This window comes from Chlamydotis macqueenii, chromosome 2 (genome assembly GCF_036417535.1).
Source record: "Chlamydotis macqueenii isolate bChlMac1 chromosome 2, bChlMac1.mat, whole genome shotgun sequence".
Lineage (NCBI taxonomy): Eukaryota > Metazoa > Chordata > Aves > Otidiformes > Otididae > Chlamydotis > Chlamydotis macqueenii.
In genome coordinates, this window is record NC_141557.1 from 84,754,273 (window position 1) to 85,042,630 (window position 288,358).

The 288,358-nt window shown below is 38.4% G+C and overlaps 1 protein-coding gene across 1 annotated transcript; it reads left to right on the top strand.

Annotated features, from left to right (window-relative positions):
* The first annotated feature begins 587 nt into the window (after window positions 1-587).
* On the top strand, window positions 588-158,276 carry DNAH5 (dynein axonemal heavy chain 5). Its single transcript, XM_086742007.1, has 80 exons — window positions 588-731; window positions 24,379-24,513; window positions 26,781-26,865; window positions 29,021-29,184; window positions 30,858-31,079; window positions 31,623-31,760; window positions 32,361-32,537; window positions 33,345-33,458; window positions 35,982-36,089; window positions 36,806-36,928; window positions 38,652-38,867; window positions 42,659-42,766; window positions 43,479-43,564; window positions 44,336-44,660; window positions 50,470-50,676; window positions 52,281-52,452; window positions 53,727-53,872; window positions 57,161-57,299; window positions 57,647-57,664; window positions 57,827-58,066; window positions 58,730-58,920; window positions 59,003-59,102; window positions 60,502-60,638; window positions 62,138-62,339; window positions 67,549-67,784; window positions 69,867-70,085; window positions 70,817-70,879; window positions 71,858-72,096; window positions 72,920-73,160; window positions 73,626-73,825; window positions 74,632-74,785; window positions 75,373-75,536; window positions 76,204-76,360; window positions 77,274-77,486; window positions 78,299-78,523; window positions 79,841-80,013; window positions 81,129-81,307; window positions 82,913-83,100; window positions 83,663-83,857; window positions 84,539-84,673; window positions 85,474-85,581; window positions 87,815-87,968; window positions 88,967-89,113; window positions 90,960-91,201; window positions 96,606-96,782; window positions 97,273-97,477; window positions 97,959-98,101; window positions 98,861-98,995; window positions 100,633-100,755; window positions 101,816-102,029; window positions 102,670-102,893; window positions 105,312-105,507; window positions 110,126-110,298; window positions 112,887-113,017; window positions 115,691-115,844; window positions 117,746-118,013; window positions 119,899-120,130; window positions 121,187-121,301; window positions 121,553-121,729; window positions 124,582-124,785; window positions 127,897-128,076; window positions 128,984-129,121; window positions 130,855-130,990; window positions 132,535-132,851; window positions 134,604-134,759; window positions 135,164-135,346; window positions 140,664-140,907; window positions 141,236-141,350; window positions 141,813-142,003; window positions 143,282-143,403; window positions 144,117-144,266; window positions 145,692-145,937; window positions 147,488-147,707; window positions 148,370-148,575; window positions 149,203-149,406; window positions 150,014-150,229; window positions 151,550-151,762; window positions 153,004-153,156; window positions 155,057-155,288; window positions 157,799-158,276. The coding sequence occupies exons 1-80, from the start codon at window positions 588-590 to the stop codon at window positions 157,948-157,950; spliced, it is 13,974 nt and encodes a 4,657-aa protein (XP_086598133.1). The 3' UTR covers window positions 157,951-158,276.
* The last annotated feature ends 130,082 nt before the right edge of the window (window positions 158,277-288,358 follow it).

Below are 288,358 nucleotides of genomic sequence, written 5' to 3' on the forward strand. Positions count from 1 at the left end.
GATGTCCCTGCTCCTTGCAGGGGGGTTGGACTAGATGACCTTTGAAGGTCCCTTCTGACCCTAACCATTCTGTGATTCCATAAATGATAAGTATATCTAACAGAGTATAAACAGGATATTTATTTTTCACTGTCGTGTTCTGAGAGTAAAGAGCACTGGAAACCTGAGAGGAAGGTGAGTCTCTGGCCATTTAAGAGGGCAGCCCTCACTGTGTCACCCGATTAGGAGAAAGCTGTATCATCTGCACCTGTAGCATCCAGGTGTATTAAATGTCACTGGCCTTTTGTCAGGCAGTTAGAAGAGCTGCGTTTGAAGCTTTTAACTCCCCTGCTTGCCCTAGGTAATACCAGGTGTGGGAGCTGCAGAAGCACATATTTTTGGGAATTGCTGAGGACGGGATGTTGCAGGTCAGGTTCTTTCGCTGTGCTTTCAATAGTGAGGCTGCGTCTGGTAGAAGTTTTCAGGCCCGAGCGCGTCCTCACCGGCAGCCGGACCCTACTGCAGGCTAGAAGGGGAAGTTAAAAAAGCGTCAGCCCGCCGGTGGGGGCGGCGGGGGGAGTCCCTCGCCATGGCAACGGCACCGCGCGATGGAGGCCGCGGCGGGACAGCGGCAGGGCCCGGCCGCCTCCGACCCCGCCTGCCCCCCGGCCAGGCCCCACGCCGGGCCGGGCCGCCGCTGCGAGGGGCAGAAAGGGTCCCTGGCTCCGCCAGAGAACGGCAAGGGAATGCAGGTGCGGGGCGGGAAGCGGGGGGCAGCGCTGCGGGGCCGGAGCAGGCCGCGGCAAACGCGCAACAAAATCACGGGAAAAAGACAGCGCGGCTGAGCATCCCGGGGCGGGGCGCGCCGCTGCCCGCTCCCCACGGAGCCACCCCGGGGGCTCGGCCCGGCCCTCCCTTTCCCCCGGCCCGTCCGGGCTCTCGGGGAGGCTGCTCTGATGTCTGACGGCGACTCCGAGGAGGTGGGGGCGGGGGGGGATCCATGTTTGGGGAGGGTCCTGCAACCTGATCTAGTCGAGGATGTCCCTGCTCCTTGCAGGGGGTTGGACTAGATGATCTTTGGAGGTCCCTTCCAATTCTAACCATTCTATGATTCTATGATTTGCGCCACGTTCAGGGGTGGTTCGCACGGCGCAGGGGGTCCTGGCAGCGCTTTTCTGAGGCGCCTGTGTGCTTCGGTAAAAGACGATGACTGAGGGCACCTTCCTCTGATGCCTCCTCGGAGAAGGTATTCTTAGCTGCGGTGAAACTGAAAACCTTTTGTTGCTGGCTGACGTGCCGTTGAATACGTGTTGTGTTTCTAAGCAGCAGCGGAATAACGTGACGTGCGCTGTCAAATCCCGTGTCCTGCCTGGCACGGGAAGTCTGCTGCTGTCAGCTGTCCTCTGATAACTGGTTCATTACGAGTTTTGTGGAGCTGAAACGCACAATTAATTATACAAAACTTTTTCAAGAGTTAATGTTGAATGAAACTCTTTTTTTTTTTTTCTTTTTTTTTTTTTTTTTTTTTAACTATTTGATGTTCCTTTGCTTTGACTGCGTCCTCAATATATAGAAAAACAAGAAAGTTTGCAGTATGGTCTTTCAGTCTTAATGGAATACAATTTGATTACCTTTTCCTGGAAGGGGTGTATAGTTAATAATCCCTGGGATGGCTGGACTCCATTAGATTTTGGTAATCTTAAAGCAGTAGAAACACACCTCACTCTTAACTTTTGCAGTAGTATCCAGAACACATTCCAAACCCATTTGGGCTATTACTTCTGTACAATTAAAAATATAACAAAATAAGTTATTGTACTTATCTCTTGTAAGGATAGCTTGTTTATCAGTGAGCCTGTCCTACTAAAACAGTCAGGTCAAGAATCAACCTAATGCTGTGGTAACATCATCTAGAATATCTTAATATTTCACAAAAATACATTATATTTTCTTGATTAATCTTTTGTGAACCAAATAATCAATTAATGTGGAGCTAGGTATAAAATTAAGCCACTATTTTTTTTTTTTTTTAACATTCATTTAAATTTTGGTCATGGCATTATTCTGTTGAGAATTCCACTGCTGCTTTTTCGTTTTGCTTTTGGATATGTGGCTATGAGATTAGTTGGCACTCTTCTTTTTTTTTTAAAAAAAAGAAGTATGTAGTTTGATTGTATTTATCATTTAACAGCTTCATGGGCTGAAAACTCTTGTCCAACTTGGGAATTGAGTCTGTATTAGTAATTTTGTGTGTCTTGTTTTACTAGAATGAGACTAGATAATGTAATATCCTCCTACATTTTAGCTGCCTATGTTTTTGCTAGTGAATGAGGTGGAAGAAGGTAGAGATAAAGGAGGATTCCTTCCACCCTTGAGCAATTCATGGTTTAACCACTAAGGACAAGAAAGCAACTGTTACTCTTTTGGGTAAAGTGATCTCCCTTAATGGGATTTTTTTTTTTTAAAGTTACATACACCAATGTAATAATTTTTAACCATATACCTTAAATTTGAGGATGTTCAGCTACAGTAGCCCATGTGGAAAGAAAGATTCCTCTTTCACTGCCTCCCCAGTGGATGTATGTTGGATGTTTAAAATAAAAATGGGAGATATGTAACTTCTCTCTAGTGCTAGCATTTTCCCAGGAAAACAAAATTAGGACACTAAGAATTGCTGAATACTAGGTGTAAAATAGTATAAACAGAGAAAAGCATTTAGTGTATCAATGAAAATAAGGCAACCTGTTTAAGACTATGACATTGTTAGTCTTAAACAACCATTGTTGTTTGGCAATAACTTTTTTGAAAGAAATAAAATGTGGCGTATTGACACATGGACTCAACTTGTGGAGTAAGTGAGACCAAGTTTATTTTTACAAGTGGGTTTTAATAAGTTTCTCTTCTTAAGCATTAACTTCCTCATTTCATTCTTGTCCAATCAACAGTTATGTTACGCGTAAGCCTACCCAGTAAAATCACTGATCACACACTGTACATATTCATGATTACTTAGCAAGACTAAGTTTCAATACTTAGTAATTTCCCACTGCAGTATTCTTCTACTATTACAGGCATAGCAGCTTTAGCAACTTTCTTATCTACAAGGCCAGTGACTAGTCTTTCTGTGAACATCTGTTGAAACAAACCATAAATTCTGATAACAATGTTCCATATCTTAAAGCTTCCCTTCTCATTCACATGGCTTCTTTCCAATGAGCATGATTGTATCCTTCTCCCAAGGTCGGTCTCTGTTCACTGATGCTGTCGAACTGGCTCAAGAAATACCCACAATAAAATACTCTGCTCTGCATTAAAAGATAACATTTCAGTCTAATTCTGTGTGCCATAATTTAGGGATTGTCCTGACAGGAAACTATCTTTAAACTTTATTTGTGTTTCTGTTCAGGAATAAACAAAATCCTAAAGAGGGGATGCGCTCAGATTCTGCCAGAGGCAGATTGCCCTAAGTCACTGAATGCAGGTATGTGTGTTGGAGCACGTTATTAGTAAGTCATTGCGAAGAGAAATCCTGCTTTCAGCAATGCACATCAGAATGAACAGGGGCAGAAAGCTGCACAGTTTGTGTCTTTCTAAGGAGGCACACAAACATGCAAGGAACGATGGTTTCAAGTGTGGACAATGGAAAGAAAAAATGGATGAAAGGATGGAAGTGCTTCTTTAATGTGTGATGAAGAGAGAGGTTTTCTCACTTTTGTGCTTGTGGTGGTTTTTTTTTTGTTTTTTGTTTTTTGTTTTTTTTTTTTCCAGCCATTATGGGATATCTTTGATCAGATTAAAAAGTATCCACTTGCTACCCAGTGACAGGCAAACTCTTGGATGCAGTTGCTGAATATCAAAGCATACAGGAAATTGAATGGGAAAGATGTTACCTTAGTACAAGATGGCTGAAGTAACCTCAACCTGGCTAATGACGGCTAACCTGCTGGAAGTCAGGAAAAGCTGCATTTTGTTTCCATCACCATGGGGATACTACAAGAAGCTAAAAGAAAATGCAGCAATGGAAAGACAAACCAATGCAGTAGCATGAGAACTATGGATGGATCTCTAATTTTCTAACATGCATTTCTAAGAAAAAGAAAACAAAAAGCCAAGTATGCTGACTTGTTTGGAGTATGATGACAGTTGAGCAATATATCAATATGGATTGCATTAGCTAAATGTATTTGGACAAAATATGACATCAAATGCTTAGATGGGAAAGAAGGATTTTCCCTAGGCACAATCAGGCTGTAACTGGTTAAAAGAATGTCAGAAGTCCCCACTCATTTTTGTTTTCTGTAGCCAAACAATGTATTTGAAAAGGCTTAACAGACACAGGACACATTTCCAGAGAACTGTGACTGCTAATGGAGTATATAATCATTACAATTAATATTCAGAAGATTTACAGGTAGGGAAGACCTGTGTCGCTTAATCTAGATCAGATGATGTGTCATATTCCAGACGCTTACATCAAGAATGCTAACACTTCATAGAATCATAGAATGGTTAGGGTTGGAAGGGACCTTCAAAGGTCATCTAGTCCAACCCCCCTGCAAGGAGCAGGGACATCCCTGACTAGGTCAGGTTGCTCAGAGCCTCATCCAACCTGGCCTTGAATGTTTCCAGAGATGGGGCCTCCACCACCTTTCTGGGCAACCTGTTCCAGTGTTCTATAACTCGCATCGTAAAAAATTTTTTCCTAATTTCTAATCTAAATCTACCTCCCTCTATTTTAAAACAATTACCTCTTGTCCTATCGCAACAGGCCCTACTAAACAGCCTCTCCCCATCTTTCTTGTAGGCCCCCTTGAGGTACTGGAAGACCGCTATCAGGTCTCCCCGGAGCCTCCTCTTCTGCAGGCTGAACAGCCCCAACTCTCTCAGCCTGTCCTCATAAGAGAGGTGCTCCAGCCCTTTTATCATCTTCGTGGCCCCCCTCTGGACCTTCTCCAACTGGTCCATGTCCTTCTTGTGCTGGGGGCTCCAGAACTGGACACTACTCCAGGTGGGGTCTCACCAGGGCAGAGTAGAGGGGGAGAATCACCTCCCTCGACCTGCTGGCCACGCTTCTCTTGATGCAGCCCAGGGTGCGGTTCATGATAAATAACAATCATGTACCACAGTGACAGAAAGAAGTTTAATAAGGCTGGCAGCTACAGGGTGTCCTGCTTCTTGTCCAGTCTCCTCCACTCCGAATACACAGGGGAGAGATGGCCAGCTGAGGAAGCAGCAAGTGCATGGCTCTGGTTGCTGAGCAACAATTCCAGCTTTCTACTGTGAGTATGTATGCAGACAGTAGCAGTGGTGCTGTTTCCAGAAAGGTCTCATTTATCACCAAGGAGTAAATTCCTCTCTGACACAGTTGTAAGGCATGCCTTGTATGCACTGGCTGCCCAAATACAGCCCTGAAAGCCCAGGACAGCTTATAATTTTGCATTATTGCCACATTTGTGGGGTTGAATGATTTTGGCATTTGTTCATGTAACATAGAAATTTTAAATCTCTACTTACTGTAATGCCAAACATGTAAAGGGAAATGCTCAGTTATTGGCAAATATAGTTCTGTTTCTATTCCTAGAAATAAAAGCACGGCTCATGTGCTGTTGTGTTTCTGGGATAGCCAGTGGATTGTAGTGGATTAAAAATGAACAAAAAAGCTAAATGCAGAGAGTGGCACTTGGCATTGCTTGTGTCTTCTAGGGTAAAGAAGAGTGGGCTGAGTTACAGAAGAGTTCTCGGGGGACTCTTTCAGGACAAAAAAGAAAACCCTCTTACTTTCCTCAATATTTGAGTACAGGTTTGCCCTCAAGTATTTACTCAGTTTGTATTCAGTTGTCAGTTGGAGCTGCCCTTCCTGCTTGGCTGAAGAAACAGAAGGGAGGTGCCCTCTATGAAAACATTGGAGGTGTTCAGGACTCCTAGAAAAGCTGAAGACATTGCTAAAGTATCATGATGAAAAATTAATATATTAGTATGTTGTACAAAGAATGTTAGAAACTTCAGATTCCAGAAGCAATAAATCCTTCCTGGTGTTGAATGCTGAATTGTGTCTTCTAATCCTGTCTTGCAGTTCCGATGCTGTTCTTCTTGTGCCTTGCACCCATGAACCCAACAGTGGTGAAGAATGGTATAAATTGCAATTTTTGGGGTAGATGAAATGATTTTACATTTATTAGCAGAACATAGGAGAAGATGGTACTTTAGGACTGAAGTACGTGACTCGACCTGGAGCCTCTGCATGTTGGATAATAGTTTTAGAAGAAAATACACTGAGTTTTTCCATAGCACATATGAACACAACAAACGTAAAGAACCGTCAGGTTTTTTTTTTTACTACAGAAACAGTGTTTTATTTAGGAGATAACAGTGGGTGGACTATGCAATCTGTGGCTGTTAAGGGATTATGAGAGCATAACTTGGATGTGCGAAGTTCTGCATGAAATCCTTCTCTCTAAACTGGAGAGATGTGGGTTTGATGGATGGACCACTTGGTGGATAAGGAATTGGCTGGATGACTACACTCAGAGTTGTGGTCAACAGCTGGATGTCCAAGTGGAGATCTGTGACGAGTGGTATTCCTTAGGGACCGGTATTTGGCCTGGCCCTGTTCAACATGTTTGTTGGCGACATGGACAGTGAGATAGAGTGCATCCTCAGCAAGTTCACTGATGATACCAAACTGTGCGGTGCTGTTGACACGCTGGAGTGGAGGGATGCCATCCAGAGGGACCTTGACAGGCTGGAGAGGTGGGCCCGTGCCAACCTCATGAAGTTCAACCAGGCCAAGTGTAAGGTCCTGCAGCCGGGTCGTGGCAATCCCAGGCACAAATACTGGCTGGGTGGAGAATGGGTTGAGAGCAGCTCTGAGAAGAAGGACTTGGGGCTGTTGGTGGATGAGAAGCTCAACATGAGCCGGCAATGCACCCTTGCGGCCCAGAAAGCCAACAGCATCCTGGGCTGCATTGAGAGGAGGGTGGCCAGCAGGTTGAGGGAGGTGATTCTGCCTCTCTGCTCTGCCCTGGTGAGACCCCACCTGGAGTACTGTGTCCAGCTCTGGAGTCCCCAACACAAGAAGGACATGGACCAGTTGGAGAGAGTTCAGAGGAGGGCCATGAAGATGATGAGAGGGCTGGAGCCCCTCTCCTATGAGGACAGGCTGAGAGAGTTGGGGCTGTTCAGCCTGGAGAATAGAAGGCTCCAGGGAGACCTCACAGCATTCTTTCAGTGCTTAAAAGGTGCCTACAGGAAAGATGGGGAAAAACTCTTCAGTAAGGGCTGTTGTGATAGGACGAGGGGTAATAGAGGGAGGTAGATTAAGATTTGCTACAAGGAAAATTTTTTTTACAATGAGGGTGTTAGAATACTGGAACAGAGGGGTAGTAGATGCCCCATCCCTGGAACATTCAAGGCCAGATTAGATGAGACTATGAGCAACCTGATCTAGTTGAGGATGTCCCTGCTCCTTGCAGAGGGGGTTGGACTAGATGACCTTTGAAGGTCCCTTCCGACCCAAAATATTCTATGATTCTAAGTTGGAAGCAGTAGGATGTAGTTTCTGTTTCATCACAGCTTGATATCTAAAAATTGATATACTGAGTGATGGGTCACTTCCCAGTGATGGGTCCCAGCTGAGCACCCTCTTGGGCTGGCTTGTTTGTGCTTCCAGTGGCAATAATAAAGATGGGGGCTGATGATGACTCCCTCTCTGTCTTTTCATTGGGACCTGTCTGAAATCCCTATTGGTTGTTACTGCTGATTGGAGTATGCTAATGAAATGCAAATGTTGCACGTTGGTTGTTAAATCTCTGTGTACATGCAGTAATTCTTATCTGGCATCTCTATGACTATTTTATACTTTGTTATGCATTATATTTAGTTTTCTCTAATGTAAACTAAAATCTTCAAAGACAAAAGGCAAAGAAAGGAGGAAGTGAGGAAGGGTGATCCTTATGGTGGCAGGAGTGGCTTCCCATGAGAAGCACTATCACAGCACTGTTGGAGTTTGCGGGTGCCAGGCCAACAGCACAAGAGCAGCAAAGGAAAAAAAAAAAATCTACAGAGGCTCCTGAAAACACACCCCTGGCAATTTGGGTGCAAGGTTACAGAGCTGCAAGCAGCCAGCCTTTAGCGTTAGTGAGGCGAAAGCACCGACAGGCACCATGCAGCAAGATGTTTTCAGATTTGTAGAAATTTAAAAGCTGAAGGTTAAGTTACTGAAATACATCAAGGCATTGGTACAATCTCAGGAAAAAGGTGAGTTTCACTTTATATATGGTGGGGTTATTGTACCTCCCTCCCAGACGATAGTGCTTAGCCTCTGGACAATTATTTAACTGTGGTGGAGAGGGAATTCCTGCTAAAAACTGAGAAGCTGGGGTTTCATAAGTGCTGGTTTAGGTGCATGAAGACAATGCAATAAATTCAGGGAAAAGCTTTTGGAGTCGTATTTTGTTTTCTCAGGAGCACTGGTACAAGAGTATTCAGTTAAGAGAGACCTTTTAAAGCTTGAGGAAAATGTGAATAATGAGGGTTGGACGTTAACTTCCCCCTGCCCCCAAATTGCTGCATAACAGTCATAGGATCATACTCAAAAAAAGGCACTGGAAGTGCTAAGTAAAAGATGAATCTTGATACAATGGTGTGTTAGGGAACAGCCTCAGAAGGTGCAGTAAAAGTAGTAATCTAAATCTTCAGTTAAACAATAAATAAATAAACTTCCAAAGGCTTAGAGCAAGAAGTACCTTGCTAGAAGACATCTTGTTTCAGAAAGAACCAAAGGCAAAAATTTTACCAAGCAGAGAGGGGAAAAGAAATGAATTGCACTGCAGAAAAAAAAAAAAAAAAGGATCTGTGGCCTGTGAATATTACTCTTTTATTTCTCCAGAGAAAGAGAAAAGGTATGAAAGCAGACACTAATGTGTTGGCTGGTTGGTAAGCAGTGTATTTTTCATGCCATAGCTGCTACTGCTAAAACTTACCAAGAGGGCATTTTTTGTTATTAGTCAAAGAACTAGGTAACTTAGATTAAATATACCTAGTTGTTGCAGTTCTGTTTCACTGACTTTTTATCAAACTTAAATTGTATGGAAACGAATAGAAAAAAGTTGCTGGTAAATTGGTGGTAAAAAAAAAAAGTTGGTGGTAAATAACTCCAAATGTACAGACTGAAAAATGAGTAAGACTTTCTTCTTACTTGGAAGTTAATGTTAATTAAGAAGGTTGTAACCTTATTAAATAAAAAAAAAAACCAGTTACCCCCCATCACTTTCTACGTTTTGAAATGTATGTGTTGAATGAGTTATTTTCCTTTAATGTAGTAGTAAGTTACGGTGAGGGAGAGTAAACAGGGTTGTTACTTTACTTGCAATGTTTTCAAACTAAAGATTTCTTATATGAGCTAGTAATACAGCTGAACAAATAGCTCATCCTGAATTACCATGGAAGAAGTGCCATGAAACTTCTATTTTTAGCTAATGCATATAGCTCTTTTCAAAGATGGACCGGTAGGCCCATCTCAAACTAAGATTAGGAGGAGTGATCCACAGGGCAGCTGAAAGTTTAAATAGTTTCTAAGTGACTGGAAAGAAAACACTGGACTGTTTTAATTAACGTGTTGCTTATAATTGAGTGATAAAGTACAATGGAAACACCTTTTTCTTGAAATCTGTAATGGTATAGATGTGTTGCGTACAGGTTATTTGCATCCTGATTGCTATATGGTCCAACTTTAAGGTTTATGGTTGGACTTGATGATCTTAAAGGTCTTTTCCAACTGAAATGATTCTATGATTCTGTGACTTACCCAATATGAGTATGGCATGTCTTAACTGCATAGCTAGCATCTGTACCTGCAGCATAAGATATGATTTTCTATGACCTGTAGGTCAGATGAGTTACTTTGTGAGCTCAGTGCATCTGTGAGTGGAGTTTTAAAAAGCTCTAGAGCAATTTTTTTTCAGCTGTGTCTGAACAACTGTAATAGCTGTTGATTGCAGTACAAAAGTACTACTATATATGTGCAGTGAAAAAGCCTGAATTCAGCACAAGTAATAAAAAACTTCAAAATGTTAATATTGCTTATTAAAAGGGACACAAAAATTCCATCACTGGAGCTATCTATGCTTCTGGTGCTGGCAACTAAGCCTAAGATAGATTTGGGCCATGGAGCAACTTGCAGGGCTCAAATCAAATGGTCTTGTCTGATTGCTATTGATAGCCAGACAAAAATGTGAGTTTTTAATTGACAAAGCTTTTTGTTGGTTTTTCCATGGAAAACAAATTCTCCAAATGGACACTTTGTTATTAATACTAAGCTACCCAGAAATATCCAAGCTTAGTACAATTAAGCTTTTATTTATTGATTTACTTATTATCTTCTGTGGCTTGCATATTAGCAAAAAATCAGGCATGAATATTTAAGGATTATACTGCTGAATCGCCTTCCAGGTAAAGTAAATGAAGAGCAGTAGAACAGAAAATATGAACCATTACATCACTATCTTAACTTAAAGGGGTAACAAAGCAGCTTGTAGAAAGCAGTTAATACCTCTAAAAGTATTTACTACCTCAAAAAGAGGTAAGTGACACAAATAGTCAGTTTGCCCAGCTTGCCATGCTGATTAGGCAAATTTATGTCAATTGTGTCTTGATAGGCTGCATCAGTAGAGGAAGCTATCATCCTCCCAACTTTAAAGGCAACAATCTGGAAGTCTATTCATTAAGGGTATACTGCTAATCTCTACAAATACTTTTTTTTTTTATCTTTACAGTGATAACTTGAGCAAAAAAAAAGTTGTACTTTTCACAAATTTGTATTTCCTCATCTAATTTGCCTAAAATAGAAATGTTGTAATTCTAGAAACTTGTCTCTTGGAATCTTCTATTTTTGTTAGACTTTGTGTCTTCTTAGATTTAATGAAAGAGAAGTTTTAACTAGTGATCCAACGGTAAGTCTTGGAGATCCTTTTCAGATGATGACTCTCATTTCATAATTCAGCCTACTCAAGAACTACAAAAGGTGGCTAATGTTGTTTAGGCTGTAAGATGTTTAAAAAGTTGCAGAGCAAAGACATGATTCAAACCAAAGCTATAATAGTTCTTCAGCTCTTGGCTGTAAAGATGACACACTGTTTCTGTAAGGCACGATTATTCAGGTTGCCATGGCCTGTTTACAGCTTATTGGAGAGTCCCTAACTTCCAAACATGAAGGAGACAGAATGGAAACACTGCTTGTCTTAGCACTGCATGGTACATAGACAATTAGCAACTCTTTACAATAAAAAAATCATAGTTATTTATGCTCCTTTCTTGAAGACAAATGCTTCATTTACTGTGCTGAAATTATGCAGATGGCAGAAAGGCAATGTTTCATGGCTTTCTAGAAAATACACAGCAACATAATCTCTTAGCATTGAACTGTTGACCCCATGTGGCATAAGACAAAGTGGTCTTTGAAAATACAATATTACAAGTTCTGCTGTTGTGCTGATTAAGAAGTTGAAGTTTTATTTCTAGGATGGATAAGGATGTACTCACAATCTTTATGTTGATATACTAACTTGCCTGCAGGATAATGAGCATGTCATAGTGATATGGTCAATTCTTACAGAGAAATGGTGATGAGCAGTGCATCTAAAGGTGGTTCCTGCAGAAAGAAAGTATGCTTAGGCTGTATTAGGAATAGAGACTTATATCTCAGGTTCTGTATAATGAAGCAATCACTTCAATACAATGATTCTCAACATCAATTTTTGCCATTGTGGACCAAATTGTATAGTACTTACTGCTGTATAGATTACAGATAGGTTCATGCAGTGTTAATTTTTTTCTCTTATTGCTGAAGTCTTATCACAGTAGTTGAAATATACCTAATTTTCATCCCTTCCTTGAGCCAGGACTCCTCAGGGATTGTAAAGAAGTTGCATACACTCTACCTTAGCTTCCTGATGGGGCCGGCAGGGAAGAAAACCAACTTTATTTCTAAGGTTAAATAAAAAAAAGTTAATTAGTCCATGAACTGTTATTACAGCAGTGCTTTGTTTGCCATGAAACAGCCTGAAAATAGAATCTTTTAATTGTTTAATGCTAGACAACAGCTACTGAATACTATCATTTGCACCTTCATTGCAGATGGCATCACAGTGTTGTCTCTGTGTCGGAACTTGTGAGCTACTTTGCTGTAGGAATGGCTGGCATGTAAAAGTGTGTGTGTGCGTATATGTATATATGTATCAAATGTTGTCTGTTAGAGATTTTTCTAACTGTCACCAATGACTTGCCGAATGCCCTTTTTTGACAGAGACGGACAAGAACTTTTGCAGTGACAGCAAAAAATTTGGGCAAATTAGTGAGTGATGTAAGCAAGAAAAAGTAGGTGCCACTGCATTTATATTTTAAATGTAATCTATTGTAGTTTGAAAAGTTCTCAAGAGTAAATTGTTAATTGGTAAACAAGGAAATTTATTTATGTGACCTGGAATTGCAAAAAACTTTCAAAAAGACCTATTGTCAAATGCTATTTGAGCTATTAGTTTCAGAGCTTATTAAGCTCTTCTAACTGCAGAAGTTCATGAGCATTTCTCCCTTTCACAAAAACTTTGTTGACTTTTCCTTGGGAAATTAAATTATTTGAGCTATCTCTTAATTCCATTCCTTACTATAATGTGTGTTATTTTACCTAGTCAGGCTTCCTCATCAGTTCTTTCTTGTTCAGGTAGCCCTGAAAGTGTGCATTTCATAAGCCAGTGACCAGTCCTCTCATAATGATGAAGAGTACATGCCACATTAAGCAGTTTTTCTCTTTTGTCTTTGAATTCCTTTAGAATTTTTGAGTGACTACCCATCTGACGCATTACTTGCCATTGATTTTTTTTTTTTTAAATAATTTTTGTCAGCTTGTAAACTCATCTTCTGAGCCTTAATGTGTTGCTTTTTCAGTGGGAGGTTCCTATGAAGGAAACATTGAATTCTTCTGCAACAAAAATGTATATAAATTTAGTAATCTTTTATTGCATTCTTGCAATATAATGATTTTTTTTTTTAAGACATTTTGAGACGTTTCCTGCTTCTGTGATGTACCATGAAAGGGACCTCATTATCAGCATCAAAATCTGAGATGGTATCTCCCTAGCGTATATGGAGACAGCTGAAGTTTCTTGCTGATACTGTTCCCTGCCATGGGAGCCCTTCTCATCACTGTCAGCATGTCACAGTCAATGCTTCCATCCTAATCAGGCAGTCAGTACTATCATATGCTATGTCTATCTTGTTTATGACTGAAACTTCATTCCACTGGGTTCTAGTTGGCTTGCTAAGTTGTTGGAATACCGAGCTCTTTTACAGCAGCGTAGGCTTTTCCAAGCTTCCTGTATAGTAAATACCTTGGTGTATGGCACAAGGTGCCAATGACACCTTCCTTATGCTGAGCTTCTAGTGCTATTGTTATAGCAGTGTCTTTGTTCAATGATAGCATCCCAGTTCCTCCAACTTTGTTTCTAGGACTTCTCCCGCTTAGGTAGAAGCAGTATGAACTTGTTTTTGTTTTCTGTTTCCTTCTACCCTATTGAAAGGTTCAAAGGGACAATTTCAAAAGCCAAATTTTATACGGACTGTATTTTGTTGTCTTGTGAAAAACAGCATAAAAGTAATGCATGCTTTCGGCTTTTAACCACTAGATGGTAGCTAACTACTATCTGGAATTAGCAGTAGTAAAAGAAACCTTGTTGCTGAAGCTGTGCAGTATAACACTATCAAAAAAATATTTTGATATTGTGAAATGAACTTTTGTAATTACTGAACTAATATGACAAATCAATATTTTAATCTCAAAGGTTTGTTTTTTTTTTTTTTCCCCAATGCAATTGATTGTGTACTTCATGGTTTTACTGACCTGCATAGTGGTGATTTACCCCAAACCTGACTTAATGTTTTGTAGGATGCTGAACATAGTCAAGGCTATCCAGAGACATGTGACAGACTAAAATTATTCTGAGAATGCTGAGTTATAATACAAGATTGCATATCCTCCTCAGTGTATATATTGCGTTATTAAAAATAATGTAACTTCTCCATGAATCTTACACTCTTGAAGCATCTGTGGAGGAAATGTATGCTTCAAGTAATTGATCTGATTGTAGTTCACCAATAAAGTAAAGGGTAAAAGAGCAACCTTTTCTTAAAAAAAATGGAATAAAAACTGCAATGAACCTCTTTTTTTTTGCAAATTATATAAATGCTTTTTCTAAGTGTTAAATCTGGTATTGTGATAAAACAAGGAGTCCTTGTTAAGTTATTGATTACATGACCTTGCCTCAGCAAGAACTGTTCTGTTAAAAAATCTTTTAAATGAGCCCGGTATATTAGGCCCATTTACAAATCCATAATACACTATTAAAAATAATGCTCTTGTGGATGTAAAGCAAATTCCTAAAGCCATATTTTTATAGCAGTTTTGGCAGTTATGAGCAATACCAAGCTTGGGGCTAAGCGTTATTTATTTTTGTGACTTGTAAGGCAAAGAAGTGGTACAGCTGATAAGTCTTGCACATGGATGCTGACCAAAATGTTGCTTCTTAGCCTTCCGGGTTGCTGGTTGTATTAATGGTGTGCTAAATTGGCTCTCCTGGAAGTCTGGCTTTTGACCTGAGGACAATAGTGACTTGACAATGGCAGTTAAATACTGGCTAATCCACTTCATTATTTTCAGTTTTCCTTTTAAACAAATAATAAGGTGGAATATCACAGGAAGTTGTTTTCCATAAAAGTCAAAAATCTTTCCAGGACTCTAACCAAGACCAGCATATTATCTAGTACTGAAAATGTAATCTACTTAAAAGGTTCTGAGTGAGAGTTGACTTAGGATATATTACAACTGCAAATAGGTTTTCTTTGTAAGTGAATGTTTTGTGATTATTTGATATTAACACATATATGGGTGCATTCCGTGAGTTAGATTATTCCCTGTCACAATTGCCAGTCATTTTAATTTTGCCAGCCTTTTAATTAATGTAAAAATACCACATTCCAAGTTACTTAAATGACTGAGATTTATGGATTTTGTTGAAGACTATTTCTTTTTATTGATTATAAGTGAGCTGATAGAGATGCTCTGCTGGGCTTGCCACTCACAGACAAGAAAGGACTAGTTGAAGATGCGAAGATCGAGGGAAGCCTTGACTGCAGTGACCATGAGGCTGTGGAGCCTCATACTTTGATGTGTGGAAGTCCATGGATGCAGATAAGATGCACTTGAGGGTGCTGAGGGAGGAAACCAATGTAATTTTGAGGGGCCTCTCATATTTGGAAGGCCATGATGATTTGGGGAGGTTCCCGATGACTGGAAAAAGGTAAATGTCACTCCTGTATTCAAAAACAAGAAAAGGGAAGGTCCAAGGAATGACAGACCAGTCAGCTGGTAAGGCTGTGGGACAAACTGTTCTGGAAGTAATTTTATGGCATGTGAAGGACCAAGAAGGTGATTGTGAACAGCCAGAATAGATTTACCAATGTCAAATCCTGCATGACCAACCTGATTGCCTTCTATGATGGGATGGCTGGCTATGTAAACAATGGGAAAGCAGTGGTATTCTTTATCTTGACTTTAGCAAGGTGTTTGACAAGGTGTTCTATAATATCCTTAGAGTCAAACTGGTGATACATGAACTGGATAACTGTCTCATAATTTAGGTGGAAAACTAACTGGACAAGAAGGCTTCAAGCGGTATCAAGTCCAGCTAGTGTCCAGTTGCTAGTGGTGTCCCTCAGGAATTGATAATGAGGCTAATAGTGATTCTCCCCTCTACTCTGCTCTTGTGAGACCCCACCTGGAGTACTGTGATCAGCTCTGGAGCCCCCAGCATAAGGAGGACATGGACCTGTTGGAGAAGGTCCAGAGGAGGGCCACAAAGATGATTAGAGGACTGGAGCACCTCTCCTATGAGGACAGGCTGTTCAGCCTGGAGAAGAGGAGGCTCCGGGGAGACCTTATAGTGGCCTTCTCGTACCTGAAGGGGACCTACAGGAAAGACAACGAGAAACTCTTCAGTAGAACCTGTTGCGATAGGACGAGGGAGGGGTAATGGTTTTAAAATAAAGGGAGGTAGATTCAGATTGGATATTAGGAAAAACGTTTTTACAATGAGGGTGGTGGAACACTGGAACAGGTTGCCCAGAGAGGTGGTGGATGCCCCATCCCTGGAAACATTCAAGGCCAGGTTGGATAGGGCTCTGAGCAACCTCATCTAGTTAAAGATGTCCCTGCTCCTTGCAGGGGGGTTGGACTAGATGACCTTTGAAGGTTCCTTCCAACTCTAACAACTCTATGATTCGATGATAATGCTGTGTAGTGTCTTTACAAATGACCTGAATGATGGGACAGAATGCACTCTCTGCAAGTCTGATGATAAACTGTGGGGAGAGTCTGATATGTGGAGGGCAGGGCTACTATTTAAACAAACCTAGACAAGCTTGAGAAATGGACTGACAGGAACCTCAAGAAATTCAATGAAAACAAATGCTAGGTCCTACAGTTAGTATGGAATAACATCGTATGAAAGTACAGGGCAGTGGCCAGCTTGCTTGATAGCAGGTTTGCAGAGAAGGACTGAAGGGTTCTGTTCCACACTAAGTTGAATGTGAGCCAGTAATGCACATCACAGCAAAGAATGCTGACCACAGACATCAAGATGGACAGGAGGATTACAGTGTGTGATATATGAGAAGATAGTTGGAGAAAAGGGTTTGTTCAGTCCTAGGAAGCAAAAGTTAAGGGGAGATCTTATTGCAGCCTACAATTGTCTAATGGGAGGGTAGAGAGGACAGAGCTGAACTTTTAATGAAGTTGTATGGTAATAAGAGCCAACATACACAAGCTGGTACATAGGAAATTCCAGTTAGATGGGAACAATCTTCATGTTGGTTGGTAAAACACTGTTATAGTGCCCAAGACGTGGTGGAATCTCTGTCCTTTGAGATATTCAAAACTCAACTGCACAACCTCCTCTAACTGGACTTGCTTTGAGCAGAAGACTAGACTAGATGACTTCTGGACATCTCTTAAAATACACACAGTTTTGTGGTTCTGTGAGTTGCTATGATCTTACATAATTTTATGAAAAAACTCCATGATTCTTAGGTGGTTCTTTGAGGGATTTACTTAAGTTTTTTTTTTCTTTGTTTCTTAAAAAAGAGCTTTTACTGATGCATGGCAAAGTTAAGCCTGTTGGGCTGAGTTTTTGCATTAGAAATCACACGCATCCCGCAAAGAAGTAAATAATTCCTCAGTGTTCTGAATATAACTAGGAATTAACTCAATGTGTAATATTTAATAGCATGTTTAATTTTAAAAGAAAAGGCTGTAAAGGGTTCAGAGAAAGATACAGATGTTTACTTTTACACTAAATGCAATTTTTTTCCAATCTTTCTTTTAAACGCAATCAGATTTGACTATAGTCTGTGGTGAAAATTCCATGGAAAAAATCAGATAATGTGGGGAAAATGGTTTTTAATCATGCGAGTTTTACCAACACTGAGGTTGTCAAGTGATTTTAGACATGATTCACATTGATATGAGTGGAAGCAGAAATATTTAGGGGCATTCAAAGCCTGAAATATCTGTAAAAATGCCTTGTTTTTCTTGTTCCTAATATTGGATCATTAATTTGTTTTTCTTGGCATTTTCAAGAGGACATTAGATTAGATTCTGTCACTGAAGTGGAAAAAATTAAGGCTATTTTAAGAAAAAAACCTTAACACTCCTCGCTGAAGAAAAATTGCTGTATTAAGCAACCATTGTACAACTGAAAAATAACTGAGACTGAATGTGCTTGCATAAAAAATATGAATAGAAAACCCAGTTATTTAGTAGTGTGTCAGTAAAAGCTATTTGAAAGCTACTTGACTGTTGTTGCTATATATTTAAACAGTCTTTTGTGACAAGGAAACAAAGATGTCTGTTGACACAAGGATTACTTAAGAAGGCTAAACACAAATCAGATAAGCAGTTACAAAATTGACTTTTGCAAATGGTTATGTTGCCCTTGAGCATGATGAATCGTATTGAGTGGTATTTGTATGTAAACAATATCACCTTAACAACACTGTGGTTGGTAGCAGTAATTTTCAGCTCCTAATCTATAGGCAGTAAATTCTGCTAGTTAGAGACATCTGGTAGCCCAGTTTAGTTTTCAAGTAGTTTAAATGCACATCGAAACTGAATTTTAAATACAGAACTAAGTTTAATAGTTGCTGGCTTTTTAGGTTCTTACTATATTTTTTAGAGGATTTTTGGTGTTGCTACAGATAAGGAATTAAACAAATATGAACAAAAGGCTGAGGGGAGAATCCAAAATGATGAAGCAAGAAGCTTGCTCCATGGTTTAAGGCTTATTGCTGAAAAACAGTACTTGATGCTTATATCGAATAGCACAATGTTTAGAGCTGGAAGAAAGCAACTTTGGAAACAAAGCATTGGCAGAGTTATAAAGGTAAGGAAAATGCAACTTTGGACTAGATCCAGACTAATAACTGTATAGTTTGAATAAAAGTGTGAATTGAGGGGGAGGGAGAGTGTAGAAAAATGTGTGTGTTAAAATGGTGTAAGTGGACAATACTGGTTTCACAGGACATTCTAATTACATAAAAATGGATAAACTTAGCCTTTTAAAGCAAAACATAATATTTGGGATAGTTATTTGTGATTAGAGGTAGTTTTTTTTTTTTTTTGTGTAACTGGTCTTATAAGTTAATTGGTAGGGTATCAGTCAAGGCTTAGTTGTACGATTTGTTTTGCAAAGTAAATTTGCACTGGGAGATATTTATGCATTTGACTGCTGCTACTTGTATCTTGTCCAGATTGTTGCAGTGGTGTGGTAATGGCATAATGTCACAAATGTTTTACCAGTACGATAAAGAGCTTGATGCTGGATGTGGCAACAAAGTAGAGAATGTGCTCTGCCACCATGGAAAACTGAAGTTTAACTTCACTCACATTACATACTTATAAAATGGGAATGGAATTTTGAAGATGCTACATAACATTGTAGAGAAACAATAATAAAATATAGAAGTCATTAAGACCCTTAGACTAATTTTAAAAGCTGGTTATTTGAACCAATTGTTCTTGGGTTACTACAACACTATAACAAATGTGGGAAAGCTCTGATTGACATTTAAGATTTAAGAGTCAGCTAAGGGGACTGCCCTAATTCTGTAGGATGTGTGTTTTTTGGAGACGAGTGAATAAAAAGGTGTGAGTCTGTTGAAAACTCAGTTTTCACCTTAGAAAATATAAAATGATTTGCAGTTTACATTTACAGGGAAATCCATGAGAAATGCTTATGCAATAAAAACCAGCAAGTTAAAGGAGAGACAGAAGAATGCCGTGTTAAATAACTTTTGGATAAACAGTAAATTAACAATGGAACACTTACTTTTTGACTCTTTTGCTATAGAACTTCCTAGTGAAGTTCAAGTGTACTGCTGATCCATGAGACTTTGACCTGAGCATGTCTAAATTCAGTAACGCACAGCATTCTGACAGCCAAATGCATCGTTTAACAGTTAAACTGTGTTCAGGAACAAGTTTTAACTTGTGCAGTTATGACTTGCATACTAAATAACATTCACGATAACTCTGTTTAGCGTGTCTGCAGACACATCAGCAACTACACTGTGTAATGAAAAAGTTGGCAATAGTCCATATTTAGTTTCTGAGGCTGCTGTGGCAAAGGAAGGACCTCTGACATCACTGACTTCTGATCTTTTAAGACCTTCTGCTTAAATATATATACTTACATACTGTTGTGGTAGTTAGAATTTGTTTTTTTTTTTTTTAATTTTAACTTAATCTCCATTTGTGGCTTCAGATTGATAGTGTGATAGTTATGGGTTTAGGCATATGTTAAAATGGATTTAGGAATCTCCTCTTTATTCTGCTTCAGGAGCAGATGTCTACTGAAATGAGTTTCCTGTGCTAAATCTTTAATATTTAGGTATTAGGAAGTTTAAGGTTTTATCTAACATAAAACAATTTACTTGTTATAACTAGACCGTGAAAGCAGGGCTTTTCAGTTAATTAGTTTAGCTTTGGACTTGCATCTTTTGTGGCACTGTGTCACATGGCTTTCTTACCTTTGTAACTAGGAGGGGGAAAAGCAACCCAAAACTAAACATGACTGTGCTGCTGTTCTTTAATTGAAGAACTGAGGTAAAGCTGTACAATATAAAAGCTTGGACAATCCTTCCAGTTATCTAAGTGAGAAATCCTTTACCTCTTGTAAATACCATTCCACCTGATTCCCCTACATCATGGTACATTACCAGGAGGCTGTGTTGTATGACCTTGATCAGAATTGCTGCGGATATTTTTCAGAGTTTGCAGGTGCATGTTACTGCATGTACCACCAATTCCTCTCTTACCTACATAAAATGATAGCTTATGTGTTTTAGCAATCCTTCCATTTCCAAATCTTACTCTTTTAGTGTTCTATTAAATTATTTGAATTATGTAAACCTGCCTGTTTTTTTGGTGGTTTTTTTTGTACAGATGCTGTTTAGTGATATGTACTTCTGTAGTGAATACTGCAGGATGTTGTTGTGGTTTTGTTAGTGAGGGGGGCATAAGGTGGTAGCTTCTGTAGGAAGCTGGTAGAAGTTGCTCCCCTTTCTTCAGTGGACTTGGCCAGGCCTAGGGCGGACCCGCTGCTGGCCAAGGCTGAGCTGATTGGTAGCAGAATGTTCCCTGATAACGCCTCTGTGATAACGAAGGGGAAAACAGAAAAAAAAACCAAAAAAAACCAAAACAACAACAACAAAAAAAAGAAACAGAAGAGATGTGAAGAAGCTGAGCTGCGGCAGAGGCGCAGAGGGGGAGACGCAGGCCTCATGGGCCTTGCAGGCCTCACCCTCTGGCCTCTTGCCAGGCAGCCAACTGGGTCTGACTCGGCCCAGCCTGGCTGCAAGAAGTGGAGAGGAGATGAGCTGGCTGATGTGAAGAGATTCTTAGAGGCATCTGCCAGCCTGTTTTGAAGAACTTTTATTGTGAGAGGAATGGCTGCAGATGCCAAGGTCAGATCAGAAGGAGGGGGAGGAGTAACATGGCTCCTGGCCAAGATTCCCCTGCATCTCGTGGTGAAGACCATGGTGGAGCAGGTTGTCCCCCTGCAGCCCATGGAGGTCCACGGAGGGGCAGAGATTCACCTGCAGCCCGTGGAGGACCCCATGCCAGAGCAGGTGGAGGCCTGAAGGAGGCTGTGGCCCGTGGAGGGCCTGCTGGGACAGCCGTTCTGGAGAGACTGCACCCCGTGGAAGAGATGACCCACGCTGGAGCAGTTTCACAAAGGACTGTGGCGTATGTGTGGGACCCCACAATGAAGCAGGGGAGGAATGTGAGGAGTTCTTCCCCCGACCATGAAGCAGCGGCGTAAAACAATGCATGATGAACTGACTGCAACCCCCATTCCCTCTTCCCGCCCTGTGCCGCTCGGCGGGGGTGGGGAAGGTAGTAGAGATAATGTTAAGCTTGGGAAGAGGGAGGTGTGGAGGGAGGTTATCTTGTTCTCTGTCTCATTATCCTGCTGTTTTTAGTAATAAATGAATAGTTTTCCCCAAGTCGAGTCTGTTTTGCCCATAACGGTAACTTTAAGGAATTCTCCCTGTCCTTATCTCAAACCTTGAGCCGTTTTTCTTATATTATCTCCCCCTGTTCTCTCGGAGGGTGGGGGGAGTGAGAGAGAGACTGCGTAGTCTGGTCCCGATTGGGGCTGAACTACGACAGATGTAAAATATACAAAAACTCTTAGGCTGCGACTACATTGCTGGTTTCAAGCAAGATATGGAGGTGGTTAAAGTTAGCATCTTAAAGTCCAAAGACTGAATTTTGACAACAGGTTAGTCAATTATTTATGAAGCTCTGGTTGATACAAAAGAATTGAGGACCTGAAAGGCACCTCTATGCAAAAATTGGGAAGGAAACAAATCTGGAATAGGAATCTGCTTGTTTCTTCATAAGCCCTTTGCTCATTCATGTCTGACTCTTAAAGATGGTGAGAGTAGGAAGGGAAGAATGAGAGGCAGAAAGCTCAATGTTTTCTTGCAATTCATTCACTGAGATTCCTAATCCTAAGTAAAGAATATATTAAAAACTAACTCTTTAAGCAGCATGGAAATGGAAATTGATATTTTGACTGGTTACCAGTTTAGGGTCTGATTGTTTTTAAATATTTAAATTAATGAGTTGCTATTGAAAGCACTGAAGTTATGTTTCTTCTTCTTTTTTGGGGACATCCTAAGGCTAAAAGTGAGGTGGAAGTGTCTTATGACTGCAACAACTGAGAAGTCAGAGTTTGTGATTGGGAAACACTTCCTTTGGGGATCAAAAGTAGTTCTTAGCAATGACAGATCATCAAAATATGGAAGCACAACAGGCAGCGTTTGTTCTTGAATTGCATTGTAGTGAGAAAAATATGCATGCAAGTTGCATTAGAGAGATATCCACCAGAACAATGCAAATGGCTTCCGGAAGTGACACGTGATAAATAAAGTGAATGTCCTAATCTTCATAAAACTATAGCTTTACTGTCTTGTTAATAATGACCTGTTTTCTCTAGGTACAGTTCATTAAAACAATTTAAGTTAGCTAGACTTTTAAAGTTTTGTGACATATTAACGAATGTTCTTGTTACTGGACTTAAACATAAAATATTGCCTAATGCTATGTGAACAACTACGCACAATAGCTAGTATATTTATTATAGGGCTCGAGAGACTGCAATTAAGGGATTGGAAAGCATTAAAAGAACTACAACAAACATCAGGGCATAATTGCCCATTTTGAGAAGAAGGTGCTCATGATTTCAGCCCCCATTATCAGCAATTTGTAGAAGAAATGGAGGCTATGAAGGCATCAAGGGCCGCCTATATAGGTGGAGTTGGGAATTGATAGCCAATGTAAAATGAATATCTTGTGTAGCAATATATCTGGGGTTCTATGCTGGAAACACAGCAGTAGTCTCTCTGTCATTTAAGTGAAAAGAAAAGAGCTTTTTGCTAGATTAAATAGAAGCTAACTAATTGGCAGAGTATTTGTTGTATTTTTCTATGTTAAAGATGCATTATCAGTTGTGCTAAAATTACTGTACCGAGTTTTTAGGATTCTGGTGTTACCATCTAGTGTGAAGCTGATGCAGCTCAAATGGTTGCTTTTTGTATGTCTAACTAGGGGGGAAATTTCTACCCTGATTTGAGAACACGTAGGAAAGGTCAAACCTGTGATGACATTTCACTTTTTGGAAAGTGGAGGGCATGTTAGGGAATGAGAGAGGTAAAATAGCATAAAGTACATGTACAAATTCACCTGCTGCTTTATCCTTCAGGCGTATCTGTGTACAGAACAGGATTTGTACATTTGTATTTTACATAGAAAAACATTTCCAGTGCATTCAGCATTTATGAAGGCATACTTGTAATTACGAGTTTACCAAATATTTGAAAATTCCTTCAGGAAGTAGGAAAGATATTTACATAAGGCTATAAAGTATATTATGCAAGTCCTATTGGCTCTGCAGAAGCTTGTGGATAAATCACTTGTACATACTTTATAGTTACTAGATTTTTCTTTATCACTGGGGAAATAAAGATTGCATTTACCACCAATGAAACATAATTCTAAATTTCTTTTGAAAATGAAATGATATTAAATCTTGTAATCCGCAAGCACAATAATACGCATAACTATTCCAGAAGGCTATTTTGTCTATAACATAATGAGGTGTATTACATATGGGAATTCAATTTAATTAGAAGAGTAGGCATACTGCTTGAAGAATGGTATAATAGCTATAGTTAAGCACCTTTGTAAACACTTGTGTACCTTGAGGCTTGTGGCTTGTTTTACTTCTCTTTATATTAAAGAGATAATATATGAAACCCTACCTTCCTCCAGCAGCATCTGTCTTTATTAGGGAATAGAAACAACATCTTCCATTAATAACAAAGATGGGTCTGAATCCTGTCTGGGCTTCGTGGTTGTATGTGACTAGACTGAAAAGCTGGGAATAAGGACTTAGGATGTTGAAGATAACTTGCAGAGTGACAGAGCCGAACAGATAAAATATCTTTTTTTTTTTTTCTTCTACAGAGCCTTTCAACAAATAAATAATATTATACAAAATACTGGTGGTAGGAATTTTGTGCTAAATCTGAAAATAGAACACAGGAAATCAACTGCAAAATTGTAACAGGGGTTGCTTCTAAAAATTTTAGGTGCCTTAAAAACATAATCCACAAGTATGGAAGAATGTAGTAGCCTTTACTTTTAAAAATAAATTTTAGAACTTTCTTTATTTTTGTCTTCAAAATAGATTGTGAATGATTCATTGTCCACTTTGTGTTTTGTAACAGCAAAAGCTCAAAGAAGAGAGGGAGGCTAAACGTGCTCGGCTGGATGGCAGGCATGATTACTTACTGGATACTGTTGCCTCTTGTGTGGATCTGGACAAAGGAGAAGTAGAAGATGCTGTCCTTGATGGTAACCAGGTAATCTGATGAATTTGATAGTGAAGCTCACAGGGTGCTTTAGAACTGATATTACCATCAAAAATGTGGAGAGATAGTTGTTAGACTTTGTTTTTGAGATTACTTAAGTCTTCTAATCCAAAAAAAAAATTTCTCAGCATTTTGTAATTAAGTTGAACAAAGTGTCCTTAGTTTTAGGAACTATTGTAACAATATCAATTGATTAGATTAGAATTTCTGCTTTTCAGTGGTTATAGATAGTACAGTAAAACCTGTGACTGTAATTCCTACTGGACCCACAGCATGAAGTCTCTCTGTCCTTGAATATACAGTACGTACAGATTCAAGAGTCCTCTCGACAGCAGGCTGCATGTTACTGTTGTTTCCATTAGGCTGCCACCAGCATTTGTGAGAGTACATTGTGATCTAGTTTAGGAAATTAAATCAGAAGGAAACTATTTGACAAAATAGAATGGCTAAGTGATCTGACTGACTATGTGAGGGTTAATAAGGGGATAAGCAGTTAGAGATAAGTATATTGAGGAAATGGTGCCTCAAAGTTGATAGTAAGTATTCTATGCAATGGAGATACATTTTGTGATTTGAAAATAAATTTTTTTTTTTTTTAAACTTAAGTTGACAGCAAGTAGATCTTGTTTTACTCCTTGACACTAAAGTAAACATGTCTGTGGGGTTTTTTGTTTTCTCTTGTATTGTCTTTCCATCTGTGTACCTTCAATGCATTCCCATTTCAGTGCTAGTATTGTTGAGAAACTGAAGAAAGTCCAGTGGAAGACTACCAAGATAGTGATCTACATGAGGCATGTAAAGTATGAGAAGAGGGAGGATAAGAGATTGAGGGGGACAGCCAAAGAGTAGCCCACAGTTGCTTGAAGAGTAGTTACAAAGACAACAGAGCTGAACTCTTAGTGATTGCAGGTGAGATAACAAAGGCAATAGCCACAACTTGCAGACTGGACATTAAGTGACGCTTCTTCACCAGGAGGGTAATGCAGAATGGGAGTAGGTTAATCAAGTGAGCTGTGGAATTTCTGTCCCTGAGGTTTTTGAGGCAACCTAGGCAAAGCTCTAGACGCCCTGAGTGGCTGTTGATGATACAGGAGGCTGGCCTTCAGATCTCCCAGAGGTCCCTTCCAACATTTCTGTGATTCCATGTGATATAGGAAAATAAGCTGTGCAGAACACTGTCACACAAGTTACAAAGCAGAACTTGTTTCAGCCTTTGTGCATTTTATCTCTAAAGGGGTTTCCTGGCAAACTATATTGCCTGAGAATAATTGTCAGATTAAGAAAATCTTGGCAGCCATTATATTTGGAAAGAGAAAAGTGTAATAGTAGTTTTGACCTCATCTTAGAGGGCTCAGTCAAGATTTTCTGGAATAGTAGTTTATGTGATCTTGGTGTAACTGAGGCCCATTATTATTGGAAGAGGGATAAATGCAGCTTTCTTCCTGCTGCTGGTGATCTCTTAGCCTTTTACCTGCACTAGGAAGCACAAATGATACCAGCAAAAGTTTCTGAAGATCTTCTAGTAGAAGCAGCCTTTTCTGCTAGCAGATTGCTATGTAGTTAGGAACTATGTGAAACAATAACTTACAGATCTAGAAAAATAACTGATTAGGCCAGACTTTCAAGTGCTGAAACACTGATCAGATACTAGCATAGAGCAATTAACTTTCTTCCTAGATCTGTATGGCCTATACATGAGTTTCCTGGACTGGACTATCAATGCATGGTTCAAGGATGCTTGATAACAACATTACATTAACACAGAACTGTGAAATTGTCCTGATGTTTAAAATATAAATAAGGACTTTCTCTGTTGCTATGATACAGAATGATTCCAGCTGTGCGTTTTCTGCTTTCAGCTAGTTAGCTGAATGGCAGTAAGAATAACACGGGTGAGGGACTTCAATGAGGTGCTGCTGCGCTTCAGTAAATGAAGAAATGCCCTGTGCCCTCATTTTGAGAGACAATACAGAGCACGTACAGTAAGTGCTTTCAGTAAACTGAAACATGATCTGACTATTCAGTTGTGTTCAGCATGCAAAAGTTTAAATTATTCAATTAAGTAGGTGTATGCTGCTAAAGGACAAGACAACTCAATATTTTTTTTTGAGGGTAGTAACTAGGCCTGGTATAATTTTATTATTGAACAATGATTATGTGATGAGTATTTTTCAGCCCTGTATGTTAAAAAATTGAGCAAGTTAAACTTTTCATAGTGGGTATGCTGTGCATAAATACATCAACATGATCTCAAACAGATAGAGCGCATTGACAAATTCTTGGCCCCTGGAGGTCTGCGTCATCTGATGTTCTACTATCAAGATGTGGAGGCAACAGATACAGGTAAAGCAGCTTAGGTTCTCCTGCAACATGTTATTGTTGTGCTGAGCAAACATGCAAGGAAAAAGCAGATAGTAAAGTTCTTATAAACTGAGACTTAAGACAAGTCAAGTTTAGTTGTACTGCAACATCGAACCTTGCTTGTAAAATGAGGATTTAAGAAATTACTGAAGCTTATTTATGTGCTTCTGCATATTGCTAGTATGCAGCAGCAAGGTACTTCCTTGCAAGCCCAGTAACTCTTGCCTGGTGGGGCTGGAAAACGGATTTTAATAGTTAAAAGATGACTGTCATACAGATGAGCAGTGACAGGTGCTCCACTCCCTCCCCTCCAATCACCCCGTCAATTTTCCCCTAGAAGCCCTCCACGTTCTTGGCACACGACCGTAAATCCAGGTGGTCCTGTCACATGACAAAATGTCCCAAGGAGGCCTGCATTATGGTTAGCAGGGCTATTACCCCAGAAGTCCTTTCTACTCATATGCCCTTCCCTTCCCCAGTGCCCACAAATATGTGTTTATATGTATGTAAATGTATACCTATATGAATGTACAGATATGTATTTATACTTTGTGTATTTTCAGTATATATGTACATATATACCTAAAGGGCATGAAAAGACTGTTTAGTATGATATAAGCAACTTTAATTATTAAAATTTAAATGTACATAGAAAGAAAATTAAGTTCTAGTACAAACTCAGCCACCAATTTAGAAATCTACTGAGCAAATTTTAACATGCCTGAGTTGAAGTGGTGGAAGCACATTGAAGACCGTGTGAGGCAAGGGGCAAAACCTGGGAATCTAATCAGGGTCCCCCTCACCCACCCCCAAACTGATCAGATGACCCTCCAGTATGACTGTGGTGGCCTTTGGTCTTTGAGATGTGCTGCTAGGTGCAGGCAACATGGAAATCTGGAGAAATAAAAAACAAAAACCATAATAAGCAGCGTGTGCATTGAGTGAATAAGCAAAAGTTCCCAAAAGACTATGCACAATGGAGGAAAAAAAAGTAAAAAACCAAAAGTGGTGGTAAAGATGACAGGTGAGTGTGGGATGAAGTGGGTGGATTGGAAGCTCCCTTTGCCCACAGCTGTAAGTGTACAGTTACTTGGGATACCATCACAGTGTGCAGCTTGTCCTGTACATTTTTCCTTCTCAGGTGAGGCAAGTTTGTAAAAGAATTTTCTATGCTGATTGTTCTGGGTCTGTGGTTCACTGGCTAGCAGAGCAAAAATTGCAGTTATAGTGATGGCTACTAATCAGTAAAGTGAATTTTTGTAGTATTACATGCATTTTGTTGGCACACATCATGTCAAATACAAGCTGGTTTTCTGACCCTTACGTGGATCAGTGGACACTTCTGTTAGGGCAGAAGATGACCCTGTGAAAAGTGTCTATAAAGACAGCTTTTGCTTCTGTGGAGCAGGAGGCTTGTATCTCTGAGTTCAGTAAGATGTACTCTAGAGCCAACACGAGCCAATAACATTTATGTGTGTGATTTTACTCTGAAGTAGTACTAGAAGACTAGTAACAGAGAAGTACCGTGGCCAAAACCACAATTTAAGGGATTTTGTTTTCCTAAACATGGGACCAGCATATTCATATTGGGGGAAGAAGAAAGGAGAAGGAAGTCCCTTGTAGCTTCCTTACAGTTGGGTTTTTTTGTTTGTTTTTCCTCCAGAGAATCTGCTGTGGCATATCTCTTCTGGTTTCCAGAAGCACTCTATTTCTTTTTTCCTGTGTTAGACTTATGCTTACATGTTTTTAAGGAAAGACAGTTGATAATAGCTCCTCTGAGGTAAACCACACTTGCTATTTTTTTTTTTTTTTTAAGCAATAGTGCATTATCTGCAACTGCAGGATAAAAAGCCACGTAAGAGGATCTTGAGGTTGAGCGTTTGCTTAGAAGGAATAGAAAACAAATAAATTAATAGAAGTGAAAGGATTTTGATGGGAGAATGTCAAAACTAGATGAAATAGTTCTTACTCTGAGGACTCTGGATGCTGCGTATTGTCTGTGGATAGTCCCATGGGGAAGCTCCAAGAGACTGGGACTCAGAGATACACAAATTATGACTGAACTCTTTGTTTAGAAAACTTTTCTTTGAATAAATAATCAGTGGTTCTTAAGTGTTTCTTTTATTTGAATCTATAGAGCACTTTGGCCTTCCAGGAACAGGAATGAACTCTCATTTGACAAAGAAGAAACAACCTAAAGTATTTGTGACAGAGGGAAAAGAAGTTGCTTTAAGTGGTGTATGCATTTTCTTCATTAGATCCAGTCTTTCTAAACCCATCACAACTGAGAATATCTATCAGGTAAGAGGCAGTGACTGCTGATCATTGTACATAATCTTGTTTAAAAATAATTTTCATCTTGGGATATTTACTCTCAGCACGTAATTTGGCGGACTTTGACACAGAGGAATGAGCAAAAGGACACAGCTTGGCTAAATGAAACAGAGGACAAAAAAAGTATGGGAATGGAAAACCCAACATTATCTACCAGCAGCAACGTGAAATGTATCATTGCTATGAAGAAATTACGTGAAAGAAGAAAATTTATGACAATCTAGAATGACAAAGAGTAATTAGTCAATACCTAAATAAGAAGCTGTTAAATTTCAATAAGTGCTAGCAAATCCATTAAAAAAAACAAACAAAAAGGGTTTTATTTTTGAATGCATATATGCAAATTATACATAAACAAGTTTTTATTTGTGAAAGACTCCTTAAATCTATGACAGTCTGATGTGAACAAAGCTGGATCAAGTGCTCCAAGAGTGAGGAGCACAGACTAAAATGTAGAGAATCCTACAGTTGTAGACAAACTAATCAGAGTGCTAAAACAAGAATGATGGGCTAAATGAGAATTTAGTGTTATGGAAAACTTTCTGTATACTTCAAAATGGGAACTTTCAAGTACAACTCATAAGCCAGCAAGTTTTAACTTTGCCCATCTCTTCTAGTAAAACTTTTAAAAATTATTTTGCACAGACAGGCAAGAAATAGAAGAGCAAAGGGTGGGTGAGCTAGCTGTCATCACCAGATTATTATTTGACTTCTACAGATATATGCTTTAAAGTTTTATGCTTAACCTCTTAATTTTTTTTATTACTTTAAAGGTCTGACTTAGATTTTAGTGACTTATATACTATTTAAGCTTTGAAGATTTTTTGCTTTATTAATAATGCTTGCAAGCTAGTAATTGCAACTGAAAGATGTGTAAAGCAGACTTCCTCACAAGTAATGGTATAGCCCTTGCTGATATTAGATAATACCTGAAAACTAGGAAAGACAAGTTGAAAAATAAAAATGTTATATCTGAAGACACATCTAGTGTGTGACACTTAAATACAAGTTGTTTGGTGTTAAATTATGTTGCTGAAAACATTCTTGTGGCTTCTAATGAAGCAAAAAATGGCTGGCAGATTAATGTGATTTATGTTAGAAGTCTTCAGTGTCTTTTTCAGAATGTCTAAAAAGTAGATGTTCTGTCTATTGTGCGCTCTCAGACTGGATAGAGTTATTCTTCCCGGACCAAAATCTTTGGGCAACTGCAAGTCAGAATTAACTGTACTTCATAATTCTTTTGCTGTCTAAGCCTTTTAAGTGTCTTGATCTCTGCCTATATATATATATATATATATGAATATATTAAAATATAATTCTGATAGCTTTAGAAGTGGCAGGCTGGAATCATTTTACTCACCTGTATAAACTGAGCTTTATAAATAGAGGTTTCTTGTATTCTCATTATATTTTGACGGTGTTTTCAGATCTTTGTTTCCTCAGTTTTTTTTTTTTTATGACAAACTGTGACCCTGTGCATATCTTCAGCCCCTGCTAGCAAGAATTGTGCTTTTTATTGCTTGAAGAGCATGTGTACACACTGGTAATTTTTGAGATGCTCAAGGGAATAGGATTAGAATAAATATAATGAAGGCAAAATTTTGTTTTCTATTTTAATTTGTATTGTGTTTCTTTTACAGGAAGTAAATTTTAATATGATGAATGTAGGTCGAGATGGCTTACTAAAAAGTGTTGAGCAGCTCATATCAGAAATCTTCATTCCAGCCTTACAGACTATGGACCATGGCTGGGTTGAACTTGGTGAATGTCAACAAGCTTCCAATATTAAGCAGGATTTCCTTTATTCCCTTGAAGCATTTGTTAGTGTGCTATCAGGAACTCAGCAAACTCTGTTGGAAAAGGTAATATGTTCATGTGGCAAATAGAAATTGCACTAGCTGTAGAATGTCTCTTGCTCTGGAACTTTTGAATTAACCACTGTTATAAATACTCCCAAAATTGATTTTGGTAAACTGCAGAAAAAAATAACCTTTTTGTTTGTTGTCATCAGTAACTCATTATACGTTGATCTGCGGCTTTAACAATTCTGCAGGTGCTTCTGTTCTTGTTTGTTCTGATGCCAGTTCTTTAGATCTGTTAACTTCTTGACTCTCCAATGGCTGTGACCACGCTTAAACCAAGAATGATTAATGTATGTCATACATTTGCTTTAACTGTTAATTTCTACTCAGCCTTTGTGATGGAAATGACATGAGAACACAGCTGCCAGGCTGATGAATTCTCCAGATTCTGGAGTCCAGTTCTGTCTCAAACCAGTTTAATTTAAACTGAAGTGGGAATATGAAGTGAAATACCTCAAGTGGTGCAACCAGTTAATTTTAAGGTTCCTGGATTATTTGTCATGAACATTTCATCATTTCAGGGTTTTTTAACTTGTGTTTTAGATCAATCTGAAAAAATGTGAAACATATGATCTGAAAACTCTAAGAGGACCTTCAGATTACCTGATGGTTGCTAACAGCATAGATGGTCTCGAAAGAATAGAAGTCTGCATGAAAGGATGGACCAAACAAATTGAACAGGTGATACACTGGACAAATGTGAAATACATTATCTGCAGATTGGCAGATGATGAGTTTAAGCCTGTTGACATACAGCTACCTTTCTCTAAAGTTAGATGTGATCAATTCCTGTATTTTAAAGTACTGTGGGTGTATTTTGTGTGCTTTTACTTCTCAATGAGAACATTACTGAGAGGTTTTTTCCATCTACTATTAAATAGAGCATATGTATGTCTTTGGAAGCTTAGTCTCCTGTTTCTGATAATCACCTTTTCTTAAACTAGAAAACAGCGATTCCCAGTGGATTTAATGAAAGCACAAGGAACATAATAATTAAGTGAACACTATTCTTGGTGGTCAAAATTATACTTTGAAACATACTTTACAGGTTATTTGCAGAAAATATAATTGTCTGTAACAGTGCTCTTGAGATACTGCTCTGTCTTTAACTCAGAACTAAAAAGGCCAAGCAAAATTAAGGTCTCTTCTGTGAGGTGGTGGCTGAGTTAGGTAATTTATCATGGGAGGTTAATACTAGGAGTTAAATTATGAGTTAATCCATGCTGTCCATGCAGATAAAAAATACTCGCATCGCTCACTAATATTACAGTATGATAAAAGGTTCTTGCAGAAAATGACCAGTTGAGAAAGGAAGCTGATGACCTTGGACCACGAGCAGAGCTTGACTACTGGAAAAAGAGATTGTCGAAATTCAACTACCTTACGGACCAGCTGAAGAGCCGAGATGTGAAGGCAGTGCTTGGAGTACTCACAGCTGCTAAATCCAAACTGCTGAAGGTTTCTGTTTTGAATTGTGACAGATATAAAGACCAGAAATTCTCTGTATACCCTAGTTCATTTTGGTGATGTATGTTACATTGCTAGTGGGGAAAATATTGAAGCGTCTTTATCCTTCCCTATTCCTCACCTTGAGTAGATAAAGTTAAATCTAATTTAATTTGTTGGAAAAGACTGGTAATCCCCTTTGTCTAAAGGCTGGTAAATATACTGCATCCACATGGCTCAACAGAAATAAATACTTACAAATCTTTGAAAATGTTATTATTAAATAAGAAAACTGAATAATGAACTAAGTATTTAATGAAAATAAAATTTAAAACCCCCCATTTTTAAACGCCTTTCTCATGCTGTGACAGTGTCTGTCAAAACTGCTTGTGGGGTCATAACTTTTCACATTGACATAACAAAGTTAAAGACCCATCACAAACAGAAAAATAAGTGAATAAAACAAAGTCTTGGCTTATCAAAATGAGACATCTGAAACAAATATATGGTTATATATTCACCAGTCCATCAGGCAAAAATAGTTAACAGATGATGTTTACATATTTTACAACAGCTTGACTTGACACTGCTACTGACATAATTTGTTGAGCTGAGTGGTCTAAACTAGCTGTATATTCACAGTCAAGTTATTGAAGCAAAACAAGGACCTGTTCCTCATCCTGGGCACACAAGTGAAACTCTGAAGTAACAGATCTGTGCTTTCAAATGTGTTTAAAGGCTAATGACAGAACAGAGTGATCTCAAAACAGTTTCTCTGAAAGGTGTGGTTTTGTTTTATTTTCAACTTTCTATTCTTAGAAATGGCGAGCATTGGATATTCGCGTCACAGATGCAGCAAATGAAGCTAAAGACAACGTGAAGTATCTATATTCTCTGGAAAAATGTTGTGATCCGTTATACAATAGTGATCCTGTAAGCAGAACTTATAAATTATTAACATAAATCTCTTGAGACAACTAAAATTAATGTATTTTATTTGGAAAACGACACAGCATCTTAGGTATGCGTATCCAGTTTGCGACTTTGCACAGTTATGCTAAAGGTGGTTAGTGAGAATTTCTGGCTACAAAATAAAGTACTTGTTATTTTCTGGCAGTGGTATCTGTAAAGCTTTTGATCTGATGATGAAATGGGATTCTGTGCTATGGGAGGAAGTGAAATTTTTGTGACTTAAAAAAAAAAAAAAAGAAAAAGGGGACTGAAAGTGAACCTAGTGCTGTGCTACAGCCAAAACTGTGGTTTTGTCATTGTGTTGCTGGCCAGGTCATGATTAGATTAACATTTATAAGGCAATTTTCAGCTTCTTTGGTTAGGAAAACATCAATATGGTTATGTAAATACTAAGGTGTAAATGTAAATCACATTCTCATACCCTAGTAACAGGATGACACAAGCATAACAAGTAGTAAACAAAACCAGCCAACCTGAAGTATGGGATAGGAAAAAGGGTTCTCACTGTCCCATTAACTACTTAAAGTAGGGGGCAATGGGTTGCTTTTACTAAAGCTGGTTTTGCAACTGACTGTATTTGTCTTGCTACTCAGAGAAACATGATGAGTAGCCATGAAAACTCAAAGCTTTGACCATGCTAGCTACCTCTCTCTCCATACTTTTCCCAAAGTGAAATTGCTTCCAAACAGTGCTCTGGGCAACCACAGCATGGCTCTCTTTGTTTCCATTTACTGGATGGTATTAGGACAGTGTGTTCTTTCAGTGTTGACCAATCTGATATTTGAGTTTCTCTCATTAAAGGTTGGTATGATACACATACAAAACAAAGTTAAAGTCAATACTCTTGCTGTTGGCACTGCAGGGTCTGTTGGGCTTGACCTGCTTTGTGCTCCTCATACCGGCTTTTACCAACGAGAAAGTGGTGCCACCTTCAGAGATGTTTATTTCTGAGAGGGTACAGCACTTGGGGTGGAAGCCATTGAGGCATCCAGTGCAAACCTTTCCCTCACTGATATTTACCTGCGAAATGTTGCGAGCCAGTTTGTTAAGAGAGTAGAACTGTCATTGCTTTGGAAATTCAGACGTGAGGAGGAGCTGTCTAGAAAATAGTTGTCTGGCCCATTCATGGGCTGAAGACAGGACTGCTGGGCTTTTGAAATGATGCTTCTCTTCAAAGTGTTTAGCAAAAGATGTTTCTTTTGTACGCAAGACTTACCAAAGACTGTATTGGGTAGGGAGAAATAAAATAGGTGTGGTGGGTTAACCGTGGCTACGGGGAAAGCACTCTCTCGCTCCCCCTCCTCAACAGGATGGGGGAGAGAATATAGGATGAAAAAGCTCATGGATTTTTCAAAGATAGGGAGATCATTTACCTATTCTCATAATGGGTAAAACAGATTCGACTTGGGGAAAAGTAACTTAATTTATTGACAGTGAAAATAGATTTGGGTAGTGTGAAACAAAGACGAAAATTAAAACCACATCTCTCCACCACCCTCCTTCTTACCAGGCCCAGCTTCACCCCTTCACTCCCAACTCCTTTATCTTCTCCCTCCCAAGATGCGCAGGGGAATGGGGGGCTGCACTTGGTCCATAGCAGCTCCTCTCTGCTGCTCCTTCCTCCTCACACTTTTCCCCACTCCAGCCTGGGGCCTTCCCAGGGGCTGCAGGGGGACAACCGGCATCACGATGATTTTCTCTGGGGGCTGCAGGCATCTCTGCAGGGGCGCCTGGATCCCCTCCTCCCGCTCTCCCCTCAGGGCTGGCAGGGCTGTTTCTCACCCCATTTCCCTCAGCCCTGGCTATTGGGCAGCGTTTTGCCCTTCCTTACCCAGGCTTTACCAGGGGTGCTGGCCCGGGGCTGAGGGGCTCAGCTGTGCCCTGCGCTGGGGCCCTTGGAGCTGCCTGGAACTGGCTGGGGCCGGCACTGGGCCGCCCCGCACAGGGGCTGCCCCTGCAGCCAGCACCTGGGGACCTGCACATCAAAGAAGGGACTGTAAGATCACCTCCTCTCAGGCACTTCATCTATTGTATATAATGTTTTATGATTTTAATGCCAGTACTACAGGAAAGTTGTTCTTCATAGTTCTTTATTCAAATGAGTGTCATGAGGCTTAATACATTTTTTGGGGCTCTCTTTATATGCAAGCTTACATCAAGTTTAGCAAAAAGAATGTACAAGCGTACTTTTTGTGCAAATAAGTAGTACTTTTAAAGAGGCTTTTGTCTCTTGTCAAATTTCACTCACTGACCAGTATTCTTCCAGCCAAGACTCTAGTGAAAATTTTTCCCCAAAATTGAATTGTAGAGCTTGTAGGGTGAAATAGGACAGGCAGCTCCAGCTTCCCTAGCTTCCAGCCTAGGCAAACAGAGGCAGAAGCATTAGGAAGACCATGTTCCTAATGCTCCTGCATTCTCTAATTACGTGTCGAGCTAATGTAACAGAAGCACTGAGCAGAGTTCAGACTGTGTGTTTCTTTCCAGGTGTCCATGGTGGATGCTATTCCAGACCTCATAAATGCCATTAAAATGATTCAGAGTATCTCTCAGTATTACAACACATCTGAAAAGATATCCTCGCTCTTTGTGAAGGTCGGTGCTGCAGGGCGAACGGAATTTTTCTTTTTTTTTTTTTTTTTTTTGTGTGTTGTTGCTTGAGTGAGAGATAGAAAACACAAAGGAACGAAGCAGTCAAAGATGCAGCATTTTGGCAGATTTAATGCTGCTTTTTGAATGTATAGAGAATTGGAAACAGTGATAAAACTACTTCAAAGTTAGAACTTATTTTATGGTCTGTAATTTAGAGTTGTAAGAATTTTTTCAGATTTCCTGAAGATCAGGGCTAATCTCAACCCTAACGTGAAAAAATCAAGGAACTTTTTGTTACAATGAGTTTTGCCTGTGGTGAACTGGTTTTATACAGCCCTTAAAACTCCTTATTATTGTATAAAGAAGGAAATGAAATTGGAAGGACAACCTATTCTTTAATGTTCATAGTGTCATGGGCCCTTGATTTTACCTTTGCTATCAGAAGTGCCAAAATCTTATGACTTTGTAGTCCTCAATGTCATTTCAAGGTTGGTACAAGGGGTTTAGGTTTAGTATGATCATAGTTAATCAACGACATTTTGGTGGTGTAATGGTCTGGAGGCTGGATTTTGCAAGGAGGACAATCTGTCTATGTGGCTGGTATTTGGTATTGCTATTTTGCAGGCTTTAGGCCAGTGGAGTCAGAAGTATGAGATGAGACACAAAGAAGGGCAAGATCTGCTTTGTCTTGAAATATTTTTTTTACAACCTGCTTTTAGGTGACCAATCAGATGATCACAGCATGTAAATCTTACATTACGAACAACAATACAGCCACCATCTGGAATCAACCTCAGGAGAGAGTTATGGAAAAGCTACAAGCAGCCATTAGACTTAAACAGGTAGGCGGGAAGACTGTGTGGAAAACAGAATATAAAGTAAGATTTAAGAGGGCATGATATTATATGAGGAAGCAATGTTATAGAATCATAGAATTGTTTGGGTTGGAAGAGACCTTTAAAGGTCATCTAGTCCAACCCCCTCTGGAAGGAGCAGGGACATCTCCAACTAGATCAGGAAAATGAAGCAACCGAAAAATACTCTTTGGAACTTGAGTGCTTGTATGAGAGCTAACGGGGCATTTAGTCTAGTGGCTGTTGATCTTTGGAAACAGGATTTCAATGCTTAGCCTAACCTAACTATGGTTCTTATATGAGAATTACTTGGATTTTCGTGACTGAGTTTCTCTAGAAAGTTTCTTCTCGTGTGATCAGGAGGGGTATGTGATGAAAATGAAGACAGAGGAAGTTACTGAGATGAATATTTTCCACAGATGTGTGAACAAGCTATACCTTTAGAAAGGGCAATTTAATGAACTGCGAAGAATTCAGTTGTTCAGATTGCATAGAACTGTTGGGAAGATAGCCTTTTTTTTTTTTTTTTTTTTTTGCATGCAATTCCATAAATGTTTTGGGAATTTTTTTTTTATTTTTTCCTTTAGAACATAGAGTCATAGGAGAATTTAGCTTAGAAAGGTCCTCAGCAGGTCTCTAGTTCAGCATTCTGCTAAAAGCCAAAGCAGGGGCAGCTATGAGATCAAACTTGGTATCGAACAGATATCAAACTTCCAGTTGGTATGGGAAGGTTCATATTAGGTTTTCTCCGTTATTACTTTTTAATCTCTTAATAATATGTGCTTGGAAGACTAGAATTTTATCCTGACACCTTCCAAAGCAACAAAACTTGCAAAGTTCTAGCACAAATTAGTGTAAATTTATATAACATCTTATCATCAGCAATGAGCAGTAAATTTGCACATTTCTATAAAGATACAGCAAATTATTCAGTTGCTACATTAAAATACGTTGAAGGATTAGGTTTTCATTTGAGTCTTATTAGTTCCAAAAGCTTTCAGAAAATCAATAGATTAAAACTTAAAATGACTTAGGAAACTCTGGGCCCTTTGTATTAATATTTCCAAATGGTTTTATTCATACACATGTGTGCTAAACAATAATGAATGTTGTATTTCAAAGAACACTACTCTTGAAAGAAACAGTTTTAGGAAAATCTGTAGACTATGTAATCTGACTTTGGGAAAAATTTAGTTTTTACATGTTTGGAGTAAGGTTTGTGCCCAGTTAACAAAGCAGAATGAAAACTGGAAGCTGCTGTGGAGCAGCATTCTAACTTGAGAAGGGCTTTTGTTCTGGAAAGTGATTTTTGAAAATTTGAAACATTATTACTAAATAAAACTGCTCAGCACACAATCATTATTTTCAGTCTCTGAAGACTGAAATCTGGGTTGTCATCTTGAATATTCAGTAAATACATCAAGCCCTGCTATAAAAAGAACAGAATTTTATGCTTGCTAAGGATGGAATGTATGAACACGTGTATTTGCAGTTCATTCTTTTGATGAAATGTTGATCCTGTAATGGTGGCGTTGGGTTAGTTTTCAGACACAAGTTCTGTTACTGTCTTTATAGTGTTCATGATTGTTTATTGATGAAACGTCCACTTGCTATCAAGTGAAGATAATATCTGTCTGCATAAATTTTGTTCTAGCTGATGATAGTACCTTTTATTATATGCTTGATGTTCTTTTGTATTCTTTGTTTTTAGGAGTATCAAAATTGCTTTCACAAGATAAAAGAGAAATTGGAACAAAATCCAGCCGAAAGACAGTTTGATTTTAGTGAGATGTATATCTTCGGAAAATTTGAAGCTTTTCATCGACGTCTGGTAAAGATAATAGATGTTTTCAATACTATGAAAACCTACTCAGTTCTACAGGAGTCTAAGATAGAGGGATTGGAAGACATGATCACAAAATATGAGGTACACAGTAAATTTTGGATATCTTGTAAATCTGACTTGAACTTTAAACAATAAATAATTATGAAAATTAGAAAAGCGTTTGTCAAGAGAAATTAATTCTGTAAGTTGTACTAAAATTATTGGGTAATAGTGATATAAATATATGATTGCTGGGGAAGTGAGCAGACAAAATGAAAAGGGGCAGGTGGACATGTGAAAGAGGTATGTTAAAGTTGACTGAAAAAAGCAACAAAATGAGAGGACTTTGTAACAAGAGTAATTGGAGCCATGGTTTTGTGTTATGATCAGGAGAAAAAGTGAGAAGTGCAACAGTTTTTCTTTACAAATGTTTTGCTAGCTATGGAAGTGTGCTGTGATGAAAAGTGCAGACTGTCTTCGTCTCTTGCCCCTTATTCTAGGAGTACCTGATTAGTGCCTGCCACTGAGGCTGGCTCTGTTGTGGTTGATGCTACAGTCAGATTTTCCTTGCAGCTTGGGGTGAAACAAGCCCCACTTCCATTTCTGTGCCGCATAAATACAAACAAAAATAACTTTGATTTCTTGAAATAAGTAATTGGAAAAAAACCCCACAAAATTAAAAAAAACCCTTGTGCTCTCAGATTATTTTTTTTTTCGTTGCGGAAATACTGAGTTTTATTACAGAAAAGCATTATTAAGTTTACTTAAAATCTGTAGAGCTAGATCTAGACTGCAATCTACAGCTATATGTTTTATGAAGGAAGTAAGAGTTAATTCACAGATGGCTATATTTAAAGTGAGGGAGGGAGAGAATTTACTCTAGCTGGTTTGCTCTGGAAAGCTCTCCAGGTTTAGACTTTTTCTTTTTGTAACAGTGAAATCTCTTTGTTAGTATTGCTATTCAGGCTTCTTTCCTGATCCTCTTATAAAATAGGAGTGAGACTTGAACAACAAGGAGCTCTTCTAAGAATATAAATATGCTAAATCATGTTATTTTCCTTCCTTCCAAGATTAAATTTCTTTTCTAGCAAGTAGAGTCTTCCTTGCTTTTCCTGAGCCTGAGTTAACTTACCTTATTGTGTATCTTTCTTTGTGCAGTGTCATAATTGTGGCACTTGCAAATATTCATAGAATCATAGAATCATAGAATGGTTAGGGTTGGAAGGGACCTTCAAAGGTCATCTAGTCCAACCCCCCTGCAAGGAGCAGGGACATCCCTGACTAGGTCAGGTTGCTCAGAGCCTCATCCAGCCTGGCCTTGAACGTTTCCAGAGATGGGGCCTCCACCACCTTTCTGGGCAACCTGTTCCAGTGTTCTATAACTCGCATCGTAAAAATTTTTTTCCTAATTTCTAATCTAAATCTACCCCCCTCTATTTTAAAACCATTACCGCTCGTCCTATTGCAACAGGCCCTACTAAACAGCCTTTCCCCATCTTTCTTGTAGGCCCCCTTGAGGTACTGGAAGACCTCTATCAGGTCTCCCCGGAGCCTCCTCTTCTGCAGGCTGAACAGCCCCAACTCTCTCAGCCTGTCCTCATAAGAGAGGTGCTCCAGCCCTTTTATCATCTTTGTGGCCCTCCTCTGGACCTTCTCCAACTGGTCCATGTCCTTCTTGTGCTGGGGGCTCCAGAACTGGACACAGTACTTCAGGTGGGGTCTCACCAGGGCAGAGTAGAGGGGGAGAATCACCTCCCTCGACCTGCTGGCCACGCTTCTTTTGATGCAGCCCAGGATGCGGTTGGCCTTCTGGGCCACAAGGGCGCATTGCCTGCTCATGTTAAGCTTCTCATCCACCAGCACTCCCAAGTCCCTCTCCTCAGGGCTGCTCTCAATCCATTCTCTGCCCAGCCTGTATTTGTGCCTGGGATTGCCATGACTCAGGTGCAGGACCTTGTACTTGGCCTGGTTGAACTTCATGAGGTTGGCACGGGCCCACCTCTCCAGCCTGTCAAGGTCCCTCTGGATGGCATCCCTCCCTTCCAGCGTGTCGACGGCACCACACAACTTGGTGTCGTTGGCGAACTTGCTGAGGGTGCACTCTATCCCACTGTCCATGTCGCCGACAAAGATGTTGAACAGGGCCAGGCCCAACATGGACCCCTGAGGGACGCCACTCGTGACCGGTCTCCACATGGACATTGAGCCGTTGACCACCACTCTCTGAGTGCGGCCATCCAGCCAACTCCTTATCCACCGAGTGGTCCGTCCATCAAACCCATATCTCTCTAGTTTAGAGCGAAGGATGCCGTGTGGGACAGTGTCAAAAGCTTTGCACAAGTCCAGGTAGATGATGTCAGTTGCTCGTCCCTTGTCCACCGATGCCGTCACCCCGTCATAGAAGGCCACCAAATTGGTCAGGCACGATCTGCCCTTGGTGAAGCCATGTTGGCTGTCAGCAACCACCTCCTTGCTCTCCATACCACCTCCTTGCTCTCCAGAAGTCAGAAGTATTCAATGTGTGGAGTTTGTAGACTGCTGTTAGAGATTGCATGAGATACTGTGGGAGTAGAGACAAATGTGACATTCTGATTTGCTTTATCCTATCCTCTTCCCTTTTGCTATAGTAATGTGTAACTCACTTTGCTTTAGTTAAATAACCATAGGATAAAATGTGAACATTCCACGGTCCATCCTGGTTCAATTCACTCCCTGTTGCAGTCCAGAGTTTTGATTCCTTGACCACATCCTTCACAGTAGCCAGATTTCTCCTTTGTTCTCGTCTGTAGTCTTCTGAGAAGAAACCTGGGCACAACTGGAAGGATGGCTTGGTCCAAGACTATTCCACTTGGGCAGGATGAGCATGAGCTGCTCTAAATTTTGCTTCATTCACTGAAAGCTACTCTCTAAAGCTGTGCCAGCAGGCTTCTCAGCAACTCATGTGCTTAGGTAGAAAACAGTACATGTAAGGTTCTGGATAGTATGCATAAAGAACAGAAACTGATTGTACTTTTTTAACAGTGAAAAAATTGAGGTACAGAAGTATTTGACATGGACCATAGCTATAGTTACGTGACTGATTATATGACTTGAAAAGTTTTTACAATCAGAAGTTATTATGTTGCAGTTTTTTATACTTTACTACTTAGTTGCTATCTAGGATTTGCTTGTTTTCAGGTGAAAAAATGGAACTTTTATTTATGGCAAAGCAATAAAACTGAAGTTCAGTTGATTTATAATAAAATCTTGGAAGTCTGCTGGGCTGAAAATGTACTGAGCTTCATAGCTGTGGTAAACTACTAGGATGTTGAACACTGGTTCCTTATTAAAAATCCTTAAACTGTGCGTACAGCTCAAGGAAGATGCTGGTTAAGATGGACTTTCATTTGAGTGGACTGTAGTTACGTAAGAGAAGCCAGGAATAAGTTGTCCGGGGCTGGTGATGGGTTGTATCTTACTGTGACTTTTAATAATCTGTTTTTCTATGGAATTAGTTAATTTAAAGACGTGGAAAATAATAATGTGAAAATACTTTTCTTTATTAACTTTGTTAATTTTTAAATACAAATATTGAACCTCTGTATGAGAGAATATTTAATGGGTAACAAATGTCTGTGATGGAAAGCAAGATTCTGAATTTTCTTTCAGTTCTAATGACCTTAAAGCAGAAGAAAATAATATACATGAAATTCATATGGCCATTGCACCAACTTATTTCCTGCAAATAGGTCATTTACATGGTTTCCTTATATTGCTCCGCAAATACTGTTAACTAATGGCAAAGGTAAAATGTGAATATGCACAGTCTGTTGTGCTAAATATCTTGATGTACTAAGTCGTATAGATAAAACAATTTTTTGGTAATAATTTTCTTTTTCTGTGAAACTGTTTAGAGCATTGTTGACATAATGAAGAAAAGGCATTACAATTTCTTGGATCAACGGAAGACTGACTTTGACCAAGATTATGAAGAGTTTTGCAAAGACATAAATGATCTTCGTGTAGGTTTTATGATTCAAATAAGAATTTAATTTACTGAAGAATCCTCATGAAAACAAAAGTACCTCAATCTGAATTACCACCAAACAAGTTATGCAAATCTCAGATTTTGTATTCTGAAATTGAAAAATTATTGTCATGTATCTCTACTTTAAAACTTGCATTTATTATCTAACTTTTTAGGCCAGTTTCATGGGATAGGCCAGAAAGGGCCTTGAGGACCTCCAGCAAAAGGATTTTTTGTTACTGTACTTTGGAAGTTATGCTATGCAAAAAGTAATTATTTCATTCCGTGAACAGGAGCATAGCACAAATAAGTCAATTAATTAACATTCCCACAGTTGTGAAATAACAAGTTGGCAGAAGGAAAGAGTATCTGTAGAAGAAAAAAAAAAATATTTTGGCTGCCAAAGAGGCAAGCAAGCATTACTTGAGGGTTCTCAGCATGGTGGAACATTTGAGGGTACAAAAGCTTTGTTGATTGCACAGCTACAGAGGGAACTTGGAAAGAAAATGCCTTGAAAGTTGATTGTATTTTGTTTAATTCTTGAGGGAAGAAAGAAAAGGAAAATTGGTACTTACTGAGGTCAGTTTCACATGAACAAATTATGTTCTAATATAGTGCATGATAAATCCTGTCAAATAATACCTGGCATCTTTGAGATGTCTGCCTTGTGTAGTTCTCTGCTCTTACAACTATTTGCTCTCCTTCAGGATCAATTAAGGATTTTCATGGACATCACCTTTGAAAATATCCTGAACACTGAAAGAGCGCTGAGTATGTTGAAGAAATTTGAAAGGTACTGTGTCTTATCTAGATTGCTAGAATTCTGACAGGCAATGGAAATGAGACTTTGAGGATGGTGGGAAGTGGGGGGAGCAGAGCAGGAGGCATCTCCTTATGTAAAAACAAAAAACTTGACCTCCTCTCGCTCAGCTGTTCAGCCCTGTTAAAGGATGTCTGCTCAGCAGTGTGGATGAATAAAAACCACATTTTTTTTTGTATCAGAAAATGCAAAATATAAGTGAACTTTGAACTTAATCTTTCAAAGTTAGCATAAGTATAGAAATACTTTATGGCTGTTAGCGTATTTGCCTTAGCTTTGTCCTTGAACAATGACATTAATTTCTTACCACAGTACAGTTAGGAGAGAGTAAAACGATTGTATTAGGAAACAGTGAAATTTGTCTTGATAAATTCACATTGTTTCAAGGCAACCTCAGTCTTTATTGCATCAAATTTCTTTTAATATTCTGTTTAATGGAGTAGGCTGATAGTAGTGGATTTGTTACAGTTTGGTGTGTGTAATTTTAGCTCGGTGTTTGAAAACGGTAACAAAATAGAAAATGTGTAGACTTACTCGGAAACTTTTATCATCTGGTCTAAATCTTGGTTGCTTGGAATCAGGTTGTGACAGCATTCGTTTAAGATTTAGTGAAAACTCTGCTGCTAAAGTAGTTATTTTCTAAGGAGTGCAAGGGAATCTGCAACTGCTGTATTTTCCAACAGTTCATTGGAAGAATTTCAGAATTATTGAAGGAATTTTTTTAATGATTATTATTTTTCTAAGCAGATTACAAATCCCAAATCTTGGCATTGATGAAAAATATCAGAAAATACTTCAAAATTATGGTCATGACATAGAAACAGTCTGTAAGATCTACACTAGGCAGAAGCAGAACCCTCCACTGGCTCGTAATCTGCCTCCAATAGCTGGTAAGATCTTGTGGGCACGCCACCTATTACATAGGATCCAGGAGCCCATGGAGGCTTTCCAGCAGCACCCGGCTGTTCTGCAAACACCAGATGGCAAGCACGTAATCCGCAACTACAACAAAGTAGCAAAAGTTCTTATCGAGTTTGAGGTGATCTACCACAGGGAATGGCTTCAGCAGGTAAAACAGCTGATTTTAATCAGCATATTTCTTTTTAAAAAGTGATGGATTTTTGTTGTTGGTAGCCTAATAACTTCTAGCTCTACAGATGAGATTGGATTCTGGTTGGTTCAGGTCTCAGTGAAACACTGAGTTAAAGCAGTGTGAAAGAATCTCTGTTTAATAGTGGTAGTCATGTATGCTAAGCTGTAGACTTAGGATGCCTGTTAAGTGAGGAATGGAACAAGAAAAAGTACTTCATGAAAGAGTGTTTCTATTAATAAATTGTGCCTGTACTGCCTGTAGCTGAATTTAGGAGCAATTGAAAGACCTTGATTATACCTAGGAAGTTATAATGAAAAATATTTATTATAGAAAAGTATAATGATTCAGTGGCAGCCTTAGCTGCCTCTCTGTCTCTGCCATATCCTACTGCCTCTGGTGCAAGAAGATCATGTGTGGGGAGAGGAGTTTTATCAGCTGATTAGCTGAAGGTAAAAGCAGACACAGGTTTCCTGCTCTCTGGACAATATAGATTTTGTTTTTGAGTGATAATCCATGGGTACACTCTGAGAGAATTTACATGTAAAAAGCATCCATTCTCAACAGATCATGTCCTGTAGAATTAACAGCATATTCATTGCACAAGTGGGTTTTGCGCTTGTTGTGGGTTAACCCTGGTAGGCAGCTAAACACCATACAACCGCTTGCTCGCTTCCCCCTGCACACCCCCAGTGAGACAGGGAAGAGGAAGGGAAAAGTAAAAGCAAGAAGATTTGTGGGTCAAGGTAAGAAGTTGTTTAGTAAGTGAAGGAGAAGTGGAGGAAGAGAGAAAGAAAACAAAGTAAGTGTTGCAAACACAATCACTCAGCACCTCCCATGAGTAGACCAGTGCCCAGCTGGTTCCAGGGCAAAAGATGGCTAACCCCCTCAACCCTTGCCTCTCCCTTTTTATTGCTGAGAATGACGTTATATGGCATGGAATATCTCTTTGGTTATTTTAGGACATCTGCCTGGTTTTGTCCCCTCCCAACATCTTGTGCACCTCCCCCAGTCTATTCACTGCAGGGGAATGAGTGAGAAACTGTTCTGGTTTTGTTAGTGAGGGGGGGCCTAAGGTGGTAGCTTCTGTAGGAAACTGCTAGAAGTCACTCCCCTTTGTTCAGTGGACTCGGCCGGGCCTAGGGCGGACCTGCTGCTGGCCAAGGCCGAGCCAATTGGTAGCAGAATGTCCCGTGATAACGCCTCTGCGATAACGTATTTAAGTAGGGGAAAACAGGAAAAAGAAGAGGAGAAGATGTGAAGCAGCTGAGCGGGGGGCAGAGAGGGGGAGGTGTGAGCCTCATGGGCCTTGCAGGCCTCACCCTCTGGCCTCCCGCCGGGCAGCCGCCTGGGCCCAACTCGGCCCGGCCCGGCTGCAAGAAGTGGAGAGGAGATGAGAAGTGAATAAGATGTAAAAAGGATCCTGAGAGGCGTCTGCCAGCCTGTTGTGAGGAACGGCTGCAGACGCCAAGGTCAGTTCAGAAGGAGGGGGAGGAGTAATATGGCTCCTGGCCAAGATTCCTCTGCAACTCGTGGTGAAGACCATGGTGGAGCGGGTTGTCCCCCTGCAGCCCATGGAGGTCCACGGAAGGGCAGAGATCCACCTGCAGCTCGTGGAGGACCCCACGCCAGAGCAGGTGGAGGCCTGAAGGAGGCTGTGGCCCGTGGAGGGCCCGCTGGGGCAGCTGTTCTAGAGGGACTGCACCCCGTGGAAGAGATGACCCACGCCGGAGCAGTTTCACGGAGGACTGTGGCCCGTGGGAGGGACCCCACGCTGGAGCAGAGGAGGAATGCGAGGAGTTCTTCCCCTGACGATGATACAGCGGCGTAAAACAACGCGTGATGAACTGACCGCGACCCCCATTCCCTTTTCCCCCCCCGTGCCGCTCGGGAGGGGAAGGTAGTAGAGATAATGTTAAGCCCGGGAAGAGGGAGGGGTGGGGGGGAGGTTATCTTGTTCCCTGTCTCATTCTCCTGCTAATTTTAGAAAATAAATGAATAGTTTTCCCCAAGTCGAGTCTGTTTTGCCCGTGACGGTAACTTTAAGGATTTCTCCCCGTCCTTATCTCAAACCTTGAGCCGTTTTTCTTATATCATCTCCCCCTGTTCTCTCGGAGGGTGGGGGGAGCAGGAGAGAGACTGCGTAGTCTGGTCCTGATCAGGGCTGAACTACGACAGAAACAGAGGTGGCCTTGATGTTGTGCAAGCACTATTCAGCAACAGCTGAAACATTAGTGTGTTGTTAGTATTGTTTGATTACAAATCTGAAACACAGCACCATACAACCTGCTATAAAGAAAATTAACTATATCCCAGTCAGACACAGTAAAGAGCCATTTAATTTCTTATCAGTCATTTGGTAAGACTTTGTAGTCTGAATATTCTTCAGAAAACATAGTTTACCGTAAGTTCTAAATCTTGTTTGATTTTGTCCTGTTGGGTTTTGTACATAGAATCACTGACTGCATTCATATTATCAGATGGCTTCTGCAGGGACTGCTTTATAGCCTTGAAAACTCTGCGAAAAATGTCCTATTGACATATTTCCTATTGACATATGTCCTATTGACATATTTTCCACCTTCAGTTTCTTTGTTACCTTGTTAAAGACCATGTTGTAGAAAAAATTACCTCAGCCTCTCAAATCTCAAAAAGAAGGATCAGAATCTCCAGATGACTGTTTTGAAGGTGGTGGCACAATTAGCAATGAATCTGCCTGTTGTTCTTGGACCTCAGCCCCAACTTTTGTACAATGTGAAAATCTCTGGTGCTGATAAACATCAGTCTTTGCAAAGCTAGTCTTACACCAGACTTGAGACCACAGATTCCTACTGTCTCTTGTCCAATCTGAATATACTAAGATTTCCTGACTCTTCCTTCCCTCTTTACGCTTGCATTTGCCATAAAGGTTTAAAAGATCATCATATTTCATTGTCTGATACTGTAAGTAGGAGTGCTTGTGTCAATTTGGTATACTAAAACAGGGGAAGTGACTACAATATTAGAGGTTGTATAATATGCTGTATTCAGACTACCTTGGCTCTGCTGCTAGGTATATGTTACTGATGATTAATCTGATGTTGACAGCCAGCTGGGAATCAAGGAACCTGAAGAATATGACCTCAACTGTTCTTTTATTATAGATTATATTTCAGGTATATCAGATCTAAGTTTGGCACTAGTGATCTCTGTATAATGGGACCTCTTCCCAGGTAGTAATGAAAATTGCCATTGTTGTACTTAGGAATGTCTTTAACTTCAAGTGCTTATTCTGGTAACTTAGAATCATAGAATCATGGAATAATAGAATAGTTAGGATTGGAAGGAACCTTTAAAGGTCATAATCTCTGACCCCTCTTGCAAGGAGCAGGGACATCTTCAACTCGATCAGGTTGCTCAGAGCCCTGTCCAACCTGGTCTTGACTTGAGAAGCCTATCTTTCTTTGATTTCATGTGCTCCTCACAGAGATCTGGTACGGTATGTGTATCCCTCACGTTTTATGGAAGAGGAATTGTGATGCAGGAAGCCTTTGGCATTTGTTTAGTGTTTCTATCTTGGACTCAGTTTGTTTTGATGGCAGTTCTGTGCTGGACACCTGCATTGTTCCAAGTATACTGATAATAGCTTTCACTGAATATCATGTCCTTGCCTGGGCACTTTTAAGATGTGTTACTTGTCTGAGCTATAAAGACTAAGGAAGATGTATGCTTCTTGTGGGGCTACATTGGTCTCCTTTGGCTAGATGATCTAGTGATCAGTTTTTCTGACACATACCATACATTGACGGAGCACTCAAGTACATTCTCCTTTAATCTTTTACAAAATGACTGTAACATCGAAGGTATCTCCTCTGAACTGGTACCTTTCTTTGTGAGGTTCTAGAGATCTGATTCTGATCTGTGCTAAAAGTAAGCTAGTTTCTCCTATAGCAGAGTCAAATCACAGTTGGCAGTCTTATAAACTTACTGAGCCTGCTCCAACCTTATGCTCATTAGGTATGAAAAAAACCCAAAAAGTTTTTGAAACGAGCACACATGCTTTGAGAATACATGAAAAGTACATCTGCTTTAACATCAATACACTTGTCTATCACGTATGGCAAAGGAATGTGACCGCTGTTCAGTAGTCTCTTCTCTCTTGAGCCAACGAGTGCAGATGGATGTGGACATGAGTACCGTAGAACACAAGGTGGAGCTCCTGCTCTACTCCTGAAAAAAACAAAAACAAAAACAAAAAACGAGAGGTGAGCAGGAGTCCAGTGGTGAATACAAATACAACGGAAAGAGGGCTGTAGCTCCTACTGCTTTTTATTCTATATGGTGGAAATAGTTAAGCTTAGTGTCACTTTCTGATGTTTCTGAACATTTTTTCCCCCTTCTCCCTGTTTGTTGCTGGATGATTATCACTTTGTTTATCCACTTTTTTTTTTTTTTTTTTTTTTTTTAATAGCATCAGGTTTAAACCCATTATTTTTGTGCTATATCCAATGATGTTCAACTTGGACATATTAAAATAATAAAATACAAGGAAGCATGAAAGTTACTATAATTCTATGGCAGTGTAAAATTTGTGCCTTCAATGTACCCCTTATTTCTGTTACCTTGATAATGAAAATTGCATGGAAAAGACATAAATGGAAGAGGAAGAGATTCATAGTGGGAATAATGAGTCTGAAGTCCAAAATAGAGTGCAGTAAGATTTGCTGGTGAACTTTGCAGAAAAAAATTAAACTTCACTCACTGTGCTGAGTGACTTTTGTGCTAGTGGATAGAGTGTGACAACTTCACTGACAAAACTTGATTAGATAATTTATTGAAAAATGCTGTGTAAAATGTTATGATAATACATGATATAGCTAAACCAAGCAGTATAGTCAACTATATTTTAGGCATTGAAAGGGAGTGCAAATTTTCAGTGTGTGTTCCATAAAAAAAAGAAAAAAGTACAGTGAAAGAAATCAATAGGTTATGAAACTATGGCTTAAAAGCAACCTCCGTCTCAATGTAATGTGATACATAAAATTGGGAAGTGAATAAAGAACAATAAAATTATGTCAGCAGAAGGACAACTGGAAAAGCAAGGTTTTTCATGTCTGAAAGATTCCCCTACCTAAGGCACGACTTCTTCCGGGTATCAGCCAAATTTTCCATGTGTGGTGGTCCTTCTAATCACATGGAGAACAAATGGTGTTTTAATGTTGAAATAAGACAGTTAAACCATTAGTGTGATTAGGCTTCCCTTTTAAGAATAAAAAAAAAATCTATAATAAATATTAATTTTAGTCTCTTGAAGCATTTATTCTGATGTTGGATATAATTGTGAGTTCCATTAAGATTGGATCATGGTATATCTGTTAGGTAGTGGAAAACAAGTGAAAGGAGAAATCAGGATAAGTTTATTCAAAAGATATCTGAAGAAGTTATCCAAGAATAATTGTGTTCATTCAGGAGGTTGTGTGCAGCCTTATTATAGAATGTGCAATAAGTTTCAGGGAAATGAGAGTTCAGTTTAAGAGAACTGAAGTAAGAAAGTCTATGCCTTTGCTTTTACATTTGACTGTGGAATTCAGCTTACGATATCCAAGAACCAACAGAAAAATGTCTGTTGAATAATGAGCAGTTAATTTGGTTGTTAAGCATTTGTACACAGCTGGTGTTAATGAAGTTTTGATGTTGATTCATACCATATCCATCTTTATTGTCAGCAATACCTGATTTTAGTATCTGACAAAGTGATATTTATGTCCAAAATGATGTATTTCAGGAATGATGACTTTGTTTCCCGCAGATTGAATTAGCTGAAAGAGGACTTCAGGCATCTCTCTTGGTAAAAGCTCCAGAAACAGGAGAATTATCTGTGAATTTTGACCCTCAAATATTAACTTTAATCAGAGAAACAGATTGCATGGCTCAAATGTGCCTGGAAATCCCACTAATTGCAAGTATTATTCAACAGAAGAGACACTGGTATAAGAAGATTGTCAACAATTTGCACGTGGGTTTATTTTAGTTATTTTATGTATGTATAGTGCACATTAAGATCTCTAGGTTCTATACATAGTGAAGATCAACTCTTATGCATTAGGAAAGCATTGGCAAATCTATTTTTTATCTTTATGACTGTCTTGAGGCACTGTTTGAAAGAATTTATTGGCTTTGTACTTTCTGTGAAGACGTTTCAAACATGCCTGCGTTTAGGGAAGCTCTGCAGAGCTTGGGAAAGAGAAGAGGATGGGGGTGAAAGGAGGCTTACAAGAAGCCTCACTCTGTTGCTTGCTTTCTAAATGATAAGCAGCTTATCTCTCATCCAATAATGGAGTCGACATTGAATGCAGTTTGTTTTGAGAGGATAGCTGAGAGGTGGTATGCCTTTAAAAAGTGTAAAATATCCAGCAAGTAGCAGCATAGTTCCTGCACCAGTGTTTTACACAGATGCTCGTGGAATAGTTTAAAAAAGAGAAGGTAAAGCTTCCCTTTCTCTCGTCTTTTAAATCCTTTGGATCATTTTGTCTCCCTGTGAACAGACAAGGTTCTCAGTGGCTCAAGATAAGGCTTCAAAGATAGGTGTCCAGAAAACTATAGCTTCAAAGGGCTACTTGGTTCTGAAATGAGAAAAAAAAATTGTCATAACATTATTGCAAGGATTCTTTTTTTTTTTTGCAAAATATGTGAAACTAGAACAGTGGGTTAAAGATGCATTAGAAACCAAATGCCGTATTAAAGTTCTGGTAAGGCTGCTCTAGTGAAACTACTGAAAAATTCACTTAGACGCATTTTTTTCCCTTGGGCATTTTGTCTCCTGGGACATCCACTTAGAGGCCGAAATTTGCAACTCTTCTTCTGTGTTGTGGTTTAACCCTGGTAGGAAGCTAAGCATCACACAGACGCTCGCTTACTCCTCCCAGTGGGATGGGAGAGACAATCTGAAGGTTGAAAGAGAGAACCTGTGGATTGAGATAAAAACAAATGAATAGGCAAAGCAAAAACTGTGTGCACAAGCAAAGCAGAACAAGGAATTAATTTACTACTTCCTATTGTCAGGCTGTTGTTTAGCCATCTCCAGGAAAACAAGGCTATATCACAGTTACTTGGGAAGACAAACACCATAGGTATAGGATATCTTTTTGGTCAGTTGGGGTCAGCTGTTCCAGCTGTGTTCCCTCCCAGCTTCTTGTGTGTCCCCAGCCTGCTTGCTGGCCCAACAGTCTAAGAAGCAGAAAAGGACTCAATGGTGTATGAGCACTGTTCAGCAGCAGCCAAAACATCGGTGCATTATCAACACTGTTTTGGTCACAAATCTAAAACATGGATGGCACCGTATGAGCCCCATGAGCTCCATTCCAACCAAACCCAGTACAATCTACAAAGATGAATTTCCATGTGAAGTAGTACTTGCATTATTATAAAGAGCAACAAATAGTGAACTTCTACAAAAAAATAATGAAAACATTTCCCAAAAAATTAATTATAGTTTCCTTAGAATTTCAGTGATGTACATCCAGAGGAATTTTCTTAGTTTAAGTTATGATACATATATGTATGTGAAGAGGTTCAAATCAGCATATGTGAACTAATACTTTTATTCTTTGTTTATTTCAGATGATGCTGGCAGAATATAAAAGAATTAAACTGAAAATACAACACCCTATTGAACAGCTGATGGCTCCTCATTTAGCAAATGTAGATGATGCTATCCAGCCAGGTCTGATGTTACTGACCTGGACATCCTTGAATATGGAGAAATATATTAATACGGTTTTTAACAAGCTGAGTAAGTCACTTGCCTCCTTCCATTAACTCCTACTTGTTTGTTTCTGTACAAATGCGAGCTATATTATTAAGCCTGCTATCCTTTATATGATTTGCACTTAATTGACATATATGTGAAAGAAATTAGAATTTTCATCTGTCTTGTACTTCATTAAACCTCTGCTTTGTAACAACACCTTATTTTTTGTTTCATCTGTTTGTCAAATTTTTGCTAATATGGATAGGAAGGCAGTTAGGATTAAACCAAGCATAAAGTAGTGCAGAACATCCTGTGTATTCTGAATTCAAAGAATGATAGCTACTTTTTAAAAGAGCTCCTATGTTTCAGGCTTTTCTTGTCTTTTTTTTCTAAAATGCACAAAACAGGTTCTAAGGGAATAATAAATCGACAGAATTGGCACTGTCACTGCTCAACAGCTTTTCACATTAACCTTTTTTTTTAACATCAGTTTCTTTAAAACTAATGCACACACATCTTGGGCAACAGCTTTAGAAAACAGATGAGCTTGTAGTCTTTTCAAAAATTATGACAAGATTGCACTGAGATGTGTATTGTTTCTGAAGACACCAAGTTCCTTTTGCTTCAGCTTAATTACTACATCAAACTGATTTTGTTTTTTGAAATGATGGAAGTAGCTGTAGTGGGAATTTTCTTTAGTTGAAATGGCAAATTAAAATGCATTTTGGATGCTAACCTGACATTACACTCAATTTAATTTTGAATAATACAAGTAGTTTGAGTCTGGAACAGGCACTTTGTTGCTATTTCAATTGCATCATTGAAAGGAAATTGCTATTAAATTGTGAAAATTCTACTGATTGTTTTCTGTTAACTGTTATTTGGCTTCTAATATTTTTTTGAAGGATAAACATTTTATTTGTCAAAAGTTTCTGTTGCTAGTAGTTCTCCAAGTGGTGACTGGTTCAAGCCATGGAAGGAGAAGTATACTTGGACCTCAGTTAAATTTTAGTGTCTTCGCATTTGAAATGCATATACTTTAAGCTGACTGTATATATATTTATACTATTTTGCCTATTTTTTAAGGATATAGGTAGCATATGCAATATATGGGTGTATGTTATGCAAAAAATTAATTGTGATTTCAGTGGTGAACTTTGCCATAGAAGTTTAGATATTTGAAGTAAGCTGGTTAAAGTGTAGAATTCATATAGAATTGAATATATTTTGTTGAAGTAAAAATTTAAGCAGGACTCTGGAAAAACTCTTGTTTCAAACTTTTAAGCTTGTCTTTAATCTTCTGTTTGCTTCAAAAGCTGGGCTGGAGTTATTGCTTGATCGAGTGAATGACTTGATTGAATTTCGTATTGATGCTGTCCTTCAAGAAATGAATAGTGTGCCACTCTGTAAGTTGCCAGAAGATGAACCACTGAGCTGTGAGGAGTTTCTTCAAAAGACTAAGGTTATTAGATAAAAATTTCATGAAGAAGAGCTCAATGACTTTGAATTAAGATATTTTCCCTTTTTTATGAGATAAAAACAGTGCAGAATTAGTGAAGCATGCGTGGGAAACTGCAGTAAGGAAGTCCCTGCTTGATTGTCTGGAACCTTAGAAAGAAACTAAAATACCAAATGCAAAGAGGTCTGAGCTGAGGTGTTCTTTTCTGAGTTTATTAATGTCAAGCCAACTACTGTATGATATTTCTTTCACACTTTGATATCACTCAACTTAAATGTTTTTCCCCCGTGATAGTATCGTTTTTCTTTTTTTTTTGTCATTGTTGCTTGTTAGAGCTTTTAACTAAGGGAATTGCCCATCTGATGCCTGTGAATAGCTCCATAACAATAGCTCCAATATTGTTGCCTGGGAGAGTAAATACTATGGAAATGATTGTGTACTGAACATCTTTGTTAATCTCAGGCTCTACTGAGCTGGTAATGGGATGTGCAAAATATACTCAGAAGTACCTGGGTGAAGGTGTGGTTTAGCCTCAGCTGGCAGCTAGTTACCACATGGCTGCTCACTCACCCTCCCCCGTCTCTGGGGGGAATGGAGGAGAGAAAATATAACAAAAAGCTTGTAGGTTGAGATAAGGACAGGGAGAGATCATTCTGCAGTTACTGTCACAGGCAAAATAGACTTGACTTGGGGCAAATAAATTGATTAATAATCAAATCAGAGTAGGAAAATGAGAAACAAAACCAAATCTCAAAAACACCTTCCTCCCACCTCTCCTTTCTTTCTGGGCTTAACTTGACTCATGATTTCTCTACCTTCTCCCCTCGAGTGGCACAGGGGTTGAGAGAAAAGAGGGTTGAGGTCAGTTCATTGCATGTTGTCTCTGTTGCCCCTTCCTCCTTGGAGGGAGGACTCCTCACACTCTTCTCCTGCTCCAGTGTGGGGTCCCTCCAATGGGAGACAATCCTCCATGAACTTCTCCAGTATGAGTCCTTCCCACAGGCTGTAATTCTTCACAAACTGGTCCAGCATGAGTGAAGTCATTTGGGAACAGATTGCTCCAGCATGTGTCCTCCATGGGTCCACAGGTCCTATCAGGAGCCTCCTCCAGCATAGGCTTCCCATGGGGCCACAGCCTCCTTCAGGCATCTGCCTGCTCCGATGTGGCGTCCTCCATGGGTTGCAGGTGGATCTCTGCTCCTCCATGGACCTCCACTGGCCAGCGGGGCACAGCCTGCCTCACCATGGTCAGCAACATGGGCTACAGGGCGATCTCTGCTCTGGCACCAGGAGTACCTCCTCCCCCTCCTTCTTCACTTGCCTGCAGAGTTCTTCCTCTCACATATTCTCACTCTCTTCTCTGCTACTGCTTTTTTCCCCTCCTTAAATGTGTTATCACAGAGACCCTATCACTGTTGCTGATGGGCTCAGCCTTGGCCATCAGCAGGTCTGTCTTGGAGCAGGCTGGCATCGGCTCTATTGAATATAAGGGAAGTTTCCAGCAGCTTTTCCAGCCACCCCTGTAGCACCCCTGCTACCAAAACCTTGCCACATGGACTCAGTACTGGGAAGAGCCCCTTCCTCCACCCCATAAAAATACTTTAATGTTGAGGAGGATTAACTGTAAGCATGTAAATTGTTCATCAGTTAGAAAACTGATTAAACTGGTAATAAAATTGACTGTCAGAATGATTTTTATGAGGCAATAGTGAGATATTCTGGCATTAAAATGCCAGAACAGGATATAATGTCTAACATGTTTTCTCCTGAGATAGACTTTGGAAAAGATTGTAGAAGATCATGTAGATAATCCCCATCCCTGGCCTCTTGAAGTAATAAATACTACAATTGAAAATTTTCTTTCTCTTAGTTTACTTAACTTTTGGCCTTTCCTATTTTGTCCCTTGTAACGGTTCACCTTGTTGTTAGATATGAAGCAAAACTTAAAATAATATTTTATGAAATTAATCATATTTTGTAAGCCTCACAATCTTAGTGTTGTTTGTTTTTTTTGGTTTGTTTTTTTTTTTATTTGGTCTTGCTGCTTTTCTGATAGGGTTGGTACTAAAATGTATATTCACTAAAGTAAAAATACATGAGAGTGAACACAAAAGTCTTTTCAGCACTGTGTGATAATTCATACTGCTTAATGCTGGTCTTCTGCAAGAAAATTTGAACTGCTACGAGGCAATTACAACACCATAACAGCCAATCAATTTGAGGTAGCAGAGTAAGTGGTATACTAACCCAGTTATGGGTGCAATGAAAATAGTAATAGTGTTTGTAAGCTTATTGTGGTTTTTAATTAGAAGGGACTAGAATAAAGTTCTGTCACCTAACAGGTTTCTTTAAGTTTCTAAAGAAATTGTTGCAACAAAAATAGTTAAACCATAGAAAAAAACTCAAAGTACTTTGTTTAGTAGTTACTGTTATATTGCAAATTGGATCTGGCTTCTCTCTCGACTAGATTGAATCCTTAGGAAGATCAAATATTGTGTCTTAAAATTTGGAAATGACTGAATTTTGCTAATGACTGAATTTTTCCAATTATTTATTTTTAATAAAATTGAAGTAGCCAGGTTTGATTAAGCTTAAAGAAATAGTAGATAACATAGAAGAAAAAAATGTAAAGGTAGTTATAGTTAAAAATCATAGTTGACTAAGGCATACTTGGTCAATTTTACCATAAATATTAGAGAAAAAAACTGCACAATACTTTAATATCTTTCTGAATTTTATTAAATATAGTTCTTTGATTTCTTCTCCCCCCAGTTAATAACTTTTTTTTCTTCTGTTTCTTCTAATCATAAATACAGGTTTTGATAGCTTTTTTTCTCCTATCTAGCTATAAATGAGAAATATGATTGGCTAATACTCCTTATGGCACAGCCAAATAATGTAAAATGGCAATGATTAAAAGAGAGATTAAATCTTCCATGTCTACATTGGAAATTTAAGAAAATGAAGAAGCACTTGCTTTTGGGGGCCCTTTAATGGAACTAGGCTTTTTATAAATGTTGATTCATTATATTTACTATGGATAAGTCATGTGGTTTAGGAAACAGGCCACAGAAATTTTTGAAGATATTTATGGTGTCTTTTTTTGGCACAACAAAAAATCCAACACTAAATAGTTTGGAGCAAACCAATTTAAAAATAGTGTTGTGTATTGATCTTGTTTTTCTCAAACCTGAGGCCTTGACATTTGTGTTAATAAAGGCTACCATGACTGTGAAATAGACATGTGAACCGGGAAGATAAGAACATATGTTTGTTTTGGTTTGATAACAGGAGCTCTGTATAAAAGGTTCTCGGACTTTACATTTGAAAAGCTCACTGGTGGAAGATGCTGCTAATGAGCTGATTAACATGTTACTTGACACTGAGGTACAGGTCAGAAAAGAAGATGAGAAATCTGTTGTACTCACTGGTGAAATAAGGGGAAAAAATACAGGTAAGAAGATTATATTGTAGCTCTGTTCTTACGTTTCTTTTGCATGCAGATGGTCTGTGTTGGGGGATATTGTAGCTTAGCTGACTGAGGTATCAATCAGTACGGAATGTCTAAAGACTTCTGTTCAGATTTGCCTGGATAACGGATCATTTAACAGTCGTCTATCATCTGCAAAATAGGTCAATCAGTCTAACTTGCACGTTGAAATGTTAATGGCATAGAAGCAGCTACTTACAGGCCTTGGTTAATTGCTGGACTTCCTAGAGAAAGAATATAAGAAATAATATCCAAATTTTGGTGATAATCATGCCCGTTTGACTGAGTAGAGAAGGTTTATAGGAGTAAAGGGACTGTTACATTGAGATAATACAGATTACAAATGAGTATAATCTGCACTTATGTAAAATTTAACTGTATTTCAGACACCTGTGGAGGTGTTGCTTTATGGTGTTTTCAAGTCCCTTAAGTCAATTTAACTAACTAGATTTATAATGTTTTAGCAGCAGAAGAGGAAAGAAGATTAAAAAGCTTGACTTCGTCCCACAATTCCAGTGAGATATGGGCTGGACTGTCTCCTTCAGCAAAGAGGAAGAGAATGGATTTAGAAATGTTAGAGGAAGAAGCCAATGAACTACTTTCCTACTTCAATCATTGTAATATTGACGCCCTTTTGAAAGTCACTCGAAACACACTGGACACCATACGCAAGCGCATCCATGCATCTTCCATGATCAACTTCTTAGGTGGCCATATTGCAGTACTTTACTTTCTTAGCCTATAAAAAGAAATATGTAAATGTAATATCCCAGAACTATATAAAAAAGAACGACATATGTAAAAGAGGGGAAAACAAAGGGAATTTGAATAACCTGTCTAGTTAAATCACAATTGATAACATGGTGTATTTCCAAAGAAGTTTTTTTTTTTCCTGTGAGAATGGGAATGTGTCATTGTGATGCTGTCTCTCTTAGGACTGACTGTACTCTTCTGAAGCTAGATGTTATATTTGGAGCTGGTCTTGATAATTGGTTACCTGTTTGACCTTGACTTTTACGTAAAACTGTATTAAAAAACAATAGAGAAAGAGGTGTGCTCTCTTTCTCTTACTAATTGCCTTTAGATCTTTCTATACATTATGTTGGAACACACTTCTGAGGTGTTTTCTTGGTACCTACTTTAAAGAAACAAAAATAAAGGCATTTGTATTTTGTCTCTATAGCATATAAAGCATACAATATTACAAGATTCTAAAGAATTTTTGTGCCTAGGAATCTTTCTTTTCTTAAGAAACTACACTCAGGACTCAACACTAGGATATATATATTGCTTTATATCATTACAATGCCTAGTTTGACGTCTTGAAAAAAATGTGAACAACTTTTTTTTTTTTTTTGTCTTTCTTTTAGAAAATCACAATTCTTCTAAGCAGAAAAAAGGTGCTAATCCTATAATTAGGACTAGTATTAACCTATCTATCCCTAATATCATCATGACACCCTCTTTGGATGAGGTACAGCAGACACTTAATAAAGTTGTAGATAGTATTGTGAAAGTCATTAAAGGAGTTGGACAGTGGAGTAAGGAAAGAATATTCAAGGTTTGTGTCTTTAACAGCCTTACTTAAAACTAATGTTTCGAAACTACTGCAAATAGAAAATGAAATTTAATTTCTCCCCCAGAAGAAAATGTTAGAGAGAAAAGTGGCCGTGTTGCGGTGCGAGAGCAGAGACAGCAGTTCTGATGATGGAATGAAGGAGACTGAAAAGAAAAACATCCACGGTAATGATAAATTCTGACATTGCTCAATTTGAATGTTGGGTAAATGTGATTTATACTGAATATGTTAAAGGGTATTAAATACAAAATGCATCAAAAGCAGTAGAATGAAGTCTTCATAGATTTTAAACTGCCTCAGAGAAGAAATAGGATATAACAACAATGCCAAAGCTTCTCTCTGTGATTAGAAACCATGCTTGCTTGAAGATACTTGACTTTGTGTGGAGTTGAGTGAGGGGATTTTTTTTGTGCCTCTTAGAGTTGTACTGCTTTGGGTTCTACCTGCATCATGCGATGAGCTGTTAGGGTGCCAGCTTGGGCAGCACGGTGGAAATTGTGAATGAGTCTGGAAAACAATTATGGTCAATATTTCTGCACAAAAGATCTTTCATGATTTGGCAGTGCAGTTTGTAACTTGGCATGTTCAAATGGCATCTTGGAACTTGTGCTGAAATTCCTTTGAGAAGGGTAGGTTGAACTTAAACAAAACCTGATATTGAATAGAAATATCTACAGAAATTGCAGTATTGGTGGAGAGAGGATTGTGTAAAGCATTAAATAGACTAAAATTTCTAAAAGGATTTTAACTTAATCTGTTTTGTGATGAGACATGGAATTAAGTTATTGAAGGCATTAATTTAAGGAAATTTAAGATGGTATCTTTGGTTGCTGGGTTTTTCTTGTCTGCAGTGGTTTAGAATCAAGCCAAATTAATGGCTCTACTTTGTACTTCAGGTACTTAAAAAATAGATTGAGTCTTTTTAGGTTAGCTCCCTCTTTCACACCTAAAAAGTAGGAAAGTAATACTGGTTAAGAAATTAAATTGTTCTTTCAAAACTAATACTTTCTCTTGCTCAAGATGAAATAAGAAATGATAGTAAATTCAGTCTTGTGGGTATTTCCTAACTAATGGACCTTCCTTTTATCTTTCTTTCTTTCTTTTTGAGGATTGGCTATTATCATCTCCTCTGATTTAATGTTACCTTGTATTTAAAATTGCCAATTGTAGTTTACTCCATATTATTTCAGGAAATAAAAATATTTATGGATTTACTCAATGCTGGTGTAACAATAAATCACTTGGGTCAAGTGTACAGGATAAACCTTGGGGAGGAGTGAGAGAAAAGGAAAGATTATATTTGAAAGATTGGAGTGGGACTTGTTCCAAATTTGATGGAGTACCTAGGTGAAGCAAGTTTCCTAAAATGGAGAGGTTTATGAATTTGTGGCAATTATGTTGGCCACCCGGACTTCTAGTTGCCTTTTTGATTATAAGAACACTTAACTTTAAAATGCATGCTTGTTGAAAAATAAGTCATTAGTGTTTGTCTATACGAGTTTGCTTGACCCAGACAATATTTCCGTCCTAGAACTGCTTTTGTGTTTGAATCTGTCTTTACAGATAGTATGTCAGATGCAGCTTCACTCAGTTTGTCTGATGCAGTGCAAAGCCAGATCTACTTCAAGAGTGTTTCAGAGAACAAAGAAATTGTTAAATTAGTATCTTTACTCAGCACTGCTATTAATTCTACAAAAAGGGTAAGACAATTGAGATGTTAATTCAATATCACTATGCAAGGGATATTAATATCCTTGGGCAATAAGGGTAGGCATTTAAAGCAGTGATTATAATGAATGAAAAAGTGTAGGATGGTAGATAGAAAACGTGGTTGCAAATTTGGAAATATACTTTGAAAGTGTAACATGGCTTAAGCGTACTCTGTTCAAAAATTTATGAGGCTTTGAATATTACACAAAGTAAAACTTAGGTCTGGTTAAAAACATACCTCCAATTGGTAAAACCTCATAAAAAACTAAGTATAGTTGAATTCTGTGTATTTAATATAGAACTTGTAGTAATTGTACAAGTGTGTTAAGTACACTTTTATTAATATAGAAATTCTAATTAAGCTAGTGTGAATTCTAGCCCATTATGAACAATTTATGAAGGTTTTTGGAAGAAAACTGTCAGCTTGGCACATGTAAAGTGCTGCATAGATTTGCTACTGGAGGTTAGGAGATAGCTTAAGGGATATGAGTCATTTCTTTGCCCTTTTCTTGTTCTATGGGCTCTGTAGTAAACTGTAGGTATTGAACTGATATTTCTTTGGGGAACTTTGCATCAGTTCCTCCTGGGGTCAGTCCTACCTTACAATGGAGCCTTACTAGGTGGAAATTTTTGACTCAAAGCTTTGTAACTTCAGTGGTACTAAAGCATAACTAGTGCTATGACATACAGGCTTGTGCTGAAGACTGAGGTGCAGTCGATAAAGGTGGATACTTATCTGGGTATTTCGATACTCAGTACTTAGTAGTTGAAACTTTTATCATTTAGCCAAATTTAAATGCCTGCAAGCACTATGTTTATCATAAGTCATGATGTGAATTATCTCTTATAGCATTCACCTCTCATTTACTTGTTTAATTAGCGGAAGAGATGATGATTTAACTTTGACATTTTCACAAACTCCTGCGAACTAGAAAAATAATTCTACTGCACAGTCCTTAAATGATATTCAAATCAAAGATGCCTGAATTGAGCGTAGAATTTACTGTTAACATGACCAATGTTATACGTGTAAAAAATTGTCTCATAACTTCATTATGAGAATGAATTGAGGTACTACTGTTCTTGTTATGTTGGGCCATGGAACTCAGGTTTCAGTTGCTAGTCCAGTAAGTGGTAGGGAAGGACAAGTGTACTGTATCCTAGTCTCAAAGGAGCATTTTACTTCCCACTGATTCGTAGGATTTTATTGACTGAAGAATTGCTTCATTGGTAAACACTGTAACTGATTTGACAAATTGAATGTGATTAGCATACAGTTTCTGGCAAGAGTTGTGATTGCTAATGGAACTTGCTTTAGCGTAAATTTACTGGCAGCCTTCTTTTTAGTGAGGTGAGGCAACCTGCTCCACTATGGAGTTCTTAATGTATTGTGATGAGCAGATGCTATGAAATTATATCTATATATCTATATATATATATTATACATAAAATCCTGAGGATCTTTCTTTGAACTTCTAATGTGTTTCAGGAAGTTCTTACAGCTTTGGAGAGTTTTAGTTGTTACCACCATATATGGCAGAGGAACAAGGAGGAAACCATTGACAAATTAATGACGGGAAACCAGTTACTCTCTGAATTTGAATCTGAAATTCTGCATTTCCAAGACTTGGAGATGAAAATTAATTCTGAGCCTGAATACATCTGCGTGGGAGCAATTGCATTGTACACTGGTAGAGTTCACCTTTCCACGTCTCTCTAGAAACACATACTTTTTGACTCCTGCAGGAAGGAGAGATGGTGTGCTTAGTTTTGTATGGGTGAAGTAGGTTAAAGATGCAAAGGAGAAAGAGAGAGAATGGCTGTTTGTTGTTTTGGCTGTAAACACATGCAAACAAATATCTATGAGGCTCAGCTGGAGTTTCTTCCCCCACCTGGATACTTCTGCTCACTTACGAGGTGGATGGTAGATGTTTGCCTATCCTTCTGTCACTGACTCCCGTAGGTATGTATTTTATGCGAGTGGGATGATATGATTATATTGCTTTTCTCCTTGCCTGGCTGCATGTAATGAGACAGCTGAAAAGCCTTCTGTTTAACACAGTTAAGTGAAACATGCGTATTGTTGCTGATTCCATTTTTGCTATGAAAGCCAGGCCTCAAATCTTGACTTTTTTGTAGCTCAGGTTCCACATCACATAACTAAATTTTTCATAAGCATTTTACACCAGTGCAACAGAAAGGACAATTGGGAACTGTGATGAACTGTAATGCATGAAGCTGATTTTGCAGTGGATGTCAAATCTGAGGAAGCAGAATGTTTTATTAGGAAAGTGTGTCATAGAATCATAGAATGGTTAGAGTTGGAAGGGACCTTCAAAGGTCATCTAGTCCAAACCCCTGCAAGGAGCAGGGACATCCCCGACTAGATCAGGTTGCTCAGAGCCTCATCCAGCCTGGCCTTGAATGTTTCCAGGGATGGGGCTTCCACCACCTCTCTGGGCAACCTGTTCCAGTGTTCTACAACTCGCATTGTAAAAAATTTCTTCCTAATATCCAATCTAAATCTATCTCCCTCTATTTTAAAACCATTATTCCTTGTCCTATTGCAACAGGCCCTACTGAACAGCTTCTCCCCATCTTTCTTGTAGGCCCCCTTGAGGTACTGGAAGACCGCTATCAGGTCTCCCCAGAGCCTCCTCTTCTCCAGGCTGAGCAGCCCCAACTCTCTCAGCCTGTCCTCATAGGAAAGGTGCTCCAGCCCTCTGATCATCTTCATGGCCCTCCTGTGGACCTTCTCCAACTGGTCCATGTCCTTCTTATATTGGGGGCTCCAGAACTGGACACAGTACTTCAGGTGGGGTCTCACCAGGGCAGAGTGGAGAGGGAGAATCACCTCCCTTGACCTGCTGGCCACGCTCCTCTTGATGCAGCCCAGGATGTGAGTGTGGCCTTCTGGAGTGCAAATGTGCATTCCTGTCTCATGTTTAGCTTCTCGTCCACCAGCACTCCCAAGTCCTTCTCCTCAGGTCTGCTCTCAACCCATTCTCCGCCCAGCCAGTATTTGTGCCTGGGATTGCCACGACCCAGGTGCAGGACCTTACACTTGGCCCGGTTGAACTTCATGAGGTTGGCACGGGCCCACCCCTCTATCCTGTCAAGGTCCCTCTGGATGGCATCACTCCCTTCCAGCGTGTCGACGGCACCACAAAGCTTGGTGTCATCAGCAAACTTGCTGAGGGTGCACTCTATCCCACTGTCCATGTCGCCGACAAAGATGTTGAACAGGGCTGGGCCCAACACGGACCCCTGAGGGATGCCACTTGTGACCGGTCTCCACTTGGATATCGAGCCGTTGACCACCACTCTCTGAGTGTGGCCATCCAGCCAACTCCTTATCCGCCGAGTCGTCCATCCATCAAAGCCATGCCTCTCTAATTTAGAGAGAAGGATGCTGTGTGGGACAGTGTCAAAAGCTTTGCACAAGTCCAGGTAGATGATATGCATTGCTCGTCCCTTGTCTACTGATGCTGTCACCCTGTCATAGAAGGCCATCAAATTGGTCAGGCACGATCTGCCCTTGCTGAAGCCATGTTGGCTGTCAGCAACCACCTCCTTGCTCTCCATGTGCCTTAGCATGGTTTCCAGGAGAATCTGCTCCATGACCTTGCCAGGCACAGAGATGAGGCTGACCGGCCTGTAGTTGTCCGGGTCCTCCTTGTTCCCCTTTTTAAAAATGGGGGTTATGTTCCCTCTCTTCTAGTCATTGGGGACCTCACCAGACCTCCACGACTTCTCAAATATGATGCCCAGTGGCTTGGCAACTTCATCCGACAGTTCCCTGAGGACCTGTGGATGGATCTCATCAGGTCCCATGGACTTGTGCACCTTCAAGTTCCTCAGATGTTCCCAAACCTGCTCTTCCAGTACAGTGGGCGGTTCTTCATCCTCGCAGTCCCTGCTTGTGCCTTCCACAACTTGGGTGGCGAGACAAGAGCCCTTATCAGTAAAGACTGAGGCAAAAAAGTCATTGAGTGCCTCAGCCTTCTCCATGTCCCGGGTAACCAGTACATCAGTTTCCTTCTGGAGGGGGCCTACATTCTCCTTGGACTTTCTTTTGTCCCCTACGTACCTATAGAAGCTTTTCTTGTTGCTTTTTATATCCCTGGCCAGATTCAATTCCATCAGGGTTTTAGCCTTCCTCACCTGATCCCTGGCCACTCGCACAGCCTCTTTGTAGTCCTCCCAGGCTACCTATCTCCGCTTCCACGCTCTATAGGCTTTCCTCTTCACTTTCAGTTGGTCCAAGTGCTCCTTGCTCACCCACGCAGGTCTCCTGGCCTTTTTGCCCGACTTGTTCTTCATTGGGATGCACCTCTGCTGAGCTTGGAGGAGGTGCTCCTTGAATGTGGACCAACTTTCCTGGGCCCCTCTTCCCTCCAGGGCCACCTCCCATGGCACTTGGCCCATCAGGTCCCTGAAGAGGCTGAAGTCCGCCTTCCTGAAGTCTAGGGCTGAGAGCTTGCCATGTAGTTTCCTCGCTGTCCCGTGGATCTTGAACTCCACCGTGTCGTGGTTGCTGCAGCCAAGGCTGTCCTTCAGTTTCACATCCCCCACCAGTCCCTCCCTGTTGGTGAGCACAAGGTCGAGCATGGCACCCCTCCTTGTTGGCTCCTCTATCGCCTGCAGGAGGAAGTTATCGTCCACGCATTCCAGGAACCTCCTGGACTGCCCGTGCCCTGCCATGTTGTCTCTCCAACAGATGTCAGGATGGTTGAAGTCTCCCATGAGGACCAGGGCTTGTGACCGTGAGGCTGCTCCTATCTGGCTATAGAGCACCTCATCCGGTCTGTCTTCCTGGCCAGGCGGCCTGTAACAGACCCCCACCATAACGTCCCCTGTCCATCCCCGTCCTCTAATCTTGACCCATAAGCTCTCTGTCAGCTCCTCCTCCATCCCCAGGTGGAGCTTCATGCACTCCAGCTGGTTGCTGATGTAGAGAGTGACACCCCCTCCTTGTCTCCCCTTCCTGTCCTTTCTAGAAAGCCTATACCCCTCCATGTTGATGCTCCAGTCATGTGAGTCATCCCACCACGTCTCCGTGATGCCAACAAGGTCGTAGCCCTGCTTGTGTGCACGCATCTTTAGCTCTTTCTGTTTATTCTCCATGCCGCGTGCATTGGTATAGAGACACTTCAGCTGGGCCCCTGACAAAGACGACTTGCTGGCTGGAGCGACAGGAGTTCCTTTGGACTGCAGTTTAAGTTCATTTGCACATACCTGAGATCCTTCTTCAGCTTCTGGACCCTCGGTGCTGGCACTGGTGCCATGCTGACAACAGTGGGCTGAACTGTGCTCCCCCTCCCCCAGCAACAGCAGTTTAAAGCCCTCCAGACGAGTCTGGGAAGTCTTCATCCAAACACACTTTTCCCCTTCTCGGTTAGGGGCACGCCGTCCGCCCCTAGCAGCCCGGGCTTCTCAAAGCACGCCCCATGGTCTAGATACCCAAAGCTCTGGCTGTAGCACCACTCCCTGAGCCACGAGTTAACCAGCCAGATACGTCTGGCCCTTTCAGGTCCCTGCCCTTCGACCGGGAGGACTGACAAGAATACCACCTGTGCCCCAGTGCCTTTGACTGTTGTACCCAGGGGCCTGAAATCCCTTTTGATGTTTCTCAGGCTGCTGCCAGCTGTGTCGCTGGCCCCCACGTGAAACACCGGTAGCGGATAATAGTCTGCGGGCCGTATGAGGCTATGTATTCTCTCGGCGACATCCCTGATACGAGCCCCTGGGAGACAGCATACCTCCCGAGAGAGCGCATCGGGTCGGCAGAAGGGTACCTTCGTACCCCTCACGAGGGAGTCGCCCACTACTACCACTTGTCTCTTTTTCTTGGTAGCGCTAGTTATCATGTGAGCCAGTTGGGCTCCCTTGCACGGCTCCCATGCCTCCCCCGAGGTGCTGGGTCTTACTTCTTCAGTCTGCAGAGCGGCAAAGTGGTTCTGCAGGGGCACCTTGGGGTTCTGGGGAAGCTGCTGCTTCTTCTTCCTGCTGCATCTTGCCCTTGCAGCTTTCCATTCATTGGCATCAACCGAAAGTCTTTGATTATGTCATAGTACAAAGAACTAGAGAAACAAGCTGGCTGTTGAAACTCAGTGGAATTGAGGTAGTTCTGATATTTAATAAATGAAAAAGATCCTCAGGTGTGAGCATAAGGACAGGAAGAGGCACTGTATAAAAAGAAAGACACACAAGTGAAATCTGCACAGGAAATTAATGGGTAATAGGGTTGAAATTATATCCAGCTAAAATTTTATGTAATGCTTGTGTTGATATTGATTTTTGACTCTTCTGCTGAGAACTGTGAGGAAGCAATTTGAATTTAATGTCTGAGCTTTAGAGAAATGGACTGGATTGTTGAAAAATTGGGCAGCAACTCAGCAAGACTTCAATTTTCTTTCTAAATGTTTCTTACTTGGTTCCACTGATGCTACAGATAAAACTTATAAAAAATAAATGGTTGATGGACCATTTGGTTTCATTAAATATCAGATTAAAACTTTCTGTTTCTTCAGCTTCCATAATTAGACTCTTGCTTTTCCCCCTCACATTTTTTAAGAATAATTTTTGAAAAGATTTTAGACCTAGATGAGAATTTTAACCAATTTGTTAGTGATAAGTAGGACAGAAATGTATGTAATGATATACAAATAAGATGACAATTGTGGAGTGCAACCTTATCTTTCCAGTAGGAAAGCAATCCTGAATTGCAAGCAGTCCTATAAACCACTCAAAGGTGCCAATGTGATTTCATCTTCTTTGTACATAGATGTTTAAACTGAAAAATGGAGTGAAGGGAACACATATTGAAAAAAAATTAGAAGTGTATCTTACAAAATATCTACAACATCTAAATATCTATTTATTTTTCAATGTTTTTAGCTGATCTGAAGCTAGCACTGAGAGCAGAAACCAAAGCCTGGATGACTTTGCTGGGGTATCATTGTAATAAGAAGTACCGAACAGAGATGGAAGCCATTTTCACTTTTATAGAGGAAACTGGCAAGAAGTTAAATCGCCCCATCAAGGATCTAGATGATATAAGAATAGCCATGTCAGCTTTAAAAGAGATCAGAGAACTACAGATCTCCATAGACTCTCAAGTTGGGCCCATTGAGGTAGTTAACAGGAATGTTGCATGTATGGGTACGGTTTCAACAGAGCACTTATTTTCTGGGTTGAAGCTTAACAGTGCACTTTGAAAAGGTATGACTTAATACGTGTTAAATGTTGGGTGGCAGACCTGTTATGTTCCTGTAAACTTTTTTTTTTGCGTGGAACTCCGATTTGGACAAATCTAAATGTGAGGCGAAAGGTGGTTTAGTGAATAGTGCAGAAATTTAGTGATTTAGGTAAGAGGAAGATAAGAATACAGATATTGAATGCAAGAGTGATTTTTTTTTTTTTTTTAGCTTAGCATACAGAGGACAAGAAAGCTAATGTTAGGCAGATTATATGAGAATGCATGAGAGTGATTGCTTTATTAGCTATATCATGTGTTGAAATAAACACAAGCAATTTATTTAATTAAAGAAGTTCACTTACTAGAATACATCTGTTGAAAATCTGACAATGTAGGGACTTCTAGTCAAATGGCAGAATTTAAAAAATATAGAAACTATTTCTCTGCATTCTTGATCAGAGCATGGGTTTAAGAATACTATAGTTTGGCAAAATGCACCATTGACTAAATGTTCAGTAGATTTCTTTTTTTTCCCCTAAGAAATGTTAATGATTTCTGACTGCCCGTATTTTTATTATCAGGGTTATGTCTTATTTTTTAAAATTAAAGTAACTTAACATGAAATTCTTGTCTACCAAATATTGACAACTCTAACATTCTGTTTAGGAGATGCAAAAACTGCATTTGCTCTCAGAAAACCTGTGTTTTCTGATTATGTTTTCTCTGGGCTGACGTAAATTAAGGAATATAGTATGTACTCATATGTGCAAATGATAGAAATGAGCCTGAAGCCCTTCTGTATTTTGCAAAATACAGCTAAGAAGGAAAGTATCTCTCAGCCTTAGAAGCTATGAGGGTCTCTAGTTGTGTGAAGGAGCAAAAATAGGAGAAGTAGTTTATGGTGAGAAGCAAAGCACATCTGCAGCTGGAAACTTCTGTGAAATTTTTGTAGGTAATGGGATTTCTTAGGAGATGACATTTTGGAAGGTCCTGCTAAGACCTATCCTGGTTTGCCATGTGATGTAGAGCCAAGGTAAAATCTGTGATAGTCAAGGATTATTAAGATTCCAGTTCTGCAAGCAGGAGCCTCAAGCCCCTAGGCATGAGTTATGCTTCAGATTTTTGAAACAGAGTTTGATGTATTTTCTGCATAGTGGTGTGGCAGACAAAGAGTTATGTTTCAATTTTTACAATTTGTCTGCAATTTGATGCAATTTAATGCAAATGGAAATAATTTCACTTCAGACTAAAAATTTCAGATAAAACAGTTATGCCAGAACATTCATTACTACCCTACCCTATGCTAATTTACAGTAAGTGAATTTCAGTTGTGTTTTTGTGAAACTTGACTAACGGTTTTGGTATGTGGAGTACAAGTGGAGATCTATGTTCTGAGAAAACAAAGGATCATTAAGTAGAGTTTGAAGTAGATTGCTCATTCTGAATAAGTAGTTATAACATTTGAAACAGTTGCAACATATTAGTTGTGGTAACTTTCAATGAGATTTCCAAATTCTTTTTTTTTGTTGAAAACATGAAGTAGGGCTTAAAGGTGTTTATGGAATAGAAGTTTGCTTGCTTCACTTATTTGAAGGCCTCTGCTTAGGTACTTTCTCACAGCTTACCTTCTGTAATATTCAGCTTGGGTCATAGATAGCTGAAGACATGGATCAGAAAAACATTCTCATTAAATTGAACCTAAAACCTGTAGACTGAAGGAGTACTTTAGCTGGAAATAGTTTTTTAGGGAGGCAAATTGCAGTAGGGCAAAATAATCTATCAGAAAGCAGAATGCTATGTGAAATGTAAGGAGTTAAGGAGAACTAGCTAGTTTTCATTTTGATGTTTCTTACAGTTTGGTATTGGTTTGCCAGATTGTGATAATTGCTATGCAAAAAGAACAGATTTTCTAACAAATCATTCCCTGTTCTTAAAACTTTGAAATGTTAGCATACATATATTTGTAGAATTAACCTCAGTTACCGTTTTTGTGTATCTTGATCTAATCTTCTAACAGGAATCCTATGCTATGTTAAACAAATATGATCTACTTGTGGCCAAGGAAGAGACAGAGAAGGTGGATACTTTGCACTACACTTGGGAAAAACTGCTAGTCCGTGCAAATGAAGTGCAGAATGAACTCATTGGTTTGCAGCCAAACTTCAGAGGAGAGCTGATTAACACTGTGAAGACTTTTACTGAAGACTGTACACAGTTCTATTCAGATTATGATCAGGCAAGTGTTTGTAGCGTATTGTGTTGGAGGAGTTTTTAAGGAGCAGTGGGAGCATGGAAACATTATGGAGTTGACTAATTAATGGGATGTGCCTCTACTGTCTGAAGAATATATTTATTAATGTTAATGTGGTATTTGAATTTCAGTGCAGGGCAGGCTTCAGTTGTTTTTTGTATGTGGCTAAAGTATGTAATGCTGATAATCAGCTTTTAAACATTAAGAATTGAGACATTTAGGGTTTATAATAAACAGCTAGTTAGCATGAGCAAATGTGAGGACTGGGATTAATGAGAAATTATGTCAGAATGTAAGAGGCATTTTCTGATGTTAGATATAAGTACAAATGACTTAAGCTCTTATACTCTTTCTCAGTATAATATAAATGAGTCATGCTGAACCAGTCTTGCATCATATTCTAAGTAATGCTGATTTTTACTTGAAAAAGGAACTACCATTGCTTAGCTTTTACAATATTATGAAAAGTTCTATATAAAAGACAATTAATTGCTGTCTTCATTATTTTAATTTTTTTTTTAAATAAAGTGCTTATTCTAGTAGATAACTGTGATCTCTTGGTTCACTTGTTATCTGACATAGGGGTGGAATCCTGTAGCTGCAAAAATATTTGAGTTTAGCATTTGTAAAATGCTGACTAGAAGTAAGTTGTGACTATTTTCACCCTCTAAATTTACTTTTTTTTTTTCTCCCCCATTTTTTTTCCTCTTCTCCAGAATGGGCCAATGGTGGTTGGCTTAGAGCCTCAGGAAGCCAGTGACAGGCTTACTATGTTTCAGGTACTGCTAATTCTAAGACATTGCTTAATACTTATTGCAAGTAAACTAACACCTGAAGGCTCTGAGAATGAATCAGAGTAGTTGAGCTAGTTTTCGTTGATATGTAGGGTTACTGATTGGGTGAAACCTTTTTAAACTTAATGAAAGCTAAGTTGTTTTTTTTTTTTCTAGGCATTTGCAAGGAATGTTGGATAAATTTTTTTTTTTTAGGAGCTAAGAGAAAGGATGCATAGATAATGAGTAATAATTACTGGATTCAAGCATCCTGATGAGAGCCTGCTCTCAAATTTAGGGTATTTGGCTATAGGCTGTTCTTGTGTTCGTTATTGTGTATTTTCCTCATGAATACAATTCTAACCAATCTTCTTCCCGTCTCCTCCCCTTTTTTTTTATTAATAGTATTAAAAGTTTCTATTTAAACTGACTATTTTTCCTGTTGAAGTGTTTCTTTGTATCATGATTCACTTCTATTCCTCTAATGATGACTTGTAATGGTTTTCCTTTTCCTATAGTGCTATTCATTTGGCTTCCTACTATGTTCCCTCAGTTATATTGCAATTGACATTTTTTTTCCTTTTTACTGCTTAAACAGCAGCAATTCTTGCTTCAACTTTTCAATAAAGGAATTGCACAGCATACTTGGACAGGCAGAATTTGCTGCACCTACCTTTCTTTCCTCTGCATGTCATGCTTCGCCACTTTCAAGTGCAAGCTTAGCATTTATTGTTCTATTGCTGTGCCACATGGAGTAAATGGCCTCCCTGTCAACTTCTAAAGATGAGCCTCCAAGCTAACTAAAAGTTACTTTTCTCATGACAACTGTTGACAAAACTGTTGACAGTATAAGTTGTTAGTATCTCCTGTATATCTTTCTAGTATTTACTAGATTTTAATCACTAATGCAGCTCTAAGCACAATGCCAGATCTTGAATATTTAGTTATTTAATTCTATTTAATTAAATATTTTTTCTTTCTTAGAATCGATTTGATAATCTTTTTCGGAGATATATTACTTACACTGATGGGGAAGAGCTTTTTGGTTTGCCTGTTACTCGGTATCCTCAGCTGCTTGAAATAAAGAAGCAACTGAATCTGTTACAGAAACTCTATAATCTTTATAACAATGTTGTTGACACCGTCAGTGGCTACTATGATATACTATGGTCAGAATTAGACACTGGAAAAATTAATAGTGAACTTCTGGAGTTTCAGAACAGGTGAGAAACTGCTGTTGTGTTAAAGATGCCTAAAAGACTTTTGTGACTTCTTAAATATGATTATAATTGATTAGCACCAATAAGCATATTTAAGCATGTATTTTTTTTCATTGAAACATGAAAAATGTAAATTTTAATTGAAAAATATGTCCATCACCAAATTCATAAAATAAAGGAGCCACTTTAGACTCTAAATGTTGAGGATTATTATTCCTTAGAGAGCTTCTTTGTTAATTTCTTTTGATGAGATTGAAATATATGTTAAAATTGCTGTTTATTTTGATCATTAAGAGAATTTTCACTTGTTTCTTGTAATATTACTGTTCATGAGAGACAGATTCACCATAGAAGTCTAAGGCAATTTAGTGAATTGCTGAATAGTTTTCCTACAAAATGGAATGTATTCCATGCATAGAAGCTGAACTTTTAATCAAACCAGGAATCAAATTATTTAAAGAATTAAACCTGCATATTCTGAGGAACGGAGTTTTTTCTATAGCATAGAGCAGTGCATATCATGAGCCTCACCAAAACATGAAATCAAGATGTAAAGTGGTTCAATTGCTTTTGAAGATTGCTTGGAGAAAATGTATTAGAATTATGCAGCTACACTCCTTAAGGTGAGCTTGTAGGTGCCTGCCCAGCTAGCAGTCAATGAAATAGACTGGAAACAATTTTTCTCACAGGCAGTATCACATACAGAATCTTCAAAATACAGGTAACCTGAATTTGTAAGGTATGTGATCTGTTGTTAAAACTATATATTGTGGTTATATGGGTAACAGAAAGAATATCTGAAAAAGCTTGCATTACTTGTACGTAGATGCCGTAAGCTTCCTCGTGGCGTAAAGGAATGGCAGGCCTTTTTTGATCTAAAGAAGACCATTGAGGACTTCAGTGAATGTTGCCCATTGCTTGAGCGTATGTCAAGTAAAGCAATGATGCCTCGGCACTGGATGCGGATTATGGATCTCACTGAACACAACTTTGATGTGGAAAGTGAAACATTGAAACTGAGGAATATAATGGAAGCTCCACTGTTAAGATATAAAGAGGAAATAGAGGTATTGTGAAGGAAGAGAAATGGAATTATGAAATAATACATTCTACTCGAACAGGATAGGAGTAACAGTAGTAAAAAGGAAAACAGAATATTTCTAAAGAACAGAGAAATGGACTATCACTTTAGCTTTCTGTATAAAATAATGACACAAATATATTGTGGTGTCAACTCCTCTTTTCAAATCGTGCAGCTTGGCCCAGGAGTTAATTTGTCAGGGTACCTTGCTTTGCAACATTAAAGATATGAAAGGTAATTACTGTATTATTCTTTTATTTTCCCCAAAGCTGGATATATTGTGTTGTAGTATACAGTTTATTAGCTATAGTGTTTGTATGTCTGGAGATCTTTCCACTTAATAAATACTTGCTCATCAGCCTTACTAGGATTAAAGGAAATAGTAGTTAGAATTGTATACTGGAGACTTGAACCATTCACAGCTTGTTTTGACATCCTACTTATTTAAAAGGATATCTGCACGAGTGCTGTGAAGGAGAGAGACATTGAGCAGAAGTTAAAACAAGTGATAGCTGAATGGGATGACAAAATGTTTATCTTTGCAAACTTTAAAACCCGTGGGGAGCTTCTTTTAAGAGGTGACAGCACATCAGAAACGATTGCTACCATGGAGGACAGCTTGATGATTCTTGGCTCTCTCATGAGTAACAGGTAACAGGAAAAGGTGGGAGGGAGATAAAGATACCAGCAAGAGGCTTTGTTTTATGGAACAAATCTATCTTTTACAGAGGAGAAGGAAAATAAACATTTAGATAAGAACTAAGAACTTGGTTGTCATTGAACTGTTCATGGTCTGGTTCTTGTTGTCTGTATCCCCCTAATAAGTTCTTTTGAAAACATGTGGATACTGTTCAGACTTCCTGAGTCATCAACGGGACAGTTTTCACTGATGCAAGAAAGTGGTGACTACCATAAAGGGGAACACTGCCTGGTTGTGGCAGGCGTACTATGGGCATTGGAGGCACTGCTACTCTGCCTCCTGTGACAGATCACTGCCTCATGCCAAAGGTGCTGAGAATCCTGGTTAAAATGAGCTTCAGTTTGTCTGGTTTCATACGCCAAAGCCCGCAGTTAAAATAAGGAACACAGAACCTGATCATCAGGCACATGTTCGAAAGCAAGTTGATAAAGGACCTCTGGAAGTCCTTCAGCTTTCAAGATGTTGCATAGTCCCTTTTTGAAACCACTTTACTTTAGAGTGAAATTGAAATCTTACTCCTATTCAGCTGCTGTTAGATCAGAGCTCTGCTGCGCACCATGTGTACAAAGCAGCAAGTTGGAGCTCGTCTGGTTTATAGCTGCTAACTAACTTAATTGAGTCAAGTACAGGTTTTTATAGTTTCACTTGACAAAGATACAAACAACAAAGTTATTCCTCATCCTTATGAGTAATATGCTGGCTTTCAAGAGACTTGTTTCCTTCTTGAAATAAAGCAAGTGTCTTCTTTTTATTTTAGATACAACACACCATTCAAGACACAGATTCAGAAATGGGTGTACTATCTTTCCAACACAATGGATATCATTGAGAACTGGATGACTGTGCAGAACTTGTGGATTTATTTAGAAGCTGTTTTTGTTGGTGGTGACATAGCAAAGCAGCTTCCAAAGGTTTTCAGACATGCCTTTTTTTTCAATTTGATTTCTACATTTTAAGAATAAAACTTATCTGTGATATCATAATTGATACAATAACATAAATTTCATTTTTTTGCTACTTAGCAAAACTAGTCTTGCTAAGAAATTAGATAAACAATGCCAACAGAAACATTGTGTTAGAATAATAAAATTCTATGAGCTAGTTTATCTTTTTATTTCTAGGTTGTAAAATTGTTAACCAATATGTCTTTAAGTGATATGCCTAGTAGTAGCCTAACCTAGTTAGGCTATCTTAATAGTACCTACCACTAGCCTAGTAGTAGTTAGCAATCCTTATCATAAACTTTCCTACATAGCTTTTCAAATTAAAAATTTACTTTCATTTTTAGAAAAAAAAAATCTTCAAATTTGAAGCATGCAAGTCAAGTATAATGAGTTTTCTGTGATTTGTGATTTTCTAAATCTAAAAATCTTTAGAAGTTGGACACGGGATTACTGATGAGATTACTGGGTGCCAGTTCTGCAAGCAAGTGTCTTTTCTCTCTTCTTTCTTCCTTCCTCTGTCTCTTCCCTTTCACATTCATAATTTGTTTCAACAGGAAGCAAAGCGTTTCTCTAACATTGATAAATCCTGGGTAAGGATCATGACCCGAGCTCATGAGATACCTAATGTTGTTCAGTGCTGCATTGGAGATGAAACCATGGGACAGTTACTACCACATTTACTAGAACAGCTTGAAATCTGTCAGAAATCACTCACAGGGTAAGATTACTACAAGACCACAGTCTTGGGCAGATAGTTGTGAATTGTGTAACTACAGAAAGAGCAATTACTTGAATACTGTCCCATGAACTTTTCAAATACCATGTTCTTATCCTACTATGAATTCAGCTGAACTGAGCAAACAAGTTAGCAGGATGATACACCACCTCCAAAGAAATTGCTAGCAACTCACTGATAAGTATTTGATTTGTGATTAAGCTGTCACTCACTGTCTGTCTCTGTTGAAACCAAAGCTTGTTTCAGCCTATTTTTCAATCCACAAGGCAGTCTAGATTTGTATGTCCTATTCAGACCCTTCATGAATCTGGGAGAAACTCAGAATGAGAGACCTAAATAGCAAGTAGCAGACTTAATGTAAAAACATCTTATTTTGGTTTAGTTTCTTTTCTTTTTACTGGTGCTTACATTATAGCAAATAATAAAAGCTTTCCATTAAATTATTTCTGATGCTGAAAGAGTAGCTTTAAAGCAGGTACCTAACGTGAAGGTATGATGGATAAGAATTTTTGTCATTGCCACTGCTAAAAATTGGAATGATCCATTGTGAGAAATGCCACCTTTAATGAGGATAGGATGTATAAATTAGCCTAATTAACTTACCATCTACCTTCCCACCTTTTTTTTTTTTTTTTTTTTTTTAATGCAGGTACCTGGAGAAAAAACGTCTTCTATTTCCACGATTCTTCTTTGTGTCAGATCCTGCTCTCTTAGAAATTCTTGGCCAAGCATCAGACTCTCACAATATACAGGCACATCTGCTGAATATCTTTGACAACATCAAAACTGTCAGGTTCCATGAAAGGGTAGGTACTGCTCGCACCTCAGTGCTACATTCTTTGAAATTAACAGCGTGCGTTACTTGTTAAAGAAGAAAGCTGCCTAGGTGCATAGGGCATTCAGCTGTTTTGCCAAGCTCATCAACTATTTGATGCTGCTTAGACTTTCTTCATTGAAGATTTAGTTTTATATCCTCATTTACGTAATATGAAAGCCTCTATAGAGAATAGCAAAACAAACAAAAATTTGCAGCAGTGCTTAGGTTTCGGAAAAAATACCCAGGCTAGCTTCCTCTCAGATAAGCTTGTGATTCTTTATGAGCATATTTGTACCATTAGATTGCCTGTATTTGTACATTTTCATTCATTTTTTTTGATAGTAAGAAAAAGTGTGTCTAGTCTCTCACCTGTTTCTGAGTTATCCTTAATATCCCTTCAAACATACTGTTTGAAGAAAAATTTTCTTACACCCTTTACAAGAACAGTTAGGAGTGATTTTTTTTTTGCATTTTCTTAGAAATTCGCTACCTCCTCATGCATTTGAATTCCTTTGATTGACCGTGGTCCTTAACTTTTGTGTTTCCATTATTTTTTGTTGTAAGGCTGTAAATTTTGTTAGGATATTAACCCACCGATAATGTGGGAAGGTTTCCTTTATTGTGACTGGAAAGTGGATGTTGTCATAGAAACTCAAGTGAAATTCAGAAATTGTCAGTGTATTGGTGTTTGTCTTCTTGTTCAGATGACACTGTTTTGTTTAAAGCTTTTCTACACATCAAAAGTAATGATTTAATTGTGTTTACTTTTCACTTAAAAGGTTGATACAGTTTATTAGTTACCTAAGTAAGCTTAATGGAGTGATGGGAGGATAATCAGATGGTTATGGTAAAGATAACAACAAATCTATAAACACAAAATGTTCTTGCTTTGCTTTTATTAGATATATGATCGTATATTGTCGATTAGTTCACGAGAAGGTGAGACTGTAGAGCTGAGTAGACCTGTAATGGCTGAAGGTAATGTGGAAGTTTGGCTCAATTCTCTGTTGAAGGAATCCCAACTGTCACTGCATCATGTTATTCGCCAGGCAGCTGCGCACATCCAGGAAACTAGTTTCCAATTGACTGAATTTCTTTCTACTTACCCAGCCCAGGTAATAAAATTGTTAAACCAGTGAAGAATTATTTACAGATATGTGCCACATTGATGTTTTTTTCTTGTCTTTGCAATCAAAATTGCAGCCAGTGTTATAAATGAAAAGCTGACATTTAAATTTCTCTTAATCACCTCAGTCTTTTAGGTTACACTTCACATACCTGAAACTAAAAGAAGAAAACTTACCCTGAAGCTTTTGTTCAAAAATAACACTCAATGCAATAAATTAATGTAATGGAGTTACCACTACTTCTTTACAAGCTTAATTCTTGACTACTGAAGTAAAAGTAGTAAAATTGTATGTTTTTTTAGATATTCAGAAAAACTATATATTGCTAAAGATTTGGAGCTGGGAGTAGTGCTAAGGGGAAATTATTTTATTTTCTTAGTAGAAGCTTCTTCACTTGTGGTCAGGAATGTTGTTAAAGAGGGAATAAAGAGTTTGTGAATTATTGAAAAAATATTTTAAATTGAAGCATTATTCACTGATTAGTTATTAATTATATATAAAGTATGTTAATTATATATAGTATTTCTATATATGCTGTGAATGATCTTGAACAGCTGTATCAGCAGTGCACTGTAGGCAGTATCTACAAGACTGAAGTGTGGACTTAATTATGTGTTTATGAATGGAGTTGAGACACACGGAACCAATGCATGGGTTGAATGCCCTCTGTATGGAGGCATGAAAAAATAATTTTATGCAAATGGTAGCAGAACCATTTCTTTAGTTTACCTGTGTCTATGAATGCACATTTTAGGTGAAAGAGAAAAGATTATGAAGCATGTACTTTTATGTTTCCTAAGGTTGGGTTGCTGGGGATCCAAATGATTTGGACAAGAGACTCAGAAGAAGCTTTGACTAATGCCAAGTATGACAAAAAAATCATGCGAAAGACAAACCAGTTTTTCCTGGATATTCTAAACCTGCTGATAGATATGACAACAAAAGACCTTAGCCCAGTCGAGCGAGTTAAATATGAGACATTAATCACTATTCATGTGCATCAGAGGGACATTTTTGATGGTCTGGTAAGTACTGAAAAATTTACAATGAGTTACGAGGTGGTTTCCATGTAAAACAATGTGGAATGACAAGAGGAAAATATTACTGTACTGATGAACTCCCGCCTCTTATGCTCAACATTTAATTTCAGTACTGTAATGATTATGTGACCTGGAGTATTATAAAAATGCTGATGTTTCTTCTATCCATGTCTTAGTTTTCCCTTTAAGTAATTAAATGTTTTTTTTTTTTTCTCCCACAAGCAATAGCAGAATTTTATAATGCTTTGCGTTGGCCCATTTAAGGGAGATCCCTTTTTTGCCTGATCAGTTAGGGATTTCTTTTTCCTTATACATTGTGTTGCAAGTAATTGCAAGTTGCAAGTCCTTGCTCTGGACTGCATTGTTAGTTTCAAGGAGCAAACAGAATGAATGTAGAATTATAGAACAGGAGAAAGTTTGAAGTTGGTTGAAGCTGCTGTCCCTTCTGTTCTAGTTTCAATAGCATACGTAATTATTACTTAGGGATATATTTGTTCACTTCACACCTTCTCATGCTGCTGCAAGATACTAAAATTAGGAAAATGAAAGCATTTACTTCTTAAACAATAAAACTTAAAAGCTAGCATACCCTTTTACCTATAGGAAGCTCTGGACCTAATTCTGAAATTAAGATGTCTGAGAAAAGAACTACTGAGTTTTAACCCATTGCTGATAGGCAGACACCTATCTTTTCATTGTAGAACCAATTGTTTTTAGTTATAATTGTCTTATGTAAAGTATAATTTTTAGATACAACCTCCTGTGCATCCTTTTAAATCCTGTTTTACTATTCAGTTGGTCAACTTTGAATTAGTCCCAGCTCTGTTGAAGTTCTTAACTCGTATCTGCACCATGACGCTGTCTTGAAATACCTTATTTCTAATTTATCTGTGGCTTCATGCAATTCTCATGAATTTTTAAAAAATCAAGTATCATATATGTAAAAATAAAATAGTAGAGACAAGTAAAAGAAATGGCAATTTTAATGCTAACTGAACTGAATTACTTTTATTTGAGGTTTATGGGCTATTCATTTGTATTTAGAATTTTGACACACTACTTTAAAGCCTGAAGTTCCTTTGCCTTAGTACGGGTTTCAGGAACAGCAATAACACATTAGCAATTTTTGTGGTAAAAATCAGGAGAGGGTCTCTGCTATTCCTGAGTTACTAGCTATGTTCTTTATGTCTTTCATTGTGATTGTGGTGCTGTCTTTGCAGTACTACTTAGATGAGATAATATAAATGCAAAGTAAATGTTAACTATGAATACCACAGCCTTTTTTTCCCCCTCTTTTCTTAGTGTTGCATGCATATCAAGAGCCCTACAGACTTCGAGTGGCTGAAACAGTGTAGATTTTATTTTAATGAAGACTCTGATAAAATGATGATTAAGATCACTGATGTGGGTTTCACGTACCAGAATGAATTCTTGGGCTGTACTGACAGGCTTGTCATAACACCACTTACAGACAGGTGAAAAAGACTGATTTTATTCCTTTATTCTTTGATGTTGTACCTAGCCTTTTGCAAGAGCAATTTAGTAATTCCTGTTGCATGCAAAATAGATCTCTGTAGGGTTTATCCTTCACAATCTTATCAAAGTCAATAATTTTACGTGGAATATGTGACTATTTTTGTTTCTGTGCCTTACAATATAAATAACTTCCAGCTTAATTTCTGCCACATACTTGCATGATCCCCACATATATGACATACAGGACTCTGATTCTCATGTATGTGAGGCTAGTTTACCTGAGAATCATGTACACCCAACAGATACAATATGCAGAGAGAGATACAGGACAAAAATAAGTGTTTACAGGCAAGATAATGAAAACAGCTAAGGAAGAATAGATGGGAAAAACAATTTTATTCAGCTTCAATAGACTGAAGATCTTTGATCTAGAAAGATATTGAAAGAATTGCAGTCCTATTAACAGAGATGTCGTAACTACGTAACTGGAATAACACAAAGAATGCATTATAAGCTATTGTTGGCAAAATAAGGGCATTGGGTGGGTTTTTTTTTCTTTTGTTGTGTGGTTTGTTTTTTTTTTTTTTTACCTCTTGCATACAGCAAATTCTAGAGCTTCTCTTTAGGTATAATTGTTAGCAGATGTTTTACTGCATTGCACATAGAAGTTTGATTTAGGAAAACAGAATGTGTTATATGATCCAATTTTAAAGGTGTATGAGAAAGGAAAGCTTAGCTGTCTTTGATTATTGTACTCTGCAGTATAATATGGTTCAGAACTACTTCAGTTACAGTAAACCAGGAACTAGCAGCGTCTCTATATCTGTTTTCTTTCTTTCTCATGATCTTTCAGGTTGTTGATTATTGAGGATTATCTGTTCTTCCACTTTATGTATGAGGAGATGAACTTTAATATTACCTGGGCCAGAGGCTGAGTGAAGGATTTTCCTTCTTAGTGATTTAAATTATAATTAGAGGCATGTCCTTTCAGCAGTTTCCTTGTCTCCTTAAATCAGACCTTCCTCATGTAACACACCTGAGTATTTTCCTTTGGCACTATACAGAAAACCATGTGCTGCAGCCCATTAAGTGATGTTAGCCTGTTGCCTTTTAGGTGTTATATCACTTTGGCTCAAGCTTTAGGTGTGAACATGGGTGGAGCACCTGTGGGACCTGCAGGAACTGGAAAAACTGAAACTGTCAAAGACATGGGACGGTGCCTTGGAAAATATGTAGTGGTCTTTAACTGTTCAGATCAGATGGATTTCCGAGGACTTGGGAGGATCTTCAAAGGTAAGATGTGGACCAAAGGTAAGATGTTGGCCAAAAGAGTCAACTGTAAGCTGACTTAAGCTCAGTATAACTAAGCAATCAAAAGAAGTGATTGTCCCACTGTACCCTAGCATTGGAGTGGCCTCACCTCAAGGTGCACTGTGTGCAGTTTTGGGGCCAACAATGTAAGAAGCATACAAAAATAATAAAATGTGTCCAAAGAAGAGCAACAAAGATGGTGAAAGAACAAGAGGACATGACTTACGAGGAACACCTGAGTATACTAGGTTTGTTCAGCTTAGAGAAAAGGAGACTGAGGAGCACTCTCCTTGCTGTCTGCCACTTCCTCATGAGGTGGAATGGAGAGGGAGGTGCTGATCTCTTTTCCCTGGCGTCTGGTGATAGGACATGAGGGAATGACTAGAAGCTGTGCCAGGTAAAGTTCAGATTGGGTATTTGGAAAATGTCCTTCACTGAAAGTGTGGTCAAGCACTGGAACAAGCTCCCCAAGGAAGCATTTAGGGCTCCAAACCTGTCAGTGTTTAAGCAGCGTTTGGACAAAGCTCTTAGATATATGGTTTAACTTTTAGGTAGCCCTCTGTGGCATCAGGAGTTGAACTTAATGACCCTGATGAGTCCTTTACTACTCAGGATATTCTGTCATTATATGGTTCTATGGACTATGTGAAAATTACAAATGAGAAGAGAAATCTTTATAAGACAAGGTCAGCACAAAATCAGCAGGTGGTTTTCAGCCTTTTATTAAATGCAAGTAATTAATATCTTGTTATGAATGTAAAAGACATTTGCAGCACTGTCTCCAAGAAATAGAAACATCTGAAAATGTAAGACAGTTTATGAAAGGATACATAAAGACACTTAAAATAATCAAGGAGGACTGCCAGTACAAAAAGAAAAAGCTGTGAAATTTATTGCTGAACTGGTGGAATATGTTGGATTTTGATTTCAGTATTTGTCTCCTCCAAATGTCAAATTTCTTATCAGTTGAAGGAAGTGCATGAGTACTGCTATATATGTTAAAAGCAATTGGCACAGCTCACTGAAGTTAGATGGAGGCTATTTTTTTTTTCAGGTAACTGAAATTGATTCCCCTCAGTTATGGCAGTTGTTGAATTAAAGATCAAATGTAGGTCCTTGACTATTGTTGCAAATGACTATGTTGATGATTTTTTGTTTTGTTTTCCCCAAATTATCTGAGGAAGAATGTAATTCTGGCACAGATTGATCTTTAACTTCTTTCCAGGTGAAAGCAACTATATTATTCATTTTAATCTATGCAATAAGCTATTGCCAGCCCATCATATTTTCATAGACTTATTGCAGAGAATTTTTTTTTTGGGAGATAGAGATGAACAGGAAAACATTGAAGATGCTAAGAGAAGAAGCAGAAATCAAAGGAAGTAGTATCCTAGAAAAGCTTGTGGACTTTGAAACTTTGTGAGTCCTTGCTTGAAAAAGAATTAAACTCTTCTCCTTTCCTTTTCCCAACCCTCAAAAATATTTTTTTTTTTCCTGTGGATTAACCTGATTTTTGGCTTATGAATTGCACCAAAAAAAAGGTTAACAATGTAATGGTCAGATGTTTAGTTGCTTTTCTCTTTGAAGGTCTTGCTCAGTCTGGCACCTGGGGTTGCTTTGATGAATTCAATCGTATTGATCTACCAGTACTATCAGTAGCTGCACAGCAAATTGCAATTGTGTTGACATGTAAGAAGGAACGTAAAAAAAGCTTTATTTTTACTGATGGAGATACTGTGGAAATGAACCCAGAATTTGGCATCTTTCTTACGATGGTAGGTATTCAGTGGGCTTCTAATATGCCAGTGATGATTGTACAATAGTTGCTTCTAACCTGGCATGTTAAATGCGCTTGCTAACTCTTGTGTCACTCAACTCTTAGAACTCACTGACAGTTTGAGAACATTGAGCATTACTACAGAGACAGTTTACAGGGTCTTGTTTCAAAGGCATCAAGCACATGCAATTAACAAATGCAGCCACTGTTGTAAATACAAGTTGTTACCTCAATGTCAGATTACTTCTGCCTGCTACATTCTGCTTTCCAAAGTACAGAAAAATGACCATAGAGATATAGGTAGAAGTAGCCAGTGAAAACAGGACCTGTATTTATAAGATAAATGCAGTTTTTAAGTGTTCAGGTGGAACATTTTTCATACCTCATGGATATAAGAGAGGCTAAAGTGCTGTAGACATATGGGGGTAAATCTGCATGGCAATTCATTTTCACATGTGATTTAAAGCCAAAAAGCTATTTTTATCTAACCAGATTACATGTACCTTTGCTGATTCTTCTGTTCGTGCAAGGTCAGCTTCAAAACCTGTTCTTCTCTCCAGAATCCAGGATATGCTGGACGGCAAGAGCTTCCTGAAAACTTGAAGATCAACTTCCGTTCAGTGGCTATGATGGTTCCTGATCGTCAAATCATAATTCGTGTCAAATTGGCTAGTTGCGGTTTCATTGCTAATGTTGTACTGGCAAGGAAATTCTTTACACTGTACAAGCTATGTGAAGAACAGCTGTCAAAGCAGGTGATTATTTTCATATGAGGTAAAATCAGCCTAGGGAAAAACTATATATGATGTCACAAGTTATTAGTATCTATGTGAGAAAACTGAAAAGTTCTTGTTCACTCAATAAGCTAAATGGAACTTGAAGTTTAGTAGTGCAACCCTCTGCTGTCCTGGAGGATAAACTCCTGCTACAGGTTAACTGTACAAGAACGGGACTGTCACTCTGAACACTGCTTATTATTAAGATGTAACTTTAACGAATGGTGATGATTAAGGCAAATGAAGGGCTTATGCATTAGCTGGTCTTATAGAGTGGATTGAGAGACATTTGGTTTGTGCTGCCAGCACTCGTTTAAAGTTTCTCAAATAAAGTCAATTTCCAAGATCCACAGGGAGTAAATAAATAAAAATAATACTGCTAGTTTATTTCTTAATAGTCTTTGGGAACCTTATTTTGGTTCAAAGACTTGTGATTATATTTCTTTTTTCTGTCACACCTTACAGTTTAGTAGATGGTGGTAGAGGTGGAGAATGAAGTTGCTCATAGTTATACAGCCTAAGAGTAGTTGTTGGATGTTAGGAAGCATTTGTGCCACATGTACCACTTATCATCCAGATCTGTATCTTAAATGATAAATAAGAATTGTTTCATCCCCGTTAACTCAGGGAAAATTTTCCTGCACTTTCTATATCTTCTAGGTGCATTATGATTTTGGCTTGCGGAATATATTGTCAGTGTTACGTACATTAGGAGCAGCAAAAAGAGCAAATCCCACAGATACTGAATCCACCATTGTCATGCGTGTGCTGAGAGACATGAACCTATCTAAACTGGTAAGTTCTGAGGGCCTGGTAAATTAATTAAACTGCTCTTTGCAGCTGTGTGATTATTTTTTTTTTTTTGAAATACAATTTAAATCTGTTAAGGTGATCACTAGAACACTAGATGTGGCCTTTACACTGAAGCTAGCTTGGAAATCTCTGGATGGTCTTGGGTAGTGGTTTTGGCTGGGATAGAGTTTATTTTCGTTGTAGTACTTTGTATGAGGCTGGGGAGGGAGTAATCGAGGGGCTGTGAGGTGCTTTGATGCCTACCCAGGTTAGATGACACCACCTTCAATTGTTAATTGCTCAGGTTTTTTTTTACATATTTCCCTACTACCTATAGAATAAGTGACCAAGTAGAAGTCTATGTAGTAACCTCTTGAGAACCGTTGACCTAAAGTATGTAGTCACTCTTTTGAAATAATCTGTTATTTTAGTAATGGGTACCATTTCATCTGTCTTAAATGGCTAGCAAACCCTCTTCTGTTGCTGTGATACCTAATCTCCTTCATTATAGTTTCTTACAAGTTAGACAAATAATTTACTATTTGTATAGATTTATTGCTTAAATCTATCTTAATAAATTCAGTCTATACGTTAGTGGCTTATTTTCAATAACTTTGATTATTGGAAGCATCACATGATCTCCTTCTGCTGTGTCCTGCTAGAGTGTTTAGCACCTATAGGTGGTTCCTTATGTTTTCAAATATTTCTTTAGCTTTACAAGAGTTAGGGGTTATTTTTTAAGATGCTAGAATAAACAAAATAGATTTTAATCTGTGGGTTTTTTCCCCCTTGATTTTCACTAGATTGATGAGGATGAACCCTTATTCCTGAGTCTAATTGAAGATCTGTTTCCAGATATCCAGCTTGATAAAGTAGGCTATCCTGAACTGGAAGCTGCCATTGACAAACAGGTAATGTTTCTCTTGATCTGTACTGCTGTGACATAACAATCATGATGTGACATCCAAGAAAATTTTTGGTGTTGAATCTACACAGCTGGTAATAATATGTTTTACTATTTAGAGGAAGACTAAGCTTTTCCATAAATCCTTACCATTGGTATATTATTACTAATATTATTCTTAAGAATGTCACTGAATTGTGTTTGTGGTGTCCTGTGGTTTTCCTGTGAGTCATTTGTGGTGACGAGTTTGAAAAATGCGTGTATATATGCTTGCCTTATATGACCTAGGATTTAATATTTGTATAAAGTCTAACAATTGGACCATGAGCTTGAGAAAAGATTTACCTAAAATGACATTTCCTCTATTTCATCTCCCATTAGATTTTTGGAATATTTCAATACGGCCAACTTAAGAACATCAGTGGGATGTAGAAGGTCAATGAAGTTTGTACACTTAAATGATCACCTCTATTAAAATTTCCTCCAGAGTTTCAGTAATTCCTCAGATAATTATCTAATAGTTAAACAGAGAAATAAAAAACTCAAAAAACCCATCCAAAAAACCCAACATGAAAAAATTGAAAATCAGAAGTGCATTTCTGAAGATATTGATGCTATGCAAGCACAGTTCAGCAACTTGTGTGTTATCTACACAGTTTTGATCACAAATCTAAAACACGGCACCATATGGGCTGCTATGAAGAAAATTAACTCTATCCCAACCAGACCCAGTACAAATGTACAACTGTTAACAGAGGATCTTTTGAGAACATGTGAAGTATGCTTGTGAACATACTTCTTTTTTAATGAGAGAAATATCTAGTTTTCTAGATATTTTCTGTAACAGGACTGTTACAGAATCCATGAGTATTAGAAATTGTTAAGAAAAGATAAGTCTCCACTGATGGCATTGGATTAAGGTGAAGGAATAGCTAACATGACCATCTTGCTTATGTGAAGAAAGAAATCTGTTTAGATACTTTCTGTTGGTGCATCGTTAGATCTTGAATATATTACTGTACATATATAGACTTTGGAAAGAAGTCCTATATAAGGCTATATTCTATACTGGAAAGAAAGGCAACTTGACTGGTTTGGTGTCAACTGTGAGAGCTGTTAAGATGTAAATGATAACAGAATTTTATCGTGTATCCATGGAAGTGGTGCATCTGACGTCTTTGTTGTGCTTTGCACCTCCATTGCTTCAACAGTGATGTTCTTCATGGAGTGAAGTGTCAGCATATAATTCATGGCTGCTGTTGATTAATTCATCTTGTGCTGCCTTCTGTTCTTGGCTTCCTTGCAAAGTGAGATAAATAAGTTGAATTGACGTGAGCTTTGATATGACAGTAATATACCAAGTGGTAGTGCCAGTTCCAACTGACTACATGACAGTAATTGTAAAAGCTGAGTTTTATCTTATCAGTAAAACTCCTTTTACTGATAATATTTTCTGAGATTTTTTTTTTTTTGTGGAGCATAATTTAAAATCAGAAATTATACCTGAATTAAAATATAATTTTTATTTTGAGAGCTTCACTTTTGAAACATTATCTTGACTTTTTAGAAATTTTTTTGACTGTCAAAAACATATAGGTTGCTATAAGTCCTTAAGAAATATTTCTAGCTTTTCTCTACTGGCTAAAAGCTTACTCACTTCCAGCTGAGTCAGTTTCAAGTACAACAGCAATACCATCATAGTGAGGTAACTTCTTTAAGCTTGGAATTAGTAAAAAGTAGTAAACAAGCTTGTGATATTTGATTCTAAAACATCATGTCTTTTCTTGGAAGGATGATATTAGGAAGTTACTTGGAGGTCTGTCTGTACACTAAGAAATATTAAAAAAATGTTTTTCAGAAAAATTTTGGCTATTGTAAGCATTTAGAAACACAAGTCATCATCATCATAAAAAGGCAACAGTTCTGAGAGGCAAGTGAAAACACTTTGTGGCTATGAAAGACACGGCTAGCAAGAGTGCTTCTAAAATTCTTGGCTTTCCTTAGAACGATGTTTTAACCCGAAGAAGGGCTAAAAAAAAAAAAGATTGTCTATATTATTTTATTTTTCTGAATACATATTTGAATACTAAATATCTCTTCTTTTTCCAAGCAGATTTTTAACACACAAAACCTTTACTAAGAGTGTAGTCTTCTGCTGAATCCAGACTTTTTTTTTAAATGCATCAAAATGTCTTGTGCATTAAAATAGTCGTAACCTGGTTTTCTGTCACTGTCTACAGGTGGAGGAAGCTGGACTTGTTTGTCATCCTCCTTGGAAACTGAAAGTTATCCAACTTTTTGAAACCCAGAGAGTAAGGCATGGACTGATGACACTAGGACCTAGTGGTGCAGGAAAAACTGTTTGCATCCACACTTTGATGAAAGCCATGACAGGTATATGAGTATTTATACTGTAAACTGTTATTAAACTATTATACTGTAAACTTTAAACCATGTTGCTTCTTTATAGAAAGCCTCAATTACTTCATTGTGAGAAAAATCAGTTTGTGTGTTGTGATACTAATAATTATGGTAGTATCTTTTAAAGGTTTGCAAATGTCTTCTGACATCCAAAGTCATTTAATATAATACATATCCAATTTTCCATATCACGATGTTTGTATCAGAAGTTCTTACTCTAGAATCATTGAGAAAGAGGAGTCTGGGTAGATAGCTCAGAAAAGTGATTAAAGGATGTCCCAGGTTTGGCTGAGATAATGCTGAAAGCTTCCCCTAATCATAAGTATTTAGTCCTTTTTGAACACAATTCACAAGACAGGGTCTTTATCTACAGTATAAAATAAATACTTCTGTAACTTGTTCCTTCAGTGGTTCAGCCAATCTCTCATCTGTGCAGTACCTCAGCGTGCTTAAGAAACACTGTTCCATTTAGTAAAAAAAGCAGAAAGAACAGATAGTTGTTGCATTATACTATTTTCTTATATTTCTGTGGTACCAAGGTGTACAAAAGTGCACAACTGAGAAGCACAAGAACCAATCAATTATGTGACGCCTGATATTTAGTAATTTGATTTTAAAAAACTGTGTCCAAACCAAAGACTTTAAAATGCTATTGTTTGATAAGCCTTCAAAATACTAAACTAATCCTGGTATAAATTTCATCTTGCTGCTCTTCTCTTCCTGATGAATCTATGGAATTTGAATTGTACTTTCAAAAGTTTCAGAACTTTGTTCTACTTGAATTTTTGATGGCTCCAATGAACAAAATTGATATATAGCAAAAGATAAGTTTTTTTAAAGTAAATATACAACTGCTTATAATGGTAAATGCGTATTGAACCGTACATTTAGGTGTAATGATTTTGAATTCATCAAAGTTCTCTGACTGTTGAAAAGAAATACCAAAACTAACTGATGATCTGCCTTTGTAGATTGTGGACAGCCACATCGTGAAATGAGAATGAATCCTAAAGCTATAACTGCTCCACAAATGTTTGGTCGTCTCGATGTGGCAACAAATGATTGGACAGATGGAATATTTTCGACACTCTGGAGAAAAACATTAAAAGCCAAGAAAGGTATAACAAAAAATGATTCACTCAAAAAAAAAAAACAACCCCAAACCCCAAGCTGCAGGCCATCTCTCTAAAACACAGCAGTAGACTTTTTGGATGGTTTTTTTTTTTTTTAGTTACATGGAAGCATTAGAATATTGCTGCAAGAACTACTGTCTGTTTTATAGTCTCTATTCTAAGTCCTTCCTGTTCAAACTGTGTGGTGTTGCAAATAATTGTTTCATTGAATTTGCTGATCCCTCTCTTTCAAATGATAGGCCCTTGTATGAAAGAAAAGTAGCCCATGCTGTTATACCAACAGTGGCTAACATTGGTATATGATAAAAAATTTTGGTGCTGTCAGGATTTCTACCCTATCTCCAAGTGCCATACTAGAAGGGTGTGAATGTCCTTTGTGTCATACCTGCTAGCCCTGCACATATCATAGTCCATCAATTAGCACTAGATAATTCTATTTAGGCAACCAATTTCTGCGTAAAATAATGCTGGCATATATTCTGCTATATATATGCTATACTGGCATATATAGACTGCTATATTAACTAAAAGAGAGGCATTGATGTTTTGATGATAGATTAATTCTTCCTTGTTTTGTCTGAATATTAGTATGTGACCTTATTATTAGGCCTTAAGGACTAAAGGGAAAAAGAAAATCCTAACATGTGTTGCACTGTCAATTTTCATACAAAAATTCTTCAGGATACAGCTACTTTTAAAATATAAAATACTTTCAGGTTTAATTTTGTTGGTTTCAAATCTAGAAATGTAGCACTCCTGAGAATGCAGCATAGCATTAACTGTTGATTTTTCTATTTTTCCCCTCAACATGAAATATAAATTAGTACACTCACATGATTTCCTCAGATTCCCTGTTTGCAACAGTTCTGTAATGTCTTTTTATGAAACGAACTCCAGACCATCTCATGCCTGAGATGCCTGTACTGTAGCTATGAAGAGCCTCTAAATATATAACTACTTGCCTCACAGGTGAGAAAGTCTCTCATCTGGAACCTTCTTTTTTCATACCCAGCAATGCATGAAGCCACCTGGGCCTAGATAGTAAGGGCTCACTCTGAAGGCAGATGAGAGTGGGACCATTTCTGACTGAGGGACTATCTAGCAATGCACAGCAGGGCTGGCTATTCCCTAAGGAATGAGGAACCAGAAGCCAAGGAAGGATCCTTTTCCAGCCAGAACCTATTGCTTAGTACACAAGTGAGGTGAGCAGGACAGACCCAGACCTTCCTAGGAAAAAGAGACAGGCTTTAAGATACATTTTTGGTACTAAATGGAAAGAGCTGGTAAAATTTTAAAGGAGGCTGGATCAAGTTTACAAGCAGGAGAATGAACAACAAGCATCTTCCCCTAATGGACCTCTTTTCCTTATGACAGTGAGGATGCTATTTGAGAGAGTGATTTTTCAAGTGTTCCTTTCATTTAATCTCACTACATTTACACAAACTCTTTAGAAATAAATGAATGGTGGCTTTAAATAGATCTATAGTTTCTGTCTTCTTTATGTTGTTTTATGGAAGTTGAAATAAATCTAATTTATTACTGTATTGAAGACCAGATCTGTAAAACTCTTCCAGGCTATTACAAACTGATGACTTATGCTGATGACACTTTATATACTGAGCAATGGATAATTATTATCAATAGGTGACAAAATGAAGTACTTAAGTGAAATTGAGTGATAGAAATAGTAATTGTATTAAAAGCTGAGATTCTAGCTATGTGTGTGAATTCAGAGTTAGTTCAAAATTTATTTGCAGAGAGAAGAAATTGGCCCTTGAAAGAAACTAGAACTTCCTCCAGAGGCATTTTTATCTGTTATTTTGTATTATAGGTGACCACATCTGGATAGTTCTTGATGGTCCTGTTGATGCTATTTGGATTGAGAACCTTAATTCTGTCCTGGATGATAACAAAACTCTAACGTTGGCAAATGGAGATCGGATACCTATGTCACCAAACTGCAAAATAGTGTTTGAACCTCATAATATTGATAATGCTTCTCCAGCAACAGTTTCAAGGAATGGGATGGTATTCATGAGCTCATCAGTTCTCAACTGGAGCCCTATCCTTGAGGTACAGTACCTAAGTGTTTGTTTATGTGTTGAACGTTTTACTGGTTACTTATTCAGCATGTCACTGTTGTTACTTTAGGACCCAATTTTGTGACTTTACTATGAAATAACTTTTACACTGTATAAACGTATAGGTCAGTATTTAATATAGCAGTGTTTCTTATCATTTATACAAGAGCAAATAATGTATTTTTTAAAGGAACATAGTTAACATATTACACTTTTAAAGACATGGATGTTTCACTTTGGGACAAATTGGCAATTCAAGGTATTTTATACAATTAAAAACAGCTCTGTTGTCAAAATAGCAGCTAGCTGGCAGCTCCTAGTACAACTTCAGACTAAAGAAGAAGAAGGAGTAAAGAGACTGATTCAGGAATCTAGAAATCCTCAAGAAAATATAAGTTCCCTTGATATTTTTTCAAATGAATTAGAGTTGTGATTTAGAATCAGAAACAAAGTCAATCCAGCATCAAATTATGTAATTTTCAAATGGATGTTCTTACCTAGTTAAGTTGTCAACATTTCTAGAAGCAAAATGCCTGAAGAACCACACAGTGGTTACTCTTTCTCCAGTATGGAATGAATCATGTAGAAAGATAACATTTTATAGGTGTGTTTTGGAGGGAATAACAGCATATAACATATTCAAATTTCAAAGGGATTTATAAAGTGAATTTTTTATTGTATATGTCATTTTCCATCTTCCAAAAAACAGAGAAAAAAATCTCTAGCTTGACTGAATGCTGGTAATAATACAGTAAATTATACTTTTAGAGACTTGAGTATACTATGTTTTTTTTTTCATGTAGCAAATATCTTAGTAAAGATAAATGTAAGAGTTCCCAAGAATCTACCTAATATTCTGTAGTAATATCTTTCAGAAAAAAAATTTCAGAATTTAATTCCCAATTTCTTGCCTTATAAGAAAACAATTGAGACAATAGAAGAAAAAAAAATTAGTCTTTTTATTTGTTTATTTATTTATTTTTTATTCTTAAGCCCTATATTGCCTTAGAAATGTATTGGTGAAGTAGACTCCTCAGGATTACACATAAAAAAAATAAAATAAATATTCATTATTTTATCTTATTTTTTTCTTATTTAATCGATCTTATTGAGAATATTTTGCTGATGTTATTTTGCTTTGGTGAAACATGGACTAGCTCATGAATATGAAAAATTAAAACTTTCTTCCTTGTTGCTAAGACATGGATTCCTGTTATCATAGAGAGAATTACTTTATTACCTTCTCCTGAAAACCAAGTTAATATACACTTCTTCTGTATAATCTCAAATTAATGTTCCTTTATATGGGCTTTAAACTTTAATTTTAAGCTAGGAATAATTTAGTCTTTCTGTTTATGAAATTAGAACTTCATCCAGGCCCTTGTAACCTATTTACCCCGCTGTCTGCAGACTCAAAAGAACAAAACTTCACAGGTTACTATGAGTTGATTGACTGTCCTCTTTTCTAGAAAGTATTACATTAGCAAGTTTTTTAAAAATACTTTTAATAATTAGCATTTCGCAGTCTTATTCACTCATTTCATTTTCCAAATCAAATAGAATACCTGTGGAAAGTACAACTAATGCTCAAGTAGATGGTGTTGCTTAACTAGCCAGATGAGATTACAGTTGACTTTGTATTAACTTTCAGACGTTAGTAGTTGAGGAAGTCTTCTGTAGTGATCACTGTGTATTATTCTCAGATTTCTTATTGTTTTAACATATAAAGATTCTCATGCTTTTAAGTGTTACATAGCTTGCTTGTTTATAATCAGATTCCTTGTCCATAAATCCCTGATTTGTCTGGCAAAGGAGAAGAAGTTGATAGAGCACGGGGCATGGTCTGTGACACCTAGTTCAACTGTCCTTTGCGTATCAGAGGTTTCAGCATAGACGGAAATCAAGAGAGAGACAGAGAGAGTATGCTGCTGTCCAAGCTCTGAGTGGCAGGCTGTGCCTGGTGCCTCTTCCTGGGACTGGAGACGGTGGAGGCCCCCTAGGGGAACTGTGCCCTGGGCATGGACTTAGCAGGCGAAGGCGCTGTGGGAAGAGGTGAGAAGACTTGCGTGCCTTCAGGGAAGATAAACAGATCAGCAGGATCTTTGCAGAGACACTGCAGACTCAAGATCCCTAGCCTTGTAACAGAAAGGAGAGTGAGTGAGAGACTGCATTCAAAGCTTTGGTGAACAGAAACTATCAAGATGAGGAAGGCTGTAAACTTGCGATTTCTGGCAACAGAAGTGAGGTTTCTTTTCCATCTGCAGATCTGAAATGACAGGTCAGGTATAATGCCCTGAGAATAGGTAAAGAGCAACAAGGTCCCCTAGGGGAGGCATCGGAACCCAGCTTAGCCGTAACTAGTTAAGAGGAAGAGGAGTGTGATTGCTATCAGAGACTCCCTCGTGTGATGGAGGCACCCATATGCTGTCATTTCTTGCCTATGGAGGTTTGCTGCTTGTGAAGGACTAAGGGTTGCAGAGGGTTGTTAACCGTATTTCTCTAATAGTGCCTACAGCCTTTCCCTTTTAGAATGATGAAATCATATGGAGCTGGCTGTTCAACCACAGCTACTTAGCAACTCTCAAGAATCATCACTAATTCATTTGATAAGTTTCTTTGCCAAGTTCAAAATGTTTTAATTCTTATTGGAAAAAAAAATTAATAAATTTCCTAAAAATTTGGCTGTTATTGAAGTTTTACCAATGCAAATACATGCAGTCAAGACAAGTGCCTTATGTATATTACTACAAAGCAATTTTTTTTTTTTTAAACTAATATGGATACTTAGGAAAGTGTACGTGTAAATTATGCATCTAGGACAGTGGCTCTCATGAGATGCCACTTGTTTTGTTACTGCATAAGACCTGCTGGTGTTAGATTCTCACAGCTCTGCCTCCTCACCTCGGTTAATTTGCAGACAATGACTTCCTGAAAATTTCAGTTTAAATTGAGCTGTAGAATCAGCTGCAAAGACTGCAAAACCAAAGAAAAGCATTTTATTTTACCTTATCAGTCATGATTTAGCTCCTTGGTTTAAAGTGTTATGCAGACTAAATTTAGTTGTGTTGAAGTAAGTGTTGCATGAAAGTAATTTCACTTAATCCATGATTTTATACTTTTAATTTATTTTAGTGGTAGGAACATTTAAAAGGAAAACAAGAACATATGTTTGTGCTTTTTTTTTTACTTTTGGATAGCACAAAACAAATTACATTCACTTCAGCCATGAAACAACCCTTCCAACCTCCCTTCCTCTCCCTCTCAAAAAATTGACTATAACATTGCAACCTATAGTTATTTATCATTTGAGCCAATAGCATTTTTTTGGTTGTTGTGTAGTTTGGTGTTACTTCATAAATAAAATGTCTTGATGGCTCTTTCAGTACATGTCCCTTTAAATCTGTTTTGTAGTTCAGTATACTACCTATTCCAGCAGATCAGGGTAGGTGTTAATCTTGCATTGTTCACTAGAGAATTTGCTTACTTTTGTAATAGAATTAAATGGGCTTTTCTTTCTTTAGTTCTTAAATTTTAAAAGATGCTGAATAAAACATAGTGTTTGTTGATATTTTAGAACTTTGAAAAATAATTAAAACCAAATACAAATAGCTCAGGAAGTTGTTGTATGTATTTAGATTTCCCATCCTTACAATTTATAAACAATTAAACATAGCAGCCTATTGGAATGCAGTATAATGAAATAATTTTCCAGTTCCCTGAAATAGATCTCAGACTTTTAATATTGCTATATATTAATATTGTCCAACACACTTCTTAAGCAGCTTTTGCAAAGTGATCAAAGGTATTTGATCCATTATTCATAGAATCATAGAATGGTTTGGGTTGGAAGGGACCTTTAAAGGTCATCTAGTACAACCCCCCTGCAAGGAGCAGGGACATCTCCAACCAGATCAGGTTGCTCAGAGCCTTGTCCAAACTGACCTTGAACGTTTCCAGGGATGGGGCATCTAGCACCTCTCTGGGCTACCTGTTCCAGTGTTTTACCACCCTCATTGTAGGGTGGGAGGGACTTTGCTCCCCCAGTCCCCATCTTGAGAGGTTTGGGAAGAGGAGTTACCAGTGAAGACTGAGGCAAAAAAGTTGTTGAGTACCTCAGCTTTCTCCTCATCCATTATTACCAGTTCACCAGTCTTGCTCATCAGGGGTGTGGGGGAGTATACTTTCTGTGACCTTTCTTTTCTGGCTGACATCCTTGTAGAAGCCCTTCTTATTATTCATTGCATCCCTTGTCAAGCTCAGCTCCAGACATGCCTTGGCTTTCCTGACCCCATCCCTACACTTCAAAGCAAAAACATCATACAAACTTTTATACTTACCCCTAATATTTTCTAAACAGCTGGTGAAGTTCCAGGTATCTATTTTAAGTTGTTCTACCATTTAATCTTTGGCACTAGAAAATCACAGAAGCACTAAATAGTTGAGGTTGTAAGGGACTTCTGGAGATTGTGTAGTTGAGCACACCTCACTCAAAGCAGAGTCAACCAGAGTAGATTGCTCAGAACTGTTGTCCTGTTGAGTTTTGAGATGGAAGACTCCCAAAGCTCTCTGAGAAGCCTGTTCCAGTGTTTGACCACCCTCACAACAAAAACAATACTTTTTTTCTTATGTTTAAATAGAATTTATTTGATTTCAATTTGTGTCAAATTTTAATTTAAGTTTTCGGGAAGAATCTGTAAGTAAGTGTCTTTGCTGATGAGCGTGTTTTATGTAGGAAGTAAGTTCATGGGATGTAATTGAGAAGCATTCTGCCACACAGATGAGAGAAAGCTGGATAACTCAAAGAAGCAGGTTACTGCCTTGAGCTAAAGGCATCAAAGAACAAATCCTGTTCTATGATCTTGAGAAACAGATAGTTTTAATTAGGTTTTATTTATCCAGCATTACAGATACAGAGATGTGCAATAAAAACACTGAACACACCAGCGGACATCCCCCCAAAATCATAACTTTTTTTTTGCAGCTGCCAGGTATTTCTGAGGTACCCTGTATCATTGCTAGAAACTGACGTTGTGCATATTAAATCAAACTTGTGCTCAGTACATATGATATTCTTTCTTTGTGGAGTTGTTTTATACCTTAAGCTGACATTGTGATTAAAAAATATTTGAAAATAATTATTTTTGAGCTGTTGAAAACTTTAAAGTGATTTTTTTTTTTTCCTTCAGTATCCATGTTTAACATCCAGTAGGAATTATACCTACTTGAGTAAAGTATGACTTTCTGCTAGCCAAATCCTGCCCAACAGGTAGGGAATCTGAGCCCTGCAAAAAGAAATCGACTTTCCATGCTTGATAGACCTTTTGAATTACTGGAGTTGAATTTACTGAGACATGCACTGGGAAGTAAATTTATTTTCTCACCATGCTTTGTAACAGGGATTTTTGAAAAGGCGTTCCTTCCAAGAAGCTGAAATTCTACGTCAACTGTATTCTTCATCATTCCCAGACTTATACCGCTTCAGCATTCAGTCTCTGCGATGCAAGACTGAGATGTTGGAGGCCTTTGTGATTATGCAGAGCATTAATATGCTGCAGGGTCTTATCCTACCTAAGGTAAAGTAGTGTGGATTTTTTATATTTACTTAATCTAATACAGATAATTTTAAATCATAAGGTTACGCAGAGAGGAGATACTTTGATGACCTGAAATATAAATGAAGATGCCGGTTAGTAAAGAATACTTTATTTTTCTTTAGAAATTAATAGCTAGGATGTGCCCTTTTTCACATTTGAATTTGATATTAAGCACTGACATGTAGCATGCATCAGACAGCAGTTTTCCTTCAGGGTTTTTTTGAGTGGATTGTTATCAGATTACAAACTAGTACTTAAACAGATCAAATGCTGCAATGGGTGATTAAAAGCGATATTTGCAGGATACTTTTCTTTATTTTGTGGTGTACTTGATATTGATTCAATCAGTTTATTGACAAAGACATTAGTAAATTTAAAGAGGACTGAAGGCTTTTAAGCTAATGTTACTAATTATTATCAAGTAGAAATTTTAGGCTATTAAAAATAAAAACCTAACTCAATCCTTCAGGAGCAAGGAGGTGAATTGACTCCAAAACACTTGGAAAGGCTGTACATCTTCTCTCTTATGTGGAGTGTAGGAGCATTACTAGAACTGGAAGACAGATACAAAATGGAGCACTGGCTTCGAAACCATGCAACAATAAAACTTGATCTTCCCTCTATCCCAGAAGACAGTGAAGATACCATATTTGATTATTATGTGGCATCTGACGGTTAGTAACCCAGATGGGTATTATGGGGTAAAACTTACAAGTAATTTTAAAATTTTGCTTCTTTTAGAGGATTAATTCAGAAGGTTTTTGTAGCTTACCTTCTTATGTGTTCCTTAGCAAGTTTTGGTTTACCGCTATACTTTACTGGTGATGTTGTATAAAGCTTTTACCCTGTTTCCTATGAGAGTCAGAACGTGGATATATTCCTACTGAAAGCTGCATGGACTTTGGGCCGATGAATTTTCAAGTGAACAAAAACAGGCAAGCCTTGGCCTTGTCACAATTTATGTAGGAAAGAGGAGTAAGCTTCTTAGATCCAACTTGAGAGATTCTATGATTCTATAATTTTGGTCTGAATTTACAGAGTGAGGTTACTGTATGTGAGGTAGAGGCAGTGACAGATGAGTCAACTCAATGGAAAATAAAAGAAATGACGATGCTTTGTATTTCTGAAACATTGACTTAATTTCTTTCTTATTAGGTAAATGGATGCACTGGAATACACGTGTTGAAGAGTATCTATATCCCAGTAGCAGCACTCCAACGTATGGCTCTATTCTTGTGCCTAATGTTGACAATGTGAGAATGGATTTCCTTATCAAAACCATCGCAAAACAGGGCAAGGTACTTTTCTATATTTCACACCTAAATAGTGCTAACAGTACACGTGATAAAGTTTTTGAATTAGAAGTGAAATATTATATTATTGAAAAGGAAGAACTGCATTTTTTTTTTTTAATAGGAAATGGTGATTCCAGGAGCTACATTTATGCAAATATGCTTGAGCTCTTAAATAATCACTGCTTCCAGACTTTTTGTCTTCCCATCACCCACCCTTTCTGTAGTGGAAACAACCATCATTACAGCTCAGGTTAGGTCAGAAAAGAAGCAATTTTTTTTCATGTAGCTGTTGAAGAAGGGGGAGCACACAGGGCAGCAGAGTGCCAGACTGCTGATATGAACTCTGCCCACATGAGTCAGTTACAGAATTTATGTACCTTTAGGTTATGCAACCTGTTTTTCACCAGAAATATGTCAGATAAGCAGGGTATGGTGAATAGCAACAGCTACTGAAATCTTTCAGATACTAAGACTCTAGATGAGACATCCTTTTTCAAATAATAAGCTCCTTCCGTGAATAATCTATTCCCTTGTTAGTTAAATTGTGCTGACATGACTATTAACTGCAAATATTTTTATTTTGTGAGGCCTGCAAATGCCTGAGATGTTAACTATTTTACTTTAACACATCCCTCATTCAGAATTCACTTTACATAACTTTTCCAGTTTCATTTCAGTTTAAAAGCTAAATGAGCTTGCTGAAGCTTTGCCAAGACACCCAGCTCTTGTGTTTAGTCTTATTTCAATGTTGTCTTTGTCTAGGCTGTCCTACTAATTGGTGAGCAAGGAACTGCAAAGACTGTTATTATCAAAGGTTTTATGTCAAAATATAACCCTGAAAGCCACATGGCTAAGAGTTTGAATTTTTCATCTGCAACTACCCCATTAATTTTCCAGGTATAGTAGTCATTCACTTTCTAATACAACGTGACTGGATGCAGAGGTTGTTCTGAGAATTTGCCAGGAGGCTGCTTCTGAAAGTGACGTATTTAATTGAAAATGAGTGTGGAAACAAAAAAGTACCTGCTCAAAATGAATAAGTGTTCTAATACATGATTTGAAAGACTTCTGTAAAAACCATGTTCCCTTCAACTTCTTTGGTAGTTATTGAGCTGTTCTTCTGCTATTACAATATCATGCTTATTATTTGCTTCATCACATTTAATGTTTTTATGCTAAATGTATCACTTCTCACTAACTGGGTAGAGCTGTCAGTGACTTCCCTCAGTTTTCACTAAAAGCCATGAGTAAAATAAGTGCTACCCACAACAATCTGTCATAACAAGTGTACTGTGTACAATTTAAATTTCAGTAATTTAAATGAGTAATTACTCATTTAAAAAGTAACACATGCAGTGCAGCTGCTCTAAATTGAACTATGAATACTTAAATACTGAACTGTACTGCCTGTCCAAATTTCTATGGAGCTACTTTGAATAATTTCAAGTTTCTTTAACCTGCTGGCAGTATATATATGGGAAGTGTTTTTAATGCAGTTTGGTATGCCAAGCCAAAGCACTGTCTGTGCTGTAATGAGAAGTGTTGTCTATAAGCTTGATGCATCATCTATCACCTGGCTCTATAGCATAGAAGAAACTATTAACATGTTTAATACAGAAGTGTGTAATTTTGGTCTTACTTTCCTTAGTATTTTTACTTCTATTGATTGGGCTGTAAAAACACAATGTAGTGTTGATACATCTGTTTTTATAAAATAGATGCCAAGTCTCTTTATGATAGATGAGAGTCTGTTGATGTTCAAGATATTGGAAATAAATGTGCAAGTCTAACAGTCAAGCCTCTAATAATAATCTAGACTAAAGCATTGTCTGTTATGACACATGTACTTTTAAATTACTCTGACTTTCTAAAATCTTGGTCTAAATGATACCACTTATGTAACAAGGCTTTCCAGGCTACCGTACAAGAGCCTGGGCACAATGTAAAAATGCAAATATTTAGATTTGCACTAAAGAATGACTATGCATGGTTAAGTGAGCTTTCACTTGGTGTAGAATAAATAAAAACTGGACCTTAAGAAGAAGAGAGAAATGGAAGGATGATGGGAAGAAAAGTAGTGGTAAATAAAGTTTTTTCATCGCGTATATTTATGTACGTGAGCTTAATTATCCTTGTACGCTTTTATGAAGTACATCGATGTCTGCTGGAAAAATCTTCAAGTATCACACCTTTCAGATCTAACAGACTGTTAGTTTAGTCTTTACTATGACTAACCATCAGTTTTGCTGATAAATGAATAAAATGAAAGAAAAGTATGAAATGTTTTCAAAATTATGAAACTGTAGGCATGGTTGTCTACATTAGATGTTTGTTATATCTAATACCAGTCTAATGCTGTACAGCATGAGATTTCAGACATTCTGGTTGAACTAATGCAGTTACCTCCAGCAGATGTGTTGTTTAAACATTCCTCAGTAAAATTCTGTAATAAATCCATCAATATGTTTAAATAATTGAATAATGTATGAAAAGAAGAGGTCTTTGTAACTCTGCTAATAATTACTTTTTAACAGCGTACAATAGAAAGTTATGTGGACAAGCGCATCGGCACAACTTACGGTCCGCCTGCAGGCAAAAAGATGACAGTCTTCATTGATGATGTGAATATGCCCATAATAAATGAATGGGGAGATCAGGTTAGTTTATAAAAAAAAAGGAAAAAAGAAGACAAAAGATAATTTCTTTCTTTCCTTGCTACACTGTAAAACTGACTTCTTTTCTCAATCAGGAAATAGGGAGTAAGTTTGACATGAAGTGCTTGATTTTTAAACAGTCTTTTTAAAGAGCCCATCTAGTTTTATATTGCAATGAATGAACTGAAAATAAGTATATTGACTACAGTTGGAGTCCTCCTTAAAACATGCCTGTATAGTTTTAACCACGTTTTTCACAAACACTCATTTTTAATTAAAAAAAAAATTAAATTAAAATTTTAACTAGAAATAACCTGTCGCACACAAATTGTGATAACAAACTGGCTGTATGGACAATAATTAAAATACTGTCAATGCTGAGAGGTAAGAAGTGACTTCTCTGCTTTAGGAAAAATGGAAGTAACATTATGTACATTATTAAGACTCTTCTGAAGTATATTGCTTTGGATACTAATGTTAGCATTTCTAGAGAAGTATAGTTGTATAATGTCTGTGGGATGTTTTCAGCTGGTCAAACAGAAAAGCAAGGTGTCTATTTACAGCCAAGGAAAGGAACCTTGCATTCTTTTATACGGAAGTAATTCTCTATTTGCAGCTTGAAAAACCATGTTTGTGATTATTACACATGGAAATTTCATCAAAGTATTTGGTAGCAAATGCAACACATGAAGATGCATGAGTTTGGCCTTCATTAGAACAAACTGGATATTTTGTGTTATAAGGGAGAACTATTTCCAATACAACAGTATTGGAAATCACGCAGCATTCAAGCAAGAACGTATTGAACTGTGAAGAATTAATTCTAAGATAGGGATTCCCCTCTACTCCCAGGATTTTTGTCCATAGATATTACCAATGAAAAGGACAATCTGAATATGCTTATTCCTACCAGTGCATTTTTCTCCTGAAGAAATAAGCAGGAGTTTTGGGGAGAAAATAACGGTGTACTCTTTACTAGGTCTTTCAAGTACATAAATATGTTTTGTATGTAATGTAATTGTATGTATAATATTCTGTTATATCATTCCTGGTTGTTTTACAGGTCACTAATGAGATAGTTAGGCAGCTGATGGAACAGAAAGGACTGTATAACCTGGAAAAGCCTGGTGAATTTACCAACATTGTGGACATTCAGTTTTTGGCTGCCATGATCCACCCTGGGGGAGGTCGTAATGACATTCCGCAGAGGCTCAAGAGACAATTTTCTGTGTTCAACTGTACTCTGCCTTCTAATTCTTCCATTGACAAAATTTTTGGTAAAGGGAAATAAGCTTTGTATAAATCTCATTTTTGGAAATGGTAGTTGATTTTTCTTTATCCCTCTGTTTATAAACATTATGATTAAAATTGATGCTTAATCCTTCTCTGATTTGCTTACCAGCACATATTTTTTCATTAAGAACTCCCCATCTACAACTTGATAAATCTTTAAGTTTTTCAGATCCAGTAACATGTCTGAATCTATTGGTACACTAAGAGTTAGGAAGAATGACATGAAGGCCATTCCTGGTTTCAGTGACAATGCTGGAGTGTTGCTAAAGTGCCACTGGTGCTAAGAATGAGTAACTAACGACTAGACTTGCATAAATGACAGGCTCATATTGATCTCAGAGATGAGATTAGTTATTCAAAGGTTGTGGAAGCTATTTTGGTAGACAAAAGAACATTTTTAGTGGACAGTAAAAAAAGAGCTAAATACCCAATGAGCTGGGGGCAGAATGGTGTTAAGAACAGAAGTATCAAGATTTGAATAAAGACAGGGAAGTAATTTGAACAAATTTGAAAAGGTTTTGGGAATTAAAAAAATAAAAAGAAGCTTAAGAAGATCATAGCTCTTAGTGTTGTGCTAGTGTGTCTTAGAAAAATCTTTCATTTGGCAATTTTTTTTTTCCCCAGGTGTAATTGGGGAAGGGCACTATTGTAGTGAGCGGGGATTTTCAGAAGATGTGAAGAAAACGGTAGCCAAACTGGTTCCACTGACACGCAAGCTATGGCAGATTACCAAGTTAAAAATGTTACCCACACCAGCCAAATTCCATTATGTCTTCAACCTTCGAGACCTTTCAAGGATTTGGCAAGGAATGCTGAATGCTACATCAGAAGTGATCAATGAACCAAAGGTAAGTGCACATCAGAGGCTTTGTTATAATTAGTGTAGCCAAGAGGATGAAGAGTCTAACTTATTGGCATTTGAGTTTGCTTTAGAAAAATATAATTTCTGATTAAAAAGTTTAATAGTTTTTTTTTGAGGCAAAGATGTTTTAGTCCAGCTTTTGCAGTGCCAACTGAAATAACCAATTTGTTTCATAACTCTAACAAGAGCTGCTTCTTTTGCTTCTATCTGCTTTTGCTATTGCTGACAAATGCTAGTTTGTTTGAAAGAAGCAAGCAAAGAAAATTATAAGAAGCAATGAACTTATTTTTAAATCAATGAAAATGCATATATATTGATTAAAGAAATAAAAAAATTAACAGTTCCCCTCTCTCCACTAGTGTCCTCAGGCTTTCAATCACTGCCTAATGTGTGTCTAACAAATGATTTCTGGCTTACGACTTAAAAGGAGAAAGTACTAATGAGTCATGGTGATATTTTTTTTTTCATAATCCACCTTTCTTCCAGAAAAGCTCAATACTTTATGCATCATTTCTCTTTTAATTATTTTAAGGAAAAGTCATTTAATGTTTTGAGCACTGAAACATAAAGTGCTGGAAAAGCAATGTTTATGGTAATGATGGAAAATTCGTTATACATTTGGGCTATATAATCACCTCATGTTTAAAGTACTTCAAAGCTTATTGAATAAGCTCCTGAATTTTACTACATCTAAAATTTAAATTTTAGAATTGTTTTTAATATCTGAAGCTAAAAATATACAGAACTAAGATGATTATATGTACATATATTCTCAATTAAAATCTTTTGAAGTGTAATGAACAATTGCTCAAAATCTGATTGTATAAATTTATATATTAGTTCTGATATCTATTGATATAGATTTGTTGTTTCTACAAAGTCCTGTAGGCCCAAGCAAGAGGTCTTCAAGGAGTACTTGGAATTTTTTCTACTACTGTGTAACAGTAGTCTAGCACTAAAAACCAATGCTACTAGGATTAAGAACCTGGCAAGGTTTTCCTTCTCCATCATAGAATCATAGAATCGTTAGGGTTGGAAGGGACCTTCAAAGGTCATCTAGTCCAACTCCCCTGCAAGGAGCAGGGACATCTAGCACCTCTCTGGGCAACCTGTTCCAGTGTTCCACCATCCTCATTGTAAAAAATTTTGTCCTAATGTCTAATCTGATTCTACCTCCCTCTATTTTAAAACCGTTACCCCTCACTCTTCTAGAGCAGGCCCTGCTGAAGTTTCTCCCTGTCTTTCCTGTAGGCCCCCTTTGGGTACTGACAGGCCACTATAAGGTCTGCCTGGAGCCTTCTCTTCCCCAGGCTGAACAGCCCAAACTCTCTCAGCCTGTCCGCATAGGAGAGGTGCTCCAGCCCTCTGATCATCTTTGTGGCCTCCTCTGGACCCTCTCCAACTGGTCCATGTCCTTCTTATGTTGGGGGCTCCAGAACTGGACACAGTACTCCAGGTGGAGCCTCACCAGAGCAGAGAGGGAGAATCACCTCCCTCAATCTGCTGGCCATGCTCCTTTTGATGCAGCCCAGGATGCGGTTGGCCTTCTGGAGTGCAAACGTGCATTGTCAGCTCATGTTGAGCTTCTCATTCACTAGGACACCCAAGTCCTTCTCCTCAGGGCTGCTCTCGATCCATTCTCTGCCCAGCCTGTATTTGTGCCTGGGATTGCCATGACCCAGGTGCAAGACCTTGCACTTGGCCTGGTTGAACTTCATGAGGTTGGCACAGGCCCACCTCTCCAGCCTGTCAAGGTCCCTCCGGGTGGCATCCCTTCTGTCCAGCATGTTGACCGCACCACACAGCTTGGTGTCATCAGCGAACTTGCTGAGGGTGCACTCTATCCCACTGCCCATGGTGCTGACAAAGATGTTAAACAGGGCTGGACCCAGTATGGCCCCCTGACCAAACTGAAGGAATTTAAAGGTATATTTAGTTTTGAGAAGGAATAATATAAACTTTTTTTTTTTTCCTGTAAGTACTTTGGATTTGGTATTGGGAGTGATGTCTGTGTTTGACACAAAATTATTCATGTCATGATGATATTTCCACCCACCTTCTATTCAGTGACCAGTAAAAAAGTGGCTTATCATGTGTTAACACGTATGGATATGGTTTTAGAGCTAGGGAAATAAAATCTCAATTTGGTAAATACACTCCAGTTTGGAATGCTTTATTAAGGCTTCTTGCACAGTTAACTGGGTGTAAGCTTAAAATGCTATTGGGCAGAATTAGGAGCTCAAGGTATCTCTCCTGAATAACCCCCAAAATACTACTGTTTCTTTCATAGCGTTAATACAATAAATAATAAGTAAATTAATAAAAGCATGGCTTTTAAATTGGCATAGCTTTGTTGCAGGCCTGTTCTGACTGAAATACTTTTTTTTTTAATATATATATATAGGTACTGATAAAACTGTGGAAGCATGAATGTAAGTGCGTTATTGCTGATCGTTTCACGACCTCAGAAGATGTAAACTGGTTTGATGCAGCTGTGCTAAAACTCATTGAGGAGGAATTTGAAGAAACAAAAGCTTTGCTGGATCCTGAAGTTGATGCATTCTTTGTTCACTTCTTAAGGGATGCACCTGGAAGAACTGGTAAAGATGGACTCTGATAACCATGGATATGGCAAGAATAGGGAAGGGGATGTGATAAAATAGATGCTAATAGAAATATGTCTTAAAAATACATAGTAAGTTTATGCATCAAGTGTGGCTGTTCTGTCCAGTGACTTTAAAGGTAGTCTATGTTACTAACTGTGGCACATCTTTATATTCATGGGACTTTTAATTCTGTATTTATATTCATGTTATCTGTATAGAAGAGCCTTGTTTCCGTTTCCATCGATGTGGTAGATAGAGAAAACTGCCAAACAGGTTGCGCAGAGAGGTGGTGGATGCCCCATCCCTGGAAACATTCAAGGCCAGGCTGGATGAGGCTCTGAGCAACCTGATCTAGTCAGGGATGTCCCTGCTCCTTGCAGGGAGGTTGGACTAGATGACCTTTGAGGGTCCCTTCCAACCCTAACCATTCTATGATTTTGTGATTCTATGATTCTAATAGTGAGCATGAGTATATATTATTCTAAAATTATGAAAGAAGTATGGTATCAATGACTTGAAGTGGCGGAGTGGCAGCACTAGATAAAGGGTAGTACTCTAGGTACTATCCCCTAGAAACCTGGTAAAATAATACTGGCTCTGGGCTAATCCAGTATTACTTAGGGAATACTTGGTACATAATTTTGTAGCAAATGAGTATTATTTAAAAGTCTCCTGAAAAGGTCTTGAATTATCCATATGGCTTATAACAATGTCTTTGTGTCTTTGAAATAAAAACACTGCGTCACTTACCTTGCTAAATGATCTGGGAATACTTGTTAGTTGATGCAAAAGAACAGAAAACAGTTGTTTGTTTTTTGGGTAAGGTCATTATTAAGCCATTGGATGATTCAATTATCTGTTTTTATGCCACAGTAATGATGGATAATGAAGGCAATAAAATGTTAGCATGGGTGGTCAAATGCCATTTAAATATCTTCTTCAGTAACTGAAGAAGTTAGAAGGCAGTGTCAAAAGGAGAGTAAAGAATAGAAAATGTTTGAGTGGAAGGAATCATACGGAAGTAAAAAGCAAACTGATGTGAGAAAGCAGTCAAATACATCTTTAAATAACTTGTTGAACTGCAGCAATGTAGAGAGGACTGAAATACAAGTCAGAATACATACTGAAAGAGTGAAAAGTGACTTTTAATGAGAGAATTTGAATCCACACTAGAAACCATTATGTTGAACTGAAAAATAAATACAAAAAGAAGCATCTATTCCTCATAATAACTTGCTTCCTTGTGACATTTTAAATGTATCTGCCCTGTTATGTGCCTTTTAGCATGAAACTTCACCTAAATAGAAAGTAAGAGGCCCTCATTTAGAAAGGATACCTTTTGTCCTCAGTATATTTGTTAGAGCCTTGAGAACCTCTTCCTGTTTTGACTTTAACTGAAAAGAATAAAAAGTGTGATTTTGTTTTAATTGTCCCTTTAACGGAATTAATCTTGCCCATTATGACGGAAATTTAAGGACAGAAAGTGGATTTCTGAGCTCTTAAATATGTAAAAAAAAAATAGATCTATCATCAATTTCAAATAACCCTATGCTCAGGTTAGTGATATGTTTACATATACTCCCTGCATCTCTTTGGGTTGTACAGTCACAACGTATTTGTCCCTGAGATAGATACACAAAGACTTGAGATGAAGTAGCTCAAACATCAACTTTCAGATCTTGGCTTCACAGAAATCATTAGTGGTTGCTAGTGCTCGAGACCCTCAAACTGTTCAAAGGTGGTTTTTATCAGTTAGGTTTGACATTGCTATTTAGTACTTGTGATTCTGAATGTTGAGACTACAGAAGGGTTTAAAATAGTGTATTGCACCAGCTGCCTCTGTAAATAATGTAAATGCCTGCCCTTTCTTAGGCTTAGTACTTGATCATGCTGTCTTTTTACGTTATTTATAAAACTGCAGGAACAGAATTAAGCTGAAATAATTCTCTTAAATGGTTTGAAACTGTAAAAACACCACTACAGTTTAACTCCTTGATGTATTCCTTAGCAGTTCCTTATCAGTAGCTGAGTTGTTTAAATGTCTCATTCAACTTATAAGAAACTTATTTCCACCTGGAATACTCCTTTTGTTTAACCAGTGTTTTTGCATGTTAAAATAAGAAGTTCAATAATTTAATTAGATCTTTATGTAAAGGAGTGTTCCTACATGCAGAAACAATATAGAGCTAAAGAATTCTGAAATTAAGGTGACTTCAGGCATAAACAGAATGCAACATAAAGGACAGCTGAATGAGAATTAATCATCACTTTATTTTGAGAAGTTTGGTTCTGTGGTAAAAGGCAATTTCCTTAAATTGATTTATGTAAGTGTGTATATATATGTGTGTGTGTTTGGTTTTTGGTGGGTTTTGTTGGTTGGTTGGTTGTTTTTTTTCCTTGGAAGCTGCATGATTAGTGGATTGCTGCTGATTTCTAAAAGCAAAATATGCAAGAAAGAAATGGAGAAAAAAATTAAAATGAGAAAAATATTACAGGTACTGTTCTAAATACAATACAGTTTGATTGCTTTTTTCCCCCACCTTTACTTCCCTTTCCACTGGCTTCCAGTGCTTTACTAAGCATTGGGGAAATACTTATTTTACTAGAATTACATATTTCATTGATTTTAATTACACCAGTTAGAGATAATATTGTGAATAATATATTTCTTTGGTAAGTAAGAGGAGGCTTAACAAAACCATTGTTTAGTAATGGCTGACCTATGGTAACTGGAAAAATATATCCTGCAGCATAGAGATAATGAAATCTTGAAATTAATGGTGCTAGCTGTATGTAAATAAGAGCAAAATTCTTCTGTGTCTACTACTATTTTTTGAGGAAAACCAGGCCAACCATCCAACTAACAAACCCCATGGTGTCTGCTTACTGGCATGTTTCCAATTAAGTCTGTCTATTATTTGCTGAGGAAGCATGGCCTGGATGGGCAGTGAGATGGGCTGAAAATTGTCTGAATGGCTAAGCCCAGAGGGTGATGATCAATGGCACAAAGTCTAGTTGGAGGCCAGTAACTAGTGGTGTACCCTAAGGGTCAATAGTGGCTCCAGTCATCTTCAACATCTTCATTAGTGATCTGGATGATGGGGTAGACTGTGCCCTCAGCAAGTTCCCAGATTACTCAAAATTGGGAGAAGGGGTTGATATGCCAGAAAGTTGTGTGTCCATCCAGAGGGACTTTGACAAGAGCCTCATAAGGTTCAACAAAGCAGAGTGCAAAGTCTTGCACCTGGGAAAGAAAAATCCCATGCGCTAGTATATCCTGGTGGCCACCCATCCGTAAAGTAGCTTTGCAGAGAAGAACCTCGGGGTGCTGGTGGATAGCAAGTTGAACATGTGCTAACAATGTGCCGTTGCAGGAAAAAAAAAGGCTAGTGGCATCCTGGGCTGCATTAGAAGGGATGTTGCCAGCAGGTCCAGGAAGGTGATCCTTACCCTTTATTCAGGACTGATGAGGCCACACCTGGAGTGCTGTGTCCAGGTCTGGACTCCCCAGTACAAGAAAGATGTGTATGTACTAGAGAGTCCAATGAAGGGCCACAAAAATGATTAAAGGACTCTTCAGTGAGGAAAGGCTGAGAGAGCTGGGACTGTTCAGCCTGGAGAAGAGAAGGCTCAGGGAGATCTCAATATGCATAAATGTTTGAAGGGAGGGTACAAAGAAGACAGAGCTGGGCTGTTTTCAGTGTTGCCCAGTGACAGGCCCAGAGGTGATGGGCACAAACTGAAACACAGGAGGTTCCCTCTGAACATCAGGAAACACTTTTTCAGTGTGAGGATGACCAAGCACTGGCAGAGGTTGCCCAGAGCAGTTGTGGAGTCTCCCTCGTTGGAGATATTCCTAAGTCATCTGGACATGGTCCTGGGGAACTGGCTCTAGGTGGTCCTGCTTGAGCAGAGGGGTTGGACCAGATGACTTCCACACGTCCCTGCCAACCTCAACCTTTCTGTGATTTTATTTGCCGTGAATAACGATTCTTACTAATGAAGGCATGTCACCTTTAAGAATGATTAATGCTTATAAATGGAAAGCTGAGACAAGAGCACTATTTAATCCTTTCCTTTGGGTGGGGAAAACTTGACAATTCCTTGTGGCTTTCAGATCACCTGATGAAACAGATGTATGCCATTTCACAGTGAATATTTTTTTTTGCTGTGGTAGTTACTGATTTTAGTAGTAATTTTTTTTTCATTAATGCAATGATTTAATCAACTTAAACTGTTTTTCTTTACAAAAAGGATTATTTGTGATTTTTAACTGCAATATTTATTTACCTTCATTCTCTGGTGCTAGTTTTCCTTCTAGCACCTAAGCTAATTTCAGTTTTTCGTAATTCAAGTTTCAGATGTACAGAAAGAAGGCTCCTTAGGTTTTGATGATTTTATCTTTGAAAATTAAGCAGCTGAACTTACCGTTCCTTGTAGGCAGGGTATAGGCAGCACTCTCATATGTACATCTAATATGTAATATTATGTATAATAAACCTGTTCTGGGTGGTTAAAGAGGCTGCCAATTACCTTCACTTACTTATTGCCACATTGAACCTTGGTCAGTCATTTAAACTGCTAAGGTTTTGTTATTTGCTTTATGTTCTAGGTGAAAAATCCGAGGAAGTTAATTTAAATATTCCCAAAATCTATGAGCCAATTTACTCATTTCATCAGCTACGGAATTGTTTAAATAAGTTTTTACAAACATACAATGAGAATGTCCGTGGTACTGGAATGGACATGGTTTTCTTTGAGGATGCTATGATTCATTTAGTCAAGGTACAGTCTTACTGAACTGCCATTTGTTGTTTTTCACCTGCCCTCAGCACCTATGAGTGGAGGTATGCACGAATCAAGGTAAATTACTTCTAAAACGGAAGCAGAGAATTTATTATGAGCAAATATTTTGTCTGACACTCTGTGACGAGGTATTGAAAATCAACTTTTATGAAAATGCACTGGATGGAACTATTCTTTTATACCTGTCTTATATCTGGAGGGATCCTGGTCTCCTCTAATTCTATTTCTACCTTTCTTCTTGTTAAGTCTTCTGAGAGCCCTTCCTCTCTTTGGAATGAGTCAAATGAAATTCAGATTAGGACATAATTGGTTACTTAAAAAGGAGTAGGCACAGCAGAGTAGGAATAAAAGTAGTACAAACTTCCTTTGTAGATCCACAGTATGCTCACTTCTTTTAAAATTCCTATAAATACGGATTGGAGCTGACCATAATTTTTACCACACCTTCATAGGGTTTTTGATACAGAATAGGCTTCATACAAAGGAGAAACCTTTTTTTTTAAAAAAAAATAAATTAAAAAAACATATTGTTTCTCACTTGCATAGTGGAGTTATCTGTATTTCTTATAATAAGCTATTAAGAACTAAGTATTGGATTGTATCATCTTAATAAATAATATAATAAATATAGAAAGAATTTAAATTGCATTGTAATTGACAAACACATTGCATCTACAGTTTTCAAAATTTTGGGGTGGATTCATTGTCATTTCACAAAATTAATCCCTTTCTTTTAAGGTCTTCCCTGCAAAATGGATGGTGTTCTGCCATGGATTTCTTTAGGATTATTATTAAATCATCATTACACTGACTAAAAAGTTTCTGTATTATTCCTAGTAAAAAAATCTATATAAATCCAGGATCTAGCAAAAAATTTTTTTTTCCTTTTCACTGAAGAGCCACCTGTCTTCAGGAAGGGTATCTAGGTGAGAAATGCCTGAAACTTTATCTTAACTTTCACTTGGATAAAATCAATATACAGTACTTCTCTGATCCCATATTCTTGAAAGCAACATTTACAACTGTATTAGTCTAAGCTTTATGCATTAGCTATACTTGAGACAGCTTCTAAGTGACAGCTAGGTAAGCACAGCTAAAATAATGCCTAATCTGGCCTGATGTAATATGACTTGAATGAGTTAAAGCTAAGGAATACCTTAACCAGCCAACAAAGCTTCCAATTTACAGCTTGTGTGCCTCTGCCTGGAAAAGATCTGGTACCATAATTGAAGCGATCAGCAATATTCCAAGGGTAGTGTGCAAATTTTTCTTTCTCTGATTAAATACTAAGTATGCTCAGAGTTCACACTTGATTTTATCTTTGCTTATAAAATGTTAACCTATGAAAAATAACAAATACATTTCACTGAATATTTAGAATATATGGGTTTAAAACAGCAGGAAATTGACATGATTATTTTTAATAATGTGAAAAAAGTATGTTAGAGGAAAGGCAAGTAAATAGGTATTTCAGGCTGCTTATTGGCATGATTGATTTCTAGGGGCATCAGAGGGATGTTCAAGGTAATAAAGAGAACAGGAGCCAATACTCTGTGTCATTGCTTGTGCAGAGGAGACCAGCTGTTACCAGCTGGTTGGTATTACCTTGCCTTTGAGAGGCAAGTGGCTCCAGCTGTTCTGGAAATTAATGTAGGCTCTTTGTGCTTTATGAGTCTCTGTCCATGTGTAACTGATGGAGTGTGGAACAAGTTTGTCTCTTGTGCTTAAAGACATGTTTTCTCAGCATCAGGTAACATCATCTACCTGTTTCCAGATTTCTTGGCATTGTTTTTTGGCTGTGGACTGTGGCATAGGTGCTGCAAGAAGTTCACAGTTAGTGCTGAATTTTTTTTTCTCTGAAAAAAAGAGTCTATTTGTTTACATTGTACTGTCCTGAATTGAAGGGAAATGTGAAGTAGTAGGTAACTATTGCTTTTGCTTTATAAGATAAATAATGAAATGAGAAAGAAAGGGAGATCTACCTGGGAGATGTTCCGCTGTGACCAAATATTCATACTGATATTGTGCAGTTTTATAATCAAGTAAACCAGAAGCTTAAGAAGTTTGAGCATAAAGGCAGTATTATTACCTGGTGCAGAGAATACTGGAGACTGTTTCTCCTGAATTTAACATGCCTGGGATAACTTGTCTTTCTGGTCACAATGAAGGGGCATGGAGAGATGAGTCTTACTAGACTTGTCTAGAGGGTATTGGGGAAATTATGATTTCCTTCCCAGTTTTAATAATCTGTCATACTATGATAGCATATCACTAACAAATCACAGTTGAGAGTTACTTGTGTTTTGTGGAAGTGTGAGATGCAATTCTACTGATAATTGAAAGTTCATAGTGATGGAATCAAGTGGTTGTTATACTATTGGAAGGTTTATAGAAAATATTGCAAAGTGCTGATGTTCATAGAATATACTAGTAGTAATATAGAATCCCTTAAACTTTAAATTTTCAATTTGTTCTGCATTTATAATATAACCTTATTACTGCAGTAGCATAGGATTTTTGAGTGTGTAACTTTTACGTACTGTAGCAATAAATGTGGTCTTACACAGATATCTCGGGTGATTCGCACTCCTCGTGGAAATGCTCTTTTAGTTGGAGTTGGTGGCTCAGGAAAGCAGAGCTTGACAAGACTGGCATCTTTCATAGCTGGCTATGATACGTTCCAGATAATGTTAACAAGGTGAGCATGAATTAAAATTTAAGTAAGTACTTTGTGTTTGAACTCTTCCTATGATGAGAGTGAGAGAAACAACAAGCTTAACATAGACGGAGCACTGTTGCTTAGAGTGGAAAGACGTGAAAATCCTTTGAGACTTAGCAAATTTCCTTGTTTATAAGTCTGAGCTTAACCATCTTTGGAGTAGTAACTGTTTTGTGTGTTTCACAGTATGGGAAGGTATATTGCAGGTGTCAAGTTATCTTTACTCTATGTCTGTATGTAATATACTAAATGTACTGAAAGTACCTGTATGTGATATCTATCCATAATGCCTTTGAGTTATATTTGAAATAATGCCTGTGTGAGGAGGTGGGATCATCACCCCTGCCCATTCATTTGGTAGATCTTATGAATATGTCAGTATTTTGACAGTCTTTTCCAAGAATATCTTGCCTTATGTCATATTATTCAACTCAATGTGGTTTATTTTGGCATAACTCACAAAAGGTATAGAAAAGGAATTATAAATCCTTCTCTGAATATTTTAGAATATGAGTGCCTCTCAAAGTGTTTGTAGGATAAGTTAATGATCAGGAAATATTTTTGGCACTCAAATAAGATGTCGTTGTAGAAAAGCTAAATTATTTTAGTTCTTTTGTAGCTGTGTTCACTGCAGAAGAAATTGTAAATTCATGTGTAGGAATACCTCTTGGCGAGCGTCTCATTAGAGGATTTATCTGTAATAGGAATGACTTCGGGAGAGATTACTGTACAGTTGAAGAAACATGCAGAAACACATTGTGGTGTATAATTCACAAAGAATTATGAAGTCTCTAGAGAGTGGAAATATTTAATTAAGAAAGTGATGTGCACCTTCCAACTTAAAGTTGCCTTGACATCTGAGGATCATAAGAATATATAAAGCCCATGAAAAAAAAGTCCAGGAAAGATCTGGGTACCCCTTATACTTGAAGGCTTGTAAACCCAATGTGTGCACCAGATAAATTAAATAAACTATCATGAAGAGTAGACTGAGTGAAGATTTGAATAAACACAATTTGAGGAAAGACTCATCAAAGATTCAGTTTAAACATAATCTGGCCTTACAAACCCTTGGAGTTCTTCAAGTGGGTCAGCAAGCAAGTGTAGAAGTGTGATCTGCTTGATAAATTTGAACTGCATGCTTTTCAAACCTTAAGTGTTTATCTAAATCACATCAAGTAATATGTGCCAAAATGCCTCTGGGGAAAATTTTGAATCTTTCTTGGTTAGAATCGTTTGCCCTTTTTAAATCCAAAATTTCCTGTTCTGCTGGGAGTTCTTAAAGATAATAATTATTGGATTTAAAATAGTTTCATTTAGTTCACCAAGGTAGATGGTGGTAATATTGCTAACTCAATGTGTGTAACTTAAAGTACTTTTTTTCAGGTCAGTATTTTTGTCTAGTTTTGAGTAATTAGCTGAATAACTCTTTCAATCATTATTTCCCTCTGCAGTTGAAACAAAAGGACATAGAATATGTGTGTCTTCTCTGTGTCCATTTCTAATTTTAGTGGTGTCTTTGCCTTTCAAGTGACTTATTTATAAACACATGTATGGAACCTTATCTTGATGATTATGATATCTTTGCTGAAATACAAAAAAAATCTTAATAACCAAGAAAAAAACCTTAAGCCCAATGTATTTATTTCCTGAGCTCCTCCCTTGTAATGAGGAACCATTGTACAATTTCTGATTCTTCAGGTCATTATTTTTACATAATAAACTGTTCATGCAACTACTGCAACTCTTACACGCAACCACTTCTCTATTTTAATTCTCAGTGGGCATCCTAGAAACCTCAGCTTTTATTGCACTCCTTTGTCCAGCCAGAGAGATCATTCCAGTGTAATTTTGTGTATTGGGTTGTGTGGCAAGGTTTTGACAGCAAAGAGGCTACAAGGGTGGCTTCTGTGAGAAGCAGCTAGAAGCCTCACTTATGTCCTATAGAGCCAATGCCAGCCAGCTCCAAGATGGACCCACCGCTGGCCAAGGCTGAGCCAATCAGCAATGATGGTAGTGCCTCTGTGATAAGATATTTAAGAAGGGGAAAAAACCTGTGCAACAGCAGCCAGAAGAGAGGAGTGAGAATATGTGACAGAATCAACTATGCAGATACCAAGGTCAACACACCCCACCTTGTCTAATAATTTTTATGGTTTTTTTAATCTCTTAATTTGTCACTTCTCTTGTTCCTTTTTGTAAAACTGTGAATACCACCATTGATTCTGACTTTCACCAGAAGGGCCAACTAGTTTGGATTTTAAAAATTGTCAATAGAATCTAAAGTATTATATTACACCCAGCACATGACAAAATCCTGTGAGACACCTGTCTATCTTTTAACTTTTTCTAACAAAAGAGAAATAAATAGCAAGATAAGACTTCAGGTTTCGTGGGTTTTTTTGTTGTTGTTGATTTTGGTGGGTTTGGGGTGGGAAGTTGGAGAAGAATGTGTTAGGTATTTAATGTGAGACTTTGAAATCAGCTATGTCTTTCTTCCTAACCTAAACAAATATACCAGGACTTTGACACTTTTTTTTTGCCTTGAATTCCAAAAGATTGCTTCTTACTTAAGTTTGCTTGTTCTTTTTATTTTAACTGGAAGCCCTTTTTAAAAGGAATGAATATTAGTATAACTGTCCTATTTTGTAGATCGTACAACACTTTAAACTTGATGGAAGAATTGAAACTCTTGTACAGAACAGCAGGACTGCAGGGGAAAGGCATCTGTTTTATTTTTACGGATAATGAGATCAGAGATGAGTCTTTCTTGGAATATCTGAACAATGTCTTATCATCAGGAGAGGTAAGATGCCTTCTCATGATTGTTTTTATGCTTTTTAGTTCCTAACTAAAGTAACTGAATTTATTTGAATATTCTTTTATATGTTGTTCTGGTTTTGTTAGTGAGGGGGGGCCTAAGGTGGTAGCTTCTGTAGGAAACTGCTAGAAGTCGCTCCCCTTTGTTCAGTGGACTCGGCCGGGCCTAGGGCAGACCTGCTGCTGGCCAAGGCCGAGCCAATTGGTAGCAGAATGTCCCGTGATAACGCCTCTGCGATAACGTATTTAAGTAGGGGAAAACAGGAAAAAGAGGAGGAGAAGATGTGAAGCAGCTGAGCGGGGGCAGAGAGGGGGAGGCGCGAGCCTCATGGGCCTTGCAGGCCTCACCCTCTGGCCTCCCGCCAGGCAGCCGACTGGGCCCAACTCGGCCCAGCCTGGCTGCAAGAAGTGGAGAGGAGATGAGAAGTGAATAAGATGTAAAAAGGATCCTGAGAGATGTCTGCCAGCCTGTTGTGAGGAACGGCTGCAGACGCCAAGGGCAGTGAAGAAGGAGGGGGAGGAGTAATATGGCTCCTGGCCAAGATTCCTCTGCAACTCGTGGTGAAGACCATGGTGGAGCGGGTTGTCCCCCTGCAGCCCATGGAGGTCCACGGAGGGGCAGAGATCCACCTGCAGCCCGTGGAGGACCCCACGCCAGAGCAGGTGGAGGCCTGAAGGAGGCTGTGGCCCGTGGAGGGCCCGCTGGGGCAGCTGTTCTAGAGGGACTGCACCCCGTGGAAGAGATGACCCACGCCAGAGCAGTTTCACGAAGGACTGTGGCCCGTGGGAGGGACCCCACGCTGGAGCAGAGGAGGAATGCGAGGAGTTCTTCCCCTGACGATGATACAGCGGCGTAAAACAACGCGTGATGAACTGACCGCGACCCCCATTCCCTTTCCCCCACCCCGTGCCGCTCGGGAGGGGAAGGTAGTAGAGATAATGTTAAGCCCGGGAAGAGGGAGGGGTGGGGGGGAGGTTATCTTGTTCCCTGTCTCATTCTCCTGCTAATTTTAGAAATAAATGAATAGTTTTCCCCAAGTCGAGTCTGTTTTGCCCGTGACGGTAACTTTAAGGATTTCTCCCTGTCCTTATCTCAAACCTTGAGCCGTTTTTCTTATATTTTCTCTCCCTGTTCTCTCGGAGGGTGGGGGGAGCGAGAGAGAGACTGCGTAGTCTGGTCCTGATCGGGGCTGAACTACGACATATGTCCAGGGGCACACTCTCACAAATTAAAACTGAAGTGCTTTTTGTCATTACAGTATTATAAAAAATAGAAACAATCCGTTATGCTAGGTTAGAATGACACAGAACTATTGTAAAATTAAGAATGAGCATCATCATTCCATACAGAGAAATTATCTAAGTGACACCCTTTTAAATTTGTTGACAAGCTGTCATGGACATGAGAATAGCTTAAAAAAAATGAGCCATTGGGAACATCACTGAAGTTTAACCACATTTTCTATTAATTTAAATATATCATTAGTGTACTATTAGGTTTTATATGGTAAATTTATGCCCAGAATGGATAGGATGGCTTTTATTGTTTTTGTGTGTTTATTTATGTATTAATTTATTTCAAGAGTGTGTTTCACATGAATTTATACTAGTTATTATAATATTAAGAGAAGAAAGCAAAGCCACTGTACATAGATTCTTTATTTTTCATATGTAAGAGTGTGTTTTGCAGCAAGTTGGATTTCAGTGTGTTTAATCAAATCATTTCAGTAAAAGCTTTGGTTTAAAGGAGTGGGGTGGGCCTAATAACTACAGTGTCTGAAATGTACGTCCCTTCCTGAAATGCTGTGTACTAAATGAACCTTATGCTCTATACTCTATTTTGGATCATCTCATAAAGCATGACAAAAATTTTCCTTTTTCTTAAAGGTATCAAACTTATTTGCACGTGATGAAGTAGATGAGATCATCAATGATCTCATACTCACCTTCAAAAAGGAACATCCACGTAGACCTCCAACCAGTGAGGTTCTGTACGACTACTTCATGACCAGAGTCCATCAGAACCTTCATGTGGTTCTTTGCTTTTCACCAGTAGGTGAAAAATTCCGAAATAGAGCCCTGAAGTTCCCTGCTCTCATTTCTGGGTGCACTATAGATTGGTTCAGCCGATGGCCTAAGGATGCTCTAGTGGCAGGTAGGTGTAGGTTTTGTCTTTGCAGGTATTTAATTCTGTGATTGGTGGTGATGAAGTTGTTTTAATTGCTTTGAATTTTAGCAGCACACTGGCGGAAGAAACTTACTTGGTTCTAAAATTTTATATGGATGTTTTCTTCTTTAAAGCTTGCTGTATTAAACCTTTGAAATAGTTCTAACTATTGAAATATTTCTAACGGAGGGAAGGCTTTGAATGCAGTTGGAAGAAAAATGCACCTTGAAAACAGCTTAAAGGTGTTAGTAAAGAAGGCAAAATACTATTAAAGAAGGTGATTGTTAGTGACTGTGCCTGTGATGAGGCATACAGAGGAAGGCTGTGATTACCCTCAGTAAGTTTGCAGATGACACCAAGTTGGGTGGCGGTGTTGATCTGCCTGAGGGTAGGGAGGCCCTTCAGAGGGATCTGGATAGGCTGGATCGCTGGGCTGAGCTGAATGGCATGAGGTTCAACAAGGCCAAGTGTCGGGTCCTGCACTTTGGCCACAATAACCCCATGCAGCGCTATAGGCTCGGAGCTGAGTGGCTGGAGGACTGTGAAGAGGAAAGGGACCTGGGGGTGTTGGTTGATGCTCAGCTGAACATGAGCCGACAGTGTGCCCAGGTGGCCAAGAGGGCCAACGGCATCCTGGCCTGCATTAGAAATAGTGTGGCCAGCAGGAGCAGGGAGGTAATCATCCCCCTGTATTCGGCACTGGTGAGGCCGCACCTTGAGTATTGTGTTCAGTTTTGGGCCCCTCACTACAAGAAAGACATTGAAGCCCTGGAACGTGTCCAGAGAAGGGCAACAAAGCTGGTGAGGGGTCTGGAGCACAAGTCTTATGAGGAGCGGCTGAGAGAGTTGGGATTGTTTAGTCTGGAGAAGAGGAGGCTCAGGGGAGACCTCATTGCACTCTATAGCTTCCTGAAGGCAGGTTGTGATGAGCAGGGGTTTGGCCTCTTCTCCCAGGCAACAAGCAGGAGCCGAGGAAATGGCCACAAGTTGTACCAGAGGAGGTTTAGATTGGACGTGAGGAAAAACTTTTTCTCTCAAAGAGTGGTAAGGCACTGGAACGGCCTGCCCAGGGAGGTGGTGGAGTCTCCGTCCCTGGCAGTGTTCAAGAGGCGGCTTGATGAGAAGCTACAGGATATGGTTTAGTAGCTGTGGCAGCAATGGTAGTGGGAAGACGGTTGGACTAGATGATCTTATAGGTCCCATCCAACCATGTGATTCTATGATTCTATGATTCTATGATTCTATGATACCTAATCCCTGGTAGCTAGGAGGTAGACAGGTTCAGAGAGAAAAAGCGGTTGCACCCTTTGGAGGTGAAAGAATACCAGATCCTCAGCTACACTTTTTGCTGAGAAGTGTGGAATAATTTTAAGAATTTGATGATGGAGAATAAAGACAACCAGAGTTTCAGAAGCTATGTGAAAGCTAAGGTAATGTCTTGTTGATGCAATGTGAAAACATCTCCCATGTCACAGCTGTCAATAAGTTGGATGACAATTACTATTTACATTTTAAATTAAATTTATAGAAGACATCAAGAAGATGAATCTCAGATTGCCAGTAACATTGTACAAAGACTTTAATTCCAGAGGTGTTCTCTGCTTTGCAACTATTGCCTGATAATCAATATCATCCTTTAATAGAAGACGAATTGGATTATGAAATATTAAAAATAAAATGCTATTTAAAGTTCAGCCACATATGGAGCCAAATATATGTAAGTGATGTGCAGATCAATGGCTTTTAGTAGACAAAGATTTAAATTAGATGAAATATTTCTCTTTGTTGTGTATGTAGCCTTTATATTGCCTTTTTTATAAGCTAAGAGTTTTTCCTGAATATTTACTTACAGTTTTTTTCCTTCTTTCCTAAGTATCTGAACATTTCCTGTCCTCATTTGATATGGACTGCACTGCTGATACAAAGAGGGAAATTGTGCATTGTATGGGCTCATTCCAGGATGGAGTGGCAGAGAAGTGTTCTGCTTACTTTCAAAGATACAGACGTTCTACACATGTGACTCCCAAATCCTACCTGTCCTTTATTCAGGGATATAAAACCACATACAAAGAAAAGCACGCTGAAGTGCAGACATTAGCAAACAGGTAAACTGCTCAATTTACTACTGTCTTTCTGTAGTGTTCTTCCTCAGACAGATACTGGGGAGTATTCTGATACTCTTCATTTCAATGCATGGCTTGTCTCTTTGCAGAGCAAAAGGATTTTTCTTTTCAAATTTCCTAAAATTGTGTAAAGGTGTAATTTGATCAAATATTATAGTTACTCTTGACATATAAGTTAAAGACTATCTAGTTTGGAGGTGTAAAAGGGTAGCGATGTATCAAAAAGCAAAGTGGTGGGAAAAAAGTGAATATAAATTATTCCCATGTATTTTTAACGAGTAAAAGAAAACATCTACATTTCGTAATATATTCACAATAGCATTTAATTTACCAGAGAGCAACTTTTATTTTCTTGATAAACCGTTTTATCCTCCTGATATGAACATGGAAGAAATACCCCTGACTTTTTTGGTTTTGTGATCATAGAGCCTAATGTAGGCTGCTGAACTTTTTACCTGTAGATTACTAAAATGGTTTTGATATATTCATTCTCCTTTTCAGATACTTCATTAAACTAATGAAGTCTATTTGCAGATCTCAATGCTATTTTTCTGTTTGTCACTACTGATTGGTCTTGATTTCAATGTTTTGATTTTATTAGCCTTTTCAATGTCCTCTTCAAACAAGAAATAGTGACTTGAGATATTTCTCAGGATTCTAGTGATGAGAAAATGCTTTCTGCTGCAGAGAACTCAGTCCTTTGAGTATCAGGTTGGAGCTCGACAGGGTCAGTGACATACAAGTAACCAACATATAGGATTTTTATGCAATGATAAAGGCATAGTGTTTGACTTAGAAGCTGGTAAAATTTCAAGTCACAGACCTTCTTTATGTAATTCTTTATTGTTCACATTATTGATTTTGAAGACATCAGATATGTGTGAAAATTCCTCTACAGGTTTTGTTTTTGTTGTAAAACATCTTTTGCTAATGTTCATTCTGATTGATGTGATTCATTCTATCAATGGAACAATTTGGAAAGCGGAATGCAAATTACGTAGGGAATTATGTGTTTCTTATTTTGCTTTTTAAATCCAGAATGAATACTGGACTGGAAAAATTGAAAGAGGCTTCTGAGTCAGTGAGTGCTCTAAGCAGAGAGCTGGAGGTAAAAGAGAAGGAACTCCAAATCGCCAATGAAAAAGCTGACATGGTATGTACAGCCTTCAAAGTGTATTGCTATTTTTTTTCTTTTTTATTTCTTCTATTTTGAAAAGATAAATCAAGTAAAAGAGAGTTAAGTGTTGGAAAAAAGAGGTCTTGGAAACTTATAAGAGTGATGAAAGTTATCTTGTTTGAGTGTTCTGGAATTCAACACATAAAATTTTACAGCAAAAATTAATACATTCTTCCAACTAGGTGTTTTTCTTTAATATTTGGCATGTGGGTTTTCTCACATTCTAGGTATTGAAAGAAGTTACTGTAAAAGCACAGGCTGCTGAGAAAGTGAAGGGTGAAGTTCAGAAAGTGAAAGACAAAGCTCAAGCTATTGTAGACAGTATCTCAGTTGACAAAGCCATTGCTGAAGAGAAGTTGGAAGCTGCTAAGCCTGCTTTGGAAGAGGCAGAAGCAGCCTTACAGGTTAGTACTTGGACTATGTATAAATTATTTTAATGCTAAGAAGATGGGCTTATTTAAATATAAGATTGCAGGTGCATCACATAAGTCATCAGTTGACAGAAAATGTTTGCAAATAAATTACATATTTTGAGGCTTTTAAAATTCCATTTTGTTTTTCTTTTTCTACCTGAGTATCAAACCCAAAATAGGTGAGTTTTCAGAAACAGACAAGTTTTAACTTTCATTTGAAACTATGGTTGATATATTATGTACTGCAAGTTGATATTAGACCAGTAACTGAATGTTGATACAGTTATAAAAAGCTTGTGTGCAATGAATGAAGAAGTGCCTTCCATGTAAAAACAGTTATAATTCTATCCAAATCTAAATCTCCGGTTTTATTTAAAGTTTTCACCAATGAATTGCATTTTGAATAAGTTTCTAATCCACTCTTTTCTGCTTTCTCCCCCCAAAAAAAGTTGTTTTTTCTTATGAGTTGTGACATCACCCAGATTTCTAGTGTTCACCATGGGACTACATGTCTTTCAACATACTCTTTTTGTAAAGCTTTCTTAGTAGAGTGGTAACACTCTGCCCATATCTTTGCATGGTGCATCATTAGTGATTGTAAGAGATTTTTATTGATCTTGCATAGAATTTTTTTTTAAATGTCTGTTCAGCTGACTGTATAAATGAATGTCCCTCAAGGCATTTCTGTTGTGAGCAACAGTGGTGTGATCTGAAGTAAATCTAATGCTGGAGGCTGGCAGGGAGCTGACATCTCAAGAAATGGAAAAGAACGAAGGAAAAACCTGAAGGATAGATAAACCTCAAAAGTTGTTATGTAGCTTTACTGGAAGGTTTTCCTTTCCGCTTTAGAGGTTGCCAACAGTTGTGAATGTTAGAGACTATTGGGATGTTCCTTCAAATCAAGTGTTCACAATCTAGTATAAATAAGCTTTCATAGATCTTCTGAATATATGACTTTACTTTGAAAGAGAGGTGCTTAACAACTTCTGACTGCCGTGATTCTTGAAGGCAGAGTGGAAATGTCTAAATGAAGGCTGTTGACATGACAGCTGATAGAAATGGAAGTGATAAGAGAGCAGGTCTGGATCATAAGTTCCTGATACTTAGCTACAGGGGAAAGGTAAAAAAATCAAACAACCAACCCAGAGGTGGACAAGCATTCTGACAATTGCTTAAACAAACGATGTTAACTGGGCAGTGTTTGAGATATGAAAAGAGCATGAGTGTCCTGTGTCCTGTCCTGCATCTTATTACAGCGTACTTTCTGGTTTTGGCTAAAGTTACCAAACCAAAACAATACTGCTCTACTTGAAATTTTGGGTTCTCCTAAACAAAAATCTAATTTTAAGGGAAAGCTACACTAGTGTTATTATGAGACTTCACAAAGGGGAAAGGCTGTTAGGCTTCATCTTGAAATTCTTGCATTTGCTATAATAAGTTGCTTTGCGTGTGCCTAAAGGGGAAAGGAAAACTGTCATAAAAGCAAGCCTATCAGGATGACTTCATGCATTTAGAAACTTCTTTAAGCAAGCAGATTCTCTGTATGAGTCTGTATGGGGCTGCATCTTTCAAAAAATGAATCTCTCAATCATTACAGATTTGCAAATTTGCAAATTTCCAGATAGAGATTCCTAGAATGGAATTCTGCTTCCAGTGTAGACAAATGCCTGTCAAAATATTTATAAAGTTCACTTCACAGATTAAAAAAATCTGTGATTGGTTATTTCACTCAATTTTTTACATATTTTAAGACTGCTAATTGCTGCATTAAGAGACAGATAGGTGCAGAACAGCTTATAAGCATTTTTAAACATATAGCAAGATTAATTTCTTTTAAGTTTGAATAAGAATTGTTAAAGTTCAATAAAACTTAGTTGCACTTTACTGTGCAATAAAAATGACATATTAACACAAGTAATGACATATAAACACAAGTAATTAAAACCTTCCTTTATGAGTTCCCAGTGAGACATGTGCTAGGCTAGAAGCAAGGTGTCATAACACCTGCAATAACCTGTTGCTTACTGTTTGTCACTGTCATGTACTCAGGTTGATGAAACTGCATGTGAATAACCAAAGCTTGTGATCCAAGTTATCTGTCACAGGAGTGTGCTTGCCCATCAGCTGTTAGCCTTGTTCAGTGCTTTTTTGCTCTGTATGTGGTGCAGTATGCACTACTGCTCAAATCAGTGCTTCTCTAAGTAGACATCTTCAGTAAATTTTTCGGGTAGCACTTTTTGATTCATGATGTACACTAGAGTTAGGAGTTATATAGTACTAGATTTGCACCTTAGGCTTACTTGGCCTTCTTTAATAGGGCCTAAATTTTCATACATTATTATAATTTATTTGTTTTTCTCACAGACCTGCATCTACAAGAGGAATATTTGCCACTAAGATGAATCAGAAGCTGCAAACCTATATGTGTGTCAGGCCTTCTCACTGGTTTCTTTAATTCACCTTCATTTGCCAAGTATCAACAGAATGCATTTTCCTTTCTAGACTCAGTTTCTGGTCAATAGGTTTGCATTTTAAAAAAATAGGTAAAATTTCAAGATGTTTCTGTTTTGGTCTTTGTTTTGTCAAAAATGTGCATAGTAGTTTTAAGCTTTTAGGTGCTACTGTGGAGGTGGCTGAGCTGAGATTTCCTACCAGATGCTAGGAGGTGGTAGTAATAATCTTGATTGGAGGGTCCTTCTAGCTTCATGCTTATTTTCAAATATAAATAATACAAATAATTTTTTTCTTCTCCAATGGATTAATACTGTCGGTGAGCTTGTGCTGTATGTCTTGTTAAATAAACAATAACAATAATTGCTTTACCTTTTGTTTTAAATTCATAGACAATAAAGCCTGCAGATATTGCTACTGTCCGCACACTGGGTCGACCTCCTCACCTCATTATGCGTATAATGGATTGTGTGTTACTGCTCTTCCAGCGAAAAGTGAACAATGTGAAAATTGATCAGGAAAAGTGCTGTACCATCCCATCATGGCAAGAGTCTTTGAGACTGATGACAGCAGGGAACTTCTTACAGAACCTACAGGTGCTTGTGCAACCTTCTTTTTGATATATATATTTTTTTAAATTTAAGAAAATAGAAGACTGTTTTCTCTAGTGTACACAGAAGAACAAATGTGCAAGGGGAATCAGACACACAATAACTCTGAAATGTTAAGGGCTTAAAAATAAGTATGTCATGATGAAATAAACTTGAATCCTTCTGGCAAAGTAAGGTCATAAATCAATTATGGTTTCTTCTAAATAAGGCAATGAAATTACTTTCAGTGACAAATGATTCAAAGCTTTAAACATTTGGTTTGAATAGCCATTACTTATCTGTTTCATTAAAGCTGATAGAAAGCATCTTTTTTCTGGTACCTAACATTTCATTAATTTTCAGCATTACAACTTGCGCAGTGGCTTGCAAAAGAATAGTTGATTGTTAGGATGTACAAAATCAGAATTTTGTGTAGGGAAATGGGAAGAGTAACTGGTGAATAAATCCCTGTTCATAATTGTCCTGGTTTTCGCTGGGATGGAGCTAATTTTCTTCCCAGCAGCTGGTGTGTTTTGGGTGTAGTACGGAATTTGGTATGTGAAGAATGTTAATAAACTAATAATATTATGATTAATCTATGCAGAATAAATTGTACCTTGTCCTGCTCCACTGGATATTGTTATCTCTGATTTTTGCATTTTGAGGAGTGTACTTATTCTGCCTCTGGTCCACAAATCACAGATGTCAGACTTGACCATCTTTATGTGACTGGTAGTGCCATGGATGCCATTTATATAATATTCACATTGCATCTACTTGTAAGGTTTTTTAATTTACTGAAGAGTTTCAGCATTTCAGTGCTCGTGCATAAACTGACCTATTTGTGCTTCAGGGAACAGCTATTTTTCAAGTTCATCTGTGATGAACTTTCATTATACCTTGTTGTCGTAGTTCAGCCCCAACGTGGACCAGACTACACAGTCTCTCTCTCACTCCCCCCACTCTCCGAGAGAATAGGAGGAGATTTGACAAACAAAAGAAAACCAGGAAAAAAAAACCAAACACGCGGGTTGAGATTGAACAAAAAGTGAATTTAACAGTAATGACAGAAGAAAACAATAGAGTGATGGAACACAAATACAGTATAATAGCTTACAACAGATCTCCACATCCAGTCTCTTCCAACTAGGAGAGCCTCCCTTCAGCACCCTCCTCACTTATATACTGAGCATGATGTCAGATGGGATGGAATAGCCCTTTGGCTAATTTGGGTAAATTAACCCCAGCTGTTAGCTAATTAGTTAACTATCCCAGCCATAGGGGCTACCAGCTTCAGTTCTCCACCCAGCTCAGGTAAATATTAACTCTATCCTGGCCAGAACCAGGACACTTGTAAAAAAAGTCTTTAAAGAAGACCAGATTTATATAGAGTTGTCGTAGTTCAGCCCCGATCGGACCAGACTACGCAGTCTCTCTCTCACTCCCCACCCTCCGAGAGAACAGGGAGAGAAAATATAAGGAAAAACGGCTCAAGGTTTGAGATAAGGACAGGGAGAAATCCTTAAAGTTACCGTCACGGGCAAAACAGACCCGACTTGGGGAAAACTATTCATTTATTACTACAAAGAGCAGGATAATGAGACAGAGAACAAGATAACCTCCATCCACCCCTCCCTCTTCCCAAGCTTAACATTATCTCTACTACCTTCCCCCCCACCCCAAGCGGCACAGGGGGGAAGAGGGAATGGGGGTTGCGGTCAGTTCATCATACGTTGTTTTACGCCACTGCTTCGTGGTCGGGGGAAGAACTCCTCACATTCCTCCCCTGCTCCAGCGTGGGGTCCCTCCCACGGGCCATAGTCCTTTGTGGAACTGCTCCGGCGTGGGTCATCTCTTCCACGGGTGCAGTCCCTCTAGAACAGCTGTCCCAGCAGGCCCTCCAGGGGCCACAGCTGCCTTCAGGCATCCACCTCCCCCGGTACGGGGTCCTTCACGGGCTCCAAGTGGATCTCTGCTCCTCTGTGGACCTCCATGGGCTGCAGGGGGACAACCTGCTCCACCATGGTCGTCACCACAGGCTGCAGGGGAATCTTGGTCAGGAGCCGCGTTACTCCTCCCCTTCCTTCTGAACTGACCTTGGCGTCTGCAGCCGTTCCTCACAACAGGCTGGTAGATGTCTCTCAGGATCTTTTTTTTTACATCTTATTCACTTCTCATCTCCTTTCCACTTCTTGCAGCCGGGCTGGACTGAGTCGGGCCCAGTCGGCTGCCTGGCGACAGGCCAGAGGGTGAGGCCTGCAAGGCCCATGAGGCCTGTGCCTCCCCCTCTGTGCCTCTGCCCCCGCTCAGCTTCTTCACATCTTCTCTCCTCTCTCTTATTTTTCTGTTTTCCCCTTCTTAAATACGTTATCGCAGAGGCATTATCACGAGACATTCTGCTACCAATCGGCTCGGCCTTGGCCAGCAGTGGGTCCACCCTAGGCCTGGCCAAGTCCCCTGAACAAAGGGGAGCGACTTCTCGCAGTTTCCTACAGAAGCTACCACCTTAGGCCCCCCCCTACTACACGACAAACAAAACCACGACAAGAGTATTTGATCATCAAAATAAATTTGAGGGAGAAAATGGAGAGCTTTTGAGATTGGAAAAAAGGAAGAGTTGGTTTTTTTTTGGAGAAAAGAGAGGGTCAAGATAAATACTTAAAATTGAAACACATTCCACTGATGAGATAAGGTAATTTAAGGAGAAGATAGCTGGCTTGCCCTTTGAAAAGACTGTCTTGTAGAATGTATGTTTATGAACCAGACCTTTTCCTTTTCTTTTTGAAGATTGTTAAGTTAGTTATTCAGTCTTTAGGAAATAGAATTTCAAGCAGGATATCGATGATATTTTGTATCAACAATTAGCTGTGTAACAGTAACGGATAGTGTAAGATAGATAGAAAAGATAAATGAAGGCAACTTTTTTTTTCTATTTTGTAAGAATACAGAACAGAGTGGAGTAACTTTGGCAAGCTGTCAAAGATGCATGAGAGAGAACTTCATATTAGCTGTTTGTAAGTAATGTTTGTGATCTTGACTGAGTGCTGAAATACATACACGTATAATTTGCATATATTACATACATTATGTGTATTGTGCTTTTTTTTTTCTTTTTAGCAATTTCCAAAGGACACAATTAATGAAGAAGTGGTAGAACTTTTGAGCCCTTATTTTGAAATGGTGGACTATAACATTGAGACAGCTAAGAGAGTATGTGGGAATGTTGCTGGCCTTTGCTCTTGGACCAAAGCTATGGCTGTATTTTTTTCTATCAACAAAGAAGTATTACCTTTAAAGGTAAGTCTGTTAATCAGTGAGAAGCACTCAAACACCCTTTGCTTCTTCTCCTCCCCACTTGTGTGCTCTTGAGGATTTAATCTACTGGAAACATCAGCTGCCTTATTCCAGATGTTACATATCTCTGTAGGAATTTATTATCTTGAAAGTAGTAACTCTACAGTAAAATATGTTTCAAAGGTGCTACCACTTGTAATTGTCAAAATTATGAAACAGATTGTGCAGTTTTATGCCTCTAGGCCCCTTCTGAATGGGATTGAAACAGCTGTTACGTAGTTTATTTCACTATTGCTATTGCTTTAACTTAATTAAGGATTAAGGAAAAAACTCGAGATCTCGTTCTTTTAATGTTCCACATCTCAGTTCATAAGACTGTGGAGAGACTCTGTTGATCAGTATTATTTAGAAAAAAACAGGCCTAAATAGTTGTTAAAAGGTAAGAATGAAAGTCAGGAAGAACATAGTCAAGCATGATTTTAACACAGAATAGCTTATATTTATCATAGGAATGATCGAGAGGGAAGCAAGATTTGTAGTTAGAGAGAGTATCTTTCATTAGACAAAGCATATTGGTTGGAGAAATCAAACAGGCTTCTAGTGGCACCAGTCTTTTTTGCAGGCCAGATCAGACTAACTTTTGTGTCAGATGAAGAATGGCTGGTATTCCCAGAAATGTTTCTAATTATTTTTTTCTAATTGATGTTAGACCAACTGCTTAACTGCAGCTACCTGCAATAAGAAGTTAGTTTGTTGTAAAATTCAAATGAAAGGTTTTAATGAATGATGAAATCTCTACTGAGCAGTTTGATATTGAAATGTAGTACCTTAAAATCTTTGAGATACATTATAGCAAATGCTTTGAGATGTTGTATGTATAAATACACTTTTATAATTGTATGCTTCGTAGGCTAATTTAGCAATCCAGGAGAATCGCCTAACCACTGCTATGCTGGATCTGCAGAAAGCTCAGGAAGAACTGGGTGCCAAGCAAGAAGAATTAGATATTGTACAGGCAGAGTATGAAAAAGCGATGAGAGAAAAACAGGTGAACATGATTTGCCACCCTCACTTTAAAGAAAACTTAATGTATTCTCTCAATTTCACTCTAATTCCTTGGAAAGGATGTGGATGGACGGGGCATAAGAGAGAGATATTATTTGGATACTGCCTCTTTGCATCCCACCTCTCTCCTTCACCACTAATCCTCTCCCCTCCTCCCTCCTACCTTCTTGGAAACTATTTTATTTGGATTATTTGTTTAGCGCCTGCTACTGTAACATCACGTTTCATTAATATATGTTATCTGTGTATATGTCGTGGTTTTGTTAGTGAGGGGGGGCCTAAGGTGGTAGCTTCTGTAGGAAACTGCTAGAAGTCGCTCCCCTTTGTTCAGGGGACTCGGCCGGGCGTACGGCGGACCTGCTGCTGGCTAAGGCCGAGCCGATTGGTAGCAGAATGTTCTGTGATAACGCCTCTGTGATAACGTATTTAAGAAGGGGAAAACAGAAAAAAAAGAGAGAAGAGAAGATGTGAAGAAGCTGAGCGGGGGCAGAGGCGCAGAGGGGGAGGCGCAGGCCTCATGGGCCTTGAGGCCTCACCCTCTGGCCTGTCGCCAGGCAGCCGACTGGGCCCGACTCAGTCCAGCCCGGCTGCAAGAAGTGGAAAGGAGATGAGAAGTGAATAAGATGTAAAAAGGATCCTGAGAGACATCTACCAGCCTGTTGTGAGGAACGGCTGCAGACGCCAAGGTCAGTTCAGAAGGAGGGGGAGGAGTAATGCGACTCCTGGCCAAGATTCCCCTGCAGTCTGTGGTGACGACCATGGTGGAGCAGGTTGTCCCCCTGCAGCCCACGGAGGTCCACGGAGGAGCAGAGATCCACTTGGAGCCCGTGAAGGACCCCGTACCAGGGGAGGTGGATGCCTGAAGGCAGCTGTGGCCCCTGGAGGGCCTGCTGGGACAGCTGTTCTAGAGGGACTGCACCCGTGGAAGAGATGACCCATGCCGGAGCAGTTCCACAAAGGACTATGGCCCGTGGGAGGGACCCCACGCTGGAGCAGGGGAGGAATGTGAGGAGTTCTTCCCCCGACCACGAAGCAGTGGCGTAAAACAACGTATGATGAACTGACCGCAACCCCCATTCCCTCTTCCCCCCTGTGCCGCTTGGGGTGGGGGGGAAGGTAGTAGAGATAATGTTAAGCTTGGGAAGAGGGAGGGGTGGAGGGAGGTTATCTTGTTCTCTGTCACATTATCCTGCTGTTTGTAGTAATAAATGAATAGTTTTCCCCAAGTCGAGTCTGTTTTGCCCGTGACGGTAACTTTAAGGATTTCTCCGTGTCCTTGTCCCAAACCTCGAGCCGTTTTACCTTATATTTTCTCTCCCTGTTCTCTCAGAAGGTGGGGGGAGTGAGAGAGAGACTGTGTAGTCTGGTCCTGATCGGGGCTGAACTACGACAGTATAATGTGTTTGAAATTCTGTGCAGAATTCCCCAGAGTTAATAGGTACTGGGGATTTCGCATACTATTTAACATTTATGCCAATGTGAAAGTTAAGAGCAGAAATATTAAAAAGTTGAATCTCATTTATGACCGATGTTGATAGTTTGTCCTGATATATTTTTTCCATCCCACTTTCCCTCCTTCTCTGCATGGTGATATAAATGTTTGAGAATATATTTTTAAGCTATTGTTTAACTAGTGGTTTAATTAGATGTAGAAACTTTTCTGGCCTATCAGATACATGACTGTGAAACTATTTCTTGGTGTATGGTTTTCTCTAGACTTTACTTGAAGATGCTGAGCGTTGCCGTCATAAAATGCAAACTGCCTCAAGTCTTATAAGTGGTTTAGCAGGTGAAAAAGAGAGGTGGACAGAGCAGAGTAAAGAATTTGCTATGCAAACCAAGAGGCTAGTGGGTAAGCTTTTGTCCACACCTTTGAACTTTGAAGTTAGTCCCTTGAGTTGTAATAGGTAGTGAAACTGAAAACATTTGACATTTCAAACTTTTCCTTTGTAGCTTAACTTCCCTGTTGCTAAAATGAGGGTAATTGTTACTAATTCTCTTACTAAAGCTCTACTAGGTAAAAAATACAGTATCAGACTAAAATTCATATTAAAAAAATACAGTAACTGTGTATGCTGTGCATGGGCTTTTACTTGATGAGTATAACATGCAGTGCTTACTTTGGACACTGATGTTTTATCACTCCAAAGAGAATGATATGTTAGCAACTGCCAATAAAATGACTATAACTGAGAATGCATATGAAGGAAAGGAAGACTGATGTTCAGATACTAACCTTTATATGTAGAAATCAATATTTTTAAATGCAGTTACTAACATTCATAAAACCTTTGTTTCTTCTATGTTCATTTTTATTTTATAAATATGCACTTGGAAACTGAAGTACTTTCTAATAAAGAATTAATTTATTAGTTAGATTAAGTAATTGAAATTTATCTTGTCCTTTACTGTGGTCTGAAGTTTCTTCTCTCACTTTTGCCTTGCAATGCTGTAAAAAGCTAAAAGTACAGTGTCTTCTCCAGTTTGAATCCTGCATTCTTCAGAGGTATAAAAACCCCCTGTGCTAGAAATTACGGAATTTTAAGTTTATGAATAAGTTCATTCTGCCATGTCCTGCTTCTGCAGGATCTGGTGTTTGGAATAGCGTTGATGTGTGTGCGTTGACCTCGACTGGCTGCCAGATTCCTATCTCTTGATTCCTACAGTTGCATTTTAAGGATAAAATAAATCTGGAGCCCGCAACATAAGAAGGACATGGACCTGTTGGAGCGAGTCCAGAGGCGGGCCGCGAAGATGGTCAGAGGGCTGGAGCACCTCTCCTATGAGGATAGGCTGAGAGAGATGAGGCTGTTCAGCCTAGAGGAGAGGAGGCTCCGGGGAGACCTGATAGCGGTCGTCCAGTACCTCAAGGGGGCTTATAAGAAAGATGGGGAGAAACTCTTTAGCAGGACCTATTGTGATAGGATGAGGGGTAGTGGTTTTAAAATAGAAGGAGGCAGATTCAGACTTGATATAAGGAAAAATTTTTTTACAATGATGGTGGTGGAACACTGGAACAGGTTGCCCGGAGAAGTTTTAGTTGCCCCATCCCTGGAAACATTCAAGGCCAGGTCGGATGGGGCTCTGAGCAAGCTGATCTAGTTGAAGATGTCCGTGCTTCTTGCAGGGGGGTTGGACTAGATGACTTTTAAAGGTCCCTTCCAACCCTAACTATACTATGATTCTAAATGTGGCATCTACTGAAATGTAGCATTGTCTTGCTATGTAATGAGCCTTGGGAAAAACGCTAATTTGTCGTCTTTATGGTTCAAAGTGTGTTCTTCAGTTACCAGCCAAACCATATAACAACTAGAGAAGGAAGCAGCCCATTCATGAATAGAATTGTCAAAGTTATAATGTTTTGTTTTCTTTTTTTTTCCCCTTTTTCTCTTTAAGGTGATGTACTCTTGGCTACAGCTTTTCTGTCCTATGCTGGTCCTTTTAACCAAGAGTTCCGCACTCTGCTATTAAATGACTGGCAAAAGGAAATAAAAAACCGCAAAATCCCCTTTGGTAGCAACTTGAACCTCATAGAAATGTTGACTGATGCTCCAACTATTAGTGAATGGAACATGCAAGGACTACCAAATGATGACTTATCCATACAGAATGGAATAATTGTCACTAAAGCATCTCGTTATCCTTTATTAATTGATCCACAGGCACAGGGTAAAAACTGGATTAAAAATAAGGAAAGCAGAAGTGAACTTCAGGTAATAGGAGTGCTGGTGCTTTTATAATGCCTAGAAACTCTTAGCTCACAAAACATTACAGTTCGATGATTCAAATAATACTTAGCAAATGCCTTTTATATAAAATGCCTAGTCAGGATATAAAGGACATCTTGTATAAATTTTTCTAGATTTGAGATTTGGCTAGATGTGAAAATGTACATTTGAAGCTTATTAGTACTAGTGACGGGATTTGTTTAATGAATTTATTTTAATGAAACATAAACTGTTGGAAAATAGACTGAATGGGTAATGTCTGTTAAGGGCTGAAGCATGTTTGCGGAATGCTGTAAGCATTAGAAAAACACCAAAATGAGTGATTAATACAGGTTCATATAAATGTTTAAAAATGAAGATGCACAGCATGATATTTTTATAATGTATTAATTGGAAATTATTGATAACTTGTGTTGCGTTAGCATGGATGTCAGGTGCTAAATATTCTGCAGATATACAGGGAAGACAGTATTGCAACAAGGTACACCAATTTACTGCTAACAGGGAAAAATTTGTTCAGCCTGGAAAAGAGAAAGATCCGGGTACACCTTATTTTGGCCTTTCAATACTGAAAGGGGGCTTATAGGAAAGATAGGGAGAAACTCTTCATCAGGGTCTGTTGTGATAGGACAAAGGTTAATGGCTTTAAACTAGAAGGAGGTAGATTTAGACTGGATAAAAGAAAGAAATTTTTTACAATGAGGGTGGTGGAACACTGGAACAGATTACTTAGAGAGGTGGTGGATGCCCCATCCCTGGAAACATTTAAGGCCAGGTTGGATGGGGCTCTGAACAACCTGATCGAGCTGGAGATGTCCCTGCTTCTTGCAGGGGGGTTGGACTATGTGAGAGACTGAATTATGGGACTTTTTTTTTCTCAAAGCTTGCTTGCATGGTGTGAGAGACTGAATTATGGGATTTTTGTCATCTGATCATAACAGACTAGATGACCTTTAAAGGTCCCTTCCAACCCAAGCTCTTCTATGATTCTAAAATATTAAGTCCTTGCTTGCTAGAATTATGATTACATCAATAAACCAGCCTTTTAAAAAGATATCCCTTGAAAAGATAGAGGAGTTTGAAGAATGATAATAGAGTGGCTTTGAGAGTATTACTAGGAAACTACTTTCACTCATGTTGATATGTCAGTGCAGAACCATTTAATGGTTGCCTAGCTAGTTATGTAAAAATATTAGACTTTAACTATGAAGTTATAAACAAACTAAACTGAATATGCTTTCTCTACATGTTGAGAAATTATCCCAATTGTATTGAGGACTACTTTTTAAAGCAAAGACTACTTGATGGCTTCTTCGATATAAGCCCCTAATTTTCAAGGTTAAAAAAAAAAGACGAGCCCTAATCTTGGAATTTGCCTTGCTGCAGTTTGACTTAAGAACATTATCCAAGATAAAATTAAAGGTGATAAAAGGTTTCCTGCTAATTTCTGGTCTAAATGCACTCATAGGATATCAAAACTTTAAATGCTCAATGTTGCTTTGCTTCTGCTTTTGTAGTTGAAAACTAGAAGTTTGCATTCAGTGAGAGCTGTGAAAATAGTACACAGATGTTACCTTTTCTTATGGTCACAATCTTTGCCTTAATCCTAGTCTAACTGTAGGATCATTGTTTTTGTCAGTAATTTAAATGAAATGAGATAATTTATAGATATAAAATAAACAAAAAGCTTGGTAACTGGGCATAACATAATATATAGGTCCATGATTGTGTTTTTAGATCACTTCTTTGAATCACAAGTATTTTAGAAATCACTTAGAAGACAGCCTTTCTTTGGGAAGACCTCTTTTGATAGAAGATGTTGGAGAAGAGCTTGACCCAGCACTTGATAATGTTTTGGAAAGAAACTTCATTAAAACAGGTTCAGTCAACAAGGTAAAAATAAAACAAATAAGCAAACAAATGGAAACAGCCTGCCCCCACCTCCAAACACCTAATGAATGTGACTATAAAATAGTAAACTCATATTTAAATTTGATTAATGCTAATATCAGACAAGGTAGAGTTTAAGATCAGAAATAGTTAATGTGTTTAATCTGTAGAGTTCCTTATCCCTTTGCTAATGACAATCTTTAAAAAAATTGAAATGATCTCTGAATGAGTAATTAAAAGATGTTCCATAGATATTCTCAACAAATTATTTGCATTAAGCATAATTTAAAACTGGATTTTTATGCCTTTGAACAGAAAAATGTAACCTTTGTTTCTACATCTAGTGTCTGAAAGATTGTGTACTGGTTCTTGATATCTCAAAACTTCTTTTTAATACTTTTCTTAAGGTGAAGGTTGGTGATAAGGAAGTAGATGTTATGAATGGCTTCAGACTTTACATTACCACAAAGCTGCCAAATCCAGGTTACTCTCCTGAAATTAGTGCTCGAACCTCCATCATTGACTTTACTGTGACCATGAAAGGTCTTGAAAATCAACTCTTAGGCAGAGTCATTCTCACAGAGAAACAGGTAAAAGAATTAGTTGTATCTTTTTCCTGGTGATAGTTCTTACATTTACCTGTAGAAGGCTTAACTTTCATGTTAATTTATTACTCTCTATTCCCATATCACAAGGTAAATTTCTGGCTCACTCTATTGTGATTATTCTTAATATAACCTATTTATGGTAGTTTAAAAGCTGGCACAGAAAAAATTGACTCCTTCAAGTGAAGTTTCTATTTGTCTTTATTGTCGCAACTGTGCCATACTCACCTTATTTTTCCTGCCTTAATGAGTTATAGCCTCATGACAATGGCCTGTGAAAGGAAAAGGGCCTGGAGTAAAACCTGATGTTCTGTCTACTCACTGTAGAGCTCATGGCAACATAACCTGCTGCAAAGGATTCAGACTTAGTTGCTTCTTTGCTCCAAGGGGAAATGGGCTAACTACCTATTTTGACATTGCAGACATGTTGGTTGAGGCAGCCCAAGTTCAGGATGATAAACCCAATAGACGTGCCACCAGCAGTTCTGGAGGGAGGCTGGTTGGTATCTTTTGAACTATTGGACCCCTATTCCCTGTTACTGTAAGGTCAGGCAATATCAAAGTCAGATGAGACACTATGCATCTATGACTGTGTATTTACTAAGATTTTGGCAATAGTTCCAGTTTACCTTCACTAGAGAGGAATGTGTGTGTTCCCTTATTGTGGCATCTGTTGAGGTCCTCCTGTCCTCCTCCCACATCTCTCCCCAGTGTAAGATACTCCTCCTTAATGACCTCAGTCATCTTGTTAATGTCAAGTAGTTGCATTTCATTCCTGATCAGTCCATGGATCTCATGAGAGAAATCATACTCGTTCTATGAAGGCTTATATTTTGTCAGACAGCTTCATTGTACCATCAGCTTTGCTTCGACTATTGACAGCTTGTCAACCCACTGTGTAATGAAATTATCACTGTCTGTCTGAAACACACTGTGCTGTCTATATTCACAAAGCCTCATGCCAAACTTCAGTTCTGGGCCCTGTAACACAGTACATTTCTCAAGGTGACAGTCATTTTATCAGCAAATTCCTCCAGTATGGCTACTTGGGGGATGCAGAAAAGACAGGAGCTTAATTTTTCTCAGAGGTGCAAAGCAATAGTCTGAGAAGTAATGGACTCAAGCTGGAACATGGGAAATTCTGCTTAGATTTTAGGAAAAAAATAATTGCATTGAGAGTAATCAAAACCAGGAACAGATTACCCTATTGTGGAATCTCCATTCTTGAGAGAGTTCAAGACTCAACTGAACATGGCCCCAAGTAACTGACCTGTTTAGACCTGTTCTGAGCAGAGGGTTGGACTAGTTAATTCTGGAGGTCCCTTCCAAACTAAAATTATTCTACTATTCTATAGTATTTTTGCCACTAACTGTGAATGTCTAATGGCTGCACACACTGTGCTCTCTGGACCAGCTTGTCAGAGTGGTGTACCCATTACTGCTTTGTTTGTGACCATCTGAGGATAGTTCTTCCAGATAAATGACAAGTGGACCATTTGACAGGCAGGGGGACTTTCATAGAATATACTTACCACTTTTCAAATTGCTTGGCCTTTGTTTTTGGACCCTGTGGTTCAAGGTTTCCTGAAGAGTCAATTCAGACATATCCCACCATCAAAAAACTTTTTTTTTTTTTCTACGATATCTAATTCTGCACCTTTGGGAATTTGGGGATTTCCCTCTTAAGTGTCTGAATTCTTGCTACCTTCTTGTAGCTTTTGGTAGGGAGTTGGTGGAATTATTCAACTGTGAGACAATTTGCCAAATGATTTGAGCAGTATGATTGCTTGGTGATATCCAGTGTTAGAAAGTATGTGTGGAACTTCTTCCCCCAAAAGAGAAGAGATCATTTGTCTGAACTTAGGGTTCTTCAAGGTTTGTGTATACATTTATATCCTTCTTGCCATTCCACTGTCTCAGTTATGGTTCTGCTCTTAGAATGAATGAGATATAGACATGCAGTGAGGAAAAGAAGGAAAGAGCACATAATTTACAGATTCTGCAAAGTCTGACTTTCCATTCCTGTGTTGTCTAGTATGCCCATTAGTAGACTCTGTGTGGCATATACCTCGAAGAATTGATTAATTACTGATGAGAATACTGGTACTGATTTCTTTTCCACCAGAAGGTTAAAACAATTTGAAAGATGTGAGCTAAGCAAAAGAAGGTCAAAAGGTAGCTGGTATAACTGTATAAATTTAATTCTACTCTATTTCTTGGAATAATTGGATTTGAGAGACTTGATATATGTCTGAATGAAGTATAACATACTATTTTAATGATATGATTGTTTTGATATATTGACTTATGTAATTTGTAAAAAAACTTGCTTATTTAGTGTTGTAGAAATAGATATGTCAGATTAGTAATGGAGTTATAATATACAAGAACTATTTATGGCTTTTTGAATTTTCACATTCATATTTCAAGATTTGTGGTGGAAAAGGCTCAAGTTTCGTAAGGAATAGTTGATGCAAATTCTTGCACTTGTGAATCATTTCATGACAGAATGATATGAGCTATGTAGCAGCTTTTATATTTTACGAATATTAACAAGATCTAGCATTCTTTGGTACAGCCTTTAAAATAACATCAGCTTATGAAAAAAATTTCATAAAGCTGGATTTGAAATAGCCCATTTGGTGCAAGTTCCTTGAATTTATGTATATAGTCAGTTGGCTTAGTTTTTTTTTTTGTATCTTTGATGTTACAACTGGAAAATTTTGAAGACATGCAGAAAACTTTCAGCTGTGTACTCTTGCTGATCTGCAAGAAGTATTCCAAAAGCTTAATAGATGGATTTTTCACTAAGATTTTCATCTAAGGTTACTTCACTTGCTTTAGTTTGGTCATTGTTTCCAACTTGTTTCTCAGGCTCTTCTTGTGAGGAAAATGTAGTTTTCTGGTTTTTGAATGCATCACACTTTAAAATGTGTTTAAAATTTTAAATTTAATTCAGCAAAACATGAAATTTCATTTGGCTTAAAATGGTTTCTCAGCATGGTAATTATTGTATTTAATTGGATGCTAACTTTTTTTTAATGCTATACTTTCAAAAATTGTTTCTGCTTCATCAAACTCAGGTAATGCTTTTCTTGCTTCATAATTGCTACCTACTTTTCTTTAGTTCAGTTAGGCATCTGTTGACTAAAACAGTTAACTGTAGTTTTCTTGCCTTTTTTTTGGTCAGTTTTTGTCAGAATGTTTTGAATCTGCATGTTCATCTTCTAAGTTATGTGACATTTACATTATTCCATGGCAAAGGTCCCAATAAATCTTTTCTACCTGATAATATTTCTATATACCTTTTGGCAAGAAAAGAACCTAAATCTGATAAGAAGATGAAAGTATTTTTTTTAATTTCCTTTTTAACATAAAAGGACTTTCTTTACAAGAACTAAAGGCTTGAAATACCTAGGAATGTTAGCAGAATGTAGGAGTGAGAAGACCACAAGTTTAGAATGTGGGAAAACAAAACACCAGTTTCAAAAGTTGTAACGGTGTTGCAAATCTGTATAATTGAAGGCTACTAAATGGGGGAGTAAAACCTTTCCTTAAGCCTTGCTGATGTCTAAGGTTCATAGTGCCTCCAGTGCTGTGTGAAAGATATGTGCTTAATGTTGTCTGTGCTTCTTTGGAATAGTAGCAGCCTGTCTGCATTGCTGAAACGGACTTGGCAAAGATGGACTGAACACAGACCTTCCAACTTTGGAGAGATATTGTTAAAACTATCCACCAGACCATTGTAAACAGTGAAGCAGTACTTCTGTAGACATAGCTAATATTTTTACCAACTGGCTCACTTATTGTTGATTCATATTATCCTTATTTTATGAAAGACTGTGCTGATTTCAGCTGGGATTAAGTTATTTTTCCTCTCAGTGAATGTTATGTTTTGGATTTAGTATGGGATTTGGTATGTGAAGAATGTTGATAAACACACTGATGTTATTAGATGTTGCTAAAGTGACCAAGGACATTGTCCAGATTCCCAGGTTTCACTAATGTGCAGGTTCAGGAAGCTGGGAAGGATGTAGCCAGAGCAGTTGAACCAAACTGGCCAAAGAGAGTATTCCATGCCATAAACATCATGCTCAGCATATAAGTGGGAGTTGGCCAAGGGAGGGTATTTTTCACTCTCTTGCTTCTTATGCTGGTTGCTCGGTTTCATTTCTATGATCACTGCTTGGGACAGGCTGTGTCAGTCATTGGGATGTAAAGTGGTGTGAAATTGTGCATTGTTCATTTTCTACAGTTTAGTATTCCTATATTTTGTTATTATTGTCATTTTCCTTTGCTATTCTGGTATCTTCATCTCAACCCATGAATTTTCCTCTCTTCCCAATTCTCTCCCCAATCCCATTGGGGAGGGGGAGTGAGTAACTGTGTGTTGACTGGGTCTAAACCACAACAGAGACTCTTAACCCATCTTTTCCCTTTTTCTTTCTTTTTACTTTGCTGTTTTGAAACATTTTGTTTGTTTCAATGGAGTATTTTTATCTCTGACAGATTAATTTATAATAACTTTTTAAAGTTTAATTTTAAGAGCAGTATAAGAATGAACTTATCTTTTATCTCTGAAGAATATAATTTTATAGAGATTTTAAACAGTTTTGGGTTTGTTTTTTATATCTTTTATATATGACCACTGGAAGACAAAGTAGGTATATAAACCACCCAGCTTGTATTATTTAAAGCAATCAGCTAAAAACTTCTAGTGAAGCAACTCAATTTGAGTTCTACATGCTTTTTTTTTTTCTTAATCAATGAGGAGTTTTAGTGAGAGTCTGAAGTTATCCCTGTTTGGGAGGACTATTTTTAGATGCACTTCTTGAAATATTTGATGCTTGATTTGATGCTTGACTAAGGGTGCTCATTATTACTGAGACTATATTTTCAACATGATGATTGGAAAACAGGGCATAAATGGAGATGGCATTAGATAGAGTGAAATAAAATCCTATGCCTGGAAAGGTATTTGCACTTGTCTTTGAAACAGAAAGAGAAGAAAAATAATTACTATTCTGAACTTCTAATCCTGTTAGGGCATGATATGAGCATGCTCCATTATATTTGTTGGAATGATTTGTTAATGTATACTTATATAGCAGGTTCATAAACATTGCAATAGACCTGCTGTCAGAAATACTACTGGAATTCTTTCTGCAAATTAGTGCTGTTACTCTTGACCTACACTGTGTTAGCAGGATAAGTACTTTTAAAACTGAATATCCTGTTTTATTTTGTTTATATTTTTGATTAATGTTCATTTTTTTCCAAATGTTACTGTATATTCCAATAGGAATTAGAGAAAGAAAGAACAGATCTTATTGAAGATGTGACTATGAACAAAAGGAGAATTAAAGACCTAGAAGATAACCTTTTGTTCCGACTTACAAGCACTAAGAGTTCTCTGGCAGATGATGAGAGTCTAATAATTGTATTGAATAACACGAAGAAGACTGCTGAGGAGGTAACACAGAAGCTGCAGACTTCTGCTGAAACAGAAGTACAGATCAACTCTGCCCGTGAAGAGTATAGACCTGGTGAGTACTTCAAACAATCTTACTTTTTATATGTTCTACTGATGATCTGAATATTGCAGTATACCATCCAGATGCTCTCCAAATATGGTCATATTTGTGAACTGGTCTTTACATAGTATGCATTAATTACAGAATTTGTAAATTTTTTTTTTTTGCTAATGTATAAATGAGAATTAAATTAACATTTTCATTATTTTTCTGGCCAGTAAAAATGGAGAAACTCAAAGATCTTTAGCTGGCGTTAGTGTTAAACTCACTGTACTTGTAGAGTTAATGTTTTCTGCTCTGCATTTCTACTTTGAACACAGTCTTGTTTCCTATCCTTCAGTTGCAACTCGAGGTAGCATCTTATACTTCCTTATTACTGAGATGAGCATGGTCAATGTGATGTATCAGACTTCGCTTCGGCAGTTTTTGGGGCTTTTTGACCGCTCCCTAGCCAGGTAATATAATAGCTAACAATAAATATAATTTGTATTTACCCAGTCCTGGAAGTTGTAGTACAGTAAAGATTTGTTGTAAACTAATGTCAGAAGGAAAAGTGTTGCTTGTTACAATCTTGACAAGAATTGTCAGTTTAAATACCCATAAGCCTTTGTCTGTTAGTTACTAAGGCAAAGAACCTTCAAATGCACGTACAGGCCTTAAATGTTAGTAATTTGGTAATTAGAAACCATTATACTCTGTTTGTTTTCAGCTGTGCAGAAAAGCTTGCTTAGAAAATTTTTTTTTTTTTTTGTTGCTCCTTCAATCTGAAGGTTGTTGCTAGGATATTCTGTGTTTGTGATCTATTATTTTTTCATGTTTTGAAAGTTCTGAACTATGTATTTTTGTCTTTTAGCTAGTATTCCTTTTAATAAAGCCTATGCAAATCAACATTTCACTGCAGACTTTTCTTCCAACAGGTCTACCAAGAACCCTGTAACTAGCAAGAGAATTACTAATATTATTGAATATATGACATACGAAGTGTTCAAATACGCTGCCCGAGGACTCTATGAGGAGCACAAATTTCTTTTCACGTTATTACTTACACTGAAGATCGATATACAAAGAAACAGAGTGAAGCATGAAGAATTTCTGACACTTATTAAAGGTTGGAACTATGGAATAATTTTAAGTAGAGCACATATGTTATTGTAGAAAATTTGTGACCTGTAGTTACATCTCCTACCAATCTACTGCTTTTGCACATAAAAAGTTAGTCAATTGAAAGAACGCATGGCTATCATTCTGTTCTGGTGACAGACAACATTGTATGGTAGTTCTAATTTATAGCAGCATGCTGAATATTGATAAATATAGCTTTGAGAATCATAAGAATTTAAAAAGAAAAATGTTAAATATCCTTTCAATTGAAGTTTGTCTGCTCCTGAAATACTTCCAGGTATGTGTTTGACTTAGAAAAAATACTATTGTACTAAATATCTTTTAGTTTATTTGGTAACTGCAGGGGGACAAGCAAGCAAATAGGAACAGAAAATGATGCTAACAGTTTAAAAGAATATCAGACTCTTAGCTGAATGTGACAAGTTAATGGCTTTAGTCTTAACTGCATGCAAGCACTGTATATCTTGGAGTAATTTTTTATTACCTTTCCAAGATACTTAATTTTCCAGAGATATTTATGGATTATAACTGCTAATTTTTCCATATTGAATCTTCAGAACGTCTTTTCCCAAGAAACATTTATTTCCAGGCACATTGCACAAAGAAATATTAAATCCATAAAAGATAAACTAGTTAACAAAGATTAAGCTTAAGATACATCATAAAAAATTTAATATAAACTAACCAAAGTACAATTTCTGCTTCACCAAAGATGGTATGACTTTATAAGGTAGAAAAATGTTGTAACCTCATGATCAAAAATCTGGATTCCTGTAGCTTGTGTTTTCTTTTTATTTTGTGTTTGCTTTCTTTTAGCTTCAGTTGAATTCCAAGGAAGGCAAATGTACATATTGGCAAAGTTATTACATTAACTACAACAATAAAAAAATCAAAGAAGAATACATTGAAATTAAGCTTCTTCAGTTTTTTTCTCCATAAACTCAAGCTTATTCTTTTACAGTAAAAAGTAGATTTAGCTTGTAATGGGAAGCTGTTACGGATTATAAAAACTATGGTTTAAAGTAAGATGAAAAATAAGATTTGAAAACAAATTTTGCATGTTACCTAAATCAGAAATTTCTTCATGACTGTCCTTAGTTGTTAAGTAGTCTTTCTCCAGACTGAGAAGATTTAGTAACGTGAAATAGTTTTGCAGTATCTAGTTTGCATTTTCCAAATAAGTCCCTTTTTTTTTTTTTTTTTTTTTTTTGTCTTTTGAGTGTCTCCAACAGTCTAATTATAACTAGTTCCTAATTTCCTGCAGGTGGTGCTTCCCTAGACCTTAAAGCTTGTCCTCCTAAGCCAGCTAAATGGATTCTGGATATGACTTGGCTGAACTTGGTGGAGCTCAGTAAGCTTAAACAATTTTCAGGTATTTTTGACCAAGTAAGTAAGAGATTTTTTAAAATTAATCTCTTGTTTGACAGTGATTGTCTGGTAGTGATCAAGGCACGTGGAGGGAAACTGGTTTGTTTTATAGAACAGAATGAAACTGATAGCAGATAGCCACAGCTGTGGCCCTGATAGCCCTAACAACCTATATTAATAAAAAGACTTAAACTCCAGGAAAATAAGAAAGCACACCCTATATAATTATAATACTTTCAGATTGGGATACAATTTGCTATGATCCAATTCATATAATGCAACTTGAATCTTCTTCCAATTGTTAGATTTTCTTGAATCACTGTTGTGCTTGCTTACACAATTTTTTTTTTTTTTATGCCTGATCCAATATTTCTCCAACTACATAGAGTAAGAGTTAGGGAAAGGATGTTCAGTAAATTCAACACTTGTATGAATAGTCTTAATGGTCACTAAGTGTATGGTAACTAATGGAGTGAGTAAATAGCATTTGGTAGCTCATTTTTTTTCAGAGTATGAATACTTACGAGCATTGTGGCATTATACAAGATTGTATTTCAAATCTGAAAGCTTATCCTTTCTTTTTTTATAGTCTTACTAAATCCATGAACTACCATTGCTAAACAAATGCCTGTGTGTGAATTACATGTCTCTGACCCTCATTAAAAGTTTGTTATCTAGTGGCAGTTGAAATGTGTTTAGTGAGATTTACTCCTTTGATGGTATAACTGCAGATTTCCAGAGAAGAGAAACAGTGGAAAATCTGGTTTGATAGTGAGAATCCTGAAGAAGAACAAGTTCCTAGTGGATATGGTCAATCCTTGGACTGCTTCAGACATCTCCTTCTTATCAGATCTTGGTGTCCTGACAGAACTATAGCTCAGGTACGTTTCTATAGCCAACATAGGCTATTTAGGTGTTTGACTGTTCTTGCTGATGTTACTCTCTGGAGTTGTATAAGTGTTCTCATGTTAGGCTGAAGTAAAATATTTTCATGAAGTCAGTTAGCTAAGAGAAAATAAAACATGAAAACAATTTAATTGAGGAACCTTTATTTGTATGGAAGAATTAGATCCACTTTAGAAAATTCTATATTAAGGTCTGTTTAAAATTTTTAATTTAAAGCCATCTATTCAGACAGGAAGGAAATATAAAATTAAAGTTTATTAAATGGTTAGACCTATTTTTGAGAAAAATCAACTTCTAGGAGCCTATTTTAATCTTTATGTTCTTCTCTGGTGCAGAAGTGTAAAAAAATGAAATTGCTGACAACTTCAGAGCAATGGTTCGTAATTTACTTAAGTCAGAATGCATCACTAAAAATGTGGTATTAATTTTATGGATGCACATCTTTTGATATCGTGGTTGAATTCACAGGAAGTCTCAGCAATTATTGGTGTAACTGTGGTCATTAGAAGGTTAAATGGTACAATATGTAATAAATCTCTCAGATGTGTGCTATGTGTCTGAAACAGATCACACAAAATTAGTTCCTCAGTTCTGTTAATAGGGGCAAGATATGCTTTCTTCTTATGAGGATTTTATGAAAACTGATAGTTTGTCAAATGCTAAATGTGGATTACCTTTTGTCTCTGAGACGTAACTCAGAGGTATTAAGGGGAAGATTGGTCTAAGACAAAACCAGTGTAGTGGGAAAGAATACAAGAAAGATCATCTCCGGCTGTTTAAAAGAGTCTTTTCTATTTCTTAGTAAAAAGGAACAATAATCAAACAATTTTCAAAATAAATAAATAAGGAAAAACAGAGGTGGTTTTCTATTGGAGCTTCCTGTTCCTCTGGATCTTCTACTTCATGACAGTTATTTTTATCATTGATACTATTAATTTATTGTTTGTTTAAGCACAAAGGTGGGAAAGACCTAACAGCTGTGAAGCATATCTCCCATCCTTTCCTCCTTTTTTTCTCTAGTATTTGGAAAAGAAAGATAAATTTTAAGGTTAGGAGTTATGCTATCTAATGGAGATACCATCTTTGAATTGTTAAAGCTGTCTAAAAGTTTAGTAAGCTTATTATTTATATTGTGCTGTAATTATAGATATTATTTAACAATATATGCAATATGTGTATTTTTAAAGTTTTAACTGGTGTTATAAGGCTGTAAGAAATAACACCTTCAAAGACAGTATGATATGTTGACATGTAAAGATAAATTAGTTGCATATTTGCATTTCTGATATAAATTTATAGCAGCCTTTGCTCTTCAGTTTACATATTGGTTGTATTTACACTGGGAAGAAAATAGTATTAAATGATTATGTCACAGATTAAATTTAACCTTTTTAATATAGGCAAGAAAATACATAATTGACACTATGGGGGAGAAATATTCAGAGGGAGTCATCTTGGACTTGGAGAAGACATGGGAAGAGTCAGATCCACGTACTCCTCTCATATGCTTTCTTTCCATGGGCTCTGATCCTACGGACTCAATTATTGCTTTGGGAAAAAGACTGAAGACAGAGACACGTTATGTTTCCATGGGCCAGGGGCAAGAAATCCATGCTCGTAAACTTCTACAGCAGACAATGGCTCATGTAAGTGACAAAAATCTGAATGTTTTTTCTATGTGTATTAAGCACTTAGAAATTAAAATCCTGTCATGAAATACAGTTGTTTGGTTAGTAGTTAATGCAGATGCAAGAATCTATATTTATTTATGCAAAAAAATGTCCTAAGCAATAGAACTATCTTTTCACAGTCTTTTAATTGCCCATAAAGAGCTTTTTGATACTGTGCAGACATCAGTATTTTCCATATAAAATGGAATTTTTGTTATAGGTTGTTGACTGATGAACATAGCTGAATTGATTGTTTGGATTGTATAATATTAAATATTCTTTAGTAAGCATTTAACAATATTTTTTTTAGTTTTATATTTTTAGTAATATAAACATATTTTGTTAATTGAAGAAGATGAATTCCAAATATACTATGATAGTTACGTAACATTGAGAAAAACAAGGCTGTGTAGCTAAATGTTTTTTATCTATGCAGTCTGGATTTTGAATTAGGATGGACAATCTGATAGCACAGACATTTTACAAGTGAAACGTGGAAGAATTAAAGAATGTAATTTCCTGTATGAGAAAGAAAAATGGATTTGTTCCAGTTTAGCATGCTTTGCTCATCAGATGGTAGTACTTCTATGCCTGCTGATGTGAACAGGTTAAACTTCTTGCACTCCTGTGTTATGAGCTTCTTCCCTGTCTCTATAACCAGTTTTCCTCTGACATTTGCCTTAGATTCTCATTTGACAACTTCACATTAAAAGCTAATTGGCAGATCAGATGAGAAGAAACTCATTCAAAAGACAAGGAAGAAGAGCTCCTTTTGTTTAGTTAAGAGAAATGCAGTTACTTTCCCCCACTGTCTCACATACCCTCTTTATTAAAGAGGTATGTGGGATGACTATATGAAGTGTGGTAATTTATATGTGAAAATCCGATATCTATTGATTGGTAGCAACATATTAATTAAGTGTGTATATGTGGTTATTTTCCAAGTCTGTGACCCTTGTGAGGAACAACATTTAGCAACTTACTCTATGGAGCTGTTTTAGAGCTCCCTTATATAAGTCAAGATTTGTCAGTGTTTGTCAGCGCTATAGTAATGTCCAGATATGTTTTAAATGTACTGAAACGGAAAGGCAGGGCCTACTTGAGAAGACCAGATTGAACAAGTAAGGACCACCTGTTTAGGTGATAAAACCAAACAAGCTAACAAAGCCGCCAGAAGGAACAGCCCACAGTTCAGCTCACATGAGCTTTTTTTTTTCTGGAGAAAAAATACTTTGTTAATTGCATGTGTACCATTACTATGGATATTGGTCTCTGTTTGTACACAAAACGTACAGGAAATCAAATGATTAAGGCCTTGGTTTTGATTCGGTGAGCCACTGATTCAAAATTGAATGTGGAGGATTTCTTCCTTTAACAGCTCTGATAAGCACATAAACGTGCTATATTTTGCTATAGCTTAGATGTGTCAGCTTTGTTCCTAACCTACAGCATAAACAAAGAGTGATTTTAGTGATTTCAATTTGTAATCTATGTTGATAAAGTTATATTTTGTTGTTTTAAACTAGGGAGGTTGGGCACTTCTGCAAAACTGCCATCTTGGACTTGACTTTTTGGATGAACTGATGGACACTATAATAGAGACAGAGACTGTCCATGAAAGCTTTCGACTGTGGATGACAACGGACATCCACAAACAGTTCCCCATCACCCTTCTTCAAATGTCTATTAAGTTCACCAATGAGCCACCACAAGGTCTCAGAGCTGGACTAAAGAGAACATATAGTGGTGAGTGCTAGAGTAGTAATGATTTTAAATTAAATTTTGCTAATTTTTGAACTCTCTGGTGTTGGTATGTGGTCACATTGTAGCCACTGATACTAGGTGGAAGCTAGTGTGAAGAGCTGATCACAACGATGCCAGGACACGTCTTGATCCTTGGTTTGAGCTAGAAGTTGTGAAAATAAAAAGGAAGAGAAGATCTGCCAGTTCTGTTGCCAGAAATAATTGAACAGCAAATCAGGAAATGCTTTTTCTTTTCTCAAATGTTGACTTCTAACATTTCAGTTAAAAGTGTTTAAATTTTTAATCTTGTGTCTTTTGGAAGAAAAGTGCCATGTTAATCTTTGTTGACTGTTAAGTGCTCTTTACATTGCATAAAATAAAGGTCAAAGAGTCTGTGCAGAAAGCAACTTAATGTGAATGTAGCTGTAAGTAACTTGTGTTTTGTTTTTTTTTTTCCCCTGAAGTTCATTCCTTTAATTTGAGCAACTTTGTAACATGCTATAAACTGTCTCCAGCACAGAACACTTTTTAGGACAATAGTTCACACTTGGGAGAGGCAAAGAGCCAACTGAATATTGCTAGAAGTGAGATTTTAGGACTGATTTGAAGTAGTTTTGAAAAATACTATTACTGTGTTTCTTATAAAGCCCACTTACAATCAATAGGTGTCAGCCAGGATTTACTGGATGTCAGTGACATGGTACAATGGAAACCAATGTTGTATGCTGTAGCCTTTCTACACTCCACTGTTCAAGAACGACGCAAGTTTGGATCTCTGGGTTGGAACATACCCTATGAGTTTAATCAAGCTGATTTCAATGCTACTGTACAGTTCATTCAAAACCACTTGGATAGCGTGGATGCCAAGAAGGTAATTAATGTTTTTGTAGGGAAGATGAATTAGTGTGATGGATCTTTCTAGTAGTGGAATGTATATACATGGTTCTAAATAACTGAAAAACAAACATAATTTTAAATTATTCCATTCTTTCCGCAAACATTCAACATTCCAAGTGTACATGTCTATAGAGCAGTAGGCTTAAATTAGATTTTTAATCCTGCACATGTTAAATTTCTATATTAACCTGTATTTTGAGTAAAAATCATAAGATTTGGTTCCTCCAACCTATCTTGGGAGCAGAAAGAAATTTAAACGGGCTTTAAATGACTATGTAAGAATTCCTCTTGCATTCCTCACTTTCATATGTTTAGTTATCATATAGAGGTCTGTGGCAGATCACTTTGCAATTGGCATTTTAAGTGAAGGTGAAAATCTGATTGGAATGTGGCTGTGTCCCTCTTGCCTAGATGCCAGAATAGCCTCTTGAATTAATTGTCAGTGAATTATATTTTGAGAAATCCTTGAAGGTGTTCTGGGAATGCAGGATTATAGGAAAAAAGAGTAGTAAGAATATAACTTTTTTTTTTTTTTCAAAACCGGGCAGATATGCAGGACTTAGAGGATTAGCTACAGTTAGTTCTTTCTACTTGGTTTTAGGGAATCTCGTGGAGTACTGTTCGTTACATGATAGGTGAGATCCAGTATGGTGGCCGTGTGACAGATGACTATGACAAAAGACTCATGAACACCTTTGTAAAGGTTTGGTTCAGTGAAAATACATTCAGTCAGGAATTCAACTTCTACAAAGGATACAGCATACCCAAATGTACTATGGTGGATCAATACCTTCAGTACATACAGGTTGGTAAATGAAAGCTTTTCAACCCCAAAAAACCCAATTCACTTGTTTCTCACAAGTTCCTGAGTCTCTATATTTTGTCTTTTTTTTTCTGAGTACCTGTATTTTGTATTTTATTCACAGATTCTTTATTGCTTTCTAACAGTCTGCATATCTATTATGAGAGCTAATTGTTGTCATCAATGTTATCATTGTCATGACAGAAATCTTTTCATGACAGGAATTTTTTAATGTGATTTGCTTGAGAGACATACCTGAAGGAATACAGTTAGTAAAGAGGGCAAATAATGGAGTCTAGACATTGGTTACAACCTCAACAGAAATAAAAAGTGTAGATATATGAAAGTACAAGCTGACTACTGAAATAACATATAGAGGTAAAACTGAATTTGTTGTTAGCCTTGGTGTGATCTGGACATGACAAATAGATCACTGCAAGTTATTTGCCCTAAGACTGTTTGAAGAGATCTAGACTCTTACTTTACAATGTATGGGCTTTTTTTGTGGGGTTTTTTTTTTATTTATTTGGTTTTGTTGTATGTTTGTTTAACAAATAATTAGCTTATAAATCAATCTCCATTTGTGCTCTTTTTATATTTCACTATGTAGAGTCTTCCTGTGTACGACACACCAGAGGTGTTTGGTTTGCACCCCAATGCAGATATTACTTACCAAAGTAAACTTTCCAAAGATGTATTGGATGTCATCCTCAGTATTCAGCCTAAAGACAGCTCTGGTGGAGGAGGTGAAACCCGAGAGGCAGTTGTAGCCAGACTGGCTGATGATATGCTGGAAAAGCTTCCTGCTGATTATGAACCATTTGAAGTGAGTTAATGAAATTCCATTAAAAACATCTTCTCCATCTTGCTTTGTGTGGATTAAAAAAAAATTAACAATATTAATTTTTCTAAAAGCATGTCTGAACTCATTCATCAGGTAATACTAACAAAACATATTTTAAAGAAGTCTGACCAGACTCTTAACATTTATAATGACGTCACTAAACATCCACTGAAGTGCTTTTGTAAGAGCTTTTTCAAAATATCAAACCACTTAATGCTTAAGTTGTCATTTGCACTATGAGAGAGGTAGGTTCATCAGCTTTTAACTAAGGGTGTTGACACTGTAGGGAACTGAGGTCGTGTTGCAAGTGTATTCATGCTTCTAAAAGTATTACAGCTTTAACATATGTATTACTTTGGGATTCAGCTTACATCTTGAAGACATTTTTAGGTTGCTTTCCTCTTCAGTGAAGTGAATGCTGAAAAGCTTGTCAAGTGATAGTTGTTATTGATTGAAGCCTAGTGGTAGTATCTCAGGATTCATATTAACGTGTAATAGCCTATGCAATTATATTTGTAATGGACACCTGCTGCTTTGCAGCCATTTATTTTCTGAAATAGCAACTTTCCTTCTGTTTCTGTGAAACATGGAATGACTCTCAAGGCAAAAGGTTGTTCTTACAGTTAGAAAACATTTACTGATGATACATGGACACTCCAATCAACTGTATTCTTTGTCCCCATTCTGGAGACTATAGTTTAATTGAGTGTTTGGACAATTTGTGTTGTTTCTGCATTTTTTTTCCATAGTTCTTAGTTGTCCTTTAGAGCCCCAGAATTTAGGATGCTGACATTATAGATCTTCCCAGGTGAGGCTGGTTATGAGCTTCAAACAAATGAGAGGAAAATGCTTGTAAAATAGTTAAGGTTCCTATACTTCCTGTATCAGTTCCTAGGTATTGCTGATAAATAGCACTACTGTGCTAAGGCAAAGTGGCTGGGGCAATCACTCTTGATTGTTTTGTGCAAAGTGAACCTTGGGAACTGTCTGTGGGAATTAAAGCTGAAATCCTTGAAATGGAGTATGGCCTACATGCTGTTTAAATGATGTTAGCTCATAGAATGATACACAGAGTAAGTCATGAGTTAGACAAAAACATAGCCAGTCTCAGCATCATAGATTTCTCTCGGAACAAATTCAGTATTTCTGTCTTGCAGAGGATCCAAGAAAGATGCCAAACTGATCATTTAACTTCCTAAATAAAAGTATTATGTCTTAAAAATTGTATTGCCACCTAACCTTGACATAAAGCCACCTTTGTTTTTTACTTCTATTGAAGGATCTTTGGTATTCCACCTACAGGTAAAAGAGAAACTAAAGAACATGGGAGCTTTTCAGCCTATGAACATATTTTTGCGACAAGAGATTGAACAAATGCAGAAAGTTATTTCCTTAGTGAGAAGCACTCTGACAGATCTAAAACTTGCCATTGATGGGACAATTGTTATGAGTGAAAATCTGAGGGATGCTTTAGACTGCATGTATGATGGAAGGATTCCTGCTAGCTGGAAAAAAGTAGGTGCACATTACTTGTTTTGTAAGGAAAAAAAATCTATAGAGCTAGATTAAACTGCTAGACATAGAGTAAATAATTTTTTTCAAACACAGGTGTTAACCAGGACTATGCAACAGCTAGTACATTTTGGGCTAAAATAAACACAGTCAAAACAAGCCCTCTTTCATTTATAAAAATAGAAATGAATGTGAGGGATGCAGGTATTCCCCATTTTAACAGCCTGTTGCATATTGGCAGGATAAAAAGCCAGAGAGAAGAGTATAATCTAAAATGATGATGGATTTTAAAAAGTAGCACTCACACTAGTGGATTACACTGTTGCTATTCTTTGAGAATAAAATGTGTAGTCATAGAATCACAGAACAGTAGAGGCTGGAAGGGATGTCTGGAGACAGTCTAGTTTAACCCCGCTTCTGAAAGCAGGGTCAATTAAAGCAGATTTCCAAGACCTCTCCAGAGTTCACAACCTCTCCAGGCAACCTGTTTCAGTGTTTGATCACCCTAAGAGTTAAAAACAACCAACCAATCACCAACCAACCAAGCTGTCCTGGTTTTGGCTGGGATGGAGCTAATTTTCTTCCCAGTAGCTGCTATGTTTTGGATTTAGTATGGAATTTGGTATGTGAAGAGTTTTGATATTACACTGATGTTATTAGTTGATGCTAAAGAGACCAAGGACTTCTTTCAGCTTTCCAAGTTTTGCTAATGTGCAGATGCAAGAAGCCGGGAGGGGTATAGCCAGTACAGCTGACCCAAACTGGCCAAAGAAAGTAATCCATACCATAAATAGTATGCTCACAGAATCACAGAATGGTTTGGGTTGGAAGGGACCTTTAAAGGTCATCTAGACCAAACCAAGCAGGGTTTGGTGTCCCAAGCAGGGACACCTTCAACCAGATCAGACTGCTCAGAACCCTGTCCAGCCTGGCCTTGAACATTTCCAAGGATGAGACATCCACCACCTCTCTGGGCCGCCTGTTCTAGTGCTTCACCACCCTCATCATAAAGAGTTTCTTCCTTATGTCCAGTCTAAATCTACCCTCTTTTAGCTTAAAGCCATGCCCTGTTGTCCTATCACAACAGGCCCTGCTAAAAAGTTTGTCCCCATCTTTCTTATAAGCCCCAATTATATTTTTTTATTACCTCAGAGGAATTACTTTTTTTTTTTTTTGACATGAATATGATGTTTTAAAACCGTTGAATAAAATTTCAAAATGAACACACTGTGTACTTTTCCTAGGCATCCTGGGCTTCCAGTACACTTGGCTTCTGGTTTACTGAGCTTCTAGAAAGAAACCACCAGTTTTACAATTGGATTTTTGAAAGGCGACCAAACTGCTTCTGGATGACGGGATTTTTTAATCCTCAGGGATTTTTAACTGCAGTGAGGCAGGTAAATTGTGTTTAAAGTCTCACTCTGCTTCTTCTTTGATATAATTTTTAAAAAATATATATATTGTGTGATGAAAGCCGAGTTATACACATGGGTCCATCATGCCAACAGGGAAGATACATGACTGCATAACTGTCTAACATTTCCTGAGTGAAGTGTTCTTTCTCTGCACATACTTTTTCAGCTTATTGACTATTAATGTGTTAAAATATATTTCTTACTTTGATCAAGCCCCATGTATGTAGGGGCTACCTTACAACATTATTAAGGTAGACTGGAGAAGTAACATCTCGTGTTACCATTTGGATATCCCTGAGGAGAGGTGATAAGCTCATGAACTTATTTTCCTTTTTTCCCTCCCTTTTGGTCTGTGGTCAGTACTTACCTAGCTGGGGACTTGCTAGAACAGTTATTCAGAATTAGTCTTAAATTACGCTTCTGTGGTTCAGTAGTGGATTCAGTCTCTCTTCATGAAGTGGGAAAGAATTTCCTTTACTAATGTGTTCTAAATATGAATTTTGGTGTATTTGTTATTGTAATATCTCTGTTGACTTGGTGATTGTGTTTGTGCGTGCTAGTTGCATTTGGCAAGTGAGCTACTTTTTACTTCAAAACAAGGCAATAAATACCTATGCTGATCATGGACATATTTGACACAATAATTGTCTGAAATCTGTAAAACTGGGAAGAATACTTTGGTGGGAATTCAATGGGACCTCAGAAAAAAGCTAACTTTTGAGGAGAGAATGAAGATTTGCAGAGAAGCAAAATCTTCCCTCTTGCTCTGAGGTCTGATAGATTACTATCTTCGGCTGTCAAACTGAAGTTCTAATTGATGACCTACTTCTACTAAAATTGCAGGCATATAGCCTTGGAATTATATAAGAAGATGTTTCCTTTGAGTAAACAGTCCTAAACTGGGATTTTCTTTTGTACCCAACCTTGTGGAAAGGGTTTCATAGCAGGATCTGAAACAGTTTGAATCTACAGAACTTTCCCTAAAAAGAGAATGTGAGCACAAAACAGCCTAATTTCCCAAGTAAAAACAAAAGTGACTTTCTGGGTTTTGCTCTGTGATGAAGCAAATAGAAATCAGAAAGATGAAGAGCCAGAATGATCATTGAACTATAATCCTTCTGCTCTTTTAAAGCAGCTCATTAACTGCAGTATGGGACAAACATTAATTCCAATTACTTCAAGCAGAGATCTTGGAAAACATTTACAAGTTCACGATAAAACTTAGGTCTGGCATAACTTAATGGTATGGGATAGTAGAGAGTTGGGAAAGATAAAGGAGTGTTGTCCAGTGCACTAACTAACTGACTGAAATGGAAGTATGTATTGAATCTTAAGCATGTCTATCTTCAAGTGTTTTCTGTTTTTTTTCTTGCCGCCTCTTTATGTAACTTTAGAGCTGAGTGAGCTCTTCCTCATTACTAAGAATACAGTTAATGAAGACTAAAGGTACTAGAAAAGGAAGATAACCCCACAAAATATGCAACAAATGATGCATTTTGCTTTTGTCACTGGAACTCATTTACTTAGCACATGCAGTTAATGTTTTCTCATCCCATGAAAGCTGTGAAATTTTCACATTCACAAGAGCCTGTTACCATTGGCATTCAGTGATTGTGTTACTTGGTATGGTCTTAAGATACTGTATATAATAGAAAGATTGAAAATCAAATATAGTGGATAAAGTACTGAAAGCTTTCTTGTAGTACCACGCCGTCATTAGTTTAGAGTGAAGTCAAACTGCTATAAACATGGATATAATAAAAAGTTAATTGAAGAGGATAAATTGTGACCATATGAATATGTTCCTAATAAATGCTTAGAAAAAAATGGTTCTGTGCACATGTAAAAACGTAACTTCCGTACTTTCATCCGTTTTGGGCAGGAAATAACAAGGGCTAACAAAGGATGGGCTCTTGACAGTGTAGTGCTATGCAATGAGGTTACTAAATGGATGAAGGATGATATCACAAGCCCTCCTTTGGAAGGTGTCTATGTGTATGGACTATATTTGGAAGGAGCTGGTTGGGACAGAAGAAATATGAGACTGACTGAATCTAAGCCCAAGGTCCTCTTTGAGATGATGCCAGTTATAAGGATATATGCAGAGAATAACAGTAAGTAACAGTATTGCAAAAGATGTTATTTTGAGAGAATTTAATGTAATTTTTTATTCAACTGCATGGAAGTGTTTTGGGCTTTAGAGATTTCATGAGGCTGTTGCAATTCATTGTATACATACTGAATGTTTTTCAATGAGGGAGACTTCCCAGTCTTCCATATAAAATAATCTTTCTGCCTTCCTTGATAATTGATAGTAGGCACTTTTTGTCCCGAAAATATTTAGATAGGTCTCTACCTTTTGGTATTAATGGTGATAATAACTTTTAAAATGCATTACAGATGAGCTATTCTCTGACAAGCATGCTTGCATTCAGTCTTCCATTAACAATGTGTCCTAGACTGAGAAGATCAACATTTTTATACACAAAGTCTCTAACCTCTGTAGCCTCTGTAACCTAAACCCAAATAGCCTTTTTCCCACATCCCCAAAACCAATGTAATTTATATACATAAAAAACTTTTATATAAGTATGTATTCACAACATATATATGTAAAAAACCCATGTATATCTTATATATTTATAAATATCATGTTATATAATGTAACGCGTATCTATAAAAATGCTTTTTTTTTTTATGGACAAGGGTATCTTTGAGCTAACAGAAATGAGTTAGAGGTGGAGTGAGGTGGTGGAAGATGTTTTGTCTTTCAGGAAGACAAGAATGGAAAGGAAACTTAAGGGGCTGAAGGACAGTGCTGTTTTGTGAAAATGTGTAATTTAGGTTAATGTGGGGTTTTTTTTTGTGTGTATAAAATAGGAAATGCTGTTGAATAGGGATATAAAATAGGACAGGGCTATCCAATGTTGAATGTAAAATTGGAAACTTCTATTGAAAAGCATTCCTCCTCCAAAAGAAAAGGCTGTTAATGTGCTATTTTGCCAGGATTTTGTGTAGCTTATCTTTTAGAAGACGCATGGTCACTGTGAAAGCAGACAAGATGCCAAATAATGAATACCGAAGTATTAAGCACGACTATACCAGTGTTCTAGTTCTGCAGCAAAGACAACAATGTATACTCTGAAATACTAAATGCATTTCAAAAGAGGTTGTTCAAAATAGTGCATTTTTAAATTTTGACACATTAATAATTGTCATGGATTAACCCCAGCTGGGAGCTAAACACTATGGAGCTGCTTGCTCACCCTCTCCAAGCAGGGAGAGAAAATACAACAAAAAGTTTGTGTGTTGAGATAAGGACAGGAAGAAATCATTCAGTAGTCACCATCACGGGCAAAACAGGCTTGACATTGGGAAAACCAATTTATTAACAATCAAACTGAAGTAGGATAATGAGAAGCAAACCCAAATCTTACAAACACTTTTCCCCCATCCCTCCTTTCTTCCTGGGCTTAACTTTACCCCTGAACTCCCTACCTCCTCCCACCAGTGGCGCAGGGGGATGGGGAATGGCGGTTGTGGTCAGTTCATCACATGTTGTCTCTGCTGTTCCTTCCTCCTCACAGGAGGACCCCTCACACTCTTCCCCTGCTCCAGCATGGGGTCCTTCCCATGAGAGACAGTCCTCCATGAACTGAGTCCTTCCCACAGGCTGCAGTCCTTCATGAACTGCTCCAGCACGAGTCATTTTTCCATGGAGTGCACTCCCTCTGGAACCAGCTGCCCCAGTGGGCCCTTCACAGGCCACAGCCTCTTTCAGCCATTCACCTGCTCCAGCATGGGGTCCTCCACAGGCTGCAGGTGGATCTCTGCTCCTCCGTTAGCCTCCATGGCCTACAGGGCAACAGCCTGCTTCACCATGATCTGCACCATGGTCTGCAGGGGAATCGTGTCAGGAGTGACTTTACTCCTCCCTCTCCTTCTTCACTGACCTTGGCATCTGCAAAGTTGTTCCCCTCATATCCTCACTCCTCTCTCCCCACTGGTAGGCTGGGCTGGGCTGGGCTGACGCAGACAGATGCCCAGTGGGGGCCCAAGGGCAAGGCCCACACCTTCCCCTCTCTGCCCACACTTCTGCTTTTATTTCCCCCTTCTTAAATACTTGATCACCAGAGGCGTTATCACCATCACCAATTGGTTCCGCTCCAGCCAGCAGTAGTTCTGCCCTGCAGCCGCCCGGATCCCCCAGACAAAGGGGAAGCTTCTGGCAGCCTCTTGCAGAAGCCACTCCTGTAGCCTCACCACCACCATGACCCAACAAAATAATATAACAGTAAGAAATAATGTTCAGTGGTCAAATTGAACTAATAATAGTGTTAATCATGCTAGAGTGTCCATTTACATTTCTTGCTACATCCAGTTTTTAGGTGTTGATGTTAAAATCTTAAACCTACAGAAATTTCTAGTCATGTGTGGCCTTTAGCTGGCAGTAACACAGCAGGGAACAGTGTGAGAATCAAGTAAGAGCTTTCCTTGGTGGTGATGCAGAAGTGTGTGCTATTGAATTTTGATTCAATTTTACATTTGCCTTATGCCCGTCTCTTAGAGCCTTGGTTTTCCAACTTAATTTCATTGTTTTTTTATGTCTTTTCTATCTTTTCAGCTTCAAAAGATCCACATATGTATTCATGTCCAGTCTACAAAAAGACCAGTCGAACAGATATGAATTACATTGCTGCTTTGGATCTTAAAACCCTTCAGCCTCCAGAGCACTGGGTACTGCGTGGGGTAGCACTTCTGTGTGATGTCAAGTAATGTTAAAAAAAAGGTTTCCAAGACTTCATTTCTGTTTTTAAATGTAATCATCAATATGTAGTTAGCTATACAATGGATCACTTCTAAAATATATATTTTCTAAGGCACAGAATCCGTGATGTTATTTTTAGAAAACTGTTCTCAATAAACCCCTACAACAGGGGTTTATAAATGTTTATAAATACTGAATCTTAGAGTGATATTAAGTTTGGTAAATAGTTGAAGTACTACCTTTGATGTCTTGACAAATCATGAGAAATATTTAGTGTTCCTGTCTCACTATTGTGTGCTTAATTTTACCTTGAATAAATATTAATTGACTAGAACGTTGTTACTTTTCAGTAGTAAATATGCTCGTATCACAGCTTACTTTCAAGTAGGTAAATGCAAATCTGTGGAAAACTAAGCCCAGTTGCTCATTCATATTAGTTAATATCCCTCAAGAAGATAAGATGTTCCAAGACTTATCTCCTAACTGATAGTTTCTAGTTTCCTTGCTCTTTAAATAAGGAAGGTGAAACTGGAAAAACGTCACACCTGTTTCACCACTAGGGAGAACAATTTCATTGTGTTAAGAGGAAAACAAGCATTTGACAGCTCCCAGAATTCCTTACTATCTTGTTCATGACTTATAAATATGTAATGGATAGGAAGAAAATAGTTTGTAAGAATGCATGGATATTTTTTCATGTGCTAGTACACCAGACGTGAGTCAATCTTCATCAAGGTTATTAGTTTGATTACATCAGTTTTAGCTTTGTTTCTGCTCTAATTTTGCAATGTTGTGATTTTATATATTGTTCTTTTTTATTTTTCCCCCTTTCTCCTTTCTTTTTTTGTTTTGCATATATGCTACAGCTTTTTTGGTATCTCAGCTAGACAGGAAACTTTTCACGTGGGAATCTATCTTAAGAGAGAAATGTTAGCAGCTCCATTTAGTTGGACACTGTTGGCTTCATACATCAAGTATACTTATTTGATCATCAAAAAGCCAGTGTATTTTTATTGCTGAGTCCGATAGGTCATGTATCTTAGTGGTCCACCATGGTTCACAATAACAAGTGCTGTAGAAGAGGAAGCAGAAGGAACCAGTAATTCTAGTGCATCTGTCATACATAAATGCTGCAATGGAGAAGCTGTTTTCAATTTTATGTCAAATCAATACATGGGATTTGAACGGTGCATTAATTACTTTGTTAAACAAACATACAAAATAGATCTCTTGCCTAAAGCTAATATTTAAAGAAAAAAACATTAGAAGACAGAATAATTACCTTTTATTTTTGTGTAGATTTCAGCATTTATTTCTACAGTCAAACCAATTATGAAACTTAGGTGGAACATTGATTCTGTCTGAAACTCTGATTGTAGAGCTCCTTCCATTGTCTTTCTGTCTTGGAATTATTCTTCATAGAATCATAGAATGGTTAGAGTTGGAAGGGACCTTCAAAGGTCCCTGCAAAGAGCAGGGACATCCCCAACTAGATCAGGTTGCTCAGAGCTTCATCCAGCCTGGTCTTGAACATTTCCAGGGATGGGGCATCCAACACCTTCTGGGCAACCTGTTCCAGTGTTCTACAACTCTCATTGTAAAAAATATTTTCCTTATATCCAATCTGAATCTACCTCTCTCTATTTTAAAACCATTAACCCTCATCCTATCATAACAGGCCCTACTGAACAGCCTCTCCCCATCTTTCTTGTAGGCCCCCTTGAGGTACTGGAAGACTGCTATCAGGTCTCCCCGGAGCCTCCTCTTCTCCAGGCTGAACAGCCCCAACTCTCTCAGCCTGTCCTCATAGAAAAGGTGCTCCAGCCCTCTGATCATCTTCGTGGCCCTCCTCTGGACCTTCTCCAACTGGTCCATGTCCTTCTTATGTTGGGGGCTCCAGAACTGGACACAGTACTGCAGGTGGGGTCTAACCAGGGCAGAGTAGAGAGGGAGAATCACCTCCCTGGACCTGCTGGCCAAGCTTCTCTTGATGTAGCCTGGGATGCGGTTGGCCTTCTGGGCCGCAAGGGCACATTGCTGGCTCATGTTGAGCTTCTCATCCACCAGCACTCCCAAGTCCTTCTCCTCAGGGCTGCTCTCAATCCATTCTCCGCCCAGCCTGTATTTGTGCCTGGGATTGCCATGACCCAGGTGCAGGACCTTGCACTTGGCCTGGTTGAACTTCATGAGGTTGGCACAATCTCCCCTCTCCAGCCTGTTAAGGTCCCTCTGGATGGCATCCCTCCCTTCCAGCATGTTGACCGCACCACACAGCTTGGTGTCATCAGCGAACTTGCTGAGGGTGCACTCTATCCCACTGTCCACGTTGCCAACAAAGATGTTGAACAGTGCCGGGCCCAACACGGACCCCTGAGGGACGCCACTCGTGACCGGTCTCCACTTGGACATTGAGCCGTTGACCACCACTCTCTGAGTGCGGCCATCCAGCCAACTCCTTGTCCACCAAGTGGTCCACCTATCAAAGCCATGTCTCTCTAGTTTAGAGAGAAGGATGTCGTGTGGGATAGTGTCAAATGCCTTGCATAAGTCCAGGTAGATGATATCCGTTGCTTGTCCCTTGTCCACTGATGCTGTCACCCTGTCATAGAAGGCCACCAAATTGGTCAGGCACTATCTGCCCTTGGTGAAGCCATGTTGGCTGTCAGCAACCACCTCCTTGCTCTCCATGTGCCTTAGCATGGTTTCCAGGAGAATCTGCTCCATGACCTTGCCAAGCACAGAGGTGATGCTGACTGGCCTGTAGTTGCCCGGGTCCTCCTTGTTCCCCTTTTTAAAAAGGGGGTTATGTTCCCTCTCTTCCAGTCATCGGGGACCTCACCAGACCACCACGACTTTGCAAATACAATGGCCAGTGGCTTGGCAACTTCATCCGACAGTTCCCTGAGGACCTGTGGATGGATCTCATCAGGTCCCATGGGTTTGTGCACCTTAAGTTCCTCAGATGTTCCTGAACCTGCTCTTCCAGTACAGTGGACGGTTCTCATCCTCCCAGTACCTGCTTGTGCCTTCCACAGCTTGAGTGGTGAGACAAGAGCCCTTATTGGTGAAGACTGGGGCAAAAATATCATTGAGTACCTCAGCCTTATTCTTTTTCATCTTCTTTTTTTTTTTTTTTTTTAAATAACTCACAGTGAAACAAAGATATGTATGAGAATTTCCTTTAGGAAATATTTTTAATTTAGACATGGCAATAAATAAATATAAGATTGGAGGTTTGAATTGTTCTTTACTGGACCTTGGAGCACCGCACTCAGACTTCCAGGAGATCCTCCAGATGGTCACTGGAGTTCTACGTTGCTATAGAATTGTGTCTTTCACCAGACCTCCCTCTCTGAAGGAGATGCATATATTTTGTCCTTGTGCAAGTCATTCATACTGAAAATTTTCAAGCCACATACACTTCAAATGCCACCTTTCAAACAGTGGATTTGTTCTACCATTATTGCAGTAGACACAGGGGAGATGTCAAACCCCATGGTAATCCTCAGTGAGTGAACTGTGCACATTTTTTTTTCAGACTGTGATTTTCTGTGAGGGTGCTGGGGAAAAGAGTTCCACAGATAAATACACACTGGTGATCCTAGCTGTGCCAAAGACTGTTAGATCTGTGAAGCAATGGATGTTAGCAGTCACTGTTATTTCTGTTCCATTAGTTCAATTTCTTAAGAGGTTTGGCATTGGCTCTTTAGGTGTCTGCAAAACCACCAACAGGAATTGAATGATGAGGCATGGGAATGCTCACAAAAAAAAAAAAAAAGCAAAGCTCTTTCGAAATACAGCATCATGTCAGGGGCCAGCATGCATAACCCTGCTCTCCCAAGGGTTTCGCTGCCTGGGCTGGACAACTTGGTGTAGCTGGAATTGGATCTGCTTCGTTACTATGGACTTGCCTGGAAATCACTGATCTGTGGCAGACTCTGGTTACCCTCATCAGATCAGGGCCTGCCTTGCTGGCTCAACCTTCTGGTGTGACCTCAAATCTGCCTTGTTATTGCAGCCTCGTCTGGCAGTCACTATGTTAGGTGGGCCTGGTTGCTGTCAGAGATCTGCTCTGTTTTATTGTTCCAGTGCCCTGGGACTGTGCCCTTGTCAGAGAGAGCCTTGCCCTGCCTGGTCTGCTGTCGCTCTTGGCTCCCAGCTCCACTTTCCTTTCCAAGCAGCTTGCCCTTGCTGCTCCCTGACATGTGGCTGCAAATAGGTGAAAAAATGACCTGTTTCTTGCTCATCTTCATAGCAGAAGTGGGTAAGAAAATGTTTCTATGGAAAGGAATATCAATAAAATACTCAGCCCTGACATACTATGGACCTGGATGTACTTTCTCTCCTTTTGGCTCTGCTATTGGTACTGAAGGGATTACTCAAGAAAAACCATTCACAGCCATCAATTGTTCTGTTGTTAAGCATACAGCACTATAAATTTGAGGGTCTGGAAAAATACGGGATTACAGAAGGTATTCCCTTTTTTCTCTGATATTTGACATGATAAATACATGTCTTTCGGAGAATATTTAAAAACAAATTTTATACAAATTTCTCTTAGAAATTAATGGTAAAATAACTTTCTGAATAACGTGGAGATATTATGGCTTCATCAGAATCTTTTGCAATTCCTCATAAATTTTATAAGTATTTTAAAATAAGCAACCTAATCTTTCAAATATGCACTATGCTGTATAGGCTACACCACACAGAAAGGTCTTGTCTTCGGAGCTTTTCCTCAGATGTACTTTTTCCCTTGAGCTCTGCACCTACATTCATATTATTTAGCTCATAGGTCATTCGCATTGAACTTTTTGTTCTCACTGTGTTGTGATTTGTTCCACTTTCAGAGATTGTAAGGAAGAAGAAAAAGCCAACTTTTTATCACAGTAGTCAGTACAATTCCAAATTAGCGGTAAGCAGAGTTGTCATAATTTAAAAGGACTTTTTAAAATCAAAAGTACATTGTTATGGTATATGTACAAACTGGATTAAAAGTATTTCTCATTCTAAACTAACCTTCGTTAAATTCTGTTCATAATGAAATCAGTATTGAAGAAAATTCAGTTTTTCTCTATTAGTTTTATTTTTTTATTTATTTTTTTTTTTAATTCCTTGCTTGGACAGGTAACCTGTTGTAATTTCCTGGAGCTGCACATACAAAGTGGCTTCCTAATTAATTTTTAAATAGAGCTTTGACTACTGCACATATGCAACATTTTCAATTTTAGACATCATATTTCTATTGTATAACATTATAGGTGTATAGAAATATCTGAATGCTTTTAGAACATATACAAGGCTTAAAAAAGTGCTGCAGAGGTGGATTCATATCAGACAAGTTGCTTATCAGTTGTGTAAAATTAAAGGTCTATTAAACTGACGAAGAAAGAGACATATTTCTTGACATGTTTGTAGATCCCAAGATGTACTGTTTACTGGAGCTTCTGGCATCTTTTAATCTGCAATATGCAGCTTTCTCTCAAACTTTTCCAACGACTACACTAACTTTTTCTATAATAAAGTTAAAACATCCAGTGTAAGTGATAAGGTGTTATGTGTGTCTGTATATTAATACAGAAAAAGGAAAATGAAAATCTAGGCTTTTAAAACTAGTGAATACATGTTGCCAATCTCAATTTACTTGTGAAATCTGCACATAGCAATAGAAATTTCTTGGTATTTAGCTGCATAGTCAATCTTTTAAACAAATATCCAAAACAATCAGAACAATTGGGACAACACTAGAAAAGCTGGAAGAAGAAAGAGTGAGAAGAACAATATGGTTAAAATACTCTTCAGTTAGAGCTATTAATTGAAATCGATACTATCCTTTAATTTTTTAAGTAAGGCTATTATTTGCATTCCAATCACTCTGAGAGCTGAATTAGTTAGTTTAGTTTTTTTTTTGTCAAAGGGTATGAGATACCCTACTTTGTCAAGAAAAACATCAGATGTTTGACTGGTGATGTAAAAACATGATTTGTGTTTTTTTTTCCAAAGGTGGTGTCTTAGAACAAGAACATTTACACAAAAAAAAAGAAGAATTAGGAAACTCTAACCTTCCATGAAAGAGCTTAGTGTGGTTTAACAGAAGGCAGTGTAACTTTTAAGACACTATTTTTATATGAATTACCTGCAAATAACTGAAAATTTTCAGTTTCTCTGTTAAACCGCCACAAGAATGGCAGCCAATATTTAAAGCTTCTCCCTCAAAGCTTCCCCCACTACCTTGCATAACTTGAGCATAAAAGGTATATTTAAAAAAAAAACAAACCCGTAACCTGGATTAACTGTTCCTGTTAACTGACCTTACTGTATCATACATCACGTTACACTTTCCTCTATTTAAGTTGAATTATTTCCTGTCTACCTTGCTTGCTCCAAGTGAACTGTGATTCCAGCAAAGTAATAGTCGATTAGTTTGGGAAGGGCACTGTAAGAGGTTCATCTTATCTTGCAGTTTCTTTTCTAATCTGCTCAATATGTCCTTTGAAAGTAAAAGTGTTGACTGATGATGAAGCCCATTAACACCATATAAGATTGTGACAAGGGTGTGTGTGCAAAGAATGTCTAGAAATGCATTCTGTAATAGGATGTGTTCAATACATGTCCCTTTTCTGAGCCATTGTTTGCAAAAATCAATTCCTTTGTCTTAACTTTCAATATTTAAAGGGGGCTTATAAGAAAGATGGGGAGAAACTTTTTAGCAAGGCCTGTTGCAATACGACAACGGGGAATGGTGTTAAACTAAAAGAGGGTAGACTGAGACTGGACATAAGGAAGAAATTTTTTACAGTGAGGGTGGTGGAACACTGGAACAGGTTGCCCAGAGAGGCAGTGAATGCCACATTCCTGGAAACATTCAAGGCCACGTTGGATGGGGCTCTGAACAACCTGATTGAGTTGGAGATGTCCCTGCTCCTTGCAGGGAGGTTGGACCAGATGACCTTTAAAGGTCCCTTCCAACCCTAACCATTCTATGATTCTGTAACTTGCATAAATCAATATTGATTCAATTAAAATGTTTTGCATAAAATGTGTAGATGAGAAAAAAAAGTAATAATCATTGCAACTAAAGCTCAAATGACTTCGTGCCTTTGAAGAAAAATGCTTACCTCGTTTTGCCTGTACAATAAGTTGCTTTGCATTTCTTCTTTACACTATGTTGTGGAATAAAAAAGCTCAACAATGTATGTCATACAATAGTTACATGTTGATTTTTCATTTTAAGCATTTAGAAGATATTTTATTATTCTGGGAAAAAGTGAGCCAACTAAGAAGCAACTTTTGCAAAGAAAAAATATATCATTGAACACTTGAAATATGTTTTCCTTTTTGCATTTTGGTGTCCAAATTCTCCACTGTAATCCTTACTTCCCCAGAGCAAAAGAAGTTGTTCTTTATTCTTCCAAAGCAATCATCTTTTAGGTGAGTTATGTTTGAAGTTCAGTATGTTTGTTATTTGGGTAAAGTAAGAAGCCAATTAAGAAATACATGATCTGTGCTTAACAGGTGAAATTTCACAATAGGAGGAGGTATAACAAAGCCTAATGGAAATAAAATCCTTATGAAGAAAAATGCTGGTTGGTGATCTTTGGATTGCAAAAATTTGATCAACTGACTTTAGTATTACACTGTGTTATGTCAGCACAATAAAAATTATGCTTGTTCCACTCCCTTGAGTGAGAAATTTAATACTGAGTTGAGGTTTTTTTTTTTTAGGCAGGTTTGAGTGAGTCTTCTCCTTTTTCATCCTTTAAAAAAATTAAAAAGGTAATAATAAAATAAATAATAATAAAATAAAAACAACTATTTTGCTGGATAAGCCGTGGTTTCTAGTCTCTATTATACTAAAATGGCTAGATGGAAAAGCAGGCCCTGGAAATATCCAACCCATGTGTTTGGTTTATGAAGTCTTGTATAGCCAAAGACCTTCTCAGAATGCTACTTCATTAATAGGATGCTCTTTTTGCACTATATGTTGAAGGATTTATTGTGTTTGAGAAGAACAAAAAAGACTGAGGAAAAAGGGAAGTGATGGGGGCATATAAGAAAGTTGGGATGGAACAGAATCACCATAATATTTTATAGTACATTCTATTTATTTAATTAGTTTTATTTTAGGGAAAATGCTTTCTAGATCTATTACTTGTAACTAGGGATGTTAGTTGTGATATAACAGGTTGAGGTTGGCAGGGACCTCTGGAGGTCATCTGGTCCAAACCCCTGCTCAAGCAGCGTCACCTAGAGCTGATTGCCTAGGGCTGTGTCCAGGTAGCTTTTGAAGATCTCCAAGGAGGGATACTCCACAACTATTCTGGGCAACCTGTGCTAGTGTTTGGTCATCCTCAGAGTAAAAAAATGTATCCTGGTGTTCAGAGGGAATCTCCTGTGTTTCGATTTGCGCCCATTCCGTCTGGTCCTGTCACTAGGCGCCACTGAAAAGTGCCTGACTCCATCTTCTTTGCACCCTCCCTTCAGGTATTTGTGCACATTAATAAGAAGTCCCCTCAGCCTTCTCTTCTACAGGCTGAGGAGTCCCAGCTCTCTCAGAGTTACTTTATGGGAGAGATGCTCCAGTCCCTTCATCATCTTCATGGCCCTTCGCTGGACTGTCTCCAGTATCTCTGTAGATGTATTTATGATAGATTTCTTTTACAAGAGTTGCATACTTTTGGTTTCTAACTATGCATGTGTTACAAAAGCATGTATTTTAATACAACAGGGTAACTGGCTTGCTATTCCCCTTTTTGTACTGTTCAACTTTTACCAGAAGCATTTATTGAAATAAATCAAAAACATATTCTGTGTGAAGAGCAGTGTGCCTGTCTCTTTAGTCTGGTTAAGGTATTGCTGATTGGCTGTGTTGTAATGAAAACTGGTACATTTTCTAATGTATTTATTTGATATAAAATTGAAATTCAGTACTTTATCCCTAATGTTACTTGTGTATTGACCTACAAAATAGTTACTGGGACTGGCAATATGTTATGCAGGTGCTGGATGTTAGATATGTATAGTGTACTTCTGCTTTTCTCACACTAGATAGGAAAGTTTCGGGCATATGCCGTGTTTTCAATTATCATATCAAATCTTTGAGAATTCTATTACCACTCCAAATGTCTTGATGGCTTGATTGCATGGTAAATTTACAGTGCTGATGACTGTACTGAAAGTGGTTGCATTTAACAGTTTATTTGGAGGAACTGAGGGCATCTGGAATTTCGATGCAGTTCTCAGTGAATTTAATCACACTAGTTTTGTTTCTTTTTCTAGTATGGGTGCATTGGAAATAACAGAAATCAGTTATTTCCCAAGGATTACCTTGTTGGTATTTGCAAAAAGCTGTGACAGTGAAAAGCGTAGAAACAGTATGAATGTCTTTGTTTTGAGATAGTTCAGGGCTTTGGTGTATGTTACTTTATCTTACACCTTGTGGGTTTTACAAGCCAAGCTATGGCAATGGGACAGTCAATAAAAACCATCCTCATGTTTTTTCTTAAGAAGAAATTGTTCCTTGCCTTAAGTGGAGATGAGAGAGATCTGAGGAGGGATCAAGACAATTGGAATGAGAACAAAGCAGTTTCTGCCATTCATCTAAACAGGGTCAAGGCTAAGAGGTGAAAGCTTTTGAAATAAAAGCAACTGTGCTCCTGAACTTGTTTGATAAAATAATCTTGCCTGGTCTGTTTCTCTTCTCACTTTCTATTTTTTTTTTTTCAGTGGGAATATATTATTTCCTTGATTATACTATTTAAAGCCCATAATTATTGTTGTAAAGGGTAAATGTAGAAGCAATAATTTTGGATATATCTATTACAATTAATGCACATCTTGGGGAATGACATAGTAAATGGTCCACTTTTTTCATTAACTAATAATAATCTTTTGCAGCTCAGGCTGAACCAAGTGAGCTATGGAAAATACTAAATGTGTCTAGAGTAAAAGCATACTTTTAATAAAAAGAAAAAAAATTGCACAAAATAAAAGTTTTAATTTGGCTTTTGATGACAGAGATTTTGTTTGAAATTTAGCAACAGAAAAATCACTTACTTACTCAGGAACTTTAAGGTCATTGTTTATTGAGTTGTGTAATGGACTTTGAGTCTGAAATTTATCATGGATAAAGGTGAAATATATCAGATGGTAGTGTCTGAACTATAAGTCAAAAAGTTCAATTAATCACACTTAAATGCGGTTAAGCAATAAAGTGTATGTTACACCTATTGACAATTAATTACAACTTTCCAAAAGCTGTTTAAACATGGAAGCTTTGATTAAGGTCTGGGTCTAAATGCTCAAATATACCATTCCTAATATAGCTGCAAGGCAAAACCATATCAAAATCTGATGTTTCATCTGAACAGTTTTGTCTTTCAATGGTAACTGGTAATCTTACATGCATAAAAACCAAATTATAGACATATAGTTTTAAGTTTTTTTTGGACATAATCTGCTTTTTAGTCTCAGAGGTTCAGTAGCCAGAATCTGAGAGTTAAGATGATAATTCCAGAGCATTTTTAAGTGCGCTCTCTGCTCTTTTTATTGTTCCTTGGAGAAAGAAATAAAGCAACGGAACTTCTTGTTTAAAAGCAGGATTAAGTTCTGACAGGCTGAAGTGCCTAAGCCAAGGCAACAGGCTGATGAGGAAGGAAAGTAGCAGTGACTATTTTAGTACCACAGTGGACAGTTTGTGTGGTGTCTGAGAAGACATGTACTGTGCTGCAGAGAAGCGCATCTGCCATGTAAGAATTGTAAGAAAAGCATTGTAAGAAAAGTGCAACCTGTATGCACTAGCTAATTTCTTTCACTAACAGAATTGTGTATTCTCTGCTGTTTTGTAGTCATATTGAGCCTATGCAATCCTTAGTATCTCTGTTGTGTTTATGATACAAAGAATTACATAGTGAGTTTGTTTTAGTGGCTTCTTTTATGTCAGTGAAGTTAAGTTTAATTACCCTAAATTTGTTATTGAAACAAATTTTATATGTTATCTGTATGTGAAAGTATAGAGCAACCTAACTCTCTCTACGTAGGTGTTTTTAAGCATCCAGATATTTGTGCATTTTATAAGGTTTTAGTTAGTTAAACTGTGTCTTTCAGAAAGACAGACTGTAAGCTCTTCTAGGAAACCTAAAACTTCCTGACCAGCAGCTCTCAAGAGAGCTTACATGGCAATTGCTAGCAGTATGTGTTCTCCCATTTTTTATGCAAGACTAATGATCATGACCTCCTGGAGCCATTTTTCGGGGAAGTAAAATGTGATCTTATTCATCATTGTTACTACAGGTAGTCAGCATTTAGGTTCAGCAGTTCAATTTCTATTTAAAACAGGAGCTTGATTTTTTTTAAATTGCTTTTGTGTCCATTGTAAGTTGCAGAATTCCTTGACATCAGAAAATGCCATATCATCTAACTGATGCCTGTTTCCTAGGCAATATTAAGCCACTTCAGTGAAGCTAAGAATCTCATGTGAAATCGGCATTCACCCAAACTAAGCCAAGGATAAACTGACATGTTTACACAATTGTAATGATAGGGTTAGATGGGAATTAGTTTTGAGACAATATAAGGAGTTGCTTGTAGTTTATATATTTTACATTAAAAACAAACAAGAAAGGAGCCAATAACTGGAAGTTAGAGGCACTGAGATATCCCAGTTAAATATGTGAGGCACAAAATGGAAACGATTGAAGTCACAAGAAGTGGCAAGTTTCTTTGAGTGAGTTGTCCTTGTAAAAGGTATTTAGGCCGGGAGGGAAAGACTTTGGCCATTACTTCTTTTCATTGTGCTTCTTTTCTCTTTATCCTCTACCATCTTTCCACATTTTTACATCTCACCAGTATTATAGTGTTCTATGTGTTGATACACGATTCAGCACTCTGCTGAATCGCAGACGTGGCCCTATAAAATATTTTACTGCATGTGGAAAGGAAAGAGCAGCCACACTGTTGCCACCTCTCGTTTTCTGGGAGCTCGTGTGCCTGCAGCTGTTTGAGCAAAGACTCGCTAGGTGTCAGCAAAGTAGTCCAGAAAAAAGCTTTTTTTTCCTGAGAATTAAAAAAAAAAGGAAGTGACAGTTAAAACTTCATGCATGTAACAGACATTTTAAAGCATGTTAGGCTGTTGTTTTAGTTCAAGTTAACCTAACCTAGAAAACCAGTGTTACTGTGCTTTCCATGCCATTAGCTCTGTTTCTTTTCATAGTCAAACTGCTTCCTGTACATAGAAAGTATAATTTGTGTATCTAGGGAACAGTGACTAAATGATGCATTTTTGGCAGTAAATGAGAAAGACTACGAGTTTGCTCTGTCAACTTTTCAAATACCCCGTCTGCTCAGACAGGAGATGTGCAGTCTGTCATGAATAACTTTCTCTTCCATTTCCTGTGTGTTATCAGGTTCGATGGTTTATTATAAAGATGCACAGAAATTGTCTCCTTTTTTTTCCTTTTTTTTTTTTGATTTCACTAGTTGATAAAATGTTCTATATTTTCTCTGATTTTCAGCTAGCTTCTGCCACAGAAGATAGCATCTGCCTTCACACTCAAGGCAATTGTGCTTGCCAGCCGTTCAGATGTTATCTTCCACTGGCTTCATTCTGGCTAACGCTGGGCTCAAGAGTGGGTTTTTATTTTATTCCTTGACAAACATTATCTAATAGATCAGCTTCCCTCAGAACTTTGCCTTTACTTCCCAATGCCTTTTTAACATTTTGGCCTACTCGTAGGGGTGTTTGCAAAGGCTTGCCTTGGCGCTCTAGCAGTTTGGAACGACAGAGTTCAGAAAAGCCTTTCTATAATCATCACAAATTAGCTTTACCAGGAACTACCATAGCACTAGCCATAGCTTGCACGTGAAGAACAAGCAGCTTCTACTACATGGTATTCAATAAAATCTAACTGATACAACCCACATGTAGGGTGCATAGTTGCATACTTTACAGTATGTATAGATTTATATGTATATGAAAACGATGTTTTTTAAGATTTTGAAATACTTGATATATGATGCTCTTTCAAATAGCTTTTTTTTTTTTCTTTATTTTTTAAACAAGATGCTTTGGTACCCATGTAGAAGCAATTGCTAAGTGGCTCAGGGAATTGTCTGTGGAAAGTGGAGCTTATTTCTGCATTTATTTAGGGAACTGATTCAGCCTCTGTCTAAGCAGAAAAGCATATATATTGGCTTATTGAGGAGGCTGAAAAGTTCATCCTGTGTGTCTGACAAAATTTGTTGAGTTAGAGATGTGTGATGCTATAAGGCAAGAAGTAATGACCTCTGAGGCTGAAGGAGTCCCAATAAAAATTAGTTGGCCAGATCTAAGGCTATGCAGTATTAAATATAGTCTGTGAAAGTGCTGTTTAATGTTAAGCTACTGCAAAAGTTCATGAGGATGCATCTTCTAAAGAAGTAAAGCACTGAATTTAATTATTTTTACCTTCAGATAATTCCTGGTATTTAAGGCTTTAAATTTACTTTGGAAGAGACAATTTTGAAGATAGTGCTCCAGAAGACTACTGCAATGTTTAACTTCTGCTGACCTATTTAAAAGCTATGGATCATATAAACTTTGCTGTTAGTGGACTAATGTACATAGGACAGAGAATAATTTTTTCTTTTTCCTTTCCCATATTTGGAACATTTGTCCAGAAGCTGAAAAACCCGAGATGCAACAATTGCTTTGATTTAGTAAAGAAACATGTTGATCTTCTGTTTTCATAAGTTTATCATGACTTAAACTTTCTATTTTCTAACATGGAGAAGGGGATATATTATCTGTTTTGACAAAAATAATATCTATGCTAAAAATAAGCAACATAGTATGAAAAATTAGTGATGTAATTGTTGAGAATGTAAAAATGGTGTGAGCTTCAGTGTCACAAGTACAGGAGAGGGAAACTTCTAGTTCTTAATATGCAACTGAATAAGTGGATAAGTGTAGATCATACAAACTGCTGGAATTCTTATAAATTTGTGGCTCTAGGTGTGCACAGCAATATGGGAATAATAAAAAAGATCTGTATAATGTAAAAAAAATAGCTTTTGAATGTCCTGAAAGCCATCATAACTGACTGCATGCGTGCCTGCTTGTTCAGAAACATGTTCTATCAAGAGGTACATTTTCATGTTATGTTAGCTTTTGATAAAATTAATTGTCTTCTCAGGTTTGGCATTAGTGTATGGACACTTCCTACTTTAAACTTAACAAGTAGAATCAAGTAGCCGTGTGTAGCATATTGCATTCTGAGGAGTGGATCCTGTGCTCTGGGTACATCAAGTGTACCTATTTTCAGGCCTCTTCAAAATAATCTCCATGAGATCTGAAGGAGATGTGCTAGTGACAAAAATAATTAATTAAGTATCAATCATAATGTAAATAATTAATTAATCATTATAAATAGTGTATTAATCATCTTAACCATCGTATTTATCATTAATCGTTGTTTGTAGATCTCTCAAATGCTGTATAGCACAGTGTTTCTTGTGGGCTAAGGTAGGGTTTTGCCGCATGCGTTAGATTTCAAATTGTGTTAGCACTGTTCATTATACAACAAAGAGATTTAAAAAAAAAATCTAGGATTGATGCAAGTGCCCTGAATAAAAGCAGTGGCAGTACAGTTGCTTTATCTTTCAATAGTTAACTTTGGAGCACCATATGAAATAATTTCTAGTATTGTAAGAAATGACCTAGGGGTTATTATAGAAGTCTGAAATTGATTTTGCTGGCAGATGGAAAACAGGAACAACAGGTTGCAGGTGTAGTGTGATTGCTACATGATGTCCATTCAGCTTTCGATGCATAGAAGCACTATGGTGTCAGAGGTAATATCATTAATTATAGAGAAGGTGCAGGAGTGCCCAAGCAAGAGAAGAGTTGTCACTGAAACCAGGCATACCAAGCTAGCGAAGTTTCTCAGGGATAGAGCTAATAAGGGACTCACGAGTTCGGTTTGTTGCTGCATGCACTCTGTGAAGCAGCCAGTCTTTCATTTCAGGAATACGATGAACAGAGGGACATCTCATACAGAATGTGTTTCCGTCCTCTCTCAGGGTTTTTTGTGCTGTCAAAAGCACCCCAGCTTGGTCTCATATGTCTAACTTTGTAGCAGGTAGACTTCGGGAAAAGAAGAAAAAAATTCACTGCAGATAAACTGGAAGCAATAATGAGTCATAAAGCTTCGACTTGCTTTTAATAACCTTGATTTCTTTAATTTGTTCAACATTATTTTTGTATGCAAAATATGTCTTAAATGCTGCATGTTCTGACTTCCTGAACTCTTCAAATTTATTTTGCTGCTTTGGCTAAACAGTCATAATGGAAAATGATAATAGCAGAATAAAATCTTGGGTTTTGTGTTCCAAGTGTACCTCTGCTCTTAAAAGCATTTACTGAGGTGAATTAAGGGCATGGTTCAGGCCTCTGCTGCTTTTTCTTTGAATTGTGTGTAAAAGAGTTTTCTACAGCTAGATAATTGGGGCAGAACTGTGTTAACATTGGAGATTGCTTCCTTTGCATAATAAAAGTTTGTTAACTTAATTTTTATAGGCACTCCCCCCATTCCCTCCCCCCCCAAAACAGGAAAAAAAAAAAGAAGGACACAGAAAATCTTGCATATCTTTGAATGCAACAGAACCTTCTGGAGAAAAAAATGAATTAAAAAAAAAAAAATCAAAACCTACTTGCATTGAAGATACTAGCCTGAAAGATTTCCTTGTAGTTATTGGTTTTCAAAACCTCTGGGTACATTGTTGCTTTGCATACAGTATGTTTACTATGCAATCTTATTTTAAAAGCAAAGTGTCAGTTCCAGGTTTCTCTCGTTCCCCTTTCTTTATTGACAATATGATACAAGAGTGCAAAAGAAAATGTAATAACAGCTTAAAAAAAAAGCATCGTAGAGGATTATGAATGATTTTATGTCTGCTATGTAAAAAAAAAAAAAACAAAAAAAAGGCAAGCCCCTTGATATAACTTGATTGAGTGTTTGAAAGGTACATGTTGAAGTGTTTTTTAAAAATCAAAGTTCTTAGTCATAATATGCTTGAAAATAGATAATACCCACAGTGAGGCTGTATGCAAGCATGCACCTTGTATTTTCTGCGGATTCATAAAACCAGCTCAACCTCTGTCTTGGATAGTCTCTGACAAAGGAATGTGTATTTGAATCACTAAAAAAACCCTATTATAGTCTTTAAAATCTGTGTAGTACAGCTGAGTTTCAGCTTATCTTTGAGAGCCATATTATGCTGTTGTACTGGCTAATAGGCAATTTTGAAAACACTGGTGATCTAACTATAGAAAGCCTGCAAGATAGAACCATTTTCTAGTTATTTCTAATGAAATTTTAAAGTGGCATTAAGAAATCCCACAAAGCTCAACTCATTGCAGTACTTCTGAAAATGGTTATATCTGGAATGGACACTAGCTAGAAGCAAAAAGCTGTTGGTTTAAGCCGTAGTGTCTTGTTATATGCTAAAACCCACAATTAGTAGCAGGAAAGTTGTATTTTCTTAAAAGAAGTATACAAGTTTCTTAAGAAGCACTGCATATACACATTGTAAGGAAATACTGAAACCGAGGGCAGTTAACCACAGAAGACATGGGGCATGTTTGAGTAGAAACTGGTTGTTTGAGTGAATGCAGGCTACGCAGCAAGTCTGATAGAAATTCTCTGAACTACCTTGCCTGAGAAAGCCATGTTGCAATTAAATATATTTCTTTCCAGCTGGTGACACTTATAAGGGGCACATAAGCCATAGTTGATAGCAAAATTTATTTGATACTTCATGCAGGATATTAGTTTCGCAGTTGCTGGTGTCTTGGTAAAATTTTTACAGTTGAGGATGAAACTGGTTTACATGTGCAGTGCAGAATGTTGTCAGGGCTGTCATCAGCATTTACCGATGACGTAGTCTTCAACATTCCTCTAACTTTTCCAATATGCTGACTGGAGACTCTTTATCTGCAGTGGTTTCTTTTGACTCCTTGAGGGTGAGAAGAATCTACTTGAGGTCTTTCTTCCTCGCAGGGTGCAAGGCCTCCTGGCCACGTGCAAGAGGACAGAGATACCAGCTAGAGGGGAGCAGCTGAGAAAGAGAATTAAAGACTGAGGAATAAAGCCAAGAGAGGCATATGGAAGAAGCAGAGGCCAATATAAGGAAGATCCAGAGTACAGTTAAAATCAGGTGGGAGTAGGGAAAGAAGGAAAGGATTTGAGATGACTGAGGAATGTAGACGTTTCAGATATGAGAACAGGGAAGAAGATTACTAACAGAGATGAAACAGCTGGAGAAATGAGATAACAAAATCAGCACAGGTGCCTAGAACCAAAACCAGCCTTTCGTAACAGCTATAGGTTTTTCTATCGCAAAGCATGGCTTTGCACCAATGATTCCTGTATCTTGATAGTAATTTATTGGAAGAAGAGTACAAGCAAAACTTAGCAGTTATAAATACACTCCCCAATATGTTGGCATTATTACAAAATTCCCTAAAGTTAATTTCTGGGTAGTTAGTCACCCTGAAGTGTTTGCTGCTGTTTTGTCGTCTCAGTTGGGTGCCAGTAATGAGCTCTGTGCCTCTTTGTTTCTTTCAGATGACTATCCCTGGCCAGTTTCCAAATTTATTATCCTCTGGCTTTACAATTTAAAGCTTTTTTTTTGAAAAATAAATTATTTTAAACATTTTAATACAAATAAAGTATTTATTGTTTCAGTCAAAATTGTGGTTTTTTTTTTTCTAGAACCTTTTTTGCTGAAATGATAGAACCCAAAGCAGTGAAATGATCAAGTGTGAGCATTTAAAATGTTTCTGTAGATTTTCCTTTTTTTTCTACAGCTGTTGTTTCTACGGAGTAGTCACTGTTGCTATGTATTTTTTCTCTTTGTGGTTGCCAGAACACAACTAGCTGGGTCAACATGCTCGTGGTGTTAGAGGGGAATAACATAATTGCTGCTTGATTAGAGGAGGTATTTTAGAAATAGCTTTCTGAGTTAAAAAAATCCCTATAATGTTTAAATTTCTCTAGCAATGGCATAATCATGAGTAATTAACTAAACAAGGCACAGTTAATTGTGATGAGGTAACAACCTTTATATTGGAAAAAAAGGCAGGAGGGGAAGTAAATCTGCACAATATTCAATATTGTGGTGTCCTGAGCTTTGCTACTACTCAGTGTACACTTATGGATATCAATCTAAAATCTCTAGAGCAATGAGGCAGTGATCCTTTAATTATTTAAATCAATACTATACAGTCAGATGGGTTAAGTAGTTACCTGCCATAGCTGAATAAACTTGACTAAAAGAACCCCCTCAGTCTGTGTTATCATGTGTGCAATCAGATGGATGCACTTCCACCTAAAGGGCATGCAGATGCCTGACAGCAAGCTTCTGGGAAATGTTTTAACAGTTAATGGATTGTTTTTCACAGATGTGAGAGGACAAGAAATGAAGAATACATCACCAGCATAAACTGGCACATTACATCCTCTTCTCCCAGTTTCTGTGTTGTATTCAATCACGGACTTTTGGCCACACGTGTTGACATTTATCATTCTTAGAAATTCTGAATGTAACTTATAAACTAGCAGAAAAGAAATATTATGCTGCTTCTCTTTTGTACACGTATTCTTCACAGGCTGCTAAACGTGTAAGTCAGTCAGATCCCACAGCCTTGGAGCTTAGAATGTGCTTGAGCGTGAAACTGAATTTTGTCATCTTGAATATCATGCTGACAGAGAAAGTGCCTTAAGAAAATTCCTAAAGGAGCCAAGGTAGAACGTAGTATAGAAATGAAGCAGCTCAGAGGTCAGAGAAGTCTAATTTGCACCATCAAGTGCTGCTGTGGCTGAATGCTGACCCGCGCACAGGGATAGTTTCAGCCCAGTGAAAGTTCAGGCATGCCAAGAATTTTCTGTCAGTAGAAATAATTCAAACTCACAGCGTTCATTTTAGTGAAGGCTTCCACAAATACAGATTTTGCCTCTGAATTACTAGAGACCATTATTTCTGAAGTAAATAAAAATGTAGCACCTCGGACTAGGAAGCAGAACTTGAAGGGTAAGCATGTCATGGAAGACAGCGCTCATAGCCCAGACAGTTATAGATATACAGCAGGATGATAGGAATGACTGTGTAAGATGAACTAGGAATAACAGGGTTATGTAGTATCAGCAAAGGAGTTGAAACAAATGCTCACTGCCAGCCTTGCCAGTATGCCCTCCTGTGCCAAACGTATAATGAACGCCTGGCGATACAGTGATCACATTGTACTGAGATCATGGGTATCTGAGGATCATTATTAAACTGTAATACTCCATATCCACTGTTTATTGTTTGCTGTTTGCTTTGGGCTTAGGAGTTCATTAAAATCCTACAATGTGACCTTCAGATATTTGAGAGGTATAATTTGCCACATAACTTCAATATTTTGATAGTTGTTCTTGGATGAGGTCTAAGCTTGGAAGAAACTGTAATATGGACAAGCTGTAAACCAAGAGATGACAGATATTTGTTTAGAAAGTTAGAAAATCTATGAACATACAGCTTAACTGAAATCCCTATTGAAAAGAGACCCTAACCATGCATTGTAACAAGAATAATTGGACACACTGTGAAAACAAGTATAATATGCACTAATTATGAAGGCACCTCAGCATTAATCAGAAAAACTGAAACCACTGTCAAGACACGATCATACTTTGATAAAAGTGTGCCTCAGAGAATACTTGAAAAGAATAGAAACACACAAGCCATGAAAGGAATCCAGAACTGACAATACAGAAGCTAAAGTAAGATCAGCGAAAAATATTTCAGTTACCTAAAATGGTTGCCTTCGGGAAATAGAAGTGTCCTGGTGAGAGTGATAATGGCAGGTTTATGTGCCTTTATTCGAAGTGATGATAATTAAAATGGTGACTCACATACCATTCTTCACGAAAAAAAAGATTTTTTTACTTTAAACACCAGTGTCTCCACTTGTGGTTGTGATAGATTTATGAAGACTGTTGTCTCAAATCATTTTATCTATCGGCCACATGAAGCTACTACCTTTGGTAGAGTTACCTTCAGTACTGTTTTTTTTTTTTTTGTCAGCAATATCTCCATTACTGAATTAGTACTGAACAGAGATTTTTTTTTTTCCACAACATCACTAAACATCATAATGTGTGACTTCATTTGTTATGTGTTAGTTCATACTTGTGTCTTTGCCTGCTGATGAGATTCTACTCCTGCTTCTCCTCTATGAACTATTGATATTTCACATCTGCCTAACAGGAACACATTTCTAAGATCACCTGAACACTAGTGGAAAGTCTTGTGTTCATTAAAATTTTTCTTTTGAAAGGAAAAGGAAAGACCAATTGAGGAAAGGAACTGGCATGGAGAGATCCTTAGAAACAATTTTTAAGGAGAAGAAAAATAGTGTCAAATTCCAATTTAACAAACATTCAGTCTTCTTACTGATGTGTCCTTGTCTGGCAAACGTGATTGAAGAAATCACTGATGATGTTTCCTGGTAAGGTGTTGAATGATAGAAAGTTGCTGGATAAAAATAGATTAAAATTAAGTTAATTATTTGATGCATTTGGATTAATAAAATTTTGACCTTTGAGTTGAGAGACAGAACAGTAAAGGGCCTGCTGTGAGTGGAAGATTCAGTACAGTCATGAAATCAATTGGATTACTCCATCTTTAAACTTAAGAAACACAGAGAACTTCTAAATTGTTAGTAGGGTCAATGTTTGATAGTGAATGTTTCTTGAAATTAATATCACTGAAGGCTCCCAATACCTAGGTTTTACAGAGCTGAAATTAGAATAGCTGAAGATCAAGTCAGTACAATGTTTACCTTAAAAAAAAAAAAGAAAATATTGTTTTGTGCTCCTTTCAGGGTCAGAATAAGATGAATAAATTGTGTTGTGAGGACCTTAATAATGGAAGCAAGATGAAGGTATATTTTGACAAGAGTGTGCTACTGCAGAAGTAGAGCTATGACTAAGACGTGATAGCTTGGAAGGAAGTCTTATGATAAAGTCAGCTTTTGGATGGAGATGAGACTACTACGTCTTATCTGAGCTAGGCTGCACTTATTCCTAATGGCTGGAAACAAACTTGAGTGCCAGGCATGTAAGCAAATGAGGTTTTCATTTCAACTGATTCTGTAACTTCATGGGTGTTCTCTTGTTTCTTTGAAACATACAGCAAAAGAGACAGGGCAAAAGGTATATACTGTGACTCTGCTACTGAAACTGCATACATAACACAATTTTTTTTTTCTATTTGTATTAGGAAGATTTAGCAGACAGGAGCTGTGCTTGAGGAATCAGAAGTACGATGCTGATCCCTTCATGTTCCCAAAAAAGTTTCCTTGTGAAGCCCTTGTGCAGCTTGAGCGCAAGAGGTGTACAGTTACTCTTTTTGTGATGATGTGTGTACATGTTTTTCTTTGTATCCAAAAATGTCACAGGGAGTGAAGTGTGTGGGGAAAGATACTCGTTGAGGTAATGTTGTAATGCTGTACTTTACCATTATGTAGTGAAACTGTTAGTGTATGCCATTCCTCGTTAACTCCCTTCTGTTCTTTTGGGATATTTGAGAAATACAGCTGCAGCTTTTTCCACATGGACACGTCTATTTTTTGGGAAGCTAAACAGAGTGAAAAAGGTATTGCAGTCTTTTACAAAGAAGCATGAATTCTTTCGTAAAGGGCTTGCAATGATTTTTAGTACAACTTTTTTTCCCATTCAGAGTACTCAAGGAATATTAAAATTTCCCTTCCATAACAGGTGATGTAGACTTGTTTAGCAAGGACTAGAGATAATATGGGAGTTTGAAACATTCTGAAACTTCAGCAATAAATATAAATGAAAAAATCTGTTTGTTCCCTATTTGCTTATCCTTTCCGTAACATTACTTTGCAGTTAAGACACCTCCCTCCCTGGTGCTGCTTCCCATCCCCAGCCATCTGGAAGAGGGAGAAAAATACTTTGGCTAATAAATTGTATCGTGATGGTTGCACTGATACCCAGAGGGGCTATAGTTTTATAGGATCAATGTTCCATGCAAAGACTTTTATCAGAAATAAACTACACCCTAGCATGTTTCCTTACAGAGAGGGAGTAAGATTTTTTTTTTTTTGTGTTTTATTTTGTGAACAATTTGAACATTTGAAATCTTCTGGAGACAAATAAGTTCTGCTCTTGAAATGTGTCCCACTGTCCTGAAGTGTGGTGGTGGGAATTGAAATGTTAGGAAACCTCCCATTGCAACAGCAGAGAACAAGAATGTCTTTGCATCTACATTACTTGGGATCCTATTCAGCTTCTACCATATGAAAAGGGCATTGTCTCCAGTTGCCCTAGTATATCATTGGTAGACTGCCCTGGTTTCTAGGAAAATTAACTCCTGGGATGGCATTCATTTTCTTCCTAGTAGATGCTGTGTTTTGGATTTAGTATGGGATTTGATATGTGAAGAATGTTGATAATACACAGATGTTATTAGATGTTGCTGAGAGATCGAGGACTTTTTTCAACTCTCCAGTTTTTGCTAATGGGCAGGTGCAAGATAGTGGGAGGAGTATAGCCAGTACAACTGACCCAAACTGACTAAAGTATTCCATACCACAGATGTCATGTTCATTATATGAACAGGTGTTGGTCAGTGGGCAGAAAGACGGAAATTGCTGTTCTGAGATCCCTGCTTAGGATTGTTCCGGGATTTCTCTCAGTTCTGCTTCATGATTGCTGCTTGGGACGGGCTGTATCAGTTGTCAGGCAGTAAGAAATTGTGCATTGTTCATTTTTAATATTTTATTATTATTATTGTAATTATTAGTATTTCTTATAATATCTTTATTTGCTGTCGTATTAAACCATCTTTCTCTCAACTTGTGATTTTTCCTTTTTTTTTGATAATCCTCCCCATCCCACCAGGGGTGGAGGAGAGAGCGAGTAGCTACGTGGTACTTAGTTGTGGGCTGAGGTTAAACCACAACATAGACAGAAGTGCTAATTACATTGCTATGACATATGATGACAGCTTTCACAGGTAATAGCCCTGACGGAATTGAATCTGGCAACAAAAAAGGCTTCTACAAGTATGTAGGGGACAAAAGAAAGTCCAAGGAGAATGTAGGCCCCCTCCAGAAGGAAACCGGTGTCCTGGTTAGCCAGGACATGGAGAAGGCTGAGGTACTCAATGACTTTTTTGCGTCAGTCTTTACTGATAAGGGCTCTTGTCTCGCCACCAAAGCTGTGGAAGGCACAAGCAAGGATTGGAAGGATGAGAACCGCCCACTGTACTGGAAAAGCAGGTTCAGGAACATCTGAGGAACTTGAGGGTGCACAAGTCCATGAGACCTGATGAGATCCATCCGCGGGTTCTCAGGGAACTGGCAGATGAAGTTGCCAAGCCACTGGGCATCATATTTGAGAAGTCGTGGTGGTCTGGTGAGGTCCCCAATGACTGGAAGAGAGGGAACATAACCCCCTTTTTAAAAAGGGGAACAAGGAGGACCCGGACAACTACAGGCCAGTCAGCCTCATCTCTGTGCCTGGGAAGGTCATGGAGCAGATTCTCCTGGAAACCATGCTAAGGCACATGGAGAGCAAGGAGGTGGTTGCTAACAGCCAACATGGCTTCACCAAGGGCAGATCGTGCCTGACCAATTTGGTGGCCTTCTATGACAGGGTGACGGCATCGGTGGACAAGGGACGAGCAATGGATATCATCTACCTGGACTTGTGCAAGGCATTTGACACTGTCCCATATGACATCCTTCTCTCTAAACTAGAGAGACATGGGTTTGATGGATGGACCACTCTGTGGATAAGGAGTTGGCTGGATGGCCGCACTCAGAGAGTGGTGGTCAACGGCTCAATGTCCAAGTGGAGACTGGTCATGAGTGGCGTCCCTCAGGAGTCCGTGTTGGGCCCGGCACTGTTCAACATCTTTGTCGGCGACATGGACAGTGGGATAGAGTGCACCCTCAGCAAGTTTGCCGATGACACCAAGTTGTGTGGTGCTGTCGACACACTGGAAAGGAGGGATGCCATCCAGAGTGACCTTGACAGGCTGGAGAGGTGGGCCTGTGCCAACCTCATGAAGTTCAACCAGGCCAAGTGCAAGGTCCTGCACCTGGGTCGTGGCAATCCCAGGCACAAATACTGGCTGGGCGGAGAATGGATCGAGAGCAGCCCTGAGTGCTGGTGGATGAGAAGCTCAACATGAGCCGGCAATGCGCCCTTGCGGCCCAGAAGGCCAACCACATCCCAGGCTGCATCAAGAGGAGCATGGCCAGCAGGTCCAGGGAGGTGATTCTGCCCCTCTACTCTGCCCTGGTGAGACCCCACCTGGAGTACTGTGTCCAGTTCTGGAGCCCCCAACATAAGAAGGATATGGACCAGATGGGGAAGGTCCAGAGGAGGCCACGAAGATGATCAGAGGGCTGGAGCACCTTTCCTATGAGGACAGGCTGAGAGCATTGGGGCTGTTCAGCCTGGAGAAGAGGAGGCTCCAGGGAAACCTGATAGCGGTCTTCCAGTATCTGAAGGAGGCCTACTAGAAAGATGGGGAGAGGCTGTTCGGTAGGGCCTGTTGTGATAGGACGAGGGGTAATGGTTTTAAAATAGAGGGAGGTAGATTCAGACTAGATATAAGGAAGAAATTTTTTACAATGCGAGTTGTAGAACACTGGAACAGGTTGCCCAGAGAGGTGTTGGATGCCCTATCCCTGGAAATGTTCAAGGCCAGGATGGATGAAGCTCTGAGCAACCTGATCTAGTCGGGGATGTCCCTGCTTCTTGCAGGGGGGTTGGACTAGATGACCTTTGAAGGTCCCTTCCAACCCTAACCATTCTGTGATTCTACTTTCCCTTCTTTTCTGAAGGGGCTAGTGAAAGTGTTATGGGATTGTCCTGAACTGTGCTTTCATTCCTTTAAAACCATAACCAACATAATGTTCATCATAGTTTTTTTTTTTTCATTAAATTAGAGATTCGCTCATTTTTTAGATGTTTCTATATTGATGGAAAACAGCGCAATGAATATTTACGGACAACATATTGAATGCAGGAGGGAGAGGAAGGAAGAAAGAGAAGGTCAGCTGCTATTCTACTTGAATATGTTTCATTTGACAAAAAGAAGAGACACAGAGGTTTCTACTGAAGGTATAGGTTTGAAATCTATGTAAACTCACTGGTCAGCTCAAAAGTAATAGAGACTTTTTTATAGGTGATGAAGTTTAAATTACAATTTTCATAAACACCTTAAAATACGAGTTACAGGATTGTTTTTGTGCTAAGTTTTATTTTTTTCTTGGTTCTAAGAGATACAGAAGCTGAATCATGCAGAACAATCCATATATCTCCGAGGTAAATTTTTGTTGTTTTTCAGGTAGCATCTGAATGTATAAAGTAAAATGTACAGCAATAGATATGACTATAATCTTAAAATCAAGGTCTTTTTGACAAAATCAGTACACTGGGATTTGCTTTATGGTGAACTCTAATATTTAATCTCTGTAAATACTATATTCTTTTATTGAAGATACACTTCTGAACAAGTTGTTAATTTTGTGACTACCACGTAATATTACCGGCTTGATGTGAAATGGTGCAATTGAAAGATAATCAGTACTATTTATGGCTCCATGTTGATCACTCTCTATCAATGTTCTATCATCAGACAAGCCATCTGTATTAATTTTAATAACTTTTCAATAAGATCACTTTTGTTATTCTAAATTTGTGCAATTCTTCTTTTAAATTTCCAACAGCAGAATCTCTGTAAAATTAATTTCTGGAATTGGCAATAGTAGACACTATCTATGGAAATCACTACCTGAAGGGTGCTGATTATGTTACTTTATCTTTGGACTTTTACTGTGCATGAATTCTTAATGAGTGATACATTTCTCAGACCATGACGTTTTACCATTAGCTGGTGGGTTGAGTTTCCCAAGATTCTGTGGAAAGAACATAGATCTTAGTAAGTGTGTGTATATATTGACGAGTACATTCACTTGCTAGGTGCCAGACTGGCAGAAGCTTGTGTGTGGATACTTCTTGCTTAGTCATGGGGAAAATGTAGTGTTCAAAACGGAGGTGCCTAGGCTGATGTGATTTGCCCGTATGCCTCAACAGTGAACCAGAATTGTGCATTGTAAGGGGAAGCAGGGATGTGAATCAGGTCCCAGTGTCTGATGAAGTTCTCCTCCTCCTGTGCGAGGACTGCTGGCATTGTCCTCTTGTAGTATTTGCAAACTTCTGCTCTTAAAAGGTTAACCGGTATCCCAATTCAGTTCAAATTGTGATGTGCTAGTTAGGCACTAGAGTAAAATCTTTGTTTAAGGCCTGCAGCCAAGACTAACAATGGAGTGTTGATAAAAAAATTATTATTGTGTCACTAGTTACTCATTGAAATTTCTATAGCTTCTTTATTTGTAGTTATTTAATATGTAAAAAAAAAAAAACAAAACTCCTACTTCAGTGGACTACGTATTTAACAGCTTCAAGAAATTCCTTTGTTGATGACCACAGGTTAAACATTGTGGGACCAATGCCTAAAGAGCTTGCTGGAAAAAGGGTGCTGTACATCTTTTGTACTCAACCTATCCAGCAGCAGGAGAATGCAGAGCTCTGTCACTTCCTTTGCTCAGCTTCCTTGGCAGTGTACTGTAGTGTTCCAAGCCCTTATCCTCTGCTGACAGACACACAGACCCTGTGCCAAAAGAATACAAAATCATATAATGAGGTTGTGGCACAATGAGTGAGGACGATAGTCCGGAAACAGCACTCCTTCAGCCTTCTAAAGATGTTGCAGTTCCTCTCTCCTGTAAGTTTCTGATAATGTTACGTTGCATGCATGCATTAATAGTTTGGCAATAAGAAAAGAGACAACATTGTAGGAAGTAGATGTTCCCTCCCTATGTCTGTGGTAGAGTGTATAAAAAATATGTTACATATTAAAAGCTGCTTCTTTCCACACTACGAGTGTGGTGTTGTTCACCGTCTTTATCCTTGCAAAACCTATGTGAAATAATAAAGCATCAGTACTGAATACAGTAAGAAACAAAAGAACACTGAAGATGATTTACTTATGTCTCTTCAGTAAAAGCATGATTAAGATGGTGCGTGATCCCAAATCTTCTGAGTTGTTATGCAATATATCTCGACTCTTAAGCAAATTCATGGTGGCCACATTTTTGACAGGTAAGGCGTTATACTACTGCTTATTTAAAAAAATTCATGATAGCTAGTGCATCTAACACAGAAAGTTGTCTATATTTTTCTCCTTGAGTCTTAAAAACGTGAAGAGCTCCTGGGAACATCTGATGAAAAATGAATGAAACTATAAGCAGGTAAGATATCTACTATTTGAATGATATTTATATGTAATTAAACTTCACTGCAGCGCTGCTAATTCAGAAACCTACAACCAAGTTGAAGAGATATTTGTTTGAAAGTGAATCATAACATCATGATATTCTTCTAGTGTCTGACACACTGCTGGCCATAGAAGAGGTTTGCTGGTGGTAGTCTCTAGCAGATTAGTGTTTCACATAAAGAAATTAAAACTCTTGAGATGTTCTCAATTGAAATAAAACCTTCTTGCCATTGACTCTAATACATTTAAAAAACTAATTTCCAACCTAGAGGAAATACTAGAGAAATTTTTCTTAACAACTTCAGGAAATCTTTTCTATTAGTTTGAAGCTCCTCATCAAAATAGCGTAATGAGTAAATTTCCCTCTAGGTCATGCTGTTGAAAATGTAGTGGTTTGACAAGTGATTTAAGATGTTAACCTAGTGCTGAACATCTTACAAGTTAATTTAGAAGTGCTGAGTGATATTAGGTGATAGGTTAAGCAAATGTTTCAACAACTCAAATTAGTGAGAAGGCTCCTCTGTTCTGATGACAGATGCAGAAATGATTCAGCAAACTGTGAGTTAAATAAAGGTTAGCATTTTAAAAAGCCTACAGTTGGTTTCTTGTGCACGTAAATGACTAAGATACAAAATTTTCTCCATTGCATGAGCTCTTTCAGAACTAGGACGAAAGGTAGAGAAGAGGCACCCTATTAATATGCATTGGCACATTAATAATAGCAAGAGAAGTAAGTAGTGGGGGTGAGGTTTGGATGCAAAACCTAGGCAGCCTGACAGCTTTCAAATAAGATCTAGTTGAGCCTCTGGAAGGGAAAGCAGTGGGAAATGACAAGATTTCAACTACAGTGTCAATAGATGTCAATAACAGCCAAATTGTGATACCTGTTTAATCAAATAGCCAAGCAGGAATCAATTATATTCCAAAATATAACTGTTTGTGGAAGAGATTGGAGATTTAAAAGCAAATTGGGGTACTATGCATGTTGAAGAACCTGCACAGACTGTGAAGTAAAAGAAGACTTTAATGATGCTTATGGCTATCTCTCACTTGCATGAGTCTTGCTGCAGTGGCGGACTGTAGAGGGGGCAGAGGCATGGGGCAAAAAAACCCCAAAGGCATTAGGAAATATTATCTTTACTTTAAGAAACTTTGGCTGCTTTTTAACTACATTTCAAGATGTAGAAGTAGTCATTCAGAAGGCATAATCCTTAATACACCAGAACATCAATCCTAGAGTTAGGAAAGTTTGTATTCTATTTCGTTAATATGACTTGTTTAAATTATTCAAACAAAATGCTTAATTATCTGAAGAAAAATGTCCTATCATTTATTTAACACTGATAAGAAACTTCATAAATCCATTCAACTAATGTTATCTAAAGAAGGGAATTAATTCTTTTCCCTTTATTTAAAAATATTTCTGTGATCAAAACAATGGTAAACCTAATTGCGCTTGAAAAAGATGTATTTCAACAATGGTAGGGAGATTAAAATATGTGATGAATGTGAAAGCAATTTGACTAAAAGTTCTCTAAGCTGATAAATTCTGGGCCAGTGCTGATTCTTTTTCTTCATTTCCACTTGTCCTTGAAAAACATGAAGTTGCTGTATTAATTCATTACCTAGTTTTGTTCAGATTGATTAGATAATAACAACTTTGGATCCTACTGGTGTATTATTTAGATCCTCTGTAAATAAGTAATCAATCTCAGTTGAGACTTCTTATGTTTTAGTATCTGAATACTGGCACAATACAGATCTATTTTTTTTTTTACAGTCAGTTTAAACCACAAGATTTTATTCAGAACTGTGATGTTGATAATGTGTAGAAAGGGTTTAGTTTTAGTGTGTTGTGATGATTTACTTTTGGTTCCATGTCACACAACAAAAGTGGTTCCTTACAGAGTCACAATAGCAGGATGGTTTAGTTCACTAGATCAAAGTAAGTTTAAAACTCTGCTGGTATTTGATTTCACAGCTGTAAGCTTGGGGAACGAAAATAAGAGATTGAAGACAGGGATTGTTGCTCTGATGAGGCTGAATATAAAAGTTTCTCCTATATAGGCACTCATTTCTGTCTCCATGTCTTCCTACTACCAGCCACATGCACAATGTAAACACTTCACAGGGTTTCACACCTTGAGAATAAACTTTTGGCTTTATGTTTTGGAGATCTACTGCAAAACTGAAACACAATTTAAACTTACTGTTTTGGGTTTTTTTGGGTTTTTTTTTTTTTTTTAATTAGACGATTTGACTTGCACAGCCTTGGCATGGATACAGGAGAAAGTGAACACCGCTCTAGAAATCAGCCCTGGTCAGAAATACTAGATGATGGTATCACATACAAAAGTTACTGTAGTTCTACTTTAACCATACATAGTGCAATATCCTGTAGGTCAATAATACAGTGATGCCTTTGCTAAGAACAGGGTATAAACTTGCTATTGAGTCTGCAAGACCTCAGATCTGAGGCTTGCTCTCTGAAGTTGTCAGGCTTGTTCTGTTTGAGTTTGTCTTGACCTGCCTGGAGCTCTATTTTTCACTCGATTTAGCCATAACAGCAATTTTTGTTCTGACTTCATAGATGACTATGGACAGTTATTTTACTTTCCTTGTCTTTGTATGGTACAACCATGATTTATAGAGATAGTAGTAATAAGTTGTTACTTTGTGTAGAATGAGACATTTATGACTGTCATAGAAGTATAGTTTAGAGATATACAGGCCTTCTGAGATAGCATAGACCTGTGGGGAGACTGAGCGCAGTAAAGAGGAGTACAGACTGGTGATGATAAGACATGGGGCATAGATTGGCACAGCTTGTGGCTACAAACAACTCACCAGTGGTCAGCTAAAACACTGCAGACCTGCAGTTGGACAAAATGACTTTGCAGGGTGTGACGTTGTGCTCCAATGCCCTCCCTGCCAACCTGATCACTTTTCTTGTAACTCTGCACAAGTGATAGAGAAAATCATTAGTGATAGATGCATCTGGTCCTGATGGCACTGGCTGTGTCTGATTTAAAGTGGATTTAGGGGAGACAGATAACAACACAATAGCCAAGGGATGGTGATGCAGCCCCCTAACCACAATGCTAGTCAATGTCCAAGTCAAACCAGATTTGGCGGAAACTAACATCTGCAGGCGATGTGCAGATATGACTATTAGACAGTTATCTTACTCCATAAACAGTGAGCAACCCAGGAGCCCTTTGAGCTCTCCTACGCAGCAGCGGGCTGCACGTTGGGATCTTCCCTTGAGTAGAGACATCTCTCAAGGTTACTGTTCGAGGTTGAGAGATTTCTTGCCACAACAGATCCTCGGTAAATCACTAATAGCATGCTAAACTTTGAAATCTTAGCTAAGTGACATAAAGGATTGATTGTGCACATATAATCCTTTAGACACAAACCATTGCTCAAGCCTGGGACTAGGATTGGATCCAGCTGCACCTAGACTCCTTTCTGAGAAGGAGTTTAGAAAGCAAGGGATTCCTTTCTGAATCTCATGACTCGATGGGAGGGTCTCCTTGACAGTTTTGTCTGACCCTGTCCTCAATGCAGTAAATAATCCAGTGTACCTTGCCATTGAATCTTGTTAAATCACTGTCACATTTACCATTTACTATCAATTTTTGATTAACCACTGCTTTGTATCAATAAAGTATGTTATTTCTTCTCTCTTATGAGTGAAGTGCATCTCTTCCATCTGCAACAAAGAGTAACAAAGAGAAAATAGCATCTAACAGCTGTACAATGTAGTTAATATGACTGTAACACGGAATTGCAGACCAGTAAAGAAAAAAATCTTTTTCTTTACTGGTCTGCAATTCCATGTAAAAAAAATCTTAACAGACATATAGAAGTGATTCCAGAAGCATATTCCAGATGAGGAATAAATCATCATATTCATGTATGTCATCAAAATTGTATTACTACCTGTGAAGTGGGCCAAATGCTGACATCTTGCCATAGCCCCACAACCACCACTAGACTGAAGTTTCCAACTGTAGGACCTAGAGAAGCAGGGGAAGAGTGAGCATAATACTAGGAAAAGAGTGGAAACTATAAGGCTTGTGTGTGCAACAATCTCCATCAAGTGATTGACAGTGTGCTATTGTATTTAACTTCATGCCAGCACTGATTACAAACAAGTCTGATTTGGTACACCAAACTACTGGAGGGGAAAAAAAAAACAACAGGAAGGAAACAAGCAGCTCTATTCCTCAAAAAGGCTTTGGTTTGAGCAGGATTCTATGTATGGGGTTAAAATTTCTTTTGCTTTTAGTTTTGGTACTAATGTCTTTTGTACTGTGACGTCACTGATTGCTCTTCCACCTTTGAATGTCTCTGTGAAGATAACTGTTAAAACTCACTTTCATTGCTCTTGAGGGCTGGAATCCCTTTTTAGCACTGTTAAGTGCTCTTAAGGGAAAAAAAATGTCTTGATAGAAGCACTTTTAAAAGACAGCAGTTTCTGACTGCTCCTTACTTCCAAATACTGTGGAAACAGTTTGGTGTCTGTGCAGCAGCAGCAGCCCCACTTTTTGTGAGATGGTGCTTTGTAACCTTCCAGAGTTTATGCTAGTGTTGTTATTAAACATGCAAAAGAATTGAAAGGCTGATAATCCTTCTTTTTTTTAAAAAAAGAAATATGCTTGTATATTTCAGATTACACCCACAATATTATTTTTAGAAGACTGTGGGTTCAAGAGACTAAAATCTTAGTTTAAACATCTTGGGTGATATGAAGGCCAGTAATTTATTTCCTGCTTGTCTTGCTCTCCATTTTCTACCCTTTCTTTTACCAAGTCATGTAAAAATAGCCAGAAAGTGTTAACCTCTGCACAGGATAGGAAGACTTCTAAGTAAGTATCAGAGAAGATTTTCCAACTGAGCATACTTACAGCACTGTCTATCTAGCCACTGCTATGGTGGTGACTCCCACCACTTTGCTGTGACTGAGCGCAATGGTCCATCTCTGAATCCTGAGTTTCGGGTCCTCATTGCTAATGTTACATCAGACTTACTATTAACTCTTTACTATCAGTTTGGTCCACTGTTTTGTAGGCACAAACTCTAGATAAGAGGTATCATTTTTAGACACATATATAAAAATATATTAAAAAGATATATTGTACACAAAGGACTTGATTTTTTTTCACTTTGAGTATATGTATGATAGACTTTGCATTTATGTTATTACAGTCTTTTTCTTCATATCCTTAATTTTGATTACATTTCAGACCTGTCAATGTTTAGACAAGAAACTGAAATACTACCATGGAGGTGACTGATGTTTATGGTTCTTATTGGTTGTCAAAGCTAGAGAGCGTATCTGCAGGAAGGTGAAAAAATGTAGGAATAGAAAGGATAGATGTGTAAAGGTAACTCACTTCTTCATTTGAGAAATGCAAAGATATCCCTTTTGCTTTTGAAGTTCTTGGGGACACTGGACAAATGACCAAGACCAGAAGTGGCATAGATAGCAACTCACTGCGTATTTCTCATTCCTACACACCTGAGTCTGCATCCTGGAGTTTCATTTGCTGGAGTGCTCACCCTTTCAGCTGGAAGTGGAAGTCAGCTTGGGAAGAGCAGGCAGTAAAGAAGCACATGAGAATACTAGCAATTTTAGAATTGTTAGTTTCTGCATATCTAAAAGTATGCTCATAAATTCAATATAAAATCCTGATAATTTGGATTTAATGCTTGCTTTAATCTCTTTTATTTAGAAGACAATAGCTTAATTTTATTTTGCTTGTTAAACTGCAAATTAATTTAATTGTTGTTTTGAGAAATATTTTAAATAAAAGTGAGTCTAAAAATTCTCTACATGTGCATTCATTAATGGATTTCTCATTGATTATAGCAAAAGCCACATGCTGAGTGGTGAAAAGTACAAAGACTGGAGAAAGTTTTTTAAAAATTAAAAAAACTGTAAACATTCTGTTCATTGTTTCTTCTTCAGTGAAACATATACTTGGAATTAGACCACAAAAAAAGATAGTATCTTGAAATGATATTAATAAATAAGTCTGTGTTTTTCAGGAACAGAGGCTTGTTTAATGTGACTACATCTAGTATATGCAACTGGATAGAAGGATCTAGCAGAATTTCAATCATCAAATGTATTTAGAATAAAACTCAATTTTCATATTTTCCTTGAAAAGTTTAAATTTTTTAAATGCTGTATTTCAGTCAATTATTAAATACTATAACTTTGATAGAGGAGTGCCTTCCATTTAAAAAATAACAAACAGCCCAAACCACCAAACTTGATAGGTTGATAGGTCCTTGGTGAAAGTAAAATGCTACCTCTAAAATGAAATACAGCTTAATTTTTCTGAAGAGTATTGGATTTGTCTACTTCATTTAGAACAATTTTCTTACAGCATAAATGGCTCACTGTGTTCAGCAGTGGCTTAGTTTTATTTTTTAAAGTCTTGTTGAGAGTAAGTCACAACAAAGTAAACCACCTGTAGAGGAATATTTCTAAATGAAGGATCTAATGTTGTGTCCTCTAAACTTAAATCTATTTTTCTTTGTAGTGGTGAGGCTTTGTGTTCATGTTGAGGAAACTCCTGAATAGATTTTATAAGGCTTGATGTTCAGGTGCTTGCTTGTGGCTCTGGTACAATTTGCTATTGAAAAGTTAGTGAGTAGAACAAGATACAGGGCTTAAAAATAGTTAAGGAATAGCAGCCAGAGTGAAATGCATACTTTAGGCTCTTATATGTATGCATTTGATATCTTTTGCGAAAAAAACTTTTAGCAGATATCTTTGCATTATGCTAATGTTTACAACCTTAACACTGAAAATCATAAGATGCAAAGATTTGGACCTTCGCTGCTCAGGTTCTGTGGTAAACAGCAGCAGTTGGCAGAAAGCACATGTAGTTAACACTGATGGACTCATCACCATAGATGGACTCTTAATCTACTATAAATGTGTAATACCTCCTTCTTTTTTTAGATTGTGTAGCCAAACATCCATGTGAACAACTGTCTAGAGTTTACATCAGTCATTTAGGAAAGTGAAATATGAGTTCTAAAGTGACAAAAGGTGTTTCCTTCCTGTATGAAGTTGCATCAAGCATTTTGGTACTTGGCTCTTATTTGGGTCCTAAATGATCCTGACTACCATTAATTCTCCTTCTAAATTCTGGTCTCACCTTTTTTTCTTCAGTCAGCTTGGTCAGCCAGTAAGTTCCAGGAAGAGCAAGTTAAATGTTAGCACCAGACAAAAAATGAAAAAATCATGATGGTCACTAATGCCAGCACATATTGGTGACACATTCTGTTGATGTCTCATCTTGAGAAGTAAGTTGTGGCATATTCCACTAAATACACTTAATTGATGAAATGTATCCATCTGCATGCCAGTACATACATGAAGTCACTGTAACACAGAGCAAGTCAAATTATGTGAATTAATTCCAAAATTCCTATGGGATAATTAGAAACTTTGTATGACTCACAAGTGAGCAGCAAGGGGAAAGCAAGGATCATCTCCTTTAGAGAGCACTGAGAACATTTTAATTAAAACAATAAACTTTATAGTATAGATTGGAGATAGCACTTTAATGTACTGCTAATACCTAAGCGTGAAGGCTGCACAATAATTTAAAGGTGGCAGTTTCGATTTAGTATAACTCTTTGCACAATGAGATAGTGAAGAGAGTAATCAATTATCTAGTGCTGAGGGTTACCAAACAAGGCTGAAGTGACAGCAAAAGGCAATGAATGCACAGTGGGAAAGGCAAGTTTGCAAATTTAAAGGCTTAGTACAACAAACTGAGTGAGTAATGGTGTGTGCAGTAACGAAAATCAGATGCTGCTGACATATGCCTCTTGCTGTTTGTGCTGCTGAACATTGATGCAGATGCTGAGTGTTTATTTGTAATGATGGCTTCAGCTGCCACAAGGAGGAAGGACAAGTTTGGGATAGTTACATTACTCACCCTTTATAACTGTCGTAGTTCAGCCCCGATCGGGACCAGACTACGTAGTCTCTCTCTCACTCCCCCCACCCTCCGAGAGAACAGGCAGAGATAATATAAGGAAAACGGCTCGAGGTTTGAGATAAGGACAGGGAGAAATCCTTAAAGTTACCGTTACGGGCAAAACAGACTCAACTTGGGGAAAACTATTTATTTATTACTACAAACAGCAGGATAATGAGACAGAGAACAAGATAACCTCCCCCCCACCCCTCCCTCTTCCCAGGCTTAACATTATCTCCACTACCTTCCCCCCCTCCGAGTAGCTTCTAGCAGTTTCCTACAGAAGCTACCACCTTAGGCCCCCCCCTCACTAAACAAAACCACGACAATAACATATACATTAAGGCCTCATGAGCATCACTAATTATCAAATCAGGAGTGAAATAGGGATTTTTAAAAGCTGGTGATTAGTGCTGTGTTTGAGTATCAAATGCAATGGTTGATTAGGTGCCATGTATGTGAGTAGCTGCGTGAGTGGTTGTATTAAAAAGATGGGAAATAGCTGCATCGATTCCTTTTTAGTACAACATTGGTGAAAACATGCAGTCTGTTCTATAGACTAATCACAGGAGAACCTTCATTGGAATAGCAGCAAAGAAAAAAAAAAACGCTTAATCTTACTTACATTTCTCTGATGCAGCAAAAAGCAAGTAAAGGGTGGGAGCAAGGCTGAGAAGTTATATACCCTTTAAATCAAGGCAGAGTGGGAGGAAATCATTCTCCCAAGTTGACTTTGCTCTTCAGTAGCCTAATGCTTTTCCTCATATATTGATGTTTTGATTTCATCAGAGCCAGCCTGTACTTACTTGTCTTTTGCAAGGTTTCATCTTTTCACTTTTCAGCATCAGTAGAATAGGAAGAAATCAGCATGACTGGGGTAAAAGCAGTTGGTATGTACTTATCTTCTAGGACAGACATAATTAAACGGTAGAGATTCTGAAGGAGAATATTTTGTAAGCATACTACATTGAGGAGGAGATGTTAAATGAGGGTATATATGCTTGAGTCTCCCCAGTGGCTGCTGTTATTACCCCAGAAGAGAGGAGTGGCTGAATTTCTGATGATTTGGGCTACACAGACTTAGAGACAAAAGAAGGCTCATGTGGATCTGAGAGTTACATAATCAGTTACAACTGGAAAAAGCAACCAACAATAAAGAATGAATACCTTCATTTAGTAGTAATAAACCATACCAAAATGGAAAAGCATTCTATATATTGAAGAAATTGCTTACACAGCTTTAACAGGCACAGTATTGTCTATTGAGTCATGTGGAGCTCTGTTTCAAGATTTATTAACCTCAGAGCTTAAATATATATCTAGTTCAACAAGCTAACCTGAGTGAGTGAAATCCCTCTAATAAGCATTAAACTCATGATTTAACACTTCTGCTCATAACACAGGTGCATGATCATACACCCAGAACACCCAGGCTGACTGCTCTGAATATCCTGTCTTTGAAATAGAAGTTAAGAAATTCTGCTTCTGTCATTTGGTTGTGTTGTTGAAGCTAAAGAAAAGTACTTCTATCAGTATTAAAAGTGTCATGCTTTTGACTGTGATGGAGATTATCCTCTTGTATCACTTCTATACACTACTGCAGTAGAAAAGTAGCTTTAGCTGAGGCTTAAGTAAAAATCCTTCATTCTCCAAAAGAACAGAGTGTATGTTTAGCTAGACCTTTCAAAAATGACATATTGACACTTTGCACTTCTCATGTAACATCAAAAATGAGACATATGTATTTTAAAAGGAAACCCAAACACTAGAGTGAAAAATAATAGAAATGTTATAATTCCACAATAGCCTATCTATAAACATAAATTAAATAATGGACAGTAAAAAAAAAAATCTGTAAATTATTTAATTAGCAATAAACAGTTAGGGAAAAAGTCCCTGCTTTCCACTATTCCTTACAGTTATATTTGCTTTTCAGTCCTGCTATTTCAAGGTGTCTTTAGTCAAGATGTTGTTTTTATTCATATGCAGATGTGAGTGTCTTGGAACATGTGGCCAATACAAAAAGTATTGCGATTGGATAAATATTATGTTACAGAGCTAAGTCTAGTGAAGCAATTTCAGTTTGTTCTCATCTGGATGACCATTGCTTTATATATACGTAGTTAATTTCTGAAGATGAAGTACTTACTTGAATGTTTTTTTTTATCATCACTGATAATGACACCAATAATAAGGCAAATTTTTAAAATAGCAAATAAAGTACGAATATAAACTGAAGTTGGGCACCTGTAGATGAGTAATAGCTGTTGCTTAATTTTCCAAGGGTAAAGTTTGAGAAGTTTGAAGTATGATGTGTTAACAGCAAGAAATGTCACTTCTGCCTGGTCTCAAACAGAAGGTGCATTCACAGTCTCCAAGTACGTGGTTTGGTGCTGAGATAGCATAAACTGGCACTATATTCCAAATACCCAACTTTCATATGACAGAAGATCTTGAATCTGTTTTGAAGCATACTTATCAGTGGGACATTGGAAGTATTTTCTGTGGCTCCGTACCACAAAAAGTAGATTGCTACCTTATAATCTTTCCAGTAAGCTTTGACGAAATTTCTCTTTCTAGGAAGCTGGAGGGAAACTGGGAGGGCATTACGGAATTTTCAGCATTTAAAACATCCCAGTGCAATTATAGTCCTTGCTGTCAGGCCATGCCATGACCCACGCTAAGGAGCCCCCAGCATTCCGGGTCTCAGGCAGCCATAGGACCCTGCAGTGCCTTGACACTGGGAAACACAGGATTAGTCTTTGCTGGCTAGGCAGGCCCTTGCCCAGCAAGGCAATGGCTTGCCCTTCCAGCTGCTCATTAGGAATGCAGCTTCTGAAACAGGCCATCATCTTTTCAATAGATTTAAGTGGTTGTGTTCAGATGCTTTAGCAGCACGAAGCCATCCGACTGTTTTGAATTTCATAATTTGGTGAAACAGGCTGCAATTCTTTGTTGAGATCTACCTGCATTTAACCTGAGGATAAGAATCTAAAGAATTATCTGTGCTTTTGATTGCATAACTGTAACTGAGAAAAGCACCATTTTCACATGAAGATGTTGACTAATCACAGATTTCAGGGAATGGATCATAACTTGCACTTTAGTATTGTTGGCTGGGTTTGTGTGTCTGTTTTAAACTTCACATTTGTTTGTGACAGGAATTTGCACCTTTTATTAGACTTATTGGATTTTGATACTATTTAAAAGAAAATGCCTGCAGGTTATGAGAAACACAGCTGAGGAAGACTGAATTCGTATTTTCTCCTTCTGGGACTCTGTATCAAGAGAGCTTTTGCTGAATGTGAAGAAAAGTTGTTTCACATAGTAAAGTTGGCACCAAGCCCAGTTTCTTTATGAAGGTAAGATAAGTGCAAATGAAGATACAGATAAATTTAGCTGATCACATAGCTTTTTTTCTTTCTTTTTTTTTTTTTCTATATATCACCTTCTAAATAAGTTATTAAAGATAATTTCAGTCCCTTTACTAAACCAGATTTTATTTGAAGGAAAAGTGGTCTGTGCTCCTTGGAGCAATTTGGTATTCTAAAATGGCTTTCTCTGAAGTGTTTATTGAAATGGAGAAATTATTCCCCAGATTCTCTCAATTTGGAATGGAAAGCTACTCTAATACAGTGAATGACCCAAGCAAATGAGGAGTACAGAGTAAAATAGTTTTTGATGAAAGTGTGGGAGAGACAGGCACAGGAGACAGATAGTAGAATCGTTTGAAGAAATGAAGTGCAAATGTAGGAAGAGATGGAAATGACCACATTTTTCATTGGCAGAGTAATGATGACAATTTGAAAAGTTGTTTAGATCAGTGACGTGCAACACTTCAGGCACCTGTATGTTGACCTTTCTGTAGATCATCTCCTTGGAGAGAGTATCTAGTTCCTCCACTGCTTGAGAAGCTTAACTGTAAGGGAGTGAGACTTGGAGTTTGCTGGGTGAGTTCAGGAGAAGGACTTATAAATGGCAAAGTATTATTAATATGATATTTTGATACCTGTGATATTTTCAGATATCATCTTTTTTATTAAGAACAATGCTTAATCTTATACCAAACGTGATAATTCTTTTTTTTTTTTTTTTTTTTTTTTTGGCTTGAAGTTGAAGCTAGGGCCATGAGTAGGTGAGCGAGGTCTCCTGGAACTTTCGACATGCAGGACAACAGTGGAGGCTGTACCCTAACAGTATGCTCCACTCAGTCTCTTTTCTATCCACAGTATTTCTGTCCTGTGGCAAATGATTATTTGCAGTTTATGAAGTACTTCAAAAAAGACAGAGCTGTAGGCTCAGGAACATTAAATCTTGGGCAGTTTCTTTGTATTACCTTTCCACCAAGACTTAACTGGGAGCAACAAGGTATAGGTACAGATTTCTGAGGTCTCCAATAAACACCATTTTGCACTCCTACTCAGCACCCTGTGAAAGCTGAAAAATTGTGATACTGGTGAGATAATCTTCCCCCAATCACCACCTTCAAGGGAGAAAACAAATAGCTTGATAGAAATCTTTCCTTTTTTCCTTTCTATACATTTAGCAGTAAGATAAACAGGCTAATGAATAACAACTGAATATTCTGTTCCCAAAGTATGCCTGCAATTACTGAAAATCCTTCTCTACGGCTCATCTATGAGGCAAGCTCCTCCAAACCACCCCTCTTAAACAGGCCGCTTTTCAGTTCACTTTTTTGTCCTACATGTCTGCAAGCTATGTTATAGATTAGGGCAAAGATTAATCCTAAGCATATTTGGGCATACTTAATTGGCTCAGATGTTCATGTATCTTTACAATTATAAAGGTTAGTGACAACTTCCTTTTAATTTATTTTTTTTTTAAAGCTGAGATTTCCTCAAATATTGTAAACAAACTCTAATTGCGTGTTTCTGATCTACTCATTAGTCTTATTTATTTCCCCTTCATGTCATCAGGACCACTTCAATTGATTTACTCCCTTCTTACCTGGGACTCTGTATATTATTGTTTTTCTCTCCTAGGCTTTTGTTACCAGGTATATATATAAATGTCATTTTAAAATGTTTCTCAGGAAAAGAAAGACAACTGTTTCTAAGCTTTCAAGAAGAACAGTGACATAGCAATGGATCTTTATAAATTATGATCATTACTTTTAGAACAGGATTGTATCCCACTGTTTAGTGGAAAAAGTTTAAAAAGAAAAGAAAAAGGTAGGGAGATATGCGAGGGCTTGATTTAGTGGTAGATTTATGGAGATAAAAGCTATTCTAGAAGTAGAGCTGCTCAACGTGACATCAGACACCAGTTTTTGTCTTGATGGAAATGAAGTATATTGTTAGTTGCGATTTTATAGGACAAGAATGGTTTATTAAGCTCTCTTTTTTTTTTTTTTTCCTGAAGTAAGCCTTGACTATTGCTATCTTTACCTATTTTTTCAATGGCATACATTACTGAAAACGTAAGGGTTACAATAGCTGTATGTTTTACCTAATACAAAGTGTAATGGAAGGAACATGTAAGACAGCTTGTAAATATTATACTGTTGTCAGCATGATGCTAACAATACTTAAAAGATAATCGGGTTATTTTTTTTCATTTTTAGGTCCATAGGCTTATTATATCTGGTTAAGGTTAGTGCTTTCGTAATTATTTCATTGATTTCAATATTATCTGGAGAATAAATTGCATTAGGTGTAGAAAAAAGACATTGTTAAACTTGAATGGGAAAGATGTTTATTTAGAAATGCAAAATGGATTTCCTTTTTTTAAAAAAAAAACAAAAAGCAGCTTGGGAGATGTCTCAGAATAGTAGGGAAAACCAGGGAAAGACTATGTAAAACTTTATTGTCCATGAGAAATAATTAAGCCAAAATTTATAAGGAAAGTTGTGATTAAAAAAAAGTATTAATCTTTTTGATTTAGACAGATTTTAATGAAAAGGGGACTGCATCCACTCTTGTTATGCATGACTGCAGTGTCAGTGCTACATGGTTAGCTGTATATTATGACTAAAATATAAACAGTTAATAAGGTTATTAAGGACAAACAGGAAAATTGAAGTAACCTCAAGTGTGTTTATGTGTCTGTGTATCAAGACTCAGTGAAAGTTAGCTGAAGACAGCTGTGTCCTCATGCCCTCGCTTTCAGTCAGTATCTTGTTGTTCACTGTCATGGTGACAAATGAAAACATTTCATGGCAGCAACTGTCAAAAGCCCTCTTGTGAGCCCTGCATTTTCTCTCTATTTCTCTGTCAACAGCTGCCATGAAATATGACTTCATATCAGTAAGCTACAACTCTGTGATCAAATGGGCTAGCTGTTAGTCAGTGGCTGGTGGCCATTTAAACAGTGAATGATGGGCTTTAGCTGGCCATTTTTCACTGAAAGAGGAAATAAATCTCTCTTTATAGGCTACCTCATACTACAAACATGGAATATTTATTTGTGACATAAAAGCCTATTCAAAGAGTGCAGCGTCAAACTCACTGTAAATGGATGTGCTGGATGATACATAAGAAGGTGCTTGGCCTGTATTCTGCTGGTTATGAAGTTTCCAGCAACTTTGTCTTTCCTGGCATCCATGTTACTTAGAAAAGGAAACAATACACATTTATTATTGTGTATGGTATTGGTCTTAATAATTAGTAGCTGCCTGCCATCCAGGTGTTTTTTATTTCTTCCACCCGATCCTCCATCTCCTCTCACCTGGCTATAGAAGACTACTTAATGGAAAATGAGTTAATGCATTTCTGGTTATAAGCAAGCAGTGTTGCTGGCTGGGAAGCGCAAATCTGGAGTGGGGCATAAAATTCTTCAGGGAATGAAAGGTATTAGTGCTAGTATTAGTACATAAGCGAAATCACAGATGAAACTTCCTAGGAAGTGAATTTGTACGTTGTCCAGAGCATGAAATAAGAAATTAATATATAACATTAAAAAAGACATCTGGAAATTATCCAGCTCATCTTTTTTGTAATATCACTGCTTTCTCCTGATGAATGTCTAGTGAAAATCCATGTATGTTGTATTTTCTTGCTAGTCACTAAATTGAAGAAAGTAAATTATTCTAATGAATGGAAAATAATAATAAACATCAGCTGGTGTTGCAAAAATAGATTAGGCTGTTATTGATCATCCACTCTCAAGGCTAAGTAGTTTTGGAATGGAATTCAGCTGGTCAAATTTATCCTTCTGCTCTCCCTTGCTGGTTTCTGTTCTTTGTCATGAAAAAAGAGTTGAATATTATGACAGCATTTATTATTTTTAGGAAGATCATTGTAAAAGAGAGCGTGAATCTTTTGATAATAATACAAAATAAATCTATTAGTAGTTCTCTGCTCTTGAAGTTAGTTTATTTATTTATTTTCTTGTAGGTTTATTTGCATTATGTAGTACTTGCCAAAAGCTGATTTCTGGAAAATCAGTCCAACATAACACTTTGACCAATTGAATCATACGTGACCTTGTTTAGATGGCAGAGATTTTGACTCAAGGTTTGGAGTTCTCACATCAGTATTTACATCACTATTTCTTTTCAACAGCCGTGTTGTAACTCTGCTGCTTATGTTTTTATCATCTCACAAAGAGGTCCAACACTTCTTTCATATTTCAATCTGCCTTTGTCAATGGGAAATTAATTTCTAGCCAAGTACCAAACCAAGATTTTATAGTTGCATAATTTTACTCAATCTTCAAAAATTCTTTAAGGATACCCTGTACATAAGCTTAACATTATCTCTTTCCCTCATCTCTCCCATTAACCTCCAAAGAAAAGCTGCTGCTGGATCTCAGTACAGTAAGGGAAGCTCATTTTAGCCACTTTGAGGTAAATTCAAAATTGACAAGTCTCAGATTCTAACCCCTGTGAAAAATGGACACAGTCAATGTCACTTTTGCCTTTGGTCATGCCATCATTAGGCAGGTATAATTTCTACAAACCTTTGTCATTCACAATGTACTAGTCCTGTGATACTATACTAAAGCCAACTCTAATGTAACAGTACATGTGGACCAGCAGAGAGCCCAAACTGATCATCGAAGCCAGAATGGCAGCAAACAAGCCAGCATTACCTGGAGCTTTGCTGTACATCATCAGTCTCTAGGGTGGGGGTGGTTACTTCAAACGTCACTAAATCATTAGACCTCACAGTCAGTTGTCAAGAGTCCCAGTGCCTTCCTGGACACTCACCACAAACCCTAGAGGCAAAAAGTCTTGCATATTTATGCAAATTCATAAAGAGAGTGCTTAGTCATGTTGCCAGGTTGAGCCTAGATAAGAGAGAAAAAAGGTCTCTAGTGGATAAATCATGATAATGCTGCAGGATATAAAACCCTTCAGTGTTCATTCAGGCTGGGAATAGGATTTGTGGAATGAAAAATGCAATGCTGACCTTGGTATTAGAGTGAAGTTAGAAAAGCTTGAAACAGGCCCTGGAGCTATGTGAATTATTTCTTAAGACTTCTTTTTTTTTTTACCATGCACCAAAGAGGTAAGCTGAATCATGTCACTCAGCCTTTTCCATCTGGGAAGATGTGCTTCTCATTGCCATCACTGACATATTCCTTCTCAGTGGTTCAAGGAGAGATATCTTTGCTTTCAGTGGAAAAAAGGCTTGATACCTTTTGCTCACATTTAAAGTAGGGAAAGGGGCACAAGAGAAGAGAAAAAAAAAGAAAGGCACACAAATTGATCTTCACAACTGAAAGTCAAAATTATAAGTTCAGTAACACTTTGAGATTCCTTTACTTCAAGCTGTAGTCTGGTGTGTGAGTCTCAACCAGTGTACATTTAAAGTCATATTCTGGACTACATATAAGCAATTTGCAGAACACATCAGAGTTTCATACAATCTGGACTGACCCAGCAGTGAGATTTCACAAAAAGCTTTCACTTAACCAGAAGTCTTGGAAGGAAGGGAAGACTCTCACATTTGTCTTTTATATGAAGTTCCTCTGGTCAAACCACAGATATTTTTGAGTATTGACCCTGGGCTAAACTGCCTGTTTTGATCATGCTCTTAACCACACCATTACTCCATCGATTAATTGCAAGCAGCTAACTAGTGCTATAACTAAGACCTTCTTCAGATAAGTGAGTATGAGACACATTCTTAAAGGGTTACACCATCACACCATGGTTAAGCTTCTTATGCTTTTTGGTCTTTAATCTTGCCTTGCTCATGCGCCACATGAAGCACCAGTCTTGAACCTTTTAGTATTGCTTGGCCTTAGGCCTTATTAGCACTGCAGACAGTATGTGTGATATTAATACGAATCTGAATAAGAAATCTGGAGGGAAGAATTGTGGTAGATCTGAATCACAAAGATTTCAATAACTCATATGATATGCCATCACAAAAGTGTTAGTTCAAGTCTGATGATATGAAGACTGTTACGAAACTTGTTTTATGGGTGAGGATGAAAAGAAGCGATATCTGCTGAAAAGAGCATGTGGCAGATTTGAACATGACTTACAAGTGGAATTCCTTAAGAACTGCAGCCTGAGCATACTGAGGAGAAAAATAAAATTAGAAATAGGTTGATTAAACTTGTTGATTCAATAAAGTTAGAAAGCTCATATATAAAGAAAGGGACTGCATTTTGGACATGATGAATTGGATGGTTTTGAGGAACAAGGTACTAGAAATTAGATTAAACTGAATAGTATCGCATCCAAGGTTATTCATATGGAGACAAGGAGATTTTTTTACTAAAAACAGGAAGCTTATAATCTGGAAATAACTAATAGCATAAAAATCTGTGTGCATTTATTCAATTGAATAAATTAAATTGTCCACGTGATCTGTCTTTGCAAAATGTAATTGTGACATTAGTTTCTATCAGGAAAGTCGTTTCCAGGAGAAATGGCAAAGTATTAATGACATTGGGTAAGGCACTAGCAGGAGACTACATCTGGAATACCGGCAAAAAAGAATTAAAATTGGAATACGTTCAAGAAAAGTTGAGTGGGATGGAGAACCTGAAGATATGGTTATGCTTCTGTAATTTGTGTATGTGGCTTTGGTATGTTCATGCTAGTTAGTGGAAATATTAATAATGTCAGAGATAAGTGTTGTAGAAGCATCTCAGAGTTCAGGATAAGAAAATAGCCCAGGTGCTAATTCAGTTTCTCAGACGGCTTTACAGCCCCCACTGATCTACGTGACCATGAATAATTTCAGTCTCAAAACTGAAAATGGTTACCAGCTATTTAAGTGAATGGATTCATTAAATTCTTTCTGATAAGAGAAGAAAAGGTAAATGCTGAATCACTTTTAAGACTAAACATGATAAGTTAATGAAAAGAAAATGTCTCATGTTTCACCTTGACAATAGAGATTTATACTTACTAGACCACAAGGTACTTCTCATTGCTTTGTTTGTGGTTTGTATGACAGAAGTTTGGCCGCACATATGCCCCAAATAGTAAAATCACCAGAGAGAGAATATGTCATAGTTTAGTCCCACTCAGGACTAAGCAGTTGTTCACTCACCTTACCCATCTCTGAGAGAATGGGGGAGAGATAACATAATAAAGGCTTCAGGTTCAAGATAAGGATAGGGAGACATCATTCAAGTTATCTTTATGGGCAAAACAGACTCCACTTGGGGAAACGAATTCAACTTATTGACAATCAAACCAAAGTAGAATAATGAGAGAGAGAAACAGATCTTAATAATACTTTCCCCCCCAAGCCTCACCTTTCCCTGGGCTTAACTTCACTCCTTACTATCTCCACCTCCTCCTCTTGAGGGGCACATGGAGGATAGGGAAAGGAGGTTGCAGTCAGTTCATCACACGTTGTCTCTGCCGGCCTTCCTCCCTGGGGGAAGAACTCCTCACATTTCTCCCCTGCTCCAGTGTGGAGTTCCTCCCACAGGGTACAGCCTGGGTTGTTTTTTTACCATGGAGTGCAGTGCTTCATGAACAGGCTGCCCCAGCGTGGGCCCTCCATGGGCCACAGCGGCCTTCAGGCATCCACCTGTCCCAGCAGGTGGGGTCCTCCATGGGCTGCAGGTGGATCTCTGCTCCTCCACGGGCCTCCATGGGCTGCAGGTGGACAACCTGCTTCACCATGGTCTTCACCATGGGCTTCAGGGGAATCTTGCCTGGAGCAACATTACTCCTCCCCCTCCTTCTTCACTGACCTTGGCAACGGCAGCCGTTCCTCTGACAAGCACTTCCTCTCAAGTGGACTCAGGCAGATGCCTCATTCTCTCTCTTCTCTTCCTCTCTCCTCTCTGTTTTTTTTTTCGTTTTTTTTTTTTTTTTTTTTTTTTCTGTATTCCTCTTCTTAAATCTGTTGTCACAGAGGCGTTATCACCATCACCAACTGGCTCAGCCCCAGCCAGTGGTGGGTCCACCCTGGAGCTGACCAAGTTCACTGAACAAAGGGGAAACTTCTAGCAGCTTCTTGCAGAAGCCATCACTGTAGCCCCCCCAGCTACACAACCCAACACAGAAGAGAAAGATATTCTCTATCTCTGTCTCTGAGGCTAATCAACTCTCACACTGTACATAAGATGCAAAGGTACTTTGCTAATCTTGTCAGCTGCACTTCAGAAATGCAGTTTTACCTGGTATGGCAATTTCAAAGTTTAGCTTCAAAATATTGCAAAAATCTTACTAAGTCTCCAGTGGGATACTTTTCGTAATGATTTTGTAATCATTCCAGACTTTAACCAAGATGAGCTGAAACACCAAACAATCCCTCTAGGGTTATTAAAAACAGAAACAAATTCCAAATACTATTCCACTGTTTCTGAGATACTGAATGTACTGTTGCATGACAAAAGAAGAAAAATTGAGCTGTTAAATATATGCATCTAAGAGTAGACTCTGTTTTGAGAGATCATGAGCATCTTCAGGTGCTACAGTTGTACAACTCTGTATAATTGCCTGTTGTTCTCACTCAACTTATAAATTTTGATCCTCAGTCATTCCTGTCATAGCTGAAAAAGATCCATACAGACCCTCATCACTGTATGCAATTATTTATGTTAGCTTTATCTTCAGTCAGTCAGCTCCAATGATTTGGATGCATTCAACAAATTCTCATCTTCACCTACCTTTGATGGAAAAGAGATCAACAATAAGAGCTAGAGTAGCCACATTCAGAAAGTAGATTCTACAGTACTTAAGATAAATGAGGTTGAGGGCAAATTTGGTTAGACTTAAACTAGTAAAAGGGTTGGGTAGGTAAATAAAGGGCTGAAAACAGTTTTATTTTCCATGGTAACAGATACAATGCAGCTTCTGAGAATATAATGCTGAAAGAAGAACAAAATACAAAAAAGACAAAGCAGCCAGGGTGAGTGTACTGGTATAGCAATAACCTCCTTGACATTTTTTACTAATCTTGTCAGCTTGAATCATTGAATTATATTTGTATTACAATTCTATGTTGTTAATTAAAAAAAAAAAGGTCTTTTTGTTTGAACTTTGCAAAAATTTTTAGGTATGACAGTGTAATTCAAAAAATCATAGTGAATTTTCCTCTCGCTCCTTTACAATATACAGTGGCAGAGCACATTTTAATCAAATGTTTGCCCAGGAGCCACTCAAACTCTTATGTCCAATGATGTAATTTTTCATTCCCTCTCATACAATGTCTTTTATTTGGAGAAGAAACAAGAGGGTTTTTTTTTTCTTTTTCTTTTTTTTTTTCTTTTCTCAAATACAACTAAAATATCTTTTCTGAAGTGTTTTAATAAATATAAGTGGTATTGAAGTTCCCTCAGAGTGGCATAGCTGGTAGGTTTCACTGACGTTTGCTGGCACTACCAAAGTGCTGAGACTGAAGAGGAGGCCCTGACTCTGGAGGCACTGGACTGCTGCACACATCTTCTTTGACACATTCCTCCTTTTGTCTGAACTTTTCTGTTCCATTGCTTCCAATATATTCAAATCCTGCTTCTTCTTGCTTCCTAGATTTCAGGTATCTTGCAATATTCTCACATCTACACTCTATTTCTTCACAATATAAGTTGTATCTTCCCTTATTTTCTTGTCCCACAAATTTACAGTTGGCTTAATTCACAATGGAAATCCCATTTTCCCTCATCTCTATCACCATTAGATTCACAGGGATTCGTCCTGTCCATTTGTCCTTGCCAGCTTCCTTGGCCTTTTCACAGAGGTTTAGCACTTTTCCTTATATTCAAGTCTCATATGTGTTATTTTGGCTTCAGCAGTGCACTGTTGAGAGGGACAGGTAACCTGCCAAAACGTATCTGATGCAGATAGAAATTTTGGAAAGTGTATTTTTTCAAGTTCAGCAGGATGTGCAAGTTTGTCAAAGCTGCAAGCAACTGAGGACTAGTGCCAGTCTTAATAATACTATATTCCTGTTGTGACCAAAACATTAATTTTGATATAGTGCACTGTATTTCAGCTGCAGTATATGTAAAAATTAGTTAACCGTATAGTTGAAATTCACTGACTGGCACCTTTCGTTGGAGAGATCTGAGACCAAACACATTGTGGTGGGGGTATTTCTGTCATACTAATGAGGCTGGATATCGCTACTGGTCTTAGCTTCACTGTCTGCAGTATACTTTTTCTTCAGCTGAAACACAGTAGCCAAGTACCCACTTCTGACTTATTAAATCACTGACCTACAATCAGATAAACCTAACGGTATTTTTGTTAGGAAAGGTCACCTAGTCTGTTACAAGGAGCTAACTGAAAATAACAACTTCCTTAGCTATAACCATTTTGACTTTTCAGTTTTTCTCTCCATAACTATAGATACAGAGAAAATTTTAGCCAAAGAACATTCAGGTGCTGATCCCTCTTGTGATTAAGCCTATATTTTTAGAAAATGAGACACTGATAGTTCTCCACATTTAATTTCATTTTGACATTGAAGGAATTAGAGGAGACTAGCCCGGGGCTTACTAGAGGAGAAGTAACTATCCTTTTCTGAGAATTATTAGCATGTTAACCTTAAGACTGCACTGTAATACTGTGTTCACCAATAACACTTCTGTTAGAAATTAGGTTCTAGAAATATCTATGAAGCAGGGCGCTAACAGGTAGCTTTAAAATAGTTGCTCCCTGAATACCTTCATCCTCAGCACAATCAGCTGGAAATCAGAGGTGGAGGTGTTTTCTACAGTGCTCTGGCAACCTAGAGATGGAGGTTCTGTTGAGTATGAAGGAAGCAGGATCACGTTTCCTTGCAAAAATACTTTTGATTCTAGTCCTATATCTATGTCTTTGCTCAATTTTATCTGTTCTTTAGCTGTTATTTATCTGATGGCTGAAAAAATAATGTTGATTTCCTATTTTCTAAATATACAGCTCATAAGCCTTTACCTTCTTATTACTGCAGTTATTTGTGTTTTATATAATGCTACAATGATAACTGACTTTGTGTCTGATGTGTGAGTTATTTTAATAAAAGCTAAAAGATTACTTGACAATACAAATTGTGGATGGTTTTGGAATGGTTTACAGTTTTTTCAAGTTAAAAATTATGAGAAATTGTTGACAAATGCTTATATTAATACCTTTCTTATAATTGCAAAGCAATGCATTTATTTGATGACTGTTATGACTGCTAAAGTGCACCTCAGATTATTTTATTTTCTTTTTCTTAAGCATCCTTTATTGTAAGTTAATGTCATTTCATACAAAAAGATTGAAGACATAACAGCTGCTGTATCTGGTTTGATTTTAAAAGTTCAGAGCCATTTTTTATTTCGTGTCATTCTTTTTTGGGGGGAATTCTTTAAAGAAGCCATTCTTTTTTTCTTCTTTTTTACTTATTCCCCCCTCCTCCCCCCAACCTGCAACATAGAAGCTTCATTTTGAAAGGGGAACTATACGGCAAACTTATTTTTCTGGTCCTGAAACGGCTTTCTCAACCAAGGAAGAAAGCTTAATTGCTGCTACCTTGATTGTATTCCTGGCAGGATTTGATCTCAGATGATTCTTTAAGCACTTTGTAAATCAGATTCCTAGGGATGGTGTCCTGAACTACATTTCAAACAGTGGGGTAAAAAATAGGTAATTGTTTTGCAAAAAAGAAATGATGAAGAAGGTTTTTTACAAGCATTGAGAGTGAAAGGGATTTATTAGTGATCATTACTGACTGGGCCTGCTGAGATAAAGAGTGTAGAAACCCTTTATTATCCACTAATTTTCTCACTTTATTTTCCATCCTAAAAATATCATTTTACATTGCTGAAGAAGAAATTCTAGACATTCAGTTGCAAGAGGCCCAGGCGCTGTATACATCAATAGATCGCTCTTTAACCTCCAAAAGAACTGCATGATTTTATTAAAATTCTCTTAACTATACAGAAATAGAAGAAAAAGCAAAAAAGAAACTAATTTCCTTGATCAAAAAGAACGCAAGGCTCCCTGAGGCAAGAGCTTTTTGGTTCTCCACATTTGCTTAATAATAGCATTTTATGATTGCTTGAATATAGAAGGAGGCTCTACTGAATGATGGGTCCAACCTTGGGCTGCTATTGAATAGAATAATATAGGAAAATAGTACTATCTTATAAAGTTCAGTTTTTCAATGTTCAATAAATGCACAATCCAGTCCTACTGTATGCCAAATAAATATTTTCTGCAGGCTTAAAAATACAGATCATATAAATTCAGAAACATTAAAAATGCACCTACTTCATAAATATGTCTGCATAACATGATATACAGGCAGCATATCATCTTTGCTCTACTTAAAATGTGTTTGCTTGAAACTATTTTTTAGGTCTTTAGTGGAAAAAAGCATGGGTGCAGTACTTAGTTGCAGTGAAGAACAACAGGATGTTTTTTTATAACCTGCTGTTTTATTTTTTTTTTATTTAATTGTTTCTGTGTGATATTAAAGTGTTAATGACTAGTCAATTTCTAACTAGAAAAGGGAAATTATTGGTTGAATGGGTTATTTTTTAAAACAACTTGTTTTAAAGACTTCCTTTACAATTCAGTGGGTATTTCAGTGGTGTCCATTTGGTGTCCAAGGCCCAAAAGGTGGGTTTTTCTCCTATCATGGTGACTCAGGGCATTATGACAAAAATCAAATTCTATTTCTAGCCAGTAAGTTTTGTGGATTCAATCCGAAATATCAATAGTGAGTTTTTAAGGACAAAAAAACCCCTTGGTTTTGCTACAGGTCATGCTCAGCCCCTTCAGTGAGGCAGTGAGGGGGGTTGCAGTTGGTGCATAGAGGTTTCTCTGTGCTGCTCCTTCTCTCACACCCTTTTCCTGCACTCCAGCATGGATCCTCCATATGCTACAGAGAGCCCATAAGTCTGTGGTGCAGCAACTTGTTCAGGAGCGTGTGTCAGTTTGTGGTCACTAGTGAACATCAAGCTAAACTATCCGACAAGTAGGCAGTCTAGGGTCGGTTGAGCTTCCAGATTTCACAACCCTAATTTATGGATGTTTTTATGTCTCTTTCTGATGCACTGGGTGGATCTCCCATGTAACATGGGTGGCAGGATCTTAACCAGCATAGCATGTCCAGGTTAAAGTAAGGAAGGTTCATTTTTAGCAGCTGCTACACAGTTTAGACAATTTTTACAGGAGAAATTATTTTTTTCAAAAGTCTTACTGCAAATGTGGCCTCTAAAATTGTTGCCTGAGATGTTAATTTCTTTTTAAAAAGAGAGCTTAATACAAGGTCTGTCCTTTCACGTTACCTGTTAAATTTCTCCGTGGTCAGTTACTCATCTCTTCCCTGATTAGAGGAACATTTTGAACATTAAATGTTCTACCTTATTATGTTTTTATGTGATGCATTTTGGAATGCACTAAATCAATTTTAAATGTCTATGCAATAGCTACAAAAAGTTTAAGCAATCTAATCAGTAGCTGATGATGAAAGTGGTTCTCCTCTTAAGTGAGAAACACAAAGAAATTACTTTCTTCTTTTAGGTGTAGGTCACACTGCCAGGCAAAGCAGTTCATGTTTTAGAGTGAATTATTGTTCTTAGTTCTTGGAGAGAAAATATTGTTGTGGACATAACCAATGTAAGATTGCATACAGAACTGTAACTGTTGATATTGAGGAAAAATGTCTCAGCATGCTGTCTTAAAAATACAGATACTTTTTCTTTAATTGCTACTTTTTGCACTCCCTGTGCCCAAAGTTGCTAAATAATCCAGTGGGCAAACCAGAATTTTACTGGGGAGCAGAAATGTGGTGGCTGAGTGGTCTGTAGAAGTTATGGCATCATTCTTTAATCAATAGTGGGTCGCAGGCCATGCCAAGCCAGCAGAAGTGAGCTCTGCTGATGATGGTTTTAATCCTTGTCACCTCTGAGAACTGAGGCTGTAGTGATTATTGCCAGGTGGAAAAAAATTATTTGAGTGACTTTAATGGGCTGTTCTACAGCTACAAACTATTGGCCATTTATGTGATGGGTATACTGGGTATAACAACAACTGAGAACAAGAATGACAGTTGGATTTTACCCTTTATGTTTTGAAGCTTTTTCAGTCTTTTAAACGCAAAATAATTTCAACTTGTTTTTTTTTTTTCTTTTTAAGTGCTGCAGCATTTGAGCTTTTGGGACAATTGTACTTTTAAGATGTAATTATGATTGTTGAGGGAGAGAAAAGGGGAGTTAAATTCAATTTCTAATGAAGAAAAGCAAAGAAGAATAAGAAATTCTTCAAAGGGATGGTAGGGATGAACTTAGAAAAAGGATTCTTTTTTTTTTTTTCTTGCAGAGAATTAGGTACAATGATATAACTGAATGCACCTTTCGAACAACTTCAAGGTTGCGTAAATCGGAGTAAGATTAGAAATCATAGAATCATAGAATGGTTAGGATTGGAAAGGACCTTCAAAGATCATCTAGTCCAACCCCCCTGCAAGAAGCAGGGACATCTCCGACTAGATCAGGTTGCTCAGAGCCTCATCCAACCTGGCCTTGAATGTTTCCAGGGATGGGGCCTCCACCACCTTTCTGGGCAACCTGTTCCAGTGTTCTATAACTCGCATCATGAAAAAATTTCTTCCTAATATCCAATCTAAATCTACTCCCCTCTATTTTAAAACCATTACCTCTCGTCCTATTGCAACAGGCCCTACTAAACAGCCTTTCCCCATCTTTCTTGTAGGCCCCCTTGAGGTACTGGAAGACCGCTATCAGGTCTCCCAGGAGCCTCCTCTTCTCCAGGCTGAACAGCCCCAACTCTCTCAGCCTGTCCTCATAGGAAAGGTGCTCCAGTCCTCTTATCATCTTCGTGGCCCTTCTCTGGACCCTCTCCAACTGGTCTATGTCCTTCTTATGTTGGGGGCTCCAGAACTGGACACAGTACTCCAGGTGGGGTCTCACCAGGGCAGAGTAGAGGGGGAGAATCACCTCCCTCGATGTGCTGCCCATGCTCCTCTTGATGCAGCCCAGGATGCGGTTGGCCTTCTGGGCCGCAAGGGTGCATTGCCGGCTCATGTTGAACTTAAGACAGAAAAATGTCTTTTAATTGACAATATGTTAAACTGCAATTCAGTCCTGCAGTCTAAATGTGCTGATGAAATTGTTGAAGAGTAATTCTATACTGTTAGTTACCCTTCACACTCTTTGTGAACAGTTACATTGCACTGGGTAAGCTATATGAAGGATTTTCCTCATTCCCATTTTAAGTTTGTTAAGAGTGCAATATTTATAGATTCTGCTTTAAAGGCTGATTTTTTAAAATTGGCTTTTCTATGACACCTTTTCATATACTAACCAATGCTTCACACATATCCACAAATGAATATTTGAAACACCCTAGTTTTGTGAGGTGACTGACATCTCAGTTTTTGTCCTTCCCAATTTACTGAGACACTAAGTTAAAAACATTCCAGATCTAGAACTTCCTTTGGAAAAGTATTTAGTGTTTCATGATGTTTAACATTGAAAGTGCATCTCAAATACCCTTCTGAATACTAGAGCTCTCTAAGAAGCATCCAGAACAGTTGCCAGTCATCTGTGGAAAATCCAATTAATGTCTTGATGGCAAAAGCTAGAACAGCCAAATCCTGATTGCACTGTTTACTGTGAGAAGTTTCTTTGTTCCTCAAACTTACCTCATTGTCAGGATGACTGCACAACTCCCTGTAGCTGAGGAAATACGGCTTTTAGTGAGAAGCAAGTTCCTTAGTCACTCATCCTCAAGCCACTGCCTCCTCTGCCTGCTTGTCTACATCTTTTGCCCTGGATCCTCTGTCTGGACCAAGACACTTCTCCAGGGGATCACAGTGGCCAAATCAGTAATGCTTCTCCTCCACTTGTTTTTCCAGCTGTCCCTAGCCTTTTCTGTGGGAAAATCGATCTGATCTATTTTAGTTTGCTTTTGAATGGCTCTCAGTTCTGTTCCCTTATTCTCCCTCTTACTTTTTCAGGATTATTGTCTGTCCACCTTGTTGCAGGATCCTTGCTTAGTTACGTCAATTTCTATGAATTAAGTTAATCCATTTTTTGAAGTGTAATGAACACATTTGGAATAAGAGTATACACACAGGAAGCTGATTAAAGACAAAATTAACTCTCTCTGAAGGACAGTCCTTATTACAGTCCTTGGCCAAATATGAATTTTCAGGTGTTTAAGTCTGCATGTAAAACCTAACTTTAGTTATTTAATGCCAGATTAACTTCTGTCATGCTTAAAAGTTGCATTCTGGTGCACTGCAATGTGCTGCGGATTAAAACTTTTGTTAATAGGTGCTACTGGTTGCCACATAGGGTAGAATAAACATGAAAAAACCTCAGCAGACAAACATGGAGTTCTCCCCGAGAGGCTGATTCAGTTGTTCTGACACAGATACTGGGAAATCCTTCAGTGATATGAGAAGAGGAGAGTAAATATTCTGAGCATGAGTTTAGGGTTGCAAACATTTTTCCCTTGTTTTGATCAGAAAAAATAGGTGGAAAAGGATAACACTAAGTAGTGGGGATAAATGAGAAAAGAACAGTTTATAAGTAGATTTGACGGAAGTTATCTGGCCTAGCAGAGAGCAGATTTCCTTCAGTCTCTCAAAGAAACAGAGCTTTTGTACAGCACCATTCCTTAATACTCCACAGTCCCTCTTACTTCCCCAAAACCCAACCAACCTACCAACAACAACAACAAATTAGATTAATGGAGTCTTCCAGAGGTTCGTTCCACTGTAACTTACTCAGTAAATCTACTAATGAGCAGGTTAGACAACTTTAAGTGGCTTAAGAAGAACTGAGCAAATTAATTTGTATTTAGCTTGAAAAAAGCAGAAAGATTCTGGAGAAGTCATACTCTCCAGGGCTGCTCTTGTACTCCTCATGAAGTTACGCAAAAGCTGGCAAGATGCCTGATAATGGCTATTCTTTCTTCCGTGTCCTCGTATCCTGGACGATTACTAAATTCTTTTTAGATAGAGATCTTTTTTTTCCAAACACCTCTCTGACTTTTCCTGATTTTTGGAGAGCCTTTTCATTTTTACCTTGGTTTGATTCCCATTCAAGACTGTGCACTATAAGCATAGCATTAAATGATATTGGCATTAATACCCAGAGATCATTAATGCAAAGTATATGACTTAACTGTCAAAACTGTAATGGAGCTGTTTAGTTCCAGGCTATATTTCTGTCTGTGCTGTTTGTTCAAGGCTGGTATCAGACAGTAGTCTCCTTGACTACCAATACAGCTTACAGTTCTGGGATTTTCCCTTTTCTTCCAAACAGCTTCATGCTTTGGATTTGCAGAAATTTATAACCTAAGGGAACAATACTTCAAGGTTAACATAGTCAGCCTTGACAATCCTCCTCCAGAAAAATTATACATTACCCTATATAGGAAAAACTGTGATACAGCACAAACATCAAATATTTCAGATGCTGTATGAACTGCTTGTATTTTTATGTTCTCTCCACCTTCCTATGTTACTTGGGAGAACAGGTTGCTTTTGAAGGTTTTTTTGTTTATCATAGTGAAACTTGGCAATGTTGTAAATAAAGCATGAGGATGTGAAAGCAAATTATTTAACATACCTGAAAATCATGCACATAAAAGGAGAAATAGACTACTGTCAAATTACACTGACAGGATCTTGTGCTTTATTAGCAAAACAGAATGAAAAACTTTTATGGTTCTTGACCATAAAGAAAAGTGAGAGACAAGTTGGATTCGCCTTCTGCAGACGCCAGGAAGTTAACCTTTGTACTTAAAATGTGCTTAAACAGACCGTATTGATATCTGAGTTGATTGATAACACAAAGGGGAAAGAGTTTTATCAACTCACAATTCATTTGTCTTCTGAGACAGATGGAGAATCAAAATGATGCCATATACTGTTGCTAACCCTGCTCCTGATTCTACACCTCGCTGAAGAGTTTAAAAAAAATTAACATTGAAGTGTCAAAAAATACTTTCTTATGGGAATTTTTAGAGAATTGTGACACAAAAATTAACACAGGTGTCTATTTATGCCTATGAGCGTAGAGAGCAGAGACAGAAAACGACTCAGAATACCTTTTAACTCCAGAATGTAAGCTCTACTTTCTAATAGATTCTTTCTCAAGCTGTTATATGGACAAATTGGTTGATTAAATAATATGAATTTACAGCTCTTTGAAATATGGCAAAAGCAAACTTGTTATTCAAAAAGAGGAGACACCCACTGAAATGCCAGCAGCATGTAGCAGTAGCACTATACTAAGTCTTAAAGTTCTGATTGACATCTCTGCAGACCTCTGCTTTTTTTTTTTTTTGAATTCTGGTGCAAACAGTATCTAGGACAGTGGACAGTAAAATGTCTTTAATCTTAAAATTAAATTACAGCCATATTTCTTGTAACTAGAGCTCTTGAAAGAAAACGTATTTTGTTTTAAATTTTGTTTAAATTTATAAGCATTGAAATTATGGGAAGGTACTGGCAATAATTTTTGAAAACACTTAATTTTATTACGAGTTCTTGTGTGATTACATCCCAAAAATGAGATAGTAGGTGAAAATCACCTCTAACATAAATGTGGAATAGACTTACCTTACTGGTTTTTTTTGGAAGAGGCATCTACAGTAGTATTATACAATGTACTATAAGAGTCATTAGTGCAGTGTGCATTATGACAGAAAAAGGGATGCATATGTGAGTAATACATCTCACTGCACTATTCAAGCCCTTCTGTAGAACTTGTTCTGCATCTTGATTGAGGAAATATAGCAGAGATTGTTACAGCAGAATATAGTAGTATTAGTCGGTCATAGTTTCTTTGACCAGCTAAACAGACATTTTAGTGGGATTCTCATTTTGTCTTTATTCTCTTATGTATATGAAGTGAAAAAAAAAGTCTTATAATTTTGTAAAGTGAATATTTCATTTCAGGTATGGATGATTTACGTGAACCTTATTTCTGAGGCATTGTATTACTGGATAATGGTTGAAAATCTGCAAGTGTGAAATTTCCTTACATGGAAACAAGGCTAGAAAGCTTTTATTTACTATTTCTTCCTATTCACAGAATTTCTGTTGCAGCAGAGAGCAGAGATTTCATTAATGCCACTAGCTAACCCTCAAGCAGGTTTGACGTTTGGTAAAATGTACACTGTGCATTAATTCCTCCATAAATTACTGTCTACAGTGTTGGTATTTTTTTTCCTGCTATGTCAAGGAAAGATCTTACTGATATTCCTATAATGGTATACAGCGACTTGTGACAATATTATGCATGGAGGAGAAATTTAATAATTATTCATCTATTAGTCAAAAACCTTGTTGTGCATGAATATTATCCATTCAGTGAAGGGACTGAGCTGTCAGTCAGATGTTTATTTTGCATGGTTCTAAAGTCAGTACTGTAAAGGAGAACTGAGTAAATCTTAACTAACAACAGCGTACTAGTGAGATGCAGAATTACTAACGTAACTGAGCCTGCAATCAGACATTAGAGAGTGCAATAGGTGGGGAATTATGGAAAAGACTGTTCATTAGGCCTAACTGAAGTTAAGCAAAAGATTAAAGCTGGTTAATTTTTTTTTAATCTCAAAAATTGTGTGTTACGATGAAATCCAGTGGTTTCTAATAGATGCAAGTAAGTACCTCTGAGTTCCTGATTTTCCGTGGTAAGGCCTCCAAGACCTGCATTTCTGCCACTACTCATTTAAACTCCATAGTTCAGTCCCTTCTCTGCCAGGCCTACTAGTCCATCGAATCCAGTATTTCAAAAACTCAGCCCTATCGTAGTCCCATAGTACTTCATTTTCCTCCTTTGGTACATTGGAAAATGCATACTTGAATGCTTCAGGCATTTGATTTCACACATGTTTTCAACCTTCCATTTTTCTATTTGTATAACCTGTCATCTTCTTCTCACCCTTTCAGTAAAGTGTAGTCTTTGGGACTCTCTAGCACATAACCAAGTTTTGCTTTTTTGGCTGATATCTGCCTCTGAATGTTGACACAAACCTCACACCAGGCCCTGAAAGTAAGGTGTGCAAGCTCCTCAGTCTTTACATTCTCTAAAGCTGTTTCACTCAGGCTGCTGGTACTTTGATTTTCTAGTACAATCTATTTTGGAAAAGTGTGACAAGCTTGATGTGATTTAAAGCTTAGCAAATAAGTCTCCTGCTCATTGAAATGTCCGTCTGAATTTGAATGTTCACGTGTGCCCTTGAAAACTATTAAAATCTTGAGGGATGCTACCCTCTAGCATGACGTGCTTTGCTGGATGGGCTTTGAGCTGGTTCCTCTGTCCTCTTCACTTCATGTCTTTTTTCACTGTTTGCAATGGTTGCTCCTGTTGCAGAAGAACTGTACATTTAGATATGATATCCTCTTGGTGTTGCATGCTGAGACTAAGAAACAACAGCTCTACTAATTGTAATTTCTCTTTTTCCCCTACTGACTCCTCCTGATGATAAAATAAAATGGTTCTTGGAGATAGGCCAGTAGTGAAGCTGACAGTCCCAGAAGCCTCTTAGTTATACTCCTTCAATGAATTTCCAGGCAGGGTGACCGCAATGCAGTATAGTAGATTCTTTAGACAAGGTCAGACTAGTATTCAGCAGAATGCAAATAGAAAGCATAACTCAGCACAGACATATCTCACTCTGTCACATGTGCTGCCTGCTGACAAATTAATAACACTTTCAGGATTTAAATGCAGATGTTTTTCAAGCCTACTCAATGTCTCAACTATAACATTCTTAGGTATATCTGTTTTACACATTTGTTTTTCTTTATGAGGTGAATCACTGAGCTGAAAACAATTATTGACTAATCGCTCATATGCCACCGGCTATTACTGTGGGTTGGTATCAGTCTGCAATGCTGTCTGCAAGCTGTCCATATATGAGTGGTTTGAAAGGTGTCCCATAAGCCTCTGCATCCTCATGGTGTGGGCAAATGCTGTGTTTTCCTTCTACTTGTCTTACAAAGATGAGGTTACTACACCAGTGCCTGCGGCAGATCTACTGTTGCTTACTACTACTGTAATTTTAAGAAGTCATGCTGGTGTTACTTTTTGTGCTCTCTCTGCTTTTGTTCTGCAGATCACAGTACCAGAATACTCCCCATCATGGATCATACATGTTTTTCAGGGGTGGTATGTGAAGCTCTGGCATGTATCAAATGCTGACCTAGAAATATTCTTACAGTGTACTGGGTGGGGGGGGAGGGTGCATATGTGTGTGTGTGTGTGTGTGTGTGTGAAGAAAAGCTTCTTCAAGCACATCTGAATGAAGAATTCCAGGTGGAAAAGATTAAGATCTCCCAGTGCTGCCTGTCCCTCTCTTTGTTTGTGGTGAAGATCTGCCTCCGGGGGCTAAGAGGAGCCAGAGAAGAAAGCAACAAAACATAGGTGCAGAGAATCTTGTGTCAAGGGCAGACGTGTGCTCTGCAGCATCCACACAACTCTCCAGCTGTGTATCTCAGAAGGGATTTTGCAGTAAATACTTGTAGTAGGGGACCAGGGACTTGTCCAGGACAAAGGCTAGAAACGAGCCCTTTACCTAGGTGGCTGCAGACATTGTTCCTTCTCTGGAAGTGAAGGGCAGTAGCTACTCAAGACTAAGTGGGAGGGCAAGGAATAAACAGAAGCCTGAACATGTCACAAAAAACTTGCAGTGGTGTTTGGCCCATTGCTAGTTCTGATTTTCTTAAATGTGAAGATCCTTTCAAGGCTTGTAGAGCAAGGTGTGGGTAGTTACTTCCTGGTGTTGTCTCCTGCCTAATTTTCCCAGCTGCAAAACTGAGGCCTCTCTCCTCCTGCAGTCAGACCTGCACAACAGCTTACCACAGTGCTCAGGGAGAGGCCCAGGCACACCTGCTCCTCTAGAGAAGGGAGAATGAGCGAAGAGAATGTTAAGAAGATAAGGAATGTGTGAAAAGAGAAGAAGGCAAAGGAAAGGGGAAAAAGCTGAAGAGGCAAAATATCTGAAAAAGAGAAAATAAGAACAAGCCAGTAGCATGGCAAAAAAATTGAACAAACAGCACATGAGACTTGGGCTTGAAAACATGCCACTAAATGAATCCCATGATGCTTGGGAGTTCTCTTAGTTTCCTTTTACACTGAGGTGACCACGGGAAGGCTTCCTCCTGGTAAGGTGCAAAAAGCGGAGCCAGGCAGCTTCGGAAGGCAACGGATCATTCCGCTCTGCTCCCTTCTCCATGCTGGGGAATACTTGGAGTGAAAATTCTTCTTTTCCATGTGAAAGTTTTATCTACAATGGAAACTTTTAAAGAAAATTTATTCCAGCTCTGTGTCAAGGAGTGATGTAACATTTCCCAAGTGAGGGCATTCTGAAATGAAGCAGATCCCATAACAACCTGTAAGGCTAGGTACATACCTGTTACATCTGTTCTCAAAGAGATAAGACACAGATTATGCCTGTATTGCATTACTTATGTTGTAAGTGTGCACAAAATTATATTCCGTCTTCCAAATGATCTGAACTAATAACCAATGATCTATAATAATGTTTATGAGCAATGTCATCAACTGTTGAGTTCTCGCTCTTATTGTCCTGGTTTTGGCTACGATGGAGCTAATTTTCGTCCCAGTAGATGTTGTGTTTTGGATTTACAATGCGATTTGATATGTGAAGAAGTTGCTAATACACTCATGCTACTAGTTGTTGCTAAGAGGTCAAGGACTTTTCCCAGCTTCCCAGGTTTTGCTACTGTGCAGATAGAAGAAGGTGGGAGGGGTACAGCCAGTACAGTTGCCCCAAACTGGCCAAAGGAAGTATTCCGTATCATAGACATAATTTTCAATATATAAGAGGGGGCTGGCTGGTAGGAACACTCTTTCTCTGGAAATTGCTGTTCTGACATTGCTGCTTGGAATTGTTCTGAGATCACACTCAGTTCATCTCTGTGATCGCAGCTTGGGACGGGCTGTATTGTTTGTTGCATTGTCAGGTGGTGAGAAATTGCACATCATTCATTTTGTATATTCTATTATTATAATTATTATAATTATCAGTATATACATGATTGTTATTGTTATTCCTCCTTTGCTGTTTTAGTAAATTGTTCTTATCTCAACCCACAAGTTTTCTTGCTTTTACCTTTCCAATTCTCTCCCCCATCCCACTGGGGTGGGGGAGTGAGTGGCTCTGTGATACTTAGTTGCCAACTGGGGTTAAACCATGACACTTATATATTTTTTTTTTTTTTTTAGTATCAGAAGAAGAAAGAGTAAGTGTTAGTGTCTTCTTTGAAAAACACTACTTGTTTTCTTTCTGTTGACATGTTTCACAACATGTACTCAAAAATCATGTTTTTCCATTTATCTATCACTTTATACAACTTTGTTGTAATCTAGACTTCTATTGCTGACATCAAATGTAGCAAATTTCTAGACCTATACCTGAACTTCCACTCAACGAGCTTTAATTCTATTTAGGTATATGCTACGTATTCTACACTTGGTGGATTCTTTAAGCTTTAAACCGGTATAAATATAATGCATTGTATAGTTGTGTAATTACTAATGTAGTATAGTATCTCTTCAAATAATTCAGCATTACTCAGAATGTTTTGATTCTTTTAAATAATTTAAAACATATATATATCACATATTCTTGTGCAATTACTAAAAAAAAAAAAAAATAGAAATTTTCAGTTCCCACTGCCAGATTGTGTTTTCCAGTAAAGTGCTAATCTCTTTCTTTACAGTTTATGCACTCTCATGCATTCACTAAATACATTGTATTGCACTCAATTTACTGTGTTCATTGCTCCTTATTTGTGGAAAGAGCCTTTTTAAACATTAGTGGGGAACACCTCCTTTAGAATCTGACAGAGTTTTCCCCATCAGGGTTTGTGACAAATGATTAGAGGAGAGAAAGAAAGGAATGACTATATCCTAAGGCAACCTGCATGACAACATTGTCAGCAAAATGAAATTTACTCAGGCTAAAGCACAGCTTTAATTAGTACTAATTCAAAAACATTTCTTATTTCTGCAAGAAAATAACTTCATTTGTTTAAATCTGAGCTACTTACTGAGCTTTTTGTGGTTTGGTTTTTTGTGGGTTTTTCTTTTCTGCACAGAATGAAAGATCAGGTAGATACATAGTGCTTTTTTTCAGCTAAACTGGGAACCAACTTTTTCAAAATTGAGTGTAGATAATCTGAGTTCTTTGTTGTTTATTCAGGTCATGAAACGCCACTTCTTGAAATCTGAATTATCTGTGAGAATTTGATGTTCAAGAAAAATCAAGCTTTTATGAACCTGTGGTGGAATTCACTACACAGTCTTCTTTCAGCTCCTGGGAGGTAAATGAAAACAAGAGAAGTTTCATATTTTTTTTCATAGCTTTCAATTTGTCATTGTTGAATCTGACACTGCTGGATCTGTCTCTTTGGTCTTCTTGATCTCCTAGCACTCCATGTTCTCACTCAAAATCTTGTAATGCCTGTGCTTCCTTCACAAGACAATGCCTTCCAGTTCCCCAGTACATCTCGTTCAATCAGTGTTAATGTCATGCTCTCTGGAGCTGGGACTCCAAAGGGCTGATGTTCTTTTTTGACACGGGCCAAGGTGATTGCTTCACATAGTTGTTCAGTTTTCCAGTTTTATCTTTTCCATTTGTGAACTGCATTCTTTGATCCTGAAACCAATAAAATAATATTTTTCCTTTTTTTTTTTTTTTCAGGAAGCATAACACTTGAGTGCTGTTAGATTTTTTCCATGTAACGTACACAGATACACTGTCTCCAGTGTTTTTAACATTTTTCTACTGTAGAGCTAGTTGAACTGAGAGTTTCAAAGAAAGCATAACCACCAGTCAACAGGTTATTTTCCTAGTTTTGCTCAAATGAGCGCTTATTTTAATTCAAGGTAAATTTTTACCTTGATTGCTGGTACCAGAGGTACCTTTACTTCTTTTCCTATAGACTTCAGAAATAAAGCTGCCAACTTGCAAAATTTCATGTTACTATCTGATTGTTCTACTGTGTCAGTATGAATTGCAGACTTGGATATATGTTTAGACCCTACCTTAATTAAAAAATTTGGACATGCTTTTAATCTTGGCAAAAGTGCTTTTGAACTTCAGTCAATTGTTCTTGTTCACTTAAGTGATCTATGGCCCAGGGTACTTTCTTATCTAGAATAAAAATTCCTTTCATTACTTTCAAAATCTTCTGTTCAAAGCAATAAAGTAGGTGTTAGAAGATTTTGAGTGCAAGTATGAAGTGTTAGATTAATCAGCAAGGCCAAAGAGAATTAAGAGACTTTGTGGCACGATATTAAATAGACACATAGGAAAGTTTCCACCTAAGTTTGAAATGATAGCACTGTGGTCACTCAGCCATAACACATTTTGAATGTGTTATCATTGTCTGATTGTTGTAATTTTGTTTGCTTGTTCAACAAATGCTTCTGTTTCTACCTAGGACACTATTGTGCTACTTGAATAGGTGGAAGCATAATAGTAAGCTAATATCTTGTCAATCACAGGGCAGGCCTGAGATGGCATCCTAATAGTGAGTCTCTTGGAAAGCACTAGGATGTGAGTGATGGATTAAACTACTGCGAGCAGGTGCTTTCTTGAATGAGGGACAGTCTAAGACTGTAAAAGTTAGCAGGTAAGAGTTGACAGGGCTTTTAACATATGGGTGAAATGGAGGATTTGTAGACCACCGTCAGGCAAGCATAATGTATTTGTATAACTTAGCAGAAACACTGCATTTATGGTAAGTAAGGACATGCATAAAGAACACGGTGGTAACTGGTGAAAAAGGAGGGTAGCTAGCCACAAAATTCAAGTTGTTATATTAACTTGGTAGGGCCAAATACAAATGAATTACATGGACTGGCCCATAGCAATGCTAAGAATAGCTGACAAACACAAGAGTGTTCCCTTGTGGTTGTGATAATGTAAGTGAATGCTCTTGGAAGTGACCTGCCTCCATCCTCCTGGCGAGGTTGTGGTTTTGTTGCGTACATGTATTTCTAATGCAGTAGTCCATCTGTCTTTAACTTTTGTGTTGACCTTGGAATTTGAACTGAAAACCATCTGTTTTTACCACTTGGCTCCATGTTCCTTGAAAGTACATTTGAAAACACCGGATGCTTTGGATGACCTTAGTTTTCCCCCTTAGATCTGCCTCGGAGAGAGTCCCAAGATCGTGGCATCTACCCTTGAGGCTTTATTCTGGAGTAAGGACTGAAAGAAAAGGCAAGTCATTTGGCAGGTCAAGTATGTTAATTTACAGCAGCCTGCTGACCAATCTAATCTATATGCGTCTGAAGAGACCTTGCTCAAAAGTTTGCTTTTCTGGGCTTCCTTCACCTCATTCCAGACAACAAAAGTTAGTAGTTTATAGTACTTAGAATTTTTATTTTCTTTTACAGCTGGAGTTGATGTATTTTATCAACTCGTAAAGTAAGCAAAGAAAAGAAAGTTACTGGAAATAATGATAATTATAAATTGACTTACTTGGGACTAGTGTAATAGTAGATTACTTAATGTCATTGTTTTACTGTTGGGACACCATGTTAGACTTAACTATTTATAAGCACATATAGAGAGATAAAAGGTGAGCACTTACAAGGCTTTATGGTAGCCATTAAAGGTTATGAGATTACACACATTGTATTTGTGTTTCTTTGGTAATTCTCTTTACATTTGACTTGATTGCTTCATTTCTTGTTGCACAATATAAAGTCCAGGAAAAGAAATGTAGGCTGCTTGTTTTTTACCATTGACAATAGTAAAAATATACATAGATATTTTCTTTTAAAATAATGGATTAAATGTTAGTGGCAGAAGAAAATCTCCTTATCAAGAGATGGCCAAAACACTAAGAGTAACTAAGAAATTGCAGTTCATTTTAATGCCAAATCTCATACTGAAGACAAAGTGCCAGAAAAAGGATTAAGTTTTCATCCTCATTCAATTCTACCCAGCATTTTTTGTAATGACATATATTAATTGATCTTTTCTTTTTCTCCACAATGAGTTTTTGTGTTATATTTTTTATTATATTGAAGCTATCTAAGAGTGAGAAAATGAAGAACCTCATCACCCTGGCACTGGGCTACTTAAGTATTTATTTTTTTCTGACATATGATTGTACACTGCAGCTGATTTTGCAGAAAAGCTGAGTACATTTGTTGCTTAATTTCCTGTGTGCATATGAACATACTTGTACATATAAATTTATATGTCAATAAATATGATGACTATTTGTGTTTTACATAAAATAGTGATAATAAACTCTGGTAATTAAATGTCAGCCTAAAATAATAATAAATAATAAATTTGGACTCCCAAATGCAAGTATACTGAAGATTATCTTCCAGTCATCCATCTGTACTGAATTGAATTTCCGTAATAGCTTTTCTCTGTTTTGTTTTGATTTTGATGAAATAAGTATGATTCCCTCAAGTGAGAAGGCATCCAAATAAAAGGTGACAAAAGAGCCTCAGCTGCACAGTGTTTTGTAAATGTGAATACAATTAAACATTAGGTCAGTGCTTCAAAATATTTCAGTGTGCGTGTTTCTAATTTGCTTTAGGAAAAAATACAGCCTTTATCTGAACGGTATTTTTTACTAGTACACTGAAACAATCCCTTTTCAATTATGTGTAAATATATTGTATTTAAAATTGGAAGCTAAATAATGGCTGATACTTCTCAGATTAAGTATTATGGGCCTAGATACTTTCCTTAACATCATACATATTTAAAGCATATTTATTTTTTATATATTAGGTGAAAAACATATATAGAATTTAGATAACATTTATTTTTCTTTTAGGTAATTTTAATTTGTACTACCTGCTAAGGGAAGAGAGCAGAAATTGAAATAACATAAATTTGCCTTAGATGTTTGAAGTGGAATACACTTTATGCATATTTTAAATAGGAATATCTGTGAAAGTGTGTATGTTCAGCTGGCAGGGGTTTATGAACGGAAAAGAGTATGCTTTATTCCATCACCGAAGTGTCTTGGAAGTCTAATCTACCATGATGAAATGTAATGGATTACTCAGAAGTTAAGCACTCACAATACAGTGCTATGAATTAGAAAAGCTGACTAAATGACCCTTTGCTCTGTATTTGAGATGACAGATAATAAGTTATTTCAAAATAAAGTGAATAACGATTGTTTTTGACAATATCCTGTTTTAAACTTGCTCTATTCCACATTCTAATGTATCCCCAGGAATGCTGGGGCTTGAGCTGCAGCTTAGTGCTTGGAAAGTTGTTTTCTAACGTCTTCCAGAAACAAGTAATAGCTATCAAACAACTGATGTGGCATTGTATTGAGTGCAGGTGTCAAGGGTTTGGTAGCACTAGGGGCCTGCAGGTCCCTTTGTTTAACTTCAAGAGATACTTGTTGATGTATTTCTCCAATCTGTTGAGGTCCCCCGAATGGCTGCAAAACCATTTGGTGTGTTCGCAGTCTCTCCCAGTTTTGTGTCATCTGCAAATGTGCTGAGAGCACGCTCTCTCCATCATCCAGGTCATTAATGAAAAAGTTAAACAGTATTGGCTCCATTAATGACTCCTTGGGTACAGAAGTAGTGACTGGCCTCCAGCTGGACTTTGTGCCACTGATCACCACCGTCTGGATCTGGCAGTTCAGCCACTTGTCAACTCGTTTCACCATTCACTTATCCAGTTTATACTTCAGTTTTTCATTGAGAACTTTATGGAAGACAATGCAGAATGCCTTGCTGAAGTTGAGGTAAACATTATCCACTGCTCTGCCCTCATCCACCAAGCCATTCATTGTATTGTAGAAGTCTATGTACAACTTTCTTCAGTTTCTTTCTCCACTTATCTTTTTTTTTTTTTTTTTTTTTTGTGGAGGTAGAAAGGATCCTGTAACCACTCATTATATTAGTATTCTTTTCAGTCTACTGAAACTGTAGATTTCTTTTTAAAATAAAAATGTTGAAAGTGTAAAGGTTAACATAATGCTACTTTCTTAAAGCTGATGGAAATCAATGAAACAATGTAAACACAAGTATACAGAGCCTTAAATACCATCTAATAGAAGTATGGGTTAACAGATTTAATGGAATTAAGTAAACTGATGCCAGCTTTAGTAAGCTCCTGAAAAAAGAGGAGGAGAAGGGATGGAGATGCTCTGAAATCGAGTTTTGTTGCTACTTTTGTGCAGTGTGGAGGTTACAAGATAGCCACTTCATTTACTCATTTTTTCAACCTATGGCTTCTTTAAAGTAAAATAAAGTCGCTAAAATTGGAAAAGGGCTGAGTAGCAAAATAGCAGATAATATGGGTCTCTTTGGTCTAGGACTGTTATCTAAATTTTTATTTTACTTGTCTTAAAAAGGAAATTGTTCAGAAAGACATGAAAAAGTAGTATGCTAATCAATCTGATTCTTCATTCCATGGATTTACTTAGTGATGAATAAAAAAATAAAGAAGTATTTGGCAAAGAAGTGTTGCTTATTGTGTAAATATAGGAATGTTACATCATAGCTGAAATATTTGATATAATAATCAACCTTTCTACTTCAAAATGGTTTGCTTCTGTCAGAACAAAATGGACAAGAAGTGAATATGTGTCAGTCTTTCTCCTTCATTTTGTGGGGAAAACAGCACGGACAGGGATAGGGAGTGAAGAGTCACTCATTTAATGTCATAATTACACTGGATTTGATAGTTTTTATGTGTCTGGTAGAACTATAGAAATGTGAGCAATTATCAGTTCCTGCATTTTATGTGATGAACCACAGGGCATTTTATTTTGGAGGGTTTTATAATAACATATACAAGTTAAAATTACTTTGTGTATTATTTCCTTCATACTAGTGATGGATAATTTGAGATAATTAAGACTTAAAAATGTGCAGGACTATATTGACCTATTAACAATGACTGGACACTGGATCAGAAATTTAGAATGAGAATAAATGAAATAATCTGCTCCAGCAATGAAATGACTGAGCTACCGATAAACTTCTTATATGACCTTTTGCAAGTGATCTTAAAGTGTAACTGAGTTTTACTCAGCTACTACCTCAGATGCATTTAGCCACTGTTATCAGCAGAATAACTAGATTTCCCTCAGATGATCATAAATATAGTGAGAGTCTTTAAAGGAGCTGCATCAGATTTGCTTCCATAACATTTTTTTTAATACAGAACAGAGAAGAAACATGCAGCATATATAAAATTAAGCAATTTGTGGTAAGATATAGTGATCTATGAACAATCAAGTTTTACTGTTTTATTTCAACATTCAGAAAACCATGTGAGTGCAACAAATTAGTAGTGCCCCACAGGTGTCTTTGAAGCTTCCATTTTAGTGTTTGAATATAGAGCTCCTCAGCTTTGGCTGTAAAATGGGTGCTGAAATGACCACAATGGAAATAACAGGTTGTGTTGAAACTGGAAGTATTGGAATTGAAATATGTGATTAGTAACATTTGTTAGTGATCATTCTGGGCATAATTTTGTTTAATACTTGCTTTATTGTCTTGGCAGGAAAGAAGGCTATATTAATAAGCTAGGAATTAATAAAGAAGGAAGTAGATTTTATGAAGTATTGGAATAATAGAAGGGATAGAACTTAACGGTATAAAAAGTAAAGTTTGAGTGCATATTACCAAGTGGAAGCTCATCAGTTTATAATAAGAGAAATAAATTGAACTAGAGGTGTAATATTAAATCCTAGGATGGTGTTTGATTAGTTTGTGAAGGTGATTCTTTGATGTACTCACCTGGAATCACAGCACACTATTTGGGATAGAAGTGCTTAAAGTGTTACTTAGTGGGTTTTTCAAAAGTAAGGGATCATTTGGTGCATTTGATGATAGTCTTTTTTACTATGTCCCAACACTTTAAATTTGTCACCTTAGGAGAACTAGGCTTTTTTGTATGGATAAAATGCTTGGGGGTTGGGTTGTTTTCGATTTTGTGGGTTTTTTTTTTTTTTTTTTAGGTGGCTGTGGGTTCACAACGTAATCCCTGAGGTGAAATGAGAGGTCAATTGACTCTGTGAAAGTGAAAACCACATAAAAGAAACTGTCTTGTTCTTTCATGCAGCTGACAAAGCAAAAAATGGAATAATAAAAAAAAACCCCTGTTTGGTAGGATCTTAAAAACATGTCAGCTACCTCAATGCTCCTAGTAGATGTTATCTAATATGTTTTAAAAGCTCTAGCATTTGGATACAACGCTAGTAATTGATTGCATTATTATTATCTAAATTGGTAAACATTGTTACCATCACTGTTTAATTTTTAATGGTGATTTCTCTTATCTTTCTGATTTCCCAGTGTAATTTGGAGTCTTTGCTAAAGGTAACAAATGTAAATCTAAATATCTAACTACCAACTGTCAGACTAACAATTGATGCAGTGTGTTTCGTGCTTGACTCAACATTACTTCAATCAGATAGTAGAAAATAATTTGATGTGTTTCTGTTCTTCAAAATGAACTGCAGCACATAGGTCTTTGCTTGAGCCTGCTTCTTTCTGCCTGCAAACAGTGAAACTTTATTTCCCTGCCACTCTTTCACTTAGATTTTTATTTGCTTCCTTATATTTTAAAAGAACACAAATATTTGAGAGGTCTTTTCCATCTCTGGACCATTTTCTGTCTCAAACCTTTTCATCACATGTCTTACTTAAGTTTTATTTGTCACTCTTTATCCCTCCACTTCTTTCACACCTCTTTTTTTTTTTTTGACAGCCTGTTCACAGGAACATCTTGTAACATCACTGCAACTGGAATGCTAAAATCTTGCTTAGTGAAACTATATTTAAACCCTCAGGGAGAATGAATAGCAAAATGAATGAACTTCTGGATTACTTTTAAAAAGAAATTATGACATTTTGACATGTAAAACTTTCTTCTTAAATCATTACAGAACTAAAAATTAAAGGTTATGCAGTGGTTCATTTTGATACATTCTAGAGGACTAGATGTACAAATGCTTCTGAAATACAATGTTTTTCTGCTTCCCTCAGCTCCCAGAATCCATTCTGCAAAGCTTTCTGTTACAGCTGGAAATTGATCTGGTCAAAATTCCTAATGATTTTTTCCTCTGCCAACCAAGAAAAAAAAAAGTATGAAATTTTTAAGATTATGCAAGCAAACAATTGCCAAAACCAGGCGTCCACCATAGGGTCCTTTGTTGTCTTACTGTTGCCGATTCTCCTTGTGGTACTGTGTAGTGCTGTTCTGCTCCCGTTTCTGTTGTTATGTGTATTCTGACCCAGCTGGCCTTGCTGTGTAGTCAGTTAAACTCATTTTGCTCATACTTGAAAACTAGGAGATTTTAATTCTGTGCTGAAAGTTTGACACATAAATGTTCTTGTCTGTATTTCCTCACAGTGCAGTGAATCTCTGTTGGTCTTCTGTAAAGAGAAAAATATACATTTCATTGCAATAATTTGGTTTCTTGATAAAAAAAAAGAGTGTATCAGTTTTGTATGAATATAGTTCTCCTCCACTGAAGTCCTTTGTTCTATTCTTTCTCTCTTTGCTTCATGTCTTTGTTCTGAAAGCTGTCACTCTTATTTCAAAATTTGCACCCCCAGATTTTGCCTAGGTGTACCAATCAGCAACATCCTAGCTCCTCTATTAGCTACCAGAGAGTTATACCAGTGGGCTATAGAGAAGTGTGTGCATAATCAGAGTAATAGCTAAGCTGTTTGGAAAAGAGCTCGATATCTGCAGTTACCAGGGAGATCACCTTGTCCCATGATGTAATCCCGGCATATGCAGTCTCCCCTATGGAGCAGTGCAAAAAATTAAGATGCTGCGGGTCCTACACTGTGAAGGAAGGATCACAGATAAGTGCAAATAAACCTAAACTGCGGTCCAATAGCACCCCTTTCACTCCAGCCAGCAAGTCGGCTTTGTCGGGGGCCCAGCTGAAGTGTCTCTATACCAATGCACGCAGCATGGGGAATAAACAGGAAGAGCTGGAGATACTTGCACATGAGCAGGGGTATGACCTCATTGGCATCACGGAGACGTGGTGGGATGACACATACGACTGGAGCATCAACATGGAAGGGTATAGGCTTTTTAGAAAAGACAGGAAGGGGAGACGAGGAGGGGGTGTCGCTCTCTACATCAGCAACCGGCTGGAGTGTGTGGAGCTCCGCCTGGGGATGGAGGAGGAGCTGACAGAGAGCTTATGGGTCAAGATTAGAGGATGGGGATGGACAGGGGACGTTATGGTGGGGGTCTGTTACAGGCCGCCTGGCAAGGAGGACAGAGCGGACGAGGTGCTCTATAGGCAGACAGGAGCAGCCTCACGGTCACAGGCCCTGGTTCTCATGGGGGACTTCAACCATCCTGACATCTGTTGGAGAGACAACACGGCAGGGCACAGGCAGTCCAGGAGGTTCCTGGAATGCGTGGACGATAACTTCCTCCTGCAGGTGATAGAGGAGCTGACAAGGAGGGGTGCCATGCTCAACCTTGTGCTCACGAACAGGGAGGGACTGGTGGGGGATGTGAAACTAAAGGACAGCCTTGGCTGCAGCGACCACGACACAGTGGAGTTCAAGATCCACGGGGCAGCAAGGAAACTACATGGCAAGCTCTCAGCCCTAGACTTCAGGAAGGCGGACGTTGGCCTCTTCAGGGACCTGGTGGGCCAAGTGCCATGGGAGGCGGCCCTGGAGGGAAGAGGGGCCCAGGAAAGTTGGTCCACATTCAAGGAGCACCTCCTCCAAGCTCAGCAGAGGTGCATCCCAATGAAGAACAAGTCGGGCAAAAAGGCCAGGAGGCTGGTGTGGATGAGCAAGGAGCTCCTGGACCAACTGAAAGTGAAAAAGGAAGCCTATAGAGGGTGGAAGTGGGGACAGGTAGCCTGGGAGGACTACAAAGAGGCTGCGCGAGTGGCCAGGGACAAGGTAAGGAAGGCCAAAGCCCTGGCAGAACTGAATCTGGCCAGGGATATAAAATGTAACAAGAAGAGCTTGTATAGGTACATAGGGGACAAAAGAAAGTCCAGGGAAAATGTAGGCCCCCTCCAGAAGGGAACTGGTGTCCTGATTACCCGGGACATGGAGAAGGCTGAGGTTCTCAATGACTTTTTTGCCTCAGTGTTCACCGACAAGAGTTCCTGTCCCACCACCCAAGCTGTAGAAGGTGCAAGCAGGGACTGCGAGAATGAAGAACTGCCCATTGTACTCGAAGAGCAAATTTGGGAACATCTGAGGAACCTGAAGGTGCACAAGTCCATGGGACCTGATGAGATCCATCTGCGGGTCCTGAGGGAACTGGCGGATGAAGTTGCCAAGCCACTGGCTATCGTATTTGAGAAGTTGTGGCAGTCTCTTCCAGTCCCCGATGACTGGAAGAGAGGGAACATAACCCCCATTTTTAAAAAGGGGAATAAGGAAGACCCAGGTAACTACAGGCCGGTCAGCCTCACCTCTGTGCCTGGCAAGGTCATGGAGCAGATTCTCCTGGAAACCATGCTAAGGCACATGGAGAGCAAGGAGGTGGTTGGTGACAGCCAACATGGCTTCACCAAGGGCAGATTGTGCCTGACCAATTTGGTGGCCTTCTATGATGGGGTGACGGCATCGGTGGACAAGGGTCGAGCAACGGATATCATCTACCTGGACCTGTGCAAAGCTTTTGACACTGTCCCGCACAACATCCTTCTCTCTAAACTAGAGAGACATGGGTTTGATGGACGGACCACTCGGTGGATAAGGAATTGGCTGGATGGCCGCACTCAGAGAGTGGTGGTCAACGGCTCAATGTCCATGTGGAGACCGGTCACGAGTGGTGTCCCTCAGGAGTCCGTGCTGGGCCCGGCCCTGTTCAACATCTTTGTCGGCGACATGGACAGTGGGATAGAGTGCACCCTCAGCAAGTTCGCCGACGACACCAAGCTGTGTGGTGCCATCGACACGCTGGAAAGGAGGGATGCCATCCAGAGTGACCTTGACAGGCTGGAGAGGTGGGCCCGTGCCAACCTCATGAAGTTCAACCAGGCCAAATGCAAGGTCCTGCACCTGGGTCATGGCAATCCCAGGCACAAATACAGGCTGGGCGGAGAATGGATTGAGAGCAGCCCTGAGGAGAGGGACTTGGGAGTGCTGGTGGATGAGAAGCTTAACATGAGCAGGCAATGCGCTCTTGCGGCCCAGAAGGCCAACCGCATCCTGGGCTGCATCAAGAGGAGCATGGGCAGCACATTGAGGGAGGTGATTCTCCCCCTCTACTCTGCCCTGGTGAGACCCCAACTGGAGTACTGTGTCCAGTTCTGGAGCCCCCAACATAAGAAGGACATGGACCTGTTGGATAGGGTCCAGAGAAGGGCCACGAAGATGATAAAAGGGCTGGAGCACTTCTCTTATGAGGACAGGCTGAGAGAGTTGGGGCTGTTCAGCCTGGAGAAGAGGAGGCTCCGGGGAGACCTGATAGCGGTCTTCCAGTACCTTAAGGGGGGCCTACAAGAAAGATGGGGAAAGGCTGTTTAGTAGGGCCTGTTGTGATAGGACGAGGGGTAATGGTTTTAAAATAGAGGGGGCTACATTTAGATTAGAAATTAGGAAAATTTTTTTCACGATGCGAGTTATAGAACACTGGAACAGGTTGCCCAGAAAGGTGGTGGAGGCCCCATCCCTGGAAACGTTCAAGGCCAGGCTGGATGAGGCTCTGAGCAACCTGATCTAGTCGGGGATGTCCCTGCTTCTTGAAGGGGGGTTGGACTAGATGACCTTTGAAGGTCCCTTCCAACCCTACCCATTCTATGATTCTATGATTCTATGAAATCAGAGCAAAATCTCTGGAACAGTCCACAGAGCAGCATAAGCTAGCAAGTTTTGTGTTCAAAGTCAGGGAGCTTAGTAAAGCTGTACTTGAACACCTGCTTTCTAATTGTTGCTCATTAACTTCACTATTATAGGAGAAATGGTAGCCTTACAGGGTAGACCACCTGACTGAAAATGAAAATAGCTTTTCATGCAGAGGGATATGTATGCAATCATATGACATAACTTTATCTGGGAATGACAGTTAAGGTGTTTGTCTGGAAAAACTTTCCTTCCACACAGCCATATGTATGAAACTGAGTTTTAAAAGAGAGTTTTAGGGTGAAAAGATAGAATTGAGCCTATAATTAATGGTAGCAGTAAATGATTTCTGATTCTAAGCTGAGTGATGGAATTAGTATGAGTAAGTGCCTGTGTTAGCAAATGTATTTCCTTCTTGTAACTGAGCCATGAGTCATTAGAATTATGATGTGCTATAAAACTTAATTAGCATTAAAGTATTCTCTCAGGTGATATACATTTTCACAATCCTGTATTAATAGTCACATCCCACAAGTCCATTACAGATTTCATGGTTTAATGATCTCTTTTCAGTGTTTAGAACCTCTCTGAATTGTCCACTCTTTGGCAATGAGTGGCAAATTCGTCCTGGTTTTAGTAAGTTTCTGCATGAAGTAGTTTCATATCCTGTTAATATCTGTATAAATTTTGGCTGTGTGGGTGAACAGATAGTCAGGAATAGTCAGCATGGACTTATGAACGCTAAATCATGCTTGACGTAATTGCTTTCTACATTGAAATGGGCAAAGGGAAGCAGAAAGAGTGGTGCATGTAATATACCTTAATTTTAGTTAGATTTTTTACACCATCTGTCACAGTATTCTCACTTGGAAGCTCATGAAATAGGGATTGGAAATATGGATATATAAGTGGACTGAACATTGGCTGGATCTCCATGTTTAAAATGTAGTAATCAATGGACGAACATCTATTTGGTTGCAGGTAAGAAGCAGAGTGCTCCAAGGGTCAATACTGCAGCCCGGGTTATTGAATATCTCTGTCACTGACCTGGGTTATGAGAGAGATTGCACTTCTATCAGATCTGTGGAGATCAGCAAAAGAGGTGAAATGACTGACACACCAAACAGCCAAACTTGATGGTTGGGCCAACAGATATGTATTAATTTCAGCACAGAAGAAATGCAAGGGTCTGTACCAGGGGTAGAAAAATCCATGCATTACAGGATGGGAACTGACTGACTGAGAAACAGCCCTGCTGAAAAGGACCTTGTAGATGTTAAGCCGAATACAAATCAGCAATGTAGTCTCATCTTAAAGAAGGTAAACACACACTGGAGCTCCTTAGGGTCAGTGTGGGTAGTAGATTTGAAGAAAGTTACTCTCCTCTACTTGGCACAGCTGAAGACACACATGGTCTACTCTGTCCAGGTTTGGCTGCCTGCTTCAAGGACAATGCTGAGTAGCTGGAGAGACTCCATTGAAGGGACTTGAGTGAGTAATGAATTAATAATATCTGATTAATAGAACAGGTTTTGAGATCCTGTTGCAACTTTATAGAATTACAAATATTCACTGTTAGCCACTTAGAACTAATAACTTCTGAATAAAATTTCCAAATTCTTCCTTTAAAAATATATTATTTTCTTAAATGCTTTTGATATTGATTTTGAGATTCAAGGGAATTCACCGAACAAGCAGGAAGCCACCCAATGGCACCTGGGCCAATGATTTTAGTTTTTCCCTTTTATCTTCTCTAACATTTGTATACTGAAGTTTTTCTGTTCTCTGGTTTTCCATTGACAGGAATGCCAGAAGTGACCTTAGCCCTCCCAACATATTCGTAATAGTCCCTTGGTGATTGCCAATTAAGTTTTAAAATAAGAATCAATAAAATTTCACTTAAATATGGACAAATTTAAACTTTTCTGAGAGTAATGTCATGTTGTATCTGTGGAACGATTTATGGCAGAAAGTACTAGAACTTCCTGTCAAATTGACTTAAAGTGTTATTTTGCTAAATGACTGGAAACACTCATGTGAGTAGAAAAGTTGCTTAGAAATGTTTTATTAAAGATGGTTAGTGACAGCTGTCCCAGTGCTCTGTTACATTGTCATCACTATTGCAAGTGAACTCTGTTGTCGGAGCCACTATTATTTTTGTGACAACTCAGTCTAGTTAAAGATGAATTGTTACTCCTAGTGGGTTATGGAGGCACATTCCTAGGCTCAGCTGTCCTGAGGCACACACTTGAGCTCCAAGACTCCACTTAGTTGTTGTCAGGTACCTGGAATCTGAGACCTTCGCATCCCTCAGTTGGCTGTGCAGTCACTAAGATGGTCTCTGAGGTACCAGAATCTCAATTTCAATTCCTTGGGAGATTATAAGCATTACTGAATAAGCAGAAGACTCCCATCACAGCGGTCATCTTTCCTGGTAAGCTCTAGAACGGATGTGACCAACTACCCTGTGGTAAATGATAGTGCTGCTAGTACATGGGGTTTCTGTCATTCTGAAACTAAATGTAAACTAGGGTTGAATTTTCAAAAAGATTTTGAGTATGAGGAAAAAAATTTTTAGAGACATTGTCCAACTTTTCATTTAAATTCTCAGAAATTATAGCATTCATTCTAGGATGTGGGAGATTTAATTTCAATTTCCTTCTCTTTCTATAGGTAGCAATATATTTCATTTCAAAAGAGTATCCTGAGTGCAAGAATACTTCTGTTTGTCTTGGCTTTGGCTCTGTTAGTTTCGCAGTGAAGTTCTCTCAATCTGTCCAATTAGATTTCTGCCTTATCTCATAAAATGCTTATACCTGAATGGTAAAAATTAGCATGTTCTAGTTTGATGGTTAGGTGATCTTTTTGTGAAGTGGGAGACTTGGATATCCAGTTACTTATTGATCAGGTGCTCATGTAAAATTCAACCATATCACCAGGAAATGAGCTGAACAGTTTCCTGAAAAGGAGGAAATTAAAATTTCTTGTCAGTGGAAGAAACTAGTCTGAATCCTGCAAGCACATTTTTGCCTCTGTGCTATTAAGTTCTTATGTGAATCAGTTTTTCAATTCCTTTCTTTAAAAAATGTTGAACACTTTTAAAAAAATAATCAGTAAGACAAAGGAAAGCATTTCACCTTTCCTTCAATTCAAAACTACTTTCTAAAATACTGAAGCAAAAGTAAAACAAATCCACTTCCTTTGAGAAATTTAAGGATATGCTTGCTGCAGAGGGAGTTTTGCCTAATTCTGATTTGCATGCTTTGTGAATCTAAATCTGTCTTTCTATAAAATTGACATTTGCCAGTGTTTGCAAAACTGGTCAGAGTCCATTCTGCCTCTTTCCAACAAGTTCTTATTACATGTAAAATTAACTATGCCTGTTGCCAAGATCGGTACCTATGTTGTATAGATACACAAAATCTGCATCAAGTAGATATTTTCTATTCCGCATGGCATGTATTCCACCTGGGAAGCTGTAGCTTCTTTTCTCATGTCTGCAGAGTAGGAGAAAACAATCAACAAAAAGCCCTGTCCCACGGAGGGTTGGCTAGTGTTTGTTCTGCTTAATAACTTTGAGCTGTTTTCAGCAACCATTCTATCAAAGGGTTGTCAAGTAACTCTCCTCAACAGAGCAATTATCCAGATGTAATGCAGTAAATTCTCTCTAGGCGTCTTCAGGCTTGTTTCCAGTCTAATAATTTGACATAGATACATCCTATTCTGTCATTTAGTGGAATACTGCCTCTGAACTAGCTACCAACCTGCCGAAACAAATAAACTGTAAGTTGCCTGCGCCCATGATGTAGTTAATAAAAGCTTTGTATAAACATGGAAAGTTCATAAGAAATCAGAAGTCAGTAAATATTGTTGTAAAACATATAAAATATTGCTGATTGTGTAACGTAGTACTTCATGCTATGAAAATGCTGTCAGGACAAATAAAATTTCACTAAAAAATTACTGGCATGTATATAGATGTAAACCGAAGTCTTAAATACCTGGGAAGACAAAAAATTTGGTGCATAGTCTAGGAGAGATAGTCTAGGGATAAGACAAATAAGTGAATAAAAGTTTGGACAGCTTTTCTGTATAGAATGCTCATGTATTTACTTACTTATTCCTCCAATTCAGTTTAAATTGAATTTATTCAGGTTTCAGATTTGCTTACTACATCAATGAAAGTAAAAAATCAAATTTATATGAAAAACTCATTGAAATTCTATTGCCAGCAATATTATTATAGGCAAATCCTTGTAAAAGTGACATCTGAGAGAAGGTCTAGCTCATTTGTCCTGAGATAAAGTAGTTGAAGTGTCAGAGTCTGTAGTCCCACTCGTCTTTTTCCTAAATAACAGCCCTTTCTTCCTGGAGGGAATTGTTACCATGGTACAGTTCAACTATTAAGCTCTGCAGAAGCAATTACATGTATGTGTAATATATCTATTTATAAAAATTTATAGTGAAGATACAATTTGATTTCTAGAAAGAACTTTTGTATTATGTAATTACTGAAGTAATTTTGGGTGAAACAGAGATTTATAATAAGCAAAACAATTATATGTACACAAAAAAACCCTACAGACATTAATGTCTCTAACAGCAAAAAAATATTTTGCCCACCTGATATAGAGCTTTGGATATCTATGCAAATAAATCCCATAGTTTATTTGGAAAATTTTCTGTGTTTTATTTCTGAAAATTTTTTTAGACTACTCTTTACCTAGTCTAGAAACTGGGAACAGAAAAATGCATATTTATGTTAGAATCAGTAAATGGGCAGTTTTTGTGTTTCACAAAGGAAATGATGGAAAAGCCTCTTTTTGTGACTTCTAAATTTGAGAAGAAAGATCACTAGCAGTATCCACAAGGGATCAGATAACTTTTTCTTAAATAAACCTCAAATGATTGTGGAGACAACGATGTTCCTTGAATTGCTCAATCAATTTCCTACTTTTGCTTTATCAAGATCTTTGTGTTGTTTTTTTCAAGGTTGTCTCTATTGAACTACTTCGAACCAGGTAGCTGAGTGGGACTTAAGGTTCCAGCTGTTATTTTATGTCTTTCTTCAGCCAGTGTATGTGGTATTCTCGTCCTTTTAGAAATGACCTCTGCAACTGCTGAAGCTTTTGTACAGATGGAGCTTTATTAAAATGGAAAGAAAAAAAAAAAAAAGGAAAGAAAAAAGAGCATAGTCTTGGCTTTCTAATACAGTTCCTGTCTTTTTTCAGGGTTGCATGCAGCCAGACTGAATGTTGTAGTCCCTTTCCTGCCTGATCAGGTGGCACTTACAGCCCGTGGTTCTATGAAATATCTCTTCCCTTGTTTCAATGTAAAACATACTGTTTCATTAACATGGGATTTTGCGTTTTTTTTTTTTTTTATAAGGATACACTGAAAACTCTGTGCATAGTGATGAACCACAAAACAAATCAGTCGGTCATCTAATTCCTTTCTCTAGGGATGGGATGCTACCAAGCCCCTAAAATCACTTAATTAGACAGTGATACCTGCTGTGGGATTGTCATTTGCAGAATTTGAGGCAAAAATAACAATAAAGAAAAAAATTCACCTGTACTGACCCTTGTATAATTGTACAGTGCAATTCTTCCTACCTTGAATAGTAGCCATGACAGCAGCCATTTGGCCAGATAGTTAAAACTAGTAATAATGTAGCAATTTTTAAATTTACCATCCTGTGTTCTTAAAAAAAGGCACTTAAGGCTTTATAGTATGGAAGTGTATAGTTTCTGTTGAAAAAGCTATTAATTATATTCATAATCCAAAGTGCATAATCAAACCTGTTTTGATTCTGTAAGATTCGGGGAATGCTGATGAACACAGTAGGTGAATAAATACGACTTTCTTCTGTGGTGGCAGAATAAGAATATGTATAAAAGAATGTAAATATTGTTTATTCTTTGGATTTCAGACAAAGTAGTCAGAGTTGAATGTAACGTAAGAGGCGGGTTTTCTGTGCGTGATGTGATGAGCTTTACTGACTCAGAAATACTTGCAGTGGTTATAGATCTTCCCTGAATCATAAGCAATGCATATTTTTTTTTTAGCTAGAAGGAGCCAGAAATGTACAGAGAAAGAGTTGTTAGTTACTAGACACAGAATCATAGAATCATAGAATCATAGAATGGGTAGGGTTGGAAGGAACCTTCAAAGGTCATCTAGTCCAACCCCCTGCAAGAAGCAGGGACATCATCGACTAGATCAGGTTGCTCAGAGCCTCATCCAGCCTGCCTTGAATGTTTCCAGGGATGGGGCATCCACCACCTCTCTGGGCAACTTGTTCCAGTGTTCTACAACTCACATTGTAAAAAATGTCTTCCTAATTTCTAATCTAAATCTAGCCCCCTCTATTTTAAAACCATTACCCCTCGTCCTATCACAACAGGCCCTACTGAATAGCCTCTCCCCATCTTTCTAGTAGGCCTCCTTCAGGTACTGGAAGGCTGCTATAAGGTCTCCCCGGAGCCTCCTCTTCTCCAGGCTGAACAGCCCCAACTTTCTCAGCCTGTCCTCATAGGAGAGGTGCTCCAGCCCTTTTATCATCTTCGTGGCCCTCCTCTGGACCTTCTCCAACTGGTCCATGTCTTTCTTGTGTTGGGGGCTCCAGAACTGGACACAGTACTCCAGGTGGGGTCTCACCAGGGCAGAGTAGAGAGGGAGAATCACCTCCCTGGACCTGCTGGCCAAGCTTCTCTTGATGCAGCCTGGGATGCGGTTGCCTTTTGGGTCACAAGGGTGCATTGCCGGCTCATGTTGAGCTTCTCGTCCACCAGCACTCCCAAGTCCTTCTCCTCGGGGCTGCTCTCAGTCCATTCCCCGCCCAGCCAGTATTTGTGCCTGGGATTGCCACGACCCAGGTGCAGGACCTTGCACTTGGCCTGGTTGAACTTCATGAGGTTGGCACAGGCCCACCTCTCCAGCCTGTCAAGGTCCCTCTGGATGGCATCCCTCCTTTCCAGTGTGTCAACGGCACCACACAGCTTGGTGTCATCAACAAACTTGCTGAGGGTGCACTCTATCCCACTGTCCATGTCGCCGACAAAGATGTTGAACAAGGCCGGGCCCAGCACGGATCCCTGAGGGACGCCACTCGTGACCGGTCTCCACATGGACATTGAGCCGTTGACCACCACTCTCTGAGTGCGGCTATCCAGCCAACTCCTTATCCACCGAGTGGTCCGTCCATCAAACCCATATCTCTCTAGTTTAGAGAGAAGGATGTCGTGCGGGACAATGTCAAAAGCTTTGCAGAAGTCCAGGTAGATGATGTCAGTTGCTCATCCCTTGTCCACCGATGCCGTCACCCTGTCATAGAAGGCCACCAAATTGGTCAGGCACGATCTGCCCTTGGTGAAGCCATGTTGGCTGTCACCAACCACCTCCTTGCTCTCCATGTGCCTTAGCATGGTTTCCAGGAGAATCTGCTCCATGACCTTGCCAGGCACAGAGGTGAGGCTGACCGGCCTGTAGTTGCCTGGGTCTTCCTTGTTCCCCTTTTTAAAAATGGGGGTTATGTTCCCTCTCTTCCAGTCATCGGAGACCTCACCAGACTGCCACGACTTCTCAAATACAATGGCCAGTGGCTTGGCCACTTCATCTGCCAGTTCTCTGAGGACCCGTGGATGGATCTCATCAGGTCTCATGGACTTGTGCACCTTCAAGTTCCTCAGATGTTCCCGAATTTGCTCTTTGAGTACAGTGGGCGGTTCTTCATTCTCGCAGTCCCTGCTTGTGCCTTTCACAGCTTGGGTGGCGAGGCAAGAGCCCTTATTGGTGAAGACTGAGACAAAAAAGTCATTGAGTACCTCAGCTTTCTCCATGTCCCAGGTAACCAGGACACCGGTTTCCTTCCGGAGGGGGCCTACATTTTCCTTGGACTTTCTTTTGTCCCCTACATATTTGTAGAAGCCTTTTTTGTTGCTTTTTAAATCCCTGGCCAGATTCAGTTCCATCAGGGCTTTGGCCTTCCTCACCCAATCCCTGGCCACTCTCACAGCCTCTCTGTCATCCTCCCAGGCTACCTGCCTCCACTTCCACTCTCTATAGGCTTCTTTCTTTACTTTCATTTGGTCCAGGAGCTCCTTGCTCATCCACACCAGCCTCCTGGCCTTTTTGCCCGACTTGTTCTTCATTGGGATGCACCTCTGCTGAGCTTGGAGGAGGTGCTCCTTGAATGTGGACCAACTTTCCTGGGCCCCTCTTCCCTCCAGGGCCGCCTCCCATGGCACTTTGCCCATCAGGTCCCTGAAGAGGCCAACGTCCGCCTTCCTGAAGTCTAGGGCTGAGAGCTTGCCATGTAGTTTCCTTGCTGCCCCGTGGATCTTGAACTTCACCGTGTCATGGTCGCTGCAGCCAAGGCTGTCCTTCAGTTTCACATCCCCCACCAGTCCCTCCCTGTGTTGGTGAGCACAAGGTTGAGCATGGCACCCCTCCTTGTCAGCTCCTCTGTCACCTGCAGGAGAAAGTTATCGTCCATGCATTCCAGGAACCTCCTGGACTGCCTGTGCCCTGCCGTGTTGTCTCTCCAACAGATGTCAGGATGGTTGAAGTCCCCCATGAGGACCAGGGCCTGTGACCGTGAGGCTGCTCCTGTCTGCCTATAGAGCACCTCGTCCGCTCTGTCCTCCTTGCCAGGCGGCCTGTAACAGACCCCCACCATAACGTCCCGTGTCCATCCCCGTCCTCTAATCTTGACCCATAAGCTCTCTGTCAGCTCCTCCTCCATCCCCAGGATGAGCTTCATGCACTCCAGCTGGTTGCTGATGTAGAGAGTGACACCCCCTCCTTGTCTCCCCTTCCTGTCCTTTCTAAAAAGCCTATACCCCTCCATATTGACACTCCAGTTGTGCGAGTTGTCCCACCACGTCTCCGTGATGCCAACAAGGTCATAGCCCTGCTCGTGTGTATGCATCTCCAGCTCTTTCTGTTTATTCCCCATGCTGCGTGCATTGGTATATAGACACTTCAAGTGGGCCCCCGACAAAGCTGACCTGCTGGCTGGAGCGACAGAAGTTCTTTTGAACCGCAGTTTTAGTTCATTTGCACATACCTGAGATCCTTCCTCAGCTTCTGGACCCTTGGTGCTGGCACTCGCGCCATGCTGACAGCAGTGGGCTGAACTGTGCTCCCCCTCCCCCAGCAACACCAGTTTAAAGCCCTCCAGACGAGTCTGGCAAGCCTTTGGCCAAACACACTTTTCCCCTTCTCAGTTAGGTGCACACTATCCACCCCTAGTAGACCAGGCTTCTCAAAGCATGTCCCGTGGTCTAGATACCCACATGCTCTGTGTCTTTTTCTGAAGCTGTATAGCAAAATTCCACCTAGAGTGAGGAAGCTTCCAAAGTTAAAGCCTTCAAAGGCTGATCCATGTAGCGCTCAGAGAAAAAAAATGTTTAGGTAGACACAGGAGGCAACTCCAGAGACACGAGGGATGATTGTCTGAGTGCCCAGTATGATGTTGTAGGCTTGTTTTTAGGTACTCATCAGTTTTGATATGTTTCCAAAATCAGTCTAGCCTAGTCTAGTCTCAAGGACTGGACGTGCTGCTACGTCAAAGATCTTATAACGTGAGCATGGAAAGATGAAAGACTAGTTGCTTACTCATGCGCTTTAGCATCTTCTGTAACACTGTCTGTGGAAACTGGAAGGAAATGGGTAGATTCTTCTATACTAAAGTAAAAGTGTATATTTTATATATACTTGTATACTAGAGTAAATATGGTCTGCACTGGAGGGAATGTTACAGCAACTGAACAAGCAAGTCTATATAAAGTACATAAACGTCTGCTAATGCTATGTGGCCTTCCTACTTAGACTGACATCATCTGTCTTTTCTTCTGTCCCTACTTCCTCAATCTGCTATCTTAAAACACCTTACAGTTACGTGTGCTCAGCTGATCTCAAGCAAGTTACCATCTCCTCCTTTTACAGAGTTTTCAACCCAATCCAGGGCACAGCAGGGAGAGCAAAACTAACAGACAGCTTTTGACAACAGATAAACAATGTTACAGTACACTAAACAAGCAAATGTTTATACAGTTCACATTATCATTATCACATTAGCAAAAGAAAAAAGTCTCTGTTAAGCTAAGCAGAGCTACAAGAAATGTCTATGTGAAGATACGTGACTCACTGAACCCTAAGGGTAGAATGTGGCTTCCTGACTAAACTCCTTCAATGAAAGAAGGCTCAGAGGAGGCGAGGGAGAAGGATGTGTCCATGAAGCTCAGGGAATAACACAGGGCGTGACTGACCACAGCTGTTGCATGGAACCTGACTATATCTCAACACAGAGAATCAGAGGGAGGCCTTTGTTTTAGATAAACAGCTATCAACAGTTCAGTGGATCAACTGATTGTGTAAATGTTTCTTCCAGAGCTCATTAAAACAGTGTGAATGTCTCCCTGAGTTACCCAGACCAGTGTGGAGGGAGTGAATATGTGGCTCAGCCCAACAGAGACTATGAAAACTGAAAGACTAACAAAATAATTTTGAAGAGAGTAATGGATGTAAGCAACTTCCCAGCGACTGAGGATACTCAGAGTTGTGATGGTGATTGTATTATAGAGACTGGTAATGGGGACCACAATAGTATTTTGATTGAACCATATATTGCAATTGCTATTTTTTTGCTAAGTGTAACTTTCATTTCTATTACGATTTTAGTATATTTAGTATCATTCTGCTAAACTAGAAATCTCATGTATCATCCACTGCTTTCAAACAAGTAAATTTGATGTTAAACATTACACCCTCCACTCCTAGAATATCTCAAAGAACCTGGTCAGAGAGTATTGGACTCTGATAGTATAAGAGAGAGTAGAGGGAAGGTGTCTAATAAAGCTATGCAAAAAAAGTATTTTTTTAAAAAAAACCTGTTAGAAAAAGTTATGTAAGAGCCTGAGCTACACTTTTCCAAGATGAATAAATAGGTAGGTATTTCCCCCCTTTCATGCCCTTTGTGTCTTTTGGAAAATTGTATGTAGTAATGAGAATGTTCTAGACTTGATATTTTTGGAGACTAAGATCTTATGTCAGATATTCCTCTCTGAGAGTTTGAGAACTTAGTGATTTAATGAGAGATGTAGAACATCAATATTCTTTGTGGGCATTTATTTGCTGGAGTTTGCTCGCTTCACCTTCACCCTTCCTGAGTAACAAGGACTGGAAAAATTTGCCAAAGTTGAAGTCCTAATGTTATCCCATGTCTCAGATCTTGAAACTTGCATAGCTTTTGGCAGATATGATGTCTCTATCCAGATAATTCTTTTTCTTGCCCAGGAGTTACGACTGCAGTCGACTGATACCTCCCATCAACCACAGCTGAAACAATAAAATAAATAAAGAAATAAATAAACTGGAAATCCTGCTTGGGAACTTCCTGTTGGTCAGACCTGTAGGTTAGAACAACTTCCTGCTACTAACCAAATGGAAAAAAAAATAATGAGAGATGTAAAAAGGAAAGCTCTAAAACCCATTACTTAACAAGTTATACATTACTTTTCAGTATAGAGAGAATCAACAAAATGAATGGAAGCAAATATTTATTTCTCACAAGTTTTGGCTAAACTGCATTTAAAAAATATTTTTAGGATATTGAAGTGATAACATATTTATGCTCTGTGGAGTTCTTATGCTATTTGCACAAAGGGTAATGAGAACTGGCAGGGAAAAAAAGATCTAAGCAGATGCTGAGGTGGACTTGCCAAATAGATTTTATTTTGATGCTGGGTGGGTACAATATAAGTCTTTCAGAAATCTAAAAAGACATCCACTGATTGTATTTTTATTTGTTTGTTTGTTATTAGGTTTTTTGAAGGTGCTAATTCTAACTCCAGTTAGAGATTTGTGTCCACATGATAGTAGAGTGGGGATAGCTGATGACAATGACTGGTCATTAAAAAGTGGGTATGGAATTCAAAACTGTATTTAAACTCTGCTCTCTAAATAATAAGAGTAATGTTTTCTCGGTGTGTAATAAAAAAAAGGTTAACAGCAGTTGAATGAAATGAGTTGAATAAAATTTTAAGACAAGTGGGTGGATCTTTGCATTAGATGGATCTTTGTACTGGGTGTAACTAAGGGAAGCTGCATTTAAGCAGGCAACTGGAAAGAGGTTTTCTGCAAGACCAAGGAATCTCAATCTGTTGGAAAATAAAAAATAGTTTGAATGGCATCACTGAAGTGTTAAATCTGTTGGTATCACCTGCATAAGGCTATTTATGATCTTCGGAACACTCACTTATCAGTGAGTAATCATTTTTCATGAACATCTCCTCCATTGCTGACCTTTAAGTCCCACTTTTCAAGGGACGCATACAAAGAGATGAGCCTTGGCACTGAAAAGCCTGCCTTTATTTACTTCTCAAATTCAGGAACTCACTTGACTTATGGATTAGGATTTGCATGCAGATGGCTAACCCTGACATGTGGCACCACTAACAAGGTGACAACATGAGGAGTTTCAGAATGCTGCAGATTACAAAAGGAGAGTGATGTTTGTGTAGATGGCCTGCCCTGACCTATGCCATCACTACACAAGCCAGTGACATGAAAATGTTGGGATACTATAGACAATAGTATGCAGGGATGTTGACAGAACACAACTAACAACCAACACAGAAATTAACAGGGTATCCATATCTTAAATACCAGATCACACTAGAAAATCAACAAAACTGGGGCCACTGGGAAAGTGGGAAACAGAGGCACGCTCTGTTTTTGGGAGGGGATTGAGACATTACAGGGAAATTGTTTCAGAGGCAAGAGGAAAGCTACTATACTGTTAAGCAAACATTTTGATTAGGGTGGTTTAGGAGTCCCTGTTGAGCAGCTCTCTGTTTGATAAATGCAGCTTGGAGCAGGACAATAAATCTATTTTTGTTCCAGCCATACTTGCTTATGACTTACTTCCAAGGGGGGGTGGGGGGGTGGAGCTGGGATGCTTTCCCTACTGCTGGCAAGGGAACACCTAGAGGGGACTTCTTCCCGTCCTAACACCTATTGATTTTATAATACCTTGTAATTTTTCCCACCTTCAACTTAGACCTCAGTGTTCCCCAGGCAATCATGTGCCCATCTGTCTAATGTGCTAAGAATATTATAATCTGTCCCCTTACTAATATTTTTTCCGTTTCCTGCTGGTACTAATAATCTTTACTCTTAGACTAATTAATATAAGCAAATTAAGCTCTGAGCAGTTCTTCTCAATCTTAGCATTAGATGTCCTTGTTTTTATTTCAGACTTAGTGAAAGATCTGTGCATTGAAAAGCAGTCTTTTTAAATTTATTTTTTCTTAGAAGATAGCCTCTTCCCATGTGTCTTCAGACGTATATCCTGATTTAGATATAATCTTTGAAAGCACCCTTACTCAGCCTAAGCTATGTGAACTTTTCTTCCTTCTAAGTTACTTCATGTGTTAAGACAACATAACAGGCTTCCTATTCCTTAAGGGGAGTCCTATTAAGAATCATTTTTTTTTTCCTACTTTAAAGTTTGCCTACACTTGTGGACAGTACAGCCCTGAAGCGGGATTTACAAAGATGGAAAATAAGAAATAAGAGTGTTAAATTTTGCTATTGATTGAATTTATGTTTTTATAGCTCATAAGGTAGTATCTAAGTGACATGCAGGTAAGAGGACTCAGTGTGGGAGACAACAGACTTCTGGGGTCAGACTTGTCTAGAAGTACTGCCAGGGGCAAATCTGGGGCAATCATTGGTTCTGGATTGAAAGATATTTTGGCTCTACCATTTGAACATATATAATCTTATTCTGCTATAACAATTACAGGGGTTACAGTTTAGTTAGTTATTTTGCACAGTATAAAGGAAAGTTTAAAGAGTGTTTGTATGGGGAAGATAAAGGATTTCTGATAGAGGTGTTTCTCACAGGAGTAAGTGATGGGGGAAAGTAAGTAACTGCTTTAAAATGCTGAGTGAACAAGACTTCCAGAAAGACTTGAAGTTGCTAATAGGTGAAAATAGGAAGGTGATAGATTTACAAAAACATTCAAAAAAGCAGAGTCTCTTTCAACATGACATTGCTGCTTTTCTTGAAGCTTGTTTCTCAAGGATCATTTTAAATGCAGCTTTTTGGATTTAACAGTTTTTCCTCACACATTGTCATGAATTACATTATGCTGTGAAACACGTTCTGAGGATTCAAATCCTGAGAAGGTACAGGGAAGTTTGGTGTGTAACATGAAATACTTGAATTGTTGAATTATTTCTTCTGTTGGTTCTTCCTTGGTTCTATTAGTGCTGATGTGCGGCCTACATAATAAGAAGCTATACTTCTAATCACAAAAATGTAATTTATGTTAGTGACTATGGAAAGACAGATCACTTTGAATTCACCTTCAGGTGGATAAACTCTGGGCTTTGTGTGGAAGGTTCTACCTGTATTTGCTGCCTGAAAAGAAGCTCAGTATTCAGCTTCTATGTGTGTGATCAAGTAGTGTGGTAATAGGAGTAATAGCTGAAGAGCTCATGTTAGGAGTTTAGGAGCAGAATTTCACCTAAAAATTACCCGGTTAGTTAAAGGTCGAATGCATTCCTTACTCTGAAATGTTTGAACTTTTCAGTGAGTCTGAGCGTGCAGTAGGTGAAAAACTGAGGGAATGCTATTACTTGAATCAAATTCAAAACAACCTTAAATGAGGGTGCTTTTTGGGTTCAGGGGTTTTTTTTTGGTAGAGTGCATTGAGGGCTGTGCATGTTAGAAAACTTGCTACTGAAGTTTTGTAGGAGATACTAGGAATATTCTTGAGCCTGACCTTTAAAAAAAACTCTTAGAAAAATGGTATATATTGGGTTAAAAAAAAAAGAATTAAAAAGCAAGCCTTGAATATTTTTTTTAGGGATACTTGTCTTCACAAGACACTTTCTTTGGATAATTCTGGTTATGTCTACAATAAACAGTTTACTGCACATTTCTGAGCACTAGAAATCTAGAACAAAAAGTTGTTCAGACAGAAGCACAACACATTTAGTAAAGAAAGGAGCCACAGTGCAGTCATTTTTGCATTCACTTTACCTAATGAAAGAATATTAAATGACCTTGGAAGCAAAAAACTCCCCCCAAACCCTTCAAAAATTGTTTTGTCCACAAAATACTTTCATGATTATAATCTTAATGATAATAACAAACCAAATAATTTCAGCTGAACTAATGTAGAACCATTTGAATGTTGAATAAAATGTGTTGAATACAAGTCTTGAAAATTCACTTACTTCTTAAACATACTAATTGCAACCTAGGTGATTTAGTTTGCCTATAGATGTCAGACTGAATGAAATAACCCTGCTGGAATTATAGCATCCATATGAAGTCATCTGCATACAGTAAAGGAACATGAACACTGAGTATTTGCAGAGAAGACATTAGGAAATAAAAGTATCCTGCCACAGAAATTCCCTCCATCCAAACCAACATTGTACATGTAACCTTGTTCATTTTGAGAGTTAAATAAAGTTGTGTAATAAATGACTTTTTGCACCTGTTCTTGGAAATAGCAAGCAGAAGTGCCTGCTCTTTCCTGATCACCATTTAATGTGCAATATTTCCTCCTTCCTCTGGCTTATATTCTTCCTTAACAGAAAGGAATGCTTACGTTCTGTTTAACAAAAGAGTCTGTTAACCCCTGTCACTACGAAGCAGGAGAGCACACTCTTTGGTTTTCTTAAAGGTCTTGGCTTACAGGAAGAGACTGAATGCTTAATCAGAGCATGAATCCTGATGTCCTCAGATATTCTGGGTGGTCCATGACAATGAACATCAGAGGACTCATTTACATCACAGCACAAAATTAGCTATGTAATGTCTATTGTTCTCTAATTTCTCACTCATCACTCTAGAAATGTAATCCCAGGTGTCTCATTCCATGCAAGCAGATGTGGAAGCTCATAAACTGAATTGCAACCTGAAGAAATGAGTTGTTCTTGGATCTTCTGGTTGCCACGGAAACTACATTCTCAGTCTGTGTATGTTTACAATAGCTTCTTTTCCAAAGCTGTCTAAATTTTGTGTTGTGGCACTCGGGAACAGACTAAGAGAGAAACAGTAATATATGTCTACTAAATATTATCATTGTTTTCCCAAATAATATTTTTTAAAAAGGTCACACATTCTTTCTTGAAGTATGTATTATTTTAATAGATACGTGATAAATCTGAGAAGTATTTAATACATGTTTTTATCCTTTTGGCTACTTTCCTGTGCTCCAATTATAAATCAGTCTCAATTACAGCACATTTAAGTATGACCTGAATGTCTAAAGAGGTATTTCTCAACAAAAAGTTGTTTCAGGAGAAACTGTATTTTTTTCTCCTCCAAACATAGTATATTTTTCCAAACTACTTTGTGGTACAAAAGCAGAATGGGAGCTATTGAATCATGCTTCATCAATGGGGATGCTATAGAGCTAGGGAACTGTTCTTTATGTGACAGAATTGGAGAATTTCTTTATAATAGTTCAAAATCTTAAATGACGACATTCATATGTACACCACACCTACTCTGACTAGTATTTAGGGCTTTCTTTAATATACTAGTGTGCTATTTTTCCCTTGAGGATCACAAAGTTAGATTTTAGACACTAAGAAAATCCAATTTGCAGATGAAGGGATGAGGCAATTTTTTATTAATTACTTAATGAAATAATTTCCAAAATCATATTGCTAAAATGTATGTGGAGAGTGACATAGTATAAAATCTGTACTTGTTCTTTGAGGGCAACTTGTGTGACCTGACTTCTTCACCATTTGTGAGTCAATGTAGTTCTCCAAACTCGGTATAAGAATAGAGACTCTCCTGTGCCAGCACACGGTGTGCATGCAGGCTATTTCTAAATAATTTTCTCCACAGCAGCAGCAGCCTTGCCCTCATTATTTCCTCCTGGGCAACAAAACATAGAAACATTTGTTTTTTTTCCTCTTCTGTGAAGGCCTACCATCACTACCTCTTTTTTAAAAAATCTTTTTTAAATTTAAAAATCAAAATAATTAGACATTGTATCTATACAGACAGCTTGTAGGAGCTATCTGGAAGCTGCTCTGTGCAGAGGCTCAAAATGATCAGTAAAAACCCAGGCAGTGCAGCAGATCCATCACATTTCTTGTATCTGAATTTTTTCTCAACAAAATATATTATCATTAATAAAATAGAACAAGAAATATCTTAAGCAAAGGAATGTAATTCTTAGAAGTCCCACTGGAACAACAGTTCACTTAAAATGTGAATCAGAACTGAAGTAGGTTTGAATACTCTGTGTTTACAACGAACAGGTGTCAGCAGGAAGGAAAATAGCCAAAAGGTGAACAAGAGCTAGGTTTGGAGACACTTCAGTTTGAATAGTGCTCAGGTAGCTCAGCAAAGAAACTGCTACTGAAATGAAAGGAATTGCTATAGGCACTGCAAAAATGCAATGTGTATTCCATGTTTGTAAAATGAATATTAAAATGATGTTATATATATGAGAAGACTGGAAACTTTAGAATTTGAAGGGTCTAATCTCTGGCTGGAGTTCAAGTTACGCTAGCTTCTGGTGTAAAAATCTGAAGATATTGGAAAGACCATAATCCATCAGTTACAAAATAGATGAAATTGCTGATAGATGATGATGATCTGGATCTGCCATTGGTAAAATGAATCCAAAATGTTACAATAAAATGTTATAAAATGAGAGAATTGAATCAAAATTCAGCAGTTCAGAGTCTGGATTAAAAGGTAGTATTTGGAGCTGTATGTGGTGTTTGTCTTATTTTATTGTTTCCTCATGTTTGAGGGGAAAAGATAAAAGCAAGATTTAATTATTCTTCAAGAGCATGCTGAGGTGCGCAGTATTTGTATTGCATGAACAGATGTAACTGTGACACAGCTTTATTGGCACAGAGCAAGACTTTGAGTGAACCAATAGACACTTGTACATCAGGAAATGAATGAATTATAAATCTACCAGGTGATCTGCCATTTGTTAATTTGAATTTGGAATCTGGTACCTAGTAAACCGATTTATCAGAAAAAAAAACCAACAACATATTTAGATGAACAATTGTTATGAGATTAATGGCTGGATCATAATAAAGCTGAAATTTTCCTATTATTTCTTCCGAGACATATAAAGAATCAGTTCAAAGATTTATTTGGTGTAGTGATCTCAGAATGCGAACTATGTGCGCAATTCAGTGACGCTAGAGGACCATTATACAAACACAACTTACTATGTTATGCTAATATTTTTAAGACATTTGAGGAACTGAAGGAGTCTATGGAGGAGTTCTGTGGGTACTAGTGTGGGAAGTATTCAGAAAGAAATACTGAATCTTGTACATTGGTTGCTTATACATATTTGAAGCTTTATACTATGTAACTATTGACTTGTATTTGAATGGGGAAAGAGGCTCACACAGGAGCTGTGAATAGCAGCTGTGATGTTATGTAGGAGCTGCTGATAAACAGAGCTCATATCTGTGCCATTAGGCTAGTTCTGTGGTGGCTATGAACAACCCTGTGCTCTAAGTGAAGCACAGCTGAGTGAAACATTATTATATGTTTTAGCTCATATTTTAAGAAAACTAAGGAAGTGAATTGAGAGTAGAAACATAGCTAAGTCAGTTGATATCAGAACTATAAAACTGCTTCTGTGGACTGCACTTAGAAAGAAACATGGTATTTGTATTTCTGTAATCTAAGTTGATTGTGGGAAAGAAAATCTTCATGCACCAAATGGTTGATATTGAGCAACTATCCAGTACTTTGACTGTTGAGTAGTTGAGTTCATATCACTTGCGACATTTGTGTACTATGCTGCAGCCTGGGTGTCCAGATAAGAGGCTTAATTTTCTGAACTTCAACTTGACTAATCTCCTGAATATCTGGCCCATTTGAAGTAAAAAACCCAAATTCCAATTTTACGTTCATAGATCTATTTTTTGAAAACTTGTTTTCAGAGCTTCTCAGTAGTGTCTCCCTACAACATCCCTCAAAATCAAAAGGTGTAGTGAATGAATAAATTTGCTGTCCTTTGTTGAAAGTAATGTCTTTTGAAACCACATTCTTGCACTACTTTCCTCCCCGCCTCCTTCCCCATTTTCAAAGTGATCATGATACAGCTATTTGAGGTAAGTAAAACTCTTCACTAAGAGGACATTTTTTTCAAGTCCCATCCTGTGAAGAACATGATGTTATTAACAACATAAAGTCTGGCACAGCTTGGCACAACTTTCTTCGATTTGTAGGTATATATTTGCTATTCTGTTTTCAATCACCATTTAAGTTTTGCTTGGATGGCCTCATTTATCTTACATAGCAGGCTTGAGGAGTGAGAGCTTGCAAGAAGAAAGAGGGGGAAATGCCTTCTGGGAGTACTGACTTAATAAAAAAAAATGTTTTTCAGAACACTTCAGATTTATATGGACTTGAGTGCACCTAATTCCCTGCCAAAATACACACTTTCTATTCATAGAGGAATTGCACAGACCAGCTGTCAGTTTCTCTCAGCAACTGCTCTTCTGCTTTACTGAAATACATACTTCCCTTACATGCAGTCTACTGCTTGCAGTATAGACATCAGTGACTATACCATGCTTACTAATGAATCTCCTCTTCTGGCTTCTCCTTTAGTGTCTTTAACTGCCTTTGAAGTGGCTAGAGGGTTTCTCTTGTTTTTTGGGATATATTTTAATTAAATAATCATAATTTTTACTTGGACTGCTTCCTTGCAGAAAGAAAATTATTGTCAATTGCTTTATGCCATTTATTACTTATTCCCAATTTTTAAAACAGGCCTACTGAGAGAAAAGTTTGCTATGGCTTTTATTATTTGGCAAAAAAGTCTTACGTATTTCAAATTAGTCAACTAATTAGTCATCTTCTAAAGTGATGTTTTATTAGAAGCAATCTGAGTCTATTTCTAAGTCCTACCCTGAAGTTAGATAAAATATCACAATAACAAGATGAAGTAGCCGAGAAATTCCAGTAAAATCTTAATATCATGAAGGCTGTAGTTTCTGCTAAATGAACTTTTTAATACATTTTACTCATTTTTGCACTCTTTTCAAAGAAGAACAATGTGGTATTTATTATTAGGACTGGCCTAACCAAAATATTTCTGAGCTAAAAGGAAAATTCTTCTTATATACTGTTTCCTCTTGGGAGAAACCTTGGCATCCTGCTGTTGTAGGTGGGATCTCTTGGTTATTTACCTCTCCTGTAAGGCAGTGCAATTTCCTCTCTCTGCTATAGTGCTCTATGGAAGGTGTGAACCGGCTTTGCTATCTGAGTCCCAAAAAAGAAAAATAGTCCTTTGAACACTGAGGATCTCATACAGTGTCCTGCATACGTGAAACCTTCATGTTAACTGCTAAAAAGAGGCACCGTTTTCTTTTTGCTTATGCTAAGTCCATCTTGAATCCAAAATGACAATTCAGTGTGATGTTCCTAAAGTGTTGCTCAGAAGGTGACTATAATGTATTGATTATTTAGAAACATAGAATAGTTTGGGTTGGAAGGTACCTTTAAATGTCATCTAGTCCAACCCGCCTGCAAGAAGCAGGGACATCTTCAACTTGGTCAGGTTGCTCAGAGCCCCATCCAGCCTGGCCTTGAATGTTTCCAGGGATGGGGCATCCACCACCTCTCTGGGCAACCTGTTCCAGTGTTCCACAACCCTCATTGCAAAAAAAATTTTTCCTGATGTCTAGTCTGAGTCTTCCTCCCTCTATTTTAAAAATGTTACCCCTAGTCCTAGCACAACAGGCGCTGCTAAAAAGTTTCTCTCTCTGGATGGCATACCTTCCCTCCAGAGTGTTAACAGCACCACACAGCTTGGTGTCATCAGCAAACTTGCTGAAGGTGCACTCTATCCCACTGTCCGTGTAGTCGACAAAGATAATATAATATAATAACAAAGAATAACATACAATAATATTTTCTAGTATTTTATATTATTCAGGCACAACTTGCTTCACGTTCAGCACATGCTGAATGATCAGCTTTACAGAAGTGGAAGTAAGTATCTGTTTATTTGAATATAACTCAATTTGGTCACACTGGGTTTTTTTTTTTGTATGATCCTGCTCTCCTCTCCTTTACTGATAGATGCTCTATACACAAACTTAGTCTACCTTTGTGTTACCAAGTAACCTGATCCTGAAATGTTTTCTGGGTTTAGAAGCACATCTTTAAGAAATGCATGCAAATATGGTTAATCTTCATAGAAACTGTTCTACCTCCTTGAACTGTCTAGGTCATTACACGAGGGTAAGGAATTTGATATATTGTGAATTATCTTGTTATTTTATCAGGATGGATTGAATTGAGTATTGAGATTTATTTTAGTGACAAAAGCAAGAAAAACTTTAGTGTGCTTAGATGCATACTCTGCTACAAGCTTGTCTATGATTTTCTGAGACTTTTAGTAAGAGTTGAGAGAAGTATCTGGTTTCAAATAAGAAACAGAACATCTTACACTTGTGCATATGAAAATTCTTAAAAGATTTAAAGATTTAAACCTTGGAAGGAAAGTATTATTTACAGAGAAAATGGAGGTGAGAAATATGATGAACAAAGTTGTTTATAAACTTAACTTTAACTGAAAATTAGAAACATGCTAAGGTATCAACACTGTGTTCTGTCACTTAGCTATTGTGTAGCACTGCCCTTGTGGATTTTTTTACTGTTCAGTAATTTAAAGGCCATTTGTGTTTCAAATTAATGACAGGTAAGCTTCTGTACACTTTCAGCAGGACGTGTTCCAATGCTAACCTGCCATTAAAGGACTAAAATCATTAAACACCACACCAATCTGTTCCTGCAGAACTGGTGTGTTGACACAGTTGGTAATAAGAAGCACAAAATTATTGAACAAACTGGTCAGGTTTCTAAGGTCTCCGCCTTCTGGCCTGTTCTTTTCTACTGCTTTGATAGTGACTGTTGCAGTGTTTGCAATTATTAGTTGAGTCAGTCTTGGATATCTTGATTTCAATTTGATCATATGAATAAAAAGTTTTCTGAGTGGGACTTTACAGTAAAACACTGCTTTAAGTCATCTAATTTTATGAAAAAGAGATGCAAAATCTGGCTCAATTTACTCATTAAGTGCAAAGGCCTTGAATTTATTAAAAAAGATAGAAGCTGTTAGTTGTCATAGCACTGCAGAATATTCTTCTGTGGAATGGCTACAGATGCATTCAATACAGAGTATTAAAGACTGGCTTCAGTGGGATGTTGAACAGTGGTTTACTTTTGAGTCAGACAGGATAATGTCGATGTACTCCAAAAGCACACCGTCATGCAGGGACCCTTTCTCATAGTGCTTTGTTCTTTATGGAAACTGCGTTGCAAGCTCCTGGTTTGAAGGAGGAAAATCTCTTTGGCAAGGGAAAATACAGTGTTAACCTAGATAACTCAAAGAGCACACTATTACCTTTGCAGGTTTTGCAGTGAAATGGTTAAATGAGTTTTTGAGATTTCAGAAATGTTCACGGTTAGAAGACAATGAAGTGTGGATAATCTTACCATTATTCTACTCTGGATGATGTAGAGTGATGAGAGATCACTTTGAGAAAATGGAAAACAATGGTATTATTCAATGAACTGAAATGACTTTATGTGGTACAGTAACTGTGTAAAGTGCTTTTTCCTTGAAAAGGTCTGAAGCCTGAAAGCAAAAGCTGGAGCAGCTCTTGCAGTCTACTTCTGTGCACTTCTATGCCTTTTGTGTTCCTCAGGGCATTTGAACGTATTTAAAAACCAAAAGAAAATCATTCTCCTGGGTCAAAATGGAGCTTATTCACATCAGAGGCAGCTGATAGCCATTTCCCGGCAGTAAGCCATCACTTTGTTGCAGTATCAATGTATTGTGTGCATAAGTAAATGTGCGTACTTAGTGGTGTTTTTTTTCTGTCTTGTATTTCTATATTTGAGTGAAAGGTGACTCTAGAGATACTGAAATAGAATGCTTTTGTAGTACTGGAACTCAAAGACGGTATGTAGACCTTCAAAATTTCACTGGTTTAGAGTGGATCGAAAGCTAAACCCAAACTTATGTTGGGAGTTTTCTTGCTTGAGGTGATTTCTTCTGAAAATAAGTTATTTCATAAATATCCTGTAATTCCTGAAGAAAAAGAAGAGTTCTCCAGAACTTTGAAATTCTGCAGTGTGTTTTCTCAAATATTTTACACACAGGGAAGAATTAATTATAGTTATTAATTCAACTTGCTTCTAATTTTTTCTTGGTTTTTTTTTATTCATTTTGATTTCTTCTGGCAAAATGTCAAGATTAAATAAATAGAATACATCCAACTTAGTTAACAATTCTACTGGTCAGTGTCTGGATTAAAAATTCAGCTCTCGTGAGGCTTGGCAGAATCAAATTAGAACCAAGAACTCACCCCCTGAAATTCTTGTAGATTAAGATCATCTAAGTAACGTAATAATTTCAATGCTTCACACTACATTCGATACAGAAAATCTGCATAAACTCATTTTATAAAATTATTTTATGCAGATTTTTTCTATATTTTTCTCAGCTCCTAACATCTAAGAAAATGAAATTAAGAGTTCTGAATGAAAAATACCTTATTTACCTTTTGCTTACATTAGTTCAAACACACAAAAATGTCCAGAGCAAATAGGCATTTTTCTCCATATATTTATTTATTCCTTTAATCTGCTGCATTAATTAGGTGGATAGGCATTAAGTATCTCAGATAGTGGTGGAACTAGGACAATCACCATAAAATGATGTTGGTAGTGTGCTTGATTCCTAATATATCCTGTGGGAATACAATGGACAAATGACACTTCCATCTCAAAGTGTTTTCTCTCCCAATGTACATTTTGACAACCAGTGGGAAGTTTGGCACTTGCTGGGTACAGAGGGATTTTGACTTATAGCTGGAGTGGTTAGTTTTGTGAGTCAATCTGAATTTATCTAAAAGTTGTTAAAAATCGTTGACACATTTGGGGTCATAAAAGTCACAGACGTTGAGATGCTATAACAAAAGTCTTTGTAGTTGCTGAGGTAATTACACCTGCATCTGGGAGATCTTGGACTAATTATTCCCAGATTTGTCTGCTTAATTCCAGTTCCTTCTCAGAGCATTAAGAGGGACTATATGCAAATTGTAAACAGTCCTTGTGTGCTATGCCCAAGCTGGTATCTTTTCAAATACAATGCTACTACTGTACTCTGAAGTAACCATTAAAAATTGTCCTGTCCTAAGGTCATTTCTATTCTGTCATCCTATTCTAAGGTCAGATGAACAGCTTATCAACTTGATTTAACTAATTTGAGCTGAGATAACCTGGTTTGAGCTGACTGTATTTGTACTCTCACCGCATGTCCAATCACATATCAGATTTTAAGAGATAGTGAAGGATTTTATAAGAGGACTTTACAATGCTGAAATTGCTGGAAGATGATTTTCAGTTATTAAATTGGAAAAAAACCTCTCAAACCAACTATGGAAGCATGAGCCTTTCCCTTAATATTCCCTCTTTTCTTTGGAAAATTGTGTATGACGTAGGGATTACACTTAAGCTTTTAAAATAAAGTCTAGGAAAGAAAAATTGGAGTCTCGGTGGAAAAGCAAAATATGAGCGTAGATAGCATGGGCTGTGGCAGAGCAACTGGATTTTCAGCCTGGATGGTTGAGAGTTTTCTGTTTACAGTAGCATAACAAGCTGCCAATTTTCCTCCTGTTATTTTTTTCCTTAAATTCATCCATGCATTTCATTCCTTCTCTTTGCCTCTACATTCTTGGTTTTTTTTTTTTTTTTGTCTTCCTGCCAAACTTGGAACCTTTATATGTATCCTAATGTTGCATCCTCTTCTTCCTTCCCTTTCTTTCAGTATTTCTTGCTAGCTGTTCTGGTTTTGTTAGTGAGGGGGGGCCTAAGGTGGTAGCTTCTGTAGGAAACTGCTAGAAGTCGCTCCCCTTTGTTCAGTGGACTCAGCCGGGCCTAGGGCGGACCCGCTGCTGGCCAAGCCAATTGGTAGCAGAATGTCCCGTGATAATGCCTCTGCGATAACGTATTTAAGTAGGGGAAAACAGGAAAAAGAGGAGGAGAAGATGTGAAGCAGCTGAGCAGGGGGCAGAAAGGGGGAGGCGCGAGCCTCATGGGCCTTGCAGGCCTCACCCTCTGGCCTCCCACCGGGCAGCCGACTGGGCCCAACTCAGCCCGGCCTGGCTGCAAGAAGTGGAGAGGAGATGAGAAGTGAATAAGATGTAAAAAGGATCCTGAGAGGCGTCTGCCAGCCTGTTGTGAGGAACGGCTGCAGACGCCAAGGTCAGTGAAGAAGGAGGGGGAGGAGTAATGCAGCTCCTGGCCAAGATTCCTCTGCAACTCGTGGTGAAGACCATGGTGGAGCGGGTTGTCCCCCTGCAGCCCATGGAGGTCCACAGAGGGGCAGAGATCCACCTGCAGCCCGTGGAGGACCCCACGCCAGAGCAGGTGGAGGCCTGAAGGAGGCTGTGGCCCGTGGAGGGCCCGCTGGGACAGCTGTTCTAGAGGGACTGCACCCCGTGGAAGAGACGACCCACGCCGGAGCAGTTTCACGAAGGACTGTGGCCCGTGGGAGGGACCCCACGCTGGAGCAGAGGAGGAATGCGAGGAGTTCTTCCCCCGACGATGATACAGCGGCGTAAAACAACGCGTGATGAACTGACCGCGACCCCCATTCCCTTTTCCCCCCCCGTGCCGCTCGGGAGGGGAAGGTAGTAGAGATAATGTTAAGCCTGGGAAGAGGGAGGGGTGGGGGGAGGTTATCTTGTTCCCTGTCTCATTCTCCTGCTAATTTTAGAAATAAATGAATAGTTTTCCCCAAGTCGAGTCTGTTTTGCCTGTGACGGTAACTTTAAGGATTTCTCCCCGTCCTTATCTCAAACCTTGAGCCGTTTTTCTTATATCATCTCCCCCTATTCTCTTGGAGGGTGGGGGGAGCGAGAGAGAGACTGCGTAGTCTGGTCCCGATCGGGGCTGAACTACGACACTAGCAAACAATGAAATTATGAATCTTGGGTGATATTGCTGACAGAAGTACTTCTTGCTTTCTGGTCTAGAAAGGAATACCATGCAGCCTATAAATAGAAGATTTTCCTAAATTTATCTTCATTCATTACTGAGAGGAGCTTTAGAAACAGACCTCGTGCAGGACGACTAGCTATTTGATGTGTCATGCTCTTTCTTCTCTAGCTGTGCACAATAATATGTATTCTCTGAAGATTAATTTGCCAGTATGAACAGGGTGATTAAGTGTGGCAATGTAAATGAGCATAATTTTTGATGTACAGTAGCAAAAAGGATGTCCCCTCTATAGGGCTGCAGTAGCTGTATGAGGATGAGGAGAGTGTGTGCTTGCTAATTGTAGCTATGATCTGACTTCATGGCTCAGAATTTCAGTGAGAACAGTGGCTAACTAAGTAAAAAAAATGTTTCTTGCTGTTTACTTCTTTCTGTCCACTACTCAAGATTTCCAAAATAGCACATTTAATACATTCATTGAAAATAGGATATTGCATTTCTTCTACTGCTTTGTTCTATAACCTTTTTTATACTGTTCTTCTTTTCCAGAACGTTGGTAAAGATTTTATTTTGGTCCACTCTGTAGAAGTGGATATAATCTACTGTTTACTAGTTTTTATACTGAAAGCATGTGGTGGTCCTGCAGTTGATACTGAGAATACAGCTCCAAAATGAGCTTTTTTTTTTGTCTTGGCCCCTGAATCATAAGCATGATACTTTTGGCTAATCTCTTAATTTGTCTCTATTCCTAAATTTGAAAATGGAGATAAAGGAACATATCGACCATCTCACCTTGAATGTTCAACTTACCCATCAATGTTTGGAGCTTCCTTATTTAAAACATCAAACAAGCTCCCAAGGATCTTAATTATTGCTATAATAACATTTTAATAATAGTATTCTTACATTTGGAGGATAGACAGTGGAGGGACTATAGACCCCTAATTGCAGTACTTCTACACCTCGGAGTGCTGTAATAAAGCACTCTTGGGGACCTAACTACATAACTGTAGCTTGCTATTCTGCAGCAAACTGGGCAAATTGTAAAATTATTAGTTATATGTCTCTGTTTCCATCAGCAAAAAGCCAACTATACTTTCAAGATTGTCCTAACTATTGGACATCATTGTGTTTTCATCAGTGTCTATGTAAGAATTTTGGTTCTCTTACCAAAAAGGACATTTTGATATTGAAGAGACTATTTTTCCCAGTATGTTGTTCTTTTTCTGTATTAAAAAACTGCAAAGCCAACACATTTTGACATTAATTTACTATTGCTACAATACTTATGAAAAGTAATTGCATTTTTAACAACTTACAATAATAATGCAATAAAGAAATTTAATTTTCCCATAAAATAGATCCTTCTCTAAGCAATCATTAACTGTGCTCTCCTTCCCCATGCATTTCCTCTGATTAATATTTATGAATCATTGTACACAGAGTAGTGTTCTTTCAAATTCAGGATCCCAGAAGGGAGGGTAAAAACAGGAGGAGGGTATGAAATAACTACTATAAAGACTTTTTGGAATTTGCTTTTTTGAAAACACAGAGGACATAGTTAAAAGATTTATCAATAGCCTGGCACTTTAGGAAGAACCACTGAAAACTTTCCATATGAAAAACACTTACTGATTTTGAGGAAATGTTTTGATGGGAATATATTGATTTTTGTCTCTGCTGTTGGGAGAAACTAGAGAGCCAACTTGTTTCTCAGTTTTCCTGGCATGCTGCTCCCTGGTGCTGTCACGGGGACAAGAAAGTCCTCCCAAAGCTCTCTGTTCCTTTGTGAAGCTAACTATGCAGGGACCCAGTTCCTGACTTGTAGGCAATTTTCTCTTCAGCCTGCTCAGTTTCCCAAAGAGATGGCTCTTTAATGAGTTGGAGAGTCCTGAGAAGCTATTTCCATGATTCAGCCACCCCATATAATAAGTCATTTGCATCCCATTCTATTTAGTGTCACTATAAAACTAGTAATTATACTGACAAATTTAGTGGCCTTCTATGGTGGCGTTACAGCATTGATGGATAAAGGAAGAGCAACTGATGTCATCTACCTGGACTTGTGCAAAGCATTTGACACTGTTCTGTACAACATCCTTGTCTCTGAACTGGAGAGGCATGGATTTGATGGATGGACCACTCAGTGGATAAGGAATTGGCTGGGTGGTCACACTCAGATAGTTGCAGTCAACGGCCTGATATCTAAGTGGAGGCCGGCAACGAGTGACATTCCTCAGGGGTTGGTATTAGGACCAATGCTGTTTAACATGTTTGTCATTGACACAGAGAGTGGGATAGATTGCACCCTCAGCAAGTCTGCTGATGGTACCAAGATGTGTGATGTAGTCAACACATTGGAGGGAAGGGATGCCACCCAGAGGGACCTTGACAGGCTGGAGAGGTGAGCCTGTGTGAACCTTGTGAAGTTCAACAAGGTCGAGTGCAAAGTCCTTGGGGGAATCCCATGCATAAATACAGGCTAGACAGAGAATAGATTGCTAGTAGCCCAGAGGAGAAGGACTTAGGGGTGTTGATTGATGAGAAGCTAGGCATGACCAACCTGATCTCCTTCTATGACCAGGTGACCCACCTAGTGGATGAGGGAAAGGCTGTAGATGTGATCTACTTGTACCTGAGTAAAGTCTTTGACACTGTCTCCCACAGCATTCTCCTAAAGAAGCCGGCGGCTCATGGGCTAGGCAGGTGTACTCTTCACTGGGTGTCGTAGTTCAGCCCCAATCGGACCAGACTACGCAGTCTCTCTCTCACTCCCCCCACCTTCCGAGAAAACAGGGAGAGAAAATATAAGGAAAAACGGCTCGAGGTTTGAGATAAGGACGGGGAGAAATCCCTAAAGTTACCGTCACGGGCAAAACAGACTCGACTTGGGGAAAACTATTTATTTATTACTACAAAGAGCAGGATAATGAGACAGAGAATAAGATAACCTCCATCCACCCCTCCCTCTTCCCAAGCTTAACATTATCTCTACTACCTTCCCCTCGTGAGCGGCACAGGGGGGAAGAGGGAATGGGGGTTGCAGTCAATTCATCACGCGTTGTTTTACGCCGCTGTATCATCGTCGGGGGAAGAACTCCTCACATTCCTCCCCTGCTCCATTGTGGGGTCCCTCCCATGGGCCACAGTCCTTTGTGGAACTGCTCCGGTGTGGGTCATCTCTTCAATGGAGTTCAGTCCCTTCAGAACAGCTGTCCCAGCAGGCCCTCCACGGGCCACAGCCGCTTTCAGGCATCCACCTCCCCCGGTACGGGGTCCTTCACGGGCTCCAAGTGGATCTCTGCTCCTCCATGGACCTCCATGGGCTGCAGGGGGACAACCTGCTCCACCATGGTCGTCACCACAGGCTGCAGGGGAATCTTGGCCAGGAGCCACATTACTCCTCCCCTTCCTTCTTCACTGACCTTGGCGTCTGCAGCCGTTCCTCACAACAGGCTAGTAGATGTCTCTCAGGATCTTTTTTTACATCTTATTCACTTCTCATCTCCTCTCCACTTCTTGCAGCTGGGCCGGGCCGAGTCAGGCCCAGTCGGCTCCCTGGCGAGAGGCCAGAGGGTGAGGCCTGCAAGGCCCATGAGGCCTGCGCCTCCCCCTCTGCACCTCTGCCCCTGCTCAGCTTCTTCACATCTTCTCTTCTCTCTCTTTTTTTTTTCTGTTTTCCCCTTCTTAAATACGTTATCGCAGAGGCGTTATCACGGGACATTCTCCTACCAATTGGCTCGGCCTTGGCCAGCAGCAGGTCCGCCCTAGGCCCGGCCGAGTCCACTGAACAAAGGGGAGCGACTTTTAGCAGTTTCCTACAGAAGCTACCACCTTAGGCCCCCCCTCACTAACAAAACCACGACACTCGGTAAAAAAGTGGCTGGATGGCCGAGCCCAGAGAGATGTGGTGAACGGAGTTAAATCCAGTTGGTGGCCAGTCACAAGCAGTCTTCCCCAGGGCTCAGTTTTGGGGCCTGTCTTGTTTAATATCTTTATCAGTGGTCTGGATGAGGGGATTGAGTGCTCCCTCAGTAAGTTTACAGATGACAACAAATTGGACGAGAGTGTCAATCTGCTTGAGGGTAGGAAGGGATCTGAACAGGCTAGATCAGTGGGTCGAGGTCAATTGTATGAGGTTTAACAGGGCCAAGTGTCAAGTCCTGCACTTTGGTCACAGTAACTCCATGCAATGTTACAGGCTTGGGGAAGAGCAGCTGGAAAATTGCCCTGTGGAAAAGGACCTGGGGGTACTGGCTGACAACCGGCTGAACACGAGCCAGCAGTGTGCCCAGGTGGCCAAGAAGACCAACACCATCCTGGTTTGCATCAGGAACAGTGTGGCCAGCAGGAGTAGGGAAGCGATCATGCCCCTGTCCTAGGCACTGGTGAGGCTTCACCTCGAATACTGTTTTCAGTATTGGGCCCCTCAGTACAAGAAGGATGTTGAGTTCCTGGAATATGTCCAGAGAAGGGCAATGAAGCTGGTGAGGGGTCTGGAGAACAAGTCTTATGAGGATTGGCTGAGGGAACTGGTATTGTTTAGTGCACAGAAAAGGAGGCTGAGGGGAAACCTCATTGCTTTCTACAACTATCTGAAAGGAAGCTGTAGGGAGGTGGGTGTTGGTCTCTTCTCCCAAGTAACTAGTGACAGAACAAAAGAACAAGAGGAAATGGCCTCAAATTGAATCAGGGGAGGTTTAGATTGGATATCAGGAAAATTTTCTTTACTGAAAGAGTGATCAGGCACTGGAACAGGCTGCCCAGGGAAGTGGTGGAGTCACCATCCCTGGAGGTGTTCAAAGAACGTGTAGATGTGGCACTTCAGGACACGGTGGTGTTGCGTTGATGGTTGACCTTGATGATCTTAGAGGTCTTTTTGAACTGTAGTGATTCTATGAGCCAGTAATGTGCGCTTGCAGCCCAGAAAGCCAACTGCATCCTGGAATGCATTAAAAGAAGCATGGCCATCAGGTAGAGGGAGGTGATTCTGCCCCTCTGTTCTACTCTTGTGAGACCCCACCTGGAGTACTGTGTCCAGCTCTGGAGCTCCCAGCATAAGAAGGATATGCGTCTGTTGGAGTGAGTCCAGAGGAGGGCCATAAAGATGAGCTGATTGTGAAGAATTTCTTGTGAGAGGAATGGCTGTGGATGCCAAAGTCAGTGAAGGAGTGAGAGGAGTAATGTTGCTCCTGACAAGATTCCCCTGCAGCCTATGGAGGGCAGGTGGATGCCTGAAGCAGGCTGTGGCCTGTGGAGGGTCCATACTACAGCAGCCAGTTCCTGAGGGACTGCACCCCATGGAAAAATGACCCATGCTGGAGCGGTTCATGAAGGACTATAGCCTGTGGGAGGGACCCCATGTTGGAGCAGGGGAGGAATGTGAGGAATTCTTCCCCGGAGGAGGAAGGAGCAGCGTAAAGTGATGTGTGATGAACTGACTGCAACCCCCATTCCCCATTCTCCCCTGTGCTGCTCATGGCAAGGGAAGGAGGTAGAGATAATTGAAATGAAGTTCAGTCTGGGAAGAGGGAAGGGTGGGAGGAAGTTATTTTTATTCTCTTCCTCGTCATCCTGCTTTAGTTTTACTTACAATAAGAAATAAATAGTTTTCCCCAAATTGAGTCTTTTTTTGCCCATAATGGTAACTTCAATGGTCTCTCCCTGTCCTTATCTCAAACCTCAAGCCTTTTTATTGTATTATCTCTCCCTCATTCCCTCAGAGGGTGGGAGAGTGAGTGAGAAACTGTGTAGCTGGGTCCCGAGCAGGGCTAAACTATGACACCTGCTCCATGAAGCAGCAGGCCCAGCTGGACCTTGTCTTTCTTTTGTATGCCAATGCTACTTGAAAGACAGAAAAGTCTTTCTTATTGTCCCTTTCATCCAGCCTATTATTGTCTCTCCATATGGTGTTTTATCCTCCCAATGTATCTTGCTCTCCTGCCACTTCGTTATCATCCACACAATTTGTGATCACACATTTAATCCAATCATCCAGATCATTTATAAAATCAGGCATTAGGAGTACCAATATCTGTTCCCTAGGAGCTCCATGCCCGATGTCTGCCAGTTTGACTTTGAGCCATTCGTCACCACCCTTTCAGCTCTGTAGCCTAGGACATTTTCAACCTATCTTGTGGTTCATCTGTCCATTCCAGAGCTTGCCAGCTTATTCATAAGGATGTTGTGTGAGAAGGTGTCAAAAGCCTTGCCAAAATCAAGGCAGATGACATCCACAGCTTGCGCCTCACCCACTCACAAGTTATTTCATCATAGAAGACAACCAAATTGGTCAAGCATGGTTTACCCTTGATAAATATGTGTCAGCTTCTCGCAGTCACTTTCTTGTCCATTATGTTACTATCACAGCTTTCCAGAGGTACCTTCTCTCAGTTTTCCCAGAAAATGAAGTGAGGCTGACAGGCTTTAGTTTCCTCAATCTTTCTTTTTGCCCTGTTTGCAGATGGGTAAAATAATTGCCCTTTTCCAGGCATCTGGACTTCCCTTGATCCCAGTGACCTTTCAGACATGAGAGGGAGTATTCTGTAATGATGTGTCGTGGTTTTGTTTAGTGAGGGGCGGGCAAAGGTGGTAGCTTCTGTAGGAAACTGCTAGAAGTCGCTCCCCTTTGTTCAGTGGACTCAGCCGGGCCTAGGGCGGACCTGCTGCTGGCCAAGGCCAAGCCAATTGGTAGCAGAATGTCCCATGATAACGCCTCTGCGATAACGTATTTAAGTAGGGGAAAACAGAAGAAAAAAAAGGGAGAAGATGTGAAGCAGCTGAGCGGGGGGCAGAGAGGGGGAGGTGCAAGCCTCATAGGCCTTGCAGGCCTCACCCTCTGGCCTCCCGCCAGGCAGCCGACTGGGCCCAACTTGGCCCGGCCCAGCTGCAAGAAGTGAAGAGGAGATGAGGAGTGAATAAGATGTAAAAAGGATCCTGAGAGACATCTGCCAGCCTGTTGTGAGGAACGGCTGCAGACGCCAAGGTCAGTGAAGAAGGAGGGGGAGGAGTAATGTGGCTCCTGGCCAAGATTTCTCTGCAACTCATGGTGAAGACCATGGTGGAGCGGGTTGTCCCCCTGCAGCCCATGGAGGTCCATGGAGGAGCAGAGATCCACCTGCAGCCCGTGGAGGACCCCACGCCGGAGCAGGTGGAGGCCTGAAGGAGGCTGTGGCCCGTGGAGGGCCCGCTGGGACAGCTGTTCTAGAGGGACTGCACCCCGTGGAAGAGATGACCCACGCCGGAGCAGTTTCATGAAGGACTGTGGCCCGTGGGAGGGACCCCATGCTGGAGCAGAGGAGGAATGCGAGGAGTTCTTCTCCCAATGATGATACAGCGGCGTAAAACAACGTGTGATGAATTGACCGCGACCCCCATTCCCTTTCCCTCCCCCGTGCCACTCGGGAGGGGAAGGTAGTAGAGATAATGTTAAGCCTGGGAAGAGGGAGGGGTGGGGGGAAGTTATCTTGTTCCCTGTCTCATTCTCCTGCTAATTTTAGAAATAAATGAATAGTTTTCCCCAAGTCGAGTCTGTTTTGCCCGTGACGGTAACTTTAGGGATTTCTCCCTGTCCTTATCTCAAACCTCGAGCCGTTTTTCTTATATTTTCTCTCCCTGTTCTCTCGGAGGGTGAGGGGAGTGAGAGAGAGACTGCGTAGTCTGGTCCTGATCGGGGCTGAACTACAACATGATGCCAGCCAACTCACTCAGCACCCTCTGATGCATCCTGTCAGGTCCTGCGGACTCATATATTTGTCATTTGTCTGGATGGTCCCTAACTTAACCCTCGTCTGTTACCAATGTTTCGCCATTTTCTTTGCCACTGCTTCTTGGTGTAAAGACTTGGTTGCTGACCTTACCCATGAAGACTAAGGTGAAGAAGGCATTGGCTACCCCAGTCTCTGCTGTGTCATTTGTAACTAACTTGCTAGCCCCATTCAGCAACAGACCTCCATCTTCCTTGTACTTCTACTTCCTACTGAGATAGCTCTAGATGTCTTTCATGTTATTGACATCTCTTGATGGTTTGCTCTTCTCCAGCAGATCTTCTGCATTCCTAGCTGCACCTAACTGCAGATCACCCAGCTGATATTTCTATATTTGGGATTCTGTCCCCTTTTCCATTCTTGCATGCTTCTGAGGAACTGCCTCCATGTCTTGCTCTTTTCTTGTTCCAGGCTGCTTTCTTGTTGTACTTGGTCCTTGTGCTTGACCCACTTAGGGAAAAGGGCTGTCCTTGTGGTTCAGGAAGGCTGTCTCCAAAAATCTCCCAACACTCCTGAGCTCCTTTGCCCTCCAAAGCAGACACCCATGAGATCCCTCCTCATTGTTCTCTGAGCAAGCGGATATCTGCTCTTCTGAAGTCCTGGGTCTTCTTTCTGCTGCTTCTCTGCCTCAAACTCCTTAGATCTGAAACTCTACAGCTTATAGTCATAGAATCATAGAATGGTTAGGGTTGGAAGGGACCTTCAAAGGTCATCTAGTCCAACCCCCCTGCAAGGAGCAGGGACATCCCTGACTAGGTCAGGTTGCTCAGAGCCTCATCCAGCCTTGCCTTGAATGTTTCCAGAGATGTCACTGGGGTCTGTGCTGCTGTTTTGATTTCCCAGCAAATATCAGGAAGGTTAAAGTCCCTACGAGAAGGAAATCCTGTAGGCCTGAGGCCGATTGGAAGTATCTGGAGAAGGCTCCATCCACTTCCACTGTCTGATCCTGTGGTCTGTGGCAGATACCTACTACCATGTCTCTGTCATTGGTGGTCTTTCTGATTTTGGCCCAAAGGCACTTTACACTTCACACACTGTGCACTCAAATTGCTCTTCTACAGAATGCACAACCCCTCATCCTCTTCTGCTCTTCCCATCTTTCCTGAGGGCCTGTACCTGGCCACTGCAGGACTCCCATCACATGAGCTTTCCCACCAAGTTTCTGTAATTCCAACGGCATTGTAACAATGTGACTGCAGGTGGAGCTCCGTTTCTTCTGGCTTGTTCCCCAGTCAGCAGGGGTTGGTGCACAGGCACTTGAGATGACATGCCATCTGCCCCTTGTCCCTGGAAGGAGTGTGGTTTGAAGTCAGCTCAAACTTGTTGGTTTTTTTGAAGACTTCTATTAGTTGTCCAGTTTTATACTTTATCTTGGGGTGACCCATGTGCACACTTTCACCTCCACACACCAGGTTGGTTACACACCAGGAAGACATTACTCTCTACTAGTTATCTCAGGCTAACATACTTAGTGCAGCCTTATATCCAAGACAAAGGTTACCCTCCAGTCCCCCTTGTGTCGAGATAAGCTCAGCGTTCTTTGTAATCAGTGGTCATTCTTTACATTCTTCCTCTTTGCCCATAAACAAGGTTTTGAGTCCATCACAGGGAAAAAGCACTAACTTCTAAGTAGTATTGCAAGTGTTTTAGCATGTTGCATGTGTTTAACATCTATCTGGTTCGCCTCCCTCTAAAAAAAAAGTTTTCTGTGGAGATATTATAGATTCAGCAGGTTCATTATAAATGGTAGTGAAGGGTACATTCTGCTTTTCTCTTTCTGTGAGTCTTTTCTTCCTTATGGTTTCTGGACTTTCTCTTTTTTTTTGAATTTTATTTTTGGACAGTGTGTGCAATGTTCAATGGGTACTTTTTACTGTTGCAGGAGTTATAGTCAGTGGAGTAGTGAAGACTTCATGAATTATACATGACTGTTAGATCCAAGAGTCTTAGATGAATAACAATATTATTGGATAAAATTCAAGTCAGAAATGTGTTCTAATGAATGAGCTTTAGCTCTCTTGTATATGCTGAGAATGTGAAATACCATCTAAATACCAACTAAGACAATCTAATGTTAAGAAAGCAGTCTACTAGAAAGAATGCAAAAAGTAATGTACACTTACTAGATGGAAGATCTTTTACAGCTGCTGTATTGTACATTACTTCTGGCAGTGATGACAGTGCAGTTAAAATCACTGTAATTAGTACAGTCTTGTAATTGTTATTCCTGTGTCTCTCAACCCGAGATCAGGCCGCTCACATCTTTAGAAGTACTTAGAATCCACAGCTCTGGTGCAAGGCATATTTTCATGTACTAATGGCTCTTCTGAGAAATACATTACAGAGCTCACAGAGCTTTGGGTTGTTTGTTTTTGTTTTTGCCAAATCCCAGCCGTGCAAAAACTAGGGATTGGATGTAGGTTACTACTGCGTTTTCTAACTATACAGTTTGTGCAGGATTAAAAAAATTGTGTAAGCTGTGATAGGCTGTAGACAGTGTGGGAGTATGAGAAGGGGAAATTGAATGAATCTGTGGCTCAAATTATGAGACTTCAGAGGTGAGGTATTATTTGGGATTTCTGAGGAAAAATGCAAACAATAATATACTGACATGAAAACTAATGCACAGAGCTATTAAGTGATCTCTTTACCATTGGATATCTAAAGGAAAATGTATCATGAAAGACAGAAATTTTATACATTCCTTTCATTTATGAATGTTGTGGTTTAGCCCAAGTCACCACGCAGTTTCTTGCTCAACCTCCCCTTACCCAGTGGGATGGGGGAGAGAAATTGGGAAGAAAGGAAAACTCGTGGGTTGAGATAAAAACAGTTTACTAAAATACTAAAAACTACAAAAATAACAGAATCTAAGGATATTAATATATATATATAAAATACACAAAATGAACAATGTACGATTTCTCACCACCCGATGTCCAAATGACCAATGCAGCCCGTCCTGAGCAGCGATCACGGAAACGGCACTGAGTAACAAGCAAAGGGGGGAGAGCAAGCTAACAAGGTGGAGGGAACAATGCCAGCAAGCAAGAGAGATGGAAGAAAGATGGATGCCAAGGATGCATACCAGAATGGAATGTCCCGTTCCCTGGGCAACCCCCACTTTTATACTGAGTTGATGTTTATGGCATGGAATACTCTCTTTGGCCAGTTTGGGTCAATTATTCTGTCTGTCTTGCCCAGCTTCCCACTTCTGCATGTTAACAAGACTTTAACAAGACTTGGAAAGCCAGACAGTGTCCTTGGCCTCATTAACAGCAACTCGTATCATCAGGGTGTTTTTATCAACATTCTTCACATACAAAATCCAAAACACACTGGCTACCGAAAGGAAAATTAACTCCATCCCTGCAGAAACCAGGACGATTAGTCTTTACAGATTTTGTTACGATGTTGCAAATGTCTTGAAAGATGTAGAACAGAACACACCTCCCTGCCCTCTCGCCCCGCCCCCCAAAAAAGAAAGATATATATAGGGAAATAAGAAAGATCTGAAAATCATAGGCATTAAAAAATTTCTACGACAGTTACTAGGGAAATGAGTAAACAGGAATGAAAACTTTTCTGGATTCAGTTAGTGCTGGTCTGATCCCACATTTAATGCTTTCATAAATTTTGAATAATTTCTATGGGAGAACTTGCCTCAAAGCTGTTTCATTCACCAAAGTGGCAACATGGTGAGCAGAATGACCTCCTGCTCATAACTGATAGCAGGAACAATAGCACTTTGAAATTATGTCTCTAGGGAAGTTATAATAGTTTCTCAGAGGATTTGGAGAAGCAAATTGTACTCTGCTTCTTCGCCTGACCATCTTCAGGTGGTATCACCCACTTCATCTTAAATTGGCCTGCTGGAAGCCCATGTGAATGTCACTTACTCAGTTCTTGTTCAACTACCCAATTAATCTGGGAGCTCTTTGCAGAAGGCTATACTGTGTGAATTTTTGTATGCATTACTTTGTGTTTGTATAGCTGAGAAATGACTCACACCTCTCAACTGCAACAGCTGTTAGCTGGCCGTAAAAAGCCTTAATATATCTTGCTGTATTGGAATCTTAACACTGCAAACTCATGATTGAAGTTGCCAACAGAGTGCTGTACAATAATGGTCGCACAGCCAGCTTGCTCCGAAGTGCCGTCTTATGACTGTAGCCTTCCTTCCACCATAAAGCTGCCTTCTACACGCCGTTCCTGAGCATCTTTAAAGTGGGCAGAATACTGCATCTGAATTCCCCAATGTAAGCATTTTTACAATTGATTGCTGTACCTGCGACTCTGCTGGTGGAGGTCTCTAACTCTTAGTGCATTTCATTGTCATTGTTATGAAGTAATTGGCACACTCTAGATGAAACTGTGTACGAGTGCTTGGTGCTTCAGGTAGGTGTCTTAGACAATCTGACTGCACGCACATTTTAATGCTATCCGTACTTTTTGCTTTGTTTTTGTGAGAGATGCAAGTTACCTCAGTAGAGGATTGAATACCATGAGCGTTTGAGCACACGTGTTTTTGACAAAATCTCTGCAGTGAGAATAGTTTGACTGACATTTTTCCAAATTCACCTGAAGTTTTTCCCTTTTTATAGTTAATAGTTAAAATATTGAAACAAATATGATAAAAACATCTTTTTGGTTAATTGATTACTTAAAAGTTTTATCAAATATTTATTTTTAATGTTAATTTTAAAATTGTAGCGTTGTTTCTGTTTTATAGGGAGGAATAAAATTCTCTATGGTTTTGCAAGTTTGTCTTCAACAGAATTAGTGAAACGGAGAATGGAAGGGAAGCTGCCACTGTCTTTTCTATATATATGCATTTTTTTTTTGTGAGGAAAACTGCTACGGATACTCGAGAAAAAGGACCTCATATAAGAAAGGTATGATAAGAGCAAGTACAGAAATTAATTTTTAATTCTTGATTACATGCATATTCAAACAACTGTTCAGGAAAAGTGTAGCTGTGTATGCCAATTCAAGCATTTTTCCCATGTAGACATGATGAGAATGACCATTTAGATATTTGAAACAAGGAGGTTTTGAGCTAGATGTATTTATAATGCAAATCTAAGTACGAAACTAGACCTTGTCATTAGTGTCTTTCAGGTTTTTGGTTCCTGTTTTTTCACCCAAAGAGTGGGTAGTTCTTTTACCTTAAAATTTTTATTAAGATATTATTGTATTTTCTTAATATTTTCTGAATATCTGTAATATTTTTTTGTAACAAAATTTACTACTTTCAGTGCTAGTCCAAGGATTTTTGGAGTGCAGTGGACATTGTATTGCACTGAATCTGGTGAAACATAATTATATTGGTCTTTGCAATAGCTTGATTTTTTTTTTTTGGTTGTAAATCTATCTATACAATGCTAAATAAACTGAGTTAGACACAGGATTTCATTTGAATGAATCATAAATATTATATGTTATTCTAAGTATGATTATTTAAATTTTTTTCTTGGTGGAGACAGTAAATACTGAAACCCTAACTTATACCACTTTATCTCATTTTTATAACACTAATTATTTTTAAACCCACTATGAAATAAAAAATATGTAAAATAAGTAGTTAATTTGCTTTTTTGAATTCATTTTGAAGAACAATTTTCAAGCCAGAATCCCTGTCTGCACTAGATAGATATAGCAGTAATTTATTCCAGAATGTGTTCATGAAAATAAATGTAAAATACCTTCTCACAATGTCTTTTTCAACCTTGGAATAAGTTAAATAAAGTTCCTTAGATGATCGTAAACCACAAGCTTGTGTAGCTTTAGTGATATATGTTCTGTCAAAGAGCCAGACTCCTCAGCAGTGAAATAATTATCCTGATCAATAAAGTAAATTAGGAATAAAAGACAAAGTGTAAGAGGAAGATTCTAGGTAGGACAGTGAATTTCATGCTGGAACTTTAGTTGTTTGGTCTTGCTTTTATACAAAACCTGACAAAACTAAAAATAGAAATGCCAGGATTAGCTTCTGTTGAACAAATTTTGTTTCTAATCTTAAATAAATAATCATGGCCAGTCAAATCCTAAAGCTTACACTCAGAAAAACTCCTGAAGTTTAATGGAACTTAATGTTGTGATTCTGAAATGCTGCAGTCAGCATTGATAGACTTAATAAACCCCTTTCAAACTTGCGGCTAACGTGCTGTGGTGTATCAGGTAGATATGTCAAAGGTAAGAAGCCTATGCTAGTAGAGTCCTACATCGTGGTGAGGTTTTTATTTTTTATTTTTAATATCTAATAAATAAAATTAAGGAGCCTGCAAAAAAAGAATCTATTGGGTCAATTTGTGCCTGCTGTAGTACCAGCAGATACAGGAGGAAGAGCTGCCTTGTCAGCCTACAGGAAGCACATCTTCCACTAGCCGCAAGGATGACATAGTTGTATTTAAAACTGGTGACTGTGGGGAAAAAGTTATACAGTTTAGTGGTGGTAGGATATTTTAAGTGATTTGACTGTATACTAAGCAAATTAAACAAACACCCAGGAAGCATCAGAGGCACAATATCACCTAATCAGTGAGAATGGAGAGCACTCTCTTGGCTCCTCCTACAGTCAGCCAAGGAGAGAAACTAGACCACTGCTCCTGGTGTGAAACCCATCAGGATGATACAAGGACAGAAATGGTCTCCCTAGAGTACAGTTTAAACTGGCAGGGGTTATTGCTTACAGAGGCATAGGACTTACTGCAGTGATAAATGTGGGGATTTTATGGAAGGGGATTTTGGGGATGTGTGTAGTGTATTATGGGATGCTTAGGGGAAAGAGCAAAGGCAGGAAAAAGAAGGGATCCAGGTGGGTGGGGAGGAACAGGCATGGGAAAACAGAAAGAAGAGGAGATAAGGATATCTGGTCATGTTTAAATAGCTTACAGTTTGTGTGACAGAGCTCTTGTGTTTGAACTGCAGTTTGTCCTACGTTCTCGTTCAATCCTAATGCTATGTTCTGTGAAATGCACTCTCTATCCTCTGTATATGTGTGTGTGGGGCATAGTTTAGCCCCAGTTGAGACTAAGCACTGTGCAGCCACTCACTTGTCTTCTGGGGGAAGAGATAGTACAACAAAAGGCATGGGAGTCGAGATAAGGACAGGGAGAGATCATTCAAGTTACCTTAATGGACAACACAGACTTAACTTTAGGAAAACTAATTCAATGTATTAACAATCAAACCAAGGTAGGACAATGAAAGACAAAACCAGATCCAGATCTTAAGAACACCTTCCCCCTATTATCCCTCCCTTCATCCTGGGCTTAACTTCACTCCCAAATTCTCTCCCTTCTCCCCTCTGAGTGGCATAGGGAGAACAGGGAATGGGGATTGTGGTCAGTTCATCTCACGTTTCTGCCACTCCTTCCTCCTTGGGGGAAGAACTCCTCACACTCTTCCTCTGGTCTAACATGGGGATGTCCCATGGGCCACAGTCCTTCATGAACTGCTCCAGCATGGGGTCGTTTTTCCACAGGGTGCAGTCCTTTAGGAACAGGCTTCCCCAGCGTGGACCCTCCACAGGCCACAGCCTCCTTCAGGCATCTGCCTGCTCCGCCATGGGGTCCTCCATGGGCTGCAGGTGGATCTCTGCTCCTCCATGGGCCCCCATAGGCTGCAGGGCTACAGCCTGCTCCACCATGGTCATCACCATGGGCTGTAGGGGAATCTCTGCAAGGAACAGCATTACTCCTCGCTCTCCTTCTTCACTGACCTTGGTTTCTGCAGCTGTTACTCTCGCATATCCTCTCACATATCCTCTCTCCTCCTCTCTTTTCTCCTCTCTGCTCTGCTTCCCCGGGTTGAGCCTGGGCTGATGCAGACAACTGCCTGGCGGGAGTCCAGAGGGCAAAGCCTGTGCCTCTCTCTCTCTACCCACACTCCTGCATTTGTTTTCCCTTTCTTAAATCCATTATCACAGAGGCATTATCACCGTTGCTGATTGGCTTGGCCCTGGCCAGCAGCGAGTCTGCCCTGGAGCTGGCTGGCTCCACTGGACAAAAGGGAAACTTCTAGCAGCTTCTCACAGAAACTGCCACTGTACCCACACAACTGCAAAAACCCAGCACAGTGTGAACACTAGAGAATATCCAGTTGTACTAGTAGAGAAGTAGGGTGAGACGATTGAGTACCATGCATGAGAGCTGGTTCATGGGTTTGAGCGATTTGAGAGTCTGGGGGACAACAACTGCAGGACACCAGCATGCAGGTGTTAGCCACTAGATCAACTGTGTCCAGTGCCAGGTACCTGCGAGATGTATAACTGTCTATTTGTGTGTGTGTTACAGCTGGAAAACTCCAGTCTTGCTCATCTGGAGAGGAAAACCAGGATTAAGTCATCCATCATTGATGTTTATGTGAGTCCTGTGTTTGTGTGGATGCAGGTTAAGGCACTGCTCTGTCTCAATCTATGTGGCTGTTTGTACAAACACTGTGTGTGTGCGTGTGGGGTGGTGTGTGTTTGCACCTGTTGGGAACACGTGCTTGGCCTCACTGCAGCCACAGAACTGCACCAGCCTTGCTGGGATAGGAGACATCCCCTGGGCCCAGACCCCGATGGGTGTGGTTGCCTGTAACTGAACACATGAAAGAAAGGCAGAATACAGAAATGAATGGTGTAATGATTCAAATGTATTCTATAGAGCAGCCAGAGCAGTTCTATGACAACATTATTAAAACTTAAAATGTGTATTGCAGCCAAGCACTTTCATCTTGCGTATCACAGGCAGTGAAATAATCTTCACCTACCCAAAAGAGCTGCATAACAATGTCATTCGCTCCTTCCTCGTGGGATATTAACAACTTGCAGCTTGAAAAAGCTTCTGATAGGTGGTAAGAGGCCAGAGTCAGAAAGATATCAGGCAGGGTACGCACAACAGGAATGAAGGCTGGGAGAGCTTACTAGGGGCCTGTGGTCAAGCTTCGGTTTCATCGGTATGTTCAACGAGTGTGTATCCAGGTATGATTTATAGGAAAGTGGAGAATGAGTTAGGAGATTGCTGATAGACAAGAATGTGTTCTTGTTGAAACTAATGGGATCAGAAGCTATCCTTAAAACAGAGAAGGTGATATGCTTTTGAAAATAAGGACCAAAATGTGAGAAATAACTGAGTGCAACACTTTAGACACAGGCAAATTTTTTTTCCTTGATATTTCAGTGTGAAATGAAATTAAACAAGGCATGATCCTAATCCTAATTCTTGATTTTTTTTTTCCCCAGTACGTGTAGGATTATGCTAAGGAGCTGAAGCCTAAATCAATTAAGGAAAGTGGGTTAGAGTTGTTAAGTCTGTATGTAAGAGGTTGTCATGAATAACAAGAAAGATAATTCACAGAAATATTTGTGTATCAGTATTTAAAAACAGAGATGAGGAAAACAAAGCCCATCTCTAAAACAATTCTGGGGGAAAAAAATAAGACTACATGAAATACTCTATGTTCTACATTTAGAAACAGAATTTCTTAAATCTCTGTGTACATGACAGATTTAAAGGTCCACGAATGATCATACTATTTGCTATACTTAGGTATCTTTTTAGGTCTTGATACTTGACTACTATCTTGTTGCTGTTACTACATTGAAGCTATCATGATTAGGGGTGTGGTGGGTAACAGGCTTGTTACAGGTGTGAATAGTAAAAAAAAAAATAAGCCTTTTTTGTTACTAAATTATAAACAAGCAAAAAAAAGCAAACAAACAAATATATACTTCTGATAATATACTGATGTTGAGTGTGTGATTTTACAATTCTCTATGCCTGAACAGAGTCTGCAGTAAGATGTTGAATGCCAAAGTCTAAATTAAACTACTATCTGCTGACCTTCACATTGTAGTACCAGAAAAATATATAGCTGCAATAACTGTGCTTCAGTAAGTTAACTTGCTCATATTCAGCCTTACACCTGAACTGCAGAGGGTGTTTTCCTGACTAACTGAGACTGTTCTTTGTATTTCAGATTCAGTAAATGGTCTGGACTGACAGAAAATCCAACCTTTTTTTTTTTAAAAAAAAAAACTTTAGAAGTCTTCAATCTCTCTAGAGTATTGTCTGTGGAAATTTCTTCAGTCTCATGAACTGTAAAAAGCTTTTACTTTTCTGGTAGTGGATATGAAAAACTAAGCTTGTGTATCTTGGAAAGTGTCAACCCAAGAAAAAAATGCTATAAATGTATACCAAAGAATAAACATGTCAAAACTTGATATTTTCTCGACTTCATCTTTCCCATTGAATAAGGTGAGGTGAGGTATAATCATCTCATGAATTGAAACATACCTTTGTTCCATGAAAATCTTGAAAGACTTTAACATTTTTCTTAAAATTTCATTATATACAAACTGTAATTCCTTCTAGGAGATGTTACTGCTGTAAAATAGTAGTGTGAAAATAAGTCAAACTTTCCATGGAAAGGATGTTGTTGATACTAACCAGTGCAATACTGATGAAAACAATATCTATATGTCCATGCTGAAGTGAAGGTCCCACTGTATTTTTCACTCTATTAATCAAGCACAGTGTCTACCTTAACAAGATGTGATTTAAACAGAGAGCTGAATTAGCCTTTAGTAAACTAAAAGAGAAATGATAGCTCTTACTCTGAGCAGCTATTTTTGAAGACTGGAACTATAAATCCAAAACATACTCCTAGCTGATTGAAACTGATTGAAAGATATTTAACTTCTGATAGACAAAACTCAGGACCTCTCCCTACTTAGACTGCAGCAGATTTTACAGGTCCATTTATTACAATATTTTAACTCTTTCTGAAACTTTGTTGTAATTGTTCTACTTGTGTCATTGCAGAGTGTGAATGTGATATTTCAAGATATAAAAAAGTAGGCTTTAGCTCTTATACTGAACAATACCATCATTAAATTTAAGCATTAACTTTAAGCATTAACTTTAAGACTTCTAGGCCTGTGTATTTAGAGTTAGATGGGGACACAAAGCTGGTCAGATTACAGTGTTCTACACTGTAATTTAGGCACAATATTTCTCCAGTAATTTTGTGAAGTAGTCATCCATAAGCTATATTTATTATTATTTGCGCATAGCTTTTCAGTGAAATCATTTTCTCTTCTATAAGAAATAAAACAAAAGTTGCTTTCATGGAGTAGAGACACAAAACATCAAGGCCTATGTTTTGTTGTTGGACAAGTAGATGCTAGTAATTCTTGGATGTGTCTTAGCTTAACCAAGGAACTTCATATATTCTTGTCTTATTTGGAGAAGAGATCATCAGAAAGTTCATCAAGGCTATTTGTAGTTTAAAGATTTTTGTCCAGAACCAATCTTTGCTTCTCTGGAAACAATCTAAAGTAAGCATTAATGAAACAAATAAACATCTTCAGTATTAGCCACAACTTTCTCAGAGGAATAATATTAAAAATCAAACAGCAGTAGACCTAGTAACGAATTTGCTGATAAGTAACAGGGCAGAAACATCCTTCCTATTACCCTAGCTTGTTGTGGTTTAGCACCACTTGGCAGTTAAAATACCACGTGGCCACTTGCTCGCTTACCCTACTCCCCCACCCCGTCCATGGGATGGGAAGGAGAATTGGGAGAAAAAAAGGGCAAAATTTGCAGGTTGTGATAAAACAGTTTAATAGAACTGCAAAGGAAGAGAAAATGGAGAGGGGAAAACACCCTAATAACAAAATATACGAAGCACATGATTCATAGTACAACAGGTCATGGTGGATCCTGAATCCTGACATCTAACTTTTTCCTGATTAGCAAACCCCACCCTTCAGTGCTGTCCCCACTTTATACACTGAGCATGATGTCACATGGTATCAAATATCCCTTTGGCTAATTTGGGAAAGCTATCCCAACTGTGTCCCCTCCCAGCTTTCTCTGAAAATTAGCTCTTTTCTAGTTGGAACCAGGACACAGCTTCATAAAATTGTATTGAGAAAGCGGTGGAAATGCTGGGAAAGATTTCTCGGGCTGATGGTCCAAGTGTGTCAATGGGTCCTTGATACATTTACTATGTTTGGGTTGGATAAATGATAGCTACCAAACTCAAAGGTTGGAAACGTCTGTCTTCAGGAGATCTTTCTGATCAGGCTACCTAGCACTGGGGACTATAAAATAATTTTATTTAATATAATGTTCTGTCCTGTTCATAGCTTTCATAACTGAACTTTACTGATAATTTCATCGCTGGAGTTATGGACAATGTGAAATGTAAAAAATCACAGCATTTTGATTAAGAAGCTGTGGGGGAACAAAAAAAAAATCCATCTCCCTGATATGTAGAGTTTCAGTGTTTCCAAGATTTAAGACTTTGACATTTTTTAGGAGAGTAGACTTGGGTTGGAACGAAACCACATAACAGATTTGATTTTTACTTTAGATGGAAAATTCAATTATTTCCCTCTTTTCCCACTTTCAACTATAAACTGTTTCTAAGTACCAAAATTTTAACTGAGACATACATTAATATGTAGTAAATCAACACGTAGCAAATACGTAGCCAAGCACAGTCTGTTTCTAAATATGTGGGGTTTTTGTCATCACTTGAAAATACGTGTATAATTCATTTACTCTATTTTTTCTATTGCTTTCGGAAATATGAATAATTAATATATTTTCCACAACTGCACAGTGTTGCTTGAAGAATATGTTATAAGCTGATATTAAATATTAAGTCTGGAATGCAGATTTGACACATTTAGCCATTTTTAACAGTCTGAGAAGTAAATTGGTTGCCTAAGTATGGTGCTCTAGATTGACAATTTCAGGTCTTAAAAGTCTGTTGTGAACAAAACAGCCTATTCATAATGACTTAAAGCTTTCTTGCTATATAGAAAAGCTGACATTACAGAAAAAAAGAAAGCTAAGATCAGGTGGAAGCATTTCTATGTCTTATTTCTCAAGTGTGAGTAATATATGAGACAGCCGAAGTAAACATTTTGATAACTTTTCCTTTTATTTTGTAATTGTATCTTGTCACTTTTGACTTATACATAAGTCTACTTTTTTGTACCTTTGCAAACATGTGAGGACCCCTTCACTTCAGACTGAGTTGAAGAGCCATTAATTAACATTAATGCATTTTACAGGATTAGATTTATAAAGCAAAACAACTGGTGCTTTATAAAACAAAACAACTGCAGGTGAGAACTGGAAACCCACCTTATATGCATTAAAGGGACTTTGGACTGGCTCTAGTTTGGTCCCAGGCACTGTACACTAGAGACCGGACTGCATCTTTCGGTTCAGCCTCTTCTGAAGGAAGTGCTGCTCCTGTGCTTAGAGACTGCTCCACAGTGTGAACCAAAGCGCAAGTGGGGAAAGTCAGATTTATTTCAAAAGCACAATCCTGAACTGATCAGAAATGATAAACTAAACACACCCTTAGGGTACCTGTATCTCATTGCTCTTTCTTTGAAATTCTTAATCTAACGTCAATGTTCCTTGAAATTTTTTTTTTTTTTTCTGTGATGTGGACAGCCAGCCTTTTTTTGCACTGAACTGATAACATTTCCTGTCCTCTCCTAAACTATCACAACTTCCAGTTGTTACTTAGGTGCTTTTAGTTGAGAAAAATTAATCTGCTAATATCAAGAGAGTCATCCAGACTGTCATCCATTGTCTGCTAGGTGGAGATTCATTTCACTTGTTTTAAGATGGAACAGACACTGTGAAAGTGACATTTTCTCCATAGGTTAGAGTGGGATCCTAATCCTGAAGACATCTAAATTTAGCAGGGTAGACCAAGATGAAAACAATATCATGCTAATTCATCTTAGCTAGTGTTGAACTCTTTATCACAATGGCTTAATATTAAGTTGCCAGCTAATCTCTGTTCTTTTCTTAAATTAATTTGAATCACTTATTAAGTAGAATCACAGAATATCTCAAGTTGGAAGGGATCCTACCCTAGACACAGAAGTACAGTTGCTATAGGGGTTTCTTGCATGTTGCTGAAATCAATCTCTTCAGAATAATGCATTGTATTATATTAATTGTCTTCCATGGCAACTATGTGCCTGAGATTGAATATACTTACTTAGTGCGAGAATGGGAGAATATTTTCCACATGTGGCCCTATAACATATCTCATTCATATTAACTACTTTAAAAAAATAAATAACCCCATGAAATACAATTTGTGATAAAAGGTGGATTATCTCAAAGGCAGAACCTTTTTTTTTTTCTTTTTTTTTGAATGATGTACCACTTGTCCTCTTTTGTTATCTCCAGCTCTTAATGTGAAGCTGAAACAACCAGCCACACAAAATGAAAGCTATGACTTAGCAAAATGCTCAAGAGTGCTATGGCATGATTATTAAAGGGCTTGAATGATATGATAAAAGTAACGTATTTACTATCTGTCTGTGTGGTTAGGGAGTTATTTTGGAACTGCAATATCTCAGTTGTGTGAGTGACTGTGCAGAGGGATGAAGGCTGTGCAAGAACAGAGCTAAGAAGCCTAAAACATCAGCAGGAGCCATTAATTACAGGTCACATTATTTGAAGGGGGCATCCCAGAGGTACAGGTACACTCAGCACACATGATAAAAGTATTAAAACTGAGTTTAGTGATTGATTATAGCTTTAATGGTGTTTTACATGATAATTACTCTGGGCATCATCTCTTTGAAGATTTCTCCTACCTCCTTCCTTTTAATTTTATTTTTTTTAAATTATGTAAATAGACCATTTTGGCCTTCTTTTGCTTTGTGTTGAGGTGTTTCCCACAATGCCTCACTTCAAAAGCCTAATCGTGATGCTGGCTGCATTCCTTGCAGTGAGACAACATTTATACAGAACATGAAAGATATAGGCAGGTTTCTGAGCTACATGGAATCTTGACAAAATGACTACATTTTTCACGTGTGATCAAAATGACCTAATTAAACATGTCAGCAACCACAGGGGGTTTGACAGTTCTATGCTTGGTTCCAGTAATTTCTCTGGAACAATTATTTGTCTGATCATCAGAATAGAACCAAGGAGGGAAAATAAATGCCAAGCATTGTTCTGCCTTTTCCATATTTCCACAGTCAAAGCTTGCAGCATTTTTTGTAATCTGTGGCTCTATCAAAATAAGCAGCCGGATTGTAGTTAGTCCATGTTAACTTGAGAGGGAGCAGCAGAGGTCAGCTTTCAATGTTTGAAAGCTTCCTTTCTGAGCAAAAAGAAAAAAAAAAAAAGAAAGAAAGAAAGAAAGAAAAAGAGAAAGAAGGAAGGGAAAAAAGTACCAGTTAGCTATTATTTTAAAAAAAGTCTTTCACAGGGATGCTAATACTTGTTTTGCTGACAATGACAAATAAAAAAAATGGGAAGGTGCTTCGAATATGGGAACTATGGCATGCGAACTAAACTTTGGCATTGTTCCTGCCAGATTTTCTAAAGAACTATATAAGAAAGTGTAGAAAATAGATTTTTTTTTATTGTAGTTTCAAACAAATGTTTAACGATAGATGTTCACATAGAAGTTCACTAAGGGCGTGTTCATAAAAGTCATCTTTTTGTATTGTGGGAAAGGGAAACAGTTATACACTTCTTTTTGTTCCCTCACTGTTGAGACTTTTCTATTGAGCAGCAGGAGATATCTCTCTCTCTTTCCTGAAAGACTTCTAGGTTTCTACTATATAGTGTTTGTACATTGCTTTTACAGACGTGATTGTCTTCTTGGGGAGCTTAGTGGCAGTTTTTGATCCTGGACTGAGGGAATGTATGAACTTTTAGAAGTATGTATGAACAGGTTAGCAGCACTCGCATCTGAAATTTGTACTGGACAAGCCCTCTCCGATGTAAAGTGTATGACCTGTTGATTTACTAATGGTGCTGAAACTCTCATTCATAGTAGTTCTTGTACTGTAATGAATGATAGAGTTTTCTTACATGAATCAAAAGAAAGTGACAGTGTGCTTATGTAGAGAGAGATATATATGTGTGCATCTCTGTGTGTGTGTGAGAAACTTTTCCAGTCTTAGACTTTTCCTTGCTTTGTTGGTAGTTCTGCATTTTACATCTGGTAATTGTTAAGGTGATTTCATGACTGAGATGCACGAATGTGCAATGTGCTTTTTTTTTTCTTTGTTTGTTTGATTTTTAATGAAGGAGTGGGACATATTATCAATTTGGATTCCTTTTCATTTATTTCCAAGGATCTATTTAAGTAATGAATTTGTCTTGTTACATTGTGTAATCCAGCAATAACCTGGGATTGTCTCAATTTCTGATATGCAGTAGCTATTAAAACTATAACAGTGGTGTAAAAACATTTTAACCTGATTTTGTTTGATTTTTTCCCCCAGACTTCTTTGTTATCTTTGTACCAGCTAATATTTTCTCTGCTTGACTTGCTGATATTCCCCGTGTGCACAACTTCCACAAACGGAACCGGGCATCATACTGCCACTCCTTGACAGGAGAACAACCAATCTACTCATGACAGCAGTCTTCCCTAGAAAAATGAAGGAAGCAGGTATGGCTCCTTGGCTGGTGCAGCCTTGCAATTTCATCTCTTGTCAAGAACTTACTGCAGTGTTTCAGGTCTAGATTTGGACCTAAATAAGGTACAGAAACAGATATTCTCTCTACAGTTACTGTAATTTCATTCTTGTGATTGCAGCAAATGTCCTGAGTTTCATGTCCTTACTGATAGGATTGCATGTTAAGAAAGCCACTAAAGTTTCATAAAATGAGCGCCCTGATTTTGTCAGTTGCCTGCAAGAGTAATTTGTGTAGGCTTTTTCATCTTTCTTTCTAAATGCAGAAAGGTCACTGAAGTTAACCATTTTGATGTGAAATGCTGCTTTTAAATCTGCAACAGCTAGGGAAGGCTGAATGCCACTTTTCATATTTCACAAGGCACAATCACAGCTGTCATATCTTATGCAGTAACACTCCTTTGCCTACCTTTTAAAAAAAGAATCAGAATATCTTGGAAGGAGATATGGATTTTTTTTTAAGGTGAGATAATTTGAAATAATATTGAATCTCCTTCATGCGGATGTTTAGACACTCATCATCCTTGAGAAATCCTGCCCTTTGTAGGTCATGCATGTGTACAGCTTTAACTTTGGTGACTGTTTTGCTGGGAAGCAGTGAATAAAAACTTCAACCAGACCTGTTTTTAACTATTTTTTTTCACTTGACTAAAAGCCTTGCAGCAACATAAATACTGCAACAGTGCTTCATACCTACTGAGCTTTTGAATGAACACAGATTTTGACATGAGTTGTTTAATTACCTAGGACCAAATCAGTAGACTTCTAATCTTTAAATGAAATTCATTCTCATGGTTCCCAAGGAAGCTTGTATATGAAAATCTTCGTCTCTGCATAGACTGAACTGGAAGGCTGTTCTAAATATAGAACTGAGTAAAGTGTCCTGGTATGCCAGAGCTGTGGAATATCAGAGGTGGCACTCTGATACCAGGATATTGTGTAGATGCCATTTTCACACATTTTGACTTGAGTAGGTTGTTTGCTTTGTTTTTTTTGTGGGCTTTTGTGCAATAGTATTGTAACATTTATGCTGGTCATTTAGGAGATAAGTAATTGTTTAATTTTGATTCTCTTACTAGGGACTTCATCTCTTACTGTTGCAAAAGCCACTGGCATGTAAAGATACAGCTTGTGAAATGGATACAGACATAGTCCTTTCACTGGCAGCAGAAGGGTGTACTTTCACAGGAAATTGTTGTTCAGTAATAGTGCTGTAGTTCTTCAGCCACTTAGAGAGATTAACGACAGTCAACAACATTATAATGTTTATATCTTGGTACATTGTGAAAACACTGACATTTGCAAAAATTTTTTTTTTTAGGAAACTGTAAGAGACTATGTATTACACAGCAGTTTCCCTGAAGTGTGAGAAATATAAAGTAAATTGCATGGGAGAGATATAGAAGGTTCATTCCTTGCTTACATTAATTATTCTGCCTAAGATAGACATAGTTAAAATAATTTCTGTTTCCAGTTTCTTTCCTTTCTCATGCCCTCCTATCTTTCTCTACACTACAATTTTCAATATCTTACAATATTTTTGGTTTTCCTGGCTTGAACATTTGTCTGTCCATTCTTAGCCTCATTTCAGTGAAATTATCTGATTTTAAGAAAAAGAAAATAAACAGAGCATTCTTTCAAGTGAACAGTAAAACTGATACGATGGAGCAGCAACCACCAGTGTGCTGTGGAGAGATTGCTAGGATGATAATAATTTAACACAGATCTGCTGTAACCATAGTCCAGATAACCATACCCTTGGGCAGGATTATCCATTTAGTTTAAAATATTTGGAAGGTAACTTTCTAGAAATACTTCAGCAGTGTTACTCCTGCTGTGAGGCCCTTTGCTCCCAAATGGCGTCATCTGCTTCCTAAATGTCAATGCAGTGTTTGACTGCTGCCTGCCTGTACTTTGATTCTGTACAGCATTACTCTGTAAAAGCTAAAGGTTACTATTCTACTGGTCGAAAGTCTCTGAATGATTTGCCAGAGCAAAGCTAAAATCATAAAAGAAAGGAACTCAATAGATCAGGGGATGCCCTGAGACATGTTTGTATAAAATTAATTAAAAAAGCTGTTCCAGCCCCTGCTCCCCCTCTCCACCACCATAAAGGCTGGGGAAAATAGAGGAAAAAGCAAAGAAAACATTTCTGTGTGAGATTGATGGTGTTTTGAATGTTTTGATGATCAATTAAGTATTCTTATGGCAGAATATAACTTTCTGCAACTTTTCTAAGTCTTTTAGTTAAATTACTGGTACTGAATATTAGTTTTGTGTAGATAGCTAAAGATTTGTTTGTGTTTGTGGTTTTGTTTGTTGTTTTATTTTATTTTATTTTATTTTATTTTATTTTATTTTATTTTATTTTTTTTTAGCCTGAATCCTTTAGGTTATTGAACAAGAAATGCAAGATTTTTGAATCCAGTGAGCTAGCTATTTATAGAACTGAACAGCAAACTTTAATGTAAAAATTAGCTGAGGCACCGAGAACAGTTTCAGCAACTGTTTTAGTGCATACATGTCTGATTATAGCAGAAGAAAATACACTTCAAACTCTGCAACAAGCAACCATATAGAATAATAGCTGCAGGGGTCTGCAAGAGAAAAGATGTTACATATTTGAAGTTTTCTCTTCAGCATTTCAGCTCATTTATATTAAGCTATAATTCCCTCAGGAATCAAGAACTGTAACTAGAGTGTCTGGTATAGATCTGAGGCAAAGCTGTTGGGGACTTAAGGGAAGAATAGTTGTTCCTTGTGAAAGGTAGTCAAGTATCAATATTGAATATTCAAATTTCAATATTGGATGAATAGAAAGAAGCTGGCTTCCTTGCCTCTGGTTGTCAGTGTCAGTAGCAGTTAAGATATGGTACTAAGGTGTATTACTGCATCCATAAATGCTGGCTTTAAAACCTTTCATTGGCAGCCATCTTTTGAAGTTCAATATGAAACTTCCACATTATTGAAAGAAGAATAAAAGAACCTCTTTAACGACTTCAGTCTAGAGTAATTTAATTGGCAGCTTCAAACCAGTGAGTTATTTCCTGTCTATACTCTCATGATTAACGAAAAAAATACTGCTGTCCTTTGAATTGCCCCACTATCTTCTATTGGTTTGATAGTATAGACAATTGTTTATAGGATACAGAAGTACTACATCATATTTTATTCTGTAAACATATAAATGTCTGTGGACTGTCTAGCATGGAGATTACTAATAAAGGAGGTTGCATATAAGCAACAAGAGATGAAATGCGGTGTTGATTCTAAGTTCTCTGCTGTACATGGGATTTAGGTGGCATTCTTTTCAGGTGCTAGGTACAGATTGTCTGTTTGTCAAGCTGTGTTTCCTTCTGTGAAGCCCCTCTGGATACTTTAATGAATACTTAATAAGGCAAATCATCCAGTGAGACAGTCTGTCTCAGTGACAGAACACAAAAACTCCCCTACTGCTGCAGCTTAAATGTAGCCAGTCACTTCAATGATCTGACTAATGCTCAGGTACAACAAACATGAGCATAAACATCCTCTGCCAAGAGCATCTTCACCAGCATCTATTGTGCATGGATGTGAGCTAAGCAGTGGCTGATTTCTTTGTAGCCCAGCACCCCACACCAGCAGAACCATGCCTGTGACAGTCAGTGCATGCCCTATGCCTTTTACAGACTGTGCTAAAGTCAGAGGCAAGACTGTTTTGGCTGACCAATATCTGATTATTACACAGTCTTCTCATATTTTAAGATTGTTTCATTTTTTTGCCTTATTTTTGAATTGTATTCTTCCCGGAAATATCTTTGCAGTGGCGACAGTACCTTGCAAGGCTGAAGGCGTTTGATTTGGTGTTTGAAATGCAGTGTCTGATTTCTCCCAACATCTGACATTCTGTGCAAATGCCAGTGTGCGTATTTGCTGTTCACTTAAGGATGTACATCCTCTCTTTTTTTTTTTTTTCCTCCCCTCAGAGTATGCAGGATGATATTTAAGAAAACATGGATCTTATATTAAGTGAACTTACGGGTGATTAAGAGCAAACAGAATGTCAAGAAAAGGTTATGGGCTAAAATGTTCCTTGTTGTAATTCCATATCTTTTCAGTAAACTCCTCCATCATGTTCTAATAAAAACAGCCTGCTGCATAAAACTTGGTTTCTGACATTCTTTGTGTCAGTTCTTTCCTGAAAATAATAAAAATATTTATTCTTTGTTTGTTTATTCCTTTAAGTAGTATACTTGGAACCTTCTATGCACTTTTTAGATAAATTAATGCTCTTTTGCTGTAGATCTTGAGCCTCTGCATCAGTCAAAGCAATGGATGTCAGCTTCAGTTTCTATTACCAGGCTGAAAATCTGTATTTGGTCACCTGGAACAATCTTCCCAATAGTTACAAAGGCAATCTCTAGAATGTAACTGTTATTTTCTCAAGAAGAGACAGTGAATTAATTTTAATGAGAAATTATGCAGCACTGCAGATTTTGATAGTTACAGGCGGAACTTTTTACAGCACTGTATAAGAAACTTATTAAAAACTTTTCTTCTAGTGAAAGTGCATGGTCTAACTAACATAATCTATTGGTTAGCCTTTGTTCACAGGAACAGTCCTACTTCAACCATCCTCCCTCTTTGGGAATTGTGTGCTCCTGCTCTGCCTCTCATGTCAGCGCTAGTGCTTGTCTGATCTGATGGTGAGCTGGTGCAAGAACCTAAAGGGAAGAAAAGTATTTACTTTTTGTAGGGCTAGTTGTAGGTCATTTAACTTCCAGGACTGACTTGCCATACAGTCAGCTTGGTACCTACACATGTATGAAGAAAATGGGATGAGTTCCTGGCGGAGATCTTGGACTGGGACAGTGAAGGGGCAGGACCACCACTTTACAGAGCAGTTGGCTGCTAGATTGGTTTGGTGGTACTGTAAAACAGCACCTCTGTGTAGAGCCTTTCTCTTGATATTTGTTGACAACAATAAATTTCAGCATAAATTACCTTTGATTAATCCACAAATTATGGTTTTTTTTTCTTAATATTTTGGCATTGCAGTTTTCAGAAGTTATTTATTTAATACTGATCAACCAATGCAGTGACCTGAGTTGATACACGAAGAATTTTTGTAAACAGTGAAATTAAAAAAGTTAATCCTGAAGTTAATCATAGTATTAAACAGAATAGTAGTAGCAATTCCATTTCATATAAACTAAAAGATGCATTTTCTTTCCCATCTAAATAAAAATCATTGGAGTTTTGTTTTCAAAATGGAAAAATATCCTTTTAGTAGTGGTTACTGTATCTTGCCTGCCTCATTTTTCATGCAAAATGTTTCTGTACTGTTTTTCAGTTTATAAAATAGGAAAGTCATACTAATGAGGCTAATATCCTGCAAGAAACAAAACCCAAACCATTTGAAACTACAGAGAAATAGTACAAAAAGTTTGTGAATTTTAATAAACAATATTTAAAGACTAAACTTTAAAAAAGAAATTAATCTTGTCTTACTTATTGACAGAAAAGGATAATAGATACATATATAGCGCTTCAGAGAGA

Excerpts from the sequence above, each read along its gene's own strand:
- DNAH5 (XM_086742007.1), top strand. The coding sequence starts at position 588 with ATGGAGGCCGCGGCGGGACAGCGGCAGGGCCCGGCCGCCTCCGACCCC. Across the intron at positions 89,114-90,959 it reads AACATTAAAAGCCAAGAAAG|GTGACCACATCTGGATAGTT; the intron begins GTATAACAAAAA and ends TTTGTATTATAG. Across the intron at positions 110,299-112,886 it reads CTATGATTCATTTAGTCAAG|ATATCTCGGGTGATTCGCAC; the intron begins GTACAGTCTTAC and ends GGTCTTACACAG.